At 47.7% G+C, this 285,401-nt stretch overlaps 7 protein-coding genes, 2 long non-coding RNA genes and 4 other non-coding genes across 23 annotated transcripts; 8 read left to right on the forward strand and 5 right to left on the reverse strand.

Moving 5' to 3' along the window:
• The first annotated feature begins 5,125 nt into the window (after positions 1 to 5,125).
• Positions 5,126 to 26,319, forward strand: PPP1R26 (protein phosphatase 1 regulatory subunit 26). The gene is made up of 4 exons (XM_029062642.1): positions 5,126 to 5,200; positions 13,040 to 16,845; positions 21,571 to 21,688; positions 24,801 to 26,319. Exons 2-4 carry the CDS (start codon positions 13,052 to 13,054, stop codon positions 24,882 to 24,884), a joined length of 3,996 nt encoding a protein of 1,331 aa, XP_028918475.1. The 5' UTR covers positions 5,126 to 5,200; positions 13,040 to 13,051; the 3' UTR covers positions 24,885 to 26,319.
• Positions 26,320 to 26,580: 261 nt separating this feature from the next.
• On the reverse strand, positions 26,581 to 29,823 carry C4H9orf116 (chromosome 4 C9orf116 homolog). The gene is made up of 3 exons (XM_007664610.3): positions 29,566 to 29,823; positions 29,135 to 29,213; positions 26,581 to 27,000 (listed from the first exon to the last, which is right to left on the reverse strand). The coding sequence occupies exons 1-3, from the start codon at positions 29,772 to 29,774 to the stop codon at positions 26,812 to 26,814; spliced, it is 477 nt and encodes a 158-aa protein (XP_007662800.2). The 5' UTR covers positions 29,775 to 29,823; the 3' UTR covers positions 26,581 to 26,811.
• Position 29,824: 1 nt separating this feature from the next.
• LOC114811142 lies at positions 29,825 to 30,367 on the forward strand. Its single transcript, XR_003758837.2, has 2 exons — positions 29,825 to 29,970; positions 30,057 to 30,367. It is a non-coding gene; the product is annotated as an uncharacterized LOC114811142 (long non-coding RNA).
• A 7,624-nt stretch (positions 30,368 to 37,991) lies between these two features.
• MRPS2 (mitochondrial ribosomal protein S2) lies at positions 37,992 to 44,155 on the forward strand. Of its 2 annotated transcripts, none has more exons than XM_029062644.2 (4): positions 37,992 to 38,094; positions 38,288 to 38,419; positions 40,642 to 40,771; positions 43,508 to 44,155. In XM_029062644.2, the coding sequence occupies exons 1-4, from the start codon at positions 38,064 to 38,066 to the stop codon at positions 44,025 to 44,027; spliced, it is 813 nt and encodes a 270-aa protein (XP_028918477.1). In that variant the 5' UTR covers positions 37,992 to 38,063; the 3' UTR covers positions 44,028 to 44,155. The 2 variants fall into 2 exon arrangements, with proteins under 2 accessions (XP_028918477.1, XP_028918476.1); XM_029062643.2 differs by having other exon boundaries at positions 37,995 to 38,094; positions 43,481 to 44,155.
• Positions 44,156 to 50,050: 5,895 nt separating this feature from the next.
• On the forward strand, positions 50,051 to 57,819 carry LOC103170081. Its single transcript, XR_485959.2, has 6 exons — positions 50,051 to 50,118; positions 53,065 to 53,110; positions 54,022 to 54,058; positions 54,467 to 54,516; positions 55,978 to 56,071; positions 57,527 to 57,819. It is a non-coding gene; the product is annotated as an uncharacterized LOC103170081 (long non-coding RNA).
• On the forward strand, positions 53,777 to 53,910 carry LOC114811468. The gene has a single exon (XR_003759171.1). It is a non-coding gene; the product is annotated as a small nucleolar RNA SNORA17 (small nucleolar RNA).
• On the forward strand, positions 54,215 to 54,351 carry LOC114811466. The gene has a single exon (XR_003759169.1). It is a non-coding gene; the product is annotated as a small nucleolar RNA SNORA43 (small nucleolar RNA).
• On the forward strand, positions 54,540 to 54,671 carry LOC114811469. Its single transcript, XR_003759172.1, has one exon. It is a non-coding gene; the product is annotated as a small nucleolar RNA SNORA17 (small nucleolar RNA).
• A 4,429-nt stretch (positions 57,820 to 62,248) lies between the features above and the next one.
• Positions 62,249 to 124,921, reverse strand: DIPK1B (divergent protein kinase domain 1B). Of its 4 annotated transcripts, none has more exons than XM_029064114.1 (5): positions 124,324 to 124,921; positions 105,407 to 105,541; positions 68,788 to 68,895; positions 66,226 to 66,402; positions 62,249 to 63,541 (listed from the first exon to the last, which is right to left on the reverse strand). In XM_029064114.1, the coding sequence occupies exons 1-5, from the start codon at positions 124,384 to 124,386 to the stop codon at positions 62,729 to 62,731; spliced, it is 1,296 nt and encodes a 431-aa protein (XP_028919947.1). In that variant the 5' UTR covers positions 124,387 to 124,921; the 3' UTR covers positions 62,249 to 62,728. The 4 variants fall into 4 exon arrangements, with proteins under 4 accessions (XP_028919947.1, XP_028919950.1, XP_028919949.1 ...); XM_029064117.2 differs by lacking the exon at positions 124,324 to 124,921 and adding an exon at positions 121,683 to 121,793; XM_029064116.1 differs by lacking the exon at positions 105,407 to 105,541.
• A 51,751-nt stretch (positions 124,922 to 176,672) lies between these two features.
• On the reverse strand, positions 176,673 to 176,891 carry LOC100085791 (cytochrome c oxidase subunit 7C, mitochondrial-like). The gene has a single exon (XM_039911990.1). The coding sequence runs from the start codon at positions 176,889 to 176,891 to the stop codon at positions 176,700 to 176,702; it is 192 nt and encodes a 63-aa protein (XP_039767924.1). The 3' UTR covers positions 176,673 to 176,699.
• A 15,738-nt stretch (positions 176,892 to 192,629) lies between these two features.
• AGPAT2 (1-acylglycerol-3-phosphate O-acyltransferase 2) lies at positions 192,630 to 223,232 on the forward strand. Its single transcript, XM_029063311.2, has 6 exons — positions 192,630 to 192,853; positions 210,033 to 210,166; positions 211,991 to 212,166; positions 213,412 to 213,507; positions 217,934 to 218,006; positions 220,899 to 223,232. The coding sequence occupies exons 1-6, from the start codon at positions 192,669 to 192,671 to the stop codon at positions 221,072 to 221,074; spliced, it is 840 nt and encodes a 279-aa protein (XP_028919144.1). The 5' UTR covers positions 192,630 to 192,668; the 3' UTR covers positions 221,075 to 223,232.
• Positions 223,233 to 228,064: 4,832 nt separating this feature from the next.
• Positions 228,065 to 269,429, reverse strand: EGFL7 (EGF like domain multiple 7). 7 transcript variants are annotated; one of them, XM_029063351.2, is made up of 10 exons: positions 269,259 to 269,429; positions 262,794 to 262,865; positions 245,514 to 245,705; positions 243,348 to 243,470; positions 241,980 to 242,092; positions 239,976 to 240,071; positions 239,414 to 239,599; positions 236,178 to 236,245; positions 233,016 to 233,178; positions 228,065 to 228,869 (listed from the first exon to the last, which is right to left on the reverse strand). In XM_029063351.2, exons 3-10 carry the CDS (start codon positions 245,591 to 245,593, stop codon positions 228,847 to 228,849), a joined length of 852 nt encoding a protein of 283 aa, XP_028919184.1. In that variant the 5' UTR covers positions 245,594 to 245,705; positions 262,794 to 262,865; positions 269,259 to 269,429; the 3' UTR covers positions 228,065 to 228,846. The 7 variants fall into 7 exon arrangements, with proteins under 7 accessions (XP_028919184.1, XP_028919183.1, XP_028919186.1 ...); XM_029063350.2 differs by lacking the exon at positions 269,259 to 269,429 and adding an exon at positions 265,893 to 266,122; XM_029063353.2 differs by lacking the exon at positions 269,259 to 269,429 and adding an exon at positions 266,050 to 266,112.
• Positions 239,131 to 239,240, reverse strand: MIR126 (microRNA mir-126). The gene has a single exon (NR_034818.1). It is a non-coding gene; the product is annotated as a microRNA mir-126 (primary transcript).
• Positions 269,430 to 285,401: the final 15,972 nt, after the last annotated feature.

Genomic DNA, 285,401 nt, shown 5'->3' on the forward strand with positions numbered 1-285,401 from the left:
TGGACATTTTGTTATCCTCCACATAGAAGTGGTAGTTGAAGCCATTCGAGTGAATGAGTTCTCCAAGGGAATGGGTAGAGTTGGAGAATAAAAGAGGACCCAGAAATGAACCTTAGGGACTCCCACAGTCAAGGGGTGGGAAGCAGAAGAGAAGCCCATGAAAGAGACTGAGAATGAGCAGCCAGAGAGACAAGAGGAGAACCAGGAGAGGACAGTGTCACTTTAGCTCTGCAAATAAATTGGTTGTGGGCAGGGAAACGTGTCTGTTCTATGGCACTCTCCCAAGCACTTAGTACAGTGCTCTGCACACAGTAAGCGCTCAATAAATATGACTGAATACCATCGACTCTAAGTACTCAGTAAATATGACTGATTGATTCCCATGTGCCTGAGTTAACAATAATAATAATAATGTTGGTATTTGTTAAGCGCTTTCTATGTGCAGAGCACTGTTCTAAGCACTGGGGTAGATACGGGGTAATAAGGTTGTCCCACACGAGGCCACAGTTAATCCCCATTTTACAGATGAGGTAACAGAGGCACAGAGAAGTAAAGTGACTTGCCCACAGTCACACAGCTGACAAGTGGCAGAGCTGGGATTCGACCCATGACCTCTGACTCCCAAGCCCGGGCTATTCCACTGAGCCACGCTGCTTCTCTAATAATAATAATATTGGTATTCTATTAAGGGGAATAGTACAACTTGCCGCTCTGCCGAGTTGACTTGGGATGGGAAAGAAAAATCTAGGACTTTAGATCAGGTACAAGAGGAAAAGCGATAGCAGCAACAACACAGACTCTCGTGAGCAAGATTGATTTTTATTTTCATTCAGCCTATTCGTGTGTTTGTTTCTGAGTGGTAACGATGATGAGACTGACAAGTTTTCTATAACTTGGGTAAATTTCTCCTGGAGGAACGGTCTGCTTCTGGTTCTTGATTCTTATGGCTGTCCATCTCATCTATGTCGCCCCGCGGGCAGAGGCTTCAGAAAGCCACACCACTGGAATTCCGTCGTTCCCTTAGTCAGGAGCCCAACAAGTCCCCACGTTTTCTAATGCCAGATAACCCTGGGCCAAAATGGCACTGGGGAATCCTGGGGCTCCACTGATTTGGGGGTATCCCCAACATTCATAATGGTTTGGATAAACCTGGAGGAATGTCTTTGGAATTTCGGTACTCCGCTGAATTTCCAGAGCTTGCATTTTGCAGTTCTCCTTACAGTTGTAAAGGTTTGGACCCCAGGTCTTCCCCACCTGCTGGAAAGAACACTGATAGAAGAGAGATGAAGCGAGTCACCTCAGCTGGGGCTGTCTCCCCCAGGGGATATATTCGGCCCAAAGTGGTCCTCCCTCCTGCCTTCCCCAATCAAAACAGAGAATGGGTCTCTGAACAGGAAACCTATCAACCTTTTCTTCTCCATCTCCACCCCGAAGCTCATCAGTAGAATGGTTCTGAGGAATGCTGCTTCTCTCCCACCGTGTATCAAGAGTCACTGAAGAAAAAAAAGCCATCCTTAGTTGTATTATTCCTTGAGAGACCAGGGGCAGCGTCCTGAGTTTGGTTACCCCGAGACTGGTACATCGTGCTTAATACAAATCACTATAATCATTATTACTATCATATTATAGGGGGAGTTTAAGGCTCGACAGAGCAGTCCTCTGGGTCTAGCTCTGGCTAAGGTAGCTCTGGGCAGGGAATATTTCTACCAGCTCTTTCATTCATTCATTCAATAGTATTTATTGAGCGCTTACTATGTGCAGAGCACTGTACTAAGCGCTTGGGATGAACAAGTCGGCAACAGATAGAGACAGTCCCTGCCGTTTGACGGGCTTACAGTCTAATCGGGGGAGACGGACAGACGAGAACAATGGCACTAAACAGCGTCGATATTGTACTCACCCAGGCACTTAGAACAGTGCTCATCAGAGAGTAAGCACTGAATAAATACCACTGGCTGACTGACGGATTGATGTAGGCCCACTTTGAGACTGAGTCACACATGGGACAGGGACTGTGTCCAACCTGAGATCCTTGTATCTACCCCAGCGGTAACCCTAAATTGGGGGAGAGGGCGGGTTCCCATGCCCCCCAACTCTGTTCTTCTGCCTCCTTCGCCTCCCCATGAGCCAAACCAGCCGCCCCTTCCACCACCCTCTTCCCCAACTCCGTGGGCGGGCAGAGAAGCGCCCTAGACCCAAACCCATCCGACTTTTTTCCCCTCTCTGGACTCTAAACTCATCGTGGGGAGGGATCCTGTCTACCAGCTCTGTTATATTTTACTTCTCAAGTGCTTAGTACAGCACTCTGCACTCAATAAGCACCCAGTAAATACCACCGATTGATTGATTGATGTAGGGCCGCTCCCCACCACCCTGGCGCCTGGGGGAATCGGGTTACTGGAGGCAGCCAGATTTGAATGTGCAAATAAACAGAAGTTGCTTTGATGGAGAAATGCAGAGCGGAGGGGGAGGGGGAGAGGGCCAGAGGGCCAAGGCGAGCAGAGAGCTGGGCAGATTTTGGGGGGTGGGGGTCGACGTTGAGTTACGTTAACTCTACTGGGAGCTTTTTACACCCCAGAACAGTGGAAAGAGCATGGGCTTTGGAGTCAGAGATCATGGGTTCGAATGCCGGCTCCACCACTTGTCAGCTGTGTGACTTTGGGCAAGTCACTTAACTTCTTGGTGCCTCAGTTACCTCATCTGTAAAATGGGGATTAAGACTGTGAGCCCCACCTGGGACAACCTGATTCCCTTGTGTCTACCCCAGCTCTTAGAACAGTGCTCTGCACATAGTAAGCGCTTAACCAATACCAACATTATTATTATTATTATTCCCAAACCTTTATGGGTGAATCCATTTCTCCCCCACCTTGTTTCCCCTTGAGCCATACCAGCTGCCCCTAATGCCACCCTCCTCCCACCCGATGACCGCCTGCCACCCCTGGCTCTGTGGGCCAGCAGAGAGGCTCCCTTGGCCCGAACCCCTCCGACTGTCTCCCCCTCTAGACCGTAAGCTCCCTGTAGGCCGGAACGTGTCTACCAACTCTGTCACAATGTAGCGTGACCTAATGGCAGGAGCATGGGCTTGGGAGTCCAAGATGCGGGTTCTAATCCTGCTCCACCACTCGTCTGCTGTGAGACCTAGGGCAAGTCACTTCACTTCTCTGTGCCTCAGTTACCTCATGTGTAAAATGGGGATTAAGAGTGTGAGCCCCATGTGGAACAGGGACTGTGTCCAACCTGATTACCCGGTACCTACCCCATCTCTGAGAACAGTGCTTGGCACATAGTAAGTGCTTAACAAATACCATAACTATTATTATCATTACTCTACCAAGCGCTTAGTAAAATGCTCTGCACACACTAAGCGCTCAATAATGAGAATAATAATGATGATGGCATTTACTAAGCGCTTACTATGTGCCAGGCACTGTATTTTGCGCTTGGGTGAATACAAGCAAATTCACTCATTCATTCAATCGTTTTTATTGAGCACTCACTGTGTGCGGAGCATTCATTCATTCATTCATTCAATAGTATTTATTGAGCGCTTACTATGTGCAGAGCACTGTACTAAGCGCTTGGGATGAACAAGTCGGCAACAGATAGAGACAGTCCCTGCCGTTTGACGGGCTTACAGTCTAATCGGGGGAGACGGACAGACAAGAACAATGGCAATAAAGCACTATACTAAGCGCTCGGAAAGTATCAATGCAGCAATAGAGGCAATCCCTGCCCACAAAGGGCTTACAGTCTAGAAGGGGGGAGACAGACCTCAAAACAAGCAAACAGGCATCAGTGTAAAGAAGTACAATTATAGATATATGCGCATCAAAAGAAGTAAAGAGGCATTCATATAAATCGAGCTATAGATATGTACATATATACGTAAGTGCTGTGGGGAGGCGGATAGAGCAAAGGGAACTAGTCAGGGTGATGTGGAGGGGAGGGCGAGCTGAAGAAAAGGGGGGCTTAATCTGTGAAGGCCTCTTGGAGGAGGTGAGCCTCCAGTAGGGCTTTGAAGGGGAGGTTGTTGGAGGGGGTGTGATTGTCAACGCAAATCCATTTGGACCCCCACCGTCCCTGCCCCACGTGGGGCCTCACAGTCTCCATCCTCATTTTCCAGAGGGGGTAGTTGAGGCTCAGAGAAGTGAAACGACTTGCCCGAGGTCACCCAGCAGAGAGGGGGTGGAACCGGGCTTGAAAAAATACGATGGAAGGAGGGATGGAGAGATGGAGGGAGGGTTGGAGGGAAGAAGGGAGGGAAAGATAGAGGAAGGGATGGAGGGGAGGGATGGATGGAGGAAGGGATGGAGGGGAGGGATGGAGGGAGGGAGGGAGGGAGGGAGGCAGGAAGGGAGGGAGAGTGGGAGGGAGGGATGGAGGGAAGGGTGGAGGGATGGAGGGAAGGGTGGAGGGATGGAGGGAAGGGTGGAGGGATGGAGGGAGGGAAGGAGGGAGGGAGGGATAGAGGAAGGGATGGAGGGATGGAAGGAGGGGTGGATGGAGGGAGGGAGAGTGGGAGGGAGAGTGGGAGGGAGAGTGGGAAGGAGGGAGGGAGGGATGGAGGGAGGGAGGAAGGGTTGGATGAAGGGAGGGAGGAATGGATGGAGGGAGGGAGGGAAGCAGGATGGATGAAGGGAGGGATGGAGGGAGGGAGGGAAGGATGGACGGAGGGAGGGAGCGAGGGAAAGATGGAGGGAGGGAGGGAGGGAGGGATGGACTGGATACTTAGAGGATTTGGGGGGGGGGGGGTGCGGAGTGCGAAGGGCCGCCCCGAACAATCCCCCTCCCCCTGGGGGCTGGAACCTCAAGCGGGCCGCTCCGGCCTCTTAAGTCTGAGCCCCGAAAGCCTCGCGCAGGCGCACACACGCGCGCACACCCACCCACACACACACACACACACTCACTCCCGCGCGCAGGCGCACGCCCACCAGACGCGCGCGCAGAGATTGACCCACAGGGCGGCCCTCGGGGTCGCGCGCACGCGCAGTCCCGCCCGGGCGGGAGGGGAGAGGGGGGAGAGGGAGGGGGCGCGCGCGCGCGGCGGGGGCGCGCCTCCCCGGGGGCGAGGGGAGCCCGGAAAGCCCGGAGCGCGGAGCGGCCGGAGCGGAGCGGAGCGGAGCGGAGCGGAGGGAGCGGCCCCGGCTCGGCCTCGTCGGGCCTCGTCCGTCCGTCCGTCCGGAGCTGCAACGCGCAGGTGAGCGGGGGCCGGACGGGCCACGGATCCAAGCAAGCGGCCAGACCATCAAGATCGATGGGTGGCTCTTGAGCCGTGCAGCCCGTCTTGATGGAGCGCAGGGTGCAGAGCACTGGGCTGAGCGCTGGCAACGGGCTCGCAGTCTCCAAGACGCCTGCTGGCTGCACAGCACTGGGCTGAGCGCTTGCACTGCACACTTGGGCAACAGAGAGAGACCCTCCCCGCCCCACCACGGGCTCCGGGTCTAAAAGGGGGAGACAGCAAAGCAAAACAAGTTGTCAGGGGTCAGATGCCATCGAGATCGATAGAATCGTAGATTGGTTCAGTCCAGAGTATTGATTGAGCGCTCACTAGGTGCACGGCACTGGGCTGAGCGCTTGCACTGCACAGTTGGGCAACAGAGAGAGACCCTCCCCGCCCCACCACGGGCTCACAGTCTAAAAGGGGGAGACAGACAACAAAGCAAAACAAGTTGTCAGGGGTCAGATGCTATCAAGATCGATAGAATCGTAGATTTGATCATTCTATCATATTGATTGAGCGCTTACTAGGTGCACAGCACTGGGCTGAGCGCTTGCACTGCACAGTTGGGCAACAGAGAGAGACCCTCCCCGCCCCACCATGGGCTCACGGTCTAAAAGGGGGAGACAGCAAAGCAAAACAAGTTGTCAGGGGTCAGATGCTATCGAGATCGATAGAATCATAGATTGGTTCATTCCATCGTATTGATTGAGTGCTCACTAGGTGCACAGCACTGGGCTGAGCACTTGGACTGCACAGTTGGGCAACAGAGAGAGACCCTCCCCGCCCCACCACGGGCTCACGGTCTAAAAGGGGGAGACAGACACCAAAGCAAAATAAGTAGACAGGCATCAATACCATCAAGATCGATAGAATCGTAGATTTGATCATTCCATCGTATTGATTGAGCGCTTACTAGGTTCACAGCACTGGGCTGAGCCCTTGGACTGCACAGTTGGGCAACAGAGAGAGACCATCCCCGCCCCACCACGGGCTCACGGTCTAAAAGGGGGAGACAGACACCAAAGCAAAATAAGTAGACAGGCATCAATACCATCAAGATCGATAGAATCGTAGATTTGATCATTCCATCGTATTGATTGAGCGCTTACTAGGTGCACGGCACTGGGCTGAGCGCTTGCACTGCACAGTTGGGCAGCGGAGAGAGACCCTCCCTGCCCCACGACGGGCTCATGGTCTAAAAGGGGGAGACAGACACCAAAGCAAAACAAGTAGACAGGCATCAATACCATCAAGATCAATAGAATCGTAGATTTGATCATTTCATCGTATTGATTGAGCGCTTACTAGGTGCACGGCACTGGGCTGAGCCCTTGGACTGCACAGTTGGGCAACAGAGAGAGACCATCCCCGCCCAAGGACGGGCTCGCAGTCTAAAAGACGCTTGCTGGGTGCAGAGCACTGGGCTGAACCCTTGGACCGGACAGTTCAGCAACAAATAGAGACAATCTCTGCCCAACAGCAGGCTCACAGTGTAAAAGACGCTTACTACGTGCAGAGCACTGGACTAAGCGCTTGCAATGTACAGTTGGGCCACAGAGAAAGAGCATCCCTGCCCAGTGATGGGCTCACAGTCTAGAAGCTGGGGAGAGGGCAGGCCACAAAGCAAAGCAGGTAGGCATCAATACAATCAAGATCAATAGAATCATAGATTCATTCATTCAATCGTATTGATTGAGTGCTATGTGCACAGCCCTGGACTGTACAGTTGGGCAACAGAGAGAGACCAACGCCGCCCAACAACGGGCTCACGGTCTAAAAGACGCTTGCTGGGTGCAGAGCACTGGACTGAGCGCTTGGACTGGAAAGTTGGGCAACAGAGAGAGACCATCCCCGCCCCGTGACGGGCTCACGCTCTAGAAGGAGGGGAGAGAGGCCACAAAGCAAGTAGTCAGGCATCAATAGCAACAATATAAATAGAATCATAGATTCATTCATTCCATCGTATTGATTGAGCGCTTACTGGGTGCAGAGCACTGGACTGAGCGCTTGCACTGGACAGTTGGGCAACAGAGAGAGACCATCCCTGCCCAACGACGGGCTCACGGTCTAGAAAAGGGGGACAGGCCACAAAACAAAACAAGTAGGCATCAATACCATCAAGATCAATAGAATCATAGATTCATCTCTACCCCCTCCCAGCCCCACAGCGTTTATGAGAAGCACTGTGAGAAGCAGCACGGCTCAGTGGCAAGAGCCTGGGCTTGGGGGTCGTGGGTTCTAATCCCGGCTCCGCCGCTCGGCAGCTGGGTGACTTGGGGCAAGTCGCTTCACTGCTCTGGGCTTCAGTGACCTCGTCTGTAAAATGGGGATGAAGCCTGGGAGCCCCATAGGGGACAACCTGATGACCTTGATCTACCCCAGCGCTTAGAACAGTGCCTGGCACTTGGTAAGCGATTAATAAATACCATCATTATTATTATTGTTATTATTATGTCGGGACTATCGGCGGGTGCCTCCCGGTGCTACCGCTAATTGTCCTGGGGGGCATCACCCTCCCCCCCTTCCCCTTCCCTGCTGCGGAATGGGGAGTTGCACGGGGGGCTCCTCTCCAATAAGAATAATAGTAGTGGCATTTGTTAAGTGCTTACTATGTGCCAAGCACTGTTCTAAGCGCTGGGCTGGGCGGAATATAACATAATCAGGTTGTCTCCCTTGGGGCTCACAGTCTTAATCCCCATTTTACAGATGAGGTCGCTGAGGCCCAGTGAAGTGACTTGCCCAGGGTCACACAGCTGACAAGTGGCGGGACAGGGATTAGAATCCACGACCTCTGACTCCCAAACCCGGGCTCTTTCCACTGAGCCACGCTGCACTCCAACGAGGACATTCCCCCTCCCCGGGGGTTGGGGGCTAATTAGCCCCCGGGGGTCCCTTGCCCCGGATCGAGAAGGGGAGCAGCCCGAGGTCTGCTCTCGGGGCCGGTGGGGACCAGCCGGAGGGTCTCCTCGGGGCTACGGCTGAGCTGGGCATCCCCTTCACCATCCCGCACCCATTCATTCATTCAGTCCTATTTACTGAGCGCTTACTGGGTGCGGAGCACCGTACTAAGCGCTCGGAAAGTACAATTCAGCAACAGAGACAGTCCCTGCCCAACAACGGGCTCACAGTCTGGAGACGCAGCGTGGTTTAATGGCAAGAGCCCGGGCTTGGGAGTCGGAGGTCGTGGGTTCTAATCCCGGCTCCGCCGCTGGTCAGCTGTGTGACTTTGGGTAAGTCACTTCACTTCTCTGGGCCTCAGTTCCCTCATCTGGGAAATGGGGATAAAGACTGGGAGCCCTAACGTGGGACATCCTGATCACCTTGTATCTGTCGCAGCACTTAGAACAGTGATGGGCCCATAGTAACCGCTTAACAAGTACCATCGTTAATTAGAAACCCACACCGGGTGGAATAATAATAGTAATCATAATGGTGCTTGCTAAGCGCTTACTATGTGCCAAGCACTGTTCTAAGCACAGGAGTAGATACAAGGTCATCAGGGTGTCCCACGTGGGGGCTCACGGTCTTCATCTGTTTTACAGATGAGGAAACTGAAGCACTGAGAAGTTAAGTAGCTTGCTCCAGATCACTTAGCAAACAAGTAGCGGAGTCGGAATTAGAACCCCCGGCCTCAGACTCCCAGGCCCGGGCTCTTTCCACTGAGCCACACTGCTCCTCCACAGGGAGACGGTGGGGGTCCGTGAGGGCAGCATCCCCCGGGACCCGGGAAGTGCCCCCGGCCTGGGCCAGCGGATCGCCCGCCGGTCACCCACTCACCCACGGGGACACACACAGGGCCAGGACAAGGACTCGCCTCAATTAGAGTTCACCTCCTCCAGGAGGAGTTCCCAGACTGAGCCCCCCTTTCCCTCTGCTCCCCCTCCTCCCCACCCTCTGCTCTTCCCCCTTCCCCTCCCCTCAGCACCGTGCTCATTTGTATATATTATTTATTACCCTATTTATTTTGTTAATGAGGTGTACATCTCTTTGATTCTATTTATCTTGATAATGTTGTCTTGTTCTGTTCTGTCTTGCTTTGCTGTCTGTCTCCCCCGTTTAGACTGCGAGCCCGCCAATGGGCAGGGATTGTCTCTATCTGTTGCCGAATTGTACATTCCAAGCGCTTAGTAGAGTGCTCTGCACATAGTAAGCGCTCAATAAATACTATTGAATGAATGAATGAATTAGTTCATCCCGGGCCTCAATCAGAGGGCAGGAGCAGGTGAAGAAGTGCCACATTTTAGGAACTTCCCCTCCTCCCATCTTCAGGATAAAACTTTTCCCCTAAGGAAAGCAGGAATTGCCTTCAAAACCCAGCTAGACGGGAGCCAGAGTAAAAAAGGTAGACCTGACTCCTAATGAATGAATCTATCCCCCAACCCTAAGGCTGTGGAAAGTGGGGGACTCTAAGGGGGTGAAAGTCCCGTTTGGCCAGTTTGCTAAATTGAACTGTAATGGACATTTTTTTTTTCATTATGCAGTTTATCCTACCCTGCCTTTTCTTGTTTGCTTTATCCAGGAAGAATTTTCTACTGCAGTACCTGAGCTGAAAGGAGATTAAGGAGCTTTATTTTCCCTTGTTAGAATTTCTCTTTCCTGGTTTGCAGCTGTTGCTTTCTTTTAACTGCTGCTTTGGCACGGGCGTTGTGTGCATTCACAGCGAGGCCTGCATTTTAAGCCCAAGTCAAGCACACTCAGGGTAGATGTTTTGGCTAAACCCATTCTTTTAGCTTCATCGCAGAAAAAGCCCCATGCGTACCAAGTAGTTGTGTGACAGTTTTTAGAAATGATTCATTTAATGTTTAAAGTCTGTTTAAACTACAAGGACAGTGTGCGTGGAAACTTCCTTTGGTGGGTTTTTAAAGCTTTGCGACGGTTTAGAAAACTGCACGCATTGGACTCAGGCATGATAAAAGTTTAAACTCACGTTACAAAATGATAGTGTTTCCCCTAAAGCGGGTCACGGAGGGCCGGGTTCTTTGGGTGGAGAAGACTCCCACTTTTCTGTAGCAACTGTTGTTTGCTATGTGACGGAAACTTAATTTTGTTCCCCCTCGCTCCCCAAGTGAATCTTCCTTGTCATATCTTTTCAAAGGGAAATTTTCCTGCGGCTTAATGTGAGGAAGTTCACTCCCAAAATAGGGCCTTGCAAAATGAGTGTATTCTTTAAGTCTTAATTGGTCACATTCTCTAAAGAGATTTGTGTTTGGCAATAACTGTCAACTTTTCTAGTCAAGTGGAGGTTCACTCCAAAACTGAATCGTGTTAGTTTCAAACCAAAGCACTTTTTTGGAGTCCAAGGCCACAGACAATTGCTTGTGAGACCTCATTAGGGGCTTCTGGTGTCTCGGCAGACCCCAGCCCGATTCTGATGGGGAATAAGATTAACATTAATTTCTTAGTGAATTTTTTTTGATTTGTTCCATTTCCAGAGCCTAAAAATTCATTAATAAAATGCTAAATGTGAGATGTAACCATTGTGTTGTGACACATTGTTCATAAAGGTTCAGCGACCGCTTTGGAAGAGGCTGTAGACCCTTTTGTGTAGGGAACAAGACTGATCTCCACAGGTGTCTCGTCTATGTAAATGAGTAAATTTTAAGCGTTTTTTGGGGGGAGGTTTTTGCCTTCCTAAGGGAAATAGCTAAAAGGACAGGAACATTTGTGACCAATATCAAAAGAGGGAAAGGGTAGACATGGTGAGTTTAAGAACAGGTGTAGCCAGCATTTTAAAATGAAAGCCTTCTTTCCGATTTTTAAAAATTAGATCCTGGACAAAGCCTTTTTGACATAATTGCATTTAAATAGTTCCATTATAGTTTCACACTTAGGGTATAGATCTACTTTAACTGTAATTTTCTTTTGGCATCTGCTACTTATTAAGAATTTGTTGGCTTTCGAAGGATTTCTCCATGATTCTACCACAAGACATTTAGAGAGATGATATACTGTGTCCTTTTAGAGGGAAAGGCTATTTTGTGCCTGGAAAACTCTAGGTTATATAATGGAAAGAGTTGAAATGTTTTATTTTTATTAGACTGTGAGATCCCTGTTTTTGTTTTTTTAAAGCTTTTTTGTTAAGCGTTTACTATGTGTCAAGCACTGTTTTGAGCGCTGGAGTAGATATAAGTTAATCACGTTGGACCCAGTCCCTGTCCCACATGGGGTTCACCATCCAAATTAGAGGGAAGGGGAGTCAATCCTCATTTTACCGATGAGGTAATTGAGGCACAGAAAAATTAAGGGTCTTGACCAAGGTCACAGAGCAGTTTTCCCTAGGCCATGCTGCTTCTCTTGTGGGCAGGGGCCATGTCTGCCAACTGTATGGTGCTCTCCCAGGTGATTATTCAGTGCTCTGCACACAAGTGCTCAATAAATACCACTGGTAAATTGATTAGTGTTTTACTGTGTGTCCTATTCTGTACACATTACATGCATTTAAAATTGACCATCCAGTATTAGGTAAAACACACATTGATGCCTTCTTTCCTTGATTATTCTATAGAACAGTTATTTCATTATTGATCTTTTTATATAGTCAGAGGGCCTTTCCCTTCAAATTATGTCCTGAACAGACCGGCCAAAACTATTGCCAAAGGCAACCCTAACTGTTCCGCAGAAGCATTCATTCACTCATTCAATTGTATTTATTGAGCATTTATTGTATGCAGAGGGCTTTACCAAATACTTGGGAGGGTACAATATAACAATAAGCGGACACATTCCCACCCCACAACGACTTGACAATCTAGAGGGGGAGACAGACATTAATGCAAAATAAATAAATAGATTACAGAAATGTACTAAAGTGCTGTGAGGCTGAGGGGGTGGGATGAATGAAGGGAGCAAGTTAGGGCCACACAGAAGGGAGAGGGAGAAGAGGAAAGGCGGTCTTGGAGATGTGCCTTCATTAAGGCTATGAAGGGGGAGAGAAGAATTATCTGTCGGATGTGAAGAGGGAGAACGTTCCAGGCCAGAGGTAGGACGTGGGCGAGAGGTCGGCGACGAGTTGGAGGTACAGCGAAAAAGTTAGCATTAGAGGAGCAGAGTATGCCATCTGGGTTGTAGTAGGAGAGTAATGAGATGAAGTAGGAAGGGGCAAGGTGACTGAGTGCTTTAAAGGCAATGGTGAGGAGTTTTTATTTGGTGCAGAGGTGGATGGGTATTCATTGCGGTTTCTTGAGGAGTGAGGTGACATGGCCTGAAGGTTTTTGAAGAAAAATGATCCTGGCAGCAGTAAAGCATGGACTGAAGTGGGTAGAGATAAAGAGGCAGAGAGGTCAGCAAGGAGGCTGATACAGTAATCGAGGAATGATGGGAAAAGTCCTTGGGTGAGCATGGTAGCAGTTTGGATGGAGGAGAAAGGGTGGATTTTAGCGGCGGAAACAACAGTTAATATGGTATCTTGCAGTGTTGGTACCCACCACCTTCTGAACAGAAGAGACAGGATAGTGGCTTGGCTCAAATCTGTTAAACAAATTTCTAGGACAAGAGACCACGGGGTCAGTTTTACACTTCTTACTGAGAACACCCCTGAATAGTTTTCAAGAAGCGATTTGTGAGTTGCTGGCCCGTTGTGGTATTTAAATTACATTCATCAATCGTATTTATTGAGTGCTTTACTCTGTGCAGAGCTCACGGTATTAAGCGCTTGGGAGAGTACAATAGAATTAGCAGACATTTTCCCTGCCCAAAACATGCTCACAGTCTAACGTAAGTGAAAATTAAAGGTGAAAAATATCCTATGCTGGTTTGCATCTAATTACTGGTTTCATCTTGTTCATTTTATGTATCTTTTCATTCGTTTCTTTTCAGGATGTGGAGCTAATGCAAACAATTATTCCTTCGCACACTCCATCACTGACTGCTAGAATGTTTCTAATGAATGCGTCTCCTGTGGTTGCTCTGCAATCGAAATGGGAGTCTTTTGGACAGCCAGGAAGTTTTAGATTTCCGGCGTGCTTCTCGGAATCTGAAGATGATATTGCCAGAGCATCTGTAAGCGCGAAAGTTCAGATGATCATAAACAACCTGCAAAGCGAGGAGACTTCCTTGGGCATGAACAATGAGTATATTATGCAGAAGAATCAAAAGGTAGATCAGCGCGGTGGTGCCAGACCTGCAGCCAATGCTCTGGCACGTAAAGAGTACCATCGTTGCTCCGCCGACTTTGACGGCCCAGAGGAGGAAGGGATTTCTGAATTTGGGCCCCTGGTTTTGGATTCGGATAGTGATGATTCTGTGGACCGGGATATAGAGGAAGCCATTCAGGAGTACTTGAAAGAGAAGAGCCACACCATCCAGTCTTCGGCAAGCGAGACAGAGCATTCAGGTACTACAGGTGGGGAGAGCAGGTGCAAACCAGACCTCTCCCAGAAAAACGTGACTTCCGGCTTACTCTCTGTGAAGTTTAAAGCAGGCGTGGTCTCAGAAAGCTTCATACGCAACCACTTGGAAGTCGATGACCAGCTGAGGTCTGTCTCTCCTCTTAGCGTGAGTAGCGACGACTCTTTCGAACAGAGCATCCAAGCCGAAATCGAACAGTTTTTAAATCAGAAGAGACAAAGGGAAATCCACAAGCACGATGACCCGGTGAATCGGAAACCAGAGAAGAAGGAGACCCCCGTGAAATCGGCTTTTAAATCAAGCAAAGAATCAACCGGCAAACCGCGTCGCCAGGCTTGGAAGCAAGACTACAGTCTCACAGTCGGACTACCCGCGGAATTGGAGAAAACTGTTCAGACCAAGGACTTGAAATCTAAAGTCAGTGCAGAACCTGAAAACTTGAGTCAAGCAGATGGGTTACCTTTAAAGCCAGGAGCCCCTTGCCGCCCCAAGGAAACAGCTCCGAATAAAAACGAAGGTAAGAGCGGTCTCTGGGCAACTCGAAGGGGACAAAGAACCAAAAGTCTAGCTTTAGGGAATGATCCCTCCGACTCCAGTAGCGATGATGGCATCGAGGAAGCCATCCAGCTCTACCAGTTGGAGAAAACAAGGAAGGCCGCCAATCTAACAGTGGACTGTGGCCTATTGCAGGATGCCCAGCCCCAGCCAGAGAGTAGGGTGACATTTCCCGACAGCTTCTCGGTGGGTTCCCCAAAAAGTGCCTTGCCAGAAAACCGTAACAGACCATTACGGAGCAAAAGGAAGAGGGTTACTACGAAAGTTACAGAATCGGGCCAGGGAAGCAACGGCCCAAACAAACTCTTGAAGCCACTGAAAGAAACCAAAGTTTCTACCCCTCTAGTGAACAGAATCGCCAAATGTGAGTTTACAACCCAGGTCTCCTGCCGAGCCGAATCATCCGCTGAATTAATGTGCGCAGAAGCTATTCTCGACATTTCCAAAACCATCATGCCATCCCCTGTGGAAAGCGGCGACAGGCCACCTTCCGCCAACCCTGTCCTCGGTTCCCAAAGCGTGCCTTCCTGCCCTGTCAGTGACGACAGCTCAGTGGACAGCGACGATAGCATAGAGCAAGAAATCAGAACCTTTCTGGCCCTCAAGGCCCAATCAGAAAGTCTGTTGGCAAAGCCTCAGAACCTCTCCCAGTCTGTTCAGGATCCACTGTTGCCTGGAAGCAATAACCAGACTGGGGTCGATGAGGCTTCTCTCACCAACACGCTGAAATTATCACTGAGTCACAAAAAAAAACTTAAAGGGGAAAAGAAAACAGCGAAACAGTTGACACAGAAAACCCCTAAGGAGTTGGAGAAAGAAAGGCCCCAGGAGGCTGACTGTAGTAAAGGAAAAATTCTCCTGTGCCAAGAAAACCCTCAGTGGAGCAGAGAGTGTAGACCCCGTGAAGCAGAAAGTTGTGCTGATGCCTCCAGGTGTCAGCTTCTCTCTTCAGAATTAGTTGGACTGATCGATAAGCACGTGACCTTAGATCTGAGGCACGGTTTATCGCAGGTCTGTGGTAGGGCAGGTCGGGGGAGAAATGTGGAACCAGAAAGGTCCGGAACTGAGGACAAAAGCAGTTCATTGGACAGTGATGAGGACCTGGATACTGCAATTAAGGATCTTTTGCGATCAAAGCGAAAACTAAAGAAAAAGCCCAAGGACCACAAAACCCCCTGCAAGAAGAAGGTCAGGTTTAGTGGCACCGAAACACTGTTTTTGGACAAACTTGATAGCTTCCAAAGAGACTGGAAAGACAACCATCCCAGTGTGCTGAAGAGCTGCCTCTCGAGATCAAAAAAAGACAACATGGAGAACACAGTGAAAAAGCCTACTCTGAACACTTGTAAGAGCCGGTCAGAAAATAATGTCCAGTTTTCATTCCAAGTCAAAAAACAACCTGAGGCCAAACCAGTTTGGGTTACAGATGGTTTGGAAGCTAGCGAAAATCAGCACTCCGCGCTAAGCACCGTCTCATTGTCAGATGACAGCAGCACAATTGATAGCGATGATAGCATCGAGCAAGAAATTCGAAAATTTTTGGCAGAAAAGGCCAAAGACTCCCTGCACTGCTCAGAGGGTCCAGTGGGTAACGTGCCAAGCTTTGGTTCAGTGGGTATCTCTCATTCGGAGATGGCTCGTTCGCTGGAGCATCCGGCTACTTTGTCATCACATCAAAGTCAGAGGAGTAAAACGGCCTCTCAGCCAGCTGGGGGACTGAAAAACTCAGCAAGAACTGTAATGCAAAGTGCAATAAACCCCTCACATGATGGTGGGAAAAGTACATCCTGTACCGAGACTGTCTACCTCCATTCTACTTTGTCTTTAAAAGCAAAATGTGAGACAGTGCCTACTAAAAATAGCACTGGCCAGATGTCTGTAAAAGAAGCACCAATAGGTAGGAAGCACATATACAATAGAGACCAAAGTCAGAAAAGTCCCAAATCCACCAGTGTTGAAAGGGACGTCAGTCAGTTGCAGAATTGTATCAGTGCTTTCACCAGTTCAGGAAAAGATAGCAGTTTTCAGCTAAAATTGCCTAGCGTGTGTGCAGCTGATCAAGTGTCTGGTCTTAAAAGGGAACCAAATTTGTTTCTGAGCCACAGGCAACTTGGACGGAATGATTTAATCCACCAGGCAGTGCTCCGTGGCTCCACTGCCCTTGACCGTGAAGGTAGAGAAACGGTGAGGACAGGGAGGCTGGGGCGTGAGGAAGAGAAAGGAATAAAGACACAGGTAAAGTGTCCTGTGACGCCTGCAATAAAAACAAAGCCAAATCTACCGTTAGCTGCAGCCTGTTTAAAAGCAGAGGCGAGGCCTGCTCAGATTCAGACTCAGCTTTTTAATTTTGGAGAAAGTGCTTCCTGGAGAGGCAAACGAGCCAGTTTTTTCGATTCCTATCGGGGCACTCCAGTGCTAGTACCGTCCAGCCCAGCAGTAAGAAGGAACAAAGTGAGCCCAGGCCCAATAAAGCATGAAAGATCAAATTTGACCCTCCAGAAGGAAGGCGGGCCTTGGCAGAACAGTAACGTCCAAGCAGGGCTGAATCGGCATGAAATAAGAAACTCGTGCTCTGAAGGAAAAACCTTAGATTTCAGAAGTAGATGGGCCGATTCCCAAAGTGATCCAGACCATGATGTAGAGACAGATTCCAGTGAATTTAGTGACACACCTGTAGAGGAATGCAGAAGTGCATTAGCGAAGGGAAAGAGCCCAAATTTGTAAGTACGCTTTTTCGTAGTTTTACACCAAACGTTTTAGAAAAATTAACTCGGCGTGAGTGAAACTGGAACTGAAAAGGGAAAACTATCCATTGGTAGATTCTGCTCTTCAGTTTCTGTGTAAATATGTATACTTATAGAATCAGTGCTATTTAACAGGCGCTCCCTGGATAAATGTAAGTTTTGTAGAATTTTGTAAATTATTTAAAGTGCTTTAACAAAACTATTTTTAAATAATAGTTCGTTTTATAGACAGCGCAACTGCGATGTTCGGTAGGCGCCGTATAATTAGCAACGGTGAGATGGTGTCCTGGTAATTACATCACTGCCAGGGCGAAAGAGGACTTTTTAACAGATTGAGCATTTGGTCATTTGCCAGTCAATAATCTCAGATGCTTGAAAATGCTTAAAACATAAAAGCGATAACACTAGGGATCTTTAAAATGATAGCCAATTCACGTGTTTCATAGAAGAGGTGCTGTGTTTAGGACAATCACTCTCCAAGCAATTTCCATCCAGAAGAGAACACGCTTTTAAGGCATCCCCTCTTACTAAGCCCGGGCTCGACTGACCCCAAAAGCGTGTTTTCTAAAAACATCTCATTAGGATTTTGAGATCAGTAAATGCTTCAAAGCACAACTGCAAATGGGCAATTTGAATGGGCTATTTGCTTCTGCATGTAGAAATCTCTAGAATGGTTATTTTAACGACAGCATCCAATGTACTATACATTACATAGTTCTGAGGTCTACAAGGCAAAAAACATCTATCGTTGTCTAGTTACTGTGCAATTATAAAAAAGATTTGTGTCCTACTAAATTAAGTTTTTTGAGCCACTTTGTTCATTTTTAACAACGGTTGCGTAAGATGAAGAAGATGTATATGTTCAGTTTTGGTTTTTTTTCCCTCATTGCTGGTGTGTGCAATAGAGTAAGCCCTGTTTAGAATTTGTGAAGAAGGTAGTCAGTGCCTTCTCAGTTTTCTCGGGGTACTTGTTTGAGTGAACACATTTCAGTCCCCAAATCATTCCACCATTTTTATGTAACGGTTACCTCTGTTTCCATCAGAGGTGAACAGATTAGCTCGTATTCCCTGTACTCAATATTTGATTTATTTTCCCGCTTTACATTGAAATGGTATCGGCCTTCTCCCCATTTTCCTGATAGAAGACCGCCTTGAGCCATTTCAGTAAGGCCGGCAGCTGTTGTCCGTAATGGGACAGATGTTGTCAAGGATATCTTCAGTGTTGCATCGCATGGTCTCTGATGTGACAGTACTCTGTAGTGGCATAGAGTGCCATTAATTCTATGGTTATTATAAAGGGAAAAAAATGGCAGCTTGTATACAGCCTTCTTTTGTCTGGGTGTAAGTGCTGCTGGGTAGTACAACTTTACAACATTCAACAGACTTTTTATGGTCTGATCGGATTTTTGAAGAGGAAAAACAAAATGTTTTGTTTTAAACTTTTTAGCTGCACCTAACTAACTTTGCAATGATGTATCTAGAAGAATGTTTTGCCCTTAGTTATGAATTGGTATTTTAAAATTTAGATCGGTTTTTTAACTAGGTTCTTTTTTCCATGAAAAGCTGTAATTCATTTTTATACCCAAATGTGGAAACACTATATTGTCTGTAAAAACTGTGTTTACCGTCTCTTCAGTTCAGAGTTGCAGTAAAAGCCACCTTTAAGGTTTCGGTCTCTGTCTAAGGTTTTGATTAGTGAATGTGTGTTTTGTAACATATTAGTTCACTTAAGTGCTTCCAGGTAAAATGCAATCCCATGTGATTTGTGCTTTCAACTTCATTTAATTTTTAAACAGCACTTTTTAAATTAAAACAAAAACTGTTTGGTTTGTATATAAGAAATGGTATAAATTCATAAGTTTATAAAACTAATAAACCGAGGACTGCTCATTGAACCATAAGGCAGAGTTTATGTAGTTTTGTATCACTGACTGGCTAAGTCCCAAGGCTGATTTGAAACTTAAACTTCTTTATGAACCCATTACTGAAGGTCTCTAATTATCAAAGGTAAGACATACGAAACATGGATTCTTTGCGGTAGCTCACTGATTTCACGTTGCTTTGCAGTGTCCAAGAAGCAAATCAGGTGCCCTCAGTATTATTTATCATCTCTTTATATAGCACAACTTGTAGAAACTGTTGCTGAACAATGAAAGAACTACGAGAGTATGTTCTTCCTGAATGCTTCAGATGAGACCAGTCGTTTTGCCCATCGTGAATAACTCGGGGGGTGTGGAGAGCTTGGTTGTTACAAGAATGGGAAGTTACCAGATTTGGCATTTTGATTAAGTGCCTGCTTCAGTGCTTTGCACACATAACTACTCGATAAATGCAACTGATTGACTGATTAAACCAATCCGGCCTGCAGGATCTTTCAGTCTACCAAACCAGTTTCAATGGAAATAGGGATATTACACATTTTTGGCCAAGTATAAGAAACCAAACAACTTGAATCTTCTTTAGATGAGTTAAGGAAACTGATTCTTGTGTGAAATTGCTCCCATTTTGATAGGCAGTGGCTATTTGATAATGGCTGAGATAATTTTGCTGAAGAGCAGAATGTTGGACCTTTTCAGAGTTCAGATTAATATAGTTAATTTTTTTTAAAGCAAAATTGGATTAGGATGTAATGATTATTACTTTGAAATAATGTGTTACTTGTTGAGCAGCTCCTACATTATACTGGTGCTTCATTTTGTGGGTATTTTAGGAAATATTCTACCCCTTTAGACTGTAGGCTCATTGTGGGCAGAGAATGTGTCCATCACCTCCATTATATTCTCCTAAGTGCTTAGTGAGTGTTCCGCATGCAGTAAGCACTCAGTAAATACCATGAACGTAGATTTTTCAATCTCTCTGTCCCTATGTTTTTATGGGATAATCTATTATCAGCTCTGTATAATGTAATTCCTTCCCTGACTAGGCCCTCATTTCCTCGTCTCCCACTTCCTTCTCTGTTGCCCTGTAACTTGGATTTTCTCTCTTTATTCAGTCTTCCCTCAGCCCTATGACAGGTACATATCCATAATTTATTCATATTAATGTCTGTCTTCCTAGGCTGTAAGCTCGTTATGGGCAAGGAACATGTCTACCAACTCTCTTATATTTTACTCTCCTGAGTGCTTAAGCCAGTGCTCTGCACACATTATGTGCTTAAAGATATGATTGATTCCTTTTGAAAATCATAAAATTATTGATTTTTTTCTTCCCCTTTAAGGAAGCTTGTTTGCTTGAATTGACTGGCAACTTAGCTAAAGGTTATAACATGCTCATTTTCCCCAGGCTTCTTTATCCTGGGCCAATTTTAGTCATCTTTTCCAAATACAGTTTTTAATCTTATGGGAAAAATAAATGTCTTAACACCTCCTGGATGAAAACACAAACTGAGTGATTTTATGATGGAGTAGGGAAGGGTTATAAACAAGTATCAAATATTACTTAGCATGTAATTTAGGAAATAGTCCCTTCTCTACCCATTCTGTAGTACAATCCACTGAGACATTGCTCTAGGGAAAAAAAGCAGCTATTCATTTTGAATTGTGGTAAGAAGTAACAGGAGCATCTTCATCGTGGTGCTGCTGCTATAATAGGTTTTAAATCCCCTAGTATTCAGACCACTTCTAGTCTTTAACATTATTTGTTAACTTCCTATTTTGATCTAGTGGACACAGTTACTTTGAAATGAAGCAATTGTGAGCTCAAGCTGTGCTACTTGTGGTTTGGCATGGGCTCTATATAATCTCAGTATCAGCCCTCCCACTTATGCCTCAATCAGAATTTAAACCAAGCCCCATAATAGTAATAATAAGTGTGGTATTTAAGTGCTTTCTATGTGCCAAGCAATGTACTAAGCACTGGGGATATTAATAAAGGAGATCAGACACGGTCCCTATTGCACGTGGGGCTCGTGGTCTAAGTGGAAGAGTGATCAGGTTAGTCAGTCCCTATTTTACAAATGAGATGGTGGAGGCACACAGAAAGTAAGTGACTCAGCCAAGGTCACACAACGGACAAGTGGCAGAGCTGGGATTAGAAGGCAGGTCTTTTGACTCTCCGGTCCGTGCTCTTTTCACTATGCTGTGTCCTATCCATGATGTAGAGCAAGCCAGTAGAAGTATCTTTTGAAGTTGCTCCCTTCCAAATGATGTTAAAACTCTCTGCCACTCTACTTGTATATTTCATTCTCTTTTCATTCTGGATTATCCTTGCTTCGGGAAAAGTTTGGTATAGAAAAGCGAGCTAGTTGGCTCATTTGGATGGCCCGGTATAAATTCTACTAGAATTAAGTTTGTCTGGGTTTACCCAATCAGATTTTGCCTGGCATTGCCCGCAGTTTTACAGATGTCCTCGGGCCTGGTCAGAGTATTAGATGCTTAACCACAATCAATCAGTAAATCATATTTATTGAGTGCTTACTTTGTCTAGAGCACTGTACTAAGCACTTGGGAGAGTACGATACAACAGAGTTAGTAGACACGCTCCCTGCCCACCAGAAGCTTAACAAAATATCTCTACTCTTTGTCTTGGAAAAGAAGGCCATCCGTGCAATCTACGGTTACTCAGAAGTGCCAGATTTCCTTTTTATCAATGCAGTAAAGTTTTCTTCTGTCAACTGAGAATTACTGTTTAGAATATGCTAGAGCTGACACTGTTTTTACCCTGTGCTTTTTGATTAATTATTTCTCCGTATATATTTTGCAGCTCCTCCTTAAGCACTTCTATTGATCCTGGAGTGGTAATTCAGCCTTATATCACATTGTCTCCAGAACGACTTAAGAAGATTACTTTATGGCCACAGAATAGGAGGAAAATGCTCCAGGTACAATCGCTGGCATTTGGGGTTCTCAGGATGGTTGATTGTAGCCTAACATTCACATTCATTTAGAAAAGCAGCATGGTTTAGTAGATAGAGCCAGGGCTTGGGAGTCAGAGGCCCTGGGTTCTAATCCTGGCTCTGCCACTTAGCTGTGTGACTTTGGGCAAGACACTTCAGCGTGGCTCAGTGGAAAGAGCCCGGGCTTTGGAGTCAGAGGTCATGGGTTCAAATCCCGGCTCGGCCACTTGTCAGCTGTGTGACTATGGGCAAGTCACTTAACTTCTCTGGGCCTCAGTTACCTCATCTGTAAAATGGGGATTAAGACTGTGAGCCCCACGTGGGACAACCTGATTCCCCTGTGTCTACCCCAGTGCTTAGAACAGTGCTCTGCACATAGTAAGCACTTAACAAATACCAACATTATTACTTCTCTGTGCCTTAGTTACCTCATCTGTAAAATGGAGATTAAGACTCTGAGCCCCACCTGGGACAACCTGATTACCTTTGTATCTACCCCAGTGCTTAAAACAGTGCCCATAGAAAGCACTTAACAAATACCATCATAATAATAATAATTCACACTCCTTAGAAGCTACAGTTCTAAGAGGAGAGAAGTTTGGACAGGAATGGGAGGTGGAAGATGAGGAGATACCTGGAGAGAACAGGGATATTCAGAGAAGACTTTTGTGAAACTATCAGAGACCTGAGCATGTGGGAAGGAGCCATCCCAGACTTAGAAGTTAAAGATGGCAGTAAGGGAGGAAAATGGGAGGAAATGTTGGTAATCAGTAGAAGGAGTGGGGCCCAGGGTACAGCTAGAGGGGTAGGATTTTTGGGAGCAGATGGGAGACCTCTTCTGGAGAAAGAGACCGAGAAAGTGAGACGGAGAATTGAGAGGATTAAAGATAAATGGTTGACAGATGGAGACGTTACCTTTAGGTATCGTTAAAAATAAGGAGGCAAATTCAGATCTCACTACCTCCGTCACCAATATACATGTGGCCAGAAGATTCCCCACGATTACATAATGAAGTGTCTTAGTTGCAAAATTTCCACATGTTTGCTTTATGCACTAGCATTATGAATTACCATATTTACTCACATAATTGCCCTGCTTACTTACACCATTTTTGTTACATTGAGCCAATTATATGAGCCAATTATGTCGGTCATATAAGAATTAAGTCTAGCAAAAGAAGGCGAAGCAAATCAAGAAAAAAAGGAGGGGAAGAGGAAGAGCACTTGAGAATTTCTCTTTTTTTAAATGGTATTTGCTTGGCACATAATAAGCACTAACACTGGGGTACCTACAAGCTAATCAGGTTGGACTCAGTCCATATCTCACATGGAGCTCACAGTTTTCAAATCTGTTTTACAGATGAAGTAACTGAGGCTCAGAGAAGTTGTGACCCACTCAAGGTCACAAAGCAGGCAAGTGACAGAGCTGGCATTGAAACCCAGATCCTCTGACTCCCAGGCTAGTGTTTTATCCACTTAATCCTGCATTCTCCCAAGTGCTGCTTATAAGCAGCAGTTACCCCGCATGGGGCTCCCAGTCTAAGGATGAGGGAGAACAGGTATTTAATCCCCATTTTACAGACAAGGAAGTTAAGTGGCTTGTCCAAAATCCTGCAGCATGCAAGTGGTGGAACATGGATTAGAACTCATGTCTCCTGACTCCCAGGCCCATACTGTCTCCTCTAGACCACGCAGCTTCTCCCTACCGTATGTTTGCATCCTCACCTTTCTCCTCCACTACCAGCATGAACGCATCTCAGTGAAAGTATGTTTTCTACCTGCTGGGCTGTCCCATTCTCACTTCCCTTCCTGCATTTGCCAGAGACCCCTTCTCTCTCTCCCTCTCTGCAGTCTCACATTTCCTCCTTACTTCAAGACGTCTCTAATTGGATGTCCCGCCAAAACCTCAAACTTAACATATCCAAAACAGAACTCCTCATTGTCCCTAAACCCTGTCCTCCCCATGATTTTTCTGTCACTGTAGGCAGCACCACCATCCTTCTTGGCATTCTCCATGACTCTTCTCTCTCACTCAACCCACATATTCAATCTATCACTAAATCCTTTTAGTTCAACCTTCACAACGTCACTAAAATCCACCCTTTCTTTTCCCTCCAAACTGCTACAATGCTGATCCAAGCACTTACCAAGTACCAGCCTCCTTGCTGATCTCCCTGCCTCTTTTCTCTCCCCACTCCAGTTCATACTTCACTCTGCTGCTTGGATCATTTTGCTACAAAAACATTCAGCCCATGTTTCCCCACTCCACAAAAACCTCCATTGGTTGCCCATCCACCTCTGTTTCAAACAGAGTCGGCTTGAAAGCACTCAATCACCTTGCCCTCTCCTACTTTACCTTGCTGCTCTCCTATTACAACCCAGCCCACACACTTCACTCTAATGCCAGTCTACTCACTGTACCTCGATCTCGGCTATCTTGCCACCGCCCACAACCTGTCTCTTCATATCTGACAGACAATTCCTCTCCCCACCTTCAAAGCCTTATTGAAGGCACTTCTCCAAAAGGCTTCCCTGACTAAGCCCTCATTTCCTCTTCTCCCACTCCGTTCTGCGTCACCCTAATTTGCTCCTTTTATTCACCCCTCTCTCAGTCCCACAGCACTGATGTGCGTATCCATAATGCATTTTTATTGATGTCGGTCTCCCCCTTGAGACTGTGAGCTCATTGTGGGCAGGCAAGGTGTCTGCCAACTCTGTAACAATGTACTCTCCCAAGTGCTTAGTTCAGTGCTCTGCACACAGTAAATGCTCAATAAATACTATTGATTGATCGATTACTATTTACAGTGGTGGCACAAAAACATTTCCTTTCCTCCTCAAAAATCTGAGTGTGGCAGTTAAGCAGTGGAGGCTATTTTACAAGTAAATTAGGTATTCATATAAACAGCATGTTTCCTGCCGTTTTAAATAAATGATAAAATGACTTTGACATGATTTGGGGAGGTGTCATATTGATGTGGAAATATAGGAAGATAAAATAAAAAGGTGGTTGAAAACTAAAAGCTAAGCAAACAGTAAATTTGCTTTACTTCTCTATGCGTAGTTATCCTGCGCTTTTTATCGTTTTATTTTTCAGATTGGAGCAAAAAAGCTAAATATAACTATTGACTGGAATGAAAAAGGAAAGTTCACAAAGAAGACTTTTGAAAAAAATTTGTAAATTACATTTTGAGATGACAAAAGCTCAAGTGACCATTTTTTGTAGCGTACTGGTTGGAGTTTGAGTCGGCCATGGAACTCTAACTTGCTTTGGTGGAGGAGCATCAATAATTTTGTTTTGTAATATAGTATTCTTGGTGACTATTTTCTCAGCATACCTCTTGTATTTTTTTTAAATTTCTAAAGTCACACATTTGAAAACTGAAAATTTAAAAAATATCTTGTGAACCAAACTATTGACTTGTTAAAAATTGCAAGTTTAAGTTTTGCCTAAATATGTTTGAAAAAAGTATGCTGTGTATAGCATAAATATCAGTATCGTATCTGCTTATTTTGTTTTTTACTGTTGCTAGACTATGAAAGCCTAAGTATTCTATTATGATAAGCTGATAAATTCCAGACCCATATACAAGATAAGACAGATTATTGTCAGGCTTCCGAACTGGAAGCGATTGCAATATTTAGGAAGGTGAAAATAGCACTGTGAAGATAGGTTTTTTATGCTCGTCAATCAGTGGTATTCATTGAGTATTCACTGGGTGCAAAGTGTTGTATTAAGCACTTGGGAAAATACAATAGAGTAAGTAGTTTCCTCAACTGTAAAATGAGATGAATATATTTTCTCCCTCTCCCGTATTTGGGGAACCCTATGTGTAGGAAGGCTGAGTTCAATCTACTTATATAGTACCTACCCCATTGATTAACACAGTGCTTGTCACATTCCTTTAAAAAAAAAAAACCTTCACAGTTATTATTTGATCAGAAATGTGATTTTTGCCATGTGTGCTGGAAATCAGTGAACAATATTAACATGCATTGGGAAATTGCATTCATTTTCAATGTGTGAATGGAGCCAACCAGTCACATGAATATTAAGATTGAAGTACATTTTTATGAGTGACAGAAATAGAGGTGGCATAAAAACCCCAAATATTTCTTAGGCCAGACCTTAAAAAGAAACCCAAAGTAAAGCCAAGAATTTAAACCATTTTCTGGCTAAATAAAAAGAAAATAAGGTTTTTGCTATTCTCTAGAACAATTCTACTTTTTTCTGTTTCTCTTGGGCTAGTTTAGGGGACACCCCCTCCACCCCCGACCCCCAGCTCTTAACTAAACATCTCAGCTTAAAAGAATATACATTTGCTTGGTGGCTAAATAAATGTAGCTTTCTTGAAGGAAGCTCAATTCTAATCCATTGTGGTGGATTTAGTAGTAGTGAAATTTCTATATTTTTAGTGCAGATTGGAAAGTTAGCGCTCAAATGCAATGGACTGCCTATTTAAACATTTGTGTAGATTTTTTATTCAGTGATATTGTTGAAAGTAGATGTTTTGGCAGTGCATTTGACTTATGAATAAATAAACTTTAAAATTATTGTCTGAGGAGCACCACTATATTTAAATGTGTTTAAGTGTTGGTTAGGGTTTGTTTTTATAGATCGTCTTCCCGTTGGAATACAATCTACATCCTATAATCCAAATTAATGTATTTTTCACCCTCTACTAGTCTGGAGTAAATTGCTTTTTTAAAATTTTGGAATAAGCAAGTGATCTCCTCGGTCTTCCCAGTGTCCGGGTTCCCAGCATCATTTCTGTTCCCTCAGAGTTAAGCTGAATCTGACCCCAATTTCAAATGGTTTCATGGACCCGACACTGCTTGTAGTTGAAGTGTAATCAGAACAATCTAAACTGGGTCTCTTGAACCATCTTGTGTTCTTTATTCCAGGGTTTTCTTCTTAACCAGACTAGGAACGTAGGTATGTTTTTACATCAGTTTTATTTTTTGCCTAGAATTATAGCACGTTTAACTCTGAGGATGCCAAAATCCTCAGGAACTTTAAGGGATGTTGGACTGGGCAGGCTACCATTAAGGGATTATGATCACAGACAGAAATTGAGGTGTACCAGTTGATGACTGGAGACTAGATTTCATTTACAGATAGATGGTTGGCTAACATTGTAACTGGGATGAAAGTTGAACCGATTGTAAAAACTGATTAAGTTATCAGGGCCGGTTACAGAGCTTTTTTCCAAGACGGTGTTAAAGCTGTTATTTCTGTACATTCCACACGTGGCAAGTTGGCTGGAAAAGTGATGTGGAATCGTGTTAAAAGTTGTCTGGAAGAAAAAGGGAAGATTGAAATGAATAATTGGGTAACACTCAGCTTGCTTTAGAAAACCAGTCATCGAAATATCAATTATCGGAACTGACCGGTCAGATCGACGCTAATCTGGATCATCCAAAAAAGGCTGGATAACAGACAAAAAATAAAGTACTTACCCTCCTACTTAGACTGTGAGTCCTGTGTGGTGCAGGGACTGAGTCTAATGTGATTGCATTGTTCCTCCCCAGTACTTAGTAGAGTGCTTGGCATATAGCAAGCACTTCACAAGTAATAATAATAATAATGTAATGCGCTTACATAACAATGTAAGCTTGTTATGCGCGTACTAAGTGCCGAGCTCTGTTCTAAGTGCTGGGGGAGATGCAAGGTGATCAGGTTGTCCCCCTTGGGGCTCACAGTCTTCATCCCCATTTTACAGATGAGGTAGCTGAGCCCCAGAGAAGTGAAGTGACTTGCCCAAACTCAAACAGCTGACAAGTGGCGGAGCCAGGATAATAATAATAATAATAATAATAATAATAATAATAATAATGTTGGTATTTGTTAAGCGCTTACTATGTGCAGGGCACTGTTCTAAGCGCTGGGGGAGACATGGGGGAATCAGGTTGTCCCACATGGGGCTCACAGTCTTAATCCCCATTTTACAGATGAGGTAACTGAGGCCCAGAGAAGTTAAGTGACTTGCCCACAGTCACACAGCTGACAAGTGGCAGAGCCGGGATTCGAACTCATGACCTCTGACTCCAAAGCCCATGCTCTTTCCACTGAGCCACGCTGCATTTATTATTACCACCTGAGAACCAAAGCCAGTTGCTGCTTCTTGGCTGATTTTTCCAAACTCTACAGCTAGTTCAGATAATTTGCTTTCTAGAGCAACTGTGGAATCAGAACATCAGCGATATGGTACTGGATCCGATTAATGGAGCTTTCAGTCCCATAGTAAGTCTCCACAGGCAGGATCAAAAGATTCTTGAAGGGACAGGTGGTTGCCTTCCAATCAGTCAGTGCTATTTATTGAGCGCTTATTGTGTGCAGAGCACTGTATTAAGGGTTTGTAAAAATACCACAGTTCCATTTAGCGCTTTTATTACCAAAGTACCGTATGTTACTTATCTCAGTTTAACCCTTACAACACCACTGCGAGGTAGGGTTTTAGGGAGTCAGGTATAATTATCCCTGTTTTACAGATGGAGAAACTAAGGCGAGGGGAGGTTTAGGGACTTCCCCTAGGTCCCATAATAGACATGAGACAGAGCCAGAATTAGAGTCCAGGTCTTCCAACTTCTAATGCCATGCTGTTCCCACTATGCCATACTGCCTTTCTTCCCTGAAGAGCAGCATAGCTGAGTGGATAGAGCCCGGCCCTGGGAATCAGAAGGACTTAGGTTCTAATCCTGGCTGTGGCACTTGCCCACTGTGGACCTTGGGCAATTCACTTCACTTCTCTGTGCTTCAGTATCTCATCTCTACAGTGGGGGTTAAGACTGTTAGCCCCATGTGGGACAGGGACTGTGTCCAACCCAATTCGATCGTATCCACCCCAGGGCTTGGTACGGTGCCTGGCATATAAGTGCTTCACAAATACCATGATTATGATCATTATTATTGACATTCATCGTACAAAAGCTGGAAGATGTAGCTTTCCCTAAATGTGCTAAACCCTGGAGTAAAAGAAGATAATTAAATCAGACTTCAGTCCCTGTCCTACATGTTTGCTCAGAAAGTCTGGCATTTGCTTCAGGATTTGAAATTTTAACCATGGCCTACTGAGTAGAGCACAGGTCTGGGAGTCAGAAAGACCCGGGTTCTAATCCCGGATCTGCCGCTTGTCTACTATGTGACCTTGGGCAAGTCACTTAACTTCTCTGGGCCTCAGTTCCTTCATCTGTAAAATTGAGATTATGACTGGGAGCCCCATGTGGGCTCACAGACAACCCAGTTACCTGGCATCTGCCCCAGCACTTAAAAGAATGCCTGGCACATGGAAGCTTAACAAATACTATTATTGTTATTACTATTATTGTTGTTATTGTTATTAAAATATTAACATGCATTTCGTCATTTTAGGGTTTTTTCTTCGAGTGACTAGAAAAGGGAAGGAAGATTAATCCTTTCTACATACTTACTGGCATTTCGTGAACAGTTGGGGCTCTGCTTCCATAGGACTGGTTTGCTGTCCTGTATAGTGGATGGGATTCCTTAGTCCTTTGTGATACAAAACACATTTTAGAGTGCATTTGCGTTTTCACCCAGAAGCACTTTGCTGACAGTTTAGTCCACAATAACATTCCAAGCGGAAGGAAAGGGGGACAGCAGAACAATGGGGGAAAGACTCCATGTCCTTAATAGCCCTCAGATTTAGCAGGCCCTCAACTGGCAACCCTAAGCCACAACTGCTCACGCAATCAATGTCAATCATATTTATTGAGCTCTCACTGTATGCACAGAACCATACTCAGCCCTTGGGCGAGTACAATAAAACAGAATTGGTAGACATGTTTCCTGCTACTTAGAACCCCTTCTCAACATCCCGAATGTCCAACGTTAACTCTCTCACCTGTAACCTCGAAAACATCCAGGGTGGTTGAATCTGGCTGGTAAGTTCTCACTCACCAGATAATAGTCACTGGTTTGTGGGGAAGTGACCCCAGCCTGATGGTCACTGGGGCCAGCGACCTGTTGAGGCCGATCCTCGGGCATTTTGCCTTCCTCTTTGGTCAGTAGCTTGTGAAACTGGGAGAAAATGGCAGGGAAAAAGACAGGCATGAAAGGGCCCTGAGGTTTTCCATCTAGCAAACACCCCGTTGCTAAGTGACGGCGGAACCTGGGCTGAGAATAATTTCATCCTTAAAGGCACAGTGCTGGCTTCATCCAGGTCAAGTCGCACAGTTTTGATCTGCGAAGAGGGCTCCATCTCAGTCATATTCATTTCATTCTTCTTGTTAACTGCTCAAGGCCTTTGGTAAGATTTATTTTAGCTTCGGCGAGAAGGAGTGATATAAATTGTGTGCCATTAAGATTCCGTAAACATAGAAAGTTGTCTTTCAGATTCAAAAAGACTCTACTGATGGAGAGAAGTTTCCGTCGCCGTGGGTACGCGACACAGACCGGGGAGTGACCAACATACCCTCATGAGTCGGGTGCCTGTAAATATTGCCCCATCCTGGACTGTTGCATTTGTTATCCTTGGTGCCTGGCACTTTTTGTTTTTAGCGTGTGGGTTCCTAGTCTTCCCCAAACCACTCATCCGCTAGTTGCCATATGCCAGACTGACATCTTCTCTTTTGCTCTCCCAACCATTCACTCTTCCCTCACATTAGTTTGTTTCACCGGGTCATTAAAGAGCTTCTTTCAGCTCACCAAAGAACAACTGTTTGAGTATTTTATAGTCATCCATTGTCCTCATAGGTCCAACCCAAAGAAGGAGTGATTAATCAATCAATTAATTGAGTGCTAACTGTGTACAAAGCGTTGAACTAAGTGCTCGGAGAGTACAGTACAACAGAGTTGGTAGACACGTTCCCAGCCTACAAAAACCGTACGGTCTAGAGGAGGACACAGGCATTAATATAAATACATAAATTAAAGCTATGAACATAAGTTCTGTGGGACTGAGGATGGGTTGAATATCAAGTGCTGAAAGGGTACAGATCCAAGTGCCCAGACAATGGAAAAGGGAAAGAGGGTAGGGAAAATGAAGGTTTAATTGGGGATGACCTCTTGGAGATGTGATTTTAATAAGGCTTTGATAGGCTTTGCAATGGAGGTGCACCTTCAGGAGGGCTTTAGAGATGGAGAGAGATGTGACCTGGCTGGTTTGAAAGTGAAAAGAAGGCACAGGGATAGGTATGAGCATGAGGTTGGATACATTCCCTTGCCTCTGGCCTGGAATACCCTCCCCCTTCTTGATCATCACTCTCCTTACCTTCACAGCCTTATGAAAATCACATCTCCCAGAGGCCTTCCTCCACTAAGAGTTATGTACATGTACTCAGTTTTATGTACATATTCATAATTTATTTCCAGTCTGTCTCCCCATCTAGGCTGTAAGCTCCTGGTGGGTGGGAATCACATCCAACAACTGTGTTGTATGGTACTTTCCCAAGTGCTTATTACAGTGCTCTGCACACAGTAAGTAGGTGGTGTATATGATATGGTGATATTCATATAGTTATTATTCTTTTGCATTCTCCAGCAGCATGATGAGTGAGACCATTTTTCTCTTGCTTTACATGTCTTTGTTGACTAATCATTTCAGAAGTCATTTTATTCATTTGCAATCACTGCAAAAAAAAATTATATTTTAAGGCAGGAGGAATTTTACAAATAAAATTGCTCTCCCAAGAAAAATTATTAAAAAAGCTAAACCATCTTTATATGTTACAATAGTAATAATAATACCATTTATTGGTATTATGTGGCAAGCACTATGTAAAGCCCTGGGGAAGATACAAGATAATCTCGCAGAACGAGGAAGAACATGAATATGTCCTCATTTTACAGATAAGGAAACCGAAGCACAGAGAAGTCATGGTTTGCCCAAGGACAAACATTTTAATCAAATTGTTGGCAGGGGAGGGCATAGATGCAGCTTACAGTTTCCCTTGCATTTCTGGCTTCAGACGAGGGAGCCAAAAACAGATTTAAAGCATTGGGTCAGCCGCAGTCGGTGGTCACAAAACCGTATCTCTGAGCTCTCGGCAGCGGTGACAGATCCCAGTTTGGTAATCATTGAGTACAATACTCAGATTTGCTTAGTAAGGGTTGGATCTTTCCCACTTTATTGTCAAAACCCAGAGGAAAGCAACCCTGTAACGGAACGCCCCTCCCCCATTTTCCAACAACAAAATGTGCAGTTGGCCTTTGGGAGAAAAACAGCAGGAGCATCAGAGGAGGGCCTGTGCAAGGCCCAGGGAGGGCATTTCAGGGGGTAGTGTGATATCTCCAATCATTCGATGGTGTTTTTTGAGTGCTTACTGTGTGAAGAGCACTGAACTAAGCATTCAGGAGAGGACCATACGATCGAGTTGGTAGGCACCACCCTTGCCCGCAAGGAGTTGACACTCTAAAGCTGGGGAGCCAGACAAAATAAATTACAGAAAGGGAAAAATGGACACAAGCCACTTAACTTCTCTGAGCCTCGATTAGCTCATTTGTAAAATGGGGATTAAGACCGTGAGCCCCAAGTGGGACAGAGACTATGTCCATCCTGATTAGCTTCTATCTACCCCAGCACATAGTCCAGTGCCTGGCACTTAGTAAGCACTTAAATATTATTATTAAGTGCTGTGGGGCTGAGGGTGGGGTGAATATCCAGTTCTTAAGGGGTACAGATCCAAGTATATAGGTGACAAGAAAGGGAGAGCGGACAGACAGGGAAATGAAGGTTTAGGGAAGCTCTCCTGGAAGGGATGTGATTTTAGGAGGGTTTTGAAGGTAGGGAGAGACGTGGACTGTCGGCTCTAAAGAAAGGAGGGAGTTCCAGGCCTGAGGGAGAACACGGGCAAGGGGTCAGCGGCGAGATAGATGAGATTGAGCTAAAGAGAGTAAGTTGGTGGTAGAGGAGTGGAGCATACAGGTTGGGTTGTAGTAAAAGATCTGGTAGAAGGGGGAGAGCTGCCTGACTGCCTTCAGACTGGTGGTCAGGAGTTTCTGCTTGATGTATAATCTCTAAAATGGGGCTTAAATTCTCCTCCCTCCTCCTGGAATGTGGGCCCCGGTGTGGGACAGGTGGTGGGACAGGTGTGGCCGGCCTGGTTGTCTCGTGTCTACCCCAGTGCTTGGAGTGGTGTGTGGTGGGAGCTTAACAAGTAAACTTCTCACTCTAGGCTTCAAGGCTCTCCCTCACCTTTCCCCCTCCTACCTCTCCTCCCTTCTCTCTTTCTACCGCCCACCCCGCACGCTCCACTCCTCTGCCGCCCACCTCCTCACCGTCCCTCGGTCTCGCCTATCCCGCCGTCGACCCCCGGGCCACGTCCTCCCACGGTCCCGGAACGCCCTCCCTCCTCACCTCCGCCAAACTCATTCTCTTCCCCTCTTCAAATCCCTACTTAAAGCTCACCTCCTCCAAGAGGCCTTCCCAGACTGACCTCCTCTTTTCCCTCTGCTCCCTCTACCCCCCCTCACCTCTCCGCAGCTAAACCCTCTTCTCCCCCTTTCCCTCTGCTCCTCCCCCTCTCTCGTCCCATCCCCTCAGCACTGTACTCGTCCGCTCAACTGTATATATCTTCATCACCCTGAGATGTACATCACCTTGATTCTATTTATTTGCTATTGTTTTAATGAGATGTTCTTCCCCTCGACTCTATTCATTGCCATTGTTCTTGTCTGTCCGTCTCCCCCGATTAGACTGTAAGCCCGTCGAAGGGCAGGGACCGTCTCTATCTGTTGCCGATTTGTACATTCCAAGCGCTTAGTACAGTGCTCTGCACATAGTAAGTGCTCAATAAATACTAATGAATGAATGAATGAACCATCTTCATTATCATTATTGGAGGTTTCTTAATAGTTGGGAGACCAGACTCCTATCACTGGGCAGATCTGAAACCTTGATAACTGCAGTTGTCTTTACTGCCAAACTACCCCCTTGACCGGTAATTCATTCTATCGGATTTATGGATCGCTTACTGCGTGCTAAGCAGTTGGGAGAGTACAATACAACAATAAACAGACACCTTTCCGGCCCACAACAAACCTGCGGGTGCCGTCCCTCTCTCCGCAGGAATATGCTTGGATTCATTTAAGATATGTGGAGTGGAGCCTCCCTCCTGCCCTCCCTTCCTGGGCTAAACCAGTGTAGGGACATGGAGAGCAAAAGATTACCTTGCATCTACCCCAGCGCTTAGTGCGGTGTCTGGCACATAGGAAGCACTCAGGTACCATTTAAAAAAAAAAAGAAGAGTTAGAATGGCAATTTACCCTGCTGCCCTTCTGCCTAATCCTGGGCACCTATTATTCCCCCCATTCTCCATCTCCCAGCAAGAGTGAGAACCTTTTAGAAGTCACTGTGAACAGACAACTTTTACACCCCTCTAGACTGTAAGCTCATTGTGGTCAGGGAATGCTGCCTGTTAAATTGTTATACGCTACTCTCCCGAGCGCTTAGTGCAGCACTCTGCACATAGTAAACACTCAATAAGTTTGACTCTCTGGTTTCCCCCTCAACAAGCGGGATCCCACAGAACCCAATAAAAATGTTTGTAATGTTTCAACCAATGGGATTTATTGAGGGTTACTAATAATAATAATAATGTTGGTATTTGTTAAGCGCTTACTATGTGCAGAGCACTGTTCTAAGCGCTGGAGTAAATACAGGGTAATCAGGTTGTCCCATGTGAGGCTCACAGTCTTCATCTCCATTTTACAGATGAGGTAACTGAAGCACAGAGAGGTTAAGTGACTTGCCCAGTCACACAGCTGACAAGTGGCAGATCCTGGATTCGAACCCATGATCTCTGACTCCCAAGCCCGGGCTCTTTCCACTGAGCCACGCTGCTTACTAGGTGCAAAGCACTAAACTAAGCACTTGGGGAGTACAATACAATAGAATTAGCTGGCATTTTCCCCGCTCATAACGAGCTTACAGCCTAGAGGGGGAGACAGACATGAACATGAATAAATTAGTAATGTATAATATATAATTTAAAGAGACCTACATAAGTTCTGTGGGGTTGGGGGGTGGAATGACTATCAGATGGCCAAAGCTCACACATCTAAAGTGCATAGATGATGCAGAAGGGGGAGGGAGCTGGGGAAAAGTGGGGGTTAATCATCAGAGAAGGCTTCTTGGAGGAAATGAGACTTGCTCATTTGTATATATTTTTATTACCCTATTTATTTTGTTAATGAGGTGTACATCCCCTTGATTCTATTTATCGTGATTAAGTTGTCTTGTTTTTGTCCATCTGTCTCCCCCGATTAGACTGTAAGCCCATCATTGCGCAGGGATTGTCTCTGTCTGTTGCTGAATTGTATATTCCAAGCGCTTAGTACAGTGCTCTGCACATAGTAAGCGCTCAATAAATACTATTGAATGAATTAATTAATAATAATGCTTTAAAGGTGGGGAAAGGGGCATATGGAGGGGGAAGGAGTTCCAAGCCCGGGAGAGGATGTGGGAAAGGGGTCGGCGGTGAGATAGTCGAAATCGGGGCAGAGTGAGTAAGATGGCACTAGTGGAGTGGAATGTGCAGGTTGGGCTGTAGTAGGAGAGTAGCGAGGTGAGATATGCCAAGGGTAAGGAGTTTCTGTTTGGTGTGGAGGTGGATGGGCAGCCATCGGAGGTTCTTGAGGAGTGGGGATGGGCAAACTGAACGTTTTTGTTGATAAATGACTTCTTCAGCAGAGTGAAGTATGGAGTGAAGTGGGGAGAGACAGGAGGCCGGGAGGTCAGTGAGGAGGCAGATGCAGTAATCCAGTTGGGATAAGATAAGTGTTTGGATCAGCTGATCATTCATTCATTCAATAGTATTTATTGAGCGCTTACTATGTGCAGAGCACTGTACTAAGCGCTTGGAATGTACAAATCAGTGAGAGATAGAGATAAATCAGCTTGGAGGCCCATACTAAGGGTTAAACCCTTACTATCAATCAGTGGTATTTATCGAGCACTTACTATTTGCAGAGTACTGTACTAAGTGCTTGGAAGAGAAGGAGCGTGGCTCAGTGGAAAGAGCACGGGCTTAGGAGTCAGAGGTCATGGATTCTAATCCTGGCTCTGCCACTTGTCAGCTGTGTGACTTTGGACAAGTCACTTAACTTCTCTCTGCCTCTGTTACCTCATCTATAAAATGGGGATTAAGACTGTGAGCCCCACATGGGACAATCTCATTACCTTGTATCCCCCCAGTGCTTAGAGCAGTGCTTGGCACATAGTTACGGTGTAACAAATATCATCATCATCATTATTATTGCAACAGAATTAGCAGTCATGTTCCCTGGCAATCAGTAAATTGTATTTATTGAGGGCTTACTGTGTGCAGAGCACTGTATAAAGTGCTTGGGAGAGTGCGCTATAACAGTACAACGGAAACATTCCACAATGAGCCTACAGTCTAGAGGAGGAGACAGACTTTAAAATAAATTTCAGATATGGACATAAAAGTGCTGTGGGGTGAGGCTAGGAGGGAGAATGAATAAAGGGAGCAAGTCAGGGCAGAAGGGAGTGAAAGTAGAGTAGAAGAGGGCTTAGTCAGGGAAGGCCTCTTGGAGGAGATGCGCCTTCAATAAGTCTTTGAAGAACGGGAACGTAATTGTCTGTTCCCTGCCCATAACAAGCTCACTAGGTGCCAAGACCTCAGGAGAAGCCCTGTGACACAGGCCAGAAATGTTTTCAAGTTGAAAATTCCTATTTCCATATCAGCGTGCTCGGATAGAGGGTGCCTTGTGATGGGATTGTACCTTTCCCTGCTGCAAAGCTCCTTTTTTTAACCGCAGGCAGGCCTACAGCGAGAGCAGCGTGACAGTAGAAAGAGCCCAGACTTGGAAGTCAGAGGTCATGGGTTCTAATCCCAGCTCCGCCACATCAACTCTGTGACCTTGGGCAAGTCACTTAACTTCTCTGTGCCTGTTACCTCATCTGTCAAATGGGGATGAAGACTGTGAGACCCACTTGGGACAACCTGATTACTATGTATCTACCCCAGCGCTTAGGGAGTGCTTGCCACATAGTAAGTGCTTTAAAAATACCATAATAGTACTAAAATGGGGATGAAGACTGTGAGCCCACGTGGAACAACCTCATGACCTTGTATCTCCCCCAGTGCCTAGAACAGTGCTTGCCACATAGTAAGGTGCTTAACAACTACCATAATAATAATAATAACAAATGCCATCATCATCACATGGCTCAGTGGCAAGAGCCCGGGCTGGGGATTCAGAGGTCATGGGTTCGAATTCCGGCTCTGCCACTTGTCAATTGTGACTGTGGGCAAGTCACTTCACTTCTCGGTGCCTCAGTTCCTTCATCTGGAAAATGGGGATGAAGACTGGGAGCCTCACGTGGGACAACCGGATTACCCCAGCGCTTAGAACTCTGCACAGAGTAAGCGCTTAAGAAATCCCAACATTATTATCAGTAGAGAAGCAGCGTGGCTCAGTGGCAAGAGCTTGGGAGTCAGATGTCATGGGTTCGAATCCCTGCTCTACCACTTGTCAGCTGTGTGACTGTGGGCAAGTCACTTCTCTGTGCCTCAGTTACCTCATCTGTAAAATGGGGGCTAAGACTGTGACTGTGGGACAACCTAATGCCCCTGTATCTCTCCCAGCGCTTAGAACAGTGCTCTGCACAGAGCAAGCGCTGAAGAAATCCCAACATTATTATCAGTAAAGAAGCAGCGTGGCTGAGTGGAAAGAGCCCGGGCTGGGGAGTCAGAGGTCATGGGTTCGAATCCCAGCTCTACCACTTGTCAGCTGTGTGACTGTGGGCAAGTCACTTCTCTGGGCCTCAGTTCCCTCATCTGTAAAATGGGGACTGTGACTGTGGGACCAGCTGATGACCCTGTATCTCCCCCAGCGCTTAGAATTCATCCCCTTGATTCTATTTATTGCTGTTTATTGCTATTGTTCTTGTCTGTCCTGATTAGACTGTAAGCCCATCAAAGGGCAGGGACTGTATCTGTTACTGAGTTGTCCATTCCAAGCGCTTAGTCCAGGGCTCTGCACATAGTAAGCGCTCAATAAGTACTATTGGATGGATGGATGGATGGATGGATGGATGGATGGATGGATGAATGAATGAATGAATGAATGAATGAATGAATGAATGAATGAATGAATGAATGAATGAATGAATGAACAGTGCTCTGCGCCTAGTAAGCGCTTAACAGTCAAATTAGACGCTGCGAGCCCCGAAGGGGCAGGGCGGCGCTCGGTGCAGTGGGTCCTCCCGGCCGGCAGGGGGCGAGCGGCGCGGGGAGGAGGCCTCTCTGGGCCGGTCGCCTCTCGCTGTTCCCGGCGGAGGGATCCGGGCTCGGGGTGCTGCGGCCCGGCGACGTGTGCCGTGCTGCGGTCCCCACGTAGTGACCTTCCGCCGGCCAGTCCTGCCCAGTCCCCGCCATGGCCCCGCTGCCCCTCGTGCTGCAGGCAGGTGAGGAAAGGCTCGTGTGTGTGTGTGTGTGTGTGGGGGGGCTGGGCGTCCTCCCTCCCTCCCTCCCTCCGCCCGGGCCGGGTCGCTCCCAAGCGCTTAGCGCAGTGCTCTGCGCACAGCAAGGGCTCGATCGGATTGATTGATTGATTGATTGATTGATTGATTGGCGGGGGGGTGTGTGTGTCTTTCTCAGCCGCCCCGGCGAGACTTGCGTGGCTGGAGTTGGTGTTGAAGGCCCGTGCGGGGCCGCCCCTCGCCCCACGCCTCTTTGCCACGGCTGCCGTCGCCGAACCCAACACCCACCGCCCCAAGGAACAACGCACCGGTAAAAAACCGAACCCTACCCTACCTTGGCCTCCCCTTCCTTCCCCTGCCCATCCCTCCCTTCCCCTCCTCTCCCTTGCCTTCCCTTCCCCTCCCTTGTCCATCCCTCCCTTCCCTCCCCCTCCCCTCCTATTCCTTCCTTTCCCCTCTCTTGCCCATCCCTTCTCCTCCCTTGCTCATCCCTCCCTTGCCCTTCCCTCCCTTCCCCTCCCCTCCTTTGCCCTTCCCTTCCCCTCCCTTGCCCATCCCTCTCTTCCCTTTCCCTCCCCTTCCCCTCTCTTCCCTTTCCCTCCCCTTCCCCTCCCTTGCCCTTCCCCTCCCTTGACCTTCCCCTCCCTTGCCCTTCCCTCCCTTGCCCTTCCCTTCCTTCCTTCCCCTCCTCTCCCTTGCCCATCCCTTTCCTTGCCCATCCCTCCCTTGCCCATCCCTCCCTTGTCCATCCCTCCATTGCCTATCCCTCCCTTGCCCTTTCCTCCCTTCCCCTCCCCTCCTCTCCCTTCCCCTCCCTTCCTCTCCCTTGCCTTTCCCTCCCCCCCCTTTCCCTTACTCCTCCGTTCCCCATGCTTGCCTTGCTCTCCTTTCTCTTGCCCTTCCCTCCCTTGCCTTCCTCTCCCTTGCCCTTCCCCCCCCCCCCCCCCCGCCCTCCTTTCCCTTGCTCTTCCATTCCCCATGCTTGCCCTTCCATCCCTTGCTCTCCTTTCTCTTGCCCTTCCCTCCCTTGCCTTCCTCTCCCTTGCCCTTCCCCCCCCCCCCCCCCGCCCTCCTTTCCCTTGCTCTTCCATTCCCCATGCTTGCCCTTCCATCCCTTGCTCTCCTTTCACTTGCCCTTCCCTCCCTTGCCTTCCTCTCCCTTGCCCTTTCCTTCCCTCCCTTGCCCATTCCTCCCATTCCCTCCTCTTCCTTGCCCTTCCCTTTCCCTCCCTTCCCCTTCTCTTCCCTTGCCCTCCTCTCCCTTCCCCTCCCCTCCCATGGCCCCTCCTTCCTTCCCCTCCCTTAAATTCCTTTTGTTTTGTTGTCTGCCTCCCCCTTCTAGACTGTGAGTAGGGATTGTCTCTGTTGCCAAATTGTACTTTCCAAGTGTTTAATACAGTGTTCTGCATACAGTGAGCACTCAATAAATACGGTCAAATAAAAGAATGAATAATAATGATGGTATTTGTTAAATGCTTACCATGTGCCAGGCGCTGGGGTGGATACAAGGCAATCAGGTTGTACCACACGGGGCTCACAGTCTTGGTGCCCATTTGACAGATGAGGTAACTGAGGTGCAGTGAAGCCCAGGGTCACGCAGCAGACAAGTGGCGAAGCTGGGATTAGAACCCACACCCTCTTGACTCCCAAGCCTGGAGCCTTGCCACTAGGCCGTGCTGCTTCTTTCTCCTTACCTCACCTCCTTTTTCCTCCACTTCCTTCCCCCCTTCTCCCCTGGACTCCCCTCCACCTTCCTCCCTTACCTTCCCCTCCCTATCCTCACCTTCTTTCCACCAATTCCTTCCTTCCCTTCCTTTCCCTTCCCTTCCTTCCTTCCCCTTCCCTCCTCATCCCTTCCCTTCCCCTTCAGGTAGGAAGCTGAGGGCCCTGCCGGAATCTCATTTCTCAAAGGAGAGTCGAGGCCGCAGGCTGCGGAAAAAGTTTTGGTCCCAACTCTGCCCGTGGCCTAGTACGTGACCCAGCGTTCCCTGCGCCTCGATTTCCTCACCTGTAAAATGGGGATAAGATGCCTTCTCTCCCTCTCTCTTAGACTGTAAACCCTGTGTGGTATAGGAAGGATCAGGCTCCTTGCCATGTATGTAGTCCAGATTAAGAGGGTCAGCAGAAAGCCCTGCCTACCTCCGAGTCTCGGAGACGGTGACCTCTCCAAGATTTCCAGGAGACAGAGGGACAACAGGTTAAGAAATGGCCAATTTTGGAAAGTTTTGTGAAACAAGGCCACTTTCTCTCTGATTTAAAGTTTTAGGGGACCAGGACAGATGTCCTCTTGAGGTGCCTTCCAGCTGATTCTGATTAGAACTTTTGGAAAATTAGTATTTGGATGAGTTTTTAAGTTTCCAGGGCCCCGCTTTTTCTTTCATCCATCCCGTCCCTCGAATGCATCTGTGCTGTGCGGTGTTCAGCTAGGACCCAGTAAAGTCATTTTGCTGTGATTATTGGATTGATTTTTGTCCTAGCTGCAAGAATCTAGTGATCCCGGGTTAACCTTGTGCCATCGTGCCTCCCTGTTAGATATCCATGACAAGATTTTGGCCGAACCCCTCAAGCACCCAGACTTCTTCAACGTAAAGGAACTCTTCTCCTTGAAAACGCTCTTTGACGCCCGGATGCACTTGGGACACAAAAAGGGCTGCCGGCACAGGTCTGTTCAATTTTTGTCCATGGGCAGACTTGCAAAGGGAACATCTCTTTGGCAAGAACCGGGGAGGGGGGTTCCTGCCTAAAATACCACAACCTAAGCATGAGAGTAACTCTAAATTCCACCAACCTCTACAGGAGAAATCCTGTGCCTCTTAATGCAATACGGAAAAGGAATTAGACTGGGAGCAAAGAGTCCGTCATTTGTATTCATTGAGCGCTTATTGTATGCAGAGCACTGTACTAAGCACTTAGAGAGTACAATATAACAATAAACAGACACATTCCCTGCCCACAGTGAGCTTAGAGTCCTCTAGAGGAGGCCCGGGTTCGAGCTACCATCGCTTCCAGCCGCGAACTAACTTAGACTGGCCCAGGGCAGGATACTGAACGCCATTTCACTTGGTTCCCACAGGGTGATGAGGAAGGGGCAGGTTATTACGAGAAGCAGCGTGGCTCAGTGGAAAGAGCACGGGCTTGGGAGTCAGAGGGCACGGGTTCTGATCTCCGCTCCACCACCTGTCTGCTGTGTGACCTTGGACAATCCACTTAACTTCTCTGGGCCTCAGTTACCTCATCTGTAAAATGGGGATTAAGACCGTGAACCCTATGTGGGACAACCTGATGACCTTGTATCCCCTCCCCCCCGTGCTTAGAACAGTGCTTGGCACATAGTAAGCGCTTAACAAATACCGTAATTATTATTATGATGGACAGATTGGTGGCATTTATTGTCAAGGCTGTTGAATCCCGCCTCTGCCATGTGTCTCTTGTGTCACCTTGGACAAATCACTTCTCTGTGCCTCAGTTACCTCATTGGTAAAATGGGGATTAAGAGTGTGAGCCCCATGTGGGACAGGGACTATGTCCAACCTGATTACCTTGTATCTACCGCAGCGCTTAGAACAGTGCTTGGCACATAGTAAGCACTTAACAAATACTATAATAATACTATTATTTTGGCTTGAAGGCAGTTAGGAAGCGAAGGTGTATTCTCCATGTGGCATGAACCTGTTTGAAATCATTGTGACTCGGCATCAGAAGAAATGGTTGTGAGCATTTGTGTGGCCATCAGCTATTTCTCTGTAGTTTATTTGATTATTTCCTTCAAGGCTCACTTCTGCTTTTATCATTTATACTAGTACTGGTATTTATTGAGCACTCACTTGGTACGGCACACTGATGATGCCAATAATAATTGTGGTATTTGTTAAGCGCTTCCTCTGTGTCAGGCACTGTACTGAATGCTGCCGTAGATAACAAGATAATCGGGTTGGACAAAGTCCCTGTCCCACACTGGGGTTCACAGTCTTAATCCCCATTTTTCAGATGAGGTACCTGAGGCCCAAAGAAGTGAAGTGACAGCTGACAAGTGGCAGGGCTGGGATCAGAACCCAGGTCCTTCTGACTCCCAGGCCCGCGCTCTGTCCACTAGGCACAACGTGTTCTAGATGCTTAGGAAGTGTAGGATGAAGAAGTGACACTTCCCTGCCCGGAAGAGCTCACACCAGTGAGGGAGACAAATGTTCAAGTATTTTCAGGCGTGGTCAGAGTAGAGTTGAAGGTTCCGGTGGATAAGCACACGAGACTCATGGGGTGGTTATAAAGAAGTTCATAAGGACTATCTCGGTGGGTTTATACATCCAACACACCAGTTGGCTATTGGGTTTATACTGCATGAGGTTACGGCGAGATCAACTGGGGAAGGCTCGTTGGGAGAGATGTGATTTTAGGAGGTCTTGGAATGGGGGAGCCCTGGCTTCGTTCAGTTCGGAGCACTCACTGCGTGCAGAGCACTGTACTGAGCGCTTGGGAGAGTACAGTTCAACAGAGTTCCCTGCCCACGGCACGTTTACGGTCTAGAGGGGAAGGTAGACATTAGTATAAATAAATAAATGATACGCCCAGAACGTGGGCCAGGATGGTAACAGTTTGGGTAGAGAGCAAGGGGCAAATCCAGAAAATGTGAAGAAGGAATGGGTGGGATTTGGCTGTGGATTGTATGTGGGAGTCGCGGATGACCCCAAGGTTGCAGGCTTCTGGGTCAGGTAGCATGGAGATGGTGTCAGCGGTCGGGCAGGGCAAAGTGGTCTCTCTTTATTGCTGAATCGTACTTTCCTAGCGCTTAGTGCAGTGCTCTGCACACAGTAAGCGCCCAATAAATACGATTGAAAGAAAGTTAGGACGGGTGGGTTTTGCGGGGAAAGGTGAGTTCCGTTCGAGACATATTGAGGTCTAGGTGCCAGTCCGACATCCGAACGGGTTTCGCCGCAGAGGACGAGGAGGTGTGGGATCGCAAGACGGGTGAGGGGTCGGGGATGATGAGGAGGAGGAGGAGGAGGAGGCAGGTTTGGGAACGGGCCACATAAAGGGGGCAACTGAGGCGGCGTGAGCGGAGGTGCTCCTCGAGACTACCCTTCGAACGGGAAATGTAAGGGAGGCAAAACGGAGCCAGTAAGAGGGTGAGAAGCGGAGGAAGAGGCCGCGAACGGAGGCTGAAGTTGGGCAGCTTCGGGCCACGTCCACTCGGGGACGGGAACCGCGTCTTTCACCTCTGATGAAAGACCTCACTCCCGTCACCGAGCTCCGCACACGGGAGGCGCTCAAACGGTGCCGACGGCGGGGACGGCTACTAGCTCTCGTGCCCGCCCGGTTGCCGACCGACAACTCTCTGTTGTTTTTTGGGGGGCTGTGGGGCGCCCTCGGCCCGCAGGTTTATGGAGCCGTATATCTTCGGCAGCCGCTTGGAGCAGGACATCATCGACTTGGACCAGACGGCCCAGCACCTGCAGCTGGCCCTGAACTTCACCGCCCACGTCGCCTACCGCCGAGGGATCATCCTGTTCGTCTCCCGCAACCGACAGTTCACGCACCTGGTGGAGGCGACGGCCCGGGACTGCGGGGAGTACGCCCACGCCCGCTACTTCAAGGGCGGCCTGCTGACCAACGCGGCCATCCAGTACAGCCCCGACGTCCGGCTCCCGGACCTGATCGTCTTCGTCAACACGCTCAACAACGTGTTCGAGCAGCACGTGGCGGTGCGGGACGCCGCCAAGATGAACATCCCCACCGTGGGCCTCGTGGACACCAACTGCAACCCCTGCCTCCTCACCTACCCCGTGCCGGGCAACGACGACTCGCCGGCCTCCGTGGAGCTCTTCTGCCGGCTCTTTAAAACCACCGTCAACCGGGCCAAGGACAAGCGGAAACAAATGGAGATGCTGCACAGGCCCCCGGGCCCCCCGGGGGCCGCCGCCTAGGGAGTCGGGGGTCGCGGGGAAATGGGAGGGCGTCGCCGTCTGGTTTCCTGACACTGAACCCACACGAGACCTGGTCGGAGGGGCTCCGTACCCTCCCCGCAATAAAAAAAAAAACTTCCTCTTTTCAAGTCTGTTAATACTTCCTGAACCGATCGGTGGTATTTATTTAATCCGTTAGTGGTACGTCTTCAGGGTTTACTATGTGCAGAGGAGTCAGTTGAATTTATTGAGCACTTACTGGGTGTGCCGAGCCCTGTACCAAGCACTTGGGAGAGTGTAACGGAAACATTCCCTGCCCACCACATGCTTGCGGTCACTGTATAATAATAATAATGTTGGTGTTTGTTAAGCGCTTGCTAACTGTTCTAAGCACTGGGGGAGATACAGGGTCATCAGGTTGTCCCACGTGAGGCTCACAGTCTTCATCCCCGTTTTACAGATGAGGTAACAACTTTATGAACTCTTGGGAGAGTACAGTACAACAGAAGTAATAATTTTGGTATTTGTTAAGCGCTTACTATGTGCCAAGCACTGTTCTAAGTGCTGGGTAGATATAAGGTAATCAGGTTGTCCCCCGTGGGGCTCACAGTCTTAATCCCCATTTTCCAGATGAAGTAATTGAGGCGCAGAGAAGTTAAGTGACTTGCCCAAAGTCACACAGCTGATAAGTGGCGGAGCTGGGATTAGAACCCACGACCTCTGACTCCCAAGCCCCTGCTCTTTCCGCTGAGCCACACTACCTCTCTATGAGAGGTGGGGTTATTGCCTGCCCACAGGGAGCTTACTGACCAGAGAAACAACGTGACCTGTGGAAAGAACAAAGGCCTGGGTGTCAGGACCTGGGTACAAATCCCGACCCCACCACTTGTATACTTTGGGACCTGAGGCAAATCATTTAATATCTCTGGGCCTCAGTTCCCTCATCCGTAAAATGGGGATTCAATACCTCTTCTCCCTCCTACTTAAGCTGTGAGCCCCGTGTGGGACCTGATGATCTCTCATTTGCCACGGTGCTTGGCACAGAGTAAGTACTTAAATACAATTGCAGCGTGGGTCAGTGGAAGGAGCACGGGCTGGGGAGTCAGATCATGGGTTCGAATTCTGCCCCTGCCACTCGTCAGCTGTGTGACTTTTTGAGCAAGTCACTTTTCTTTGCCTCAGTTTCCTCATCTGTAAAATGGGGATAAAGACTGCGAGCCCCACGGGGGGACAACCTGATCACCTTGTATCCCCTCATCGCTTAGAACAGTGCTTTGCACATAGTAAGCGCTTAACAAATACCAGCATTACTATTATTCTTACTACTAGATGGGGAGATGGGTATTAAAATAAATTACAGATGGCTATGTACATAAGTGATGGGGGGCTGGAGAAGAGAAGGATTTCAAAGTGGTCAGGGGGATGGACCCATGTGTAAAGGCAGGGGAAGTGGGGGCTTAGTCGGGGAAGGCCTCTTGGAGAAGTGATTTTGGGAGCGCTTTGAGGATGGGGAGGGAGGGACAAGGGATACTTTGAGGACTTACCCTATGCTACGGTACTAAGGGCTCAGTAAGATGCAATTCAACAGGATTAGCAGCCGTTCCCTGCCCGTAGCGAGCTTCAGAGAACATCCTAATTCCTTGAGTCATACTCAACGTGGCTTAAATGTTCAATCATTTCTCGGACTCAATTTTGTAAGAAATTGATAAGGAAAACGGGTTTAATACAGTAACCTAAAAATATGTACGTAAAACTCACTGATCACCTAGATCTTATCTTTAAGGGAAATGAATGTCTGAGGTATATTATATCTGAAGGGACAGATAAAAGTTTCTGTCTCCCTTCAGGAGACGTCTTTCAGTCTGCACTTGCCTGCTGAACCCAGTTTAAAATGGGTGGTTTTAATTTCAGTTGTACTTTATTGTGCACTAAAATATACTCATTTAAAATTGTAACTTCAAGAACCTATGATAGGAAATTTGATTTTTTGAAAAAGCAAGTCGAGCCTATAAAGATCCCTGTGAATGTCTAGTTTTAACAGTGATCTAATTCTAAGCCCACCATTAAGCCTGTGTTGGGTTGGAGGGGGTTCACTCAAAGCTGGGCTCTTCCTCTTTATGGAAGGCTAAATCCTTTATGATTTTGCCTCCATAACCTTTCTTGAATCTGCCCCTAGCTCCCTAAATGATTACTTACACTTGTCATATTCTGGTTTGACTAGTGCATCCCTTTCCAGTCCATATTTCGCTCTGCTACCTGTTTCATTTTCCTAAAAATCTCTGGACTCCTCCAACTTCCCACGATTACTCCTCTTCACAACAAGGAGAAAACAAAAACCATTGCTTTAAGGCGCTCACTCACTTTTCATTTTTCTCCCACTATAACCTCGGCTTGCACCCTTTACTCCTCCCAACCACAACCAATCGGTCAATCAATGGTATTGGGTGCTCACTATGTGCAGAGCACTGTACTACACTGACAAGTTAGGGAAGCAGCGTGGCTCAGTGGAAAGAGTGGCTTGGGAGTCAGAGGTCATGGGTTCTAACCCTGGCTCTGCCACTTGTCAGCTGTGTGACTTTGGGAAAGTCACTTAACTTCTCTGTGCCTCAGTTACCTCATCCGTAAAATGGGGATCAAGACCGTGAGCCCCACGTGGGACAACCTGATCACCTTGTATCCCCCCCAGCACTTCGAACAGTGTTTTGCACCTAGTAAGCTCTCAACAAATGCCATTATTATTATCATTAAGTGGTGGAGTGGAAATTCGAACCCATGACCTCTGACTCCCAAACCCGCCGTATTTCTGCTAAGCTACGCTAAGTGCTTGAAGAGCTCACCTCCTCCAGGAGGCCTTCCCAACCTGAGCCCTCCCTTTCCCTCTGCCCCTCCTCCCCTTCCCATTCCCCCTACTCCCTCCCTCTGCTCTTCCCCCTTCCCCTCCCCACAGCACTTGTGCATATTTCTATATATTATTCATTACTCTATTTTGTTGATGATGTTTATATATCTATGATTCTATTTATCTCGATGATATTGACACCAGACTACTTGTTTTGTTTCGTTTTGTTGCCTGCCTCCCCTGTTTAGACCGTGGGCCTGTTGTGGGCAGGGACTGTCGCTCACTTTATTGTTGGATTATACTTTCTAAGCACTTAGTACCGTGCTCTGCACATAGTGCTCAATAAATACGATTGAATAATAATAATAATAGCATTTGTTAAGTGCTTACTATGTGCCAAGCACTGTCCTAAGCACTGGGGGGGGATACAAAGTGATCAGGTTGTCCCACATGGGGCTCACAGCCTTAATCCCCATTTTATAGATGAGGGCACTGAGGCACAGAGAATAATAATAATAATGATGGCATTTGTTAAGCGCTTACTATGTGCAAAGCACTGTTCTAAGCGCTGGGGGGACACAAGGTGATCAGGTTGTCCCACGTGGGGCTCACTGTCTTAATCCCCCTTTTACAGATGAGGGAACTGAGGCCCCAAGAAGTGAAGTGACTTGCCCACAGTCACACAGCTGACAAGCGGCGGAGCCGGCATTCGAACCCACGACCTCTGACTCCCAGGCCCGGGCTCTTTCTGCTAAGCCACACTGCTCCTCAAGTGACTTGCCCGAAGTCACACAGCTGAATGAATGAGTGAATGAATAATAATAATAATTATGGTATTTGGTAAGCACTTACTATGTGCAGAGCACTGTTCTAAGCGCTGGGGGAGATACAGGGTCATCAGGTTGTCCCACGTGAGGCTCACAGTCAATCCCCATTTTACAGATGAGGTAACTGAGGCACAGAGAAGTGAAGTGACTGGCCCGAGGTCACACGGCTGACAAGTGGTGGAGCTGGGATTAGAACCCACGATCTCTGACTCCCAAGCCCAGACCCTTTCTGCTAAGCCACACTGCTTCTCCAATTTGTGAATGAATAAATGAATGAATGAATGAATGAACAAATACCATCACTGTTTATTATTATTATTATTCTAACCCAAACCGCAATTATCAGGCCACTAGTGAAGCAGCGTGGCTCAGTGGCTAGAGCCCGGACTTGGGAGTCAGAGATCATGGGTTTGAATCCCGGCTCTGCCACTTGGCAGCCGTGTGACTTCGGGCAAGTCACTTCACTTCTCTGGGCCTCAGTTCCCTCATCTGGAAAAAGGGGATGAAGACTGTGAGGCTCACAGGGGACAACCTGATGACCCTGTATCTCCCCCAGCGCTTAGAACAGTGCTCTGCACATAGTAAGTGCTTAGCAAATACCAACATTATTATCATTATTATTATCCCGGCTCTGCCACTTGTCAGCTGTGTGACTGTGGGCAAGTCACTTCACTTCTCTCTTCCCCTCTTCAAGGCCCTACTGAGAGCTCACCTCCTCCAAGAGGCCTTCCCAGACTGAGCTTCCCCTTTTCCCTCTGCTCCCTCTGCTCCCCCTCAACACCCCCCTTCACCTCCCCTCAGCTAAGTCCCCTTTTCCCCCCCTTTCCCTCTGCTCCTCCCCCTCTCCCTTCCCCTCAGCATTGTGCTCCTCTGCTCATTTGTCTATATTTTTATTACCCTATTTATTTTGTTAACGAGATGTACATCCCCTTGATTCTCTTTGTTGCTATTGTTTTTGTCAGTCTCCCCCGACTAGACTGTGAGCCCGTCAATGGGCAGGGATTGTCTATCTGTTGCCGAATTGCCCATTCCAAGCGCTTAGTACAGTGCTCTGCACATAGTAAGCGCCCAATAAATACTATTGAATGAATGAATGAATCCCGGCTCTGCCACTTGGCAGCTGTATGACTTGAGGCAAGTCACAACTTCTCTGTGCCTCAGTTCCCTCATCCGTCAAATGGGGATGAAGACTGGGAGCCTCACGTGGGACGACCTGATGACCCTGTGTCTCCCCCAGCGCTTAGAACAGTGCTCTGCACATAGTAAGCGTTTAGCAAATACCGACATTATTATTATTATTAAAATGGGGATGAAGACTGTGAGCCTCACAAGGGCCAACCTGATGACCCTGTGTCTCCCCCAGGCTTAGACAGTGCTCGGCACAGTGGAAAGAGCCCGGGCTTGGGAGTCAGAGGTCATGGGTTCGAATGCCGGCTCTGCCACTTGTCAGCTGTGTGACTGTGGCCAAGTCATTTCTCTGTGCCTCAGTTCCCTCATCTGTAAAATGGGGATGAAGACTGGGAGCCTCACGGGGGACAACCTCATTCCCCTGTATCTCCCCCAGCGCTTAGAACAGGGCTCTGCACATAGTAAGCGCTCAATAAATACTACTGAATGATTATTATTATTGTCTCTGTTGCTGAATTGTCCATTCCAAGCGCTTAGCACAGTGCTGTGCACGTAGTTAGCTCTCAATAAATACTACTGAATGATTATTATTATTGTCTCTATCTGTTGCCGAACTGTCCATTCCAAGCACTTAGCACAGTGCTCTGCACATAGTAAGTGCTCAATACATACAACTGAATGATTATTATTACTGTCTCTATCTGTTGCTGAACTGTCCATTCCAAGCGCTTAGCACAGTGCTCTGCACATAGTAAGTGCTCAATAAATACAACTGAATGATTATTATTACTGTCTCTATCTGTTGCTAAATTGTCCATTCCAAGCGCTTAGCACAGTGCTCTGCACATAGTAAGCTCTCAATAAATACTACTGAATGATTATTATTATTGTCTCTGTTGCGAACTGTCCATTCCAAGCGCTTAGCACAGTGCTCTGCACAGAGTAAGCTCTCAATAAATACTACTGAATGATTATAATTATTGTCTCTGTTGCCGAACTGTCCATTCCAAGCGCTCAGCACAGTGCTCTGCACAGAGTAAGCGCTCAAGCCATACTAATCGAATGCATGAATGAACAACTACCAGCATTAGAATTATTCTGAGTGAGGCCGGGGGCTAGTGCTGTTCCGGAGCGCGGCCACTAGAGGGGGCAGGCGGGCGGGGGCGGACGGAGCGCGGCCGCGGGTTTCTTGGCCCTGCCGGGCCGCCGTAGTCGTGCTCTATAAAAGGGGAGCGTTGGAGCTCGTCCTCCCCTTTTTGGAGCAATGGCAGAGCAGGCAGGTCTCCTTGCAACCGCCCTCCAGGCCCTCTTTACCAAGGTAAGGTCCTCCATGCAGCCAGACCGGCTCCCCCCACCTTATAATAATAATGATATAATCATGCTGCTACTTGTTAAGCGCTGACTAGGTGCAGAGCACTGTTCTAAGCGCTGGGAGAGACACAGGGTCATCAGGTGGTCCCACGTGGAGCTCCCAGGCTTCACCCCCGTTTTGCAGAGGAGGTCACTGAGGCCCAGAGAATCATCATAATAATGTTGGTATTTGGTAAGCGCTTACGAGGTGCAGAGCACTGTTCTAAGCGCTGGGGGAGACACAGGGTCATCAGGTGGTCCCACGTGGAGCTCCCAGGCTTCACCCCCGTTTTGCAGAGGAGGTCGCTGAGGCCCAGAGAATCATCATAATAATGTTGGTATTTGGTAAGCGCTTACTAGGTGCAGAGCACTGTTCTAAGCGCTGGGGGAGACACAGGGTCATCAGGTGGTCCCACCTGGGGCTCCCAGGCTTCACCCCCGTTTTGCAGAGGAGGTCACTGAGACCCAGAGTATCATAATAGTAATAATGTTGGTATTTGGTAAGCGCTTACTAGGTGCAGAGCACTGTTCTAAGCGCTGGGGGAGACACAGGGTCATCAGGTGGTCCCACGTGGGGCTCCCAGGCTTCCACCCCGTTTTGCTGAGGTAGGTCACTGAGGCCCAGAGAATCATAATAATGTTGGTATTTGGAGAATCATAATAATAATGTTGATATTTGTTAAGCGCTTACTACGTGCAGAGCACTGTTCTAAGCGCTGGGGGAGATACAGGTTCAGCAGGTGGTCCCACGTGGGGCTCCCAGGCTTCACCCCCGTTTTGCAGAGGTCACTGAGGCCCAGAGAATCATAATAACTATAATGTTGGTATTTGGTAAGCGCTTACTAGGTGCAGAGCACTGTTCTAAGCGCTGGGGGAGACACAGGGTCATCAGGTGGTCCCACGTGGGGCTCCCAGGCTTCACCCCCGTTTTGCAGAGGAGGTCACCGAGGCCCAGAGAATCATAATAATAATGTTGGTATTTGGTAATCGCTTACGAGGTGCAGAGCACTGTTCTAAGCGCTGGGAGAGACACAGGGTCATCAGGTGGTCCCACGTGGGGCTCCCAGGCTTCCACCCCGTTTTGCAGAGGTAGGTCACTGAGGCCCAGAGAATCATCATAATAATGTTGGTATTTGGTAAGCGCTTACTACGTGCCGAGCACTGTTCTAAGCGCTGGGGGAGATACAGGATCATCAGGTGGTCCCACGTGGGGCTCCCAGGCTTCCACCCCGTTTTGCAGAGGTAGGTCACTGAGGCCCAGAGAATCATCATAATAATGTTGGTATTTGGTAAGCGCTTACTACGTGCCGAGCACTGTTCTAAGCGCTGGGGGAGATACAGGATCATCAGGTGGTCCCACGTGGGGCTCCCAGGCTTCACCCCGTTTTGCAGAGGAGGTCACTGAGGCCCAGAGAATCATAATAACATTAATGTTGGTATTTGGTAAGCGCTTACTAGGTGCAGAGCACTGTTCTAAGCGCTGGGGGAAATACAGGGTCATCAGGTCCCCCGTGAGGCTCGCAGTCTTCATCCCCATTTTACAGATGAGGTCACTGAGGCACAGAGAAGTGAAGTGACTTGTCCAGGGTTACACAGCAGACAGTGAGCGGAACTGGGATTAGAACCCATGACCTCTGACTCCCAAGTCCGGGCTTCTTCCCCTAAGCCACGCTGCTCTTACTATTGTATTGTCCCAAGTGCCTAAGCTGTACACTAAGCATTGAACAAATACCACTGATTTATTGATTGGGCATTTGCTATGTGGAGAGGACTGTACTAAGCGCTTGGAGGAGTACAGTCGAACAGATTTGGTAGACATGTTCCCTTCCTACAAGGCGGTTAGTGTATGTGGGGAGAAGGATACATCAGGAATGATGAAACAGCACAGACAGAAGCACAAAGTAATGATGGCATTTGTTATACGCTATTTGCACAGCACTGTGGGGGGAATACAAGGTGATCAGGTTGTCCCACATGGGGCTCACAGTCTAAATCCCCATTTTCCAGATGAGGGAATTGAGGCTCAGAAGTTGTGACTTGCCCAAAGTCACACAGCTGACAGAGGCAGAGCTGGGATTCGAACCCATGACCTCGGACTCCCAACCCCAGGCTCTTTACACTGAGCCACGCTGCTTCTCAAAATGAGAAGCAAAATGAAACTAGCAGGGTGCCCAAGGTAGAGGAACAGGCCTTAAGGCTCAGCGACCAAGGCACACCCATAGCTCCAGCAGTCCCCATGCTGAGTGTGACACCTCTATAGACTGGGCCTGGGAACCAGAAGGATCTGGGTTCTAATTCCACCTCCACCATTTGCCTGCTGTGTGACCTTGAGCGAGTCACGTTACTTCTCTGTGCCTCAGTTCCCTCATCTGGAAAATGGGAATTAAGGCTGTGAGCCCTGTGGGGGACAGGACTGTGTACATCCCGTTATCCTGTTTCTACTCCAGCGTTTAGAACAGTAATGAGCATATAGTAAGAGCTTAACAAATACCATAATTATTATTCCCCGGCAGGGTGCCGGAAGGTAGTATGGGTTGGCCAAGAAGAAGAGGGAGGGTGATGGGAGGGAGCAGGGACCCTCGCCTGGGGAGGCGGTGATGGAGGAGCGCGAGACCGTGGGACTTTAAATGTTAGTCTTTTGCCAGGTACTGGGATAAATTCAGGATAAAGCAGACTGAGCTCACACAGGAGCTCATAGCTTTTAGAGGGAATGGGAAATGAAAGGTTGCGTCCCCATTATGCAGATGACGGAATTGAGGCCAAAAGACATTAGGTGATTTGCCCAGGGTAAACCTGGGGAAGAACGTGCTTCTCTGCTGTAGTCTGGGCGGCTTCAGAATCCCTGTCTACTGCTAGCTAGCCCTGCGCCTAATCGCTGTGTATATGCTGTTCAATTGTTTTTATTTTCCTCCAGCAAAAGAAAGCCACTGACCCAGGAAAGGTGCCATCCGGGGACTGAGGTGAGCTGGAGTTATCTGACTTAACACTGTTGTGGTATTTAAGAGTAGAGAATCTGAGATCCCTAGTGCACGTTGTCTTTTTTTTTAAAAAAAAATGGTATTTAAGTGCTTACTATGTGTCAGGCAGTGGTCTGGCCAGACTGCTGAAATTCTACATTGGCTGCCATCTACATACCCTCACACTGCCCTTAGTAACTGGAGTTACTAAGTACACATTACTTAAGTGCTGGGTAAGTAGGATATAATTAGGTTAGACACAGTCACTGTTCCACTTGGGGCTGACATTGTACACAGGAGGGAGAACGGGAATGTGTATAAGGGAACTGAGACAGAAGTTGCCTTTAAAAATGGGGACTAAGACTGAGCCCCATGGGGATAGGGACTGTCCAACCTAATTGACTTGTATAAACCCCAGTTCTTAGTAGTTCCTGGTATGTAGTAAGCTCTTAATACCATTAAAAAAGTGACTTACCTGTGGCCTTATGACAGGTAAGTGGCAGGTGGGATTGGCACCCAGGTCACTGGGCCATGATGCTTCCCTTCCCCGTTTTACCCGTGAGGGAACAGAGGCCCAGAGAGATGGAAAAGGTGCTGACTGGGTGAGAATAAGTTCAAGGACTCCCAAAACTTTCCAGAGAACATAGGAGCAAATCCACAAGTGGTCATGGTGCCCCTCGAGGCGTTGCAGATGTGGCTGCGGTGCCCCATTTGTGTCATGAGGTGGCAGAGAGGATAAGGCTATGTCTACGCTCCGTGTTCAAAAATTTGTGAGCACGCAGAATGATTAATAGCCTGACAGTTTCCCAGGGAACATCCGAGTGGATATTGCATAGTGCTTTTGACACCTGGAATCATCTGAGCTGTGCTTCAGCGCTGCCTAATTGTTCTTCGGTTTATATTTTTCTCTCTAGGCTTTGGCCAGAGGCTGAAATGAGACGACTAGAAATGGTGAGTGAGCTTTTTTTTGAGGATCGATGGATTCTCTGATTATTTTTCTAGGAATCTGAATGTCCCTGGGCTTAGATCTGAGCTTGTCTGGTGATGGGTGCAACCTGAAGGCCCCCTCTCCCCCCCCCAAAAAGCCTTCCAGGTTCCAATTTGTTGAATGCTACCTTACAGGTGTCACAGGTGTGGCTACTTTACTATGTCTGTGTCATTGGGTGGCAGAAAGAAAGTGGCTTTGTCTACGCTCAGTGTTCAAAACCCCGTGAGCACTCAGAATGGTTAATGGCCCGACACATTTAGTACAATGTGGCTATGGTATCTTGGGATGGAACTGTAGGAGGTGGATTATTGGGGGCTTTGTCCTGACCTAGAACATGTGGAGATACGTATTATATGTCTTCTATCCTCTAGAGTAGCAGGACCCGTGATCCTGCAGCCCCAGAAGAACTTTGTGGAATGAGGTGAGACGGGGCAGTTGGTGGTATATGCCCCTAGAGGCGTACAGATGGGGCTGCTGTGCCTCATTTGTGTCATATGGTGGCATAGAGCAAAAGGCTATGTCTACGCTCGGTGTTCTCAGTCCATGAACACTCAGAATGATTAGTAGCCTGACAATGTCTAGTTTTGTTTGATGAGAATCAAAAAAAAAATCCAGGAGGCTACTGGATGTCCTTTGTCAGCCTTGGTTCTTCATTGCCCATGAAGAAAGACATTCCATCCCATTCTCTGCTGCCCAGATCACTCTTCTAAAGTCTAGTTCTGCATACATCTCCCCATTCAGAGAAACACCATCATCACAGACCTTAAATCCCTTGTAGCTTTCCCTCCTGCCTTCTGCCATGACTCTCTTTCTCATACCCTCCCCCTTTTCTTTCATACATCTCATATTCAAATCCCTTCTGAAATCATCCAGGATGACTGTTTTATTCCCCCAACTTCCTATTCGCGTAAGTGATAAACACATATCCCTGTACCTACTTCACTTGCCCTATTCCTAATAACTGTATGTGTTAAAAGATACAAGATCATCGGGAAGGTTACCATCCCTGACCCACGTGGAAGGAGAACAGGTGTTTCAACACATGAAGAAACTGAGACACAGGAATCTGCCTGAGGTCACACAGAAGCCAAGAGACAAAGCCAGGATTAGTTGATAGGCCTGTGTTCTTTTCCACTACGGCATGTTGCTTCAACAGCCTTATCTAGATGTATGTAATTGATTACGCACCATGTCCGTCACCTGTCCAAAAGCATGAAAAGTCACCGTAGTCATGTCTTGTAAGTGACAGCCACTTCAAATCGACTCTCGGGGGAATTGGAACCAAATCGGAAGAGTATCCATTGAAGTGGTTGTGAACAGGGTGATTTTGACAGAATTGGAGTAAAGAACCAATAGTTGAAGTGAGGATAGATGCCTATCAGTGGCAATCATGTCCCACGTATAAGGCTGTAGGATTGAAAGGAGACAACAGCTTGTCTCTGGAAGGGCAACGTGCATAGCAGTCATTTCTGGCTGCTGCAGCCCAGAAGTAGTCTCTTGCCTACTTTCTCAGAACCCTGGGTAATTACCAAGTCAGGTAGAAGCAAGTATGACTAATTTCTTGGCATCCAGAGTGGTGCATTGTGCCACTCGTGCCAGTTTCTACAGTCAGTGTGCCATTGAATCATAACGGCTTGGCCGTTTTGCACTTAGGCTCGCTCTTACTGTGGAAAAACCAGAGGCTGTTTTCACGTAGGCCTTTGCTTTGCTCTCCAGGTGGAGAGGACAGTATGCAATTACTGGGAGAACTGCTGTGGTGACAAGTTTAGTTTTCGATACAAACCTTCCCTGTGGCTTGGATTGGAGGTTCTAAGAAGTGACTGCAATGGCCTGTGGCGATGCTCCCCATGATAAAGATCTTTATTGCTTTTCATGTCCACAGTTCTATGCCTACAGAAGACACTGGCTGACTAGATGCATTTGGCATTCGGCATTCTGCACATGGCTGACAGCATAAGCACCGGCTGGATTAGAAGGTATGATAGCAATGATTGTTCTTGAGCGCTGGGGGAAAAAATCAGAAGAGAGTGGGCACTGCGGGGGCTTACGGTCTAAAAATGAGGTGGAAAAGAGTTGGTAACAAGCCCAGTGGGGAAGGTGAAAGAATGTAGCTACAAAACAATATAAAATGGAATTCAGAGTCCAAGTCCAGTGGTGGTAAGGGAAACACGTAGGGGCCTGTGGGGCCAGCCTGCCACTCAGATCGAGTCCATTCATCTCCAAAGTCCTGGACTTGACTGGAGTAGCTTCTGCTTAAATCCTCAGTGGCCCTGCCTACACCAGGCTGTGTTGGGATTGGCCCTGACTTGATGGAGGACGTTGAGGGTGGTGAGTGGTTTATGTAATCCCGGCTAAATAGTTATGGATCCTGCTGAAAGGCACTCCAAAGCTCAGGTCCCTGCCTGTGTGTTTTCTCTGGGCTGCCTTGGAAAAATCAGTAATCAGGTGGGGCCTGTCTGCGCCAATAATGTGCCTGGTTTGAGCTTAACTTACCCACGCTGACCAGGAGGGACAGCGGTGTCTGGACTTAGCTCTCTGAACCCCCTGAAGGCTCACGATGACTAATAGCTTGCAAAATCTGGCAGGGCTAAATGCTGGAGAATTTCCTCATTAAATGGGCATTATTGGGGCCAAAGGTGTCATTAGCCAAGCGGGTGACTGCTGGCTGGAAAATGAGCCATTTAATTGGGAAAAGGGCATTGCCTAATAGCAGCTTCCTAAAAGAATGCTAATTAGGTTGAGCTGGCTCAAGATGCGAACAGTCTGCAAGAATTTGAGGTATTCGTTTGGTTTCAAAATCCAGAATAGGTTTTATCCACTGGAAGCTAGCACCTTCAGCCCAGATTTGAAGCTATAGCTTTCTGCTCGTTATAGGGCAGGGGCTGCTACTCTGTGCTTGTAATTTCTCCAGTACACTTAGAAGGCTTTGCAAAAACTAGATTTGTAATAACAACTGGTGACTTCACTCTTTTCATTTGCCCTTATTAAGTGATACCTTAGAGGTGCTTCTTTGATGGGGAGAGAACTTTGGTAGGCTTGTTCGCCAAACATGATAAGGAAACTATAGCTGTTGAGGTGTCTGAACACTAGGTAGATGTTTGGTTTTTCTAGTCTGATATTGTGTGTCAGGACAAGGAGTTATTCTGCTGACTCTTGTCAAATCAAGGAAAACTGTAAAGATCATTGTTAGGTGCCATCTTGGCGTCACTAAGATTAATCGTTGATAGGCAAGTGTCTCTCTGCCTTTGAGTCTTGGTCTTTGTCTTGCCAATCTCCGCATCACACATTCTGAAGATGTTTATCATTTAAGGTGCAGTGAGCATTGGATTTGGTTCCTTGCTTAGTGGAACTGTGTCCACTGGGTAGGTTTTCAGCTCTGTGGATTTTTTTAGTAAGTGGTTATGTCGTAACGTTCTCTTTGGTATTTGCAGGGGCAGCTGCTGGTTCTCTGGCAACTTCACGCCAAGGCCACCCCTGGAGTTGTGTCTACGCTACGTGGAGAAAAATGATACATTTTGAAACATTTTGGGCTTGGTGTGGTGACTTTTCAAGAGACTTTCAAAGCTCTTCAATGAAAGTTGAATTTAAAAATCTGTGACACTTGAACCCAGTTTCTTGTAAATGACTGTCACTGTGGTAAACTTTCTTGTGTTCCAGCCTCTCAAGCAGAACGTGACAAATTAATGCCTTTTTCTCAAGAATAAGAGCATACTTTGAAACTTTGCAATGAGTTGGTCTTCACATCTTTAATTAAGTTTGAGCATTCTGATCAGCTGAGTTGCAGTACAGCGTGCTTTGTTAGTATTTTCACGCCTCTTCCCAATTCTGTCTCCGTGTTCCCCTGCGGCGGAAGAGTGGCCTTATTTTTTAAGATCGGCAGCCGGTTGTGAAAAAACTTAGGAAATGAAGCATGCGTGCCTTCTCCCTGTTCTTCCCCATATAGAAGTCTTTGAAGAGTTCATTATCTCCAATTAGAGTTAATGGAGTTTAGGCCGAAAACTGTTTTGTTCCTAGACGTGAAAAACATTTGAATAGAAATTGCAACTTTATGCTTACTAAGGAAATTGGTTAGGGAATAGGAATTTAGTCTCTTAGCAGTCTTAAATTGCTAAAATTTTCCTTTGAATAGGACTTTCAGCTGACTCTAGAGGTTAAAACTCAAGACTGGGCTTCACAATAACTTCAGTCGGTCCTGCTGATTATAGGAAGTAAGAAATGGAGGTTTGGACAAGAGCAAAGGGATTTTAAAACGCTCAGAGGTTAAATCCCTGACAGTAGAACACAGAATCACGGTGGTCTGATGAAAAGAGCTTCAACTTGGGCACCAGGGGACCTGGGTTCTAATCCCAGCTCCATCACTTGTCCCTTATGTGACCTTGGGATTTCGGGAAAATCATTTCCCTTCCTGCTGAAGTTACTTCATCTGTAAAATGGGGATCATGACCGAGTCCTATGTGGGATACTGTAACAGTATTTGATGAGCGCTTACAGTGTGCCAAGCACTGTTCTAAATGTTGGGGAAGATATAAATTAATGAGATTGGACATAGCCCCTGTCCCACCACAGGACCTGCAGTCTTGATATCCATTTTACAGATGAGTCCCAGAGAAGCCAAGTGACTTGCCGAAGTTCACACAGCAGATGTGGCGGAGCAGGGATTAGAACCAAGGTCCTCCCAACTCCCAGACCCATGCTCTGTCCACTAAACCATGCTGCTTTAGCTTGACTCTACTCAGCACTTAGTACACTGCCTGCCATGAAGACTGAATGTGCTCTTAAGCACTTAAAAATGCCCCCCAAAAGATGGCACTTTGGAAATATTTTCATCTGTCAAGCAGTGACTGCTCAGGATTAGGTAACAGACTATCAGTGCTTTGTAGTCCAGTATGTGCAAGAATACATCTCTAGAGAATAGTTGGTGATTAATGTAATTGACCTAGTGGTTTATGTGGCTGACAGTCTAGAGAGACTGAGCAGGGAATATGTGTTATATTGTGCTTGGTAGTTTTGACACCGTAAACGCTCAATAAATATTAAATGAATGAGTCAGTGTGACACACGTGTGTGGGTACCCTTACATCTAATGCTACTGGGAAGATTCTTGTAAACACTGGTTTAAAACCAAACACCAGTAGTATAAATTCAGGAAAAATATTGATCATCTTCTTTGGGCAGTAATAATAATGATGGTATTAGCAGACACGTTCACTACCCATAACAAGCTTCCAAACTGGAGTCTGGGAAGGTGAGGTGGCTAGCACCTGGGAGAAGGCTTTTCCCAGGGATTCTTGGGGCCATTCTGGAAAGAGGTGGGCGGGAATAATGATGGTATTAAGCGCTTAATATGTGCCAAGCACTGTTTTAAACACTGGGGAGGGAAACAAGGTAATCAGTTTGCCCCACGTGGGGCTCACAGTCTTAATCCCCATTTTCCAGATGAGGTAGCTGAGGCACTGAAGTGAAGTGATTTGCCCAAAGACACAGCTGACGAGTGGCAAGCTGGGATTGGAACCCATGACCTCTTACTCCCAAGCCCAGGCTCTTTCCACTAAGCCATGCTGCTTCTCCAATGGAGAATGGAGCAAGCTACTATATGAGATTTCTCCCCAGTGGCTCATAACTTTACCTCTGTTTTCATTGTTTTTAAGATGGTAGTTAGGATTTCCGTACATTTACCTCCTGAGGTTCTGAACACTCTGAATGTTAATGAGTAATCCCGGAGATGGTAAGAGAAAAAAGTGCTTTTGATAATGAGGTGCAACTGAAGGGGAGGGCAATGAAAAGCTGCTAGGTATAGGTGACTTGAAGGCATTTTATCAGGTAAGAGGAGGCAGACCTTTTGCATTAGGGCCCTGTAAGATTTTTGATCATAGAGCCTTGAGTTCATAGCAGGAATTGTGCTTTTTGCTGATTATAACAGGTGACAGTATGAGGTACTTGAATGTACAGTATGCACAGCCCTGCCCCTCATGTTTCAGAGAAATGACTTACCCAAGGTCATGTCAGATTCCTGGCAGAGCACGGATTAGAACTCAGGCATGTGCTTGTGTTCCAGCCCAACTGCTTGATAGAATGGCCTTTATGGGCTTCCTGTATTTCTTATTTTCCTTAAATCATGTTACCTATCAATTGATAATAATGGTGGTATTTGTTAAGCGCTTACTATGTGCAGAGCACTGTTCTAAGCGCTGGGTTAAACAGGGTAATCAGGTTGCCCCACATGAGACAGTCTTCATCCCCATTTTACAGCTGAGGTCACTCAGGTCCAGAGAAGTGAAGTGACATACCCAGTCACACAGCTGACAAGTGGCAGAGCTGGGATTAGAACCCATGACCTCTGACTCCCAAACCCAGCCTCTTTCCACTGAGCCATGCTGCTTCTCTAGTCACATTACAGCATACTGTGAAGAGCACTGTGCTAAGCTCTTGGGAAGGTACAACGGGTGGGAGACATGGAACTTAGAAACTAGAGAGAAACCTGCAGCGGTGACTTCACTTCTCTGTTGTGTTCTCAGGAGTAGATCCACTTGTCAGCAATAATGATGGCATTTAAGTGCTTACTATGTGCTAAACCCTGGGGTGGATATAGGCAAAATGAGTTGGACACAGGAACCTGAGGTTTGTGCATGGGAGAAGCCTCCACTCCCACACTGCAGGTTTTGAATTTTTTGTGGTATTAAACACTGTGTGACATATTGTTCTGCTGGGCAAGTTATAAGTAAATTAGATTGGTCACAGTCTAAGTAGGAGGGAGAACAAGTTTCCCCATTTTAAAGCTGAGGAGATAGACGCAGAGGAATTAAGTGGCTTGCCCAAGATCACACAGCAGTCAATTAGCAGAGCTGGGACTAGAACTCATGTCCCGACTCCCAGTCCCATCCTCTGTCCACTAGGCCACATTCCTCATTAGGATTTGGGGAAAATTAGGAAATACAAGAGGGGCGCAGTCAGGAGCAGTGAAGATGAACGACTGTTAGCACACTGTTGCTGATTTTGTTTCATTAATTTAATTCCCTGTGGTTCTGTCCTGTGCACACACCACCCCCCTCACCACTCCCCTCAATCCTTGGAGCAAAGGCCTGAGTCAGCAGATCCAAGTTCTAATTCCAGTTTTGCCTGCAGTGTGGCCTTGGACAGTAATAGGCTTAATATGTGCCTGCTTCCTCATCTTTAAAATGTACAGCTCATTTTTAGATTGTGGAAATTATAAACCTATGGACTTGACACCCATGTTTGAAGCACCAGTTACTTTCTCAACGGTGTATTTGAGTCCTTACTGTGTACAGCTCTTGGGAGAGAGTTGGTGTAGCGCTGCAAGCACTTAAATGTCATCAATATTTGAAGGAGGCAAGGAAGTAAAGAGGGTTGTTAGAGGTATTGTAGTTGCATAATTAAAATAAGCATAATCCTTAGCCCGAATCACTCATTTTACCTTAGACCTTACCTTTCCCTTGCTTTGTAGTTCACAGCTGCTGCCTTCACATTGAAGCGGCCCACCCTTTTGCATGTTCCTAGAACTCATTCTTTTCCTGATGCCTAAGGATTCTTTTTCTCTGCTTTTCTTAACACTGTGAGCCCTTTTGTGGTAGTAAGAGTCGATCACCAGTGCTTGGCCTATAGTAAGTACTTAATAAATGCCGTTATCATTCAGATGGCTTGAGGCTGATAAACCTTATACTCATGTTAATTCGAGGTTAAATTCCTCCTTTTCCGGAATAATGCCCCCTTTATCTGCTCTAACCCAAGAGCCCAACCCTAGAAAATCAGCCCCTTTTAGTGAGTGACAGATTGAGGCCTAAGACTCTTTCCCCTAGGGTGGATGAAGGATGAAAGGCTGAAAAGGAGTTAGAAATGTCAGCCCCATGTAGACCTAGATGGGTTGTTTAGGGCATTTCTGGTTGGGGTGGCAAAGGAGAGAGACTCTGATTCCATCCGATTTGTACATTCCAAGCGCTTAGTACAGTGCTCTGCACATAGTAGGCGCTCAATAAATACTATTGATACTATTGAATGTATGAATACACAGATGGTGGGGGAAAGCAGCCATCCTTGAAGGGGGTTAACTTGGGATACCCTTACTCAATCTCCAGGAGGCCCCCAGGATTTTCAACCAGTTTTGGATCTCTGAGCAGATCATGGTGGTGGCCTAGAAGTAGCAGGAACACTCACAAAGAAGTCATTTATTTACAGCAGGTATTCCAAATTAAAAAAAACTTTCAAAACAATAACAGCTTGATTCATTCATTGCCGGCACTTCAGACTTCCTTGATGAACAGGAAAAATTGCTCCCAGCTAGATTCCAGTCCCTCAGCCCGTACCAACCCTCCGCTCCCCAGCCTCGTTCAACCTAGAGAAATTTACTGAGCCGAGGCGGACTTGACTTCTCCCAGGGGCGCTTTCCCATCATGGTTGATGTCTGCCACGGCGCTCGTGTCACCAGGGAGTGCATTAGGCCACAGGACCACTAGTGTTTCTGTGGACCAGTAGGGATGGCTTCTATTTGGACTCTGGTAGGTGAGGGGCTGGGGCCAGGAGAGGGGGGTGTCAAGAGGAGGGCTGTTCAGGAGCCAGAACTCAACTGAGAATAATGGGGTGCTGTCAGTGCGGGGGCAGTTGGGCTGAGGCTCCGCCCTCTAGGAATATTTGGTATTGGAAATCTTTTTCCAGAGCAAGGTCTTGAGGTTGTTGAGCACCAGCGAGTGATGCACCTCCATCTGGCTGGCCAGCCCGCTCAGGGTCGTGCAAGTTCGCAGCTGCTTCTGGAGTTCCTCCCGGAGGTCGGCCGGGGAGCCCGACAGCAAATAGTCCTGAAGCAACGCGCAGACCTTGGCGAGGTTGGGCTGGATCAGGTCGCCCTTACACTGTTTCAGGAGTCTGTCGCACGAGGCCGTGCAGTCCCGCCCGAAGGTGCAGTCCGCGTTGCGCTCGCAGCGGCGGCCCCGGAGGAAGGTCCGGACGGCCGTCTCGGTGGCCACCTCCCTCAGGTCGACCATCTTGAAGTCGTACTTGTCGTTGTAGCCCACGCTCTTGAAGCTGGTCTCGCAGATGTAGAAGGTCCCGTAGGTGCCGTGGAAGATCTCTTCCACGAACTCCAGGAGGCCGATGGCGATCTTGGCCCTCCGGGGCCAGGCCGGCGCCAACCACTGGTGGATGAGCCTGTGGAGGGGGGAAGGCAGCAGCGGCCGAAGGAAGCGGGGGATTTCAGTCCCGTAGAGGGAGCGGTGAGGGGTCTTCTCCGTGAGGTACAGGTCCCCGCAGTGACCCAGCAGTTTGGATGTGTGCTCCTTCTCGTGCAAAGAGAGCATCAGGAGAAATTCGTTCAGCTGAAGCAGAGCCCAGATGGACTTGGCTTCGGCCAGGGACACTTTCCCGTCCCGGTTGACGTCTGCCATGGTGATGATCTGACTCACCAGGGTCGCGAGAGAAGTCTGATCTCCCAGGTTGGACTGCCGGAAGGAAAACGACAAAGAGGTGGCTTTGATCATTCGGAGAAGTCTTCGAGTGAAACAAAGGGCCCGACCGTTTATACGTGGTTGGAATGAAGCAGTGTACGTACGCGTGACACAGGCCCCAACACTTCCCTGAAGAGGGTATCAGGAGACGTGCATCGACTTGTACTCTCCCAAGGGCTTAGTACAGTGCTCTGCACAGTGTGCTCAGTAAATACGATTGAATGAATGATTGAACTTTCAGTAGGTAACACTTTTAGGGGTGCATTGCAGTGTAGGTCTAAAGTAGGTCTATCTAGAGTTTCCAGATGGTCATTTTGCTCAGCCCGGTCTCTAATATGTGCACATCTCATTACACCCTCGAATGACGGTTTGCTACCATTCTACTTTGCATGCATCTTGTCACCCCCCCTTATTTAATGGGCACTTCATTCCTCCCCTCTTAGAAATGGGTTTGGTCACCCTTTGGATGTTGAATGCCTCTCCTTTCACTGTTTAATTTACATGCATCTTATTAGGACGCCGAACCTCTATGCACTCGTTTGGAAAGGCGGTTTGGGTTACGCTGGCGTCTTATCTGCATGTAGCTCATCGGACTCTAACGCGGCTGAGCTCATTATCAAATTGTTTTCTTTTTCATCCCCAACCAATTATGTTCCTTTCTGGATTTCCCCAACCTGCAAGTATTCCCTAACAACTCCATTAATTTACATGCATTTCATTAGACCCTGAGATTTATACCCACCTCATTACCCTTCTCGGTTAAGTCACATCTAGTGACCCCTGTTTTATTCTGGCTGTTTCAGCTATGGCACTTCCTCATTTCATTGCACGACTCACACGCAATTTCAAGGCATGGGCATTTTGTTTCCTGGCCAATCGTTCAAGACCATTTCAAACCTGGCCAACATGTACAAAACCACTTTGAAATGGCTTCTTTGAAATGGTCTAAATGTACCTACTTTGCTTTTCTTTTAAACCACAGAAATCGTGGCTCTAATTTCAGCAAGTGGTCCAAAAAGGGGGTAAAATCCCAATTTATAATTCCCCAAATACTGACTAGTAGCCATAAAATTAATATGGAATTAGGCTCTGAAGGAAGATCCAATCTTGGCATCGTAATATTAACAGAGCGCACACACATCGAAGGCTGTCCGCTGTTAGGGCTCGGAACCACCACTAATCTCCCCCAAATTACGCTATTGATAAGCAACCAGTAAATGACCTTTCATAATGCGCCTTGAGCATGTGACTCCAAATTCTCCTAATAACATGTATTACTCTCAAAGCACTTTTAGTGTACATATCTGTAATTTATATTGTCTGCCTCCCCTTCTAGGCTGTAAGCTTGTTTTGGGCAGGGAATGTGTCTGATACACTGTTGTACTGCACTCTCCCAAGCGCTTAGTACAGTGCTCAAATACAATTGATTGATTGATTGAAAAAAGCTGGCTGTGTCTTTGCAGATGGTCATAGAGAAGCAGCATGGCTTAATGGAAAGAGCACAGGCTAGGGACTCAGATGACATGGGTTCTGATCCCAGCTCTGCCACTTGTCTGCTGTGTGACCTTGGGCAAGTCACTTCACTTCTGTTCACTGTAACTTCAGTTACCTCATCTGTAAAATGGGTATTAAGACTGTGAACCCCAGGTGGGACAACCTGATAACCTCGACTCTACTCCAGCGCTGTTCCATGATCCAGGAATATTGGTTAAGTGGCTACTATGTGCTAAGCACTGGGGTATATGCAAAATGATCCGTTTGGACCCAGGCCCTGACCCACAAGGAGCTCCCAGTAAATAGGAGGGAGAACAGGTATTGAATCCCCATTTTACAGATGAGGAAACTGAGGCACAAGGAGATGAAGTGACTTGACCCAGGCGACTTAACAGGCAAGTGGCAGACCTGGAATTAGAACCCACATCCCCTGACTCCCAGGCCCGTGTCCTTTCCATTAGGCCTTGCTGATTCTCAGGTTGGGGAAGGGTGAGTCTGGAACCCAAGTGATCTGGCTCCCCAGCAAATTGCTCCTTTCTGGCTGGCCCTGGCCCAGGCCCAGGGAGAAGCTTCCTCTGGGGAAAGCACAGAGAGGGCTACTTCACTGGGCGCCAGCTCCTTTGGATATGAGGACCAGAGGAATTGACAGGTGAGGTCACCTAGCTTGCTTCCCCTTGAAGGGTGAGAGTGTCACTCCCCAGATTCAGTAATGTTGGTATTAAGCGCTTACTATGTGCAGAGCACTGTTCTAAGCGCTGGGGTAGACACAAGGGAATCAGGTTGTCCCACGTGGGGCTCACAGTCTTAATCCCCATTTTACAGATGAGGTAGCTGGGGCACAGAGAAGTGAAGTGACGTGCCCACAGTCACACAGCTGACAAGTGGAGCCGGAATTCGAACCCATGACCTCTGACTCCAAAGCCCGTGCTCTTTCCATTGAGCCACGCTGCTTCAGTGCCTGGGGAGGCAGGGTGGGGAATATCTGTCTCCACCGATTAGACCGTAAGCCCGTCAAAGGGCAGGGACTGTCTCTATCTGTTGCCGACTTGTTCATTCCAAGCGCTTAGTACAGTGCTCTGCACATAGTAAGCGCTCAATACTATTGAATGAATGAATATCAGGATGGGAGGGAGGTGATGGGCGGGGGGAGGGGGAAATAGGGTGCCCCCAGCGTGCACACTGACCTTGAGGAAATTCAGAAGCATCTCCCTGAATTCATCCATTGATGTGCCTCTCGTAGGTTTGTCAAAGAGCACGAGCTCTCTCCTCGGGGTCGAGTCCGGGTTGTTTTCTGCCTTGAAGGCTTCTTGGATCCCGCATTTAATGATGACTGCTCGGCCCTTCCACAGCCCGCCGTACACCTGGACAGAGCGGGAGAAAGCCGGGCGGATGGTGGAAGAGGGGTTGGGGGCGTTGGGGGGGCGGTGAGCCCAGGGGAATGGGCAGAACCAGCCGGCCGCCAAAGCAGAGGCTCGGAAGGAGGCAGGGCTGCCCTCAGGAGCTCGCATGCCACTTGGCATTGATAGGCCTGGGCGGAAGATCCTCTCTAGATTCTGAGTGGCAGAAAGGCAGCTGAGCTGATGGGGCACAGGGATCGTGTCTACCTACTCTGCTGTACACACCCAAGTGCTTGGTACAATGTTCTGCACATAGGCAGAGTTCAAAAAGAGAAACAGCATGGCCAGTGGATAGAGCAGGGGCCTGGGAGTCAAGAGCATGGGCCTGGGAGTCAGAAGGACCCTGTACTCTCCCAAATGCTTAGTACAGTGCTTGGCACACAGTAAACACTCAGTGAATATGAATGAAAGGACCTGGGTTCTAGACCAGGCTCCACCACTTGTCCACTGTGTGACCTCGGGCAAGTCACTTCACTGTGCCACAGTTACCTCATCCGTAAAATCAGATGAAGGTTGTGAGCCCCATGTGGGACAGGGTCTGAGTCCAATGTGATTAGCTTGTATCGGTGGAAAGAGCGTGGGCTTGGGAGTCAGAGGTCATGGGTTCGAATCCCCACTCTGCCACTTGTCAGCTGTGTGACTGTGGGCAAGTCACTTAACTTCTCTGTGCCTCAGTTCCCTCATCTGTCAAATGGGGATTAAGACTGTGAGCTTCACGTGGTACAACCTGATGACCCCGTATCTCCCCCAGCGCTTGGAACAGTGCTCTGCACATAGTAAGCGCTTAACAAATACCAACATTATTATTATTATCTACCCCAGCGCTTAGAATAGTGACTGGTACATAATAAGCGACTAATAACCATAAAAAAACCCGTGATTGATATAGGATGGCCAGGCAGCGGCTGCCATGGAGCAGTCCTCCAGGGGGCGCTATCTCCCTTCACGTCTACCCTTGGTGCTACAACCGCCCAGAAATAATAATAATAATAAATAATAATGATATTTATAAGTGCTTACTATATACCAAGGACTGTACTAAGAAGTCTAAGTAGGAGGAAGAACAGGTATTGCAGACAGGGAATGTCTCTGTTATAATGTGTAGTACAGAGAAGCAGCGTGGCTCTTTGGAAAGTGCACGGGCTTGGGAGCCAGAGGTCCTGGGTTCGAATCCAGACTCTGCCACTCGTCAGCTATGTGACTGGGCAAGTCACTTCACTTCTCTGGGCCTCAGTTCCCTCATCTGTAAAATAGGGATTAAGACTGTGAGCCTCACGTTGGACAACCTGATGACCCCGTATCTCCCCCAGCGCTTAGAACAGTGCTCTGCATATAGTAAGCGCTTAAGAAATACCAACATCATTATTATTATTTAGTACACAGCAAAACCTCGCTAAATACGACTGATTGAATCCCCATTTTGCAGATGAGGGAACTAAGACACAGAGAAATTAAGTGACTTGCCCAAGATCAGCGAGAAGTAAGTGGTGGAGCTGGGATTACAAACCAGGTTCTCTGACTCCCAGACCCCTGTTTTTTCCACTCGGCCACGCTCCCTCTGCATTTTCCACCTTTGCCACCAGCGGTGTCACCGCTGCAGGAGTGGAAGGAGGAAGGGGTGCCGGACTCCACTGAGCGGGCCGGTTAAGGGAGGGGAGCCAGCCCCTTGGGCACAGCGGTGCTTCTCAGGCCACACACAACTTGGAGGAGTGCCAGGAGAATCCCAGGGGTGCCGCACTGCTCATAGGAGGGCACGCTGCCCCCCATCTCAAACCTAGTCTGGAAGCAAACACCGGGGCAGGGCTGTCCGGACAGGCAAGTGGGGAAGACGCCAAATGTCCCCTACCCTTCTGCTCGGTTTGTCCCTATCCTCTGCCCGGCCCATGGTTCAGGGAGGAGGCAGGGATTCAGTCTGATTCAATCTTGATTCTATTTATTTATTGCTATTGTTCGTCTGTCCGTCTCCCCCGATTAGACCGTAAGCCCGTCAAAGGGCAGGGACTGTCTCTGTTACCGATTTGTCCATTCCAAGTGCTTAGTACAGTGCTCTGCACATAGTAAGCGCTCAATAAATACTATTGAATGAATGAATGAATTCAGTCCTCTAGACTGTAAGCTCGCTGTGGGCAGGGAATGGGTCTATCGTTACATTGTACTCTCCCAAGTGCTCAGGACAGTGCTCTGCACACAGTAAGCACTCAGTATGACTGAATGACTCTCCACATCCAGGGGAGCCAGGCCTAACCCCCTCATTCTTGACAGGTGCTAGAGGGGCAGGGGCGGGGAGGGGAGAAATCCCTTGGAGCGCCACAGCCAGGCCCCCTCTAAAGCCCTTGCTGGAAGGCCTACCTGCTGGGTGGGGGAGGATGAGAGGCACTGCTGGAATGCCAGAGTGTGGTCATCGCACAGGTCAGCACAGGTGGAGCCGGAGATGATCCCCTTCTTGTACTGGTCACACTGGAGAGACAGAAGAGTCGCTCATCAGAGACACAGCGTGACATAGTGGATAGAGCACGGGCCTGGGAGCCAGGAGGTCAGAGAGTGTAATCCCAACTATGCCATTAGTCTGCCGTATGACCTTGGGCAAGTCACTGTCACTTCCCTTCTCTGTGCCTCAGTTACCTCATCTGCATCATGGGGGTTGAGACTGTGAGCCCCCTTGGGACAGGGACTGTGTCCAACCCGATTTGCTTGTATCCACCCCAGCACTTAGTAATAATAATGATGGTACTTGTTAAGCGCTTACTATGTTCCAAGCACTGTTCTAAGCGCTGAACACTGTTCTAAGCGCCGCACAGTGCCTGGCACAAAGTACTTAAATACCAAAATTATTATTATTATTATTATTATTACCAGGAATGCCCAGTGCTCCATCCTTTTGGGATCTGCACAGGCCTACAGGAAGCTCCAACTTGCCACCCTCTGGGAAAGACTGGCCCACCGAGGCGGAAGGCGTGGGCTTTGTGACTTCCTGGCATGGACTGGGTTTGTCCTGGGACTCCTGGAAGCAAGGCAGCTTAATAATAAAATAATTACGGTACCTGTTAATCACTTACTATGTGTAAAGCATTGTTCTAAGCGCTGGTATAGATACCTGTTAGGCAAGTTGGACACTGTCCCTGTCCCATATGGGGCTCACAGTCTTAATCCCCATTTTGCAGATGAGATAGCTTAACCCCAGAGACGTTGAGCGACTTACCCAAGGTCACCCTGCAGACATGTAGTGGATCCAGGACTAGAACCAGATCCTTTTGATTCCCAGGCCTGTGCTCTATCCATTAAGCCTCACTGCCTTTCTCCCCCCAATAGCCCCACCAACTCTCCTGGGAAGCGGTCACAGTCTCCATAGAAAATTAGAACAGACTTTCTTCTGCCTCCACAAGCTTCTCAAAACTGCAAGGAGCATTCTTCAATCATTCATTCATTCATTCAATCACATTTATTGAGTGCTTACTGTGTGCAAAGCACTGTACTAAGCACTTGGGAAAGTACAATATAACAGACACGTTCCCTGCACGCAATGAGCTTACAGTCTAGAGAGAGAGACTAGCTTCTCTGCTAGTATATCACCAATGCTATTTACTGAGTGCTTTCTACCTGAAGAGCACTGTACTAAGTACTTGGAGAGCATTCATTCATTCAGTCGTACTTATTGAGCGCTTACTATGTGCAGAGCACTGTACTAAGCGCTTGAATGCAGTGAGCTTACAGTTTAGATGATAGCATATCAAATCAAACAATACTAGCTCCTTGAGATCAGGAATTAAGTTTACCTACTCTACTGAACTCTCCCAAGAGCTTAGTACAGTCCTTAGTACCACTGATTAATTAATCAGTGCTATTTATTGAGCACCTGCAGAGTGCAATGAATGGTACTAAGCCCTTAGGAGAAGGCAGCAGAAGCAAGACCCAAACTCTACCTTCAAGGAGGTCACAATCTAGTTCAAACCCTAACTTTTCTCATTTAGCAAGTCTTGAGCAGAGGGCTGCGAAATTTTCCCCTTTTGAGCAGTTCTCCCTCAAGGAGCAAAGGGGTGAAATGAGGAAGAAGAGAGGCACAGAAAGTGAGGGGGAGACAATGGAGGCCCCTGGAAAACCCTTAGGGTACAGGGCTTGGGAGTCAGAGTTCATGGGTTCGAATCCCAGCTCTGCCACTTGTCAGCTGTGTGACTGTGGGCAAGTCACTTAACTTCCCTGTGCCTCAGTCCCTCATCTGTAAAATGGGGATTAACTGTGAGTCTCACGTGGGACAACCTGATTACCCTGTGTCTACCCCAGCGCTTAGAACAGTGCTCTGCAATAGTAAGCGCTTAACAAATACCAACATGATTACCCTGCCACACATTCTCCCCACTCCTGCAGGAAATCAGCATCTCACACACAAACACACCCCACCCATCCACATCTCCAACCCCCAACTCCAACTTCCAAGTGGTACTGTGGTCTTCAAGTATTGCTTGGGCCCATCCCATAACACAACGATCTTGGGCATTTCCAAAGGGTCAGCAGTAGGACCTAGTGGGTACATATGATAATAATTCTGGCATTTGTTAAGCACTTACCGTGTTACAAGCACTGTACTAAATGCTGAGGCAGATACAAGATAATCAGATTGGATATAGTCCCTTGTCCCACATGGGGTTCACAGACTAAGGAGAAGGGAAGATAGGTGTCTAATCCCCATTTTATAGCTGAGGTACAGAGAAGTTAAGTCACTTACCCAAAGTCACCCAGCAGGCGAGAGGAAGAGTCAGGATCGAAACCCAGATCTCTTGACTCCCAGGTCGGGAGGGGGAGAGAGGGGAGAGCATCTACTCATATTTCCTAGGCTGTATATTACAAAGGAGTCAGTGTTTGCCTCTCTTTTTCCCCAGCAGTATTGGTTGAGCGCTTACAGTGGGCAGAGCACCGGGTGCTTGGGACCACAGACCAGCAATGCAAGATAGGCCACAAGCTCTGGAGAATCTTATAGCGTATTGGAGGCTCACAAGTTGGCAGTCTGTCCTTTCTGTCGCTCTGAACGCCCAGGCCCATGCTCCTTTCCCCAAGTTTTCTAAATAATTCAATGGTATTTATTGAGTGCTTACTGTATGCAGAGCACTGTACTAAGCTCTTGGGAGAGTACAATGTAACAGAGTCGGTAGACTCTTTCCCCGTCCACAAGAAGCAATCGGATCATTCAAATACTTTCTGAGGTAAAGAGGTAAAAAAACCAGAACAGTTTGGTTTACAGCATCTGGCATCTCCACAAAAGTGTCATTTGCCCCTCGAGGAGCTTTTCAAGAGCTGGGAAACAGCAAGCCTAGTGAAAAGAGCACAGGGCTGGCAGTCAAAAGGACCTGGGTTCTAATCCCAGTCTGCAACTTGTCTGCTCTGTGACCTTGGGCAAGTCACTTAACTTCTCTGTGCCGCAGTTACTTCATCTGTAAAATGGGGATTAAGACTGTGAGCTCCAAATGGTAATAATAGTAATAATTATGGTACTTAGGTGCTTCTAACTGCCAAGCACTGTTCTAAGTGCTGGGGTAATGATAATAATGATGGTATTTGTTAAGTGCTTACTATGTGCCAGGCACTATACTAAATGCTGGGGTGGATAAAAATAAATCAATTTGGACACAATCCCTGTCCCACGTGAGGCTTACAGCCTCAATACCCGTTTTACAGATGAGGAAACTGAGGCATGGAGAAGTGAAGTGACTTACCCAAGGTCATACATCAGAGAGGTGTCAGAGTTGGGATTAGAACCCATGATCTTCTGACTCTCATGCTCTATTCTCTACTCCATCTGCTTCTCTAGATACAAGCTAATCAGGTTGGACACAGTCCCTGACCGACATTGGACTCGCAATCTCAGTACAGGGTCTGTGTCCAACCTGATTAGGTTGTATCAACCCCAGAGTTTAGTACGGTGCCTGGCACATAATAAGCCCTTAACAAAGACCATTAAGGAAAAAAAAAAAAGTGCCGGCATCTTTTCTAAATCTTTCAAAGCGGAGCCTCACACCGTTTACCCATCTCTCTCCCATAGCAGCAGAGGAGGCCAGAGGGCCGTATAGCAGTGAACACCTCAGAGACTGAATCCCGGAGACCCCTGGGGTCACTTACTCTAGGCTGGGGGCTTTCCCCATGCCCAAGGAAAGAAAAGCACACCTCCCCATCCTGTCCCTCAGTCCCAGAGATGCCCTCACAGAGAAGAGCATCAGCCCGAGATGCCGTTTCCTAGACCCAGCGCTGACTCTCAGCAAGCTGCTGTCTCCTCCCGTGACTTCTCTTTGTTCAGCTGTAGGCTGGGCTTCACTAATCCCATTGAAAGATTGACAACAGAACAGGCACAGCCAAAGTGAGGTACTCACCCCGCATGCAGAGTTAGTTACCCGACGTGAATGAAGCGGTGAGGGGAGTTCGCTGCTGCACTTATTCCCACAGCACATATAGCAGGGAATGTGCCTGCTCTTTGTTGTACTCTCCCAAGAGCTTAGTACACTGCTCCACAAAAAGTAAGTGCTCAGTAAATACAATTGAATGAAAAGTAAGTGCTCAGTAAACACAATCGATCGACCGACAAATCTGCCCCCCTTCTGTACTGTAAACTCACCGTGAGCAGGGAACATGTCTCCCAACTCTGTTTCGTTGTACTTTCCCAAGTGCTTAGTACACTGCTCTGCACCCAGTAAACACAAAATAATTACAATTGATTTATTACAATTACAATTGAATCGGAAGCCAATCCACCGCAGAGAAGCTTCTGCACACCCAAGACATTACTTAGCCCTGAATAATACCCTGTTGGCCAACGGAACCTCTGAATTTTGGGTAGAGAACCACAAATGCCCAGTCATGCTGAGTTGCTGCTGCACTATCTGCTTTAATTTCAAGTGCTATTCATCATGGTAGGTTGGCACAAAGAGACCAGAGCCAGCCCCCCACAAACATCCCCCTGAGACTCTTCTGCTCTCTTCCTTGGTCTTTGAGTTAGTGGCTCTGGGCAGAAGCTCCTTAAACTGCCTATTCAAACTGGCCCTTTAAGCCCCCATCCTCCCCTGTGCTCCACCCCCACTTAATGCACCTAACAGGCTCCAATAAACAAATTAGTCCCTGCAGACTGCAGTCAATACCGTTCTCCCTCAGCCAGGAAGAGCTCCATCTGACAGCCTGGGATGGGGGGCTGGGGGGTCTTTATTAAAAGACAGCACAGGTGGCTCTCCCCTAAGTAGCCAGGTTGCTTAAGGGAGGGCATCTTGGCTGGATTGCCTATAGTCTGGGTTGCCAGGCCCCTCCTCCCCCTGCCTTTACCTGGCACTGGGAGAATCCATTTGGGGGTATTCTTCCCAAAAAAAGAATGACAAATGCCGCTCAGGCTCAGCAGGCTCAGGGTGTATTTTCTGCGCTGCTGCTGGGAACTTGGAGCACCACAGTGCGCTAGGCTCTGCCTTCTAAGAAACCCCCTGAGAAGGGGGCTTTGAAACCATTTAGACAAGATCAAGGCACTGTTCTAAGTGCTGATGGAGATTCAGGATAATCAGGGTGGACCCCAGTCCCCGTCCCGCATAGGCTGAGAAACCAGCATGGCCAAGTGGATAGAGCACGGGCCTGGGAGTTCAGAAAGGTCACGGGGTCTAATCCCAGTTACTACTCTGTGCTTTAGCTACCTTCATCTGTAAAATGGGTATTGAGACTGTGAGCCCCACGTGGGACAAGGGACTGAGTCCAAACCAATTAGCTTGTATCCACCCCCATGCTTAGTACAGTGGCCTGGCAATATAGTAAGCGCTTAAACAAATACCAAGCAGCGTGGCTCAGTGGAAAGAGCCTGAGCTTCGGAGTCAGAAGTTATGGTTCAACTCCCGGCTCTGCCACTTGTCAGCTGTGTGACTGTGGGCAAGTTACTTTCTCTGGGCCTCAGTTACCTCATCGTAAAATGGGGATTAACTGTGAGCCTCACGTGGACAACCTGATGACCCTGTATCTCCCCCAGCACTTAGAACAGTGCTCTGCACATAGTAAGCGCTTAACAAATGCCAGCATTATTATTAAATACCAAAATTATTATTATTATAAAGCTCACAGTCTTAATCCCCATTTTACAGATGAAGAAACTGAGGCAGAGAGAAGATTAAGTGATTTGCCCCAAGGTCACCCAGCAGACAAGTGACAGAGGTGGAATTAGAATCCAGGTCCTTCTGACTCCCAGGCACATGCTCTATCCACTAGGCACACTGCTTCTGTTCCTCCCTCCAGAAACCCCTTCTCCCAGCTGAACCACCTCTTCCCACCCTTCCTGACACACCTCACCCATCCTCAACCCCCAAACTGTAACACTTCAGTACACACATTTAAACTCTGTTGCTTCCCTCTTTGTGTGATTTATTTTAGAAGTCTGTCTCTCCGACTTAGATTGTAATATAGATATTGTGCCTACTAGCCCTATTTTTTCAAATTATTCATTAAGCATTTTCTGTGTCCAAGGCACTGTATTAAGCACTGGGGTAGATGCAAGCTAATCAGATTGAACACAGTGCATATCCCAACATGGGGTAGTGGACAGAGCATAGCCCTGAGAGACAGAAGGTCACGGGTTCTAATCCCAGCTCTGCCACTTGTCTGCTGTGTAATCTTGGGTAAGTCACTTCTCTGGACCTCAGTTATCTCATCTGTAAAATGGGGATTGCGACTGTAAGCCCCATGTGGGAGAGGGACTGTGTCCAAACTGATTTGCTTGTATCCACCCCACTGCTTTAGTATTCATTCATTCATATCATTTCAATAGTATTTATTGAGCGCTACTATGTGCAGAGCATGTAACTAAGCGCTTGGAATGAACAAGTCCGGCAACAGATAGAGACGGTCCCTGCCGTTTGACGGGCTTACGGTTCTATCGGGGGAGACAGACCACAGTGCCTGGTACCTAGTAAGTGCTTAACAAATGCCATTATATTATTAGGCTCACAGTCTTAATCCCCAATTTTACAGATCAGGTAACTGAGGCACAGAGAAGTTGTGACTTTCCAAGATCACACAGCAAACTAGTAGCGGAGTCAGGATTAGAACCAAGGTCCCTTTTGACTCACAATCATGTATGCTTTCCACTAGACCACTCTGCTTCTCTTACTGTGCTCTCCCAAGTGCTTACTAACAACGCTCTGCTCCCAGTAAGAGCTCAATATATACCACTGATCTGATTGAGCTGAGCAACTAGGCCCCAGCACCCTCTTAGCAATGGAGGAGAGAGGAAGTGCAGGGGGATGGGAGACAGAAGGGAGAGAGAGGGAAATGGGGAGAGTGGGTGGGCACCGGCTTCCCAGAAAGGAATCCTGACAAGCGAGGAGCAGGAGATTCGATTCCGCCAAGCTCCAGGTCATCAAACGACACCAGAAACAGTCGGGCCATGTGGTCCGAAAGTAACCATGGTGAACGCGCGGAGAAAGGAGTGACCCACTGATTCCCAGCCCCACACGCTTCCCTGGCCTCACCCTCCTTCCCCACTGTCACAGTTGGTGGGGATTTTCATTCTTTCAAGCTTTTTCCTATCGGTTAGTGCTTCCTATAAAATACAACTCATGAGTGCGCGCGCACACACACAAACACGCTTATTCACTGAGCTGTGTGGTCCTGCTTCCCCCCCCCCACACACAACACACTGGGCTTTCTACACTTCTCTGCCAGTCGGAGGAGTGACAACGCTTTTTTGTTTGGCTGCAAAGGTTTTTAAAATTCCAAAAGGAAAACCAGGTGTCAGGGGAAGATGCTGACTGCTCAAGAGCTTGAAGAGAACATTCCAAAAAGGGGGAAAGTCAGGGCCTGTGTGCTGGGAAGGAGGGACAAAGGAGGGGAGGGAAGAAAAAGAGAGTTGCAGAATTGACTTTTGTGGGGGAAGGAGCTGTGGAGAGTTGGGGGATGAGGATTCTATGTTTTCCAGAGAAGGAGAGAAAGAAAATTCTGATTAACCCTGGTGGATTTAGGTTAACTACTAGATGAGAAATGAAAGCTGTAAGGGGGTTGGGGGACAAAAACTTGGGACCTGGGAGTTTCTGGAAAGAGCCGTGGAGAGGTGGCAGGTTGGGGCTCACTGGCCCCTGTAAACATTGTATTCTCCCAGCATTTAGTACAATGCTCTGCATATAGCAAACATTCAATAAATACCATTAATTGATAAACTGATGCAGTGTGACTATGTGCCAAGCACTATACTAAGCACTGGGGTGGATACAAGCAAATCGGGTTGGACACGGTCCTTGTCTCAGTTGGGGTTCACGGTCTCATCCCCACTTTACAGATGAGGTAAATGTGGCACAGAGAAGTGAAGCGACTTGCCCAGGTCATACACAGACATGTAGCAGAGCCCGGATTAGAACCCATGACTTTCTGACCTCCAGGGCTGTGCTCTATCCACTACGCCATGCTGTTTCTCTGAGCCCCATGTGGAACAGGGACTGTGTCCAACCTTATTACCTTGTATGTACCCAAGAGCCTAGAACAGTGCTTGGCACATAGTAAGTGGCTTAACAAATACAAATTGTTGTTTGTTATTATTATCATTATTATTACCCCTGCTGAGACAATAGATCCAGTTCCCCAATGCAGCTCTTTTTCTCTCTCAACGATAATTGTGCCACCACAGACTTCTCCCGCTCCTCGGCCTAGTACCGCACTTGGAAGGAGCTCAGTGAATAGCTAGAATGCCCCAGTGCTTAGAACAGTGCTTGTCATAAGGTAAGCACTTAACAAACACCCTATATGTTTAATAAAAGAAGGTCCTATACCAGGAGACCCTGTAGATTTTAATTCCTTGAGGACAGGGATGCATCTATCAACACTATGAATACTGAGCTTTCCCAAATGTTTAGTACAGAGTAAGAATTCAATAAATACCATTGATCGATTGGTTGATTGATCCATTCACACAAGAGGCGAGTAACTTCAGTCCCTGAGCCCGGAGGCAGTTGAACCTGTGCCCCATTCATTCGATCGATATATTGAACTCTTACTGTGTGCAAAGCACTTGTACTAAGCAGTTGGGAGAGTACACTATAACAATAACAGACACATTTCCCGCCCACAAAGATCTGGGGGTGCACCCTGGCATGTAGCTGGGGAGAGAGGTCAGGGGGAAGGGGTTGGCTGGACTTTCTTTTTGGCTTCCAAGCTTCCCAGCCCCTGCGATTATCCTGAAAAGGGCACCACAGAGTAACAATCCAAAAAGATTTTGAAAAGTGCGGGCTCCCCCGTCCAACAGGGTTTGAGTCACTAATATCATCAAATTGGCTTTCTCTCTCAGGTGTGCCCAGCCCACCTGACATCCAAAAGCAACACTGGGGTGTAGTGGGGAGGGTCAGAGGATGAGGAGGGCTCTCCTGTTGTGCTCTTCTCCACCGATCCCCTACTGAAAGCTCACTGTGGGCAGGAAACCTATCAGTTCTGTTTTATCATACTCTCCAAGCGTTTAATTCGGGTGCTCTGCACACAGTAAGTGCTCAATACATAAATACGATTGATATCCGTAATTTAGCTATTTATATTAATGCCCGTCTCCCCCTCTAAACCGTAAGCTCGCTGCGGGCAGGGAAGGTGTCTACCAACTCTGCTGTACTCTACCAAGCGCGTAGTATGGTACTCTGACACGGTAAACACTCAATAAATAAATATAATTGATAGCCCGTAAATTTAGTTATTTATATCAATGCCTTTCTCTCCCTCTAAACTGTAAGCTCACTGTGGGAAGGAAAAGTGTCTGTCATAACATACTCCCCCAAGTGCTTAGTAAGGTGTACTAAGTACTCAATAAATACATATGATTGATAGTTATTAATTTATATTAATGCCTGTCTCCCCCTCTGAACTTTAAGCTCCCCTTTTGGCAGAGAATGTGTCTATCAACTCTGATATATTGTACTCTCCCAAACGCTAGTACAGCGCTCTGTCACCGTAAGCGCTCAATAAATAAGATTGACTGTTGGATTGATAGGTTGCCCCTGCAGTCTTGCAGGGTCCCCAATAACCGTATGGGGTGGGGCCTCCCTAAGCACTGGGAAAAAAATCAGAAGTGGGCACTGCAGGGGCTCACAGTCTAAAATGAGGGGAGAAAGAGTTTGGTGACAGGCCCAGTGGGAAGGTGAAATATGTAGCTACAAAACAACATAAAAAATGGAATTGAGTCCAACAAGTCCAGCGGGTAAGAATGACGTGTCCCTCGGGGACTGGTCTCACACTCAGGTCAGTGAGTTCAATTGTATCTGTATCTTTAGACTGTGACCTCGTTGTGGGAAGGGAATGTGTCTTCTGTTGTACTGTACTCTCTCAAGTGCTTAGTACAGTGCCTTGCACACAGTAAGTGCCTGATTCATATGACTGAATGAATGAATGTGCTCAGGGAAGCAGTGGCCTAGTGGTTTTCTGAGGGACAAAGAAGTGAAGTGACTTGTGCAAGGTCACACAGCAGGCAATCAACAGAGCAAATCAATCAATGGTATTTATTGAACACATACTGTGTGTCAGCACTCTACTAAGAGAACAGGTCTGGAGTCAGAGGACCTGGGTTCTAATCCCGGCTCCTCCACTTGTCTGCTGTGTGACCTTGAGCAAGTCACTTCGCTTCTCCGGGCTTCATTGTCCTCATTTGTAAAATGGGGATTAAAAGCCTGTTCTCCCCGTTAGACTGTGAGCCCCAAATGGGGCAAGGACTGTGTCTAGCCTGATAATCTTGTATCTACCGCAGTGCTTTGCACAGTGCCCTTAACAGATGCCACAATTATTATTAGGTAACTCCTCTGCTCACCACAGCCAGGAAGAGTTGTGTGCCTTGTGCCAACTCTCTACCTGAAAGCCTCTTTCGAATCAGAATCAGTCTAGCTGTCCAGCACCTGATTTACTCCTTTTGCCCTCAGGGCAAAGAACATTCTTGACGGGAACATTTCCTCAAAGATGTTTTCATGGCTGAGCAGAGACTTGCTGGCAGAGGACAAGACCTGTGTTCTCTATTTCCTAGCACAAACAGAGGGTGGGAGCCTTGCCCCATAACGGGAGCAAACCAAGCAAACCCACAGTGCAGGGGATGGGAGGAAATGTCCAAGAGCACAAAGGGGCAGTGGCCGCCTAGGGCCAAGAGCATGTTCGTGATGGCAGAGCAATGGTCAGGTTTCACAGAGATTGTAGGAAACCAGCGGGATTCCAACCTCCTGTCTCCAGGACAGATAAATGTCTGTTCTGCCCTTAAAGATCTCCAGGGATAAAAACTCCTCAGGCTCCTTTGATCACCTATTATCATTATTTCTACTAATAATAGTAATAATAATTGTGGAATTGTTAAGGCCTTCCTATGAGCCAAGCACTAAGATAGATACAAGATCATCAGTTTAGTCACAGTCCCTGTCCCACGTAGGGCTAACATTCTCAATCCCCATTTGATAGATGAGGAAACTGAGGCAGAGAGAAGTGAAGAGTGACTCACCCAAGATGACATGTGGTGGAGCCCAGATTAGAACCTAGGTCCTACTGACTCCCAGGCCCGAGCTCTATCCACTAGGCCACACTGCTTCTCGAGCACGACCCCATTGTTACAAGGAACGCACATTCAGCTGCCTGCTTTTTTAGTCGCCAGGCTCTGCTGGCATTTCTGGGGACTGATGGTACCTGGAACAAGTCCTGGGCTTCTGTAGGTGGGAACCACTGCCAAGAAATGCCGTCTCCACCACTGCCCAAGAAACCTCATCTCTTGGGACCCAAACCCTCAACTCTCCCGATAATTAGACAGAAATACGATATTGCAGTTGCTTCTTGGGCTCTCCTGGTTCATAAAGCATCCTGGACACACAGCAGACTGTAACTGCAAGCTTTTGGTATTATTGCAGACATTAATAATGCCTTTGGCCCCCTTTCAAAGCCCTTTTCCTCCGGCCATCAATAACAATGATGCTATTGCTATTGTTTTATTGCTTGGGGAGCCAGCCCCTCGGGTCTGGGGCTCTTCTCACCCTCGATTTATGAGACCCAGGGGCTGCCTTAGTGTTTCCCAGTCCTTAGCTACAATAGGCCCCTGTTCTTTGACGAGTGAGGCAGAGAGAAGCCTGCAAAGAGGCCAGAGAGAGAGCATACAAGGCTGACTGGGCTTGGAAATGCAGCTTCTTGGGGGCGCCGTCTGGGAGGTGAGTTTTCCAGTCACTCTGGCTTTGGAGTCTGAGGTTGTGTTCTATAGACTGACAACAACACCTCATGGGGTGCAGTGGGAAATGAGAGATGTAAAGAGCCTTTACTGGACATCAGGGAGCAGCGCAGAAGTGGCTGCTCTAAAAAGACCCCAGAGAACTGAGGTAGTTCTAGATCCAGACAAGCCTCCAATTGCCTTCATTTTTGTTTTTAATTGGTATTTGTTAAGCACTTACTAGGGTGTCAAACATCCTTTTCAGAACTGGGGTAGGTACAGGTTAATTAGATCGGACGCAGTCCCTGGCCTGCATGGGGCTCACAGTCGAAGTTCATTCAATTGTATTTCTTGAGCACTTACTGTGTGCAGAGCACTGTACTAAGCTCTTGGGAGAGTACAATATAACAATCAACAGACACATTCCCTGACCAAAATGAGCTTACGTTCTAGAGGGGAGGAGGGAGAACAGGTATCCTCATGTTACAGTTGAGAAAACTGAGGCGCAGAGGAATGACTTGCCCAAGGTCACACAGGAAGCAATTGGAAGAGCCAGAATTAGAACCCAAGTCCTTCTGACTCCCAAGCCCTTGTTCTCTCCACTAGGCCACCCTGCTTCGTCCCTTTGGAAGGAAACATTTAGATGAGTCTCTTCACCCTTCTGGACATCAGGCTCCCCATTGGTAAACTGAGGGAGAGTAATCCTTTCCTCTCAGACGAAGCTGAAAGAGAAAGGAACTGAGCATTTTGGCTGAGCCAGATAAAATTTAAGATGGTAGAAAACCTTGTGTGTTTGAAAGATCCCGTGTACATTTCAGGCCTAATTCTTCCCCCGGTCATCTTGCTAATGAGCTGATTCTACCTTCTTGGGTGGTAAATACCCCTGCAAACCCAGTGAGGATGTTTCTGCTTGAATGTCATAAGAAAGATGACCCAATTGTAATGAAGGTAATAATTTAGGAGATTCCTAAAGATGGTTCTGGCTAGCAGAGGAGTCTGAAATTCTGCTCCTCTTGCCTCCGTTCCCAACTGCTTTTTTGTTTTTATTTTGTATATCCGTCCTTGATTTAAAACACTCAATTGGCTCGCCCTCTCCTGTCTTACCTCGCTGATTTCCCGCTACAACTCACAGCTCACCAACTTCACTCCTCCAACATCAGCCTACCACTGTCTCGATCTCGTCTATCTCACCACCGACCCCCTGGCCCACATCCTCTCTCTGTCCTGGAACTCCCTCCCCCTTCATCTCCTACATATCACCAACTCTGCCCACCTTCAAAGTCTTGTTAAAATCACACCTCCTCCAAGAGGCCTTCCCTGACTAAACCCGCATTTCCCCTACTCCCTATCCCTTCTGCATCACCTTTGCAGTCGGAACTGTCCCCATTAAGCGCTTGATATTTACCATACCCATATCTATAATTTGTTTTAATGTCTGTCTCCCTCTCTAGACTATAAGCTCCTGGCGAGCAGGAAATGGGTCTACCAACTCTATTGTACTGTGCTGTCTCAAGTGCTTAGAAGAGTGCACTGCAAACAGTAAGCACTCAATAAATAGCATTGATTGATTGATTCACTGATTCTATGCCTAACATAGCCTTTCCGATTCTCCAGAGCACGATTAAATGTAACAAGCAGGCAGGATTTAAAACCCTAGATGGCAAGTCTCCAGTCACTCATATTTACTGAGATCTTACTATGTGCAGAGCACTATACTAAGTGTTTGGGAGAGCACAATATAACAGGCACGTTCCCCAACCCCAACTAGTTTGCAGTCTAGAGGTTGGGCAGTCTCCTGAGGTGAGGAGGGGCAGTAGGACTCCGCAGTTTTCCAAGCTCTAACAGTGATGGCGGGTGTGCTTTCTGAGGCCCCCACTGACTTTTGATCAAAGCATTCGGAACCTGTCATTTTACAGCTTGGACAAAGAAGGCCCAAGATTGGAAAATTGACTTGCCAGCACTTAACACTGGCAGAGCTAGGGACGGAGGCTAGCATACCATCTTTAATTCTGTTTTGAGCCTGCAGTGAACTCGAAGATGGGGGTGACTGGACCCATAGTGCTCTCGACCCAAAAGGGCTGACTTCAGGCTTTGCTTTGGAGGACTGGCTGCTCTCTTGTCTCCTCTCACCTAAGACATGCCACCATGCTACATTTTTTAAATGGTATTCATTAAATACTATGTGTCAGGCACCATAGTAAGCACTGGGGAAGATGCAAGCTAATGAGGTTGGAGACAGTCCATGCCCCACATGGGGCTCAAAGTCTTAATCCCCAATTTACAGATAAGGTAACCGAGGCACAGAGAAGTGATGTGATTTGCCCAAGGTCACGCAGAAGACAAATGGCAGAGCCAGGATTACAACAGTCAATCAATCAATCAGTGGAATTTATTGAGCGATTAGTATGTGCAGAATACTGTATTAAGCACTTGGGAGAGTACAATACAACAGAATTAGCAGACATATTCCCTGCCCATAAGTGCTCTGCACACAGTAAGCACTCAATAAATACTATTGAACTAATGAATAAGCTTACACTCTAGAGGCTACAGTCTTTGACCTTTGATGATTCTTTTCTTCCTCTATGCCATTTGTCTGAAGCCGAATGGCAGAACCGTTGGGGAACTAGAAGTCCTCGGCATATAGTAAGTGTTTAACAAATACCGTAATCATGATAATAATAATGACAGTATTGTTCCGATCTGCTGGTATCCTGGGACCCTAACAACCCATCAACTATCCTTGGGGCTGTACTGTTCCTTTCCCTCTGAAGATCTGACAGATTTGTTCCTTCTGAAGACCTCAAAGCTTGGCCCCATTCAGCGGCCTGCGCAAATGCATGGCGGCTGCTGCTGATTCCCTTCTCCCCTTCCCCCACTCATCCAGATGCACGCTCAATCTAAGGCAGTAACCGTTCTCAGCAGACCTCTGTGTCTCCCAAGGGAACCATCCCAGGGCCCGGCCTTAGCCCTTTGCTCATCCCCCCATTTGCCCTGTTCACTAGCAGTTTGGGTAATAATAATAACAATAATACATTTGTTAAGCACTTACTATGTCCCAGGCGCTGTAGTAAGCGCAGGGGTGGATACAAGCAAATCAGGTCGGACAAAGTCCCTGTCCCATGTGGGGCTCACAGTGTCAATCCCCACTGTACAGAGGAGGTAACTGAGGCACAGAGAAGTGAAGTGATACCCAAGGTTACACAGCAGACAAACAGCGGTGCCAGAATTAGAACCCATGACCTTCTGACTCCCAGGCCCATGCTCTATACCCTATACTACGACCACGATGACTTTACAGTCATCTGGCGAAAGGGTGACTGGGCTCCCTGGGGCCACAGCCTCTTAGCCAGCCCTCACCTCAGCTCTGCTGAAATTCATTTAATTAAATGTCTGTCTCCCTCTCTAGACTGTAAGCCCCTTGTGGGCAGGCAGGGAATAGAGAAGCAGCGTAGCGCAGTGGGAAGAGCACAGGCTTGGGAGTCACCAGTCATGGGTTCGAATCCCGGGATCTGCCACTTCTCAGCTGTGTGACTGTGGGCAAGCCACTTCACTTCTCTGTGCCTCAGTTACCTCATCTGTAAAATGGGGATTAACTGTGAGCCTCACGTGGGACAACCTGATTACCCTCTATCTACCCCAGCGCTTAGAACAGTTTTCTGCACATAGTAAGCGCTTAACAAATACCAACATTATTATTATTATTATTGTATTGTGCTCTCCCAAGCACATAGTACCATTGATTGATCCAGGAAAGAGACTCCACTCTTTATGTCCCTCTAAGGCTGGCTGGGTGGGGGAGAAGAGAGAGACAGAGAGAGACAGAGAGACAGAGAGACTATGAAGGGGAGGCAGCACTGTTTAATAATAACAATAATAATAATTATTATAGTATTTGTTAAGTGCTTACTACGTGCCAAGCCTTGTTCAAAGTGCTGGCGTAGATATAAGGAAATCAGGTAATCCCCCGTGGGCCTCACAGTCTTAATTCCCATTTTTACAGATCAGGTAACAGGCCCAGAGAAGTGAAGTGACTTGCCCAAGGTCACACAGCAGACAAGTGGTGGAGCTGGAATTAGAACCCACATCCTCTGACTCTCAAGCCCGTGCTCTTGCCACTAGGCCATGCTGCTAGTGCCAGTCTGGAAGCCAGAAAACCCGCATTCCAGTCCAAGCTCTGCCACCATCCTGCTTTGGACAAATCACTTAACCTCTCTGTACCTTAGTTTCCTCATCTACAAAATGGGGATAACAGGGCCTGCCTTTCATCCTTCCTCATAGAATTGTAGTGAGGGTAGAGATGAGCTAAGTAACATGAGAGTGTTTTGGGAAGAGAAGCACTCTACAGAACCAAGGTGCTATTATGAAGATCCACCCACCCGCCGGCTGTGCCCTCAGGAACGGAGTACATGATCTGTGCGTGGCGAGCTGGGACGGAGAGTCAGCCAGCAGTTTGGCTCCGGGCTTTGGGGTCCCCGCACTCCCCTCTTTGTGTTTGCCTCCTGCCATGGCTTTTCATTTGGAAACAGGGACCTCGTCCTTGCCTGCAGCCCTGCAGAGAATAACCTCTGGCAGTTCCAAGAAGCTTTTCATTTCAGGAGCTCCCGCCCAGCACAGGCAGTCATTAAAACGCCAGCTACCCGGCAAGGCAGGGATAGGGGAGGTGCAGAGAAGGGATGGGAGCCGGCCTCAGGGTGTGAAGCCCTGGGTTTCTGGCCAGGTGGGAACTGCCTGTCGCCATCTCCCCACACCTTAGAACCTGGCTCAGTGGAGAGGGGAGACACCCTCCTTCTCCCCCGATTAGACTGTAAACCCATCAATGGGCAGGGATTGTCTCTATCTGTTGCCGAATTGTATATTCCAAGCGCTTAGTACAGTGCTCTGCACATAGTAAGCACTCAATAAATACTACTGAATGAATGAATGAATGAATGCTTGGACGTGCGGCCCTCCGGTTGATGGAGAGACAGATCACAGGAACGATGTGGACAGGGGAGGGAGTAGGGTCTGAAAAATCAGAGAAGAGACAAATTAAGCAGCAGAAGCGGGGCATGACCTCACCCAGCTAATAAGAAAGAGTGGTGCCTGCTTAGCCTTGTCCTGGCAGGTGAGATAGAGAGACAATCATCTCTTCTCCTCAAGCTCTATCTCTCTCCCTTTGCCACTTGCCTGCTATGTGACCTTGGCCAAGTCACTTGGCTAGAGCACAGGCTTGGGAGTTAGAAGGACAAGGGTTCTAATCCTAGCTCCACCGTTTGTCTGCTTGGTGACCTTGGACAAGTCACTTGGATAGAGGCATGGGTCTGGGATTCAGAAGGTGATGGGTTCTAATCTCAGCTCTGCCACGTGTCTGCTGTGTGCCCTTGGGCAAATCACTTCACTTCGCTGTACCTCAGTTCCCTCATCTGTAAAATGGGGATTAAGACATGAGCACCATGTGGGAAAGGGACTGTGTCCAACCCAATTAGCTTGTAACCATCCCAGCGCTTAGCACAGTGCCTGGCACAAAGTGGACACTTAACAAATCCTAGAATCATCATCATCATCATCCCCTCCACTGCCTCCCAAAATCTCCCTGTTGGGGTGGTAGGATCTGGATGCAGTATATCTGCCAAAATGTCCGATTCCCAGAAATGGCCACCAGCCGGCTCTTCTGCCACCCCACCGATTAGGGCTCCTCTGTCTGTCCGCATCGCAATATCCACCTGCCGTCCTACCATCTCGAAGCTCACAGGTTTCAATTATCATCTCCTTGTCGCCTAAATGATTTCTGAGCATGTTTCCATTTCTCTCTTCTCTTCCATTTAGCATTTTAATCCGTCACAGCCTCTTCCAATCCAAATGAATTGGTTCCCCTGTTCCAGGGTTACTTGGTGCCTCCACCCTCTCTAGCAAGCGTCCCTTATTCTGGCCTTCCAGCCACAAGGAGAAAGCAGATCCAAGGCCCCAAAACACTCCAGACTGAGGAGACTATTTCTAAGCGTGCAGTGGGAGAGATGCAAGTTAGGTGTTAAAATGAATTTCTATGACTTCCTAAGGGCTGGAGTTCCCAAAACAGGTCACCTAAGAAAGTAATGGTACTGTCTTCTTTGGGCAGCCCTCATGGAGATCGGAGTCTGTCTCTGTGAGGGAGCCCCGGAGGCTGGGGGATGGATGGTTGGCCTCCAGAGGACCCCCTACCCTGCCCCGGGAACTCTAGGACTAGTTCATTCATTCATTCAATAGTATTTATTGGGCGTTTACTATGTGCAGAGCACTGTACTAAGCGCTTGGAATGTACAATTTGGCAGCAGATAGAGACAATCCCTGCCCGATGACAGGTTCACAGTCTAACCGGGGGGGCGGACAGACAGCAAAGCAAAACAGAACAGAACAAAAACAAGACATCATCAAGATAAATAGAATCAAGGGGATGTACACCTCATGAAGAAAATAAATTGGATAATAAATAATATATACAAATGAGCACAGTGCTGAGGGGAGAGGAAGGGAGAGGAGCAAGTGGGGGGGGGGAGGGGAAGGGGAGCAGAGGGAAGGGAGGGCTCAGTCTGGGAAGGTCTCTTGGAGGAGGTGAGCTCTAAGTAGGGCTTTGAAGAAGGGAGGAGAGTTACTTTGGTGGCTGTGAGGAGGGAGGGCATTCCAGGACAGCGGTAGGACATGGGCCAGGGGTCGACGGCAGGATAGACGTGAACGGGGGACAGTGAGGAGGTGAGCGGCAGAGAAGCAGAGTGTGCGGGGTGGGCAGTAGAAAGAAAGAAGAGAGGTGAGGTAGGAGGGGGCAAGGCAATGGAGAGCTTTGAAAGCCCAAGTGACGTTAGCAGACTCCCAGGATTCAGAGGCTAACCTAAAGGACAGAATATCGGTCTGGGAGTCAGAAGGACCTGGGTTCTAGTCTCATCTCCTCCACTCTTCTACTCTGTAACCTTGGGTAAGTGACTTCACTTCTCTGTGCCTAAGTTACTTCATCTGTAAAATGGAGATTAATAATGCAAGCCACATATGGGATGTGGGACTGTGTCCAACTGGATTTGCTTGTTTCTACCCCAGCGCTTAGTATACAGCCTGGCACATAGTAAGTGCTTAACAAATACCATTATTATTATCATTATTCAATCTGAACAGTGAGAACTCCACTCCTGCCAGACCTTTCTCTTGCTTAGAAGGGGATCATGAGACCCGGGACGGCAAGGATCACTTATACTAATTTCTCTCATCTGCTCCCAAGTGTGCTCACTAAAAGCTGTTAATTCATTAGGGGCCATCAGCCAGGCAGAGGAGCATGGCCTAGGGAATAGACCACAGGCTTGGGAGTCAGAGGACCTGGATTCTAATCCTGACTCCACTGCTTGGCTGTTGTATGACCTTGGGCAAGTCACTTCATGTCTCTGTGCCTCAGTTACCTCATCTATAAAATGGGGAATAAGAAAGCAAGCCCCAAGTGGGAACATGGACTGTGTCCAACCTAATTAGCTCACACCTGCCCCAGTGCTTAGTACAATGCCTGGCACATAGTAAGTGCTTAACAGATACCATAAAAAAATTAAAAATACATTCTGAAACAACAGTTGTAATGACACAGCTCCCCTGGGTGGGTCACATGAGGAGAATGGGCACTTGAGCAGCCTTTGTATCAGAAACTGAAAGGGGGCACATGCAACTCCACAGACAAGAAAGAGTATTTCCAATATACACAGGACTCAAACCCAAAATCCACGTAGAGATCTGAACGGGCACATATACTGTACATCGGAGAGCAGAACAGTCAAATGGTGGTGCAGGCCATCAAGGAAAATGAGGTCAGACAAGCAGACAAAATTAGGGGAATGCCAGTCTCTTAGCCCACCCAACTCCAGTACTCCCCATCTTCAAGGCTCCCCCTGAAATCCCACCTCCTCAGGAGGCACTCCGCATTTCATTTTCTTCTCCCCACAACACATCCTCTCAGTTTCCACCTCAGCACTTTTGTGGTCACTGTCACCTGAAGCACTTTGGTCCATGACTGACATATGTACTCCTCTAGGGAAGAACTTTTATAGTCATCTATCCATCTTTCCCTTCTTGTTTTCCCCTCACCCGCCTGTCTTCTGTCTGTCGTCTCTGTTAGGCTGCAAGATCTGTGAGGGCGGGGATGGCATCTTCTCCCTTCATTGTACTCTCCCGGGGGCTCAACATTCAATCAATACAATTGATAGATTAACTGTCTCCCTGAACTTTTGATTACCTGCACTTAGCTTTGTATAGTCTGTTCAGTTTTCCAAATCAAACTATCAATCTATCAAGTGCTCAACTGAGCACTTACTAGGTGCATAGCACTGGACTAAGGGTTAGGGAGAGCACCAAACAACAGAGTTGTTAGACATGTTCCCTGCCCACAAGGAGCCCAAACTCAAGAGAAGCCACAATCAGGGACCCAGACCCTAATATACTCCCGAGGCTCGGGACCCTAAGGCTGGAGGGGATGTGGAAGCAGCATGGCTCAGTGGAAAGAGCCTGGACTTCGGAGTCAAAGGTCATGGGTTCAACTCCCGGCTCTGCCACTTGTCAGCTGTGTGACTGTGGGCAAGTCACTTAACTTCTCTGTGCCTCAGTTACCTCATCTGTAAAATGGGGATTAACTGTGAGCCTCACGTAGGACAACCTGATTACCCTGTATCTACCCCAGCGCTTAGAACAGTGCTCTGCACAAGGTAAGCGCTTAACAAATACCAACATTATTATGTGGAGCATTGCAGGGTGATGTGCAGTGAAGGCTAGTATCTCCTTCAGGAATGCTCCTCTCCCAGAAGATAGACAGCTCCCCGTGCCCTTCCTACTTGCCCTTCCCTACTCCACCTCTGTATAGGAGCAATGTGACCTATTGGAAAAAGCCCAGGCCCGGGAATCAGAGAGCCTGAGTTCTCATCCCAGCTCTGCCGCTTGCCTGCTCAAGGTCACGTCATTTAGCTCCTCAGTGCTTCAGTTTTCTCATCTGTAAAATGGGGATTCATTCATTCAATCAAATTTATTGAGCACTTACTGTTTGCAGACTACTGGACTAAGCTCTTGGGAAAGTAGGACACAACAAAAGACAGTGACATTCCCTGCTCACAACGAGCTTACATCTCCTTCTACTTAGAATGTGAGCCCCATGTAAGACATGGACTGTGTCCAACTTAATCAACTCGGATCTACCCCAGAGCAGTGCTTGACACACGGTAGGAACCTAGTAAATACCATAGAGATTATTATTATTTAGACAGAAGCAAGGGAAAAATTATTTAATGGTAATGGAGAAGGAGCATGGCCTAGTGTAAAGAGCATAGACCTGGGAGTCAGAGGGCCTGGGTTCTAATGCCACCTCTGCCAATTGCCTGTTGTGACCTTGGACAAGGCACTTAACTTCTCTGTACCTCAGTTCTCCTCTTCCCCCTCCTATTTAGACCGTGAGCCCCATGCAGGTCAGGGACTGTGACCAATCTACTTAACTTGTATCTACCTCAGCCCTTATAACAGTGTTTGATGCGTAGAAAGTGCTTAACAATTGCCATTAAAAAAATTAATCCGGACCTGGAAAAAAATTAGTAGCAGCCTCTCCCTCTGCCCATCTTTGGGTTGCCATCTTGTCCCAGGCTCGCCCCAGTCTCTTCCAGGTTGGGATCCTCCCTGGAACTTTCAGCATGAGTCGCATTAATTGTGTCCTCATCTCCTGCTGGGGGAGGAGGGGCGGAGGAGAGGGGGAGTCGGTTACTGTTTGAAGCCTGGGCTGGGTGAATATCTGGATGTACATCGCTCGTTGCTATGGCAGTGAGTTTCCGCAGCCACTGCTCTAGAGCTGGGGAAAAGGGGAAGGTGTGAAAGGGGGCTGCTGAAGAGGGAGTCTTAACCGCTCACCAAGGGCCAGCACACGGGCTGCGCTCTCAGAATTAAGCCCGGTGCTTCCTTAGCCCTCCTGCCCTTATAAATGGAAGGTTAATCTGGGGGCGGGTAGCTAGGACTCTGGACTCCTCTCTGGTCAAGAGATCTTGACTTCCACACCACTTCAATCCTCACTTCTCCCATCGAGAAGATGGGGATGTTTTCTGACTAAACTGCCCAAAACGCACTCTGGAAGAAATCGAGAATCACAGGAAGCAAGCTGATCAGGTTATCCTATTTGTCGGTCAATCATATTTAGTGAGCACTAACTGTGTACACTAAGCACTTGGGAGAGTGCAACATAACAATGTAACAGACAGCAGAGCAAAGTGAGAAGCAGCATGGCCTAGTGGAAAGAGCATGGGCTTGGGAGTTAGAAAGATCTGGGTTCTAATTCCGGCTCCACCACATGCCTGCTGTGTGAACTTAGGCGATCCACTTAACTTTGCTGGGCTTCAGTTACCTCATCTGTAAAATGGGAATTAAGACTGTGAGCCCCATATGGGACGGGGACTGTATCCAACCTGATTAGCTTGTATCTGCCCCAGAGCATAGTACAGTGCCTGGCACATAGCAAGGGCTTAACAAATACCATAAAAAAAGCTCATCCCAACCAGGCAGATACTTTTTCTAAAAATCAAGCTTTCATTTGCTATCTTGGGCATCTCTATTTCAGGTGCTTCCACTAAGGCAGTTTCCTTTGAAGAGAAATATTTCTTTTTCTTCATCTACTTCATTAGTGACCTGGGCCTACGTGCACCTTCATTGTGAAAGCCCAGGCGAGAGAATGTTCCCTACAAAAAGAGGGAATTGGAGATATATTTGTCGACTATTGTCTGCTCTGACCACCTAAGGCTGTCACAGCTCCTACATCAAACTTTTTGGGAGAATTACAGATCAATCAATCAACCAGCTGTATGTAGTAATTATAATAATGATAATCGTGGTATTTGTTAAAAGCTAGAGAAGCAGCATGGCTCAGTGGAAAAAGCATGGGCTCTGGAGTCAGAAATCATGGGTTCAAATCCCGGCTCGGCCACTTGTCAGCTGTGTGACTTTGGGCAAGTCACTTAACTTCTCGGTGCCTCAGTTACCTCATCTGCAAAATGGGGATTAAGACTGTGAGCCCCACGTGGGACAACCTGATTCCCCTGTGTCTACCCCAGCGCTTAGAACAGTGCTCGGCACATAGTAAGCGCTAAACAAACAAATACCACCAGGCACTGTATTAAGCACTGCGGTGGATATAAGCAAATCGGGTTGGACACAGTCCCTGTCCCACACGGGGCTCGCAGTCTCAATCCCCAATTTACAGACGAGGTAACTAGGCTCAGAGAAGTGAAGCGATTTGCCCAAGGTCATACAGCAGACAAGTGGCAGAGGCAGGATTAGAACCCATGACCTTCTGATTCCTAGGCCGGTGTTCCATTTCACTATGCCATGAGGATTTATTGTGTGCAGAGCACCAGATTAAGCACTTGGGAGGGTACCATACAGCAGAGTTGGTAGACATTTAGAAAGAGCATCGAGTGCAGAGAGCTTTGAAGTGAAGAATGAACCTGTGCTCAAGGCAATAAATGTTAATCAAATTGAACAAATAATGAAAATGATAATAATAATAAGCAATAATGATAATAATCTATTAAGTGCTTATTATATTCCAAGCACTGAGGTAGATACAAGATCATCAGATCAGACACAGTCCCTGGCCCACACGGGGCTCTCTGCCTATGAGGGAGGTGGGGAGAACTGGTATTTTATCCCCATTTTACAGATGAGCACACTAAAGTTCATAGATTAAGTGGCTTCTCAGGGTCCCATAGCAGTTTGGACACTGCTTGGCTACACAGTAAGCGCTAAATATCAAAGATTGAATGAAGGGGTGAAACTGGCAATAGAACCTGAGTCACCCAGTCCCGTGATCTCTCCACTGGACCACACTGCCTCTCCCGATTCAGGGATGGCCATAATATTTCACTGTTCCTTTTTTAGGAGGGTGGGAGCAGGCTCTGGGGAGAGATACTCCAGAAATAATATTCTAATATGCCCTGGGAGCTGTAAATGACGTGCCTAGGACCTGCAACTTCCTCCGGGGAGAAGAGACTCACCTTCAGTTACCACAGGAGTGGATTGAGGTGGGAGGAGGGGAGGAAACAGAGGAAGAGGAGGGATTACAGGGAGTAAAAACAGAATATCCCAAGGGGAGGGGAGGGCAGGGTTTCACCAAGGCCATTTTGAGCCTTGAAAAAGGCACTTGGGGCCTCTGTAGACCTGACAAGGCAAAAACTCCGGCAACAAGTAGTCCGGCTGGGTGCACAACTGGCACTAGGAGCTGACTGGACAGTGTTCAAGATGCTCCTGATCAACCCTGATGATACCTTGGTGGCGATCCCGGCTGAGCCTTCAGCCATGGGAAAAAAGCCAAACTCTGTCTGATGGAGCTGGGTGCTGGGGTGGAGGGAAAAGAGAGAGAGGTTGGTGTAGAGAGAGGGAAGAGAAATTTCATTAAGGATGGGTTGCCACATATTGTGGAGGCTGAATAAAGAACAGTATTAATTACGGTTTTTGTTCAGTGCTTACTGTTTGCCAAGCACTGCCCTAAGCGCTGGGTTAGCTCTAAGATAGTCAGGTCCCACATGGAGCACACAATCTAAATAGGGGAGAGAACAGGTATTGAATTCCCATTTTACAGATTAGACAACTGTGACCCAGAGAAGTTAGGTGACTTGCCGAAGGTCACACGGCAGAGAAATGGGCAGAGTGGGATTAGAACTCAGGTCCTCTGACTCCCAGGCCTCTCCTCTTTCACCTAGACCTGATGGACCACCCAAATGGGCCTCTCTAGAGCTTGATCCCTGTAGGAATGAATAATAACGATGGCATTTATTAAGCACTTAGCACCAAAACACTGAGGTAGATACAGGATAATCAGATCAGACTCAGTTCCCGCCTCTCTTGGGGCTCCCACTCTAAGAGGTAGAGAGGGAGGGGATCTTATCCTCATTGTACCACCAGAGAAAACTGAGACATAAAGAGGTTAAGCCTATACTAAAGTACTTGTTATGTGCAAAGCTCTGTCCTAGGCACTGGGGGAAAAAGACGCAGATGAGAATTAGAAATGGTCCCTGGTCTTCAAGGGACTCATAATCTAAGAATAACAGAATGAAGGTTGGTGGCAGACAAGGAGGAGCCACAAAAAAGAGAAAAAACAGCAAAAAAAAAAGATAAGGACAAGAATAGATAAAATATGAGCTACAGCTTCATGCTCCTCATCACACAGATGAGGCAGATCAGGGTCCAACAATCACAAGAGCCACTGACGCAACCAACCCACTCCAACTTTATAAAATTTTAGAAGGCCTTGGGCTATGAGTGTAGAGAGGGCGGGTTGGGGCCTGAAGTCAAGGGGAAGAGCAGCTCCTACATAGGAGGGCTTGCATTCTGCTAATGGGGGAAAGGAGGGGCCTCATCCTGCAGTTTCAGCCTGCCAAGGACAACCAACAGGAGAGAAACCAGGTCTTCTTTCTCCCACTCTCATGCTCTTTCCACTAGGGCACACAGCTTCCAGATTCCAATCCCTCAGAGAACCAGGAATTGAAAAGGCAGAGCAGGAGGTCCTTAGTTGAGAAAGGAGTCAGGAGTCAGGGAGTGAGGAGAGAATTGCCCAGCAAGGCTCGGCTGGACTGAGGGACAAGTCAGGTGGTTCCCTACTGCGGCATCGTACCCTCCCCCTAATCTGGATGGGCTCATACTGGAGTTGGGCAGTTACTGTTCCAAAAACTATTCCCACTTCAGACTCTCAATCACACAGAGGTTGCTGGATCCCCTTGGGACTAGAGGGCCCTTTCCCCATTTTCACTAACAAAACTCTGGCCTCTTCCTGGAATCAATCATTCAGTCAATCAGTGGAACTTATTGAGTACTTACCGCGTGCAGAGCACTGAATTAAGCACTTAATAATAAAATTAATAATAATAATAATTGTGGTATTTGTTAAGTGCTTACTATGTGCCAGGCACTGTACCAAGCCCTGGGGTGGATACAAGCAAATTAGGTTGGACACAGTGCCTGTCCCACATGGGGCTCATAGTCTCAAACTCCATTTTACAGAGGAGGTAACATGTCCGGAGAAGTAAAGTGACTTGCCCAAGGTCACACAGCAGACAAATGGCAGAACTGGGATTAGAACCCAGGTCCTTACGACTCCCACGACAGTGATCTATCTACTAGGCCATGCTGCTAGGAAAGTACAATACAATAGAGATGGTAGATGTGATCCCTGACCACAACGAGCTTTCAATCTATAGGGGCAGACCATCGTTAAACTAGAAGAGGGATGGGGAAATAGTAAGGTATATGCCTAGGTACATAAGTACTGTGGGGGTTGGTGACTTAAGGGGTCCACAGCCAAGTGCATAGTTGATTCAGAGGGAAGGAAGGGGAGGAGAAATGAGGGTTTAGTCAAGGAAGGCCTCTTGGAGATGTGGTTTTAGGTGGGCTTTGAAAACGGGGAGAGTGGTGGACTGTCAAATGGGAAGGGGGAGGGATTTCCAAGCCAGGGGGAGGGTGCGGGCAAGGGGTGGATGATGGATTAGAGGAGATCGAAGTACAGACAGTAGATTGCTATTAGAGGAGCAGACTGTACAGACTGCGTTTTTTCTCGTATTCCCTGTGACACAAGAAAACACCTGGTTTCCAGCTTCCCCGGGGCTTCCTGCCCTGGGGCTCCATCGCAGATCTGACTGACAACCGGGGCCACACCACTCGTGGGAGAAAACCTGTCTCTTGCCACCTGCCTTATGCTTCCCCTCACCTTCCCCTGGGGCCCCTGGCTGGTGGGCAATGGGCAAGGGCAGCCTGAACCCGTTGCTCGCTAACCTGATTAGGCTTAGACATCTGAGATCTGGTCACCGAAGGGCTCCATCTCCTTCAGCACAGTTAGAACTGACTGAGAAGCAGCGTGGCCTAGTGGATAGAGCACAGGTCTGGGAGTCAGAAGGACCTGGGTTCTAATCCCAGATTTGCCAATTGTCTGCTACGTGACCTTGGGTAAGCCACTTCACTTCTCTGGCCTCAGTTACCTCATCTGTATTGGGAATTTAGACTGTGAGCTTCATATGGTACAGGAACTCGGTCCAACCTGATTTGTTTGTATCTACCCCAGTGCTTAGAACAGTGCTTGACACATAGTAAGTGCTTAGCAAGTACATCATTATTATTCTTATGCCATTCTCACTTAACTTTGCCATTCCCCCTTCTTCAGGTGGAGTGAATATTCGGGGGCATTCTTGGGCAACAGTGGTGGGAATCTACCCCTGCCTCAGTGGTCTGGCTCTTCCAAACAAAGCACAGAGCAGTACCATGCTTTTTAGGGACAAATAAAGAAGCAGTGTGGCCTCTGGGAGTTTAGAGATCTGATTCCGCTCTGCCGCGTGCCTGCTATGTGACCTTGAGCAAGTCACACAACTCCTCTGTGCTTCAGTTTCCTCATCTGTAAAATGGGGCTTCAATATCTGTTTTTCCTCCTCCTTAGATTGTGAGCCTCATGCATCTACTTCAGCGCTTGGTAGAGTACATGCTTAACAAACACAACTATTATTATTATTACTGACTCGCTTCCTCTCATCTTTCTCATCGTTCACCCTGATCTTTTATTGGGGTCCACAATATGGCTCAAGAGGTATAAAGCAAAATCTCGGGCTTCTTTGCAACTCTCCTCCCCGCCTTCTGACTTGGGGAGACCAGGACAAGGGTCAGCTTCCTGGGTCTTCATACAACACCCCTGAACTCCTGTTCTGGGGCCCTATCATGTTCAAAATTCTCATTCGGCCATGACACATTTAGCCGGGTACTCCAGGGACTCCACGCTGAGTTGGGATGTGCTACGATAGAAACCAGGGCTGTCTGCCAGAGCCATGAATTCACTGGATATTTACAGCAACAGTGATTCAGAATGCAATTATTTGGCATTAATTTGGATTTCACACAAACACAGCAGCCTCTCCAGAGGTTCTCTCATGTTTGGCAAGCTCTTGGTGCGGGGTGGATTCTCCCCGGGTGTTAATCGGCTGTTCACCCCTGCAAAGAGGACCAGCACTTGAGCCTGCTGAGGACAATACTCCCAAGCTGAGCCCAGAGCAACTTCCTGGCTTCAGGACTGTAAGCTCATTCTGGACAGGGAATGCATCTACCCATTCATTCATTCCATAGTATTTACTGAGTGCTTACTATGTGCAGAACACTTACCTAAGCACTCAGGAGGGTACAGTAAACAGAACAATAAACAGACACGTTCCCTGTCCACAACAGTCTAGGCCGTAAGCCATGGTGGGAAGGGAATGTGTCTGTTTATTGTTCTTTTGTACTCCCCTGAGTGCTTAGTACAGTGCTTTGCACACTGTAAGTGTTCAGTACATACCAATGATTGGTTTACAAACTGCTCCTCAGTGCTGCTGAGCAGAGCCCACACAGTGTATCAGGACAGTCACTGTGTTTCCCAAATAGATACTAGAGAGGGAGATGCCAATTTTCCCCTTAAAGCCCCTCAGCCAACAGTTTCCCCACCGCTCCTCACCGCAACCGCCATCTCTCAATTCAACTACTCCCCCAACCCTCCTGCTCTCTAACTGTCTCAGTTCCCTCATCTGTAAACTGGGGATTAAATCCCACTCCTTCCTGCTTAGACTGTGAGTCCCATATAGGACAGGGACTATGTTGAACCTGACTATACTGTATCTACCCAGAGCTTATGTGACTGGCACATATTAAGTGGTTAACAAGTACCATCCAAAAAAAAAAAAGGCTGCTGGCTTCTCCCCTCTTCTGGTTCCTAGTTCCCACAGGATAGGAAGGAAGAGGGAGCATGCGATTCCCACGCTGGGGTCTTTCCCCTGGGCCCTTCGGGTGGCCCTATTCTTTAGCCAGGGAAGGGTCTCCTTTTTTGGATCTTGCCAGCCCCAGCAGACGAGCCACTCAGATCTTCATACACAAACCTCTGTCTGTCTTTTACCCGGAAGACACTGGGACGGGCAGGCTGGCCGCCCTCCAGAGGCCAGTCTCCCTCTCAGAAACCTTGACCCTTCAAAGATGATGCTCCCACGATCACCCTGGGGCCTAAGGCTCCCTTGAGTGATGACCCAAAAAAGACTTTCCCTGTTTCCCACACACCCGTGGGGCTCCATCTCCAACCAGTGATGCTTAAAGGCACAATGTGCTGGGCAGCTAGAGGCCTTCTCTCAGCAGAACCACTGGTCCCCTCCCTCTGGGATAGGAAGAACCCCATAGGCCCCAGAAATGCTCACCAATGTGCCTGGCAGAGTGGAAAGACCCTGACAGGTTCCAGGAGGCACGCAAGGCCCTGGGACTTAGGCAACAGGGGAATCAGCATTCCTTTCCTCTCATCCTTTGAAAACAGGCCAAAGGCAGCCTTCAGTCACGACCAGGCCTGCCTTCCCAGACTTCTACCATCAGCCCCTGGACTGGCAGCTGGAATGGGACAGCGGCAGAGCGAGCCCCTGGCTAAGACTGCTGAACGCTTGGGCTCTGGAGGCAGCTCAGTCATTCCTCCCGCTTCCCCAAGGAAACCACCTAACAGAGCACAGATTTTGCCTGCAGTTGGCATGGGGCGGCAGGGGGAGGAAGGGGGCGGGCAAGAAACCTTCCTCCCTCCCTATAACAACACTAATAATTGTAGCTTCTGTTAAGTGCTTACTATGTGCCAAGTGCTCTACTAAGCACAGGGGTAGATAGAAGATAATCAGGTCCCCCAGGGGGCTCACTAAGTAGTGGGGAGAACAGGTATTAGATCCCCATTTTGCAGATGAGGGAACTGAGGCCCAAAGAAGCTAACTTGTCCAAGATTACACAGCAGGCTAGTGGCAAAGTCCCCTTTAGAACCCAGGTCCCCTGACTCCCAGACCCACGCTCTTTCCACTAGGCCATGCTGCTTCTCGTAGCAACCATAGTAATTGTGGTATTTGTTAAGCTCTTATTAGGTGCTAAGCCCTGGGGTAGATACAAAATCATCAGATCGGATACAGTACCCATCCTACATGGGGGCACATGGTCCAGGGGGAGGGTGAACAGGTGTCAATGTCCCTATTTTACAGATGAGGAAATTGAGGAACAGAAAAGTTAAGTGACTTTTCCCAGGTTCCCAGCAGTCCATCTGCACAAACCTATGAATTAATCTCTTTCTACTGTCCATCAGTGATCCTACTCCAAACAGCCTTCTCTCCCCATAAGCCTCCACAGGGCCCTTGCTATTGGGGGGTGGTGAAGCCACCCACTGGCCTTAATTCAGCCTTGTAAATAACTACCTGCTCAGACGAGTGGAATGAAGCTCTGACACATTTTCCTTTCCACCTGCCTCGCTGGGCACACAGTGGGGAAAAAGAAAACCCTTGTCTGGAAGGCTGATTTAATTCATTCCCAGGATAAAGATTCTCAAGTCCCTCATATCAGTCAAACAAAGATTCTTCCTATTTTCCTAATGATTTCCCCTCCCCACTATGTTCCCTTAGTAGGTAGAAACAAAATCCTCCCATCATCATCCTTTCCTTCTGAAAGAAAAAACAGGCAGATAAACTCTAGAGTCAGAATCACTAAACTCAGAAGGCCTTGCCTTCTGTTATTTAAATTTTCCAAAAGCTGCCAGTAGACCAAGGAGGTATTTTAGTTTACAAAGAGCTCCTATCAGCCCATTACCAATCCCTGACCGTTAAATGATAGCTCACTAGTGGCCGGTTCCAAAGGTGCCCTTTAAGGGAAAGGGTAGCTTCGGTCACAGTTCGTTTCCGCTTTTTTCTCCCCTTATCCCCACTCGGGTTTCCAGGGCTTTCAGGTTCTGCCCAGATGAAGTGAAGCCGCAGTGCCTACCCAAACTCCCCTTCCCCCACTGCCAAAGCCTGGGTTTCAGAAGCAGAATGAAGTGAGTGCATGTGGAAGCAGTGTGGCCTGGTGGAAAAAGCAGGTGCCTGGGAGTCAAAGGACCTGGATTCTAATCCCTCCCCTTTCTGCTGTGTGACCTTGGGCAAGTCATTTAACTTCTCTTTGCCCCACTTTCCTCATCTGTAAAATAGGAATTTGAAGCAGCGTGGCTCAGTGGAAAGAGCACGGGCTTGGGAATCAGAGGTCATGGGTTCGAATCCCGTCTCTGCTTCTTGTCAGCTGTGTGACTATGGGCAAGTCACTTAACCTCTCTGTGCCTCAGTTACCTCATCTGTAAAATAGGGATTAACTGTGACCCTCACGTGGGACAACCTGATTACCCTGTATCTACCCCAGCACTTAGAACAGTGCTCTGCACATAGTAAGCACTTAAATATCAACATTATTATTATACCTGTTCTCTCTCCTTACACTGCAATCCCCATGTGGGGCAGGAACTGTGTCTGACTTATCTTGCACCTACCCCAGCACTTAGTAGGGTGCTTGTCACATAATAAGCACTTCACAAATGCCATTAATACTGTGGGGTATTGAATATGACTCCTCTCAGGATCGCACCTAGAGAGTTTCAAGTACTCTACCAATCTCAGCTATGAGAGGGAGTGTTGAGCAGAGGCATAGCCAATTCCACTCCTAGCTTAGGCAGTGGCTAGTGAGTGGAAGGCAATCTGCTACAAGTCAAACCTCACCTAATTTGGGCAGCAGCGGAATGGGAGAGTCAAGGGCGGAGACTCAAGTTTGCTGCTTTGAAAAAGGCAGTGGTAAACGACTTCCATATTTTTACCAAGAAAACTCTAGGGAAACACTACCAGAACGTTTGCAGATGGAGGTAGGGCATTATGAGAGAGATGTCCCCATGGAGTTGCTATGGGTCAGAGGAGACTTGACAGCATAAGACAAGACAGGAGATGAGTGTTGGGTAAAGAGGGATGTTCCATGCTCACTCTCAATTCGCCTGCTGGCAAATCTTCCTCTCTCCTTTTTTGGGACCGCTTTGTCTCTCTCTTTCTCTCTGCCCAAAAGGATCTTACAGTCTAGAATTCTCCTGGTCTACTTGACTTTGGTTAAACAAGGCTTGAAAGCCAATGGGCTTGCAGTGGAGAAGAGAAGAGCTTCAGGTTCAGCCTACACCGTCTCACTCGGGGAAATTACAAAGAGCAGTCTGGCAGTCTGGTAGGTGTGAAGGTTGAAAGCAGGGCAGACTGTTGTCATCCCACCAGATACTGGGCTACGGATCGGTTGGGCTTCACCGGGGTCCGAGGCCTGGCTTCTTCCTCCTCGCTGCGTGAAAGCCCTGGCCCTGCAGAAGAGGAGGGCAGTTGCAGGAGGAGGGCAGATGCAGTTGGTGGGCAGTTACAGCCCCGGACCACTGGCATGGGATTGCACTGGAGGCTCTGATACCTAGGCACCTTCCACAACTCTGCTGCCCAAGACATGCCGCTGCAAGAGCAGGGGGCAGGTGAGACCTGCATCCCTGCCTGCTGTGTGACCTGTGTGAACTTCTCTGTGCCTAAGAGAAGCACTGTGCCTTAGTGGATAGATCATGGGGCTGGGAGTCAGAAGGACCTGCCACTTCTCTGCTATGTGACCTCAGGCAAGGCAGCATGGTTTAGTGGATAGAGCACGGGCTGGGAGTCAGAAGGTCATGGGTTTTAAGAATGGCTCTGCCACTTGTCTGCTTTGTGACCTTGGACACGTCACTTTACTTCCTCTGTGCTTCAGTTACCTCATTTGTAAAATGGGGATTGAGACTGTGAGCCTCATGTGGGACAGGGGCTGTTTCCAACACAATTTGCTGTATCCACTCCTGTATTTAGTACAGTGCCTGGCACATAGAAAGTGCTCAACAAATACCATAATTATTATTATTATTCTTACTTCACTTCTCTATGCTTTAGTTACAGATGGGATTAAGACTGTAAACACCATGTGGGACATGGACTGTCGGTCAGTCAGTCATATTTATTGAATGCTTACTATGTGCAGAGTACTATACTGAGGTCTTGGGAGAGTACAATGTAATAATAAACAGACACATTCCCTTACCATAGCCAGCTTCAGTCTAGATAATTTTATCTACCCTCAATTAGTTTGTAACCTCCCCAGTACTTACTACGGTGCCCGGTACATTGAAAGCACTGAACAAATACCATTAAAAAAAAACAAAAAATCACACAGCAGACAAGTGGTGGAGCTGAAATTAGAGCCCAGGCCCTTCTAAATTCCAGGTCCATGCTCTATCCACTAAGCAATACTGCTTTTCTCCTCTCACTGCAGCCCCAAAGTACCAAGGCCAGAAAATAGATTGTTTCTGGGTTTGGGGACAAAGGGGAGGTGCAGGTGGAAAAGTCCCCAGGGAGCCCAGTGTGTGTTAACTGAATTTCAGAAAGACAGTCAAAAGCGCAATGGGGAAGCAGAAAATTATCTTCCTTGTACAGCTCTCTGCAACCCTGCAAAGTCTCATCTGTTAACTGTGGCCTATGAAATCTTTGATTTCCCGCTAATTACAACTAGCAGGGAGAATGCTAAGTGGGCTTCTTTTTTGCAGGTAGGGTGTTTATGGTAATCGGAAGGACCCATTAGCATCTGTGCTGGAAGGATTAAAAAAAAAATACAAAAAAACAACAAAAATAAGAGTTCCTTGTAATTAGGTCTATTAATAAGCCCAGTGATGACTTCTAATCAGCACATACCTCAGGCTGGAACAGCTTCCTGTGAAGGGAGGTCGGGCTGCTTCGCGGCCCCCACTCCAGTTTGGCATGTGCCAAGCCCCCAGAGAGAGGGTGGGATTTCTCCAAGACCCTTTCTGGTAGCTGCCACCAGACCCAACACCAGCCCCAGGCTGGGGACCCCGAGTGTCCCAACTTTCAGCCAAGCAAGTACCGGAGTTCCTGGATCCTTCCCTGCCAGCCAGCAAAATCCTTCTTCCCGTTACCTTCTTCCCCAACCTGTAATTTATTTTAATATCAGTCTCCCCAACTAGAATGTCATCTCCCTGTGGAAAGGGACCTTGCCTACCACCTCTGTTGTAACATACTCTCCCAATTCATTCATTCATTCACTTGTTCATTCAATTGTATTCACTGAGTTCTTACTGTGTGCAAAGCACTGTACTAAGCACTTCACAGACTCCATCCTCTCCTGGTTCTCCTCTTCTCTCTCTGGCCTGTCATTCTCGGTCTCCTTCGCAGGCTCCTCCTCCCCCTCCCATCCTCTAACTGTTGGAGTTCCTCAAGGGTCAATTCTTGGCCCTCTTCTGTTCTCCATTTACACTCACTCCCTCGGTGAACTTATTCGCTCTCACGGCTTTGACTACCATCTCTACGCAGATGACACGCAGATCTACATCTCTGCCCCTGTCCTCTCCCCCTCCCTTCAGGCTCGCATCTCCTCCTGCCTCCGGGACGTCTCCACCTGGATGTCGGCCCGCCACCTAAAACTCAACATGAGCAAGACTGAGCTCCTCATCTTCTCTCCCAAACCCGGTCCTCTCCCAGACTTCTCTATCACCGTGGATGGCACGACCATCCTTCCCGTCTCTCAGGCCCGCAATCTCGGTGTCATCCTTGACTCGTCTCTCTCGTTCACCCCACACATCCTATCCGTTACCGAGACCTGCCGGTTTCACCTCTACAATATCGCCAAGATCCGCCCTTTCCTCTCCACCCAAACGGCTACTTTACTGCTACGGGCTCTCGTAATATCCCGGCTAGATTACTGTGTCAGCCTTCTCTCTGATCTCCCTTCCTCCTGTCTCGCCCCGCTCCAGTCTATTCTTCACTCCGCTGCCCAGCTCATCTTCCTGCAGAAATGCTCTGGGCATGTCACTCCCCTTCTTAAACACCTCCAGTGGTTGCCTATCAACCTCCACTCCAAACAAAAACTCCTCACTCTAGGCTTCGAGGCTCTCCATCACCTTGCCCCTTCCTACCTCTCCTCCCTCCTCTCTTTCTACCGCCCACCCGGCACGCTCCGCTCCTCCGCCGCCCACCTCCTCGCCGTCCCTCGGTCTCGTCTATCCCGCCGTCGACCCCTGGGCCACGTCCTCCCGCGGTTCCGGAATGCCCTCCCTCCTCACCTCCGCCAGGCTAATTCTCTTCCCCTCTTCAAAACCCTACTTAAAACTCACCTCCTCCAAGAGGCCTTCCCAGACTGAGCTCCCCTTCTCCCTCTACTCCCTCTACCGCCCCCCCTTCACCTCTCCGCAGCTTAACCCTCTTTTCCCCCCATCTCCCTCTGCTCCTCCCCCTCTACCTTCCCATCCCCTCAGCACTATACTCGTCTGCTCAACTGTATATATCTTCATTACCCTATTTATTTTGTTAATGAGATTTACATCACCTTGATTCTATTTATTTGCTATTGTTTTAATGAGATGTTCTTCCCCTTGATTCTATTTATTGCTATTGTTCTTGTCTGTCTGTCTCCCCCGATTAGACTGTAAGCCCGTCGAAGGGCAGGGACTGTCTCTATCTGTTACTGATTTGTACGTTCCAAGCGCTTAGTACAGTGTGCTGTACATATTAAGTGCTTAATAAATACTATTGAATGAATGAAGCACTTAGTAGAGTACAATTTAATAATAAACAGATACATTCCCTGCCCTCAGTAAGCTCACAGGCTAGAGGGGGAGACAGACATTAATATAAATAAATTAATATAGGGCTCTCCACCTCCTATTGCAGATTTTCCACACACCCACACCAGGCCTGGCTTTGCCAGGGAAGGGCAGAGGAAGGGACTCAACTCAGAACTAAACAACTCCAGGGACCCTTGGATCTGCTGGTATCTGCCTGCCAGTCATGAGTATCACTTATTGAGCAATTACACCACCAGGGCACAGCACTGTGCCCTGAGGGTGCCCTGGAGTCCCAAGAGTGAGGGGACTCCACAGGCCTAGGCTTCACCCACACCCACCCACCTTGAATCCTGATGGGGGTAAGGCTTTTCTCCCAGTGTTGGAGGCAGGGCAGGGGCATTCCAGGCCTGTTTTTCCCAGGGATGGCCCCCGTAAGAGCAGGTTTCATAAATAACCCAGAGCAGGAAACACTGCTTCTTCTGCAGTTTCCATTAACCCCAAACAACGAGGAAAGGGGCTGGAACCAGAGTGAATTCATGGCTGGCCCCACAAGGAATCGGAAGGAGTAAAGGGAAATCCCCTGTGCTGAAGCTCAAGCCTCCGCAAAAGGACAGGAGGATAGATGGTCAGAAGGGGAGAAGGTCAGGAAGACAATAAGGACAGAAAAGATCAGAGGACAGAAAGGGAGGAGATCGGAAAGACAGGAAGGCAGGTCAGGAGGTCAGGATGACTGGAGGGAGGGAGGTCAGGAGGATAGGAGCACAGAAGGACAAGAGGCCAGGAGGTCAGAAGGACTCCTGTCAGGAGGTCAGGAGGACAGGTTAGGAGTTCAAGATGACTGGAGGACAGGAGGTGAGGAGGAGAGGACAGAAGGACAGAAGGATAGGGCGGAAGGGTAGGAGGACAGAATGTCAGGCCAGGCGGCCAGGATGACCATGCCCTGGAGCCTATTCCTCCCACCAGAATATCCCTTGTGACAAAACCAGCCCAACCCAGATGGCAAAATTCTCCAGGACAGAAATGCAGCCACCCCAAGGCTGGAGAAAGGCTCCACTTATATGTCACTACAGGCCTGACCCAAAAAGGCCAAGTGATGAATCACATACTCTTAGGTACAGGAAGCTACCTCAAAAGGTCATCTGGTCTAGCTCCCTGCCTCCAGGCAAGTGAATACCTAAACAATCTAGGACAGAACCTCACAGCCAATTGGGAGCTTCCAAACATTTGGGCATCAGAAGGCCATCCTCATCTCAGAGGCAGTGCTGGTTCCGTGGAGAACAGAAGGGCAAAGAACCAAACATCCCTGACACTTTACTGCTCATCCCTGGACCCCGTCACAAGCTCTGCCCTCTTCCCCCTCCTTGACCCCGAGCTCGCTCCCCGAATCACAGTAATAAAGCAACACTCACAATGATCATCTGGCAGACGTGCCCACGGCAGAGTTCGGAGTAGGATGAGTAATGCACGTACACCACCCAGCTGCCCACGAAGATGCCCAGCCATGCTAGGAAGAGATACTTCACTTTAATGCCAGGGAGACGACTCTGCAAAGAGAAGATTGCCAGTGTTACTTGACCAAGAAGCTGCTGTGCAGAGAGTCCATGATCTCTTGCCTAACGTGCCTACCCCCCTAGCTGGGAACTGCCCCTCCTGCCTCAGTTGGCCACCAACTGCCACATGTGAGCTACTTTTTTTTTAATGGTATTTGTTAAGCACTTACTATGTGCCAGTCACTGAACTTAGGGCTGGTGTGGATATAAGATAATCAGGTAGGACACAATCCCTATCCCATATGGGGTTCACAGTCTTAATCCCCATTTTACAGATGAAGGAAATGAGGCCCGGAGAAGTTATGTGACTTACCCAAGATCATACAGCAGACAAATGGCAGAGTCAGGATTAAAACCCAGGTCCTGACTCCCAGGCCCAGGCTCTATCATTCATTCATTCATTCAATAGTATTTATTGAGTGCTTACTATGTGCAGAGCACTGTACTAAGCGCTTGGAATGTACAATTCGGCAAAAGATAGAGACAATCCCTGCCCAATGATGGGCTCACAGTCTATCGGGGGAGACAGATGGACAAAAACAAGACGACATAATCGCGATAAATAGAATCAAGGGGATATACCTCATTAACAAAATAAATAGGGTAATAAAAAATATATACAAATGAGCACAGTGCTGAGGGGAGAGGAAGGGGGAGGAGCAGAGGGAAAGGGGGCTTAGCTGAGGGGAGGTGAAGGGGGGAAGGGGGAGGAGCAGAGGGCGGAGGGGGAGCAGAGAGGGAGCAGAGGGAAAAGGGGTAGCTCAGTCTGGGAAGGCCTCTTGGAGGAGGTGAGCTCTCAGTAGGGCTTTGAAGAGGGGAAGAGAGTTAGTTTGGCGGAGGTGAGGAGGAAGGGCATTCCAGGACAGCAGTAGGACGAGGGCCAGAGGTCGACAGAGGGTTAGGCGTGAATGGGGGACAATGAGGAGGTGAGTGGCAGAGGAGCGGAGCGTGCGGGGTGAGCAGTGGAAAGAGAGAAGGGAGGTGAGGTAGGAGGGGACAAGGAGATGGAGAGCCTTGAAGCCAAGAGTGAGGAGTTTTTGATTCATGCAGAGGTTGATGGGCAACCACTGGAGGTTTTTTAGGAGGGGAGTGACATGCCCAGAGCATTTCTGCAGGAAGATGAGCCGGGCAGCAGAATGAAGAATAGACTGGAGTGGGGAGAGACAGGAGGAAGGGAGATCAGAGAGAAGGCTGACACAATAATCCAGCTGGGATATTATGAGAGCTTGTACCAGCACGACAGCCGTTTGGAAGGAGAGGAAAGGGCAGATCTTGGTGATATTGTAAAGGTGGTCTAGTCCACCTTTCTACTAGCCCATGCTGCTTCTCCTACCTCCAGTCCATCCCCGTATGGCAAAATTGCCCACCTGACCTCAGCAGGACTGGGAGAACCCTCTCCCTGATTGGGTCCTAATCCCGGTTCCACCACTTGCCTGCTGTGTGACCTTGGGCAAGTCACTTCACTTCTCTGTGCCTCAATTGCCTCATCTATAAAATGGAGATTTAGACTGTGAGCCCCATGTGGGACATGGACTGTGTCCAACCTGACTGGATTGTGTCTACTCCTGGCACTAGTAAGAGTTTGACAAATACCATAAAAAACAAAAACCCTCCCCTTCTTTCCAGATGCATTTCAAAGTCTTCTTCCTCCAGGGAGCCCACCCTAATTTAATCCTACTGCCTTCCTGCCCACTGGCACAATTTGTCAACCTCAACTCATTTCTGTCATTCCTGCACCTCACCTACATGTGATTGAGGGTTTGTGTATGTCTGCCTCCCCCTATGAGGACAAAGCTTCTCTGAGGGCAGAACTACTGTCTCTTTACACCCGAATCTCAGTGCCTTGCACCCCACTCTTTTTACTGTGGGTGTCAGCATGTGTTGGTGGCCTGACCATGTCTGAGGAACAGAGTCTGCCCTCCCTGAATGGATAAGCCGCTGCTCTCCCTACTCCCACCCACCACCCCCCAGGTCTTGTCCCTCCCCCTGGAGATTTAGAGATGTTTTTCCCCATTCGAATCCTTCACCCTACCAGCACAAGGATGACTGGCCCAACCAAATCTGCCCTCCGTGACCAGGGTTGAATACGCTGTAATTGAAACTACTGCGTGTCCTGGCTCTGTCACTCATCTGTCGTGTGACCTTGGGCAAGTCACTTTACTTTTATGTAAAATGTAGTTTATATTAATGCCTGTCTCCCCCTCTAGACTATAAGTATGTTGTGGGCAGAGAGTGTATCTACCAACTCTGTTGTATTGTACTCTCCCAAGGCTTAGAACAGTGCTCTGCACACCATAAACACTCTGTAAACACCACTGATTGATTGACTGGACCGCATTGGCTGATTAGCTCTGGATGGGACAGGGACTATGTCTGGTCAGGTTACATTGTATCTACCACAGTGTTCGCACAAAGAGCATGGACCTGGGAGTCAGAGGACCTGGGTTCAAATTCCAGTTCTGCCCACTGTTTGCTGTGTGAGCTTGGGCAAATCACTTCACTTCTCTGAGCTTCAGTTACCTCATCTGTAAAATGGGGATTAAAACTGCGAGCCTCATGTGGAACATGGACTGTGCCCAGCCTTGTATCTACCCTACCACTTACCATTTAAAAAAACCAAAACAAACCAAAAAAATCCCCACATACCACAATCAGGTGCTCCCGCATTATCCCAAGCATTTATAAAATACTAACGATGTATAAAGTTCCATATCCAGCAGTGGGGAAAGTATAGAGGAGTTTTCAAGGAGCTAACAGTCAAAGCGGGTGGTGGTGAAAGCAGACACATGCGAGACTAAGAAAAAAAATAAAAATCAACTCAACAATGAAAGATCATTGTGATCCTTATGCCCACTCAGAGACTTCAGGAGAAACGGAGAGCAAACACATCCCTTGGGATAATAATGTCCACCCCATCTGTTCCAGATGGGGGAATTGCTGAGTTCTGTCTTAAACAGCACAACATGCATTAGCAATTCCGAACAGGTAGATAAGAGACAAACAGCTCTCTGCCAGTCACGGAGGGCAGCGGCAGCCATAGACCGGGCAACATCGGGCAGACCAAAGACAACCGAGCCAATGATGGACGAGGGAAAAGTCCCTGGGGAAAGCTCTGGATTCTATGAAGCAGCCCCTATAGTAATGTAAAACTGCTAAGATGTACTTGTTCTCTAAGATCTTGGAAGAGAGAAGAGGGGAGATGCTGTAAGTGGCCCAGCTGTCTCTGGCCGGCCTTGCGACCCAAAACTGTCGCCACTCACATGACACACGATGGGTCACGCCGTTGACACACACAAGGTGCAGACTGGAGCCCACAGCCGCTCTTGGCCCCCCTCAAGCCACGAAGCAAGCGGTGCTCGTGGCTGATGCCGCCGGCTCCTTCCCGAAGCCAAGGCCTCTGGTCCCATCTCTCCTGGGTCTGCCTTTCCTCTCTTCTCTTGCCACTGAGTGTCACGCAGAGGTCCCAGGGCAGGACCTTGGGGCTCCAAAGGGCTTATCTGCCTGTGTGTGGAGGCCATCTTGATAAAGAAATCTTCTAAGGATGTCACCATGAATATACAAAGCGGCAGCCATCTTGGGGAGTTGGATGCATTGTGTCTCCCCAAGCAGGTGTCACCCTGAGGCGACTTCTTACCTGGCTTATTTCTGAAGCCAGCCCAGGTGTGGCCTATTAGTGCCCTGCTCCCACAGTTAATTCTTAAATGAGAGAAAGACTGACATACAGACAGATTCAGGAACATGTAGTGAGGTAAACTCTTTCTATGGCTAAGGTATTTTCCCCTGTGGTCTCTACTGCAGGTCACCCATTCCAATTATATTTGAAACATGACATTAGCATGTGTTTCCTTCACTAGGAAAAGTGTCTCAGAGTCAGAATCAAACTGCAAGGTGGCCGCTAGAGCCAAAATGTTCAATAGAATGTTGTCCGGTCAATTCCAAAACTATGTGACAGAGAGTTGAAACTTCAAAGCCAACTTTTTTTTTCCTATGGTACTTGTTAAGCACTTTTTTGGGGGGATATTTGTTAAGTGCTTACTATGGGTCAAGTTCTGCTCTAAGCACTGAGGTAGATACGAGGTAATCAGGTTGGACACAGTCCCTGACACACATAGGGCTTACAGTCGTAATCCCCATTTTACAGATGAGATAACTAAAGCACAGAGAAGTTAAGTGACTCCACATAGCAGACAAGCGGAGGATCGGGGACTAGAATCCAGGTTCTTCTGACTCCCAGACCCGTGCTCTATTCACTAAGCCATGCTCATTTTGCTCTCCCTTTTGACCCTCCCCCTTGCCCAAGCCTTATCCTAAGTGTTCAATGTCCTTTGACGGTTTGGTCTGGCTCCAACTTTGCCAGTGCTGAGTGCAGAAGGGACCTAGCCCTGTATAGACAGGCTGGAGGATGGGGCAGGCAAGACGACCTGAACGTAGGATCATTAGAAGCATGGCAGGTCTCACTATATGGTACGTTTGCTGTGGGCAGGGAACGTGTCTGTTAATAATAATAATAATAATGTTGGTATTTGTTAAGCGCTATGTGCAGAGCACTGTTCTAAGCGCTGGGGTAGACACAGGGGAAGCAGGTTGTCCCATGTGGGCTCACAGTCTTCATCCCCATTTTACAGATGAGGTAACTGAGGCACAGAGAAGTTAAGTGACTTGCCCACGGTCACACAGCTGACAAGTGGCAGAACTGGGATTCGAACCCATGACCTCTGACTCCAAAGTCCGTGCTCTTTCCACTGAGCCACGCTGCTTCTCAACTCTTGTATTGCAACTCTTGTAGTGTACTCTCCCAAGGGCTTAGTACAGTGCTCGGCACACAGCAAGCGCTCAATAAATACTATTTGTGATGACAATGTTCACCCCCAGTTCGTCATCAAGGCAAGGGCTCAATCTGCAACAGTTCTGGTAGGCTTTCTAGACTGTAACTCGTTGTGAGTAGGGAATATATCTGTTAGATTGTACTCTCTCAAGCACTTAATACAGTGCTCTGCACACAGTAAGCACTCAATAAATATGACAAAAGAAGCAGTGAGTCACCCGGATCATTCAAAGCCCAAAGCTGGAGAGAAACGCTCACCAGGGAGCTGGCCTCTGCACCTCTGCATCCCGTGGGAGAGGAGAGGAGGAGGAAAAAGAAAGGGAGGAGTGGTGGTGTTCATGGAATGCCTACTGAGGGCAAGGAGGTACTGGGGAAAGTGTAACAAGAAGGTGCAACAGAAGCAGCATGTCCTAGTGGAAAGATCACAGTGGTAGGAGTCAGGAGATATGGGTTTCAATCCCAGTTCCGCCACTTGCCTGCAGTGAGGCTTAACTTCTCTGTGCCTCAGTTTCCTCATCTGTAAAATGGGGATTTAAATACCTGTTCTACCTCACCCTTGGACTGTGAGTCCTGTGTAAGAAGCAATGTGGCCTACTGGATAGAGCACGGGCCTGGGAGATAGAAGGACCTGGGTTATAACCTCAGCTCTGCCACTTTTTTTAAAAAATGGTATTTGTTAAGCACTTCCTATGTGTAAGGCACTGTACTAAGCACTAGGGTAAATACAAGCTAATCAAGTTGGACACAATCCATGTCCCACATGGGGCTTACAGTCTTAACCCCCATTTTACGGATGAGGGAACTGAGGCACAGAGTGACTTGCCCAAGGTCACGCAACAGACAAATGAATTAGAACCCAGGTCCTTCTGACTCCCAGGCCTGTGCTCTATCCACTAGGCCATTATACCATTTGTCTGCTCTGCGACCTTGAGCAAGTCACTTCACTTTTCTGTGCCTTAGTTCCCTCAACTGTAAAATGAGGATTAAGACTGTGAGCCCCATGTGGGGCAGGGACTGTGTCCAACCTGATTTGCTCGTATCTATCCCAGTGCTTAGTGCAGTGCTTGGCACATAGTAAGTACTTAACAAACGTTATTATTATTATAAGTACTGGGTCCAACCTGGTTATTTAGAACCTTCCCCAGCACATAGTAAGTGCTTTTTTTAAAAAAATGGTATTTGTTACGTGCTTACTATGTGCCACATTCTGTACTAAGTGCTGGGGTAGATACAAGCTAACCAGGTTGGACACAATCCATGTCCCATATGGGGCTCACAGTATTAATTCCCACTTTACAGATGAGGTAACAGAGGCATGGAGAAGTGAAGTGACTTGCCCCAGGTCACACAGCAGACAAGTGGTAGCCGAGATAAGAGCCCAGGTCCGAGGACTTCCGGAGGTGATCTATCCTCTAGGCCATGCTGCTTCTCAGCTTTTTAAGAAATACTATTATTATTATCATCACCACTATTATCATCATTATAAGCACCATTAGTATCATCACCAACATCATCACTATAAGCACGAGAACCACTCCCTGCCCACAAGGGGTTTGCAATTGAACATGGCTGAGTTAAGCACACAAGGAGAGGGCTAAGGATCCCTGCATGCCTCTCTCCCTTGTTCTTTCCGGAAAAGTCACTGTTCCTCAGTGGGAGGGGGCTACCGAACATCCCACCACGTTTCCCACTACCGGCAGGACCGAGCCCTCTGGATTGACAGGGAGAACCACAGTGAAGGTCTGGGACTGAGGTTGTGCCCAGAGTGCACAGAGACAGGCTCCTCAGCAGCACAGCAGCCAGGGTTCCCAATAGGGAGGATTCTGGCTCTCGGCCACTGCTCCAGCCAGAGCTGGGCCGACGTCTAACTTTCTTACCTCATCCCGGGAGAGGACCGCTTAAGCTGATTAGGTCCCTAAGAAGATTAGGGGCAAAGTTTTTTATCTGATTGTTTTCAAAGGCTCCTCTCTCCTGTGGTGAAAGTCAGAGCTTAATATGCAAGCAGTTCCAGGAGTGAACTTTAAAAGAATGAGGGCAGCAGCCACCTGGTCACGTTGTGAAGAGGAAAGGAGGACAAAAGATGCTGATGCTCAGTTACTGCTGCAGGCCCGACCAGTCACCCCGACCCGCCACCGGCTCCCAATCCGCAGGGGAGCCCCATGAGGCCCAGTGGGGCAGCATTTTCACGGTCAAGGAGCTGGGAGACGATATGTCGGAGGGAGGATTGGAACCGGGGGTGACAGGGAGTGCCGACCCATCAGGGAGAGTCCAGATGGTTTCACATCTACCACTTCTAGGGGGTCCGTGGGGAGGAAAAACCAGCCTGGGGATCAGGCCAGCTGGGAAAAGCTAAGCGTTTTAATAAAGAGAGATTTCACCAAAACCTACAAAGAGCAAGATCATGTGCTAGCTTGGTAGTGGTCGAGTTGGTGATAATGGTGATGCCGGTAGGGAGTGGAGGAAGGGCGTGAGGTGATGGTTGTGGTTATGGTGGTGATAGTGGGAGAGGTCCCCCACCCATCCCGTATCGCACCCCCACCGCAGTCTCCCCAATAACCTCATTTTGGGAGAATTGGTCAATTGCTTAGTACCATGTTTATTAAGTGCTTACTATGTCCAGAGCACTGTTCTAAGTGCTGGGGTAGATACAAGGTAATCAGGTTGTCCACCGTGAGGCTCACAGTCTTCATCCCCATTTTACAGATGAGGTCACTGAGGCCCAAAAAAGTTAAGTGACTTGCCCAAAGTCACACAGCTGACAGGTGGCGGAGCCAGGGTTAAAACCCCTGACCTCTGACTTCTAAGCCCGTGCCCTTTCCACTGAGCCATGCTGCTTCCCTTAATGTTCTGCACACAGTAAATGCTCAGGAACTACGATTGAATGAATGAATGACCCTACAATTTTTATTGCCCAATCGAGTGACTCTTTTCCCAGATTCAATAAGACATAAAGGACGGATTGATCCTGTTTAGAGAGCTCTAGATGGTAAGCTCGTTGTGAGCAGGGAATGCATCTGATTATTGTTATATTGTACTCCCCCAAGCACTTAGTACAGTGTTTTGCACACAGTAAGCTCTCAATAAGTACAACTGAATGAATGAATGTTTGGAATGGTGGAGGTGGAATGCGGGGACTGGGGATGGTGGTGGAGGTTGGAACGGTGTGGGGGTGAAGGGATGGGAGAGTGATGATTGTGATGGGTGGTGGAGATGGTGTTTTGCAAAAGCTCTCCATATTACTGGTGCAACTCCAATTTCTAGAATCGGGATGTTAGAGACATGGAATTTAGTCTTAGTTCTGTCACTGGTTCGCTGTGTGACCTTGGGCATGTGACTTAATTTCTCCGAGTCCCTGAGAGAGACGACAGTGAAAGATGTGAAGACAGAAAGAGGCTGAAGAAAGATAGAAAGGATCTGTGCAAATACAAGGCAGAATTTTTCAAAGGATTTGAAATCTAGGTGGCTGCTTCAATAGCATCTGAGTTTTGTTCCTTTATAGAGCCAGTCAGATGAGTGTTCACTTGCTCAGTCCTCCTTGTCCTGCCCTTGGCTGGGATTATATTTCACAAATCCCTATGGAAAAAGGGCTAAAAACACTTTTAATGGATTGGTTTTGGGGGAGGGAGGGAGGGTTCAGTTCAAAACATTCTTCTATTTTGTTTACGTGGACTTAATTCTCTCCTGAAGTTGAAGTCTAATGCCAAAAATATTTTTTCGGGATGCTTCGATCCAGTGTAGGTGCCTCTCTTTCTTAGCCGCAGTAAACTGCATTATGGTAGCAGGTGTGCCCTCTTACCCCAAGTATTCAAGCCTGAATAAAGGGAGCGGGAGGGAGAGGCTGGAAGTATTTGGCTCTGAGCATCACGACCCAGCTGGGTGGGAAGAGCAACTCTCCACATGCAAATCAGCTCAGGAAACGGAACAGAAGATGCGTCACCCGGGAATAGCCAAATCTCCTGACACAGAGGCGTCACCCGATGTTAAATTCCTGAGACTTTCTTGGCCTGGTGACTTTAGGTTCCCTCGGGGAAAAAATGGGCCCAAACCACTCTCTCTCATCATGATCTCTCCTGCCAACCAGTGAGTGGGGGCTGTCATCTCAGCATGCGAATCTCCAAGGTCACTAAGACTGAAGCCTTTTCATTCATTCATTCATTCATTCAATAGTATTTATTGAGCACTTACTATGTGCAGAGCACTGTACTAAGTGCTTGGAATGTAAAATTCAGCAACAGATAGAGACAATCCCTGCCCACTGATGGGCTTACAGTCTAATCCAAGAAAGGAGGAGAGGAAGATTGTGGGGGCGGGTCAAATGCCAAATGCACTGACATATGACTGCATATGCCACAGCTGAGAATTGAGTTCCCAGGCCATCACCCCACCTTGTGATATGGGCCCCTCATAAGCCGGCACCTAATCTGTCCTGTGGATAATCAGTCAAGCAATCAATTGTATCTATTGAACATTTACTGGGTGCAGAGAGCATTGTAGTAAGCAGTTGAGAGCAATAATAATTAGTAATTGTGGCATTTGCTAAGCGCTTACTCTGGACCAAGCACTATATTAAGTACAGGGATAGATACAAGATCATCATGTGCCTGTCCCACACTATGCTCAAAGCCTAAGTGAGAGGGAGAACTGGTATTGAATCCCCTTTTGACAGATGAGGGAACTGAGGCACAGAGAAGTGAAATGACTTGCCAAGGTCACAGAGCAGACAAGTGGCAGAGCAGGGATTAGAACCCAGGTCCTCTGACTCCCAGGTTTGAGCTCTTTCCACCAAGCCACACGGCTTCCCCCTTGTAATTCAATAGTTTTGGTAGACAGGATCCCCGCCCTCAAGGAGCTTACAGTCTAGCTGGTAAAACATGGGTAGGCCTTAGATATCCTACAAGCCTCAAGACCTGAAGGAAATCTGGCCTAGAATTACCTAGACATTCATGGAGACTTCGAAATGACTTCAGCAGTTAGAAGAAATACAATAAGATGATGTCACCGAAACCACAGGAGAGCCTGCTGCAAGATTCCTGAAGTTATATTTTCTGCAGCTCAAGGGCAGGTGACTTGGTGGATGATAGGCAGGGTTGCAGAGATAAACTTAGGGTTCCAATCTCTGAACCAGGCACTACCAACAGGGATTTCTTTTCCCTCAGCTCCAAGTTACCCCCGGCCCCAGAAAGAAAGAGTGCAGCAAGTAAGGACCACTTAGTGAAAGATGATGTGACCTGGGAGTCAGAACACTTGGGTTCTAGTTCTTGGAATCTCTGATATGCTTATTTCACCCTGAGGCTGCTTAAATTAAAACATGCTGATGTGTCCTGTATGTCCTTGGCTAAGTTACTGACATATTCTGTGTGACCTTGGCTAAGTCACAGAAGCAGCGTGGCTCAGTGCACGGGCTTGGGAGTCAGCGGTCATGGGTTCGAATCTCAGCTCTGCCACTTCTCAGCTGTGTGACTGCGGGCAAGGCACTTGATTTCTCTGTGCCTCAGTTACCTCATCTGTAAAATGGGGATTAACTGTGAGCCTCACGTGGGACAACCTGATTACCCTGTATCTACCCCAGTGCTTAGTACAGTGCTCTGCACATAGTAAGTGCTTAACAAATACATTATTATTCTCTGTGCCTCAGTTCCCTCATCTGTAAAATGGGGATTAAAACTGTGAGCCCCACGTGGGACAACCTGATCACCTTGTATCCCCCAGCGCTTAGAACAGTGCTTTGCACATAGTAAGCGCTTAACAAATGCCATTATTATTATTAAGTCACTGACTAATTGATGTTTTGTGTGACCTTTACTAAGTCACTTAATGATCTCCTTCTTGCAGAATTCAGTAGCCTTACTCCATTCTAATCCTCTTCAACCGCTCAGCTTCCTTCGATACTGTTAACCACCCCCTTCTCCTAAAAACATTATCCAATCTTGGTTTCACTGAGGCTGTCCTCTCCTGATTCTCCTAACTCTCTGGTGGCTCATTCTCAGTCCTTTTTGAGGGCTCTTCCTCTGCCTTCCACCCCCTAACTGTGGGGGGGTGGTCCCTCAAGGTTCAGTTTTGGTCCACCTTTTCTCCACCTACACCCACTCCCTTGAATAATTCATTCGCTCCTATGGCTTCAACTTCCACCACTATGCAGATTATTCCTAAATCTACACCACCAGCCCTGATCTCTCTCCTTTCCTGCAGCCTCACATTTCCTCCTGTCTTCAAGACATATCTATTTGGATGTCCCATCTTTAGCTCAAACTTTACATGTCCAAAAGAGAACTCCTTATCTTCCCACCCAAACCCTGTCCTCTCCACAGACTTTCCCATTACTGTAGACTGCACCACCATCCTTCCTGTCTCTCAAGCCCCAAAGCTTGGCGTTATCCTTGTCTCCTCTCTATCATCACACATATTCAATCTATCACTAAGTCCTGTCTGTTCAACTTTTACAACATCACTAAAATCTATCCTTTCCTCTCTATCCAAACTGCTGCCATGTTGATCCAAGTACTTATCTTCTGCTACTCCTGATTACTGCATCCTCCTCACTGATCTCCCTGCCTCCTCTCTCCCCCGACTCCAGTCCATTCTTCACTCTGCTGCCTGAACCATTTTTCTCCAAAAATGTTCAGTTTATCTTTCCCTAGTCCTCAAGAACCTCCAGCGGTTGCCCTCTACCTATGCATCAAACACTCCTTACCATAGGCTTTAAAGCGCTAAATCACCTTTAACCCTTCCTACCTCACCTTGTTGCTCTCCTATAACGCAGCCCACATGCTTCACTCCTCTAATGCTAACCTAATCACTGTACCTCGATCTCATTTATCTCACTGCTGACCTCTCATCCACATCCTGCCTCTGGCCAAAAACGTCCTCCCTTTTCATATCCGCAGATAATTACTCTCCCCACCTTCAAAGCCTTATTGAAGGCACATCTCCTCCAAGAGGCCTTCCCTTTCACTTCCTCTTTTCCCATTCTCTTCTGCATCTCCCTGATTTGCTCCCTTTATGTTCCCAGGCCCACAGAATTTATGTACATATCCATAATTTATTTAATTATATTAATGTCTGTCTTCCCTCTAGACTGTAGGCTCATTGTAGGCAGAGAATGTGTCTGTTATATTGTTGGGTTGTTCTCTCTCAAGTGTTTAGTACAGTGCCCTTAGTTCAGTTAAAAGGGGGATTGGGTGTCATTTTTGAGGCAACAAATGTGCCAGTGGAAAAATTGTAAATCTAAACCCACGAGAAATGTATTCGTTTTAAAATGATGGCAGAATCGTTTGTAAATAGGAAAGCATAAGTAATAGGACTGTAAGCTCCTTGCAGGCAGGGTACATATCTGCTAACTCTGTTGCATTGTACGCTTGCAACAATTTCAGAGAAGCAGCATGGCCTAGTGGAAAGAGCATAGGTCTGGGTTCTAATCCAGACTCTGCTACTTGTCTTCTTTGTGTCCTTGGTCAAACCACTTAGTTTCTCTGTGCCTCATCTATAAAATGAGGATTTAGACTATGAGCCCCATTTGGGATGGGACTGTATCCAATCTGATTATCTCATATCTAGCCATGCTTAGTACAATGCCTGGCACATAATAAGGGCTTAGAAAATGCCATTAAAAAAGTGCTTAGTACAGTGCTCCACACACAATAAGTACCCCCAAAATACCATTAATTGATTGATAGGACTCAAGTCCTTCAAATTTGGCTGTTATAATAATGAGACCTGTCCCTCAGCTTATCTGGCACCTGCCCTTCAGCCTAGGGGGCTCTGAAGTAAGTGAATCCTCACTTTCCAGCTGTCAGCCTCCAGAGTGTTAGGAATGAGAGTTGGAGGTTCCTATTCCATGCAGGCCCATGGATTCCTTCCCTTCTCCGCCGACCCCGCCACAGGAAGTTTGGGCAGTGGATTCATGCATTCATTCAATAGTATTTATTGAGCGCTTACTATGTGCAGAGCACTGTACTAAGCGCTTGGAATGAACAGGTCGGCAACAGATAGAGACAATCCCTGCCCATTGACGGGCTTACAGTCTAATCGGGGGAGACAGACAGACAAGAACAATGGCAATAAATAGAGTCAAGGGGAAGAACATCTCGTAAAAACAATGGCAACTAAATAGAATCGAGGTGATGTACATTTCATTAACAAAATAAATAGGGTCATGAAAATATATACAGTTGAGCGGACGAGTACAGTGCTGAGGGGATGGGAAGGTAGAGGGGGAGGAGCAGAGGGAGATGGGGGGAAAAGAGGGTTAAGCTGCGGAGGGGTGAAGGGGGGGGCGGTAGAGGGAGTAGAGGGAGAAGGGGAGCTCAGTCTGGGAAGGCCTCTTGGAGGAGGTGAGTTTTAAGTAGGGTTTTGAAGAGGGGAAGAGAATTAGCCTGGTGGAGGTGAGGAGGGAGGGCACTCCGGGACCGCGGGAGGACGTGGCCCAGGGGTCGACGGCGGGATAGGCGAGACCGAGGGACGGCGAGGAGGTGGGCGGCGGAGGAGCGGAGCGTGCGGGGTGGGCGGTGGAAAGAGAGAAGGGAGGAGAGGTAGGAAGGGGCAAGGTGATGGAGAGCCTTGAAGCCTAGAGTGAGGAGTTTTTGTTTGGAGCGGAGGTCGATAGGCAACCACTGGAGGTGTTTAAGAAGGGGAGTGACATGCCCAGAGCATTTCTGCAGGAAGATGAGCCGGGCAGCGGAGTGAAGAATAGATTGGAGTGGGGCGAGAGAGGAGGAAGGGAGATCAGAGAGAAGGCTGACGCAGTAGTCTAGCCGGGATATAACAAGAGCCTGTAGCAGTAAGGTAGCCGTTTGGGTGGAGAGGAAAGGGCGGATCTTGGCGATATTGTAAAGGTGAAACCGGCAGGTCTTGATAATGGATAGGATGTGTGGGGTGAACGAGAGAGACAAGTCAAAGATGACACCGAGATTGCGGGCCTGAGAGACGGGAAGGATAGTCGTGCCATCCATGGTGATAAGGAAGTCTGAGAGAGGACCGGGCTTGGGAGGGAAGATGAGGTGCTCAGTCTTGCTCATGTTGAGGTTTAGGTGGCAGGCCGACATCCAGGTGGAGACATCTGGATTCCTCAAAGATGCTCAGAGCCAGAGAAAGAGAATGCCCTGTGTCCAGTCATGGCTAAGAGAAGGGGACCCCCCCCAATATCTCCTGTCTCTCCCTGCCCTGAACCTGACAGACATTAAAAGATGTGGGGGTCTAGCCCATCAAAACCCCAAATTTAAAAGCTATTAACTGACAAAAAACCAACACTGTCTTCTCTAGATTGTAAGAAACCATGGGCAGGGAACATGTCAGCTAGTTATTTTGTATTGTACTCGCCCAAGTCACTCAGAACATTGCTCTGCACATAGTAAGCACTCAATAAACACCATTGACTGGTTGACTGATTGCCCTCCACACAGTAAGTGCTCAATAAATACAATTGATTGATTGATCAATCTCTGTGCCATGGAAGAAGAGAGCCAGAGAAAGACAGGAAGGAAAACAAGGAACAGAAGAAAGAGACAGGAAGTGGTGTGACATGGAATTTCATGTCTACCTCCCACCTGGGACTGGGGTTGGAAGGAGTCCAGGTAGCTGCCCTTCAGGGAGCTCCACAGGGCCTCCCTGGGACCCTCCTCATGGTCCCTGATTTCCCTGTCAAGCCACATTCTGAGGAATCTGAGAGAAACCGCTCCTGACTGCGTCCCCTGGGACCTAGGTTCTGTCCACATGCAGCTTCTTGCTGATTTTGGCCTCTTAAGGATGCCCCAAGAGGGTTAGCCTTAGCATATGTGAAAGGCATCTTCAGGACCTCAACCTTATTATTCTAAGGATCTGAGAAGGATGTCAACATCTAAACCGCCCCTAGCTCCAGGCCATGTGAGTGTTTGGTGGGTGAGGGTGTGGGCTCAGCAGGAGGCCCAAACCAGTCCTTCCACATCAAAGGTCATCCCCTCCCGGAGTCCAGCTTTGGCAGGTTATCAAAGGGCCACTGGGTTTAAAGTCTGGTTTGGCTACCTTCCCAACTCCCTCTCCCTCCTATGCACACTCCTGTTTCTTTAAATGGCACTCTTGAACCCCAAAACAAGGAAAGGAGACAAGCAAGGCTTTGGGTTTGGGATAGTTTCACTCTGAATTCATGCTGATTTTAGAACAATGGACCAGCTGAATGAGAAGGGGTAGGGGGTCCAAGGACGGGAAACTGGTGTTCCTGCCTTGGATTTGAACACTGTCAGATCATACTGGGTGGGTGCTGCTTACTCCTTTACAAAGTCGGTTCTCCCAGTTCTGAACGATAACCTTCCTTGCCAGGAAGCAAGGACCTCAGATAAGCCTGTAATTGTGAAGAATGGCATTTCCCCCTCTTAGGAACAGGTATTTCCTCTCTTTGACATGTTTGAAAATGTGCCTGGTTTATATGTAGCTATTGGTTACCACCACCAGGGGCCAAGTGCTTTGCAGACCAAGTCTAAATTAACTGTAAATGGTTGGGGAAGTAGCTGGGACGATATGTGGACCTCAGCCCTGGGCTGTATGTATGGGCGAAGAGGCAAGTCTTTTCTCCGCTGGGTCATTGCATTCTGAATTAGCCTTTCAGAGCTGTACTTGCCTATTGCTTTCCGCAACTGGGTCAAAAAGAACCCGAGTTCTTATGCCCTGCTCATTCTAGAGAGAATGGCCAGAGAGGTGGCCAGAAAACACTTCTGTGCCTTATACACTTGCCATAAATTCAAGCAAGGAATGCAGAGCAGTAACCGATTTATGGATAGAGAGGAAAGCACCTGAACCCGAAATAGACACCACTTAAATAAGCCATCAAAGGTAGGGCATAGATACAAGTTTTGGAAAAGTACAGCTGATCACCCGTTAGGAAAAAGGGAGAAGGGAAGAAATGAGACTGAGGAGCAGGTGGGAGAAAGTGTGATCGGGACACTGACAACTGGGTCAGACGGCGTTCTGGTTGAAGGGAGGGGAAAGAGAAGGGAAGGTGGCTTCCCTGGACTCTCGCTCTGGGATGCCCAGGAATTAAGTGGGATAAGTACTTAATACAGTGCTTTGCACATATTCAGTACTCAGTAATTATGATTGAATGAATTTTCAACTATTAACCAACTGACTAGCCCTGCCCAGTGTCACCAGCTGTCAAACGGTCTCCCTGCACCGGAGGGCATGGTATCACTGAGTCCCGAGCCGACGGGGACCGATGAGCCGCTTCCTCCGGGGGAGCGGCTAGAGAGAGCCGGGCCCCGATGGGCGATGAGGCTCCGTGCTGTGGTTCTGCCTTCTATCTGCTGCCACAGCTTTTCTCAGACTGACAGGCGAGTCTCTTACCTGTCTGGCTCCTCACTGCACGATGCTTTGACAGGACCCGTGGGTGGGATGAGGCGGGGAGATGTGTGTGTGCTCCCCAGCCTCAGGTCTTGTTGTGCCCCCTTATCTGCTTGTTTCTGCTCACAGACGGGCTGCTCTTTGACTCCAGAGAAAGAACCATCAGTTTGTCTCCCTCCCTGCCGAGCTCAGTGGCTCATGCATTGCGGGCTGTTCCCAACCACATTCCCTCCCAGACTGACCCTGGAGGGGAGGGGACATGCAGCAGACAGGCTGGCTAATTAGCACAGTGTGAACTCCGAAAGGGAAAGGGAATCCAGCACAGCTGGGACCCAGAGGTCATAGGTCAGGCAAGGCCCTCCCCAACAGGCAGTGGGTTGACAGGTTTGCTCCCTCATGGTCCTCCCTGGCCCTAGCAGATTCATTCATCTTTGGAAAGAAGAGGAAAGTGTGAAAATAAAGAGTTTGGCAGCTCAAAACTACATACAGGCATGCAATGTCGCCCCTCTGCACCCCCGCACCAGCACCCACATGCATGCACACACACACACAGCACCATACACATGCAGGCACCCCACAGACACATGTAATCACACCCGTACAGGCACCACATGCATGCACACATACTCATATATGCACACCCACGTATACACCAACACCCATTTCTATTTGAAAAAGATGGAGTAAATACAAAGAGCTGTTGCTGAGTCCCAGGCCAGTGAAAATAGCTAAGCTCTTTCCTTGACTTCATCTGGTGGGGTTAGAAGAGAGGATGATTAAAAAAAAAAAATAAAGAAAACAAAGCACCAGCCCATCTGCCAAGAATACTCTGTCCTGCCAGGGCTGCACAGTTGGCAGAATAGAGGCAGAGAGCAATCAAAGGAATCGGAAATGGGTGTTTGAAAATGTACTGAGAGACAGGCTGCAGTTGTACAGTTCAGTGCCAGAGCCCAGCCCCAAGGTCCACTCCAGGACCCTGAGACCAAGATTAGAACATGAAAGCAGAAAACATGAAAAATTAATTTATCACAGTTCATCTCTACCTGAGTTATCCAAGCCCAGGATGCAGCTATCCCACCACAAGCTGTATTTCGGTCTATCCATGCCCCCCCACCTCTCTTTCTCCCTCCCCCACAACTTCTCTCTCCTCCCCCACCCAAGAAAGACTTAATATCACCTGCAGGGCAGATCATACTGCAGATCTGTATCAATATATTTGAGCATTTTCAAAAGCTTTTTTCCTCAACTCAGAAAATCACCTGAACAGTAGCCCTTTTCTCTTAATGGATGACAAGCTAAAGGGTTTTTTTTTCCTTCCCTTCGCTCAGCACCCCAGCAGCTTTAAAGTGACATTAGCCATAAAAGTGTCTGCAGTATGCAACATATCTTTGGTTTCTTAGTATTCTCCCAGCAAATTACTCCCTTGACACCCTTGGCAACTGTTTTCTGAAACCCATTCTTTTCTCCTCAAACCCACGATTCCACTAGATTGATTGGATTGCAATCCAGTTGATGCCAAGGATAGACGCTCTGAATTAGGCCCTGGGCTTTCGTCGTCCTCCTCCTTTCTCCCTTCTATCCACTGCACTCGAGGGAGGAAAAAAATCCCTAATGTGCCTAGCTCAATCCCTCCAGTCTCCAGTGAGTGAGACAGCCTGAGTATTGGTCCGGAAAAGTAGCAGTTAAACTTCTTATTATGCAACTTGTCTGCCACGCCGAAGGCCGATACTACCTGAATGGAATTCAGTACATGTTCATTTCTTTAAAATAAGAAAGAGGATAAGGTGTGGCATGTGTGTGCGTGTGTGTGTATGTATTGGCATGCCTGTGTTTGTATGTGTTTTCATGCACCAGTATGATGGATGAGTGAGGGTGTGGGTGTGTGAGACAGTGGGAGGCAGGAGAGAGAGGGGGAGGGAAAATCTCTGACTGCATCCCTCCACTCCTCCCTCCTTTCCACTCCCGCCACCCCCCAAAACTGATAGACAGAAGCCTAGGAAAGGTAGCAGCTGTGGAAGTCAACCATGGCACTGCACCCTGGGCTGTCTCAGAAATGGTCTAGACCCTCAGAAAGTGGTGGGGATGGAGAATAACGCCTCCTCTCCTTGATGACTCTGACACGGAGCGGCCCATGGAAGCCAAGACCCCTTGGGCGAGTGTTGTGATTGTGTACCATGGACTGAAAGAGGGGCGCCAGCAGCTGCAGTGACAATTCTACCGCTCTGGGGGCAGTTTGGGTGGGGAGGCGCAGGGTCTCTCCACCCTGGCCTGGCTGGGTAGTTGTGCCATCTCCTGAACCTCCCGGCCATCTCTGCGACTGCTGAAGATGGGGAGGGGGTCGTCGGTCAGGAGCTCCATGGAAGCCCAGCAGCCTGTCCTCTCTGCTGGGCCTCGGGGTCTGGTGGGGACGCGGGGAGGGGGGATTTCACCCTGAGGGTCCGGTCGCCAAGAAACCAATCTCCCAGTCTGTCCATCCTGTCCCTCCTGTCCCTCCTGTCCATCCTGTCCCAGGGCAGCAAGGCTCTTGTGTCATCTAGCAGCCCCCGACCCCCAGCCCGGGCAGGATGCCGGGAAGACCCCCCACCCCTCCACCCCCAGTTAAACTTTGCAGGGTCCTCGTCTCCCCCGTTGGACCCGGCCTTACCTGCAAGCCCTTGGACAGCGGGCAGAAGAGCACCAGGCGGGCCAGGCGCCGCAACCGCCTCATCCTGGCTGGGGCTGCAGGGTCCCCCGAAAGGCGTGGGAGAGGTGGAGGGTGAGGGTGGGGTCCCCACCGCCCCCCGACAACCCGGCAGCTCTCTTCTGGGGGCAGGGCAGGCGATGGGCAAGGGGGTGGCCAGCCCCTCTTCGGGGCTACTGCATCGGTCCAGGCGAGAGGAGGCAGCCCACCGCCCTCTCCATCCCTGCTCTGCCCCTTGTCCTTCCCGGGCAAAGCCGGCCGCCGGCCACCGGGTGGGAGGAGCAGTGGGCTAAGGCTGGAGGAGCCGGAGCCCGTGTTGCACAAACAAATCCTGCGTCCTCAGATCCCCCCAGCCCCCTTCCACTTCCCTCCTTTCTCGCTGCTGCTGCTGCTGCAAACCTGCCCCCTGGTCATGGGCTCAGCCCAGCCCCAGCCCCGCTCCGGGCTGCAGCCGCCGGACACCGCCTGCCCGAGGGTCACGGACTGAGCGCCCACTCCGGGACCCAGCCGACAGGACACTGGAGGGGACGGGAGGGGACGGGAGGGGACGGGAGGGGAGGACAGGGGCGGAGAGGAGAAGGGGGAGGAAAAGAGGATGGGGGGAAGGGGAGGGAGGGGAAAGGAGGAGAGGGGAGGGGAAAGGAACGGAGGGGAAAGGAACGGAGGGGAGAGGAGGGAAGGGAGGAGGGGGAGGGAAAAAGAGGAGAGGGAAGGGGAAAGGAGGAGAGAGGAGAAGAGGGGAAAGGAGGAGAGAGGAGGAGAAGGGAAAGGAGGAGAGAGGAGGAGAAGGGAAAGGAGGAGAGAGGAGGAGAAGGGAAAGGAGGAGAGAGGAGGAGAAGGGAAAGGAGGAGAGAGGAGAAGGGAAAGGAGGAGTGAGGAAGAGAAGGGAAAGGAAGAAAGAGGAGAAAAGGGAAAGGAGGAGAGAGGAAGAGAAGGGAAAGGAGGAAAGGGAAGGGGAAAGGAGGAGAGAGGAGGAGAAAGGAAAGGAGGAAAGGAGGAAAGGGGAGGGGAAAGGAGGAGGGGGGAAGGAAAGAAGGAGAGGGGAGGGGAAAGAAAAGGAGGAGAGGGGACCAGAGGGGAGGGGACAGGAGGAGAGAGGAGGGGAAAGGAAATGGGGAGAGGGGATGGGGAAGGAGGAGGGGAGGAGGGGAGGAGGGGGGAGGGAGGGCCGGGTTGGGGCGGGGGGCGGGGGGCGGCGGCTGCAGCAGAGATGCTCGGGCTCCCGGGCGCGTTCGGGCCCCAGCCAGGCGCTGCGGGCCCGTTAAAGGGGAGGGCGGGAGGGCGGGAGCGCGCGCGGGAGCCAGGATTTCTCACGGCCGATGGGAAAAGGACGGGGGGCTTGGACGGGGACAGGCGCCCGTTGGCGAAGGTTGGGCAGTCGGACTCGCTCAAGCAATCGATCGTAGCCATTGAGCCCTTGGAGAGTGCATGGCACTCTACTGAGCACTTGGAAGGATAATAAGAAGAATCATTATTATTATGGTATTTGTTAGCCTAAGCGCTTACTATGTGCGGGACACTGTATTAAGCGCTGGGGTGGGTCCGAGCAAACCCTTTTGGACACTGTCCCCGGCCCCTGTGGAGCTCACAGCCTCGATCCCCATTTTACAGATGAGATAGCTGAGGCACAGAGAAGTGAACTGACTGGCCCGAGGTCACACAGCGGACAAGTAGTGGGGGCTGAATTAGAACCCACTACCTTCTGACTCCCAGGCCCGTGCTCTATCCACTTTGCCATGTCGCTTCGCACTACGCCATGCTGTTCCTCGATATAACAGAGACGGTAGACATGATTCCCCATCCACAAGGAGCTTACAGTCTAGAGAGGGACACAGACGTTATTACAAATAAGAAAATCGAGGAGAGAGTTGCAGGTTGGCAGAGGTTGAGGATTTGCTCAATCAATCGAAGGGTATTTATTGAGCCCTCACTGTGTGCAAAGCGCAGTACAGTAAGAAGGTTAGCATTAGAGCAATGAAGTGTGCAGGCTGGGCTGCAGTAGGAGAGTAGCAAGGTAGGGCGGAGTAGGGTGGATTTTAACGATGTTGTGAAGGTCGAATTGACGGTATTTAGTGATGGATTGAATATGTGGGTTGAATGAGTGAGAGGAGTGAAGGATAATGCCAAGAGTATGGGCTTGTGAGACAGGAAGGATGGTGGTACCATTTACTGTGATGGGAAAATCAGATGAAGGAAAAGGTTTGGGTGGGAAGATGAGTTCGTTTTAGCCATGTTAAATTTGAGGTGTCTATGAGACTTCCAAGTAGTAATAATAATATTTTTAGTATTTCTTAAATGCTTACTATGTGCCAGGGACTGTACTAAGAGCAGAGGTGGTTACAAGCAAATTGAGTTGGACATAGTCCCTGTCCCACGTGGGGCTCACGGTCTCAATCCCCATTTTACATTTGAGGTAACTGAGGCACAGAGAAGTGAAATGACTTGCCTAAGGTCACACAGAAATCAAGTGGCAGAGCCGGGATTAGAATCTATGACCTTCTGACTCCCAGGCCTGTGCTTTATCCACTAAGCCATGTCAGTTGAAGGCAGGAGGAAATATGAGACTGCAGAGAGGGAGAGAGCTATGCTTTTCATAAGGCTTTAAAGATGGGGAAGAGTGACCGTCTGTCAAATATGAAGTGGGAGGGACTTCCAAGCTGGCAGTAGGATGTGGACGAGTGGTCAACGATGAGGTAGGTAAGCTCAAGGTATAGTGAGTAGGTTGACATTAGAGGAGCAAAGTGTGCAGGCTGGGTTGTAGTAAGAAATCAGGGAGATAAGGTAGGAGGGGGCAAGGTGATTGAGTGCTTTAAAGTCAATGAATAGGAGTTTCTGTTTGATGAGGAGGTGGATGGGCAACAATTAGAGGTTTTTGAGAAGTGGGGAAACATGGGCTGAATGGTTTAGTAGAAAATGATCTGGTCCGCAAAGTGAAATATACACTGAAGGGGGGAGAGGCAGGAGGCAGGGAGGTCTGCAAGGAGGCTGAGGCAGTAATCAAGGCAGATTAGGATAAATGCTTAGATTAACGTGGTAGCAGTTTGGATGGAGGGGAAAGAGCAGATTTTAGTGATGTTGTGAATGTCGAACCGACAGGATTTGCTGACAGATGGAATATGTGGGTTGAATGGGAGATGAATGGAAAAGAATGCCAAAGTTACAGGCTTGTGAGACAGGAAGGATGGTGGTGCTGTCCACAGTGATGGGAATGTTTGGGGGTAGAGCAAGGTTTGGGTGGGAAGATGAGGAGTTCTGTATAGGATGTTGGTGTTGATAGGGTACATTCAAGTAGAGCTATCCTGAATGCAGGAGGAAATACAAAACTGCAGAGAAGGAGAAAAGAGATGAAGATGCAGATCTGGAGATGTAGATTTGGCCCACAAAAGAGACTGAGAATGAGCAGCTAGAGAGATAGGAGGAGAACCAGGAGAGAACAATGTCAGCGAAGACAGGACGACTTTCCCAGCAGAAGGCGGGGAGGGGGGTCACCAGTGTTGAAGGCAGCTGAGAGGTTGAGGAGGATTAGGATGGAGTAAAGACCATTGGATTTGGCAAGAAGGAGATTGTTAGTGACCTTTGAGAGGGCTCCAGGTGGAGCACCACTCCAATTCTGGGACAGATTGTATGGACTCCATAAATTGCAGGACTTTTCCACATTTCCCAGTTCTCAGAGACACCTCTCCCCCTCTCCCCCACCGCCCAGACTTTTTCTCTGTGATTTGTGATTCGTGATTCCTTAAGATCAAATCTAAAGGCACGTGGTCAGTTTTAAGGAGGATTTCAGATCTACTGATGATGTATTGATATGGGACTTGCTCTTCTTAAGGAAACTTGTGATACAGAGAAAAAAATCCTCCCTTAGTTTTCCTCCTCTTTCCTTATTCTTTGGCCTCAAATCCAGAGAAGTGGGTTTAGATGGAGACTAGAAACCCCAAACCTAATTCATCCTCACCTACTTTAATATTTCCCTCTCCTCTGCCCAAGAACAATACCTCTCCATCCTTATTGACTCCCATGTCCATTTCCTGTGACAGTTATTTCAGACCTTTAACTCCCTCCTCAAGCCCCTTGCCTCCCCAACCCCCATCTCTTTCCCCTAATGATCTTGTCAGGTAGTTTATTGATAAAATTAAAACCATTAGGTGTGGTCTCTTTAAAATCTCCCCTGCTCCTCGCCAGTCCCTCTCTCCTCCTGCCCCCTCTTGGACTCTTGCATCCTTCCCAGCAGTACCTCAAAAGGAAATATCCCACCTTTTCTCAAATTCTATCCCCTCCACCTGTGCTTCTGACTTCATCTCTTCTCACCTCATCTAAGCAATTGTCCTATCCCCTTCTTCCCTCCCTCACTGCCATCTTCAACTGCACACTTTCCAATGGCTCCTTCCCCACCACCTTCAAATGCACCTTAAAAAAAAATTCTCCCTTGACCCCATGGCTCCCTCCAGTTATCTCCCCAGCTTCCTCCTACCTTTCCTCTCCAAATTTCCTGAGAGAGTTGTCTATCTACACCTGTTGCCTCCACTTCCTCTCCAAACTCCCCAAGCGAGTATTAAAACACGTGTGTGGAGCACTGTGATATGATAATAATGATATTTGTTAAGTCCTTACTTATGTGCCAAGGACTGTTCTAAGCACTTAGGAGAGTACAGTGGAGTAGAGTTGGCAGAAATGTTCCCTGCCAACAAGGAGTTTACAGACTATAGGAGAAGGCAGACATTAAAGTGGATTAGGGATAGGGAAAATTGTAAAGTAAAAAATATACATAACTATTGTGGGGATGGAGTGAATCTCTATCCCCTGAATATACTTAGATACTTAAGGTCATGGCTGGAAAGGTAGATTTGGGAGTCATCACTATAGAGATGGTAGTTCATTCATTCCTTCAATGATATTTATTGAGTGTTTACTGTGTGCAAAGCACTGTACTAAGTACTTGGGAGAGTACAATATAATATAGTTGAAGCCAAGGGAAAGAGAATGAGTTTTCCAAGGGTGTGACTGTTGATGGAGAGTAGAAGGGGACTCAGGAATGAGCCTTAAGGGGCTCCCACAGTTAGAAGGTGAGAGGTATTATTATTACTACTATTATTATATTTGTTAAGGGTATTATTATGTTACGATCATTTTTATGTTGTTTATTATATTTGTTATTATGGCATTTGTTAAGTGGTACTTTGTGCCAAATTCTGTACTTAAGCACTGGGGTAGATAGAGATTAATCAGATCAGACATAATCCCTGTCCCACATGGAACTCCCAGTTTAAGTAGATAGAGGAGAAGCCTGCAAAAGAGACAGAAGGAGCAGCCAGAGAGATGGGAGGAGAGTCAGGAGAGGACAATGTCAATGAAACCAAGATTAGAGAAGGTTTCCAGGAGAAAGGATGGTACTCAGTATTGAAGGCAGTGGAGCGGTTGTGAGAGGTTGAGGATTAGGATGGAGTAGAACCCATTTGATTTGGCAAGAAGGAGGTCACTGGTGATTTTGGACAGGGCAGTTTCCATGGAAACTGCACCAAGCCCTGTACTAAGTTGCCATTGTTTTTATGAGATGTTCTTCCCCTTGACTCGATTTATTGCCATTGTTCTTGTCTGTCTGTCTCCCCCGATTAGACTGTAAGCCCGTCAAAGGGCAGGGACTGTATCTGTTGCTGACTTGTTCATTCCAAGCGCTTAGTACAGTGCTCTGCACATAGTAAGCCCTCAATAAATACTATTGAATGAACTAAGCCCTGGAGTAGATATAAAATAATCATGTCAAACCCAGTCCCAGTACCGCATGGGACTCACAGTCTAGTAGGAAGGGAAAACAGTTATCAAATCCCTATTTTACAGATGAGAAAATGGAGGCACAAAGAAGTTAAGAGACTTACCCAAAGTCACACAGCAGATGGGTGGTAGAGCAGGATACAGGTTTGTAAACACAGGTGCCAAGCCATGGTTCTGGGAGTTGAGAGGGCTAGAAGTTCTACTGACTTGTTAGGTAACTCTGGGTAGGCCACAATCTCTTTTTGCCTAAGTTTCCTCAGCTGCAAAATAGGAATGATTATACCTTCTTAATGTTGTAATGATTAAATGGGGTAAGTAATGTAAAAGGGCTTTAGAAACATAAAAACGTCTTTTAAATCCAAATTATGGGTTGAAGGGGTTTCTCTGAGAATAGCCGACTCATCACAAAAGGGGAAACAAAGTGGCTAAGTGGAAAGGATCTAGACCTGGAAGTCAAAGGACCTGGGTTCTAATCCCAACTCTGCCACCTGGCTGCTCAATGATCTTGGGCAAGTCACTTAACTTCTCTGTTTCCTCATCTGTAAAATGAAGATTCAATACTCACTCTTCCTCCTATTTATACTGTGACCCCCATGTGGGACAAGGACTGTGTCTGACCTGATTATCTTGTAGCTACCCTAGCAGTTTAGTACAGTGCCCATTTTGTGCCAGCCTGAGGATCTAACCAGGTCTTGCTGGGAGACTCTTGGATCCCGGAGTGGATCCTGTTTGAAGGCCAAGAAATCCCAGCCCTCCCTTCCCCTTTCCTCACTTTCTCTCTGCCACATCCCTGTTCCCCTCACCCTCCCATACAGCCCCTCCCCACCCCTCCTCATCTGCCCACCACTTTTCTCCTTTGGTGCACCCAAAGGGTCACAGAGGCAAAAACCAATCCTATTATTAAGCAAAGATTCATTATTGCGCTTTGAATCCTCCGAATCACCAGGATCATTATTTTCACACTTGCCTGAGTTCTTGCTGGCTGGAGACCCGAAGAGGCTTCTGCACAGCAGTGAATGTTCCCTGAATGCATTTGTCTTGTAATTAGCAAGCACGATACTCCCCTCCTCCGTCTCCTCTGCCAGGCTTCCTGCAGCAGGCATTCTTGTAAAGGGACCTCATCATACTGTTTGTTATTGTGAGAAGCTACAAGGTCAAAATTGTGGTCCCTGAGCCCCAACCTCTCTGAGAAATAAATATCCCAGGCATCTTCCCATCTTCAAAGAACTCAAAGCCCTTTCCCATCTCCGGACCCATTTATCCTCACATCAAGGCCATTGTGTTAGCCCCATTGTGCAGATGGGTAAATTGAGGCCCAGAAAGGATGAGCAGCTCGCCCATGGGGACAGAGCAAGTGAGCAGCAGAATCCAGGGCTTCTGACTCCTAATCCTGTGCTCTTTCCCATCCAATCACTGCCCTCCGAACCCCATGGAGAGAGCAAGGAATGTGTCTGTTTATTGTTATATTTGTACTCTTCAAAGCACTTAGTACAGGCTCTGCACACGGAAAGCCCTCAATAAATACAACTGAGTGACTGAATGACTGATGGACTGTAATCTGGGGGCTGGAAGGTGAAATCGAGTCCCCTCGGAGCTGGAAACATCAGTTCTAAACCCCCTCCCCATCCATGTCACTCTCTCTCCCCTGCTTACTAACGTCACTTAGGACAGGATGCCCCAATTACTCCTGTTCATTATTCCTTGTCACAAACCCTGATCTTTCTCCCAGAAGTCCCCAGTTTGACTTCCACACAGTGACCCCCTTGAGACAGCCCATATGACTCCCTCTCACAGAGCAGAAGACAAAATCAAAGCAAACACTTGGTTAGATTTGCTCTAGGGCTCTGGGACTGGAGCCTCAGTAGCCTCAAACAGAGCCCGCAGCCCTGTCTGGGGTGGGTCTTCCTCAACTGAATCAGATTAGAAGTGAACAAGCCAGCTCTAGCAGAAATATGCCAAGTCATTAAGAGATTAGTATTGATTGTCAAAGCAAGTAAGAGAAGTTATCACTGAATAATTAATTAATCCAATCACCAATAGTTATCAACACATCTTATAGGTGGAATTTGGTCATAGTTGGAGATGAAACTCTCTCTCCTTCATTCACATTCTCTTTCTCTCTTTCCTATATCCTTCCCTAATTTTTAAAAGTGGTTCCCTCCTTATCTCAGGCTCTTCCTCTACTACTCTCTCTCCTGTCCCTCTTTGTCTATTATGACATCTGTCTTCCTGCCCAGCTGACTTCTATTTCCTCTTGGCTTTTTGCAGTTTAGGGGGTTCTTTTAGTTATTTATTAAGTGCTTATTATGTATGAGGCACTGTACTAAGTGCTGGGCTAAATATGAGCTAAGCAGGTTGGACACATTCCATACCCTAGATGGGGCTCCCAGTCTTAATCCCCATTCTTATAGATGAGGAAACTGAGGCTCAGAGAAGTGAAGTGACTTGCCCAAGGTCACAGCAGACAAGTGGCAGAGCTGGGATTAGAACCCAGGTTCTTCTTACTCCTAGACCTGTGCTTTATCCACTAGGCCATGCTGCTTCTCTGTTCTAGCATCTGTGGCTCCTTTGAGTCTCTGCGCACTACTGAGATGGACTAATATTCTCTTTAACCCCCTCCTTGAGGCTTTGCAGGAATTGGAAAGTTTCACAACCATCTGGTCCCAGCAGAGGTGCTTAAAATGCCCCACAGGTGGGGATAATGGGGCCTGGAAACCTAGTCTGTCCCTTTTCTTCTAGACCCTAACCTCCTTATGGGCAATGATAGTTTCTATCAATTCTGCTGAACTGTACTCTCCCAAGTGCTTATGCTGAGTACAGTGCAAATATAGTAAGCGCTCACTAAATACTTCATTGACTGAAAAGTGCAAGGCTATTGCACAGCTTCAAAGAAGAAATTCTGTCTCCAGGAGCAGTGCTTTCCTACCAGCATCAGCATTGACAATATTTATAGAGCAGCTATGAAGGGCTGGATATTTGGGGACTGAAGTGAAGAAATGTTAGACCCAATCCCTACCTTCGAAGAATTTTCAATCTAATAGGGCAGACAAATAGGCATAAATTGAAGAACTTAAAAGAATGAGAAACTAGATACAAATGACAAACATGAGTGCTTTAATTAGTTAATAACAAAGAGACAGATATGTGGGTGCTGAGGTGGCTATCCAGCGCTTAGAACAGTGCTTGGCAAATAGTAAATGCTTAACAAATACCATCATTATTAGGATGGTATGATCAGGAAGGTTGCCTGGGAGTGAAGGGAGTGGGGGAATTAATCAAGGACCACCCCCTGAAGAAGATGGTATTTTAGGATGGTTTTAAAGAGGGAGGGGAGTCAAGAGTTTTCATGAGGCTGAGGAGGTAGAATATTCTAGGCAGGGAGAGGTGGGTTGGAGTAGGGAGACCTGAGAGTGAAAGATAGTCAGGAGATTTGTTTGGGAGGAGTGAAGAGTGAGCTGAGGTTAAATGGTAGAAGAGAGCCAAAAGATAAAAGAGCACCAGCTGATGGAGAGCTGTGAGGCCAATGTTTAGGAGCTTTTTTGCAATGATCTAGCAGGGCAGCAGAAACCTTTAGACTGTGCCATGCTTCCAAAGTGAACAGACCTTTCCTGAGAGCTGTAAGTGCATAATACCATAGTGGGTTTTGGGAGTAGGAGTTGCTCTATCCAAAGAGTAAAGTGGGTAAGTGCTTGATGCCTCCTGCTGACATGTGCTTCCTGGGTTGGGTCTCAGAGGGTTTTATGGCCCCAAAGGACCTTCCATCACTGACTCCATCATGATCAGGGAAACCCTCCAGTGTCCTGTTTTAGCCTCCATCATGCTTCCTACTTACTCCATTCACTGCCTGACAGATGAGGGTACCTGCTGAACTAAGAGGCCTGGGAAATATGTCTTCCACTGAATGGGACCCAAGAAAGCCCCTAAAGCCAAGGGACCTTTGAACACTAGAGCTGTTGAGAAGCAATCATTTATTGAGCACTTACTCTGTGCAGAGCACTGTACTAAGCACTTGGGAAGGGTATGGGAGAAGAAGAAAGGAGGGCTTAGTTGAGGAATGGCTACTGGAGGAAATGAGCTTTTAATGAGGTTTTGTTTATTGGATTATGGTGAGGGAGGGCACTCCAGGACAGAAGTGGGATGTAGGTGAGAGGTTCAGTTAGTAGGTTGGCACTAGAGAAGCAAAGTGAGCGGGATGGATTATAGTAGGAATTCAGGGAGGGAAAAGAAGGAGCAAAGTTTTGAATGCTTTAAAACTGATGGAAAGGAATTTCTGTTTGATGCCAAGGTGAATGGGCAACCACTAGAGGTTCTTGAACATGGACTGAATAGTTTTGTAGAAAAGTGATGCGGGCAGCAGAGTAAAGTATGGTCTGTAGTGGGGAGAGACAGGAAGTAGGGAGATAAAGGAGAAGGCTGATGCAATAATCAAGATGGGATAGTATGAGTGTTACCGATTTGTTAACGATTTGTACATTCCAAGCACTTAGTACAGTGCTCTGCACATAATAAACGCTCAATAAATATTATTAAATGAATGAATGAGTGCTTAGATTATTGTGGTTGCAGTTTGGATGGAGAGAAAAGGATGAATTTTAGTGTTGTGAAGGTATTTATGGCTCAAATGAATTTACTGAGCACTTACTCTGTGCAGAGCACTGTACAATAGTGATTACAATACAACAGAGTTGGTTTGACACATTCCTGATCACAGGTAGCTTGATATGTCCTGGTATTCAAATATTTACCTAAGTCTGTCTTCACATTTGTCAGGCAGAGTGCAGGAATAGTAGAAGAGAGCTTCAACACCATACCTTGAAGTCCTCTGTCATAAGAGTATGAGACCAGCATCAAGACCAATAAATGGGTTAAACTCAGGTCATTCCAGCCCAGTCTTCTGTGACAATAAGGTATCTGGAAGGATAATGTGATGGCTTCCCTCTGAAAGCTTGAGAATGTGCTATCTAGCAGCCCAAATGCTTCCCCTTTACATTCCTAACTTTCATTTTAATAACCCTAAAGGGACCTCTCTCTTGTCCATGCATTTCTTTAAACCTTCCCTGAATCTACTGATATTTTTCACCCACACAGCTGTGATAGTTATGGATTCCATAATGCTTTACTATCTGTCTTTGAAGAATTGTTTCCTTTGAATCTTCCACTTTTAAATTTCAATGGATGTTCCCTCATCCTGGTGCTTGTGTGAGTGGGGCTGGGGTAGGGAAATGGTGAACAGCAGTTGATTGATTTCTGCCAACTCAGTGACTTCTAGCTTCCACTAGACTGTGGAAGCTCTCACTGTGTGAAGGAAACGTGTCTATCATCTCATATTGTACTCCCCCAAGCACTTAGTACGGTGCTCTGCACACAGTAAGCATAGTAAGCACTCAATAAATACCTGAACTGGTTGCCTCTGGGCTCTTCCACAGGCAGCACTGGGGTTGAGTTGAGACCTCTGAAGACACCACAGAAACATATCTTTTGTGGGGTCTTGGCTGGCTGGATCTGTCACTCTGAAGGGCCTCACAAAATCATCTCAACCCTCCCCCTGCCTCCAGAATCTAAACTGCCCTAGGCAAGTGCTCATTCTTAAAAAGCACCTGGGAAATAAATATCTTTTTTACCCACCTGAGTCCAATGTTCACCACTTCCCACTGCCAGAAAGTTCTTCTAAATCCCCACAACCTTCCTGATGCAATTTAAAGCCGTTCTCTCTTCGGTCCTCAGTGGAGACAAGGAACAGCTGGCTGCCACCCACCTCCGTATGGTGATCTGTCAGAGGTTGGAAGGCATTTCTCAGGTCTGGGGGAGGGTGGAGGGCAATGAGATGCTTTTGTTTTTTTCTCAATAAGAATGGGAAGCTTAGGAGTCCACTGACCTGTGACTCTCAGACCCGGTTTTGGAGTTTTGTCTGATTAAAGGGCTCTGTCCTAGGCCCCAGGTCTGAGCCAAAATCATCCCAGTAGAATTCTGCCTTGTATCACCTGCTCCCCTGCCCTAGCTTCCTCTGTCTGCCAAGGCACCCATGTTGGCCTCCCACCTCTACGACCTTACTTCCACTAGGATATCTTAACCTGAGGTGTCAGGGGGAGGGAGAGGAGGTATATAATAATGTTGGTATTTGTTAAGCGCTTACTATGTGCAGAGCACTGTTCTAAGTGCTGGGGTAGATACAGGGTAATCAGGTTGTCCCACGTGAGGCTCACAGTTAATCTCCATTTTACAGAGGAGGTAACTGAGGCACAGAGAAGTGAAGGGAGGATCCCTGAGCTGGAAACCATGATGCCTAAATCCAACTCCTGACTCCACCCCAAAGTAATAGCCTGGATGAGGGTCTAGGAGACCCCTTGTACCTCCATGCCCCAGGGAAGGCTCTTAGCCTTGGCCAAGGGAGGGGGCTGACACCATCTGGTCCAGAGAGAAGGGCCCTCTTTTTGAGGTTTGCTGAGGGCATGATGGTGGGTGTCTCTGCAGTGAAACTGAGCCAAGTGTCCTCATTCTGGACTCTCACAATATCTGTGGTTGATCATCTCGGCAGGAGCCTTCCTCTCAGCCTCCTGATTAACTTGTTTTAGTTCCTCTCTAGCAATTCAGACCACCAGAGCTCCTGATAATCTTCCCTAAATTAGCTTCCCACAGATGCATTGCCCTGCCCTCCTGCCTCCTGATAAATGACTACCTGAAGGTGAAGAGGGGACTTGGGGCAGGGTGCTTCCATCCCATGCTAACAAATCCATGCCTTAGGAGAGACCACAGCAGGTTTCATTTCTTTTTCTTCTCTCTAAATTCACATCTCGCCGAGGAATGGAGGGCTCGCTCTGGCAGCAGGAGGCTGAGAGCCTTTGGGGTGTGTGAAGAGATGAGCTGATGCTACAGCCATCTGCGTTTTGACTTCACAAGTTGTTTCAGAGGCTGGGAAAGGGGTGGGTGGGGGCATTTTGGGGCCCCAGGGGAAGCAGGAGGGAGGAGAGGCTGCCCTTCCAACTGGCAGCCTGAGAGAGGGTCTTTCCAACTGCATTCACCTTCTGCTTGCCTTACACCCTCAGCAGCTCTTAGAGAGAAAATACAGCTCCTGCTTTCAGGGGGCTGAGGAATTGGTATTCATTCAATAGTATTTATTGAGCGTTTATTATGTGCAGAGCACTGTACTAAGCACTTGGAATGTACAAATCGGTAACAGATAGAGACAGTCCCTGCCCTTTGACGGGCTTACAGTCTTGTGGTGTGACCTAGTAGAAAGAGCACAAGACTGGGAGTTAGGAGACCTGGGTTCTAATCCTGACCCTGCTTCTGTGTGCTTCTGACACTGGGCTTCTGTGTGACCTTGGGCAAGTCACCTGATGTCTTTGGACCTCAGTTTCTTCAACTGTAAACTGAGGAGTAAATCCATGGAGAGTAAATACATGTTCTCCCCCTCTCTTAGTCTCTGAGCTCCATGTGGGATAAGGACTGCTGTGTTCAGACTGAGGATCTCGTATCTACCGCAGTGCTAAGCATAGTGCCTGGAACATAAGGGCTTAACAAATGCCACAGTTACCAGTAGTAGTAATACTATATATTAAGCATTAGCTATGTATACGCCATTTACTAAGTACTGGAAAACCAATCCATACATACTGTATGTGTAAATAGATACAGTCCTTTTTAAACTTCAATAATTGTAGAGAAAAACTCACAGGTCAACAACAGGAGCAAGAAACAAAATCTCCAAATGGGGAGTCCCCTCTTGACTATAAACTATGACTATGTGGGCAGGGAATATGTCTATTAATTCGGTTATACTGTACTCTCCCAAGTGCTTAGAACTGTGCTTTGCATATGGTAAACACCCAATAAATATGATTGATTGGAAAGGGAGCTTCATAGCCTTTCACCACTGTTTCCTGGCTCCCTGGCAACCTTTTAGATTATACCTAGGATCAGCCTTCTCATTCCTGCCTGTGACCTAAGGATAGAGTTGCCCTTTGGGGAGCGAAAACTGAAATAGTTTCCCAGGGTGGTAGGCAGCACTTAATAATAATAATCACTGCGCTATTTGCAAGTGCTTGCTATGGGCCAAGTACTGTTTTAAGGGCTGGGGTAGATACAAGATCGTCAGGTCCCTTATGGGGCTCACATTTTAAGTAGGTGGGAGAACAAACCTTGAATCCCCATTGTATAGATGAGGGAAGTGGGGCCTAGAGAAGTTAAATCATTTGCCCAAGGTGACACAGTAAGCAATTGGTTGAGCTGGGATTAAAATCCACGTCCTCTGATAGCACCAGGCCTATGCTCTTTCACTTGGCCACACTTCACTTCTACTCGCTCTTTCAGGAAGCACCTGTTCTCTACCTGCTCTCCTCCTCTTCCTCAGCCCCCTAATGGTCTATCAGCCCACTGGCCCACAAAATGGAGCAACCATTCTGTTTTCTCAGGGTTTTGGAGGGGAGGAGTATCTACTTACCTTTTGGGAACACTCATGTAAATACAAACTGGCTTGTAGCTCCATCTCCCCCTCTTCCTCCCCACCTCACTCATGCCACCTGCTGCATTCTTCATTCAGTGGAATTTCCTAACAGAAGATGCCACAGACCAAACCCATACTACCACATACACCATTTTAAAGAGACTCATCTTTCCCTTTAACATACAAAATTCCATATCCCAGGTTACCCAGACAAAAATATTTCCCCACCCCAAGGGGTTTAAGGCTGAATCTGAGTAATGAAAAGCCATGAAGGGAAATGGCTTCACCGCTGCCTGTTGCTTTTAACCGTGAAATTAGCTTGGGTGCTGGCCATACTGTGAGTTCTGAACTCTGTGTGGCAGGTGAAAGTATTCCCTTAAACATATGACCAAGCTGATAAAAATTATTATTATGGTATTTAAGTGCTTACTATGAGCCAAGCAATGTTCTAAGCTCTGGGGTAGATACAAGGTAATGGGGTTGTCCAATATGGGGCTCACTGTCTTTGTCCCTATTTTACAAATGAGATAAGTGAGACACAGAGAAATTAAGTGGCTTGCCCAAGGTCACACAGCAGAGACGTGGCAGAGCTGGGATTAGAACCCATGCCCTCTGACCTGTGCTCTTGCCACTAAGCTACTGTTTTCTAGATGTCTGGCAGCTGACCTGACTGGGTTTTTTCATCTTCAGTGGGATTCATTGAGCGCTTTCTATGTGCAAAGCACTATACTAAGCATTTAATCACTTTTGGGTGGTGATTCAAGCCCATCCAGGCTCCTGATGTTCCAGTGTTCCTACTCTTTTGAAGATTAAAAACTACTGTCAAATTATGAAAGAACCCCAAGAACTCTCCTCAATAATGCATTCCATTTGAGAATTCATCCAATTCTCCAGGTTTGGAGAGGGCCCCAAAGCGGCCAAAAGGGCCTCCTTACCTGTAATTTATTTGGATATCTGTCCCTCACACTAGATTATAAGCTTCTTGGGGTCAGAGATCATCTCTACCTATTCTATTTTCCTCTCCCAAGCTCTTGTACAGTGCTCTGCACACAGTGAACACTTAATAGATACCACTGACTGCTGGAGTGAGTGATTTTAATAGAAGGCCCTTATGTCCCATTTGCTCTCCCCTCCTCCACCACCCTCTCATAGAAAGATGTAGGGAGAGTGTCTCACTTCCTGTTCCTCCTTCAGTGTTTCAAAGTTTAGAAACATCAAGATGAATTTTCCCTCTCTGTAACTGGGTGGTGAAGACTAATGCAAAACCTCTGGTGTACTGGGGCAAGATCTTTCAGCTGGTCCCTGTTGTGAATCTGAATCAACCTCCTGGCTGATATTTAACTGACATTATGCATATTAGAATCCGCTCTTGTCTTACTTGTTCCTTCTAGCTGTGCAGGATGCTTTTTCGGCGATTATGCATAATGCTTGAGCTCTGTGCTTCTGTCCCTGAGAGATTATCCTGTTTCAGTCCTCTGCTGTGGGATGCCTGCAAGGTGAGTGGTACGGGATTAGAGAAGGGGACTGAATTCAAATGCCACTAGTGTCTCTCCAAACAGCTCCGACTCCTGATTCAACATGACAGGTCTGAAGTTTCTGCTTTCCCTCTGGGAAAATCTGCTCCTGAGAGAATTGGTTCCGATCCAATTGGATTTCCTCTATTAAGGATAAGTTCCATGATCAATTCTGAAGTCTCCAGATGAAACCAGTAGGAAGACAAAGATACAGCAATCCTGTAGGGAGTCTCTTTTCTTCCTGGCTGGTCTGATTCTGCAATTACTCTGGGATTTGTTAAAAATAAAAAAAGGAAAAACAAAACCTTTCCTGTTTGCTCTTATGCTGCTGCATGTGTAACTGTTCCTCTGCTCTCTGTTTGCACACTGAAACCTTCTTCAGACATTTTGTGGTGGTTTTCAGTCAGTGTTTAGTCTCAAGCTTGTTGAAACCAGGCAGTTGAATTGCAGTGACGTTAAATAAATCACATTCTTGTTAATGTTCCTAGCAGGAAGAGAGAGAGAGGAAAGAAAAAGAGAAAATGAGAAAGAACGAGAGAGAGGAGAGGATGAGAGATGAAAGAGAGAGAGAAGGGAGAGAGGAGAGGATGAGAGAAAAAAGAGAGAGAAGGGAGAGCGAGCTCCTCACGTAAGTCAGTTGTCAGATCAATTGGACCAACTGAGGCAAGAAGCAGCAGTCCAGCTTCCCCTCAGGTTATTATGCCTGAGAACTGTGGACCAGTAAGAATGAGTGTTTTCTGAGAGCTGTTCCCATGGGGAATGGGTCCATCAGGCTGAGGAAGAGTGGGAAAGCGAGAGAAGATTCCCCTGGGAGAGGGCATGGGGATGGGACCATAAGGGTGCTGAGAATTCTGAGAAATCCTCTGAGGGGTTCCCCGCACTTGATTCACAGCTGGCCTTGCCCTAAAGTATCAGCTAATGGAAGCAGGACCTGGCAGAGTTAATGTTACTGGGTACAGCAGTTACAATTAGAAATTCAAATGAGGCCTGAGGCCTGAGGTTCTGACCCAGCTACCTGCCTGCTTCCCTCCCTTTGCAGTGATTGCTGCCTCTCTCATTACTTGTTATGAATGGCCCCAGCTTTAAGGCTAATAACAAATAATTATGGTATTTGTTAACTACTAACTCAGTGCTAAGCACTGTTTTAAGCACTGGAGTAGATGCATGGTAAGTAGGCTTTCCCATGGGCGGCTCGGTCTTAATCCCCCTTTTACAGATGAGGTAACTGAGGCACAGAGAAGTGAAAAGATTTGTCCAAGGTCGCACAGCAGTAAAGTGGCGGAGCCGGAATTAGAGCCCAAGTCCTCTGACTCCCAAGCCTGTGTTCTTCCTACTAGGCCATGACGGTGGGCAGTCCCCAAACCACTGGTAGCTTGCCTGGGCCCATCTCCCTGCTCCCACTTTCTCTCTGTCCCAGCAGGGAAAGTCTATGTTTGGGGACTTGGACGTCTGCCAAGTGGGGGTAATGTTCCAGGAGAGTTCCCCTCCCCACAGCCCCATATTCTAAACAGAAACCCTGGTCAAGCATCAATGTGGCCACCAACCGCCAAGCCAGGATTCTAACTCCTGTTCCTGCCCGAATCAGCCACCAAACCAGCTCCCGGAAGCAGAGTGGCCTCTAAATAACTGTGGTATTTGTTAAGTGCTTACTATGTCCTCAGCACTGTACTAAGTGCTAGGGTGGATACAAGCAAATTGGGTTGGACTCAGCTCCTGTCTCACGAGGGGCTCACCATCTCAATCCCCATTTTACAGATGAGTAACTGAGGCCCAGAGAAGTGAAGTGACTTGCTCAAAGTCATATAACAGGCAAGTGGTGGAGCTGGGATTAGAGCCCATAACCTTCTGACTCCCAGGCCCGTGTTCTATCCACTATGTCATGCAGCTCCTTCCACGGGGCACACTACTGCCGGCTGAAACAGTCTTGGCGAGCAGGTCAACTGACTCACAGTGAAATCTTCCACCCTCTTATTTAGCCTGTGAGCCCCATGGGGGACAGGGACTGTGACCCAACTGATTATCTAGTATCTACCCCAGGGCTTAGTAAAGTGCTTGGCCCATAGTAAGTGCTTAGCAAGTACCATTTTAAAAAATTAAAGAAACAAGCAAGTGGAGTTTTAGAATTGCAAGTCTTGGATGAGACTCGAAGCAAGGAGTTCACTGGTCACCCACACACCTGGTGCTGTCCATGGATCTAGGGACCCTCTGGGGCTGGGAGAGTGGAAATTGGAAACTCTGCAGACCCTGAGAAGCTGGCAGTGAATGCCCAGGAGCAAAATCAGCAGGGAAGCCCCCTTCCTGCCATCTCAGCACAAGAAAGGACTGAACTGTTGATTGCAAACATCATATGCTAATTTGCCTGCTGGCTTGAGTAGTAGCTATTTATTAATAATAATACTGGTATTTGTTAATCATTTACTACGTGCCAGGCACTGTACTAAATATGGGCGGAAGCGGGGAGGACACAAGCAAATTGGTTTGGACAGAGTCCCTGTCCCACATGGGCTCACAATCTTTCATATCAAACCCACCAAAACCCTCCCATCCCCTGCCTTCTCCGACTTCCCACTTGGGCCCTCCATCCAAACCACCACTAAAACCTTTCTGTAGTATCCTGCCTACTTTTGCCCAAATCCCCAACTTAGCCCTTTCCTATACCAGCCCAATCTACTTCTGCCTTGATTGATTGATTGATGCTATTTGTTATGTGCTTACTACAGGCCACACTGTAATAAGCATTTGGGTAGATACAAGTAAGCAGCGTGGCTCAGTGGAAAGAGCACGGGCTTTGGAGTCAGGGCTCATGAGTTCGAATCCCAGCTCTGCCACTTGTCGGCTGTGTGACTGTGGGCAAGTCACTTAACTTCTCTGTGCCTCAGTTCCCTCATCTGTAAAATGGGGATTAAGACTGTGAGCCCCACGTGGGACAACCTGATTCCCCTATGTCTACCCCAGCGCTTAGAACAGTGCTCGGCACATAGTAAGCGCTTAACAAATACCAACATTATTATTATTAATTTAATTACCATCGACTTTAAAGCACTCAATCACCCTGGCCCCTCCTACCGCACCTCACTACTCTCATAACGATAACAATAATAATAATAATACAAACCAGCCCACACACTCACTCTCTCTAATGCCAACCTACTCACTGTACCTCGATCTTGTCTATCTAGCCATCAACCTCTCACCCACATCCTGCCTCTGGCCTGGACTGCCCTCCCTTTTCGTATCTGACAATTCCTCTTTCTACCTTCAAAGCCTTATTGGAGGCACATCTCCTCCAAGAGGTCTTCCCTGACTAAGCCTTCATTTCCTCTTTTCCCACTCCCTTCTGAGTCACCCAGCCCCACAAATCAAGTATCAAAGTGAAGTGCTTAAGGGGTCTATAGTCAAGTGCAAAGGGGAGGGCAAATGGGATGGGGACAGGGATGGGGGTGGGGAGTGGGGAATAAAGGGCTTAACTGGGGAAGGCCTCTTTGAGAGGTGTGATTTTAGGAGGGTTTTGAAAGTGGTGAGAACTATGGACTGTTGGATAGGAAGGGGGGAGAAGTTCTGATCCCAAGGGAGGATGTGGGCAAGGGGTCTGTGGTGGGATGTATAAGATTGACATACAGAGAGTAGGTTGGTTTTAGAGAAGTACAGTGTGTGGGTTCAGTTGTGGTAGGAGATCAGGAAGGCAAGGCTTTCCTCAAGTGTCTCTTTCCAGACCCTTCTCCTGTCCCTCTTAGTTAATCATCCCCTTAGAGCCAAGGACTATGTTTAATAATAACAATAATAATGATAATAACTGTGGTATTTGTTAAGCACTTACTATGTGCCAAGCACTATACTAAGAGCAGGGGTGGATACAAGCCTCACCCATTTACTTTTTCCCTTTTGCTTTGAACACAGTTGGTGTTTTAAAAATACTAATTTCTCCTACACTCTAAGTGGTACAAAGAGCAGGTCCCTTTCCCTCATTTTACAGATGAGGAAATGGAGGCCCAGAGAGGCTGTGGGACTTGCCTAAGGTCACACAGCAGGCCAATGCCAGAGCTGGGTTTAGAAACCAGGGTCCTGACTCCCAGTTCCAAACTGTGTCCCCTAGACCAAGCTGTCCTCTTAAGCACCCTGAGATTAGAGCATCACTTGCTTACCATCTGAAAACAGCACTGATCCTTGATCCATCTGGAACTGAGACTCTTCCAAGGCTTGGAGCTCCCTGGGGAAATGTGTTTAACCCCTTTGGCCTGCTAAGGAATGTGCAAGTCTCTCAGAACAGACTCCTCTGTATAGGGATGTTGTTTAAAGTCGGGGTTGAGTGGAAACTTGCAGAGAAGAGAATAATTGGCTCTCTAGGAAGTTCATCAAAAGGGAAAAATTTCACTCCCAACAGAAACACTTACAAAATCAATATGCAATTAGTTCTGCCCATGTTGCAAGGAGATGGGAAGCCTGACAGAACTAGGCAGTCTGCTGTATTGCTTAACACTACTAAAGCACAGGTCTCAGGAGGGCCCAAGAGGATTGCAATCCAGGGATCCTTCTCATCTCCAAAGTAGCCCCAAGACTATGTCTCAGCACTGCTTTATTAAGAAGCGACTCTGGCATCTTTCCCAGGACAAGATCCTCCACTATGTGGAGGAGAAGGAATGAATTGGAGTTTTGCTCTCATTTCAGATGTCTGAACTCTGGATTTCTCCAGGTCTTTCTCCCTTTCCCTTCTTTTTCTCCACTTTTCCTGTTCCCCTTCCTTTCCTCCTTTCTTTCCTTACCCCATAGTTCCTGGACTACTTGGGAAGCAGAGAAGAAATCAGGGTGGCCTGGTGGAAACAACACAGGTCTTGGAGTCAGAAGACCTGGGTTCTAATTCTGGCTGTGGCATTTGCTTGCTTTGAGACTTTGGATAGTCTCTTAACTTCTCTGAGCCTCTGTTTTTTCAACTATAAAGTTCAATACTGTTCTCCCTTCTCCCTAGACTGTGAGCCCTATGTGGAATGGAGACTGTGTCCAACATGATATGTGAGACTGGGAGGATGGCAGCATTGTCTACAGTGATAATAATTTGGTATTTGTTAAGCGCTTACTATGTGCAGAGCACTGTTCTAAGCGCTGGAGGAGATACAGGGTAAACAGGTTGTCCCACATGAGGCTCACAGTTAATTCCCATTTTACAGATGAGGTAACTGAGGGACAGAGAAGTTAAGCGACTTGCCCACAGTCACACAGCTAAGTGGCAGAGCCGGGAGTCGAACCGGTGACCTCTGACTCCAAAGCCCAGGCTCTTTCCACTGAGTCATGCTGCTTCCCAGTGATGAGGAAGACATGAGGAGGACAGGGTTTGGGTAGGAAGATGAGGAGTTTTGCTTTGGATATGTTAAGTTTGAGGTGTTGGCAGTATGTCCTGAAGGCAGGAGGAAATGTGAGACAGCAGAGAGGAGAGGTCAGGGCTGTAAGCTTCCTGTGGGCAGGGAATTTGTCTACCAAGTCTTGTACAATGTACTCTCGCAAGCACTAGGTACAGTACTCTGCAGACAGTAAGTGCTCAATAAATATAATTGATTGATTGATTGAAGAGGTAGATTTGGGAATCATCTATGTAGAGGTGGTAGTTGAAGCTGTGAGAGTGAATGAATTCTCCAAGGGAGTGGGCATAGATGGGGAACAGAAGGGGACCCAGAACTAAGCCTTGAAGGACTCTCACCACTGGGGATGAGAGGAGAGGAGTTTGCAAAAAAGTCTTGGGCCGTGTTTGATAAATGGTTTTGCTGAATCTTTGAAAAGACCCCAGCTTGAATGAGAGGAAACCTGGCAGGGCAACACAATGATTTGGCAGCCGGAGGGCTGGCGGGGGGGAGGATCAGAGGGTGTTTAGGGGTTATTCTGGAAAAATGCTCTAGATTTGGGTTCAGACACATGTCAGTATAATGTTGGATGAACTGGATGGACCCCACCCCAGGATAATCATGTCTCAATCAATCAATCAATTCATGGTATTTTGGGGGTACTTACTTTGTACTGAGCACTGTACTAAACTACTGGGGAGAATACCATAGAGTGAGTAGATCTGATTCCTGCCCACAAGGAGTGTAAAGTCTAAAAGGAACCTAATGCTACCAAGGTTGGAGTGATGAGGTTCACAAGGCTAAATTTGCTAGGCTTAGAGGATGAATTAGGAGAGAGGGTGAGGGTCCTCAGAAGGGAAGAATGAGTTTGTTGAGAAAGGCACAGGTTAAGAACACCAAGATGATGAACAAAATAACAATACTATTGGTACTTGTTAAGTGCTTTCTATGTACCAGGCACTGAACTAAGCTCTGGGGGTGGATAGAGAAGCAGTGTGGCTCAGTGGAAAGAGCACGGGCTTGGGAGTCAGAGGTCATGGGTTCTAATCCCGGCTCCACCACTTGACAGCTGTGTCACTTTGGGCAAGTTAGTTAACTTCTCTGTGCCTCAGTTACCTCATCTGTAAAATGGGAATTAAGACTGTGAGCCCCACATGTATCCCCCCCAGCTCTTAGATCAGTGCTTGGCACAGAGTAAGTGCTTAAAAAATGCCATTATCATTATAATTATTATTACTACAGGCAAATCACGTTGGATGTAGTCCCTGTCCCACATAGGGCTCACAGTCTCAATCCCCATTTTATAGAGAACTGAAGTGGCTTGCCCAAGGCCACACAACAGACAAGCAGCAGAGCTGGGGTTAGAACCCATAACCTTCTGACTTCCAGGCCCATGTTCTATCCAATACTTCATGCTGCTTCTCCTAAAAATCCCAGAATGCCCGTATCTGGAAGGCATTTCTAAAGGCTATACTTCCCAAGATTGGTGATGTCCTGAGTGTGGTCCCCAGGGGGCAGGGAGAGGGGCAGAATCAAGGGGCAGCTGAAAAAGTTTCTTAACTGGAGCTTAACCCACAAGCTAGCAGACAAATAACCACCTGACTCCTGAGGTAGTCCGGCCTTGCCCATAGCCAAGGTCTCTTTTTCTCACGTGATAACCCAATAAGCCCTTGCTCATTGTCCATTTTGCCCTTGTTAATAGCTAACAAGCTGTATACTTCTTCCAGATCCCCTTCAAATTCCCAATTTCCTCATTATCTATGGCAGGCATTCAGGAAGAGTGGTCACATCATTTGGAACTTTTACAAAACTCTGCTGACCATAGAGTGTTCCCTGGTGGGACCCCTCTTCTTGCTCCAGAGATGCTGTGATCCTTTCCCAAGGGTCTGTGAACATGGACATCTCTCCAGAGCTGCAGGACTCTGAGGCAGGGCCAATGCATGTGAGGGGGTGTGGTGCATTTACAATAAAAACATCAGACATAAAGGTATCTGGGGTAAAAGTCGCACTGGACAGGGGACTGATCAGTCCTTAAACTGTAAGCTCCTTGCCTACCAACTCTGCTATATTGTACTCTACCAAGTGCTTAATCCACTGCTCTGCATATAGTAAGTGCTCCATAAATTCCTCCAATTGATTGACTGAACAGCTGAAAACAGAGTTATCTGGTTTGCAGCCAACAAAGTGGCCACTGAACTTTCAGGAGTTCCAAAATTTGCAGTAACTCAAAGGAATAGGTCAGAAAGATAGCAATGAGGACATAGGACTGGATTGAAAGGTCAAGGAGGCCATAGTGAGTATGGAAACCTGATGTTGGGTTTGGGTCAAGGGTTTAACGATATACTGTATGTGTGTCAGGAAGGTGGTGGCAGTGGAGAGGGAAAGAGAGGAAATGCTCACCCACTCCCCAGGGCAGGTGGTGGGGAAGTCAATCTGGCTCATAAGAAGTCATTCTGGTCTTGAATGATCTAGGTGGAATGATAGCCAGGGCCGGAGGGCAGCTGGCCATGAAGATTGGGCCGAGTTTGGCTTGACAGGGCGGGAAGATGATCAGAGGAGACTGGAGAAAGAGAGGAGTCCCTGAGAGCTGGGCCCCAGTTCTTCCCTGTCCCTTCCCTGTACCTGTCCCTTCTCTGTCTCTGTTTCTGTCCCTGGCCTGGACCTGCTCAATATCACTGCCCTGTCCCTGTCCTTACCACCAACTCTACCCCCTGTCCTAGCCCCTATAATCTGACCCTCCCCCTGCCACCCAGCTTTGAAGGGGAAGAGGAAATAGAAAAGGAAAAATTAAGGAGGTAGACCAAGAAGCCACACCTGGTGGGAGAGCAGTATAAGGGACCAGACAGCAGTGTCCCTGTGGAGAGGGGAAGAGGATAAGGAAAAGGAGGAGGAAGAGGAGGAGGAGGAAAAGAGGAAGAGGAATAGAAAGAAGAAGAGGAAGAAGAAGTGGAGGATGAGAAGGAAGAGAACAAGGAGGAAGAGAAGGAGGAGGAGGAGCAGCAACAGACCAAGACTAATGTGATTGGTGGTCAGGTAGCTCCTCAGCAATTTAGATGGCATAGGTGAATTTTTCTTCTCCCCTTTGCTCCTTCCTTCACCCTCTCTTTTCCCATGAGCGAATTCAGTACTCCATTAATTGGGTTCTGCCTTCTCTGCTTGGCGGCCCAATTTATCAGGTTGGCAGCACAGAGTAACAGGCAAAGCAGCAGTTCAAGGTAATGGATCTGTCACAGGTTGGTGCAGAGGTGGAAGGGAAGGGGAGGGGAGAGGGAAGAGAGGGGAAAGAAAGGGAGGGGAAGAGAGGTGAGAAGAGGGAAGAGGAAGGAAGGGGAAAGAAGGGGTTGGGAAAGATGGAAGTGAGAGGTAGAGGAGGGAAGAAAAAGAGAGGAGGGGATTGGAAGGGATTGGAAGAGGGAAGCACTGACTGGCAGAGAACAGACAATATATCTCAGAAGCGGGGGATGACTCTCATTAAGAGTTCTGTCATGTGGAATGGGGGAGGGGGAAGCCCTGAGCTGGTGGACAGGCAGATGTTTTAAAGTGTTCAAAAAAATGCATCACCCCTTCCTGAGATGGGGCAGCCTCAGCAGCTGACCTGGTGACTCAGAGGCAATATCCAGCCAGAGAACACTGAATTAATCATTAATGGTTAATGATATGGCAAAGTAGAATAAATAAAAAATAGTGAATAATTGTGGGGTATGTGCCAAGCACGATAAGAAGCACTGGGGTTGATACAAGATTGTCAGGTCCCTGTCCCACATAGAGATCACAGTCTATGTAGTGGGGGGAGTGGGATTAGAACCCAGAACCTCTGACTCCCAGGCTGGTGCCCTTTCCACTAGACTTGAATGTTTCAATACTTGCACACATCCTGACATGTTGATGCATTTCCTCCCACCTCAGGGCCAGAGGACCTCGGTCTCTCTGCCTACAAACTGGGGCCATTTACTCATTCTTATTGGTGAGGAGGGGTGCTTCCCCTGACACCTCCTTGATGGAAAGGAAGAGAACACTCATCAATTAATCAGTGAGGCTTGTTGAGCACTTACTCCGTGCAGATCACTGTACTAAGTGCTTGGGAAAGTACAGCACAACAGAGTTTGCGGAAACGTTCCCTGCCCACAGTGAGCTTACAATGGTCCTTAGGTCCAGAGTCTCTCCAAGAGAACAGAGGGGAGATGGAACAAGCAGTGTGTGGATGGAAGAAGGGATAAACAGAAGGATCCAAAGAGAACAATCATGGGAAGAAGCATGGCCTAGTGCACAGAGCACGGCCTGGGAGTCAGAAGGTCACGGGTTCTAATCCCAGCTCCGCCACTTGCCTGTTGTGTAACCTTGGGGAAGTCACTTCTCTTCTTGTGCCTCAGTTACTACCTCATCTGTAAAATGGGGATTGAGATTGTGAGCCCCATGTGGGACAGGGACTGTTTGCTTGTATCCACTCCAGCTCTTAGTATAGTGCCTGGCACATAGTAAGAACTTTAAAAATACCATTATTATTATTAACAATTTGAAAGAAGAGGAGCAGATAATGGGATATGGGTGGATGGGATGAGTAGCACCATGGTCTATTAGAAGGAACACAGTCTTAGAATTCAGAAGACCTGGGTTCTAAATCCAGTTTTACCACGTGGCTGCTGTGTGACCTTGGGTAAGGCACTTAATTCTCTGTGCCTCAATTAAATCATCTGTAATATGGGGATTAAGCACTTTGCAGTACAGAGACTGTGTCCAACCTGATTAATTTGTATCTATCCCAGTGCTTAGTACAATGTCTGGCACATAATAGGCACTCAACAAATACCTTAAAAAAAAAAAGAGCTTGGTTCTGGAGGTCAGGAAAAGATGCAGCTCAGGAAAACCAGAGATTTAGGTTAGGTTTGAGACCCACTAAGGGTTAACATTTTTTTTTAACAGTATTTGTTAAGCGTTTACTTTGTGTAGAGCACTGTTTTAAGTGCAGGGGTAGATACAAGGTAATAAGGTCAGAGGCAACCCCTGTTCCACATGGGGCTCACAAAAGAAGGACTGGTACTGAATCCTCATTTTGCAGTTGATGGAACTGAGGCACAGAGAAGTTAAGTGACTTGCCCCAGGTCACAAGGCAGACAAGTAGTGGAGCCAGGATTAGAATCCAAGTCCTGTGACTCCTAGGCCCATGCTCTATCCACTAGAAAACTTGGACTTAAGGGCAAATGGAGCTTGGTTATCCAGAATGGGGATCAGAGCTCAGCTCTGCCCACTGATGTCTGAAGGCGGTGGGCAGAACCTTGGGCACGGCTGAGCCCCAACCAGCTTGGCAGAGCCGGGAGGAGAAGGGACGACAACTGGAGAAGAGGGATTGGTAGTTCAGCAGGGAGTCGGCCCCGACAGCTCCGATGACAGGCAGCTCACTTGCAGTGCTCCTCCATGGACTGCTCAGTCAGAGACTTACATGATAAAGCATTTTCCCCACCACATAAATTTTGCAAAGCAGTGTCCCCGTTCACCCCTCCGACTCCTTCCAGCCCCAGCTGTCTCCGGCGTATGCCCTGTCTGAGCAGGTCAGCCCTATCAGCTGCCAGGAATTCAGAACCGATGCTGATTTATCCTTCTCTGCTCCCAAGTCTACAATCCCCCAACTCCTAATACTTCTTGGGGCGGAGAGTTTTCATCAAACTAAAAGTCACAGAGAGCTCGGGTTGGAGCCCGGCAGGGGATAGGGAAGCTGACTTTTCTGAGCTGCCTGAGCTTTACCTGTGTGCTCTTAGACCATGGTGTGACCGGTTTGGAAAATAGCCTTTTCCCCATTTGCTCAGGAGAATCAATTAGTTATATTTTTCATTCAACCAAATTTATTGAGCACTTATTATACTAAGCACTTGAGAGAGTACACCACAATAATATAACAGACACTTTTGGAGCACTTATTGTGGGCAGAGAACTGCTTGAGGGTGGAAGGAGGAGGGCAGCGGGCCAGAGGAGAAGCTGGAATGAGCCCCGTATGTGGGGCCTGAGAAGGCAGAAGGGAGGCCTGGCCAGTTTTCAGTGCCTACCCCACACCAGGTCGCAGGCTCCTCACCCCTCGGTGGGAAAAGAATCATGGGCAACTTAAGGTTCCACGGATGAGGAGACAAATCTCAATCACCTGGTGGTCTCTCAGACTCCACCTCCCACCCTCTGTCGTACCTGACCTGGATCAGCCCATGGGAGAAACCCGCTCAGGAGCCCCTGAGGTCAGAGCAATGAGGAGAGGACGGCTGAAACCCCTTCAAACAGAAACAAGTTGCTTGTAGACCTTGAGTTTTACAGGGGTTCAGGTGAACCTTCTGACCAGACACAACATCCTCATTTTGCTCCCTTTTTTCTGTTATTTCTCCCTTCTCTAACTTATGCCTGTCTCTCCTGTCAGGCAAATAATTCAAAAGCAATCCTTAATTTCAGCAAGGGACCTTAAGATGAAAGAAGAAAGGATCGATAAAGACGACCAGATCAACAGTTGAGAAGATGAAGCCACTTAGAAGATTCATTTCTTTCAACCAAGTCTCCTTAAATCCTGAACCTTAAATTCCCAGAAAATTTCTGTAGCTCTCCAATCCCTTTCTTCCACAGAAAGACAGAGATAAAAAAGCAACAGTGAACCCTAAGAAAGTGGGAATGGTCTCAGCTCTTGTAGTGAGAGAGGAAGAGGTGGGGGTGGGGACATGCGATATTTATCTCCTGCAAGAATTTTCCAGATAGATGCTATGAATTAGGAGCAAGGTTAGGTCTCAGGTATAGATTCTGGACCCATGAACTAGACTCAGTTATTATTAGTAGTAATAATAATGATAATCATATTTATTAAGCACTTACTATGTGTCAAGCACTGTTCTAAGTGCTAGAGTAGATGTAAGTCAATCAGGTTGTACATACTCCCTTGTCCCACATAGGCCTACCTAAATAGAGGTTTGTCTGATTGCAAGCTCCTTGAGACCAGGGTCCATGTGTTTTATTCTGTTGCTCTGATCCCAGTGTTCATCCTGGCCTAGCCTAGGCTAGGGATCCATTTAAGTTCCTTCTTGATTTTGGTCAAATCTGAGGTGTGTGGGGAAACATTTGCCTACCATAGATCGTAGAGATGGACCACAGAATGCCAACATCCATCAGTCCTGTCACTGCATGTGGCTCATTTTATATGGCTCCTTTGTGTATCAGCAGGCAAGCTCTTGTTTCTCTCTGATTTAGTGACAATAGCTTGTCCTGGTGTAACTCCCCAGTACATCATAAATTAAGGAGTCCTATTGAAGAGTGAGTCATATTCATATTAAATCTCACGCCAGCACCAGGGGTGCACTGAGGGCACAGCACTGACTGTTTTAAAAACCCATTTTTCATCCCTCTTCTTTCTCTGTGGGGAAGGTGGGCAAGAGGCAGAGTGGAAAACAGCAGCCGGAAAAATAGCCAACTCAAGAGGGAGAGGAGGAACAAGATTAGGTCTGGAAAGGGTATGTCAAAGGCGATATGGCTAGGGTTTCTGAAAATTTATAAAATATGGATCCTGAGGTTGAACAAGTCCAGTCTTACATGGCTGTCCTTGCTCCATATCATCTGTGTCTCTCCATGAACCTTCTCTCCATCCTCCCCTTCTCTCTGCCCTTTGACCTTCTAGCTCTTGGCTCCCCATGTCTCCTTTAGGGTGAAGTGGGAGAAAAGGAGAGTAGCTCAGGAAAGTAATAATAATAATAAAAATTATAATGGCATTTGTTATAATTTTTGTAGTATTTGTTAAATGCTTACTATGTGTCAAGCACTGTCCTAAGCATTGGGGTAAACACAAGATTATCAGGTCCTACATGGGGCTCACAGTTTAAGTAGGAGGTAGAACAGGTATTGAATCCCCATTTTCCAGATGAAGAAACTGAGACACAGAGGAGTTAAATGACTTACCCAAGGTCACACAGTAGACAAGTGGCAGAGCCAGGATAAAAACCCAGGTCCTCTGACTCTTGGGCCCACGCTCTTTCCACTAGGCCAGAGTGCTTCTCTCATTGTTATGGACCTACTGGGTTCCAAACCCTGAGCTAAACACTGGGGTAGATACAAAATGATCAGATTGAACCCAGTCCTGTCCCACATGGAGGTCCCAGTGTAAAGGGTAAACCAAGGATAACCCAGACTGTCATACCCCTTATTGAGGGATGACAAAAGGAGCCCAGAATCCAGAAAGACCCAAGCAGGTCCTCCTGATTATGTGCCCACTCCCTTCTTCAACACATCAATTAATCTATCATATTTATTGAGCACTTAATGTGTGCTCTGTACTAAATGCTTGGGAGAGTACAATATAGTAATAAACAGATATATTCCCTGCCCATAATGAGCTTATAGTCTAGAGGGGGAGACAGACATTAATATAAATAAATTATGGATATGTACATAAGTTATGTGGGGCAGAGGTGGGGGATGAATAAAGGGAACAAATCAGAATGATGCAGAATAGCAGGAGAGAATGGAAGAAAAGGAAAAGAGGGCTTAGTCAAAGAAGCCTTTCTGGAAGAGATGTGTCTTCAATAAGGTTTTGAAGCAGGGAAGTGTAATTGTCTGTCAGAGGGAAGGCGTTATAGGCCAGAGGCAGGACATGGGCGAGAGATTGGCAGCGAGATAGATGACGAGGGGTTTCTTTTAGACTGGAGTTGGGAATGGCAGAGTGCCCACTCACAAGGTTAAGAGGGGTGAAATGACTGGTGTGTCCATCAGCCCGCCCACCCAGCCCCACTGACAATGGTGGAAACCCCTGATTTGGACATGTCCCGGGTTACAGCACAGTTGAAAACTGAATCTGGGTCATTTCCCACAGTGATGGGCCCCGGAACACAGGCCTGGCAGAGAGAGAGGGAACAGTCTTTGTCCTTCAGTGTGGCCATTTCCCCAGAGCCCCACACAGTTTACCAGCTCCAGTGAAATCTCATGCCGGGGGGCTGGTCCCTGAGGAAGCCTCCCAACAGCCTACTTCTCTGAGACAGAAGGAAAAAGCAGGTGAGACAGATCAGGTAGTCTCCAAGGCGGCCATGGCGCGCCAGACAGGCCTAGTCTGCAGGGTTTGAGGGAAGACTGGTCCCCACAGACCAGAACTTCCCCAAATAAATAATAAGAATTGTGGTATTTGTTAAGCATTATGATGTTCCAGGCACTGTGCTAAGTGCTGGGTGGATACAAGCCACGGGTTGTACACAATCCCATCCTTGTGAGCTCACAGTCTTAAACCCAGTTTACAGATGAGGTAACTGAGACTCAGAGAGTGAAGTGACTTGCCAAGGTCACACAGCAGATAAGTGGCAGAGCTGGAATTAGAAACCATGACCTTCTGGCTCCCAGGCCCGTGTTCTATCCTCTAGGCCATGCTGTGTCTCTCCAGATGCCATCTCTGAATTAATTCTGTGCCCCACTTTCCTTAGTCACAGGAGTCACCTCTGCCCTTGGATATTGGAAGGAACTTCAAAGGGTCAACTGGAAGGGAGGAGGAATGGGAGACATTCCTTTACAGTACCCAATCGGTCTACTCCTTCATTCTCATTATTCATCAATCTGGGTGTTACCAATGAATGGATATATCTTTTTTTTTTTGCATTTTTTTAAGCTCTTCCTATGTTTCAAGCACTGTTCTAAGGCTGGAGTAGATACGAGTTCATCAGGCAGACACGGTCCCTGACCCACATGGGCTCACAGTCTAAGTCAATCAAATCAATCAGTGGAATTTATTGAGTGTTTACTATGGGCAGAGCATTGTTCTCAGAGCTGGGAAAGTACAATACAAGAAAATTACAGAACCTTCCTGACCATAATGATTCTCATATGATGTGTGTTTGTATGCATGTATGTGAATATGTGTGTGGTGTGTTTATATATACACACAGGCTTCTCTACATATTTAAGTGTTGGTATTGACGAATACTTTTGCTATCTATGTGGGTCCAGGCCTGTTTCAGCAATCAAGTGAAGAAATGGTCATTCTGATGACTCAAGTTCTTAAAAAAAAGCTTTTCATGAAGTAATAATAGGAACAGTAGTAGCAGTAGTAATAATGGCATTTATCAGCTCCTACCCAGTGCATACACCGTACAAAAGCAGGCGGGAAAGCACGTAGAGCTTAAGACATGATCCCCAACCCACTCAGACCTCACAAACTAAAGGGGGAGAAAATATAAAAAAAAATAGAAGGAAGAGCAAGGATAATTAGGAGTCATATATGCAAAAAAAAATATTGAGTAAGATCATTGAATGTCAGTTGAATGTACATCTATACACAGGTACTGAGGTGGTATAAATTAAGTACCGGATAAGTCTTTTTAAAATAACTTCTGTATTGCTGTACTTTGGCCAGCATGCTCCAGTTCAATGCATTCTTTTTTTTATGGCATTTGTTAAGCACCTACGTGTCCCAGCCACCGTACTAAGGGCTGAAGTAGATGCAAGTTTATCAGTTTGGATAAAGTCCCTGCCCCACAATGGGGCTCACAGTCTTAGTCCCCATTTTACAAATGAGGGAACTGAAGCACAGAGAAGTGAAGTGACTTGCCCAAAGTCATATGGCAGACAAGTGGCAGAGCCAGGATTAGAACCAGGTCCTTCTGACTCCCAGGCCCGTGCACTACCAGGTCAGACTGCTTTCTCTCCAAGTCCTTAGTATGGTGATCTTCATAATAATAATAATAATTAATAATAATAATGTTGGTACTTGTTAAGCGCTTACTATGTGCAGAGCACTGTTCTAAGCGCTGGGTTAGATACAGGGTAATCAGGTTTTCCCACATGAGGCTCACAGTCTTAATCCCCACTTTACAGTTGAGGTAACGGAGGCACAGAGAAGTGAAGTGACTTGCCCACAGTCACACAGCTGCCAAGTGGCAGAGCTGGGATTCAAACCCATGACCTCTGACTCCCAAGCCTGGACTCTTTCCACTGAGCCACATATAGTAAGCACTCAATAAACATGATTGATTGATCGATAAATAACCTTGCCAGAGAATGCTTTTATAAGTATTGGGAAAAGATGACAATGATGAGGATGATGATAATGAAGAAGATAACAAAACCACTTTGAGTACCTATTTAATTTCCACATTTTCTAGATTAAGGAAGGAAGTTGAAGGCAGAGCTGGCATGATCCTTTAGGCACAAGGTAGTCTACCCTTGAGTAAGCTTCTCTTCAACCTCTCCCCCCACCCCTCACCTGCCTGGTGAGCAGTTTCAGTCACCAAGGATGGCTGCACTGTACAAAATCCTGGACCTAACTTTGACTCTCTCATCCAGCCCCTGCTCCACCCCAACCATGGCTGCAAGGCAGCCTTCCTTTCACCAGTAGTGAGGGAGGGTCCCTGTGACCAATGACCCCACTGTTCTATGGTGAGTAGACCCATAGGTCAACCCTGCCTGAGAGATGAGGTGAAGGGAGGAAACTGAGGCAGTTTAGGGTCAGCCCATCCTGGCTCACCGTACTGCTTTGTTTTGTTAAACGCTTACTATGTAAAACACTGCCCTAAGCACAGGAAGTAGCACAGAGAAGCAGGCGTGGCTCAGTGGAAAGAGCACGGGCTTTGGAGTCAGAGTTCATGGGTTCGAATCCCGGGCTCGGCCCACTTGTCAGCTGTGTGACTTTGGGCAAGTCACTTAACTTCTCTGTGCCTCAGTTACCTCATCTGTAAAATGGGGATTGACTGTGAGCCCCACGTGGGACAACCTGATTCCCCTGTGACTACCCCAGCGCTTAGAACAGTGCTCGGCACATAGTAAGCGCTTAACAAATACCAACATTATTATTATTATTAGGAGTAGATACAAGCTAATCAGACCTGAAACAGTTCCCGTCCCACACAGGATTCACAGTCAAGAAGGAGGAAAACAGGTATTGCATCTCCATTTTTTCAGTTGAGAAAACTGAGGCACAGAGAAGTTAAGTGGACTTGCCCAAATTCACACAGCAGGTAAGCCGCAGAGCTGGGATTAGGAACCTAGGTCCTCTGACTCTCAGGCCTGGTGTGTTATTCACTAGGCTATATTTCCCAGGACCTCAGAAACCCAGTTGCTGGGGGAAGGGGTGCTCTGTGCTGTTTACATATCCAATCAATTGGAATTGTTATAATCTATCTTTGCCTAAGGGATTTTAGAGGATCCTTTGTTAGCTGGCAAAGCTAAAAGGACAAGGAAAAAAGATGATGAAATATCGATTAAGTGAGTTGCAGGTTTTGCTCCCAGAGTGGAAGAGCCCTGAGTGCAGAGATCTCTTTCTGTATCTCTTGCTAATGCCACAACATTGATCTTCACTGGCAGGCTGCGTCTAAGAGGCTTTTTAGCCAGAATCATTGAAGGGACTCAATCGATGGAAGCCAAAAGAAAGAAAGGCAGGGGAGGGAGAGGGACCAGTGCTTTTCCTCCCCTAGAGTTTTAACACTTCGAACATTCTGCTTTTTAGATCCGATAATGCCGGTGGGATTACCCTCCGCGGAGGCTGTGATTGGCTACTGAAACCCGAGGAAGATGTCATAGGCTAGAGAGGCTTGATGGACACAGGCAGAAAGATCAAGAAAAAAAACAGACTCCCTTCCTCCTTTTCCCTCTCCCTAAATGCAGTTTTAATCTCCCTCCAGATCTCTGCCTGGCTTTTGCCTTATGCTGGAGGACAAACACTGGACATGTGTTTTATTTTTTAATTATCGTCTGTCTCCCCCCTCTAGCCTGTAAGCTCATTGTGGAAGAGGAACTGTATTGTATTGCACTCTCCCAAGTGATTAGTACTTGGGATTAGTATTGAGCTTACAGTAAGTGCTCAATAAATATCATTGATTAATTGGATCAGAGAGTCTTGAGGCTTCCACTCAGCTTTAGGATTCTTAGAGTCTAATCAGTAAATCAGTGGTATTTACTGAGTGCTTTCTGTGGGCAGAGCCTGAACTAGTTGCTTAGGAGAGTTCAGTAGAGTAAGAAGACATGATACCTGCTCTAGGAGTGCTTACAACCTAACAGAGAAGACAGATATTAAAATCAGTTACAGGTAGGAGAAGCAGTAGATAAACAGCATGGCCTAGTGAATAGAGCATGGGCCTGGGAGTCAGAGGGTCTTGGGTTTTAATTCTGCTCTGCCACTTGTCTGCTGTGTGACCTTGAACAAGTCATTTAACTTCTCTGGACCTCAGTTCCCTCATCTATAAAATGGGGATTAAGACCATGAGCCGTATGTAGGCAGGGACTGTTTCCAACCTGATTATCTTGTATCTGCTCCAAGGCTTAGAACAGTGCCTGGTCATAGTAAGTGCTGAACAAATACCATTATTATTACATAAATGCTGTAGTTAGGTGTGGAATGAGTATCTACGTGTCTAGTAAGTATGGACTCAATGCATGGTGATGCAGTAGGGAGGGAGAATGGGGTGACAAATTAGTCAGGGAGGCTTCCTGGAGGAAATGTGATTTTTTTTTTTTTAGTAGGGCTGTGGAGAGTGATATTCTGTCAGATGTGAAGGGGGATGGAATTTCAGGCAGCTGGGGAAAGCATAAGCAATGGGTCCACAGCAGCATGGCCTAGTAGATAGACCACAGTTCAAGAGGTCAGAAGGACCTGGGTTCTAATCTTGTGTCCACCTACTGTCTATGTGATCTGGACAAGTCATTTAACTTCTCTGTGTCTCATTTACTTCATCTGTAAAATGGGGATTAAGATGGTGAGCCCCATGTGGGACATGGACTGTGATCAAGCCAAGTGATTAGCTCATATCTACCCCAGCGCTTTGTATGGTGTCTGGCACATAGTAAGTGCTTAACAAATACCATTAAAAAACAGAGGGAGAAAGAAAGAGACAAGATTGAGGTGCCATAAGTAGATTGATGTCAGAGGAGTGAAATGTGCAGGCTGATAGTTGCGGGAAATGAGCAAGGAGAGGGACGAGGGAGAGAGCTAATCACTCGCCTTCAAGCCACTGGTCAGGAGTCTGTATTTGATGTGAAGATGGAGAGCAGCTGAGAGTCCACAGTTAGAACCGCAGACACAGTGACCACTACAACAGCAGCTGGCATAATCTTCCTGAGATTTTGTGGCAGCAGTACCAGGTTGTGCCTGCTTCTCCATCTGCTGGAATGGCACAGGGCAGGTAGGGATGGAAGCTCCTTGGTGAGAGGGAGGAGAGCTGGTGTGGGAGCCTGGAGAGGCAGCCTGGCGGTCCAGTAGAAGAGGATGTCACAGTGGATTCGTTTTGCTGTCCGTGGGAGAGAGGGGCCCAGGGAGGGCTTTGAGGTTGCTTAGATCCTTACATTCTGTGGCACCCAGGGTACACTGGGGGCCCTGGTGGAGAAAGGGTGGCAAGTTTCTAGAGGAGTCACCAGGCCACGCAACTGAATTAAATTGAATCTGGTGGAAAGAAGGGCAAATTGATATCATAATATTTGGCAATTGGGTGTGAATTCCCCAGTTTCCCCTTCATCTCCCCAACTCCCACCCCTTCTTCCACTCTCATCCTTCCCAGGAGTCTCTTTAGAGGGGAACTACAGCCTGCTTTCAAAATCTACCTCCTCCACCTGAGTCTGATTCATCCCTTCTCAGCTTTGAAAAACGCCTGTGTCCATTCTTCTTCTCTCACTGACCTCCATCTTCAACTGCTCATTCTCAGATGACTCTTTCCCTTCTGCCTTCATATATCCCTGTCTCTTCTAGTATAAATAGATATTCTGTGGATCTCCCTCTTCCTATCCACATTCCTCAAACAGGTTGTACACATTGTGATCCTTTTACAATCCTGTTTCCACTCTTCACTCCACTGAGATGTTCTCTCCCAGTCACTGTTGATCTCCTGCTTGCTGAATCTAATGCACTCTCCTGAATACTAATTCTCCTTGACTCTAGGTGTTTTGGAACTGTTCCCTTCTAGAAACACTATCTAACCTCGGTTCTCCTGGCACAGTTCTCTCCTGGTTCTCCCCCTATCTCTTTGGTCAATCTTTCCCAGTCTCTTTCACCAGCTTTTTCTCTGGGTCCCACTCCATATCTGTGGGTGACTTTTATGGCTCTGTTCTAGGTCTCCTTTCCTTTTCATTCCCCAGTCATTCCCCTATGGACCTGTGGAGTGACTTCCATGGCTTCAGCTCTTAGCTTTATATCAGCAGCTCCAACCTCTCTTTCTGCAATCTTGCAACTTCTCTTGCCTCTGGGATAGTTACCTCGATATTTTTGGGGGCGGGGGGTGTCAGGGAAGAAGCACAGTGGAGTGGGAAGAGCACAGACCTGAGAGTCAGAGGACCTGGGTTCTAATCCTGACTCTACTGCTTCAATCAGTTGTATTTACTAAGTGCTTATTATGCACAGAGCACTGTGTTAAGTGATGGAGAGAGTACAACATAACAGATTTGGTAGACATATTCTCTGCCCACTGCTTGTCTGGGTGACTTTGGGCAAGTCACTGAGTTAACTGATCTAAAAACAGGGATTAACTCTTCCCTTCAATTTAGATTGTGAGCCCCATGAGGGGCAGGGACTGTGTCCTATGTGATTATTTTGTATTTACTGCAGCACTTAGTACATTGTCTGGCACCTAATAAGCACTTCACAAGTACCATTTTTTAAAAAACCATATTTAGAATGTCCAATCTGCCCTTTATAACTTAATAGATTCAAAACCAGACTGATCTTCCCTCCCAAATCTTCTCCTCTGCCTAACTTCCTCAGTACAGTTAAACACCGTAGTGTCTCTAAAGCCCACACTCTTGGCATTATCCTTGATACGTCCCTCTCTTTCCACCCCCATATTCAGTCTGTCTCCAAATCCTGTGGGTTCTTCCAGGATCAGCCCTTTCCTCTCCATTTAAACTGCCATCATGCTGGTCTAAGAACTTGTCACATCTTGGCTTAATTATTCCATTAACCTCCTCACTGGTCTCCCTGCCTCTAATCTCTTCCTTTTCCAGCATAGTTCATTCTGCTGCCCAGATCGTTTTTTAAAATGCTGTTCTGCACATATCCTTCCTGCCTTTCAGAAGCCTCCCAGTCAAACAGAAACTCTTAAACACGGGCTTTAAGGCATCCATTCAGCTGCCTCCCACTACAGACCACCTCATGTTCTTCTTTACTGTCAAGCTCACCTATACATTGTGCCTTGTTCTCATCTCTTCTAATGCGGACTTTTTACTCATGTGCCTCGCCCTGCCTGAAACAACCTCCTCCTTTAAATTCAACAGAGCCCAGCTCCCTCCATCCGTCTACGAAGCCCTCTTGAAATCAGATCTTCTCCTATTCTGCTAGAGGGCAGTGTAGGTTAAGCAGGGCCACCAGCTCAGTCGGCATCAAGCTGCACTGACCCATTCCCTCAAGTCCCAGGCTTCCCCTCTCTTCACTTCTTTCTCTTTCCCCCTTCTCTCTCTTTCCCCCTTCTCTCTCTTTCCCCCCTTCTCTCTCTTTTCCCCCTTGCCCTTCTCCCTCTCTCTCCCCTTCTCTCTCTCTCTCCCCCTTCTCTCTCTCCCCCTTCTCTCTCTCCTCCCTTCTCTTTCTCTCTCCCCTTCTCTCTCCCCTCTTCTCCCCTCTTCTCTCTCACCTCTTTCTCTCTCACCCCCCTTCTCTCCCCATGTGGGCATTGGGCTCTGCCCATGTGTCAATCAATGAAGGCACAATGCAAGACAAGACAAACTGGTCCATGGAAGGAATCCTTTAGGCAGAATGAGAGGGTACTGCAGGGAACTGAAGTGGAAATAATTTGAATTTGAACACTGGGTCCCAGAAGGACATACTGCCTCTGGATTTCTCTGAAGCCCTGTTGATTAGGTCTACAGGAGGGAAGAGAGCTTCCTATGGAGGAGAAGCTTAGCACTTACTCTTTACCCTGGCTCCTTCAGGCTTCCCAATGCAGACTGGGCCTGGACCAGTTTGGGGAGGAGAGAAGGGCAGGGGTAGGGCCAGAAGGGAAGGGTCTCTCATTGGTTTTCCAGAGGATGGAGCACAAAGTAAGCAGAGCTATTTCCAGACAATTGGCCACCCTGAGACCAGGAACATTTCACCACTACCCCCACCCATGTTCCATATGACCCCATTGTGTTGTGACATCAGGTGCAGCATTTCAGGGAAGTCCATTTGAATAATGTTACCCCTTAGCCAACACACCCCAACCCTGCTACTGCTTTGCCACTACCCCTCAATTGAGCATCCCAGGCAAGTTGGTCCTGAGAACCTGACTTCCAATCCACATAATTCATCCTTCTGTATGTCAGCTACCAATTTAGGGAGGGGCAGAAGGGCATGTACCCCTTGTCTTCTGTGTGAGGGGCCAGTCTGCCACCTTCTCTGTAAGGAGCCAGGTTAATACCATCTTTGTGAGGGGTCAGGTTTCCGCCAATCCTTGCGAGGCTTCATGTTACTGCTTCATGTCATCTTTGTAAAGGGCCACAAATCTGCTCTATTCCCTATGATGGGCCTGTGCAGCCACCCCATCATGTCGCATCACTGCTCACTTTGCATTGCTGTCCTTTCTGACCTTGTGCCCAGTGTAGTTGCTTCTCTTGTTCACTGTCTGAAGCTGGCCTGGGCCTGAGGGGGTAAGTGCTCTGGAACAATAACAGCATGGCCTAGTGGAAAGAACACAGGCCTGGGAGAGGGACCGTGTCCAGCATAATTAACTTGGACACACCCTGGCACTTAAAACAGTGTTTGACATATAGTCAGCACTTAACAATTACTATAAAAAAACCCTATATTTGAACACTTCTGTTCTAAGGAAAAATCAGAAAGTGGGAGGAATGGTATTTTGTGAGTGCCTATTAAGTGCTAAGTGCTGTGTTAAACTCTAGGAAAGAAGTCTCTGAATGATCCAGACCCTGGCCCCAAAGGAGCACACAATTAAAAATAAAGGATGGGAGTTGAGGGAAGGATTAATGACAGACAAATTGGGAGGGAAAGGGGGTCGGATGGCAAGCCGAGATTGTCACAAGCTGTCTCAGCTTTGAATAAATTAGGGAATCTCAAATTGGAAGCTCTCTTCCTTCTGTCTGAGGGTCTACTCCCCAACTGACTCAGAGGCCCGGTTTTAAAAAGAATATAGGGTTCAACAGAGAAATGAGTCACCTTGTAGCCTTGGGCACCGACCCACCCCTGCTGCTGCTGTCTCAGTGTGTTGCCCAGTAGAAGCCTTGCCTGCTGTAGCCACACCTCCATCTGACAAAGAATCCACTGTAGTCAGCTGAATCCTAACAACTTATTCATTCATTCAGTTATATTTATTGAGCACTTCCTCTGTGCAGAGCACTCTACTAAGCGATTGGGTGAGTATGAAAGAACAATAAGCAGATACATTCCCTCCCACACTAAGTTTACAGTTAAGAGGGGGAGAACGCAGAAATACCCAAATTATTTTTCACTCTGAAGGGGAACCAGAGATTCTGAATCCCGGATATACTGAGTGGGTTTGCATGAGGACCTAAAAACGTAAGGAAAACAATTCCAGATTTAGCAGGTGGTAGTGACCAACTGATTTGGCACCCGGGTCTGTCTTGCCCTGTAGGGAAACTCCTGTTTTCTGGCTCCTTCTGGGAATCTGTTTGAGCCGCCAGTGTAGGCAGGTTGAGGGCGGGAAAGAGTATGTACTGCTGAGAATATGGACTTGTGCTTTAGTTACGACTTCAGACACAGCTACTTTTTTTTTAATGGTATTTAAGCCCTTTACTATATACCAGGCTCTGTACTAAGCACTGGGGTAGATACAAACTGATCAGGTTTTAATCCCCATTTTACAGATGAGGTAACTGAGGCACAGAGAAATTAAGTGACTTGCCCAAGATCACACAGAAGGTAAGTGGTAGAACCAGGAATAGAACCCTGGTCCTTCTGACTCCCAAACCTGTGCTTTATCCACCAGACCACACTGCTACTCACTGGGCCTTGCTGTTTCTCAAGTTCAGATGACTTGACTTTGGACAAGATACTTAACTTCTCTGTGCCTCAGTTCCCTCATCTATAAAATGGGGACTAATCCTGTGAGCCTCATGTGAGACATGGACTTTAGCCAATCTGATTATCTTGTATCTACTCCAGCACTTAGTACAATGCCTAGCACAGTAAGCACCTAATAAATACCATTTTTAAAAGGGTCACACAGCAGACAGATGGTAGAGCTGGGATTAGACCCCATGTCCTTCTGACTCCTAGGACAGTGCTCTATCCACTATCACTGTGCTTCTCTACTTGGAAGTAGGAGGGAGCAGGTTGGGAGTGGAGTGGGAACAGGTGAGGCAGGAGGGAGTGGGCTAGGATCAGAGAAGAACAGGAAAAACTAGAGAGGAACCAGCAGAGAGCAGGAGATAACAGGCTGGGAAGAGTGTGGGAACAGGGGAAAGGAGAGGGACCAAGGAAGGGCATGCTGAGAGCTGGAAAATTCAAGATTAAGGTAGGGTAAATCATCGGGTGCTGTTTCAGAAGATAGTTTAATTCCACACTTTGCTGGGACAGACCCAAGGCTGGGGTTGTCTCTCCCATCTTATCTCCCTGTGAACTTCCCTGCTCTTGCAACTTTCCCAGAACACTGGATCCATGTGATGTTTACCTCACTGGCAGGCAAGGCACTGAGAACTGGGGCTGGGTTAGAAGCCCAGGGGTTGGGAGCTGAGTGAGGGTCTGGGCCCTGGCCCCTGTGGTTCCTCCCTAGACTGAGGAGGTTTTGTAGCCTGAGTTCCACAGTGCAGTGCCCTCTCCTTGTCCCACCAGGGCCACCCTGATAAAACCCATTTGACACATAGACATGTGATATGACCCAGGAAAAGGTCATGGTGACCTGAGAAGGTAACCTGAGTCCGGGGTGAGGAGCCAGGAATACTGGGTTCTAGTCAATCAGTCAATCAGCCAATAGTATTAATTAAGCCTTACTATATGCAGATTACTGTGATAAGCCCTTGGGCAAGTACATTATAAGAGAGATGCTAGTCATGATCCTTCTTCATAAGGAGTTTACAGTCTATAGGGGAAGATAGACATTAAAATAAATTATAGGTAGTAGCTGCCCTGCCCCTGTCTCAGGATATGAGGGAATTCATTCTCACCTCTTGTAGCACAGTTGATCTAGGTGAGGGTTTTACTTATTCCCACTCACTTCTTTTCTTATTGGACTCATTTCCCCGGTGTGGAACTTTCTTCCCTATCAAATGAATCAATCAATCACTGATATTCACTGAGCAGCTACTACATGCAGAACACTGTACTAAGCAATTGGGAGAGTACAATACAACAGAATTAGCAGAAACAAACCCTACCCATAATGAGTTTACAGTCTAGAGATGAGCTTATAGTCTAAATGTGCCCAACGACATCTCTCCTCACGTGCAAAGTCTCCTATAGAGCCATCTACTCCAAGAGATATTCTCTGCTCGATGCCCTCTTTGCTGGTCAACACTGTCCCATCAGCCCCTTTAAGCTCTCACTTGAATATCTGGATACTGGAGCAGTGAGGCCTAGTGGAAAGAAATGGGCCTGGGAGCCACAGGACCTGGGGTTTAATCCCGGTTCTGCCAGCTGCCTTCTGTGTGACCTTGGGCAAATCATTTAACTTCTCTGTTCCTCAATTTCCTCAACTGTAAAATGGGGATTTGATCCCTGTTCTCTCTCCTACTTAGACTGTGAGCCCCATGTGGGATGGGGACTCTGTTTGACCTGTTCTACCCCAGTGCTTAGAACATATAGTAAATTCTTTACAAATACTATTATTATTATAGATTTTTCCATATGTAGATGGTTTTGTATCCAGACTCTTAATAATAAAAATAATAATAATAATGGTATTTGTTAAGTGCTTACTGTGTACCAGGCACTGAACTGAGCCCTGGGGTAAATACAAGCTAATCAGGTTGGACACAGTCCCTGTCCCATATAGGGCTCACAGTTTTAATTCTCATTTTACAGATCAGGTAATTAAGGCACAAAGAAGTGAAGTGACTTTCCCAAGATCATACAGCAGGTATGTGGCAGAGCTGGGATTTGAATCCAGTTTCTTCTGACTCCCAGGTCCGTGCTCTATCCACTAGACCATGCTATAGTGAATACTCCCAAGAGCTGAGTACAGAGCTCTGCACATAGTAGATAAATATGATTGATTGATCAACTGATAAAAATTGGTAAGTCAAGTGACTTCCCCAAGGTCACAGAGCAGCCAAGTGGTGGAGACCTCTTGAAACCCAAATGAGAAAGTACTCCTATACCTAGCATATATTTATAATTTGCTGTTCTTCTGAGTTAGAGTGTAAGCTCCTCAAGGACTGGAACAGTTCCTTTACTTGCATTGTACTCTCCCCTGCACCTAGCACAGTGCTTTGCCCACAGAAGGCACTCAGTTAATACTGTTGATTGATTAGAAAAGTAGCATGGCCTAGTAGAAAGAGTATGGGCCTAGAAGTCAGAGGACTCCTCCACTTTTCTGCTGACCTTGGGCAAATCACTTAACTTCCCTGAGCCTCAGCTTCTTCAACTGTAAAATGTAAAATACCCTAGAGCTTTGCCCATAAGTGATTAACAAATATGATAATTATTAATATTGATAGACTACCATCTCCCCTCCCTGTTCTGAAGCTTTCCCTGATTTACCCACTCAGGTAGACTATAAACCTCTTAAGAGTAAGGAGGATGTCTTTTCTTTAAATTGGATCAGTAGCCTTTAGTCCAGTGCTAGGATTCTATAAAAATAATTAATAATATTCCTGGTGGTGTTAGTGGTGGTGATAATGATAATGAAGATGGTGGTAATGATGAGGAGGAGAAGGATAGGGTAAGGATGAGGATGAGGGTAATGATGATGAAGAAGGGGAAAAGGAGGAAGAAAATGTCAAGATGAAAACCAAGGAGGTGGTGATTTTCATTCCTCCTCTTTTGAACTCAAAATCAACTATCGTTCCCTTCCTAATCTGTAACTAAACTCACCCAGTGCAACCCAGTGCTTTGAGATCAGCCCCTCCATGGCCCCATCCACCAGCAGAATTAGGGACGCCTCAGCTCAGGCCCTGGAGGCCCCATGGGAAGGGCTCCGTCTGGGATGCCAGCTTCCTTGCCCCTCTTTAGCTTTGGCCCAGACATACTCCTGTTCCCAAGGACCAGGGCCAACGCCAGGCTCTCTGCCTGCTTCCTACCAGTTGCACAACCCAGGGTCGCCAACTGTCTCTGCTCACCAGACTCTGGCTTGGGCAACGTTTCAGATGCTACTGCAGAGGGGGGAGGAGCAGGGCAGGGAGAACAGGGGGAGGGAGAAGGGGAGGGGGGAGGGGCAGAGTTGGCAGGTTTCCTGGTCAAAGGGCATGGTGGGGGGAAAGTGCTAGTTTAGATTAGGGTGAGGAACGTTTCTGGAGATGGCAAAGCAAAGCCTAGTTGTCCAGTAATTCACCATTCTATGTCTGAGAACCACAGTAGGGAGGGGAAAGACATTGTAAAGCCAAAAGCCCTTCAGTCCTTCCTCTCTTCCTTTCCAACAGACACAGAGAAGAACAGAGGCTCTCCGCCCTGGAGGAAAATGAGGTGGTAGAAACCTTCTCTCCCTGATCTCCCTCCCTCCTGCTCCCCAGATCATAAGGTCACTGCAGGGAAGAGAGGAAAAATTTCATTCCAAGAGGTGGGAGCCCAGGGAGACAAGCTGGGCAGGGGGTTACCCAATATCATATTGGCTCTGTCTCCTCCGGCAGAGCAGACGATGGAGAAACCGGATGACCTCGGCCATGGGGAAAGGGGCCAGAGGTCAGTCTGACTGGCTCATATAGGACTACTGCTCGGGATGGGAAGAGGTTTCTCCATCAGATGTGGGCATCCCCAGACCTCCCCAGCCTCATCTGCTTCTCCTGATACTGGGAATGGCGGGGTTGGATGATGAAACCCTCTTCTTCCAGGGTGAAATTATATCATCGTTGGCTGCTAAATTCTGCTTCAGTGTTCAGGGAGGGGGAAATAGGGGAAACAGACTTCTGAGATTCAAACGTGGGTGAACCACATTTTATCATTTCATTTAGCACCCTCAGAATCAAATCTAGTCCTTTCCATGTTCTGTTTTCACTAAGCAGAGTCATTACTGACTTTCACATGCCCTCCAATCCCTGCTTTCTACCCTTTTTCTCCCTGTCCATCTTTTTTTCCCACATGTGCCTCATCTCACTATGGGTCTGTCTGTCCATTCCTTCTCCCATTTAAACATTATCCTTCTGACTCACCCTTCCCTTCTTCCTCTCTGTGTCCCTCTCATCCTCTCATCTTACCAAACTGCAACTCTACCGTATTATTTCCCTCATCCTCTCTCTACCTGCTGTTCTCTCTCAGTGTCCTCTGTCTGTCCCCCTTTCCCTGGTGTGAGCTCTCTCCTTTCTCTCTCTCTCTCTCTCTCTGTCCCTCCCTTCTTGCCATCTCTTTCTCCCTCTATCTCCCTCTCTCCCCCATCTCCCTCCCTCTCTCTCATCTGTCTATCTCCCTCACTCTGTATCTTTGTCTCTTCCTCTTTCTTCATCTGGCTCTCCCTCTCTCTCAATCAATAAATGGTATTTATTGAGGTCTTACTATGTGCAGAGCACTGTATTAAATTCTTGGAGAGAGTACAATACAACAGAGTTAGCAGACATGTTCCCTGCCCTTAACAGGTTTACAGCCTAGAGGGGGAGATGGACATTTTTATAAAAATAAATAATTTATAATCTATAATTTAAGGCTATTTCTGTTTATTTCTCTGTCACTGTCTCCATCCATCTCTCTGCCTCTCTCTCTCCCTCTCCCCCATGTTCCTTTTCTCTGCTTCCTCTCTGTTTTCGGCTCTCTGTCTGCTGGTCTCACTGTACCTAGCAGAAGAAAAGGAAATGTGAGCTCCTTGCACTCCTACAGGGACAGCAGTAATGGTTGCCCTCCAAGAGGCAGCAGGCAGGATGGAGAGGCAGTGGTTGAGAGGCCACCAGCTTGTCTTGCCAGTCCTCCCCTGAACAGCAGCACCACCTCTCTGCCATCCTTCATCACCATGAGCAGCAGGGGACCACTCCACCCCTCCCCAACCCCTCCTCACCCAGAAGACCTCCCTCTCCTCTCTTCTCTCCCTTGATTTACCCCAGCCCCAGCCTCATCACAACACCACAACCAAAGCTTGCACGGATTCTCAGCCTCATCTCCACCCTCCTTGACTCTCCAGAACAGTGTGGCTGGAGCCCCGCCCAGGAAGGCCTTCCAAAGTGCAGAGCCCAGTCAATAAATGCTATTGATTGATTGATTGATAGATAGCTATCCCAGAGTTGGTGGTCTTCCACCTCCAGAACTGCCCTTCCAAGGTTCGGCAAGGGAAATTGACTCTCTCCCTCAGGGGGTGCAAAGGAATGGAAACTTGGCATTCCTGGAAGTAAAGATGGGCACTGGATATGCAAGTGCAAGTGAGGACTTCCTCCAGACTGAACCAGGATAGGCTAGGGTTTGGGAGAAAGTCCCAGATTAGGTAAGGGCAGTGGTGTAATCTGTGGGCTTTGGGCCAGTCAAAATATACCAAGAAGCATGTGCCCTACCTATCAGAATTTACAATCCTGTAAAACAACATGGACAATTTAGAGCTTTCTCTTATTGGGTGGGTGCACATGTGTTTGTGTGCGTATGCATGGAGATGCACCAACATGTATGTTTGGCCACAACTAGAGATGGATTCATTCATTCATTCATTCAATAGTATTTATTGAGCACTTACTATGTGCAGAGCACTGTACTAAGCGCTTGAAATGTACAAATCGGTAACAGAGACAGTCCCTGCCCTTTGACGGGCTTACAGTCTAATCGGGGGAGACGGGCAGACAAGAACAATGGCAATAAATAGAGTCAAGGGGAAGAACATCTCGTAAAAACAATGGCAACTAAATAGAATCAGGGTGATGTACATCTCATTAAACAAAATAAATAGGGTGATGAAGATATATACAGTTGAGCGGATGAGTACAGTGCTGAGGGGGTGGGATGGGAGAGGGGGAGGAGGAGAAGGAAAGAGGGGAGAAGAGGGTTTAGCTGCGGAGAGGTGAAGGGGGGGTAGAGGGAGAAGAGGGGAAAAGGGGGGAGCTCAGTTTGGGAAGGCCTCTTGGAGGAGGTGAGCTTTAAGTAGGGATTTGAAGAGGGGAAGAGAATTAGATTGTTGGAGGTGAGGGAGGAGGACATTCGAGAACCGCGGGAGGATGTGGCCCAGGGGTCGACGGCGGGATAGGCGAGACTGAGGGACGGTGAGGAGGTGGGCGGCAGAGGAGCGGAGCGTGCGGGGTGGGCAGTGGAAAGAGAGAAGGAAGGGGCAAGGTGATGGAGAGCCTTGAAGCCTAGAGTGAGGAGTTTTTGTTTGGAGCGGAGTTTGATAGGCAACCACTGGAGGTTTTTAAGAAGGGGAGTGACATGTCCAGAGCATTTCTGCAGGAAGATGAGCCGGGCAGCAAAGTAAAGAATAGACTGGAGTGGGGCGAGAGAAGAGGAAGGGAGATCAGAGAGCAGGCTGACACAGTAGTCTAGCCGGGATATAACGAGAGCCCGTAGCAGTAAGGTAGCCGTTTGGGTGGAGAGGAAAGGGCGGATCTTGGCGATATTATAAAGGTGAGACCGGCAGGTCTCGGTAATGGATAGGATGTGTGGGGTGAACGAGAGAGACAAGTCAAAGATGACACCGAGGTTGCGGGCCTGAGAGACGGGAAGGATGGTCGTACCATCCACGGTGATAGGGAAGTCTGGTAGAGGACTGGGCTTGGGAGGGAAGATGAGGAGCTCAGTCTTGCTCATGTTGAGTTTTAGGTGGCGGGTAGACATCCAGGTGGAGACGTCCTGGAGGCAGGAGGAGATGCGAGCCTGAAGGGATGGGGAGAGGACAGAGGCGGAGATGTAGATCTGCGTGTCATCTGTGTAGAGATGGTAGTTAAAGCCGTGAGAGCGAATGAGTTCACTGAGGGAGTGAGTGTAAATGGAGAACAGAAGAGGGCCAAGAATTGACCCTTGAGGAACTCCAAAAGTTAAAGGATGGGAGGGGGAGGAGGCGCCTGCGAAGGAGACCTAGAATGACCGGACAGAGAGATAAGAGGAGAACCAGGAGAGCACGGAGTCCGTGAATCCAAGGTGAGATAAGGTGTGGAGGAGAAGGGGATGGTCGACAGATGTAGATATACAGATATCAATCAATCATATTTATTGAGCACTTACTAGGTGCAGAGCACTGTACTAAGTCCCTGGAAGAGTACAATACAGCAGAATTAGCAGATATGTTTCCTGCCCATGAGCATGTATATATATCCCTCATTTCCTCTACTCCCTCTCCCTTCTCCATTGCCCTTGCACTTGGGTTTACACCCTTTATTTACCCTACTCTTGGCCGCCCATAGAGATTTACCTATCTCTAATGTATTTTAATGTCTGTCTCCCCCTCTAGACCCTAAGCTCCATGTGGGCAGGGAAAATGTCTACCAACTCTTTTATATTGTGCTCTAGGGAAGCAGCGTGGCTCAGTGGAAAGAGCCTGGGCTTCGGAGTCAGAGGTCATGGGTTCGACTCCCGGCTCTGCCACTTGTCAGCTGTGTGACTGTGGGCAAGTCACTTAACTTCTCTGTGCCTCAGTTATCTCATCTGTAAAATGGGGATTAACTGCGAGCCTCACGTGGGATGACCTGATTACCATCTATCTCCCCCAGCACTTAGAACAGTGCTCTGCACATAGTAAGCGCTTAACAAATACCAATATTATTATTAAGCAGCGTGGCTCACTGGAAAGAGCACGGGCTTTGGAGTCAGAGGTCATGGGTTCGAACCCCGGCTCTACCACTTGTCAGCTGTGTGACTTTGGGCAAGTCACTTAACTTCTCGGTGCCTCAGTTACCTCATCTGTAAAATGGGGATTAAGACTGTGAGCCCCACGTGGGACAACCTGATTCCCCTGTGTCTACCCCAGCGCTTAGAACAGTGCTCGGCACATAGTAAGCGCTTAACAAATACCAACATTAAACTCTCAATAAATATGATTGAGAGAGAGAGGAAAGAGAGAGAGGCGGACTTGGTGAGGGGGTAGCAGGAGTGAGCTGTCATTAGCTATCCTTAGTTGTCCCAAGAGACTCATTCATTCTCTGTGCAGAACACTGCACTAAGCACTTGGGAGAGTACAATACAACAATAGACACATTCCGTGCTCAAAATGAGCTTACAGTCTAGCAGGATCAAGGACAACATGGCGGCCACAAAGAGGAAACCATTCCCCTCCTTGGAAGCAGTGGCTTGGACCAGATGACCTCTCCTAGAGCCTTCCTCACTCTGTGATTCTACAGAGGCACTTCCAGAGAGTCTGAAGGAAAAGCACTGGGGGGCGCGGGGAGAGGGGGTGTGTGTGTTTATGTGTATATGTTGTGGGTGTATACATATATATGTGTTTTAGGGGGCAGGTGGTGATACCTGAAGGAAGCCATCTCCCTGCTGGGAGAGGGGAGGAGACAGGAAGGGGGAAGAGATCTCAGCAGTCCTTCCAAAGAAAAAATCCCAGGCCAATAGGGATCTCTGGAGCAGAGACAGCCAACCTTCTGCCCAAGGCCCCAGCCTCCTGGGTCTCCTCAGTTACCAGCCCCAGCCACACCCGAGCCAGGAATGCCACAGTCAGAGAGGAGCCAGGGAAACTCCCAAATGACAGTTGGCAGCAGGTCCAAGAAAACTGGTTTGGCGGCTGTGGAGGGGGCGGGGAGATCAGATTCGGATCCTCTCTCTGGAAGAGGATTGTCCTGCCACAACCTGATGATCTTGTATCTACTCCAGCGCTTAGTACAATGCTTGACACATAGTAACCACTTAACAAATACCAATTTGTCTGGCGTCTCAACAAGAGTGAACCAGAAACATTACAGCATTTAGAGGAGTTCCTCTAGTCTCCATTTCGAAGCAACTGGGGCAGCCACTGGTCAGGACCCTAAGAATATTGGGAAACAAGCTTAGCCCTGGTCCTGTCTCTGACAAGAGCTGGTTTCAGAGGGAAGACTCCAGAGATCACCTTTTGCTCCTCCTCCTCAACTTCAGATCTAGAGAGGAAAAGCCACCCGACTGTGGCTTTTACATAATAATAATGTTGGTATTTGTTAAGCGCTTACTACGTGCCGAGCACTGTTCTAAGCGCTGGGGTAGCTACAGGGTAATCAGGTTGTCCCACGTGAGGCTCACAGTTAATCCCCATTTTACAGATGAGGTAAATGAGGCACAAAGAAGTTAAGTGAGTTCCCAGAGATGGAGAATGAGTCAGTCAGTCAGTCAATCATATTGATTGAGCACTTACTGTGTGCAAAGTACTGCATTAAGTGCTTATTAAGTGCTTACTATGTGCCAGGCATTGTACTGAGCACTGGGGGGTGGGGGCGGAAATACAAACAAATTGGGTTGAACACAGTCCCTATCCCACATGGGATCCACAGTCTTAATCCCCATTTTACAAATAAGGGAACTGAGGCACAGAGAAGTGAAGTGACTTCCCCAAATCACACAGTGGACAAGTGACAGGGCCAGGATTAGAACTCATTCTTTCTGACTCCCAGGCCCATGATCTATCCATAGAGAAGCAGCATGGCTCAGTGGAAAGAGCCCAGGCTTGGGAGTCAGAGGTCATGGGTTCGAATCTCGGCTCTGCCACTTGTCAGTTGTGTGACTGTAGGCAAGTCACTTAACTTCTCTGTGCCTCAGTTACCTCATCTGTAAAATGGGGATTAACTGTTAGCATCACATGGGATAATCTGATTACCCTGTATCTACCCCAGCGCTTAAAACAGTGCTTTGCACATAGCGCTTAACAAATACCAGCATTAGGCCATGCTGCTTTCCCATACAATATAACAATATAACATTCCTGCCCACAACGAGCTTACAGTCTAGAGGGGAAGACTGACAAATCAAAAAGATCCAATGAGCCCTACCCACTCAGAGGCCACATTCACTGAAACAGAGGCGTGAAGGGAACAGTGGAAAGGGATGGTGGAAAGGAAGCCACCAAATATAAGCAGCAACAGGTATGGTACTCTCCCAAGGGCTCAGTACAGTGCTCGGCACACAGTAAGTGCTCAATGCATTCCATTGATTAAAGGATTGGGACTTCATCTAGTCAAGAACCTGGGATTCATCTTAAACCCACGAAGAATTTAATACACTGCTCTTTACACAGTATGTTCTCAATAAATACCGTTGCTTGATTAATTGATTAATTGAGGCTTTATCCAACCAGGATCCTGGGGTTCCTGGGGTTCATTTTAGAGTCACATAAATGCTTAATACAGTGCTCTGCACAAGTAAGAGCTCAATAATTACCAGTAATTGATTCAAGTCTGCTGCGTGACCTTGGGCAAGTCATTTAACTTCTATGGATCTCAGTTCCCTCATTTGTAAAATAGGGATTAAGTGTGTGAGCCCCATGTGGAACAGGGACCGTGTCCAACCTGATTAACTTGGATCTATCCCAGTACTTAGAACAGTGCTTGGCATATAGTAAGCACTTAACAAGTACCTAATTATTATTATTATTATTGTTATTATTGTTGATCAATTGATTAGGCACCTGCCACCTCAGACTGTCACTCCTCACAAGCGAGTAAGTTTATTTAAAAAGTGGGTTTACAGGGAGAAGTTGGTTGTGTGGTGTTGGGGGGGGGCAGTGGGAGTAGTAAACAAAATTATTTCCTAAAAGGTAAAGCATAAAAAGAAATGCAAGTTCATTTGTTTACAAAACAGTCTTTTCCTCTCCTCCTCCTGGATCACAGCTTCCATCTACTGGACTCCTCCTCCCCAACCACCATTGTTCTGCATTCATGATGATTCTTTCTCCTCCCTTCTCTCCCCAGGCAAACCAGCACTCTTCCTTGGAATCAATCTTTTTTTAAATTTTTATTGTATCTGTTAAGCACTTTACTATGTACCATACACTGTACTAAACTCTGGGGTAGGTACAAGATAATCAGGTTGGGCACGGTCCCTGCTTCACATAGGATTCACAGTCTTAATCTCCATTTTGCAGATGAGGTAACTGAGACCCAGAGAAGTTAAATGACTTGCCCAAATCACACAGAAGACAAGTGACAAAGCCAGGAATAAGAACCAGTTTCTTCTGACGCTCGGGCCGGTACTCTATCCACTAGGCCATGCTGCTTCTCAATCAATCGCATTTATCGAGTGCTTACTGCGCACTAAATGCTTGCATCAGACCAAGTCATTTCACCTGTGCTGGGCAGTAGTGGTATGGGAAAGAGTCAAAGGCAGATGATCAAGTGATCAAAACTCTGAACAAAGTTTTTTTTAATGAGGTATACATCTCCTTGATTCTATTTATCTTGATGTTGTCTTGTTTTTGTTTTGTTCTGTTTTGCTCTGCTGTCTGTCTCCCAATTTTTTTACTGTGCAGAAGAAAGCAGTGGTACACCCCTTCCACATCTTTACCAAGAAAACTCTATGAATACAAATACCAAAACAACTTTATGGCAGAAGATGGGACATTCTGGAGAATGGAGTCACTATGGGTCGGAAAAGACTTGATGGCATTTGAAGAAGATGAAGATCTGCCAAGCACAATACTAAGTCCAGGGGTAAGTACAAAATATTCAGGTGAGACACAGTCCCTGTCCCACATAGGGCTCACAGACTAAATAGGCTAAATAAGCTAAGTAGGATTTAATCTCCATTTTACAGATGAAGGAACTGAGGATCAGAGAAGTAGAGTGGTGTGCCGAAGGTCACACAGTGGGCAAGTGGCAGATTTGGGACAAGAACCTAAACCTTACAAAGGCTATCAAAATGGAGAATAGAGGGCATTCTGCTTCCTAAGAGCCTGTTCATCCTCAATTAATACCATTCATTCATTCAATAGTATTTAATGAGCGCTTACTATGTGCAGAGCACTGTACTAAGCGCTTGGAATGTACAATTCAACAACAGATAGAGACAATCCCTGCCCAATGATGGGCTCACAGTCTAAACAGGGGAGACAGACAGCAGAGCAAAACAGAACAAAACAAACACAAGACAACATCAAGATAAATAGAATCAAGGAGATGTACACCTTATTAAGAAAATGAATAGGGTAATAAATAATATATATATATGAGCACAGTGCTGAGGGGAAGGGGGAAGAGCAGAGAGGGAGGGGAGGGGAGGAGGGGCTCAGTCTGGGAAGGCCTCCTGATATTGATATTCACATCAGTGTAGCACACTTGTATATCCGAAAGGAATTTAAAAAGGTAAAACTTTTAATAAGCTCTCTCCTTTAATATGTTCTTTCTTCTGAGAGATGTACATTGCTGCAGTCCTGCACTTTTAGAACCTATAATCTGGTTCCTGAAGGGAAACCACTCTCTTCATTTCTTAAGCAGGTGGTGTCTGACTATGAAGAACGGTGCAACAAATCCAGAGCCAAAGAAGAGAGTCATTTTTGCTAACAATTGCCATTTGTTTTCTACAGAGAATGGCAGGTTCTTCCCCGGCCCCTCCTCGTAGAGGCTCCTGAGGACCACGGACGTGATGAAGCAGAGGACGCTCTGCCCCAACATGGCGCCGGCGGAGGATTCCACGCTAAAGCCTCCGACGAGTGATGGTCACCACCAGGCTGTCGGGGAACAAAGCCACACTGCGATAGAAAATCCCCAAGGGCCAGAGGGAAGAGATGGGGAGAGCAGAAAATTCAGAGCTGAATGGGAGCCTGTAGAGTTTGCAACTAGATAGATCCTATCGGTCTTGTCTATCTCACATCCAACCCCCTGCCCACATCCTGCCTCTGGCCTGGAACGCCCTCCCTCTTCGTATCCAACAGGCAATCACTCTCCTCACCTTCAAAGTCTTATTAGAAACATATTTTGTCCAAAAGGCCTTCCCTGACTAAACCCTCATTTCCTCTTCTCCCACTTCATTATTTCATTAATTTATTCATATTTATTGAGCGCTTACTGTGTGTAGAGAGTAATTATCGGATTTGAGGAGGGAGGGCATTTCAGGCCAGAGGTAGGCTGGGGGGGGAAGAAGGGGGGGAGGGGGTTGGTGATATAGATGAGATTGAGAGGCACAGTGAGAAAGTTAGCATTAGAAGATCAAAGTGTGCAGGCTGGGTTGTAGTAGGGAAGTAGAGAAGTGAGGTAGGAGGGAGGAAATGATTGAGAGCTTTAAAGCCAATGGTGAGGAGTTGTTGTATGATGTGGAGGTGAATGGGCAATCACCGGAGTATTTTGAGGAGCGGGGAAACATGTCTTGAAACTTTTTATAGAAAAATGATCTGGGCAGCACTTCCTTCTTCACTTGGATTTGCAGCCACATAGCACTTCTGTTCATATCTGTAATTCAATTATTTATATTAGTATCTATCTCCCCCTCTAGACTGTAAACTCACTGTGAGCAGGGAATGTGCCTACCAACTCTACTAGTACAAAAAATATGTTTGATCCATTAACTTGACTGACTGACCTAATTCATGCACGAGTCCTTGTCCAGAGGCTAAATTTAAGGGGATCTCCAAGTACCTAAAATAGAGAACACAAATGGCCTAGTTTGGCTTCCCTCTTAATTGTTCTAACTGAACCTAAAGGCTTGTGAAAATTCAGAAAAGCAATTGTTTGCCTTTCCCAAATCTCATACCTTCCCAGGATATGTATAGTATTAGAATAATAGGACACTCTAAAGAGTGAGATGCTTGAAGGGGAGATAAAGGTGAAGGGATTATACTGCAACACATTTTCTCTCCTCTGATTTATATCTGTTGCTTTTCATTTAAGTAATGGACACATTTTCCCTTTTGCCAACTGTTTATTTCTTCAGCAGTGTCAAGGCACGTCTAGGAAGAAGTGGGGAAGCAGTGTGGCCTATTGAAAAGAAGCACAGGCCTGGGAGTCAGAGGACCTGGGTTCTAATCCTGACTCTGCCACTTTTCTGCTGTGAGACTTGGGCAAGTCACTTCACTTCTCTGTGCCTCAGTTTCCTCATCTGCAAAATGGAGGTTCAATATCTTTGCTCCCTCCTAGTTAGAATATGAGCCCCATGTAGTACCTGATGATCTTACACCTTCCCGAGCACATTAAGTGCTTAACAAATACAATTGTTACTATTATATTGTTATTATTACTATTATTATTAAGTAGGTTCAGGGCTGATTCTGTTAGAATACAGCTTAGTTTATGAAATAAAAAGAAGCTGGGCTGGCAGCTGTGAACACTGGAGAAGAGCAGTGCCTTTACATCCAGAGCGAAGCGCTGTTGCCAGAAATACCAAATAATTGCCCCAAAGTTTTTGTTTGGCTAAAGAGATATAGCCTAGGATCCCTAGACCTACTTTCCCTGGTTAGAAGGGACATTTTGGGGTCAACTGAATGGCTTTGAGTTCTCTTCACCTTTGAAATAGGTCACTGACCTGACTTGTGAGCCTATGGGTTGGGCTGGGCGGAGGACTGGAAAGGGGCGGCAGAGTGGCTGGGCTATGATGCATGGTCTCTAAGGCTTCCACACCCTCTGCCCTCTGTACCTTCTTTGATGTACAAGCTAACGTGTTTGGTTAGAAGCTTCCTTTGGGTAAGCACCTTTGTCTTCCCCTGGCTTGAGAGAAATTATCACATTAGCAACCATGGTTCTAGATAGAACATGGTGACATTGCCCTCCCTAGGCTTCAAGCCATGAAGAATTCCAGGCCGAACCTTTCTCTCGATTATCTATTTGTGGAGCAACAACAAGCTGTTGGAGCTGGGCAGGGCAATAGGTAAGCCTCCTTAGCCAGAAAACTTCATAGTGGAACTAGAGATTGTGAGAGATCTAAACCCTATTGGGGATGCAGAAGCACTGAACCTTAAAGAATTTGAAATAGATACATTCTTTCTCATATTCTTATTATCCTTGCTCCTTTGGGCAAGGTTGTCTCTTTTTTTTCAGGGTCTTTTGGGTTTGTTCCCAGACAATTGTCTTCTGACCTGATTATTGTGTATAATAATGTTGGTATTTGTTAAGCGCTTACTATGTGCAGAGCACTGTTCTAAGTGCTGGGGTAGATACAGGGTAATCAGGTCGTCCCACATGAGGCTCATAGTTAATCCCCATTTTACAGATGAGGTAACTGAGGCACAGAGAAGTTAATGACTTGCCCACAGTCACACAGCTAACAAGTGGCAGAGCCTGGAGTCGAACCCATGACATCTGACTCCGAAGCCCAGGCTCTTTCCACTGAGCCACGCTGCTTCCCCAGTATCTACCCCAGTGCTTGGCATTTAGTAAATGCAAAGCAAGTACCACTCTTATTATCATTATTATTTTGGTGTGGAGGTTCAGGGATATGCTTTGTGCCTCAGAACCAGGAATCTGGCAGTCAAATCCAGTTTGGCTAGGGTAGATACAAGGTAATCAGGTTAGACAAAGTCCATGTCCTACATGGGGCTCACAATCTTAATCTCCATTTTACAAATGAGATAACTGAGGCACAGAAAAGTGAAATGACTTCCCCAAGGTCACACAGCAGAGAAGTGATAGAGCTGGGGTTAGAGCCCAGGTCCTTCCGACTCACAGGTCCATGCTCATCCACTAGGCCGAGCTGCTTTTCAGGTCCACGGAGCTTTGACCTGACCAACATGGTTTATTGCATCAATTTAAAAGCGTAAAACAGGTTTGGTAATGAATGAATGTTACGGCTGGAAGGAAGGCCCTTCAGAAGGGCGGAAACTGTCCTCAATCTGCTGAGTCACTGAGTTCATATGTTCAGGCTCTTGCCTTCCTCACCAGTAATAACAATTTTGGTACTTGTTAAGCACTTACTATGAGCTAAGCACTGGAGTAGATACAAATTAGTCAGGTTTGACACCGTCCCTGTCCCACAAAGGGTTCACATTCTTAATTCCCCTTTTACAGATGAGGAACCTGAGCTCCAGAGAAGTTAAATGGCTTGCCCAAGGTCACATAGCAGACTTGTGGCAGAGTCGGTACTAGAGTCAGGACCATCTGACACCCAGTCCTGTGTTCTATCCATTTGCTGAATTATACTTTGCAAGTGCTTAGTACGGTGCTCTGCACAAATAAGCGCTCAATAAATACGATTGAATGAATGAATAAACCATGGTGCTTCAGTAGGGTAAAGGCAGGGCCGGATGCCACTTTCATATGAGACCCTGGTCATGGAGCCCAGTGCTAGAGGTGTCTCTCTTGCAGAGGCAATTAGTCTTTGGCACTGGGATAACTCTTGTGTAGCTTTTGCCCCACAGCACGACCGCTCCAGGGACACTCCCCCTCCGACGATCTTAGATCTCAGGAAAGTGAGTCAGTGCCAGTGTGGCATGAGGGGCCTCACTGGAGGGGAAAGGCCAAGACACACAGGTTTATGACTGGACTTTGCCACAAAACATCCGCTTCCAGATGGTGTTCCCATGGTGATGCAGCTGTAATTCACTTAGGTGTTCCTGGTTTGGAAGAAGTGCACAGGGCAGAAGTGCTCTATAGGCCAGGTTCAGGGCACAAAGGACCAAAGGACCAGACATGGCACAAATACCAGGGAGTTGCGTCTCTCACAGGAAGACTGCTTCCACCTTAGAGAAAAATATAAATGGAATGTGTTAAAAATCTGAACTGTGTTCCCAAGGTGCAGAACACTGTGGTGTGAGTCTGGGGCCTCTGTTCAAAACAGACCCATTCAATCTTTGCTCACAGGAAACTCACATTCTCCAAGAAGAATCAGCCTTCCTGAGAGACGTTCAAAAGAATGAATCAGCTTGCAAACAGTCAATCAATCCATCACACTTATTGAGCACTTACCCTGTGTAGAGCACTGAACTAACTGCTTGGGAGAGTATAACAATATAACAGGTATATTCCCTGCCCACAACGAGCTTACAGTAATAATAATTATTATTATTATGGTATTAGTTAAGTGCTTACTATGTTCCAGGCATTGTTTTAAGGCCTGGGGTAGATACAAGATAATCAGGTTGGACACAGTCCATGTCCCACATAGGGCTCACAGTCTTAATCTCCAATTTACAGATGAGGGAATTGAGGCCCAGAGAAGCCAAGTGACTTGCCCAAGGTCACATAGCTGACAAGTGGCAGAGCCAGGATTAGACCTTCTGACTTCCAGGCCCGTGTCCTATCCTCTAGGCCATGCTGCCATGCTGCTTCTCATACAGTCTAGTAGGGGCAAGTTTCATCATACAGGTTCACTAGGTTATCAGCTGGGAATGCTCCTAACAACCGTTCCGCTGCCCGCTTTCTCTCACGCCTCAACTCCACTGATCTCCTGCTCTACCTCAGTTCACCCATTTACCAACTTGGACACATACTTGATCTCATCATCTCTAGCCACTGCACAGTTTCTACCCTCGCCAACTCTGAAATCCCTCTGTCTGACCACAACCTCCTCACCTGCTCTCTTTCCCACATACCTCCACCCCACAAATCTTTGCTGTTCCCCCACAGAGACCTCCAATTTTTAGACCTCATTCAATTTTCTCAACTCATCAGGACCCATTTAGCCTCCAAACTCAAACTACCTTCCTTTGATGACCAAAATGATGCTCTCAACACCACCCTTTCTACTGAACTCAACTCACTCACTCCCCTATCCCTTCGTCAATCTCATACCACTAACCCACAACCCTGGTTTACCTTCACAGTCTGCTTCCTTCACTCTTGTGCACAAGCTGCAGAGTACTGCTGGCGGAAACCTAGATATCAGGGCGACCTCATCCACTTCAAGTTTATCCTTATGTGCTTTTTACTCTGCTCTCTCCTCTGCTTGACAAAATTATTTCTTCATCTTTGCTGACACCCATGCCAGTTATTCCAGACATTTAACTCCCTCCTGAAACCCTCCATTCCCCTGACTTTCCCAACTCTTGCCCCTAATGACCTGGCTACCTCCTTTATTGAGAAAATTGAAACTAACAGGTGTGAGCTCCCTAAAATCTCCCCTGCTCCTCCCTCCTCCTGCCCTTTCTTCAACCCTCCCATCTTTCCTCAAAGTGTCTCTAGAAGAAATCTACCTTCTCTTAAAATCCATCTCCTCTACCTGCCCATCCCACCCCATCCCTTCTCACCTTATCAAAACACTCGTCCCCTTCCTTCTTCCCTCCCTAACTGCCATCCTCAACTATTCACTCTCCAATGGCTTCTTCTCCACTGCCTTCATACATGCCCATTTCTTCTCATCCTGAAAAAAAAACAGCCCTCCCTTGACCCCACAGCTCCCTCCAGTTATCTGCCCATCTCCCTCCTATCATTCCTCTCCAAACTCCTCAGGTGAGTTGTCCCTGCGCAAGGATGACACACAAATTCATGAAGCATTCCTTATTTTTGTTATTGATGCCTGTTTACTTGTTTTGATGTCTCTCTCCCCCCCTTCTAGACTGCAAGCCTATTGTTGGCAGGGATTGTCTCTCTTGATTGATGAATTGTACTTTCCAAGCACTTAGAAGAGTGCTCTGAACACAGTAAGCACTCAATAAATACAATTGAATGAATGAATACACCCACTGTTTCAAATTCCTCTCCTCCATTTCTCTCCTTGACCCCCTCCAAACTGGTTTCCATCCCCTTCACTCCACAAAAACTGTCCTTTCAAAACCCACCAATTATCTCTTTCTTGCCAAATCTAACAGCCTCTACTCCATCCTAATCCTCCTCAACCTCTCAGCTGCCTTCGACACTGTCAACCACCCCTTTCTCCTGGAAATATTATCCATCCTTGGCTTCACTGACGCTGTCCTTTCCTGATTCTCCTCCTGTCTCTTTGGCCGCTCATACTCAGTCTCTTTCATGGCATCCTCCTCTGCCTCCCACCCCCTATCTGTGGCTATCCCTCAAGGTTCAGCTCTTGGTCCCTTTCTATTCTTCATCTACACCCACTCCCTTGGAGAACTCATTCACTCACATGGCTTCAATTATCACCTCTATGCAGTTGATTCTCAAATCTACATCACCAGCCCTGATGTCTCTCCCTCTCTGCAGTCTCACATTTCCTCCTGCCTTCACAACATCTCTACTTGGATATCCTGCCTTCACCTCAAACTAAACATGTCCAAAACAGAACTCCTTATCTTCCCACCCAAACCCTGACCTTCCCCTGACTTTCTCATCATTGCAGAGAGCACGGCCATCCTTACTGACTCACACACCCAGAACCTTGGTGTTATCCTTGACTCCTCTCTCTCATTCAACCCCCATATTCCTCAAGGGTCAGTTCTTGGCCCTCTTCTGTTCTCCATTTACACTCACTCCCTCGGTGAACTCATCCGCTCTCACGGCTTTGACTACCATCTCTACGCAGATGACACGCAGATCTACATCTCCGCCCCTGTCCTCTCCCCCTCCCTTCAGGCTCGCATCTCCTCCTGCCTCCGGGACGTCTCCACCTGGATGTCGGCCCGCCACCTAAAACTCAACATGAGCAAGACTGAGCTCCTCATCTTCCCTCCCAAGCCCGGTCCGCTCCCAGACTTCTCCATCACCGTGGATGGCACGACCATCCTTCCCGTCCCGCAGGCCCGCAATCTCGGTGTCATCCTTGACTCGTCCCTCTCGTTCACCCCACACATCCTATCCGTTACCAAGACCTGCCGGTTTCACCTCTACAATATCGCCAAGATCCGCGCTTTCCTCTCCACCCAAACGGCTACCTTACTATTACGGGCTCTCGTTATATCCCGGCTAGACTACTGTGTCAGCCTTCTCTCTGACCTCCCTTCCTCCTCTCTCGCCCCGCTCTGGTCTATTCTTCACTCCGCTGCCCGGCTCATCTTCCTGCAGAAACGATCTGGGCATGTCACTCCCCTTCTTAAAAACCTCCAGTGGTTGCCTATCAAACTCCGCTCCAAACAAAAACTCCTCACTCTAGGCTTCAAGGCTCTCCATCACCTTGCCCCTTCCTACCTCTCCTCCCTTCTCTCTTTCTACCGCCCACCCCGCACGCTCCGCTCCTCTGCCGCCCACCTCCTCGCCGTCCCTCGGTCTCGCCTATCCCGCCATCGACCCCTGGGTCACGTCCTCCCGCGGTCCTGGAACGCCCTCCCTCCTCACCTCCGCCAAACTGATTCTCTTTCCCTCTTCAAAACCTTACTTAAAAATCACCTCCTCCAAGAGGCCTTCCCAGACTGAGCTCCTCTTCCCCCTCTACTCCCTCTGCCATCCCCCCTTTACCTCTCCGCAGCTAAAGCCTCATTTTCCCCTTTTCCCTCTGCTCCTCCACCTCTCCCTTCCCATCCCCACAGCACTGTACCCGTCCGCTCAACTGTATATATTTTCGTTACCCTATTTATTTTGTTAATGAATTGTACATCGCCTTGATTCTATTTAGTTGCCATTGTTTTTACGAGATGTTCTTCCCCTTGACGCTGTTTAGTGCCATTGTTCTTGTCTGTCCGTCTCCCCCGATTAGACTGTAAGCCCGTCAAACGGCAGGGACTGTCTCTATCTGTTGCCGACTTGTTCATCCCAAGCGCTTAGTACAGTGCTCTGCACATAGTAAGCGCTCAATAAATACTATTGAATGAATGAATATTCAATCTATCAGTAAATCCTTTTGGTTCCACCTCAATGACATCGCTAAAATCCATCCTTTCCTCTTCATCCAACCTGCTACCCTTCCCACCCAAGCATTTATCCTGTCTTAATTACTGTAACATCCTCCTTGCTGACCTCCCCACCACCTGTCTCTCCCTACTCCAATCCATACTGCTGCCAGGATCATTTTTCTACAGAAATGTTCAGCCCATGTTTCCCCAGTCCTCAAGAAACTCCAATAGTTGCCTATCCACTCAGTGTCAGTGAAGCCAGTGAAGCACAAACTCCTCACCACCGGCTTTAAAGCATTCAATCACCTTGCCCTCTCCTACCTCACTTTGTTACTCTCCTACTATAACCCAGCCCTTAATGGCCCTTAATTGGCTCCTCTAATGCTAACTTTCTCACTGTGCCTCAATCTAGTCTTATCTCGCTGCCGACCCTTCACCCAAGTCTTGCCTCTGGCCTGGAACACCCTCTCTCCTCAAATCTAACACACAATTACTCTCCCCCTTTTCGAAGCCTTATTGAAGGCTGATCTCCTCCTTCTTGACTTTTCCTCTCCTCCCACTCTATTCTGCTTGGCCCTGACTTGCTCCCTTTATAATAATAATAATAATAATGTTGGTATTTGTTAAGCGCTTACTATGTGCAGAGCACTGTTCTAAGCGCTGGGGTAGATACAGGGTAATCAGGTTGTCCCACGTGAGGCTCACAGTTAATCCCCATTTTACAGATGAGGTAACTGAGGCCCAGAGAAGTGAAGTGACTTGCCCACAGTCACACAGCGGACAAGTGGCAGAGCCGGGAGTCGAACCTATGACCTCTGACTCCGAAGCCCAGGCTCTTTCCACTGAGCCACGATGCTTCCCCTTCCCCTTTATTTATTCCCTGTCCCCTAGTCCCACAGAATTTATGTATATATCTGTAATTTATTTATTTATACTAATGTCTGTCTACCCCTCTTTACTGTAAGCTCGTTGTGGGCAGGGAATGTGTCTGTTTATTGTTATGCTTCACTCTCCCAAGTGCTCGTAAATTCTCTGCACACAGTAGGTGCTCTATAAATACAACTGAATTAATGAATTCGGGGGTGAACCTGAGTGGAGTTTTAAGGTAGTGGATCTTCAAAGGAGTATGGCTTGTGGAATGTGGCTTCGGGGCAAAAGCAACCAATAGGATTTATTGAGTTCCTATTGTGGGCAGAACTCTGTCCTAAATGCTGGGGAGACTGTAGATTACTAAGCTCCTTATAAGCAGAGATTATGTCTAATATTAATAGTAAAATAATGGTGGTATTTGTTAGCGTTTACTTTGTGCCAAGCACTGTTCTAAGTGCTGGGGTAGATACAAGGTAATCAGGTTGTACCACGTGGGTTTCACAGTCTTAATTCCCATTTTACAGTTGAGGTAACTGAGGCCCAGAGAATTTAAGTATCTTGCCCAAAGTCACACAGCAGACAAGTGGCAGATCTGGGATCAGAACCCACGACCTCTAACTCCCAAGCCCATGCTCTTTCCACTAAGCCACGATACTTCTACCAACTCTATTGTATTGTAATTTTCCAAGTGCTTAGAATAGCGATCTATATAGACTAAACTCTCAATAAATACCATTGGTAGATTAATTACAGTAGAATTAGTGGACATGATCCTTGTCCTAAACAAGGTAACAAACTAGTGAAAGCTTTTCCTAGCCTTTAAGGGAGGCTCACAAAGCCCCTGGCTGGCCATGAGGCCTGTGGGAGGAGAGATTAGCCGCCCCAGCCACCCCCCCCCCCATTTTTTTTTTTTGATGGCATTCACTGAGAAGCAGCATGGCTTGGTGGATAAAGCATAGATTTGGGAGTTACAAGGATCTGGATTTTAATCCCGACTCAGCCACTTGTCTGCTCTGGCTTGGGCAAGTCACTTCATTTCTCTGTGTTTCAGTTCCTTCATCTGTAAAGTAAGTATTAAGACTGTGAGCCCTATGTGGGACAGGGATGATATGCAACTCAATTTTCTTGTATCTACCCAAGGTGCTTAGTACAGTGCTTGACACATAGTAAATGCTTAACAAATACCATAATTATTGTTGTTATTATTATTAAGCACTTACTACATGCAAGGCACTGTACTAAACACTGGAGTAGATGCAAGATAATCAGGTTGGACACAGCCCGCATCCCACAGTTTAATCCCCATTTTATATATGAGGTAACTGAGGCACAGAAAACAGATTGACAGTAGACAATTGGAGGAGCCAGGATTACAACCCAGGGCCTTCTGACTCCAAGGCCCATACTCTTTCCACTAGGCCATGCTGCTACTAGGCCACCTCATGGCCCAGAAAGTTTCCACCTGAGCCCCAAATCTGCCAGAAGCCAGAGGATTCCTCAATTCACCCCCTAAACCAAGGGTTCCTCAGTTCAACTCCTGAGCCCTCCTTAGCCCAGGGTTTTGGAGTTGGACAGGGAGGAAAGGAGCCTTCAGCCTGGCCCTGAAGTGGGATTCCAGGGTGAAGCCAGGAGGGGCCATGGCCTACAGCAAGGGTAGATTCCAGAGTGTACATCTCCCTTTCGCTTCTGGCCCCCTGCTCATTATCCGCTCCTCCTCCTTCCCCGAGCCAATCCCAAGTGCTTGATGTCCCCTCTTCCCACTGGTGCCACTCTGTAATATTTGTGGTATTTGTTAAGCACTTACTATGTGTTAAGCACTGGAGTACAGGCAAGACAATCAGGTCCCACATGGGGCTTATAGTCTAAGTAGAAGGGAGGTACTGAACCCCATTTTGCAGATGAGGAAACAGAGATTCAGTGAAGTGAAGTGACTTGCCCAAGATCACAGAGTGGGTATGTGGCAGATCCAGGATTAGAACCCAGTTCCACTGACACCCAAGCCTGGGCTCTTTCTACTAGGCCATACTACTTCTCTGAAAACAGAAAGCCACACCCAAGTGGATACCAGCCCACTTTCCAAATGGCTCTTTCATTCCAAGCTGGTCAGAAGAATCTCTCCTGACCCGTCCATTTGCCCCAGTCTGAGATGTCTGCTGTCAACGAGTGGAAATGATCAGCATGTGGCATGGCCTAGTGGAAAGAGCATGGGCCTGGCAGTCAGAAGGACGTGGATTCTAATCCTGGCTCCACTACTTGGACAAGTTCCTTCACTTCTCTCTGCCTCAGTTACCTCATCTGTATAATGGGGATGAAGACTATGTCCAACCTGATTTGCTTGTAACCACCCCAGTGCTTAGTACAGTGCCTGGCACATAGTAAGCACTTCAAAACTGCCACAGTTATTATTATCTGACTGCCATCCAGGAGTCCTGAAACCAGAAGGAACCAGTGCTGGATCTTTACATCTTAGTGAGTTTCCATAAAGAGCAGTACTGACATATAGAACTTTACAGCTTTCTTGCTTTTCCCTCAAAGTTGCTTCGGATTTTGACAGCAGTGTGGGGATTGGTCTTTGCAAAGGAAGATTTCAGGGATTACTGCGTTATGTAGTTTCTGAAAATATGGGCACAAGCAACTGTTCTCTACCCCCAGGCATTCAGGCCCACATAAAAGTTAGAGGGGCATGTGGGAAACTGACACTACACTGTTTAATTTAAACAAGTCTTTTCCTCCCCCGCAAACCTGGCAACAACTCACATTCCCCCCTCTTCTACTCCTGGCTTCTCATATTTGACTGAAAGAAGTCCAAGGGTTAATTCCTCTCTTCCTTTCCTTCCAACACCTGGCCTGGGTAAGGCTGGAGAAATAAAGAATCAGTCAGTCAGTAGCACTCATTGAGTGCTTACTGACAGGCAGGAAATTACATGTGGTCAGTAGACCAACACTCTCCCCATCTTCAAAGATCTACTAAAAGCAAATCTCCTCCAAGAAGCCTTCCCTAAAGTCTCTTTTCCTCCCTTCTGAATCACCTATATTCTCTTGGATCCGTTCCTCCGAAGCACTCTGTTACTCACGTCACCCCCACAGCACCCTTACAAGCTGATGCTCCCCCATCTGTAATTAATTTAATGTGTCTCCCCCACTAGAGTGTAAGCTTCTCAAAGGCAGGAGCAAGTCTAGCAACTCTGCTAGATCATACTCCAAGTGCTATCTCCTACTTCGACTGGGAGCCCCACATGGGACAGGGACTGTATCTAACCCGATTATCTTTTATCTAACTTAGTGCTTAAAACAGTGTTTGACAAAAACCACAGTCAAGTGCTTTAAACAGTGCTCTGTACATAATAAACACCAATGATTGATTGATGTGGGGGAAGTCCCACTTTGGACTGGGCACTGAGTTAGACCAAGATTCTCCAAGGCCTTTAGGACAGAACTACAGCCCTAATCCGGTTGTTGGGTAGGGATTGTCTCTATTTGTTGCCGAATTGTACTTTCCAAGTGCTTAGTACAGTGCTCTGCACACAGTAAGTGCTCAATAGATATGTTTGGATGATTGCTGGGGAAGCTTCATAATTGAAGTTTCACTGATTGATAATTACTCTTAATCCTTACAGAAATGATTTGTTCTATTAATATTGCTCTTTGAAAAATGGTTATTTGTAATAAAGGAAAATAAATTTCAGGTTTAACAAGAATTTTATTCTGCTACCTCCGAATACATGATCTGACTCTGACCATTTGGGAATTTATATTCCTGCTTCCTGGGGAATGAGGAGGGAGAAAGACTAATTTTCCATTCTATTCATTAAATTGTATTTGGGGAACTTTCGGACTACACTTCCTCAACAGAGAGTTTTCAAAGACTTTAACTTTCCCCTTTAGCTATAAAGGACTGGAGGAGGAGTTGTAAAAGACTTGCAAAGGAATAGTTTTAATCCTTATGCCATAGCAAGTGTTCTGATACAACTATGGTATTTGTTAAGTGCTTACTATGTGACAAGCACTGTTCTAAGCACTGGGGTAGATACAAGCTAATCACGTTGGACACAGTCCCTGTCCCATAAGGGCTTACAGTCTTAAGCCCCATTTTACAGATGAGATAACCGAGGCCCAGAGAAGTTAAGTGACTTGCCCAGGATCACACAGCAGACAAGTGGCAGATCTGGGACTAAAAACCACATCTTTATGATTCCCAGGTTCATGCTCTATCCACTAAGCCAGGCTGCCAGGACAAGAAGAATGCCCCAGAAATCAGGGCCACTGGAACTGACAGTAGCTTCAAAGGCACAAACTGTTTCCTACTGTAAAAAAACAAAAAGAAAATCAAGCAAAATAAAGTACCTTAAAGCAACTCAGGAGAGCTAACTCCTCATCACTTGAACCCCATGCTAGACTTAGAATCAATCGTGTTGAGTGCTTATTCTGTTCAGACTCCAAAATAGTAATTAATAATTGTGGTATTTGTTAAGCGCTTACTATGTACTGGGCACCGTATTAAGCGGTGGGATGGATACAAGCAAATCGTGTTGGACACAGTCCATGCCCAGTGGAGTTCATAGTCTCAATCCCCATTTTACAGATGAGGTAACTGAAGCAGAAATGAAGTGACTTACTCAAGGACACACAGCAGACAAGTGGCAGAGGTAGGATTAGAATCCATGTCCTTGTGACTCCCAGGCCTGTGCGCTATCCACTATGCTATGCTGCTTGGGAGAGTACAACAGTAGACATGAACACTACTGACAAGGAGTTTCCAGCCTAACTGAGGAGCTTACATTCAAGCCCAGAACCCATTGCAGTAGTCCTGAGTGCTTTTTGGTTGCTTTCTCTCTTTGTCTCTCTTTGGCATTTACTGAGAACACTTCTAAGCAGTTGGAAGAGTTCAAGGGACTCTGTCTATTGTATCGTACTCTCCCAAGCACTTAATCTAGTGTGCTCTGTACACAGTAAGTGCTCAATAAAGAGCACTGATTGATTGATAGATTGTAGACACATCCCTGTTCTCCATCTTGTGTGATCTGACTTGACCCTTGTCCTCTCCCTCGGCTCTCTGGGGCATCTCCTCATTCCTCTGCTGTTCACCGCCAGAGTAGAGTTAAGGGTCATTGCTAGTTGGGAGGAGGGGTGAAATGGGATTGAGAAACCTCAAGAAGTGGCAACCTAGGGGGAGTAATATTTTAATATGAAATTGCCCAAGAATACTGTAAACCACCCAGGCTGTGCAAACATAAGGAAACAGCCTCCCAATGCGTAGGCAGCCCGACTACCCCATTCACCGGAGTAGTGGCCGGAGAGAAAAATTTAGGACAGCGGAAAACTGTTTGAATTTTTCATTTTTTAAAAAATATAGTTTAACTTTCTGTAAATTGATGGCTCACTTCTTTATCTCTGGCAGCCAGAGACCTATCACCTTGTCCTTGGATTTTTAGTCCCTGTGGTGCTGATATTTGGGGTTCAAGGCAGGAGGCTGTAGGGGGATGAGGGAAAGGGGAAAGAGGTGAGAGTGAAAGCAGTGTGGGCGGTGCAAAGTGTCCGAGCCTGGGAGGCAGGAGACCTGGGTTCTAATGCGGACTCTACCACTTCCCCGCTGTAGGACCTTGGACAAGTCGCTTAACTTTTCTGGGCCTCAGTTTCTATATCTCTAAACATGGGAATAAGTTACCCTTTCGTCCTCCTCTGACTGTGGACCCCGTGTGGACGGGGACCGTCTCTAATCTGACCGTTTTATACCCAGCTCAGCGCTTGTCAGTTAGTACTTGCTTAACGAATATGACAGTTATTAATATCGAGGGAACCGGGAGAATGTGTCAGATGAGAAACGTGTTGGGTGGGTGGGGTACGGAGAGGTAAATTCCACCCAGAGACAGACAGGGGCTCGGAAGGTCAGGGACATGGGACGGGGACTGTGTCCAACCTGATCGGCTTGCATCCACCCCAGCGCTTAGGACAGTACCTGGAACATAGTAAGCGTTTAACTAATCCCACGAGGTTATTATTATTATCATTAAGTAGTCCGAGGGAGGCGGGACGGGGAGACAAGGAGCCCGGGCCCGAAGGGAGGGGAAAGTCAGAAGGGGAGCGCCGGGGCCCGAAGTCTGATTAGTCCCGCAGGGTCGGGCCGGGGAAGGGGGGAGGGAAAGGGGGCAGGGGAGGAGGAGGAGGAGCCCCAGCTGCACCTTGTCCCCTTCTCTCCCCATCCCGCCCAGCCAGCACCCGCCTCTCTCCACCCCTCCTGCCCCCTCCCTCTCTTCCCTCCTCTTCCAATCCGCCTTCCTGTCCCTCCTGCCCCCTCCACCCTGCAACTCTCCCTCCCCTCCTATCCTCCTCCCTCCCCTCCTGCTCCCCCACCCCCTGCCTCCCCGCCCCTCCTGCCCCCTCCTCCCGGCAGCCCTCCAGCCCCTCCTCCTTGCAACCCTCCCTCTCCTCCTGCCCCCTCCTCCCTGCCCCCCTGGCCCCCCACCCCCTGCCTCCCCCCGAGCCCTCCCAGCCCCTCCCCCCCCCGCCCCTCCTCCTGCAGCCCTCCCAGCCCCTCCTCCTTGCTGCCCTCCTGCCTCCCCGCCCCTCCTGAGCCCTCCCCGGCCCTCCTCTCTGCCTCCCCGCCCTTCCTGCCCCTTCCCAGCCCCTCCTGCCTCCTCCTCCCTGCAGCCCTCCCTGGCCACCTCCTCCCCGCCCCCTGCCCCTGCCCCTGCCATAAGGGGAGGTCGGCGGGGAAGGCCGGGCCGGCCGCCCCTTCGTTGCCGCCCGAGCACCGGGCTAGTGAAGAGCGCTGCGGACCCCTCTGGCGGACCCCTCCGGCTGACCTCGCCCCCACCGCCCTAGCGACCCAAGGAGTAGGGGGCCGCCCTCCTCCTCCTCCTCCTCCTCCTCCTCCTCCTCCTCCGTCCCCCCGAGCTCCTCCGGGCCCCCGGGCCCCCGGGCCCCCGGCCCCCCGACCATGGAGGGCCTGTGGGGGTGGGCGCTGCTGCTGCTGGGGCTGCTGCTCGTGCTCATGGAGCTCAGCCCCACCGTCAAGTTCCAGGTGAAGATCGTCTTCTACTGCCTGCTCTGCCTGCTGGCCTCCGGAGCCGCCTCCCTCCTCTGCCTCCTCAAGCACCGCGGAAGGACCGTCAACAACATGAGGCAAGGACGGACGCCCGGACCGGCCGGGCAAGCCCCCATTCCCATCCCCCCATCCCTATCCCCCCATCCCCCCCATTCCCATCCCCCCATCCCCCCCATTCCCATCCCCCCATCCCCCCCATTCCCATCCCCCCCATTCCCATTCCCCCATCGACGCTTAGAACAGTGCTCAGCACATAGTAAACGCTTAAATATTATTACTAGTATTATTATTATGCCCCTTCCCTTTTCTTTCCTGGTTGCCCGAGCACCTTTCCACCCCGCTCTCGTCTTCCACTTCCCTAACTTTCTTCGCCTTTTTCCTCCTGTGGCCGGCCCCCTCCTCCCTCCGGCCTTCCCGCTGCGGGATCGGCCGCTCGCCCACCTGGACCCCCGGGGGTAGGGGGGAGAGGAGGAGGGCGCCCCGCCCACCCCCAGCCTGGAACCGGGACCCTCCCCCATCTCCGGACAGGACAGGGGACCCGGGACGGGACGGGACAGGGTATCGGGACCGCTCCGAGGCAACCTGCTGCCCTGCCAGGACCGGCAAGGCCCAGAAACCAGGGGACTTTTCCTTGGGGCTCATGTGCGTGTGACGGAGAAAACAACTGGCAACAGGAGCTGGAAATCATCATCATCATAGTATTCATTAAACGCTGTTCTAAGCGCCGGGGGTAGATACAAGATCATCAGGTTGCCCCTCGTGGGGCTCACGGTCTTCATCCCCATTTGACAGAGGAGGGAACTGAGGCCCAGAGAAGTGAAGTGACTTGCCCAAGGTCACTCAGCAGACAGGTGGCGGAGGCGGGAGTAGAACGCAGGTCCCCCGACTCCCAAGCCCGTGCTCTTGCCAATAGGCCACACTAAGAAGACAGCAGGGCCGCCTGTCACATGTTTTCTAAATCTGGACTAACAGCTAAGTGTGTGTGTGTGTGTGACTGTGTGTATATATGTGAGTGTGTGTGAGTGTCACCCGGGTGTTGCTAGCGTTAGGTAGAGCCGGTCCGTTTGGGGAAAGCCTCCTGATTAGACTGTAAGCCCGTCAAAGGGCAGGGACTGTCTCTATCGGTTACCGATTTGTACATTCCAAGCGCTTAGTACAGTGCTCTGCACATAGTAAGCGCTCAATAAATGCTATTGAATGAATGAATGAACTGACACTTTCAGTGAAGTTGAAACAGCTGCAGGGGACAGAAGAGAAGTAGCGATAAAGCTGATTCTTGTCGGTGCCCCTCCCTCCCCAGCAGCTCCAATCATTTTCCCATGGATCCTCTCCCACCTCGGGAAGAGAGCCTCATCCCCATGACTACCCTTTTAAGCTCCGATTGCTCCACAAACTCCCGTTCCGACTCCGGCATAGTGGGAAGCCGGGGAGGGATCAATCAGTGGTATTTATTGAGCGCTTACTGTGCACAGAGCACAGTGATAAACACTTGGGAGAGCCCAAAACAGTTGGTAGGTGTGTTCCCTAACCATAGTGAGTTGAACCAAGCTGAGCCATCATCTTGGAATTCCGATCTCGGCTCATTTTTAGGTTCAGGGGGTGATGGATGCGCCCGCCAAGGGACACTGGAGTAGTGAAAGTTTCTTTCAGTTTCTCCAAGAGACCTAAATTCAGCACTTGGGGGCCGTGCCACACTACTCTTCTTCTGAATGGTAATAATGCCCTCCAAGTGGGCTAAGTGTGAGAGCACCTGGATGTGTCAGGGCACTGGGGGGAGAGGGATGGATCCTCATTTGGGTGCTGGTGGACTAGAAGTTAGAATTAGAGGAACATAGCCCCAGAACTGCTGCCAGCTGAGGTCCTGTGGTCACAAGGGGAAATTCTGAGGCCAAGGGGAGTGTGCTTTACCGGAGCCTTTCTCTGCTGTCTTTTTGCTGGCTAGGAAAAGTTAAATCTGAAACAAACCAGAGAGGTCTTAGTGTTTCCTAAAGGGCACATTCTCCCCTGGGGCCTAACCCAATAAAATAAAATAAAAAAAAGTCAGTACAAAACCCACAAGCAAGGTGGCCCTAAGCCAAATGGTTAGGTGGGGCAGAGGAACCAGGAATTAGCTGGCGACTGTATAGGGGGGGAAGAAAACCCAACAAAAACACATTCTTTTTTGATGTTTCACAGGCTGATAAATTTCCAGTGTTTTGTGTTTTGAGTTGCCTAACAATCCTCTCTGCTGCTTAAGAAGTGCTGCTGAGGTTTTTACTGTCTCTGTCTTCAGGTTGGACCAGATGCTTCCATGTGGGAAGAGTTGAAAACCAAAAAGGCCACTGTTTGGGTGCCCACTCTCTTCCCTAGGATGAGTTTCTATTTTGGGCGTGGGCAGTGGGGTTTTTTTATGGTATTTGATACATGCTTACTATGTGCTAGGCTGTACTAAGTTCTGGGGTAGATACAAACAAATCAGTTTGGACCCAGCCCATATCCCATATTGGGCTCACAGTCTTAGTCCCCACTTTTACAGAGAAGGTTACTGAGGCAAGGAGAAGTGAAGTGACTTGCTCAGGGTCCCAGAGTGGACTAGTGGCAGAGCAGGAATTAGAATCCGTGACCTACTGACTCCCAGGCCCATGCTCTATCCACTGTGCCACAGGAGGGTAGTAAATGCAGCTGACTTTTTCTTTTTTTGGTGGGGTTGGGTGCAAAGGTCTAATTTCTACACTCCTCAGAATGAGCATCTGTTATAGCCAATAGATCTAGGCTGAGTTGGCATGAGAAGCAGTGTGGCTCACTGGAAAAGATTGAGGGCTTGGGAGTCAGAGGTCATGGTTTCTAATCCTGGCTCTGCCACTTGTCACCTGTGTGACCTTGGCCAAGTTACTTAACTTCTCTGGGCCTGAGTTACCTCATCTGTAAAATGGGGATGAAGACTGTGAGCCCCACGTGGGACAACCTGATCACCTTGTATCCCCCCAGCACTTAGAACAGTGCTTTGCACATAGTAAGCGCTTAACAAATGCCATCATTATTATTATTATTAGGTGAATAATATCCTGAGCTAGTGACTTTCACTTGTAATAGGTGTTGGGATATTTCTTGGGATATTGTATTTCTTCTGCTACAAAAGGACTTGCTCAATCATCTCTGATAAAAGACCCGTGGTCTTTCAGTGGAGGAGCAGGAAAGCACTTGTGAAAGTATCGTTATTTAGTTTGCTCTCAGTATGTCATAGAAGCACTTCCAGCTACCTTTCCTGCTAGGTAAATCTATCCCGAGGTCTGACCCCTGGAAAGGGATCAAGTGTGTTATTTGTATTGCCCATTTGTGCTTTATTAATTGGCCAGTAAAATCTGAAGATCGACCCCTGGGTTGGATCTGGCCTCATTTAGAGTTTCTTGTCCTCCTGAAGTGTTTAGAGGCAATTGTTTATCCTAAGAAATAGAAGGGACCATTGATTTGGCTTTTGCCCGAAAAGCTGCTTGTGGAGTGCTCTCTGTTAAGTGGCTTTCAAGAGGGGAGAGGAGAAGGGATAAGGAGAAATAGGAAGAAATTGTTGAAGGGGAGAACACCTGGTCTGAAACAATATAGGATAGAGCCCTCCTTGAAGCCAGACCGCCTCTTGGTTCTTGAGCTCACTTGCAGAAAGGTGGACCGGGCTTGAGTCAAGGTGGACTCATTTTTTTCTCTCTTTCTCCCTCAAGTGGTTTCCGTGTGCCTACAAACCTGGTCCTACCCACTGCGGAAGAAAGTTTGGTCCTAGATGTCTCCCCCTCTAGACTGTAAGCTTGTTGTGGGCAGGGAATGTGTCTGCTAACTGTTGTATTGTACTCTCCCAAGGGTTTAGTACAGTGCACTGCACAGAGTAAGTGCTCAGTAAATTCTACTGATAATAAACTCTGTATTTCTGGAAAGGACTTGTCTGACACCATTATCACAATCAAAACTCTGGACCAGAGAGCAGAAAGTAAAGAGATTTAGGGGTCCAACTGGTATATGGACACGGATGCCTTTGGAGTAATGTTCTCAGATTTTTTTTTTTCTTTTTTCTATTTGCCAAAACCTGCATTGTTGTCTGTCACTCCTGGACTTGAGGCCTCTACTTTAAAATATATATTATAAATCACTTATTTTTATTAATGTCTGTCACCCCCTCTAGACTGTAAGCACACTGGAGGCAGGGAACGTGCCTAACTCTTTTGTATTATACTCTGTACCATTGATCACTCAGCTGTATTTCCTAAAACAATGAGTTCTGCCTCCAGTTTAAGGCTTTCTAGCAAATGGGGAAGAGTCAGATATATTGGTGCTTGGTTTATGAGTGGAGCCTGAGCGATTCCTTGTGAAGCAGAGAACTTTCAGAGTCATTACTGATGTACTATATGTACAGAATAAAGAAGTGATAATAATAATAATTGTGGTGTTTAAGCACTTACTATGTGCAAGGCACTGTACTAAGCACCGGGGTGGGTACACAGTCCCTGCCTCACATTGGGCACACAGTCCTAATCCCCATTTTACAGATGAGGTAACTGAGACACAGAGAAATGAAATAACTTGCCCAAGGTCAGATAGCGGACAAGTGGCAGAGGCGGCATTAGAACCCAGGTCCTTCTGATTCCCAGGCCGGTGCTATATCCACTAGGCCACATTGCTTTCCAAGTGATGCATTTCCTGACCATAGGAGCTTACCCTCTTAGCTCCTGAAGGAAAGACAAACACCTTCAGCTAGAGTGGTCAAAATAAAAACACAAATATACAAGAGTACTAAGGTGGAGTGTAAATGAATTTGAGTATAAGTGTTTGAGTAGGAGGGTGGGGTGCTGCACATTGTGAAGTGTGTGTGTGTGTATATATATACATATCTATCTCTCTATATCTTTTTCCTCATGGAGGACTCATTCATGGCCAAAGTAGACATGAGGCTATGTGAAAAATAGCAGCAGCACCCTGATCCACCATGATTTATCTTTGCCACCTGCATTAACCAGCTACTTTCAGGATGCTAGCCAGGCCTGTCCACTTCATGAACAACCAAAGTGGTTCTTCGGTCCAAAAGTTTCACCCCGGGTGGCAGAGTGTCATCAGACAGAACTGGGACAGGAATCCAGTTCTCCTGATTCCCAGAACAGAGCTCCTCTCACTGGATCAAAAGCAGCACTAAAACTTTGGACTACATGCAGATGAAAGATTCAGGAACAAAAATTTAGACCTCTTCCCTGGTCCTCGAGATGCTCATAGTGTAAGTGAAAGAGGGTGAGAACTGGCAACAAACACACCACCATCTTGTTGAGTGCTTACCTTATGTAGAGCACTGTACTAAATGATGGGAAGAGGACAATAAAAAAGAATTGGTAGACACAAGGAAAGAAGACTTAGGATAATATAACCACCTTCTGTTTCCCACCTTTTGTTTCCCTGACTTCAACGGTGAGTTGATCTCTGTAAAGAAGATGCTTCCGGAATGGAAACTAATGTATTTACTCAGTCACTGCTCTTGTCTGTGAGTTGTGTACTTTGACTTAAGGGAAGTGTCGTCTTATATGAAAAGCAAACGGCTGATACCTTCAGGCTGCCCCAACCACCTTCTGGAAGGCAAGATGATTCAAGGTGGTGCTTTTTAAGTACTTTAGGCCACAGTGGAGGGTGGCATTTGATTCCCTCGCTCCCCACTTCTCAGATACTCACCTGTCAATGAGCTGGACTGACAGCCTACAAGAAGCTCTGGGACTTTCAGTAAGGGGTTAATGACTAATCCAGCTCTGCACTTCAAAAGTGTTGTTCCATTTAAACTGTGGCAGGTGACCTACATGAGCACTGGAGAAGCTTATAAATATTTAAGTGTCCGGACAGCAATTCCTGTTTGCTCACCTGCCCCCTTGGGCTTAGTTTAGCTGTTCTGCCTAGGGGATTGCTATCGGTTACTTACTGCTGGAGTGCTTCTGGCAGAGCATGCCTTTTTGTGAATTTTTTCAGAAATGTTTTAGTGGATTGGGTGGGGACACTGATCCCTCTCACATGACTAGGTCGAGAGTTTTCTCCAGCTTTCCATGTAGGAACTTCTGAGAAAGGATAATGAACACTGTTGAGAAACAGCGTGGCTTAGTGGACAGAACATGGGCCTGGGAGTCAGAAGTCAATCACCTCTATCGAGTTCATACTGTGTGTGGGCAGAGAGGACCTGGGTTCTATTCTCGGCTTTGCCACTTATCTGTTGTGTGACCTTGGGCGAGTCACTTAACTTCTCTGTGCCTTAGTAACCTCATCTATTGATTCTATGACCCCATGTGAGACATGGACTGTGTCCAACTTAATTAGCTCATATCTACCCCAACTCTTAGTATAGTGCCTGGCATGTAATAAGCACTTAACAAATACCACAAAAAACCCCACTTATGCTAAAATTTTCAAAACAAACAATACTGTGCATATTTCCGTGTCTTGGGTTCAGCATGTGAAAGGCCACCTGGATTATTCCCGGGAAATGTTCCTTGTTGGGCAAAGATCATAGATTGTGGGTACACTTGTTACTCTTTCAGAAATACAATCAGTGCTCCCACCTTGGCTGGAAAGTGTAGGTAAAGATGTAGTCACTGTATTTGAGTACTCACAGTGTGATGCACTGTACTAAGCACTTGGGAAAAGTACAGCAGGAGAGTGGGTCATGTTCCTGTCACAAGGAGGACCGGGGTTTGATTCCCCACTGGGGAGGCAGAGTTTTTCAGAGAAGCACTGTGGCCTAGTGGGAAGGGCCTGGGCTTGGAAGTCAGATGACTCTGAGTTCTAATCCTGACTCTACCACTTGTAAGCTGTGTGACCTTGGCTCATAGCAGAACAAAGAGAGGGCTGAGAGTGGGCTAAGGATGGGCCAAGGCATTTAAAGTCTCTCTGCCATCTTCCCAGTTGCCCCTCTTCCCACCCTCCTCCTGTCAGCCCCTGCATACCTCACACTGTCAGATTGTTGTGGGCAGGGAATGTCTGTTGTTGTGTTGTACTCTCCCAAGCACTTAATACAGTCATCTGCACACAGTAAGCACTTAAATATAACTGAATGAATATGGTTTAGGATGCTCCACATCAGAGAGGCAGAAATTTCTTCTTTTTCCAATTTTCTGATTTAGCACCTGCTTTATCAATGTTCTTCCTAGCCCAGCTGTCCTCGGTCCTGCAGATTTCCTGGACCTTCTCAGAAGGAGGGGTTTGAGGAGCTGTCGATGGCACAGCTCGTGGATGCCTGGACGGCAGCAGTTCAGACCCGGGAGGTGGCCTCGGGCGGGGGTTGACAGTGTGGGCCAAGGCCACTTCTTGGTGCAACCCAACCCCCCCAACCCCCTGGAAAGCCCCAGTCCTGGCAACTCAGTCCCCAAAGAAAATAATTCAAAGCAGACCTCTACTACCAGTGCTCCTTCCCAGACCGTCCCAGCTTCCTTCCGCTCCTGCGTTGGTCTCATGGGCTATGTTGGCCTTGGGCCCTAGGAGATAGCTGAGATGTTCTTGCTGAAAGTGAATTCTGAGAGGCAGATCTATTACCAGGCATGTGATGACACCCAGCCACCCCTGTGCCTTTCTTGCAGGGCCCCTCCCCATCTCCAGATCTTGGGTAGTTTGGTGCATGAGCTTGGCTGGATAGGATGAGGAGGGGAAAAGACAAACTTGCTAGGAACAATTTAATGCTGAATTTTGGCACACTCCTTCAGAGTAGCTGTTGTTTCTCGGTATTCTTTTATTTTTGGCAGAAAAATCATGAAATTGGTTGGGGAATGGGGAGGAACAAGACCTCTTCCCTGGTGACCCAGAAAGCACGCTTTGCTTGTAGGCTAATCAACCTCTGGACTCACCCACCTCTGGCCGACAGTGTTTATTGTACAGTGCTAGAGATAAAACCTGGCCTCTCTAGACTTGGCCTCCATTTAAAAAATTACTTGGTTAATTCAAACCTATAATACTTGTGGCCCCATATACTCAAATAATACTGGGACCAAGAAAAAATGCTTTGGCTGAAAATACCCAGGTAGTTTTGAACTCTAAAAAAAATTCACTTAGGCTTGTGGCCTTGTGGAAAGAGCACAGGGCTGGAAGTCAGAAGACCTGGGTTGTAATTCCAGCTCCAATTGCTTCTGTGATTTGTGACCTTGGGCAAGTCACAATTTTTCAGTGCCTCAGTTTCTCACCCGTAATATGGGAATTTGAATATCTTTCATTTAAAAGGTGAGCCCTGTGTGAGATAAGACTGTGAGCCCCACGTGGGACAACCTGATTACCTTGTATCTCACCAGTGCTTAGAACAGTGCTTGGCACATAGTAAGCGATTAACATATACCATTTTGATTACTGTATGGATTGTGTCCGACCTAATTATCTTGTATCTACTGCAGCACTTAGCTCAGTGTTTGATCCAAATAGGCACTTACAGTGATTGTTATTACCTTAGACTAATTTTTTGATGATGACCAAGCCTAAACTAAGCCCCTGGAGGCTTTCTGATTTAAATCATTTATCTCAATTGCTTAGAAAGATAGTTGCTCATCATGCCATTTCAGTGTCCATGGCCACATAAACACCACGCTGTTCTCAAACCTGGATTTGATTCCTTGGTATCAGGTTTCGGGTTGCCCTGAAATGTTGGGGTTAGTGACGTCAAGCCCCCTGCCTGGGTAGATAAAGCCTGAAGTTGCAATCAGGACAAGGTTCATGTCCTGTATGATTAGCCTGGCGGTCAGGGTGGCCTTTGGCGAGGGAACAAACTCAACCTTGGATCACGGGCCTGAATGTTGGCTTTGCTAGCCGTTCAGTCAATGACAAAATGAAAACCAGGACGGGGGAGACTAAGTCAGGGACCTGGCTTTATTTTTGAATGCTTGGTGTGGGATTAATAGCGAACACCTAGTCTCAACTCTGCCACCTCTTTAATTTTTATTTTTTCCATTTCCTCACATGAGATTTAAAAGAACAGGCCATGTTTTGAAGGCAAAGTATTCAGCCAGTCATGGCCTGCTGCAGTGCTGAGAGGCTCAGTGTGTTCCAGCGTGGTTGAGAAAGGTATTGCCCATAATTAAGACAGAGAGAGACGTGGCTCTAACCTCACGTTCAAAACAGACGAAGGGGATTTTTTTTTTTTAACTCCCCAAATGCAAAGAACTTGTTCGCACACATCCAGTTGGTTCTAAAAAAAGAACTGTGGTACTAAAAAGTTCTTACTTGCGCAAAGCATTAGATGAACCACTAGGGTAGATGCAAGATGATCAGGTCAGACATGGTTCCTGTTCCAAATAGTGAACAGAGTCTAGTGAGGAAGAATAGGTATTGAAGTGCCATTTTACAGATGAGGAAATTTAAGCACAGAAGTTGTGACTTGACCAAGATCACACAGCAGGCAGGTATGGGAGCCAGGTACTCTCCTTCTACAACCCAGGCGGTACATTTTGCTCTTCTAATGCTAACCTTCTCAATGTGCCTCAATCTCCCCTATCTCACTTTCCACCCCAGCCCACATCCTGGAACGCCCTGCATCCTCAAATCCAACAGACACTCTCCCCCTCTTTGAAGCCTAATTGAGGGTTCATCTCCTCTAAGAGGCCTTCCCAGATTAAGTCCCTCCATTCCTCTTCTCCCACACCCTGATTTGCTCCCTTTGTTCTTCCCCCCTCCCAACCCCCAGTACTTATGTACATATCTATATTTATTTGTACTGATGTCTGTTTCCCCACCCCTAGGTCTCTGTTAATTTTGTATTGAATCTCGCAAACGCTTAGTACAGTGCTCTACGCAGAGTAAACACTCAATAAATACCGTTGAATGAATGTATGAATCCAGCCCTCTTGATCCCCAGGCCTGTACTCTTTCCACTAGGCCATGCACCTTCTCTGTCTTTTATGCCTCTGGGTTTTGATCTGCCCATCTCTGGCAGTCAGATATCAACAGAGGGAATTAGGGGCCACCTGGCCCAGTACAGTGACCCAAGATCAGTAAGTATGTTCTGTGGTGGATGTGGGGAGAGAGGTTCATGAACCTGTCAAGAACCCTGTCATTCATTCAATCGTATTTATTGAGCGCTTACTGTGTGCAGAACACTGTACTAAGCGTTTGGAATGTACAATTTGGCAACAGACAGAGATAATCCCTGCCCAACGGTGGGTTCACAGTTTAAAAGGGGGAGACAGACAGCAAACTGCTGCTCTCCCGAGCTGCTGTCATTCCAATCATGGAGGAAGCTCTGGAGTGTCACTACTCCCTCCTCCCGCATTCCCTGTGTGTGTGAGCACACACCACGTGTGCACACACATACGTAGTGTGATGGAGGTGACCACTGGGGCCAACAGGGCACTCTCTGCTCAGATGAGCAACAGAAGCTGACTCTTCCCCATCCCCACAGGGGAAGAGATGATTGGCCCCCAGGGCCAGGCCATCCCAGCCCAAACCTCTGACTCATGACCGCCCTGGGCCTCCCACTCTTTACTGCCTTGTGGGGAGAGGACAGCCTGCCTTCCTGAGGCTTTGAATCTCCAGGGTCCTGTCAGTCTCCTGTCCCAGCCCTGATGCCTAGCTCTTGGCACCTAGACTGACTTGAAAAGACCCTGCCAAAATCATGTCCCTCCCCTTCTTGTTCTTTCTGTGCAGAGAGGGATGGGAGTTAGGGCCCAGAGAAGGGCATGTCCAACTCCTGGCACTGTTTTAAATTGGCCTGGGGTTTGGGGTCTGTCAGAGGCCGGGGGGGGGGGGAGGTCACAGGCCACCCTGGACGATCTTAAAAGCCACATGTGGCCTGAGGGTCTGGGATGGGACTACGCTGGCTGTGACATTAATTCGATCAACTCTGAACTGCAGCCCAAATACCCTTCCTCTACTGCTTTGGGAGCCTGGGGAATATTTTTGCCTCAGAGTGATCCAGGCCCTGTCTATTGCAGAAACACCAAGCTTCACCCCACTCTCTGGGGTTTTGTGTCTCCCAAATGGAAGCCTCTACTCCCTGACTTGGGCAGGGATGGTATCAGGTCCTGAATAATATGATTGGGTAATCTCAAAGTAATGTAATAATAATAAGTGATACTTATTGAGCAATTACTTTGTCCCAAGCTCATAGGTCCTACATGGGGGTCACATTCTGAGTAGGAAGGAGAAATCTCATTCGATCTTCCCCTCAGCTTCCCAGGTTCAGGGTGGCCTCATGTGCAATCTTGTGAAAACTTCTGAGGTTTTGGTGCTGGTCTGTGTGCCTCTTTTAAAAAAAAAAAACAAAAAAACAAAAAAAGTTTGGTGAAAGGATTCAACTTGGTGTTAGAGCTTCACATAGCTCATGCTGGCAGTATGAGACCTTTCCTTAAAATAAGGTTTTCAAGGCCCACACATTCACTGTTTAGCAATTGAAAATCCAATGACCTGTCTGCTGAGCAGACAGCAGCAGCTGTCAGCAGCAGCTTCTTCTGACGACTGGGTTTTTGGATGCAGAGGTTCAAATTGGGGAATAAGATGATTGCTCTGGGGCAAGAAATAATGCAGGGAGTGTGTTCTCTCTTTCTTTTTCTTGCTTTTTTTTTTTTTTAAAGTGCCTGTTAGGAGACAGATGGAACCCACTCAATTTTAGGGCTCTTTCAAAGTCTCTCTGTGCCTAGAGTGAAGGTTATTAAACTTCTGCAGGCTCAAGGGAGGTAGAATTAGAACAACAATAAACTTAGTCTTGCATTCTGCTGTTTGGACTCTCTGAAGTTCATTTATCTTTAGGTATATTGATTTTTTTTCCTTAAAGGTCTAGAAATGTTTCTGCAGTCATCATGCCCATCTGTTCTCTACCTAAACTACCTTCTCTTGTTACTCTCAACACTGCTCTCGCCACTGAACTCTACTTCCTCTCTCCCCTGCCCTATACCGATCTCATACTCCTAATCTGCAGCCCTGAATCACCTCCACAGTCTGTCTCCTCTGCTCTTGTGCAAGAGCTGCCTAGTACTGCTGGCAGAAATCCAGACAGACATCAGGCTGACCTCATCCATCTCATTCATCTTCACCTGCCTTAATTCCACCCTCTCCTCTGCCTGGCAACATTATTATTGATGCCCATCTTTATTGATTCCCATGCAAGCTGCTTCAGATGTTTAACATCCCCTCAAGGCCTCCATTCCCTCTGCCCTCCCGCCCCATCTCTTGCCTCTAATTACCTGGCTACACATTTTATTGGTAAAATTGAAAACATCAGGTCTGAGTTCCCTAAAATCTACCCTGCTCTTCTTCGGTCCCTCTCTCTTCCTGCCCCTTCTTTGACTCTCCCAGCAGTATCTCAAGAGGAGATTGTCCACCTCCCCTCAAAATCTACTCTCTCCACCTGTGCTTCTGGCCTCAGCCCTTCAAACATTGTCAAAATACTTGCCCTCTCCCGAGTGCCATCTTCAACCATTCACTTTCCAATGGTTTGTTCTCCACTGCTTTCAACTAGGCTACTTTATCTCTTATTGTAAAAACCCCTCCCTTGACCCCACGGCTCCCTCCAATTATCACCCCATCTCCCTCCCTCCTACTATTCCTCTCACATATGACAGATTACCTCCTACTATTCCTCTCCAGGTTGTCTATGCCTGCTGCCTTCACTTTCTCACCTTTACCCTTTCCAGTCTAGCTTCCACCCCCTGCACTCCATGAAAACTGCCCTCTCTAAAGTCACCAGTGACAACCTCCTTGTCATATCCAACAGCCTCTACTCCCTCTTAAACCTCCTTGACCTCTCAGCTGCCTTCAACACTGGTCCCACCCCCTTCTCCTTAAAACTTTATTTAACCTTGGCTTCACTGGCACTGTCCTCCTGGTTCTCCTTCTGTCTCTTTGACTTCTCCTTCTCAGTCTCCTCCACTGCCACCTACCCTCTAACCATGAGGCTTCCTCAAGACTCAGTTTGGGTCCCCTTTTACCCTCCATCTACATCCAGTCCCTTAGAGAGCTTATTCACTTCTATTGCTTCACCGACTAATGCTACATGATGATTCCCTATTCTCCTCTCCAAACCTGACGTCTTTTTCTGGAGTCTCACATTTCCTCCTACCTTCAGGGTATCCTACTTTGATGTCCTGCTGACACCACAAATTTAACATGTCCGAAACAGAACTACTCATCTTCTTGCACAAGCCCATAATGTTGGCATTATCCTCCATTCATCTCTCTCATCCAACCCAACTGTTCAGTCTGTCACAAAATCCTGTTGGTTCCACCTTCACAACATCATTAAAACCTGCCCTTTCCTCTCCATCCAAACTGCTATGTTGATACAAGCGCTTATTGTATCCTACCTTGACTACTGCATCTGCCTTCTTGCTGACCTCCCTGCCTCCTGTCTCTCCCCACTCCAGTCTTTAGTCTGCAGCCAGGTCATTTTTCTAAAACAAACAGCATTCAGCTCACATCTCCCCACTCCTCAAAACCCTTCAATGGTTGCCCATATACCTCGGCATCAAACAGAGACTCCTCACCATTGACTTTAAAGCACCCTCCTATCTTAGATGGTTTTTCTACTACAATTCAGTTCTCATGCTTCACTCCCGCTGTGCCAACCTACTCACTTTACCTTGAGCTCATCTTTCACCACCCATATCCTCCCTCTCTTCTTGAATTCCCTGCCACTTCACATATGACAGATTACCACTCTCCCCTCCTTCAAAGCATTATTAAAATCACATCTCCAAGAGGCCTTCTGCAAATAAGCCCTCGTTTAACAATTGTGGTATTTGTTAAGCACTTACTATGTGCCAGGTGCTGTACTAAGCGCTGGGGTGGATACAAGCAAATTGGACTGAACATAGTCCCTGTCCCACGTGGGTCTCCCATTCTCATTTCTCCTAAGTCACTGTCTCTTCTGCATCACCTATGCATTTGGACCAACATCATTGACCAATCAGCCTGTCAATCCAACTCAAGGAAGCAGCATGGCCTACAGTCACTTTCCCCCCCCCCCCCCCTTCAAAGCCCTACTGAAGCCTCACCTCCTCCAAGAAATCTTCCCCCTTTTCCTTAGCTCCCTCTCCCCTCTGTGTTGCCTCAACTTGCTCCCTTTGCTCTACCTCCCTCCCCCTCACAGCATTTGCACATATATGTACATATCTATAATTCTATTTATAGTCATGTCTTTTTGCTTGTTTTGATGTGTGTATATATATACATCAAATTCTATTTATATTGATGCCTGTTTACTTGTTTTGATGACTGTCTCCCCGCTTCTAGAATGTAAGCCTGGTGAGGGCAAGGATTGTCTCTCTTCACTGCTGAATTGTAGTTTCCAAACGCTTAGTACAGTGCTCAGCACATAGTAAGTGCTCAATAAATACGATTGAATGAATGAATAGGGGAAAGAGCATGGACCTGAGAGTCAGAGAAGCTGGTTTAAACCTAGCTCTACCACTTTGCTGAGTGATCTTGAACAAGTCACTTTACTTCTCTATGCCTAAATTACCTCATCTGAAAATGGGGATTGAGACAATGAGCCCATGTGGGACATAGACTGTGTCCAGTCAGATAAGTTTGTATCTACCCCAGAACTTAGTACAGTGCCTGGCACATAGTAAATGCTTTACAAATGCTGTTGGAAAAGCAACAAGAGAAAAAACTTATCAAGCTTTTTCTTCATCCTGGAATGAGATTGGAACTGAAAGAATCAATCAGTGGTATTTGTTGAGTGCTTACTGTTTGCAGAACACTGTACTAAGTGTACAGAGTTGGTAGACATGTTGCCTGCTCAACAGACACTTAGTCTAGAAAGGAAGACAAACATTAAGATAAATTATGGATATGTTCATAAGTGTTGAGGGTGGGGTGAATATCAAGTAGTAATAATAATTATTATGGTATTTAAGTGCTTATTATGTGCCAGTCACTATTCTAAGAGCAGGGGGAGATAAAAGATAATTGGGTTGGACATAGTCCCTGTCCCACATAGGGCTCACATTCTTAATCCCCATTTTACAAAGGAGGTGACTGAGGCTCAGAGAAGTCAAGTGTTTTGTCCAAGGTCACATAGAAGACAAGTGGTGGAGTCGGCATTAGAATCCAGGTCCTCTGACTCTCAGGCCCATGTTTTTTGCACTAGGCCACACTGCTGTTTTGAGTTGGATTAACAGCCTGGTTGGTCAATGATGTTTGGTGCTATTCTTCTTCCTGACATGAACATTATTCTTGTATCTGTTCCAGAATGGAGCAGGAGATGGTGGGAGGGAATTCAACTGTGATAGGGAGCAATTGTTCAGTTTTCCCTTAAGGATAGAATAATAAACCCATTCTAAGCCCAAATTGCTTATCTGAATCTTTAATCAGCTTCTTTAAGAACTCATTAGGGAAGGGAGGAGGCCTCAACCTCACAGGGATTTCAGTCTAGAATCTAGACTTCTTTCCCTTTGTTTTGAAAATTATCATAATAGTGGTATTTGTTTATTGCTTACTGTGTGTTAAGCACTGGAGTAAGCCAAGTCCCTGTGCTAAACCAAGTGATCTAGAATTGAATTGGAATTCTCTTAGGGCTGGTTGAACCCCTAGGGCTTGGCAGAATGTCTTGAATTCAATCAGTCCATCAGGGTTATTTACTGAATACTTATTGAGGGCAGAACACTGGACTTGGGAGAAAAAAAATCTGGAGGGCAGGGATTGGGTCTTCCAACTATAATCTTAGAATCTAGAGGAATTGACCAAATACGTATTGCCAAGTGGTGTTCTCTCTCCCACGCCATCACCTTCTCCTACCTGAGTGGCTCAGATTAGAAGCTTCCAAATAAAGATTATACTGACCTCCTTACCACATTAGGTGTCTCGATTTGAGATTTATTTTTTTTCTTCAGCCCTTAAATTTCCACCACACTGCTATTTTCAGAGCAGACCACTAGCTTTCTAATAACCTTTAAGGTAAGAGGACTATCCAGATCAACAACAGAAATGAACAGGAATGAATCTCTTTCTGCCTGGTTTCATCCCAGATATGTGAAATCCTCCTGATTGCTCCAAGCTGTTATGTTCCTTCCAATTCCCTGCTATTCATTCATTCAATCAATCATATTTATTGAGTACTTATGTGCGCAGAGCACAGTACTAAGCATTTGGGAGAGTATAATATAATAATAATGGTATTTAAGAGCTTATTATGTGCCAAGCACAATAAACAGATACATTCTCTGCCCACAGTGACCTCTCAGTCTAAAGGGAGGGAAACAGATATGAATACAAATAAATAAAATTACAGATATGTACATATGTGCTGTGGGGCTGAGAGAGGGGAAGAGCAAAGGGAACAAGTCAGGATGACACAGAAAGGAGTGGGAGATGAGGAAAGGTGCTACAGTTGCTATCTCCAGCAACAGTCAAATCAAATACAAATTTCAGTTTCTTTCCTCTGATACAATAGAGATGTGTCTTCTGGGAGGGGAAGTGGAATCAGAGGTCCCAGCTCACTGTAGGAGCAGGGAGAAAATCTGCCTTGGACAACACTATCTGGACCTTGGAGCAGTTAACACACTGCACCCACTCTGACCAACATTCCGATCTGATAATGGGAAAACACTCAACCGTCTCATTGCGTTTAGAGTCCGGAACCAGAGAGGAAACCAGAGAGGTTGGCTTTCTTTTCTTTCCTTCCCTGGCCCTGGAGTTACTGCAGACTCTTGGAGGTGAAGCTAGTCCACCATCGCCATCAGAGGAGTCGTCACTCTGTGGTGGCCTGACTTCATCTGAAGGGTCAAATGCTATTCAGTCACTTCCTTGTTACCACAGCTACCAAAAACTAAGGGCTCTCCACTCTATTGGAAGGACTGGGGGGTGACTGTGTGGAATTATTTCCACTTTCTGATGCTTGTCCCTTTTTTTTTTAATGGTATTTGTTTAGTGCTTACTATGTGTCAAGTTCCATTCTAAGCCCTGGGATAGATTCAAGTTAATCAGGTCAGACACAAGTCCCTGCATGAGGCTCTCAATCTTAAGTAGGAGAGGGGACAGGTATCAAATCACCATTTTATATTTGAGGAGACTGAAGTACAGAGAAGTGAATTGACTTGCCCAAGATCACACTACAAGCCTAGTGGAAGAACTGGGATTAGAACCCAGATCTTCTGACTTCCAAGACCGAATTTTTTCCACTAGGCCACGCTGCTTCCCCTTTTTCCTTTCCTGCTTTGTCCTGGAATCTGTCCTCTACTTGTCCTGCTTGGCTGCCCAAACCTAAGAAGAGAATCCTATTTGTGTTTGGCCACCTGTGAAAGGGCTGTCCGAGCTGAACAGGAGAACTAAATCCATGCATTCTCTTATCTCACATAGTATCATCAAGAGGTTTGTCCAGACCTTCAAGTATATCTATGGCCTGAAGTTTGAGCTGAAAGGCTTGGAGAAATTTGAGACAGAAGGACCCTGTGTCATCATCTCCAACCACCAGAGCATTCTGGACATGATGGGTAAGTGGGTGAGCACCCTGTGTAGCCAAGCGAGGGCAGGAGGAAGGGGGGAACTGAGGCTGTCAGCAAGATGCTCCTAAACTGACTTGCAGTGTAGGTGGTCCACTCCTGATCTCTACAGCTGCTGACTCTCCTTCAAGGACTGAGCAGTCCCTTCTAGTGAACCTTGCTGAAACCATCTAGTACTGCACATGATTTCAAGAGCATGAACTGACTCATAGTTGGGGGATGGGGAAAAAAACTGGTTTGCCGAGGGGAAACTGAAAAGAGCAGATGTGCATGCTTAAGAAAGAAGATTAACACTGTGCCATCATTGGGTCACAGAACTAGTCTGTCCGCGATAAGGGCAATCTCTCCTTGACACACAAATAATCTTATGGTTAGCGATGTACCTGCTAACATCCTAACTCTGCCCTTTAAATCCCTAATTTTCCCTCTGGAAGCCCATGAATTATTTTGAATGTTTGAATCTACCGGTACATTTTGTTCACGCGGCTTCCTGTGGTGTCTTCCTTCCCCTCTGAGAACATTTGCTCCCCTGAAATAAACACAGTTGGAACTCTGGATTACCTATGATCTATTCAGAATCCATTTCTTCCTTCTCAGGCTTTTTTGATTCCCTGTCAGAGTGCAGCAATGATGGAAATATTGGATAATGACCACATACTTGCTTCTAAATTGCCAAAGCAGAAACTTCCATTTTTTAGAGTGGAGTGGGGCTGGTAGGACTTTGTTCATTTGTCCCAAATGTTCCTGTCGGACATATTTACTTGTGCTAGGAACAGGCAAGTGTTGAAATAAGCTGTCCACCCCTTCTCTGGTCCATGGTCTAACAGGTGTTGACTCTCCAATATTTGATAGGCAAGTAGAGGAGGAGAGAGGGCAGTTTCTTAAACTAGAGTGGCCCTGAGTTGTGCTGGAACTGAGTTTCACCTTAGTGATAAGAAAACCAGTTCTGCACATGAGCCAAGTGCCAGACCTAAAGCAGTCAGGCAGGACTAAAGGGAATTGCTCAGCGAGGCTGTTTTCTGTGACTCTTTTGCCAGGATCTCATAGGGGAGGGGTTTTGATGGGGGAGAGTGGATGTGTTTAGAGATAAGTGCTCTTGGCCTAATGACCCAAGGAGCCGTAGCCATTCCAGCACATTTAAGATCCATCAGTGTTATTTACTGAGCACTTGTTGTGTAGAGCACAGTTCTAAGATCCTGGGAGAGAACAGTATGCCACAGTTGGTAGATACATTCCCTGCCCACAACACATTTACAGTCTAGAGGATAAGGAAAAAGGTGGAATGGGCAGCAGAAGGGAAAGGCCAATGCCAGCTTACAGAATGGAGAAGACATTTCCAGGCCTCTATATTCCAAAACATCTTGGAGGCTGTTGTCCCTTCCAGGTGAGATGAACAGGCTTAATAATAATTGTGGTATTTGTTAAGTGCTTCCTATGTGCCAAGCACTGTAATAAGCGCTGGGATAGATACAAGGTAATCAGATCCCCTGTGGGACTCACAGTAGGAGAGAGGACAGGTTTTGAATCCCCATTTTTCAGATGAAGGAAGTGAGGCACAGAGAAGTGAAATAACTTGCCAAGGTCACAACAGGTATGTGGCAGAGTGGGATTAACCCAGTTCTCTGACTTGCAGGCCCGTGCTCTTTCTATTAGGCCAGGCTGCTTCCCTTAATCCCGGTGCCTAAAAATACCCCATTGGCCTGGAACCTCTTCCTGGCATGTAGACTATGGGAAGAATTGGAAAGCTAGTGGAGGCTGCCAGCGGTCCTGAACTCACTCACTCCACCTGTCTCTCCCCTATCCTTTGACATTCAGGCCTGATGGAGATTCTCCCAGATCGATGCATCCAGATAGCTAAGAAGGAGCTGATGTACATGGGCACCGTGGGCCTGGTGATGTATCTTGGGGGCGTTATCTTCATCAACAGGAAGCGGACCAGCACCGCCATGTCCGCTCTGACGGAGGTGGGCGACACCATGGTGAAGGAGAATGTGAGTACCACCTCATCGTTCGGATGGAGGCTGGGACCCATTGGATACAGGTGGGAGGGAGACCTACAACTGCTGAGGGGGGAACTGAGCTATTGACTAGATGGTAAACTTTTTAAGGGCAGGCATCATGACAACAAACTCTATTGTCCTTTCCTGAGAACTGAGTATGGAGATCAGCAATCAACCTATTTAATGAGCACTTACTATGTGCAGAGCACTGTAGTCAGCACTTGGGAGAGTACAGTATAACAGAGCTTGTAGAGTTGTTCTCTGCCCACAACAAGCTTACAGTCTAGAGGGGAGAAGACATTCAGTAACACTGTTGACTGACTCAGGAGGTCCAGGCAAGAGCCTATGGATGGTTTGATACATCCTTTCTCTTCTTCTTCAAGGACTTCCTGGACCCTGGTCCTGCAGACAGTGAAATACAAAGCTTTGTAAGGGAGACATTAATGTTGGTATTTGTTAAGCGCTTACTATGTGCCGAGCACTGTTCTAAGCGCTGGGATAGATACAGGGTCATCAGGTTGTCCCACGTGAGGCTCACAGTTAATTCCCATTTTCCAGATGAGGTAACTGAGGCACAGAGAAGTGAAGTGACTTGCCCACAGTCACACAGCTGACGAGTGGCAGAGCCAGGAGTCGAACTTATGACCTCTGACTCCGAAGCCCAGGCTCTTTTCCACCGAGCCATGCTGGGGTGGTTACTCAACTGAAGAGCAACTTTGTTGATGATTATCCCTAATGAATCTAGAAAAGTAAACTCAGAACTGTTAGCCACTCACTGGGAATGCTGGCCCCAGAGGGTCAGCAAAGAAGAATTGTTCAAAAACCATGCTGGGCACAGCTGTGACAGCAAAAAAGAAGAGTTCTCCCATGAGCCCTGAGAGGATGGAACTGTGGATCACACATGTGTCTTACTGGTCACTGAGGGTGGGCACTAGAAGAGTAATGTGCTGTCTAATATCAGGGGCAGTTGAATATCTGTGGTCACAATATCCCATGGGGAGAGACCGTGTCTTCTCTCTACTAGTTCACAGGTTCAGCCTACCTAGAAATGTATCAATTTTATCTTGGGCCTGGCCCCAACTGAATGTGTCTATGGTCTCTCCTCTGTTGGAAAGCTTGGCTTGACTCTAGGGAAAAGACTTGCTCTGGAGATCGGCGAGGTTGTCCAGTAGCAGAAACAAACTTAGTTTCTTGATCTCTTTCCTTCTCTCTTTCTCTCCTTGGATTACCTAATAGCTGAAGGTGTGGATTTACCCCGAGGGAACCCGGAATGGAAATGGAGACTTGTTGCCCTTCAAGAAAGGAGCCTTCCACCTGGCCATTCACTCAAAGGTGAGAGGCTAGCATCTATGGAGAAGGGGGAATTTGTCAGGCTCATATTGTCAGGGGGAAGAAGGGAGGACATGAGGGGGACTTAGAGGTAGCCCAACTGACTCTTCAGTCAAGGAAGAAATGCCTGCTCCTGGTTGGGCACCTCCTGACAGGATGGAGTGACCCTCTTTGGTTTGAAAGCAGGAAAGGGTGGAGGGGATTTCCCTGTGGGACCCATGGATTCTCATAGAGTACCCCCTCTCCCCCACACACTCTTATGCTGAGGAATTGGGCCTCAGACTATGGCCATATTCTCCGTGTCTGAAGTGAAAATTGTATTTTATAGAATTTTACTTCCCTCAAGAGTCTCAATAATAACCTGCAAGTAAAACCTTGAAGTGTTGGATTGCTTCATTGAAATGTCTTGTGTTGGAGTTCGGCCCAGAAGAAAGTGAAGTGTTAGATTGAAGCCATAAAGTTAGGTCATCCTCCCTCTGTCAGCTGTGAGATTGTCTTCTACTGCAGCTTCCTGACTGGAATGGAAGTTTGCCCAAATAATGGGCTACTACCTCCTCCCACTCCCAGACAATCAATCGATCAATAGTATTTATTGAGCACCTACTGTGTTCTACTTCTCTCTCTGCCAAGCTACCTGAAGTCAGAAAAGCAGGTCCTGGGGTTCAGAAAGGGTCACCACAGTGATTCCATGATTGAGGCTTCCCAATTCAGACACCTTCCTATGGGAAGGGTAGCTCTGCTGCTGGCACTGACTTACTCCCTTCCCTCTCCCCGCACCCTACCTCCTTCTCATCCCATGCTCCATGTAGTGGATCAAAGACAGGCTCTTGGCTGGATATTTCCTGTACTCACATTCACACCCTTCCCTCAGCTTTGTGGGTTTGTTTTCCTTTGAAATCACTGGTTCCTTCAGTGGAGCCATATGGCTGGATTTATTGCCCGAAAATCTGGGCAGTGCTTTGGCAGGGGAACGGGGATGATTACAGTCCTGGCTCTGACTCTGTTTTCCACTGGTTGTGTTCTTACCTGTGTAAAGTAGGGATTCTGCATCTGGCCTCCTGGTTCCTCTGCTCAGGCCAGCCAAGAGAGCTAACATTCAATGGTATTTATTGTTTACTGGATACAGAGCACTGTACTAAGCACTTGGGAGAGTCTTATATTAGAGACTTGCTAGACACATTCCCTGCCCATAATGAGCTTACACCTCCAGAAAATCAATCAATCATATTTATTGAGTGCTTACTATGTATAGAGCTTGGGAGAGTATAGTATAACAGAGTTGGTAGACACATTCCCTACCCTGATGACCTTGGGCATGTAAAAGTGTCCCGAGCCCTGTATGGTTTTCTTTGTCATGGCTACATGGGACGTATTGCGCCCGATCATTTAGCACAGTGATCCACAGTGTAAGAATTTAGTAAATACTATTGATTGCCTGATTGGTTATTCCCTGCCTTTTTCCAGTCCCTAGAAAACAAAACCTAAAAAACATCTGTGGCTTACTACAAGGTAAATTCTTCTAGGCAAGGTGTTGGGTTTGGATTTGAGAGGCTGAACATGGTCTTTTTGATTTGTGCAGGTGCCATTTCCTCCCTCTTCACCCCCGCCCCCAATCTGTTGGTGAAGCTCAGCCCCTTTAAGCGGGTGCGTGTAGGTGACCACTTAGCCAGAAGATAGAGGGGAATTCAGTCAATCGTATTTATTGAGCACTCACTGTGTGCAGAACACCATATTAAGTGCTTAGGAGAGTATACTATAACAAACATATTCCCTGCCCACAGTCTAGAGGGAGGGAGAGACTGGTCAAGGAGCTGACAAGGAATCCCACTGAAGAGCGTCTCAAAGGGGACACAGTCTGGTGGGTGTTGGGGGCCGTTTTGGCCCTTCTAAGAAGGAAAATTTCCTGAGAAACTGATCCCAGAGAGGACTGAATCAGACTCCTCCCCCCTGAGAGCAACAAGGAGGGACTTCCCAAAGCAGAGAGCCAGGCTGTAAGGGGACTGAGTCCTTTCCAAGATAGAAGGAAGTGCAGAAGCTGACATTCTGGCTCAGGAGGGAGGTAGACTAGGGAGAGCCCACGGTGGGAAGCTGAGGTCTGATTTGAAGGACTTCCTTTCAGAATCCCTGAAAAGAACTTATCTAGGCAGGTTGAGTCAGGACCGTTCAATTTATAGCTTATCTCTGATGTCATGGGGGAGATTGATTATACTGCTCCTAACCCCCTTCAAGCCATTCTACTCTACCTCTTAAGGTGCCAGGCTCAGAGAACAGGAAATATGATTTAAATTCAGATTTGCCCCCTCCCCCCCTTTTTTTTTTTAAAGGACTTCAGAACTTTGTCACTCATTAAGGGTCCAGTCTCCTCACAATGGCCAGTAGAAAACCTGAACTTTTGGGTCCTGAGGTTGGGTCTTACCTCCTTCCATTAGATTACAAGCTCCCCAAAGGCAGGAATCATGTCTCTTTTGCTTCTGAAGTACTCGCCTAAGTGCTTAGGACCTCTGCACACAGCAGGCCTGCATTAAATGTGAGTGAGTGAGGAGCTTTGAAGAATGTTTCATCCTGTCTCCGATTGCTCAGGGACTGATTCCTGGAGAGCCATCTGAGCTGCTGAGCTGATGTGAAAATATATCCTGAACATCCAGCAAGGGAGCTGGGACTGTGAATATGGAGAGACCTGAGGGCAGTTTAGCTAACTACCTGTTAAGGCTGCTCTTGGGTAAACATAGCTTCCTATTGCCCAATAAAACTGCCTTTCTGGAACACTCAGCAAACTTTGTCTCTCAGCCATTTCTCACAGCTTTTGGCTCACTATGAGAGTTGGGGTTCACATTTTCCTGATACTTTGCTCTGGGATTTTCTTTTAATTTAAAGGAACTGTTTCCTTCCCCCTCCCTACTTGCTCCCTTGGGAACACTGGGGGCCTTGGGAAGGAGATACAATTTGGTGACTGAAAGTGATCCAGCAAGTTAGGCTGCTTTCCCTGATCTGCTGAGTAATTCCCCCTCCATGAGACCTTGGTTTCCCCATCTTTAAAATGGGGAGGATAACCAGAGTTGCTTCCCCTGTCACACACTTTTTTTAATATGGTATTTAATAATGTTGGTATTTGTTAAGCGCTTACTATGTGCCGAGCACTGTTCTAAGCGCCGGGTTAGACATAGGGGAATCAGGTTGTCCCACGTGGGGCTCACAGTCTTAATCCCCATTTTACAGATGAGGGAACTGAGGTACAGAGAAGTTAAGTGACTTGCCCACAGTCACACAGCCGACAAGTGGCAGAGCTGGGATTCGAACTCATGAGCCCTGGCTCCAAAGCCCGTGCTCTTTCCACTGAGCCACGCTGCTTCTCTGTTTTAAGTGCTTACTATGTGCCAGACCCTGTACTAAGTGCTGGGGTAGATACAAGCTAGTCAGGTTAGGCATAATTCATATGCCACATGGGGCTCACAATTCCCCTTCTACAGATAAAATAACTGAGCCCAGAGAAGTTAAATGATTTTCTCAAGTTCACACAGCAGACAAGTGGCAGAGCAGGGATTAGAACCCAGGTCCTTCTGATTCCCGTGCTCTATCCACATAGGCCATGCTGCTTCTCAGCTAATGGACTTGGTTGGGGATGAGGGAGGGGCCTGAAAGGGCTCTGAACTTGACGGAGGAAGGGACAGTGGGCGGTTTCGTGGAGGTTTCCGGTGACTCACTTGTACTAGTCACCCTTCATCCACTGTCTCGCCAGCTCAGATCTTGGCTCTTGCCACCTCCTCCTCTTTTTTTCTACTAGGCTCAGTGGAGCTGAGTCTGTTCCAGGTTGGCCTCTTAATTCTCTCTTGCCTGTTATCTGGGGGCTGGACACAGCGGCACCATTCCCAGTAGGTGAGGCAGGGGACAGGACAGGAGTAAGAGTGGGAAAGCTGAAAGAGAGCAGAAGAGAGAATAGGAAAATGGGACCAACCCTTCCTCTCCCACAGAGATTTCAATTCTGAATCAAAATATCTGCCCAGGCACCTCCCAATAACCCATCCCCAATGCTGAGTAGACTTTGGTACCCCGATCTTCTCAAAATATGAAACCACACCCCAAGGAATCAGGACTTAATCATTGTGGTACCTGTTAAACATCTACTGTGTACTAAGCACTGGCATAGATACAAGATAAATAGGTCAGGCACAGTCCCTGTCCCATATGGGGTTCTCAATCTAAGAGGGAGTACAACTGAGGAAAATGAGGTCCAGAGGAGTTAAATGACTTGCTCAAAGTCACAAAGCAGGCAAGAATTTAGAACCCAACTGACTCCCAGGGTCGCACTGTTTCCACAGGGCAACGTGGCTTCTCACTTATTCTGTAAGGGGAGATGAAGAGGGCTGAGACTCTGAGACTTTATTGATCTTTTCATTTTCTTAATGATATTTGTATTCTCTCCACCCAAAAGGTGCCAATCATCCCTGTGGTGTATTCATCTTACACTTCCTTTTACCGGCCAGAAACAAAGCTTTTCACATCAGGTACTTTGTGGCTTGTGGGGGTGGTGGGGTGGTGTGTGTGTGTGTGTGTGTGTTTCACCTCCCCCTCCTGCCCCCTTGCCAACTTTTGCTTTTGAAAGCCTGCATGAGGACCCAAGCAGCCACATCCCTTGGGATTCCTTGCTCCAGCCCCTGCCCTCAGTAGGTAGTTTATAGTAATAACTATGGTGTTTGTTAAATGCTTACTGAGTGGCACTGTTCAAGTGCTGGGTAGGTACAGGATTATCAGATCTCACAGGGGCCTTAGAGTCTAATTAGGAGGGAGAACAGGTATTGAATCCCCATTTTGTAGATGAGGGAACTGAACGAAGCAAAGAGAGGTTAAGTGACTTGCCCAAGGTCACACAGCAGGTATGTGGCAGAGCCAGGATTAGAACCCAGGCCCTCTGATTATCAGACCCATGGTCTTCCCACTAGGCCATGCTGCTTCTCAAATCTAGGCTCCAAAGTCCTCTCCAGCCCCAGGACCCCTACTTTCTCCATGCCCTTTAGGGGTCTACTAAGCTGGAGCTCTTATACTGTGCTAATTGGGTTGTTGGCAACCCAAAGTCAGAGAGGGAGAGAGAGACACCTTGGTTCTAGTTAGGGCCACATTTGGGCTCTGGATTGCCTTTGGCAGAAGACAGGAGCCCCTGACCTCACCAACTGGGGCCTCTTGTGGGTAGCTGGCCTGGAGATATTTGGAGATTTTCTCCTCTTTCTGGGGACAAGACATTCTGAAAGCTTACAAGACTGAGACCCCAGGGGGCTGGGTGGGAGCTGCCAGCTTCAGTGATGCTGACGGCTGGCCTTCAAAGGTTATGAATGGAGAGGTTGGGCCTCTCTGCTGGATTGTTCCACCGACGGCTCTTGGACTGCAAGGGCTGAATCTTGTCTTGTCTTGTCTTTTCAGTGATAAGAACAGTGCTTGGCACATGTAAGCACTTAACAAATTCCATAATTATTATTTTGCTGTTGAGTTTTCTCCGACCCAAGCTAGGAATGGAATGGGTAGTCCTATGCTCGACTCTCCCTCCTATAGTCGAGACTGTTAGAGTACTGGAAATTCTCCAGGTGCATCCCTGAGAGGGGTAAAGGGCTGAGTAGAAGGGGCAAACCTTATAATTTTTAGTATTCTCCCCCTGTAGACTGTAAACTGGTTATGGGCAGGGAACATCTGCTAATTCTGTTGCACTGTACTCTCCCAATTGCTTAGTACAGTGTACCAAGCATTTAGTACAGTGCTCTGCACATAGGGAGAGAGGGAGATTGCTTCCAATAATGATGGTGTTTATATGCTTACTATGTGTTAAGCATTGTTCTAAGCATTGGGTTAGTTACAAGCTAATCAGATTGGACAAAGTCCCTGTCCCACATGGGACTTCATCTTCATTTTATATAAAAGGTAACTGAGGTCCAGAGAAATTAAATGACTTGGCCAAGGTCACACAGCAGACAGGTGGCAGATCTGGGTTTTGAACTCAGGTCCTTCTGACTCCAAGGCCTCTGCTCTATCCACTAGGCCACGTTGCTTCCCTCTAATGGACCCTTCTGCTTATGGAGCCGCCTCCCCAGTCTTTCGTAGCAACAGTCCAGTCCCCGTGATGAAACCAGAGGGGGTGGGGTGAGTGGGGTGTGCATGCGTGCGTGCCTGGAGCCGCTTTGGAGGAAGTGACATGGCTACCGTTCCTGCTCTCTCATTTCTGTCGGGTTTATTGGCTGCTCCCCTTTCCAGCTGGCACGGTTCGCACCCCAGCCTTTCCCTGCAAACCTTCAATGGGAGAATCGGGTATCGTTCTTGGCTCTGCAGACTGGACTTTACCAGAATCAGATCTGGCTAGAGTCAGGGCTGGCCGGGTGGGCCGACCTGTGGGCTGGGCAGGATTTGAAACTTGAATTTTCCTGCCCGGCCCTAGCGTGGCTAGCCCCAAGAGGGCACTCTGTGCGAGAGAAAGCTCGTACATCTTCTAGACGAGCCCCCAGGGAGAAATGAGACCTGGCACTGAGAACTGAGAATGCTGGGCAGGGAGGTGGGCAGGAAGACTGAGGGGAGAAAAACTCCCTTTTGGCTTCCCTGTCCTTGTTTGGTATGACCATGGTGGGTGAGGAGGAGGTGTGTGGGATGGTCTGGAGCTATGTCCAGCTTCCTGTCGTCCTTTGGTTTAGCTGAGCAGAGGCAAAAGCCAGCATATGCAGTAGAGGGCCCTATTCATATCCCTTACTCACAGGACAATTTCCCTTGTCCCTTTCCTGATGGGTGTGTGTGTGTGTGTGTATACATCCATCCCAGGAATCTACTTTACCTCTGCAATTATTAATAATAACTATGGTACTTGTTAAGCACTTTACTCTGTGTCAAGCACTGTTCTAAGCGCTGGGGTAGATTCCGGGGAATCAAGGTGGACATAGCCTCTGTCCCATATGGTGCTCAGTCTTATCGTCATTTTACAGATGAGGAAACTGAGGCCCAGAGAAGGGAAATGATTTGCCCTAGGTCACACAGCAGATGTGGTGGAACTGGGATTAGAACCCAGATCCTTCTGATTCTCAGACCTGTGCTGTAACCACTAAGCACACAGTAAATAGGAATGAATGAATGATTAAGCAACGGGGGTTCTCTAACTTGGTAAACTGGTAGAGGGTCCCTAGTTAATGACCACACTGTTGGTCAGTAGTGCCCAATATAGAATGGCCATGGATGTGCTGACAGTTGGGGAGTGGGAATCTGACACTTCTGCCTCCTCGCTTACCTAAAGTGGATGGCAGGGCAGTTAGAAGAGCCAAGCAGGTACCCCAGCTTGTGCAGTACTGCCTATTCCTTGTATTTTTAATTCCCCCGCCCTCATCAGTACACTGACCTGCGTCCTCTCTCCTCTCCCCTCCTTTCCTCTGCAGGGACGATCAAGGTTGAAGTCCTCGACCCCATCGAGACCAAAGGGATGACGGCAGAGAACGTGCCTGAGCTCATGGAGCGGTGCCACTCAATCATGCGGGAGAGCTTTTTCAGCCTATCCAATTTCCCGAACAAGGCCAATGGGGCCCATGGGACCACCCCTGCCCCAGCCCAGTAGCCTGGGCCCATGTATAAGGGAAGCAGGGCAGGATGGGTGTGGGGAGGTGGGGGCTGAGACCAGGGGCTTCTCTGGATAGCCAAAAGTTGAAGGCTAGCTTCTTAGCCCCTCCCGCTCCCACCAGTACTCCACCTCCATCAAGGCAAGTGTCTTCCTCTGGCCTCCCACGGTTCCGTTAACAGAAGCCGCCCCTCCCCAGATGGAAGGATTTGACGCTGCCGTTGGCCAGCTCTGTCCTGTGTCTCACAAAGGTCCTGTTCTCCTCGCACCCTCAGTTTCCTTCCTCTGGTGTCTTTGGATGCTGAGACGATCCCTCCGGGGCTCATTCTTTGCCTCTGTGAGGAAGCCCAGGTGGTGGACCCCCACCTCTCCCAGTCCTCCGCCAACACTGAGGCAGCATTTCTCTCTTGGGGCGAGGCCCATTCCAGGTGAATGGAAAGAAGTTGTCTGTGTGTTTGTGTGTCTGTCATTCACCCCCCACTCCACCTCCAGCACAAATGATGGCATAAACAGAGCTTCCCGACCTCATGCTCACTTCCTGGGGTTCTAGGTGTCATAACCCCAGCCCTGGAACTGTTGATCAGTCAGAAAACTGCACCTTGCCCTGAAGACTGGGGAGTGTTAGTGGACGCTCTTTGTGCCTCCCTCTTCCTCCCTCCTAGCCATGGCCTTGAGCTGCCTCCTCTCCCTGCAGTCACCTCCCTGCAGGCTAGCACGCCACGTGGAGACAGACCACCCAGCTAACAGCAGTGGGGGATGGGCTGGGGGTGGTGCTTCAGAGGCCTAAATTTAGGCCCCTGCACACACTGTTCTTTCAGACACGCAGGCAGCGGGGCGTTGTGGTGGATAAACAGATCCTGTCCTGTGAGCGCCCAAGAGAGGAGGTATGCACCAGCCCTTGGGCAACCTTGTCACTTGTCCCCCTTTCTGGCAGCTGGCACAGGCCAGATGCCAGGCTAAACAGCCTCCCACATCTTGTGGGAAGGGAGTGAACAACTTTGTTGTCAAGAGAGCTCATCCACAGCCTGGTGGGAGTTTCCAGGAGAGATCGAGGCAGAACTCATACAAAGGGTAAAGGAGCAGGGTTAAGGGACAGTGGTGAGAGGAAATGGAGAGCAAATCTCGCCCCTCCCCAGATCATGGAAGGTGTGCCGGGGGGGGGGCGGGGCGGGGAGTTGTGTGTGTGTTTGTGTGTGTGAGTCTGAAATGAGGTAGATGTAGGAGTGGAGAAAGAGAGGAATTACCTTAAATAAACTGTGTTAGGGTTGGCAATCAGCTTCCATGCCAAATCCAGTGACCATGGGAGGTAGAGGGCACGGTCCATACTCTGTGCTGTGGAATAGGCCACTTGGCAGTTTCTGGATGTGTTAATGGCTGCTGGGGTGAAAGGAAGTGGCCCTAAACCTTATTGATTTAGCCGCAGCCTGTTGGTCCTCAGACTGAGTCCCCAGAGCCTGAGGTTGTCAGGCAACCAAGGGCTCATGTTAGTAATTGAAGAGATGGCCCCAAAGCAGGGTTGCAGCCATTATGGGGTCAGGAGAGGTGAGGCAGGGTCATTGATGGGGCTGGGATTAGAGCTTCCTTCCTCTTTCTCCTCCCCGCCCCGGCTCCAGAGCTCTGGGTAGCCTTCTCTTTTTGACTCCCAGCCCCTTCTGGAGAAAAAGCCATGTGTTCAAAGTCCCCCCTCCTTATCAGTATTTACAGATAAGATAGAAAATGTATGTCAATGTGGGCATGCTCAAAGTTGATTTGAATTTGGGAAATGGGGGGGGGGGTGGTGTGTGTGTGTGTGTGTGTACGTGTGTGAACTCCAATCCATATTGTGCTGAAAAGGGACTTGGAAGAGGGTTGGTAGATATCTGGAATCCCTTTTCCTTAGCAAGCAAGGAGGTAAATCACATCGCTAAGCTCCTGGTGGGAAATCTGCTCCTAGCCTGGAAAAAGGGACAGGGGGTGGGTGGGGGTGGGAGCCTGCGGAGGGTCTGTTTGGCCAAAGACAAGCTGAAAGTGTTTGCTGTAAAAACTGAATCTGAGTGCTTCTTCTGGAAAAGTGCCTCTGGACATACTAAGGCAGCTGCCTTCTATCGAGTTTTACTTCTGTTAAAAATGTATATTTGATCAAACTTGCACAATTTTTTTATAAAGGAATTAAATAATGCCCTGTGTGGTAGTCTGCTTGGAGGTAAAGTCATCTCAGTCATGGAAAACTTGAGGGAAATGTTCTTTATCATTCTTTGCCCAGGAAAAGAGGGTGGAGGCAACAGAACCTGCTATGATCTTTTCAGCCTGCTGCATGGGCCTTGGAATCATAGGAAATGGATTCTAATCCCAGCTCTGCCAACTGCTTGCTGTGTATCCTTGGGCAAGTCACTTAACTTCCCATGCCTCATTTTCCTCAACTGTAAAATGGGGATTCAATACCTGTTCTCCCTCCTACTTAGACTGTGAGCCCCATTCAGGACAAGGACTGTGTCCAACCTAATTAACTTGTACCTACCCCACTGCTTAGAACAGTGATTGTCACATAGTAAGTGCTCATCAAGTACCATAAAACAAACAGTTCAGTGAAATAGAATTCTTTTGCAAGCCAACGAGTGATTAACTGGAAGCCTAAACTCTCCCCTTCCTAGTCTACCTGGTCTTTAGATTCATCGCTGGGCTCCCCCTGGCATGAAGATGAATTTCTGTCACAGAAAGTTGGGAATCTTTCTGCATCTGGCTGGAACAAGCAAACCTTTACAATAATTCATCTGGGGCAAGTTGGCTGGCTACCAAAGCTCAGGAGCAAATTGGATTAGTTTTGCCACCTGCCCTTGGTGTCCACAAGCCTTCTGGGCAGGATCTGTTTAAATCTTTGTGATTCAGCCTGGAGCTGTTTGCTGAGGGGTACAAGAGTGTTGATAGCCTTAGTGGGTCCAGGGGGCCTAAGGCCAGCCTGCTGAAGTCAGGTTGTTGGAGGGATAATTCTGGCTGTAGCTGGGGAAAGGAGAAATGTGAGAAGCAGCTCAAGATTCCCTGTCTACAGTGTCTAAATATCATTTTACAGCAGGGCCCAGAGGAAAGAAGTCAGGCCTGGGAGTCCTGGGTTTTAATCCTGGCTCCACCACTTGCTTGCTGTGTGACCTTGGGTTAAGTCATTTCACCTCTAGACCAATACCTTGCAAAATAGAGATTTTTTTAAGATAAAATCCAGGTAAAATGGAATACCAGTTTTCCAGCCCTCCTATACTGTGAGCCCCATTTTGGACAGGGACTGCTGGGCCTCATTATCTTATATCTATTCTAGTGCTTAGTATACTGCTTGGCACAGAGTAAGTGCTTAAATATCACAGTTATTAGTATGGAGAACCAAAGTGGGCTATATGAGCCTGCTCCCTTCACAGATTACGACCTGAGCTCATGGCTGGGTACAAAAGTTCTCACCTTTTGTCTACATAAATGGTTAAAGCAGTTCATTTCTTCTGGGCTAAGTTACCTAATCACAGCAGTTCTGATTGGAGGCCTCTTCCTCCTATGCCTTCTACTTTGATTCCCTTATTACTTGGACCCCGTCACCTAGGTTTGACTAAGGATGAGAGGACAAGAGCCAGATCCAATTTTCTCCATCTCTCTCCTTCTCTCTCCATCTCTGCCTCTCTTCTAATCAGCAGCAGGCTTCACCATTAAGTCACTGTTTATAGCAATAACTTATGTAGCTGGTCTGTGCCGAGTGCTGGAAGGGAGATCAATGAGATCATGCATTGAGCTTGCAATGGCGTATCCAAACCAAAGTATGGTCATTCTCTCCATTCGTGCTGTAGCCTTCTTTCAATTAACAGATGCTGTCAGTTTTGGTATAATTGCAAACTTATTTCACTACATATTCCTTCTTGTGATGTCTCCAACCTCCCACATTTTCTAGCCTTTGCTCAGCTTTGGTCCTGAAAGGTCTATTTGCCTTTCAGTTCTTCTTACCTGGTATCAATACAGAAACCCCTTGCTTGTTAGCTGTGGCAATGGGTCGAGTTTTTCTGATACTACAATAGGCTTATGGCTACTGGGTATCGAAGCAGAAAAGCAAGTCCCACAGATTGGTACATTTAAAAATTAGTGGGTATTGATAATAACAAAATGACCCCCTAAGAGTTAATTCAGGGAAAAGGGCTTGTGAGTTGGGATTAGAAACCCCAGTTTATGTGGATTTTATTACCCTGCAAGTTAGAGAAACTGCCCAAGAGGATTGCTCTATTGACTGGTGCATCCAGTTTAGAGTTTTAAATGACCTTCTCTGGTATTTGGTCCCCCACCAACTCAAGAGCTAGAAGGACTCTATTACACTGAACCTTCTCAAGCACTTAGCACAATCCTCTGCACAGAGTAAGCACTCAGTAAATACTACTGATTGATTAAAGGGTTGAAGTTCAGCTAATCCGGCCTCCTGCCCCTAGGCAGGCATAAAACAAAACCATTCAGGACCACTGTTGCTTTCTTTATGGTATTTGTTAAGCTCTTACTATGTGCCAAGCATTGTACTAAGCAGAAATGTAGATACAAGGTAATCAGGTTGGACAGAATCCATGTAATAATAAAAATAGTGGTACATGTTCTAAGAGCTGGGGTAGATACAAGTTAATCAGGTTGGACCCCAGTCCCTATCCAGTGTGGCTCAGTGGAAAGAGCCTGGGCTTGGGAGTCAGAAGTCATGGGCTCGAATCCCAGCTCTGCCACTTGTCAGCTGTGTGACTGTGGACAAGTCACTTAACTTCTCTGGGCCTCAGTTACCTCATCTGTAAAATGGGGACTAACTGTGAGCCTCACGTGGGACAACCTGATTACCCTGTATCTACCCCAGTGCTTAGAACAGTGTTTTGCACATAGTAAGCGCTTAACATTATTATTATTATTATCCCACATGGGACTTAATCCCCATTTTACAGATGATTGAACTGAGGACCAGATTAATTAAGTGACTTGCTGAAGATCACACAGCAGACCTAGCAGAGCAGGATTAGAACCCAGGTCTTTCTAACTCCTAAGCCCTTGCTCTATCCTCTAAGCCATGCTGCTTCCCGCATGGGGTTCACAGTCTTAATTCCCATTTTACAGAAAAGGTAACTGAGGTACAGAAAAGTGATGTGACTTGCCCAAGACCACACAACTCTTTCTTAAAGAGTTGTCTCTGGGAGGGATTCCATCACCTGTTGCATCATTCTACTTTCCTGGTCATCCACTCAGAATCTGTCCAGCTGCATTTTTGATTCAGTCCTTTGAGGGCAGGGGGAGCATCTGGTCAGCATCCTCCCCCATAAAACCCCTTTCATTAGAAAAGGAGCATAGTGATGTAGTGGAAAGGGCTCAGGACAAGGAGATCTGGGTTCTAATGTTGGCTCCACTGCTTACCTGCTGTGTGTCCTGGGTAAATCACAACTTCTGTTGGCTGTGGCTTCCTCAGCTATAAATTGGGGAGTCAATATTTGTTCTCCCTCCACCATATCAGGGTCTGTAACTATTCTGATTGCATGGTAGCTTCCCTGATTCTTGGAAACATAGGCTCCTTATGGGCAGGGAACATGTCTATCACCTCAGTTATACTGTATTCTCCCAACTGCTTAATACAGTGCACTGCACACAGTAAGCACTCAGTAAACGATTGATTAACCAAAGCCACAATCATAATGGTGATAAACCAATCACTAGTTCGGACCCTGACTTTCTCTAAATGAAATCCAATTCCTTTAACCTTGCTCTTTGGCCCCATTTTTGACCCTTCCTGAAGAGAAGCTGCCTGCGATTCCAACAGCATCTGATAATGATGATGATAATAATAGTTTTGAGAGCTTACTATGTGCCAAGCACTGGAGTTGATGCAAGATAAGGTTGGCACAGTGAGTGAGCAGCGCCCCATCTACTGGCACTGAGGTAGAGAGACACGGCACTGAGCCTGATTTGAAATATTTATGACCTTTTCCAAGGTGGGGCAGGCACAGTGAAAATAGATTCATGGTTCAAATTACAAGTCCCTTAAAACCCTTGGCTGTTATTCCTCCCGCCTCACCAGCCCCCTCACAGGTTAAAGAGAAACATCTTTTTAAATTTAAAACAACTTGTGCCTGTAGGAACTAGTAAACTCCCCTGACACAGTAATCATGAGAGTAATTGTATTTAAGCACTTAAATGACAAGGACTCTACTAAGTGGTGGGGTAGATACAAGATAAGCTGATCAGACAGTCCTTGTCCCACCAGTGGCTCAAAGCCTAAAGAGGTGGGAGACTGGGTACTGAATCCCCATTTTGCAGATGAGAAAACTGAGGCACAGTTGAATTTGGGGAAGCAGCGTGGCTCAGTGGAAAGAGCCTGGGCTTCGGAGTCAGACATCATGGGTTCGACTCCCAGCTCTGCCACTTGTCAGCTGTGTGACTGTGGGCAAGTCACTTAACTTCTCTGTGCCTCAGTTACCTCATCTGTAAAATGGGGATTAACTGTGAGCCTCACGTGGGACAACCTGATTACCCTGTATCTACCCAGAGTTTAGAACAGTGCTCTACACATAGTAAGCGCTTAACAAATACCAACATTATTATTAAGTAATGTGGCTTAGTGGAAAGAATATGGGCTTGAGAGTCAGAGGACCTGGGTTCTGATCTCAGCTCTGTCACTTGTCTGCTGTTGGACCTTACTTCTCTGTGCCTCAGTTCCCTCATCTACAAAGTGAGGATTCAAACCTTTTTCTCCCTCCTACTTAGACTTTAAGCTCTATTTAGGATCTACTCCAGTGCTTAGTACAGGGTTTGACATGGAGTAAGCACACCAACAGAAACCACCATTGTTATTATTTGCCTGAGGTCATACAACAGGTGAAAGGTAGAGAAGGGATTAGGAACCAGGTCTCTGTTTTTTCCCTTAGGCCACACTACTTCTCCAGTACTGGAACCCAGGTCTTGCTAGGGCTCAGCAGAATGATACCCAGATCCACATTGCCATCAGACAGACTCCACACCTCGGTCCTCATAGTAGTTTCTGTGTCTGGAGTTTAATTCTTTGGTTTTTTACAAGGGCTGGATGAGTCACAGCAGTAATAAGCAGCACACACTTCCAAATCCGTTGGGAGTCGAAGCGACCCTGTCGTACCTTCAGTCTCGCTGGTTTTGTCTAGACGGGTCACTTACCCTCGTGGAAGGTTAGAGGCCTGCTCCCATCTTCCCCGACATCCTCACCCCAGGGCCCAGCAGCCACCTGGGGCCCCTGGTCAAAGCAGAAGGAAGTCAGGATGGGAGAGAGGTGGAGTACCTCAGTCGTTGCCCCTCAGGGCTGCTGCCTGGTTTACTAAGTGCAGGGTTGGGGCACGGCTCCAAAGTGACGCGACAGGAGGTCAGGGAGAAGGCTGGGTTGCTGTCTGAGGAAGCGCCAACCCCTGGAGCAGTATCAGGTGACTTCCGGCCACCCTCCGGGGCTGGCAGAGGCCTACTGAACAACTCCCTGGTGCTACTGCAGGCTCCCTGGGAGAGGAAGGGGGAAGGGAGGAAGGCCCTGGAAGTGGGAGTATAGGCAGCAAGCGGAGGACGCGAAGGACTGGAAGTGATGGACACTGGCCCGCAGGTTGGATCCGTGGACTGGCTTCACAGGGTGTGAACTGGGGAAGCCTGCCTGAGAGTGGTGATTTCTACACAGAGCAAGAGAGTGGCATCTTCCCTGAACTGGAGCTTCGGTCCAAACTAGCTCTGGAAAAAAATCACGCCAGGAAGTCCTGGCCTCTTCAAGTGGGGAATGGTGATCCCATATGGTAGTGATGTCTTCACAGCTCATTCTTGCATGAACCTAAATGGCACAGGGAAGAAGCAGAAGAGGTGAGTGGGCTCTGGGCAAAGTGTCTGAGTTTCCAGGTCCCCTAGTCTTCCCCTGCTCCAGGTCCTGGTTATCGTAGAGGGGAGGTGGGCACCCCCACCTCTGAATTCCCCAACTGTCATCCCAGGTTAGGCAAGTCTATTCCAAGACCATGGAATCCAAAGCTCACAGTCAGATTCAGGAGACAGAGTTAGAAGGACTTGGGTTCTAATCCAGGCTCCACCACTTGTCTGCAGTGTGACCTTGGGCCAGTCACAACTTTTCAGGGCCACAGTTCCCTCATCTGTAAAATAGGGATTAAGACTGTGAGCCCCGTATGGAACAGGGATTGAATCCAACCCGATTTGCTTGTATCTACCCCAGTGCTTAGTACAGGTTCTGGTACATGGTGCTTAACAAATACCATAGTTATCATCATCACTGTTGGGTCCACTCTAATGATTATCCACAGACATCACATGCTCCACCTCTGCCCGATGCACACACGCCATTCCCTGTGATGGGATATATCTGAGTAACTCTGAACTTTTGCATGAAGTATATTAAGACCCAAGTAAATGGTGATTTCAGTAAAGCTTTCCATAGCTGCTTAAATAGCTGCATCTTGAGCCTTGAAAACCCTTTTTCCCACAGCACTTTGGCCCTATTCCTGCCTTTCAAAGGCAGAGACCACTCCTTGTTCCTTGGGAAGGGGTCTTTGACACCAAAATTTTTAAATAGCTGGCTGAGACTTTTCAAACCTCTTCCATCTTTTTAGTTAGGAGGGACAGAAGTTTTCCCAGGCTGTACAGCTTGACCCCAGAAGGGACTAAGATCAGCAGTGAAACTCCATTTTCCAAGGAAAGAAGGGGTAGTCAGACAACAAATATTTGCCAAATTCTTCATCCTGCACATTGGGTGGCCAATCATCTGGCTATTTGTAGGGCAGTCCAACCTTCAGCAGATCTGTCCCTTGTTCTATGTGCATGTGTGTAGGGGGGGAGGCAGGAAGAGGGGTCAGTGATTACCCTAGTTGTACCCAAAACCTTTAGTCTGCAGAAGATGACTTCCCCCTCAAGATGTTTTCAGATTGAAAGGGAAATTGGGGCTCATACGCAAACAATCAACCTGTTTAGGCCCGCATAGGGACAGTAGTTACAAGGGCCATACGTGGTACAGGCTGGCTGGAGAATGGGTGAAATCAATCACTTCCTGAAGGAGTGTTGCCTGGAGGAGGTGACTCCTGAGCTGCAATGAATTGAAACTCAGAACCTCTCCTAATTTATTTCCACTTCAGCACCTTCCCCACTGACCTTTTATTACAGCCACCTAGGAACTGACAAGTGTTTCCTGCCCTCTTCCAGCCCAGGCATCACCTGGACCAGTGGGCAGTTGGACTGCAGAGCTTGTCTGCCATAGTATGCAGTGGGAAAAAGTCGGAGTCAGAGAGGTGGGGAGGGAGTGGATGGGGGCCTTCTCTAACCTCAATCTGCAGCAGCAGCTCCCATTGAAGTTACTGGATCTGCTGGCTGCTCTCCAATTCTGTGGGAAGGAGGGAGGTCTGTTTCCATCACCACAGAGTTTTTCCCTCCTCCCATGCCCTTCCCCCGCAACTTATTTTTTTACGGTACTTGTTAAGTGCTTATGCACCAGGCACTTTATGAAGTGCTAGGGTAGATACAAGCTAATCAGGCAAATACAATCCCTGTCCTACATGGGACTCACAGTCTAAATCAGAGAGGGGAGGATTTAATCCCCATTTTACAGATAAGGTAACAGACACAGCGAATTTAAATGACTTTCTGAAGGTCACACAGCAGACAAGAGATGGAGCTGGGATGAGAACCCATATCAGAATTGGGATGAGAACGCAAGTCCTCTGACTCCAAGTCCTGTCCTCTATCCACTAGGCCAGGATGCTACCCTTTGGAAGCTTCTCTTAGTGGGGCACCAGGACTCTGGAGCCTGGGCCCGTTTTCTTGGATTTGGGGAAGAAGAGAACATAGAAGCCAGCGTCACCTACTCTCTCTTGGTTTGACTCCAGTCATCCCTGCACACAGAGACAGTAGAATGATGGTTTTAGCTGCCTGGGGCTCCAACCTCTTCTCAGTCTTTCAGGGTGGCTAATAGAGCTTTCTCAGTGCCTGACTCTTCAAATATTCCAGAACACCGTCCACCTCCTGCCATGTCTCCACGGCCAAAGCAAGTGGAGGCCTTTACATGGGTAATTCTGTAAAAAAACCTCCCATCCTCTGTGAGTTTTGGTATGGAGAACTGGCCCAAGTGAGCCTGAGAATGCCATTAAGTGTTAAATTTTGATTCCATTCTAGGAGCCTCCCAGCTCACCCAAGAGTCCTGAGGATCTGGGTGGTCATGGCCAGTTCCATCTGTCTTCTTGCACCCCGTGGGCAGCTGTGCAGCTTTGCTAAAGAAGCCAGCTGCAGAGTGAGAGAGTGTGCGGGTCCTCCAGGTGGCTGGGACCAACCCAATCCAGCAGTGGAAAAAGCAGAATTAGTGTGGCTTAGTGGATAGAGCACAGGCCTGGGAGTCAGAGGACCTGGGTTTTAATCCCAGTTCCACCACTTGTCTGGTCTGTGACCTTAGGCAAGTCACTCTAACTTCTTGGGCCTCAGTTACCTCATATGTAAAATGGGGATTAAGAGTGTGAGCCCCACTTGGGACAGAGACTATATCCAACCTGATTAACTTGTATCTACCCCAGTGCTTAGAACAGTGCTTGGCACATAGTAAGAGCTTAACAAGTACCATTATTATCATTAGTGGTTTACAAGTGAGATCATGTAGTGGTCAACCTCCTAGGCACCCTCTGGAACAACCCACCCCTTCTCTATCTCCCCTCCATTAGCTGATTACCCAGGAACATAGTCTGCAGGGGGGACCAGAGATTGCCATGTTCTTTTCAAAGACCCTATCCTGGGCCAGAAGCATCTGATAAGTCTCTGCCATCATTTAGCTCTTAACTGTAGGGCACTCAAAGTGGCTGCATTAAGTCTGCATTTGCTGAGCATATGAAGAGAAATTGATCTCTCCTGAGGACGGAGGACCTAAGTCAGGGCAAACACGCCACACACTAGGGCTGGGTTCCCCATTTCATTCCCCTCAAAGGGCCAGATGAAATGCTCTGCAGAACCTCATCCAGCAGGGGAGTCCCAAGCATCACGAGGCCCAGTAGTGTTTAGTCCTGCCCTGGAGACACTGTAAAAATGGAAAACCCCAGGGCCATATCTACCTCACCAATTAGGACAGCTGAACTCACGTAATAATAATTGTGGTATTTGTTGATGTGCCTGCAGGTATTTTAAACCCATTTTACAGGAGGAAGTTAAGGCCCAGAGAAGGTGACTAGCCCAGTGTCATACAATGGGCAAGTGGTAGACCTGGGATTAGAACCCAGGTCTCCTGACTTCCATTCCTGTGATTTTGCCTCTGGACCCTGCTGCTTTCCACCAGATCTAGCTTACTGGCTTGACTATAACCCCTCCCCCAGACTGCTCATAGGCTTGCAAGCAGCTCCAGTCCACCTCAGAGGGCAGGCAGAGGAAAGGACAGAACTGAAAGCCAAATCAGCCCACATGACCCTGTTAACAGCACTAGTCAAAGATCAGGTGAGGGAAGAGGATGAACCTAGTTGTAAAGATGGATTTCACTGATCTTCCATCCAGTCCCCTAGAGAAGCAGCATGGCTCAGTGGAAAGAGTCCGGGCTTGGGAGTCAGAGGTCATGGGTTCTAATCCCAGCTCCGCTGCTTGTCAGCTGTGTAACTTTGGGTAAGTCACTTAACTTCTCTGTGCCTCAGTTACCTCATCTGTAAAATGGGAATTAAGACTGTGAGCCCCACGTGGGACAACCTGATCACCTTGTATCTACCTCAGTGCTTAGAACAGTGCTTCGCACATAGTAAGTGCTTAACAAATGTCATCATTATTATTATTATTATTACCACCTCGGGCTACTGAGAGCCAGATGTAGTATGAACCAGGCTCCCAGGAAAGGTGGTGGGGGACAGTGGCTGAAGGGTGATTGAGAGGAGCTTAACTGGAAGGCAGAGCTAGCTGTCACCCTAGATGCCCCTGCCCGACCAAGGCTGAGGCCACTCTGACCGTGGCACAGGGCACTTACAGGTCTCAAGGCGCTCCTCCAGGAAAGAGATCTGCTCGCTCAGTGAGTCAATCCGGTCCAGCTGCTGGAAGGAGTGAGCGAGTAGGCTGGTGTGGTCGGGAGCCCCGGCATCCAGGGTGGGAGGGAGGAGGCTGTGTATCGGTGCCAAGGCCAACTGCAGTTTCTGAAAGAGAAGGGAAGTCAGATCCGTTAGGTCTCCTTTGGTGCTGGACTGTCCCTGGACGCACAGGGCCGGGAGTGGCCCTCGGGGCAGACGCCCACAACACACCCCTCATGCCTCCAGGAGTCTCGGAGTAAAGGAGGAGCTGAGCAAACCTGCTTTGGGCATAATTTGCTCCCACATGATATTACCCAGGGTAGCTGGGGCACAGCATGGCCTAGTGGATAGAGCACTAGCCTGAGAGTCAGAAGGTCCTGGGTTCTAATCCTCACTCTGTTGTGTGCTGTGTGAACTTAGGCAAGTCACTTCTCAGTTACCACATCTGTAAAATGGGGATTGAGACTGTGAGCTCCACGTGGGATAGATACTGTGTCCTACCCGATTTGCTGGTATTACCCCCCCAGAGCTTAGTATGGTGCCTGGCATATAATAAGAACTTAACAAATGCCACAGTTATTATTATTATTTGTATGTGTCCAGAGGAAGTCAGCTGACCCTGTCAGTCCCACTTCTGGGCTCTTTGGGGACATAGAAGGGAAAGAAAGATTAAGGAAAGTATTTACTAACGGTTTACTGATGGCATTGACTTGGATTTTCTGCAATTCTCCTCCTAATTAAAACGCCATTGTGCAGCCGCACTCCATATGGGGCTTGGAAACTCCCTCACTTTTCCAATTAAATTGATCTGCAGTTGGAGGAAGCTGAGACCACTTAGTCCAAATATTAGCATAAGCTTTTGGCAAATAAACTGACACCTGTTTAACTGACTGTACTGGATTCCCCCAGGCAGGGGCAGAGAGGAGAGGGAGGAGAAAGAGAAAGGGGAGGGGGGAAAAATTAGCCCATCATTTATATGCATCCTCGGCTCCCAAAAGGCCCAAGTTACTGGTGAGCATTAAAGCACTTTATAAGCATCTCCCCAGAAGGATGGCTTGGACTCACTTGAACACTTCAGACAATTTACAAGGAGCAGAGTCAACTCCTGGGAGCCAAAGGCTTCAGGTCTTCGATCAGTCCAGCCACAGAGGTGCTGGGTGACCTTAAGAAAGGAGATTGAGTTCTCTGAGCCCAGAGGCTCCTAGAGTTGGAGGCCTGAGTCTGCTCAGCTCAAGCCTGTTCGGGAAAGATCATTTTCTTACGGAAAATGCTTTTGGAATCGGAGTCTGCTCTTGGCTTTAGAGACCAGCGTGCCCTAGTGGAAAGAACATGGGCCTGAGCGTCAGAAGAACTGGGTTCTAATCCTGACTCTCCTGCTTGCCTATTGTTAGATCTTTGGCAAGTCACTTAACTTTTTGTGGCTCAATTTCCTCATCCGTAAAATGGGGATTCAATACCTGTTTTCCCTCCTACTTAGAAAGATCTCCATGTCTCCTATCTTTTTAAATTGTTTCTACCCCAATGCTATTGGCACTTAATAAGTGCTTAACAAATAGCACTGTGGCATTCCTAACATTCAATCAGTGGCATTTTTTGAGTGCTTACTGTATGCAAAGCACTGTACTAAGTACTAGGGAAAGTACAATACAACAGAGTTGGTGAACAAATTCCCTGCCCACAAAGAGCTCACATTCAGTGCCCATTTAGCCTTAGGATCATTCTGGCAATAGGAAAGACATTTGGGTAAGGAATTGCTTAGCTCCCTGCCAAGTGTGCCCCAGGGAGTCTGAAGCCAGCAACATATCTGCTGATTGAGCATTTTCATCATTTTATATGGTACTCGTTTAGTACTTACTATGTGCCAAGCACTTACTAAGTAATAATAATGTTGGTAATTGTTAAGCGCTTACTATGTGCAGAGCACTGTTCTAAGCACTGAGGTAGATACAGGGCAATCAGGTTGTCCTACGTGAGGCTCAAGGTCTTAATCCCCATTTTACAGATGAGGTAACTGAGGCACAGAGAAGTTGAGTGACTTGTCCAAGGTCACACAGCTGACAAGTGGCAGAGCTGGGATTCGAACCCATGACCTCTGACTCCCAAGACCGTGCTCTTTCCACTGAGCCACGCTGCTGCTCTAAGTACTAGGGTAGATATAAGATAATCAGGTTGACCACAGTCCCTGTCCCTCATGGGGCTGAAAATAAGAGGGAGTACAGATGAAGAAACTGAGGCACAGAGAAGTGAAGTGATTTGCCCGAGGTCACACAGCAGGCAAGTGCCAAGACCAGGATTAAAACCCAGGTCCTCTGACTCCCAGGCCCATGTTCTTTCCGCTGGGCCACAACAGCTTCCCTCTGCTTCCCTTTCTGGCTGTTCCCCCGTGAGGCTCCTGAGCTCAATTGCCCCAGTCTATGCAGGCTGGTGATGGAATAAAAAGAGAAGGACAGACACACTGGAATCCTTGGGCAAGGTGCTATTGATCAGGTGGATTCCCACCCTGTTTGGAGTCCTGCAGGAGGTGCACCTCATACAAGGCTCTCTCTGTTCCACCCCCACAGCCCTGCTGTGCTAAACTGCAGGAAAACATTCTCCTCATAAAACATTCTTGAATAATAATGTTGGTATTTGTTAAGCGCTTTCTATGTGCAGAGCACTGTTCTAAGCTCTGGGGGAGATACAGGGTCATCAGGTTGTCCCACATGAGGCTCACAGTCTTCATCCCCATTTTACAGATGAGGTAACTGAGGCACAGAGAAATGAAGTGACTTGCCCACAGTCACACAGCCGACAAGTAGCAGAGCCAGAATTCGAACCCATGATCTCTGACTCCCAAGTCCGGGCTCTTTCCACTGAGCCAAGCTGCTTCTCTTGAAACTTTGGGAGCACCAATCCAGCACCCAGAGATTTCCTGGAAGTTTTGCAATTAGTAGGACAGAATAGCCTCAGTGTACCCATCTGTGAAGTGGGGATGCAGCCTCCTCTGAGGTAGGGCAGGGGAAGGGATCGTTCAGGGAGAGTTTGAAAATTGGTCGTACCTGGCCCCAACCCGCCAAATGGCCCTTCCAAATGCTTTCCTTTCCCACCCATTCCAAGCCTGCCATGGAGGACAGAGGGCCACTCACCTGCTCCAACACTGCCACCCGGCTTCTCAGTTCCTGTACCTCATCCTTCATCACATCAGAGGCCCCTACTGGAGAGACCATGACATAGGGTGAGACAGAGACAGAGAAGAGGGAGACAAAGAGGTAAGGAGACACAGAGAGATATCAGGAGAGAAGGAGAGACAGAGAGAGAGCTTCTAAGTGAGTGAGACTAGGAGTGAGAAACCAGAGAACTCAGGCCCTAAAATGCAAAGGAAATGAAGAGCCAGCACTATTCTGGGCACTTCTCTGAGGACTTTGATCCCTGTTGCAAGCTTACCTGGATCGTTTAGACCAACTCTCCCCTCCCCAAATTTTCTATCTTGTTATCTGGGTTTCCCTCTTTCCCCCAAGCCCTGATTCCCCCTTCTACTGCCCCGGAGTTAACGGGACAGCTACGGCTGAGTCAATCCTGGCCATCGGGGGACCTCAAGGGGAGAGACTGACAGTGGCTCAGGGCAGCTGCAGGTGGCCGCCAGCCCAGAAGGGCTAATGTCGGGAGGGGGCACTTCCCCTGTCCCCTCTAGTACCCCCCCCCCCAAAACTGGAGGGGTATAACTCCCACAGGTGTATTTTTTCCCAGCACTTGTTACAGTGCTCTGCCCAAAATCAGTGCTTAGCGTGGCCTACTAGATAGAGGGCACGGGCCTGGGAGTCAGAAGGACCTGGGTTCTAATTCCAACTTTGCCGTTTGGCTGCTATGTGACCTTGGGCAAATCACTTCGCTTCTCTGGAACTCGGTTACTTCATCTATAAAATGGGGATTAAGACTGAGCCCCATGTGGAACAGGGACTGTGTCCAATCCAATTTACTTGTTTCTGTCCCAGTGCTTAGTATAGTGCCAGGCACATAGTAAGCACTTAATAAATGCCATAGTTATTATTATTATTAATAGTCTTCCTGGTACTATTGCTGCTACTTTTACTACTGCTGCCACTATTACTACTGCTTTCATTCATTCAATAGTATTGATTGAGCGCCTACTATGTGCAGAGCACTGTACTAAGCACTTGGAATGTACAATTCGGCAAATACTGCTTCTACTCTTACTGCTATTAATACTATTAGTCATTCATTCATTCCCATTTATTGAGTGCTTACTATGTGCAGAGCACTGTACTAAGTGCTTGGAGGGTACAATTCGGCAACAGATAGAGGCAATCCCTGCCCAACAACGGGCTCACAGTCTAGAAAGGGGAGACAGACCACAAAACAAGTAGTCAGCAATCAATACCATCAAGATAAATAGAATCATAGCTATATACGCATCATTAATAAAATAGAGTAATAAATAATTTATGCACATATACACAAGTGCTGTGCGGAGAGGAAGGGGGTAGAGCAGGGGGAGGGGAAGGGGGTAGAGCAGAGGGAGGGAGTAGGAGGAACGGGGAGGGCAGAGGGAAAGGGAGGGCTCAGTCTGCGAAGGCTTCTTGGAGGAGGGGAGCTCTCAGTAGGGTCCTGAAGAGGGGAAGACAGTTAGTTTGGCGGCCGTGAGGAGGGAGGACATTTCAGGTCAGCGGTAGGACATGGGCCAGGGGTCGACGGCGGGAGAGGCGAGATTGAGGGACGGTGAAGAGGTGAGCGGCAGCAGAGGAGCGGAGTGTAGGGGGTGGGCTGGAGAAGGAGAGAAGGGAGGTGAGGTAGGAGGGGGCAAGGGGATGGAGAGCTTTGAAGCCAAGAGGGAGGAGTTTATGCTTCTGCTCCTACTACTCCTGCTTCTGCTATTGCTGCTGCTACTACTACTACTACTACTCTACAATATCGCCAAGATCCGCCCTTTCCTCTCCTCTCCACCCAAACGGCTACCTTACTATTATGGGCTCTCGTTATATCCCGGCTAGACTACTGTGTCAGCCTTCTCTCTGACCTCCCTTCCTCCTCTCTCGCCCCGCTCCGGTCTATTCTTCACTCCGCTGCCCGGCTCATCTTCCTGCAGAAACGATCTGGGCATGTCACTCCCCTTCTTAAACAACTCCAGTGGTTGCCTATCGACCTCCGCTCCAATCAAAAACTCCTCACTCTAGGCTTCAAGGCTCTCCATCACCTTGCCCCTTCCTACCTCTCCTCCCTTCTCTCTTTCTACCGCCCACCCCGCACGCTCCGCTCCTCTGCCGCCCACCTCCTCACTGTCCCTCGGTCTCGCCTATCCCGCCGTCGACCCCTGGGTCACGTCCTCCCACGGTCCCGGAACGCCCTCCCTCCTCACCTCCGCCAAACTGATTCTCTTTCCCTCTTCAAAACCTTACTTAAAAATCACCTCCTCCAAGAGGCGTTCCCAGACTGAGCTCCTCTTCCCCCTCTACTCCCTCTGCCATCCCCCCTTTACCTCTCCGCAGCTAAAGCCTCATTTTCCCCTTTTCCCTCTGCTCCTCCACCTCTCCCTTCCCATCCCCACAGCACTGTACTCGTCCGCTCAACTGTAAATATTTTCGTTACCCTATTTATTTTGTTAATGAATTGTACATCGCCTTGATTCTATTTAGTTGCCATTGTTTTTACGAGATGTTCTTCCTCTTGACGCTGTTTATTGCCATTGTTCTCGTCTGTCCGTCTCCCCCGATTAGACTGTAAGCCTGTCAAACGGCAGGGACTGTCTCTATCTGTTGCCGACTTGTTCATCCCAAGCGCTTAGTACAGTGCTCTGCACATAGTAAGCGCTCAATAAATACTATTGAATGAATGAATGAATACTACTACTGCTGCTGCTTCTACTATAGTCAGCCAGCCCGAGGCCCAGAGTTCTAAGTCCCACCTCTGCCCCAACTCTGCACCTCCCTTGGCCCCTGGGGGAACTGAGCTTACTGGGTCTCCCCTCCACCCTCTCCTCTTTGGGCCTCCACAGTCCCAGGGACCTAGGCCCCAGCCTCCCCACACCCAGCATCCTCCGAACCCTGGCGATGAGAGGGTGGGTCCGGGCCCCGGTGCGTCTCCGGCGCTGCCAGTGCTGCCAGCCACGCATTATTACTCACGGTACGAGTTTGAAGCGTCACAGCGCGTACCAAAAGTAATAATGGGCAGTTGCCAGCTGTCACTGATGCTTCGTTCGGCTTCTGCGAGGGGAAGCTGGAGGAATCCCAAAGGCTGCCATTGACCGGAACTCCCCCCGGCCATTCTCTTCCTCTGTAAGACTGACCCTGACCCACAGGCTGCCCTGGGGAAGGGTCTAGCTCACTCTTCCTGGCTGAGGAACTGCTGCAAGGGGTCCTCTGGTTACCTGATGGGTGTCCCCCAGAGGTGGTGGGGGCAGGGCCACTGGGGCAAGGAGGAGGTTCCACGAACTGGCAGAGTTTCCCATCCATGGAAAGTCGGTAGCCTTCCCAGCAATCACAGCGGTAGCTCCCTACCACATTGACACAGCGCTGAGGGCAGCCGTGATGGTCTCCGGCGCACTCGTCCACATCTGGAACCGGTGGTGAGAGAGGGGTGAGGTGAGGTAATGGGAGGAGGAGTGGCTGGCCTTGGGGGCAAGGTGGAGGAGTCACTGGCAGAGAGTCACAGCAGACCAGGAAGGAGTAGAGACTCCTTGAGTTGGGGTGCTAGAAGTGCCCATCAGGTTTGATGCCCTTGTGCTATCCAGAAAGTCCAGAGCTCTGAACGGCAACTCCCAGAGCCTGAGCAGGTGTTGGCCAAGGGATAGTGAGGCTGGACGAGGTAGGAACGATTTCTACCTCATGGTCCCTGCCGTCAGGCAGGACCAGGACTCCCACGGATTCTGCAGGCCCTCGGTCCACCCATCCCGAGCCCGGCAGGGCAGCCTGGAGTTCCAAGGCTCTTACCGGTCTGGCAGGTGTCCCCTTGCCACCCCATGGGGCAGTTACATCTTCCGGGTCTTGCACAGTGCCCTCCATTTTGACAAGGCAGGTGACAAATTGCTGCAATCAAGAGGAGATTCATTATTCATTCAGTCGTATTTATTGAGCACTTAGTGTGTGTGCAAAGCTCTGTACTAAGTGCTTGGGAGAGCACAATCTAATAATAACTGGAGCTTGCCACAGCGAGCTTGCTGGAGATACCAATTACTATCCTGGGGGGCTCTTGCTGTTGGCCGAGGGGCACGGAAGGGAGGGAGCAGGAGGATCCTCCTGGGACTGGAGGAAAGAAGCACTGTTGTCTCCACTGGCCTGGAAATCAGACAACTACCAAGGGTCGGGAAGCAAATCCAGGCCCAGCTACTCATTGGACCCTCTGCTTTTCTGGTCTCAAGGGTGGAACCTGCTGCCTCTGCAAACCTGGGGTTTTTCAATTAACCAATCAATCAAAAGTATCTATTGAACGGCTACTCTATGCAGAGTACTGTAATAAACCCTTGGGAGAGTTCAGTAGATGAAGAAGACCCTATGCCTGCCTGCAAGGAGCTTATAATTTAATAGAGGAGGCAAACATAGTAATTTGCAGGCTGTAGGAAGAAGTGAACAAATAGTAGAGTATATAAAGGGAAATGTACAAAAGTACAACTGAGTATAAAAATGCAGAGGCATTACAACATGGGAGAAGGAGACTTAATTGGGGAAAATTCTCTGAAGAAGGTAGGGATTTCAAATGGTCTTCAAAGGTTAGCAGAACTGTGATCTGGTGGACCTAAAGACGCAAGGAGATCCAGGCAGGAAGGAATATGTGAGCATGAGGACAGAGGCGGGAGAGATGTGAACAAGACCCAATGTGAAGGTGGGCCTGGGACAAACACCGTGAGAGAACTGAGATATTGTAGGAGAAGACAGTGGATAGATAAGTAGGATCGAGGTGGTGAAATGTTTTAAAGCCAGTGGTCAGGATTTAGAGTTTGATGAGAAGAGGAATGGGCAATCACTGAAGGTTTTTGAATAAAAGGGAGATGAAGGTAAGATCATGTTTTTAAAAAATGTGGTAAAATAGGGGTTAATCAATCAAAGGCATTAATTGAGTGCTCACTATGCACAAAGCACTGTATTAAGCATTTGGTAGAGTACAATACAACAGAGTTAGCAGACACATTCCCTGCCCACCAACATGCTTACAGTCTAGAGGGGGGATAGACATTAAAACAGCAAGCCACTGTGTCCAACTTGATTAACATTTAGTTCACTGCCTGGCATATAATAAGTGCTTAACAAATAACATAAAAAAAGATGCTCTGAACAGCAGAGTGAAATACAGTCTGAAAAAGGGAAAGACTTGGAGGTAGGGAGGACAGTGGGGAGGCTGATACAGAAGTCAAGTTGGGATATGACAAGTTCCCAGCGTAGTGCTTAGACCAGCATGCTGGCAGATTGGACCAAGGAATGTGAAGGAAAAACCTGTAAAATTTAGTGACAGACAATATGTGAGTTGAAAAAGAAGTCTTGGATGATGCCAAGGCTGTGGGGCTTTGGAGTCAGGTAGGTTAGTATTATAAACTGGATTGGGGAAGTTCAGGGGAGAAAAAATTTGGTTGGAAAGATGAGGAGTTCAGTTTTGGACATGTTGAGCTAGAGGACTGGAGGGGCAGCCAGGTGGTGATGGTAGAAGGCAGGGGCAGATATGAGATTACAGATGGAGAGAGAGGCTGAGGGAGGGGTGAATAAAGGGTGCACCAAATCCAAGTGCAAGAGTGACACAGAAGAGGGTGAGAGAAGAGGAAATGAGGGTCTAGTCAGGGACGGCCTCTTGGAGATGTGTCTTTAATAAGACTTTGAAGGTGGGGAGAGTGATCGTCCGATGAATAAGAAGAGGGAGGATGTAGGAGAGAAGTCGATGGCAAGACATCCCCCCTCGCTCACTCGCCTCCCCCCAGCAGCAAAATCAGCAGCCCACCCTCATCTTACCTCTAGTACAGCTGAAGGGGGTACTGCTGCTCCTTCTCCAGCCAGGGCAGCAAGAGAACAGTGGCTGGGAGAGTTTCTTGGAGGCTTGGCGGTAAGCCGTTCTGTAGGTCGTTCTGCGGCAAGGTTTCCGAAGATGGTTAAAGGGGAGGAGGAAAGATAAATCCCAATGAACTGGTGCTCTGTAATCGCCCCTCATCTTTCCCTCCCACTCCCCCAGCTCCTGATGACAGGCTGGCAATCTCTCAGAAGTGGTTTGAAGCTCTTAAACCATGAAGCTTCAGATCTGTAAAATGGGGATTGAGCCCGTGAGCCCCACATGCGACAGGGACTATGTCCAACCTAAATAGCTTGTAACTACCCTAGGGTTTAGTACAGTGCCTGGCACATAGTAAGTGCTTAACCAATGCCATAATAATAATAATAATGCCTGAATCAGCAGCACTGCAGCCTTCTGGAGGGTTCCCAGGGCTTAAGAGCCTTCTGAACCATGGAGCCTGCTGGGACTAGGAAGGTTCCCTGGGAACAAGGGTGGGAATGGGCAGGTGAGACCCCCTTCCTGGTTCCCTGGGCCCTGCTCACCCGAGCAGGAAGCCAAGCTGGCCAAGCCGTGCTGTGGGCTCCGGTCGCCACCCTGTGCCTTCATGGCATCCCTCGGCCAACGACTTGCTGGCTGGGAGTCGAGTGAGGATAAAGGTACCACATCTTCACAGGGGAGCAGGTTTTCTCTGCAGCTGGGAGGCTACCTCTCTGGGGAGCCCCAGGGCAGTCCTCAATCTCCACCCTGGCTCAGCCCTCCCCTCCATTTGCTGGAAGAGTTTGGGCTGGCTCTAAGCTGGGAGCAGGCGGGAAGCTCAGCAACTACCGCTGACTGACTGCTAAGTTCCAAACTGGATAACTATCTGATTGACTGTCTGTATGGCTGGCTGCCTGTCAGTGTATCTGTCTGTCAGGCTAAATGACTGGCTGTCTGCCTGGCTGTCTGGCTAGCAGACTAGATGACTGGCTGTCTGGTTGGCTGTCTAGTTGGCTGGCTGGCTGACTGGCTGGCCAACTGTCCTTCATTCATTCATTCATTCAATTGTATTTATTGAGTGCTTACTGTGTGCAAAGCATTGTACTAAGCACTTGGCAGAGTACAATACAATAAATGGACACATTTTCTGTCCACAGTGAGCTTACAGTTTAGAGGGGAGACAGTCACTATGACTAAGTAAATAAATACTAAATAAATTACATCTGTGTACACAAGTGCTGTGGGGCTGGGAGCTGGGGATGAATAATGGGATCAAAGGACAGAGAGACCAGTTATCTGTCTGAGGGATTGTCTGACAACTTTCTGGGGCAGGCAGGAAAGGGAGTGATCCTCACCTGTAGGTGCTGCAGGCCCTGTGGCCCTCGCAGGTGGTGAGGTAGGGCTGGTAGACAGGCTGTTTGTAGGACTCGGTGAAGGGGACCGTGGCCCATCGCGTGGCTACAGAGCACATCCTGCGGCTGAGCAGAGGGAACCAGCTCAGACAGAAGCCCGGGAGCAACACAGATCCCTCACAACCACCAACGGGGGTGGGGGGTGGGGTGGGGAGCACCCAACCCAGCCCCGAAGTTCCCAAAACCATTTAACCTTTGAAGGAAATGGGGAGGGAAGGAGGAAGCAGGTATGAAGTTCCCCATATTTCACTTCGATCTTACAGCAAGATCACTTAGATCATATTTCATTTAGAAGCGGTATGGCACTGTGGATAGAGCATGGGCCTGGGAGTCAGAAGGTCATGGGTTCTAATCTCAGCTCTGCCACTTCTCTGCTTTGTGATATTGGGCAAGTCACTTCCCTTCTTTATATTTCAGTTCCCTCTTCTGTAAAATGGGGATTAAGACTGTGAGCTCCCGTGTGGGAACTATGCCCAAGCTGATTAGCTACCCTAGAGTTTAGTACAGTATAGCACATACTAAGCACTAAATAAATACCATCATTATCATTATCATCATCATCATCTGGGGACTCAAGGAACACTAATAATAATAATAATAACAATAATAGTTTAAACTCATCCTGGGTCAAGCATTGGGTAGATACAAGATAATCAGATTGGACACCATCCCTGTCTCACATGGACCTCACAGTCTGCAGAGTAATGAGAGTGTAGTGTGGCCTAGTGGGTAGACCATGAGCCTTGGAGTCAGAATGAGTTGGATTCTAGTGCAGCTCTGCCACCTGTCTGCTGTGTTACTTTGGGCAAGTCACTCCATTTCTCGGTATCTCAATTACCTCATCTGTAAAACGGGGATTAAGATTGTGAGTCCCATGTGGGAAATGGACTGTGTCCATCCTGATTAGCTCCTATCTACCCCAGTGCTTAGTCTAGAGCCTGGCACATAAGTACTTAACAAATACCAAAAAAAAAAAGTATTGAACCCCCATTTTACAGAATAGGAAGCTTAGGCAAAAAGAAGCTAAGTGACTTGACCAAGTTCTACTAACAGGCAAGTGGGAGAGCCTGAATTAGAAGCCAGGTCCTTTGACTCCTAAACCCATGTTCTTTCCACTAGACCACATTGCTTCTTCCTAATTCTGATGCTGGCTCTGCCCTAATTTCTCTACTTGTGAAATGGGGAGAAAGACATGAACATGCCTTGCTGGGGATGTTGGGAGTAAATAATTCAAATGACACACTTGCAGTGTCTTTTCCCAATTCTGATATCGAGTAAAGGGGACTATTGCAGAGCTTTCTGTTTGGGATTTTCTCTTCAAACATTTGCAGTTTTCATCCCTTAGACACCTGCCACCTGGCCAGCAGTGAGATCCGTTCTCCTTCTAACAGGGAAGTCTCCACTAAGCTCTGCTAAGGCTGAACTGAGGCTTGCAAATCCTTTCCTCCACCAATGCCTCCTATTCCTCCAGAACCGAGAAAGTTACCCAGTAGGCCTGATTTCATGGGGGTGAAGTGGAAGGCAGGTGGGAAGGGGGGAATCTGGATTTTTGAGGGGAGGAGCCAACCTGGACTATTTTAGACAGGTGTTTGTGTGTGTGTGTGAGAGAGAGTGTATTAGGATGTGTATGGAGAGAGAAACAGAGCAAGAGAGAGAGATACATGGGACATTTTCTTCTTATTTGAAAAATGAGAATAAAATATCTATTCTCTCCCCACCACACCTTAGACAATGAGTCCTGGTTAAGGCAGAGACCATATTTTATCTGATTATTCTGTATCTACCCAGGTTTAGTAGAGTGCTTGGCACATAGTAAAGAAGTTAATAAAGGCCATTATCATCATTATTACAAGGGTGTGTATGTGAGAGAAAGCAGGGGGAGCGAGAGAGAAGAATACACCCACACATCCTCCATCTCAGACAGTGGGTGAAGAACCACAGTTCACATCTGATAGGGTGGTGACTCTCCTTCCATGTCTAACCAGGATCAGTCAGTGGGAAGCTGATGGACTAACCTGCCCTTCCTGCCCCCTGTGCCCTCCAGAGACAGACCCCTCCCAGGTGGGTGGAGGCCCAGCCCCTGGCCTAGAGCCCTTGGGGCAGACTTACCCCGGACGGGAGAAGTGCTCTGTGCCTGTGACAGTCAGGATGAAGGCCCATCCGGTGAGAAGGCAGCCGATCCCCCACATGGCCTGACTGCCGCTGCTGCCACCAGGATCCCCTCTCCGGCTGAGCAGTGCTGCTTGGGAGGAGAGCAGCTTGCTGCAGGTCCTACCACATGGCCCCGCTCACCAAAGTGACCTGAAAGCAGAGAGACCTCACCATCAGGGGCCGTTTCTCAGTGCAAATCCCTTGTATTTGAACTCTACAAGGCCATCATTTTGTCTTTCGGGGTGACCCCAGAGCTGCCCGCTACCCTTGCCTTCCCAGCAGCACTGGCCCGAGCCCCAGCTGTCTGGCTCTTGATGCACTGCTCCAGCTCCGGCCCCCAACCCAGAGCAGCCCCTAGGTTGCTCAGAGCTCAAACCCAGCATGTGGGTAGCTTTACAAATATGCCCCTAGAGACTGAGGAACTATGGATAGTTCAGAAAATCCAGACACCCCAGTCCTGGGGCATCCCTGTCTCCCAGGGCTGTCAGAGGAAAGGAGCCTGAGGACCAGCCCATAGGGCCGCCCGGGCCACCTGGGGACAGGAAGGAGCCAGTTCCATCCTCCACTAGCCACACATCTCCAGCCTCCTGACCACTCACTGTTAGCCCTGAAGCAGTGAGCTTACCCCCTCCACCAACACCCGTGGCTTAGTGGAAAGAGCACGGGCTTAGGAGTCAAAGGTCGTGGGTTCTAATCCAGACTCTGCCATTTATCAGCTGTGTGACTTTGGGCAAGTCACTTAACTTCTCTGTGCCCCAGTTACCTCATCTGGAAAATGGGGATTAAGACTGTGAGTCCCACGTGGGGCAACCTGATTACCTTGTATCTACCCAAGCGCTTAGAACAGCACATAGTAAGCGTTTAACAAATACCATCATCATTATTATTATTATTACACCTCTGGACCACCACCCAAGGCACACAGCTCCCAACCATAAACCAGGAGGCAGGATGGAAGCTAAGAAGAGTGAATCAGCTCAAAAGCCAGAGTGAACATCCAGAATCCTCCCTGCTCCCCTTCCCAGTTCCTTCCTCCTCCCAGAAAATAAAATCTCCATTTCACCACTGGCCTATCAGCTCTGAGGAGCCCCAGACTCCCCCAACCACCCTCTGCCCCGCCACATACACATAATAATGTTGGTATTTGTTAAGTGCTTACTATGTGCAGAGCACTGTTCTAAGCGCTGGGGGAGACACGGGGGAATCAGGTTGTCCCACATGGGGCTCACAGTCTTAATCCCCATTTTACAGATGAGGTAACTGAGGCCCAGAGAAGTTAAGTGACTTGCCCACAGTCACACAGCTGACAAGTGGCAGAGCTGGGATTCGAACTCATGACCTCTGACTCCAAAGCCCATGCTCTTTCCACTGAGCCACGCTGCTTCTCTTGATACAAAGCCACAGCACAGACCAAGGGGCAAGCACAAGTCCTCAAGCAAAAGTCATCTAAAAAGTTCAAGAAGATGTAATCGAGAGTCCTTTTTTTGGCTGAGGGAATCGATGGGATAGTTGAGATGACTCTGGCTTGGCTGACCATTGTCTGACTGGGGCAAACTGGCAGAATCTGCAGTCTGCAGACTGCAAAGCTGCCTGCCTCTTCTGCAGTGAAATATTGAAATTGGCTCTCTCTTTCCCCTGGTTCTAGGAAAACCGCCCCATACAAAGCAGCTGGGAATGTGACACATTACCACAAAGCTAAAAGCACTAGACGGGGAATAAAGCGGAATTAATTTCAGCAAGATGGGGCAAAGTAAACGTGTTCCAGCTCCAGTGAATCAATTAATAATTCTAAATTAAAGGAAAAGTTGACCTCCAGGAGGTGAAAGCTTCAGGGAAGTGAAGGTGCAGGGATGTGTGTGAGGACTGACCACAGAAAAGCAGTGTAGCCTATTGGATGGAGCATGAGCCTGGGGGTCAAAAGGACCTGGACTCTAATCCCGGCTCTGACACGTGTCTGCTGTGTGACCTTAGACAAGTCACTTAATTTCTCTGTGTCTCAATTACCTCATCTCTAAAGGGGGGATTAAAACTGTGAGCCCAGTGTGGGACAGGGACTATGTCCAACCCGATTAGCTTGGATCTGCTCTAGCGCTTAGTACTATGCTTGGCACATAGTAAGCGCTTAACAAATACCATGAAAAAAAGTGGCAGAGGCAGCAAATTTGGCCGCTGAAAAGGGTCCTTCCCTCAGAGAGACCCAAAGCCGGATAGGCTGCTATCCTGGAAACTGGAAAGTCATTCCCAGGGAGACTTTTCAAAGGGTTAGAGTAGAGAAGCTTTGTTTCCAACAAGCAGACCTAGGTAGTTAACTTGGAATTTCCTAACTGCCATAGCCATCAGGCTGGAGGGCAGGTAACAGCTCCCTCCAGATGGTAAGCTCCTTGTGGGCAGGGATCACATCTACCAACTCTCTTGCCTTACACTCTCCCAAGTTCTTAGTGGAATGCTCTGCACACAGTAAGTGCTCAGTCAGTGCCACTGGGGGATTGATTGTACTGGGGAGCAATCAAAAGGACAACTTTGAACTGAGTCAGGGTGGGAAGTCTGGGAATTAGAGCAGGTGGAAAGTCAGAAAACTGGTCCTGATTGAACACTGGCTCCAGTAGTCCCCAAGACTGACAGTGGGTTCAGAGGCATTCTCCCAGAGCAGCAGGTTGCCTGGAGCTGGTCTCCCATCTGAACACAGTTGGACATGTCACTTCCTTCCTGAGGAAGGAATAAGCCCTTCTCCTGGGTTAAACATCTCCCCAGCTCCCCTTCTCAAGATTATGAACTGAATGACAAGAGAAGCAGTGTGGCCTAATAGAAGGAGCACAGGCCTGGGAGTCAGAGGACCTGGGTTCTAACCCTGGCTCCACCACTTGTCTGCTGTGTGACCTTGGGCAAGTCATTTGACTTCTCCATGCCTCAGTTCCCTCATCTGCAAAATGAGGATTCAATATCTATTCCCCTTCCTGCTTAGACTGTGAGCCCCTTGTGGCCCGTTGATTTTGTATCTACCCCATCGCTTAGTACAGAGCTTGGCACTTAACACTTAAGCCAATGGAGTTTATGGGGGAGAATAGAGAATGGTGAGCAAGTGATGAGGGAAGTCAGCCTTCAACATTAATACGATCTCATCAACCACCTTAACACATATATTTTTGTTTATCTGTTTCTTATCTTTTCACATGGGTCCATAATTGATATCTACTCTCTCATTCCTTTACTGTAAATTCATCAGTTTATATCTACTGCCCTGCCATTGGATTGCAAGCTCCTCAGGGGCAGGGATGGCAATTCTTTTTTTCTTGTTGTTGTCTTATGCTGTCAAGTCATGTCTGATCCATAGCAACGGCATAGACACATCTCTCCCAGAAGATCCCACCTCCATCTGCAATCATTCTGGTAGTGTATCCATAGAGTTTTCTTGGTAAAAATATGGAAGTGGTTTACCATTGCCTCCTTCTGCACAGTAAAACGGATACTCTGCCCTTGAATCTCTCCCATTCCTCTGCTGCCCAGCACAGGGTAAGTTTTGACTTGTAGCAGATTGCCTGCCACTAACTAGCCACTGCCAAGTTAGGAATGGAATAGATATGTCTCTGCTTGACTCTCCCTCCCATAGACGAGACTGGTAGAGTATGGGAAACTCTCCAGATGTGACCCGAGAGGTGAATTCTTTTCTTACTTTTATGTAATAAAAAGGCATTCTTTTATTACTTTTTTATTATGAAAAGTATTATTTTTCTTACTCTTTTATGTTACCCAAGTACCTAATCTAGGGTTCTGTACACAGAGGGTACTCCAAAAATTCTGTATATACTGATCCCGATACTAATAAGCAAAAAAGTAACTTCGAAGGTTTGCACAGGGGAGGAAGGTTTTAAAATCTATCAGTGGCATTTACTGAGCATTTACTGTGTGCAGAGAGCACTGTACTAAGGATTTGAGAGAGCAAAATAGAATAGAATCAATATGATTCCTGCCCACAAGGAGTTTACAGACTAGAAGAAGAGATTAAAATGCCTAGACATGTTGAATTTAACATATTAATAGTATTAATTACAGTTTTTACCAAGAAAGCTCTATGGATACACTACCAGAACAACTGCAGATGGAGGTGGAGCGTTCTGGGAGAAATGCGACCATGGTGTCGCTATGGGTCGGACACGACTCGACTGCATAAGACAACAACAATAACCAGTTTTACTTACCACTCTGTTGTACTGTTCTCTCCCAAGTGCTTAGTACAATACTCTGCACAGAGTAAGCGATCAATAAATACCATTGATTTGCAAAATGAATGGAACAGTGCAGTAAACAGTTCTGCAGAGGTAATCATTAATGATATTTATTGAGTGCTTACTGGGCGCAGAGCACTGCACTAAGTAGTTAGGAGAGTACAATACAACAGAATTGATAGACACTTTCTCTTTCCACCCCTAGTACAGAGTTATGTTCCTCTCAAAGTGTCTAATGCTCGAGCAGGGAGTAAATTAGGCTCTGGAATGATTCATTCTATCGTATTTATTAGTGCATACTGTATGCAGAGCACTGTACTAAGCGTTTGGGAGAGTACAGTACAATAAACAAACATATTCCCTGCCCTCATCGAGCTTACAATTGTATCCCTAATAGTCATATGTTGCTAAGATCTTAAAAAAAAATCTTGCTCCTGTGACATGTATTCAGATCATCATCCCTATCAAGGAATTATTATTATCACATTATAACTGGGGGGGGGGATCTACATAATAATAATGATGGTATTTATTAAGAGTTTGCTATGTTCTTTAGTCTGGAAGATATATACCAACTCTAGTCAGCCAGTCTACTGTATTTTCAATTGTATTTATTGAGCACTTTCCATGTGCAAAGTATTGTACTAATTGCTTGGGAGAGTACAATATAAGAATAAGCAGACACACTCCCTGCCCACAACAAGTTTACAGTCTAGAGTGGGAGACACATTTTAATAGAAATAAATGCATTACAAGTATGCACATAAGTGCTGTGGGTCTGAGACAGGGGATGAATAAAAGGGAGCAAGTCAGGGCAAAGAGAAAAGGAGGACTTAGGGAAGGCCTCTTGGAGGGATGTGCCTTCCTTCCCTGGTGCTTAGTACAGTGGTCTGCACACAGTAAGTGCTCAATTAATAACATTGATTGATGGATTAAATACTATTTTAATGCCTGTCCCCCCCTCTAGACTGTAAGCTCCATCCAACAACCAGCAATTGAAGTTCCAACAAAGCCTAGACTCAGATATTCATTTTCTTCTCCTCCCACCCCCACTCCTCCCCACACATTTCAGGACTATTGAATTCACTTTCAGACACTTTTTTTTCTTCTCTGTTTGTGGTTGACTGCAGGGACGGGAAAGGGGTTGAGATTTTTTCTATAACTGAATTGAGAGACTTGGCCTCAAAATTCCTTCTGGAATCATTTCGTGTCTCGACTCACAGTCCTCCACTCAAGACGGCTTTGTCCAATTCAAAGAGCAGGACCACCAGGGTGAGCAGACTCCTTGCTGAACTGGGGTGAGCCCAGTAGGGTACCATTGGTGGCTGGAGAATTTCCCAGAAACTGAACTCCAGCCAGTTTATTTTGATGGGCTCTGTACTTAAAACAAGTTCCTTTCCCCTCTTTCTCCGGCTGACATGAGATTGGCAAGGAGGAGGGGATGGGAGGCAGTATCAATTTGGCAGGCATCTTGTCCACAATCATAATTTCCAACCTACAGGCATCTGGGCATCCGAGATACCAAGGGTGGTGCAAGGAGGAGGGGATGGGAGGAGAAAAGGCTGAGAAGCAGCATCAATTTGGCAGGCATCTTGTCCAGAATCAGAATTTCCAACCTACAGGCATCTGGGCATTCGAGATACCAAGGGTGGTGCAAGGAGGAGGGGATGGGAGGAGAAAAGGCTGAGAAGCAGGATCAGTTTGGCAGGCATCTTGTTCAGAATCAGAATTTTCACCCTAAAAGCATCTAGGCATCCGAGATACCAAGGGTGGTGCCATGCTGGCCGCTGGAAGAGAGCTATCCCACAGCCTTTGGGTTCCTGGTTGGTCACTTGATCTTACCCAAGAAAGGAAAGCTCATCTCAGAATTAATTGGTCCTCAAAGTAGAATTAGCCAATCAGGGCCAGGCTTGAAAGATTTTAGGGGAGATCATTCGGGAAGATTATTAAATTCAGAAAATCTCTCCTTCTCAGGCAAAGCACACAACCCAAACTTGACGGCCCTTGCTCTTTCTGTGTGTATATTTACGGGGGATTGATCTTCTCTGTGAATTTCCATAATGATACTTTCTTTTTTTAAAAAAAACAGGAGAAATATGGCAATTAAATCGAAAGACTACAGATTTTTTTCCTGTTTCAAAAAAAAGCAAATCTGAAGTTCTACCCTGAGAAGGCTATAGACTTCCCCTCCCCAGGATAAGTAGAATTCAGTCTACTTACATTATTGCATTGTTCTCTCAAAAAAAAGGAAAGGCAGGGCCTGAGCAGAAGAGGGCCTAAGAGACATCCTCTAGGCAAACATTTTCTACCCCTGAGGAGGCCTACGCCAGTGTCTCTAAGGACTTGGTCAGGTGAGGATGGGTGATTCCGAAGGAGGGTGGGCAGCTTGGGGTGCACTATTTCCTGGAGGCCGGGGTCCACCATGGATACGGAGCAGCAGTGGGAATGGATTGGGTTAGTATGGTGCCAAGCATTCAATACAGAGCTCTGCACACATTAAGTGCTCAAAAAATACCACTGAATGATGGATTAGGTGACTGATGGACCACTCATGTGAGTTCTATCAGGCTGGCAGAGCCCTGAGCAATCGACTTGGGTAACCAGCTCCGACTCTTTGCTGACCAGGCACTGGGAAGGTCAGCCCTCATGATCGAAGTGAAATCAATCAAACAATAGCAATTACTGAAAACTTACTCTATGCAGAGCAGTGTGACACCAGATTATAGTCAAGCCCCTTGAGGGCAGCGATCTACTCAATCTGTTGTGCTCTCCTGGGCATTTAGTACGGTACTCTGAACAGAGAAAGTAAAAAAATACTACTGATTTACCATCCTACTCTCCCAAATATCACTGATGGATTCAACTCAAAGCCAATTATGTAGTGCTCAAGAAAATACTTCATCCTCCTCTGTCCTCACTCTCCTATACAAATGAGTCAGGTTGATATTTTCTAATAAAAGCAGATCATAAGATTTGGCCCTGGTTCAGAGGGAACTAGTCCTAAAATCACTCTGAAGCCTAGATATTAAACACGAGACTCTCAAGTCTGACTTATTGTCCACCACCTTAACAGAAGCAGCTCTCAGTTATTTTAATCCGGACCTGAAATCTTAAGAAACGGTGTTGACCTTTGGAAAGGCAAAGAGCCAGAACAAGTGGTGGAACAAAAATCTATCTTCCAAAATGCCTAAGGGAATGGCATTGCTTTTCCCACTGAAGGCAGGAACTATCCGAGGTGGGAAGAAAACTCTGAATAGATAGAAGGGGCTGGATTCGGTTCCAGGCATTGCATTTCACTCTGCTTCCACAGGCCAAGGAGAAATGATTCACTGATTTAGTTCCAGAGTTACCATGCAACATTCTCCAATCCTTCATGGTTAGATAGCACTGGAGGTCAGGGAAACATGCATGGGATGTAAAGATTTTGCATCATTCTTATCCACTGCCTTTCTTTATTTGTTATTATCATGGCATTTGTTAAGAACTTAATATGTGCCAAGCACCTTACTAAACACTGGGGTAGATACAAGATAATTAGGTTGGATACAGTCTCTGTCTATATCCATGGGGCTTACAGTCTAAAGAGATGGAGGATAGGCATTTTATTGTTGTATTGTATTCTCCCAAGTTTTGCCCACAGTAAGCGCTCAATAAATATGATTGAATGACTGAATCCCCATTGCACACATGAGGAAACGGAGGCATAGAGAAGAAAAGTTAAGCTCACTGTGGGCAGGGAATGTGTCTGTTTATTGTTGTTCTCTCCCAAGTGCTTAGTACAGTGCTCTGCTCAATAAGTGTTCAATAAATATGATTGAATGAAAGTGACTTGCCCAAAGTCTCACAAGCAGGCAAGTGGGGTAGCCAGGAATGGAACTCAAGTCCTCTGATTCCCAGGCCTGCTCTCTTCCACTGGGGATGGGCTAAAAACCTGGACTCTGAGTGTCTCAGGTCATCTTGTGAGATTTCCGAAGCTGATATCCAGCTGGGGAATCAGGTGACCTTCCAAGCACCCAACCACAAGTTTCAGTGGACTCCAGCCACCAAGCCCTACCCTATTCAAGTAAGGACTCCAGGACAATGTCAGAGTCACTGATTGGGAGCCAGGCCTGGCCCGGTCCGGCACTTGACAATTGCCTGGTACTTCTCACTTCAGAGATTTCAGAGACTGGGTGAAAACCACCAGGCCCCTCTGATGTCCTTAGAAGCAAACATTCTTCCCCGTGTCAGAGAGGGAGAAACTGAAGCCAAGCTCTCTGTTTCCCACTGCTGTTTCACCTAATCCCACCCTGCATCCTCTTGCATGCACTGTGGGAATTCCAGGCTTGGGACCTCCCCTTTATTTGTGACCAAATCTCCAGGCTTCAGAAGAGCCCAGACCTCAGGACCCCAATGTTTCCGAGCCCCAGGCAGAGAGGAAATTCAGGATCACTAAACAGCCCTCTGAACTTGAAATCACTCAACCTTAGAAAGGGGTTTGGGAGGCCAGAAGAGGGGAAATTCCAGCAGATTGGAAATTTCCCCTACAAAAGCATCAGCAAATTGCATTCCCTTCTGTTTCTGGGTGACCAGACTCTGACCTCGTCAGCGATAAAGGTGCTCACTATTGGATTGTCATTCCATACCACAACTCTGGTGTTAAAGCTGCCAGGGTCTCCGGGACCTCGTTCAAAATCTAGTCCAAGGGCAGACACCACAACAAAAATGGTCTCAATACCATTCCTATTTCCACACCTTGTCCCTGATCCCACCTGAAAACTGGAAATTCTTGGGCTCATTCCCCTCGCCTTCTCCTCCCTGACCTGCAGAACAGCCCTTGGCACCATCTGCCATGCAGGAAACGCCAAACAATGGAATGGACCTCTCTTCCGCCAGCCTCAGCCTTGGGTTACCACTTCTGACTGTTGCCTCAGTAGGCACCCACGTCTGGCCAGGAATGGCTCCATGGGTCCATTTTCCAATGGGTCAGAACCTTGGCCACAAAATTGCCTCATCTGACTGGCCTGGGGCTCCCACCGGGTGCTCAGCCAACCCTAGTCCTGAACTCAATGGTTCACACCTCCACCCTTGTTTTCTCCACTAAGGGCCAAACTTTCACAGCAGTTCTCAAATCCTGGGGATGGAGCCATATTGGAAGGCCATGGGGATTTGCCAAGGAACTGTTTGGTTTAAAGGTTAAAAGGAAGAATTTCAGCTCTCTGAAAGTGTCATGGTATCATTATTATTATTAATAATAATGTTTGGAATCTGAGCATCCCATCAGACCCATATGAGGTCAGGAACTACCTGTGTTATTTGTTAAGGGCTTACTGTGTGTCAAGCACTGAACTAAGCCTAAATGAGGCTCACAGTCTAACTAGGAGGGAGAACAAGTATTGAATCCCCATTTTGCAGATGCAAAGAAAAATGGAGTAACTTGCCCAAGGTCCACACAGCAGGGAGGTGGCAGAGCAGAAATTGGAATCCCAGTTTTCTGACTCCCACAAGTCGGGGCAATGAGTGATTAGGAAAGGAGGACAGGCAGAAGGCTGAAGTGGGGGGGTCATGGCTACCGGCTTTCCCACCTACCCCTTTATCAAATTCCTGGAGCATTGACCATAGCTTGACACAGTGCTCTTCGGGACAGGCCAGGAAGACCTCTCTAGGGGAAGCGGAGAACCTCAGGGGTAGGAGATAAACCCATCAGCAGGCGAACAACCAGGAGCATGGCTGTCACCCAGCCCGGGATACAACTAACCAGAGCAAGTTTCTCCCTCTATCTTTCCAGTCATCTAGAAGTCTAATGCACTCCAGATGTGTTTTGTCCTCCTTGAGTTCTCAGCTCTGGGTTACCCCCATCCCTCCCCAAATCCATAATACTTCAAAGCTGCTTAGAAATTGAAAATCACTTATACGTCCGTAAGTAAAAGAAAGACCCCATTTTTTTAAAATGTCACGGCATTTCCATCTTCCAGGCAACCGAAACGGAGCCTTTGGCAATTCCAAGCCCTGGAGGGCCTGCGGAAAGTCAACTGTTTCATTGCCCGGGCCCTCTAAGGGAGTCTCGTTTCAATTTGATAAGCAATAAGCATTTTGTTTAAAAGCTTTTCCATCTGGCCCCGGCTTTTGCAGGCCCCTTCCCCCACCCAACCCCCAAGCCTTAACCTCTTCCAGTTCCATGAGTCGGGAAGGGAATGGCGCGGGAATCCGAACTCGGGGCAGAGCTGCCAGGGGAGCCGACCTTGCTGCTGCGGCCACCAGAGAGAGCCCTTCCCCGGGCCTCCACCAGTAGCCACCTGGACCCAGGCGTCCCTCCCCAAGGGCTCGTGGGGGACAAGCTCGGCGGCCAGACCCTTGACCCCTGACCCCAGCCCCCCTAAGAGAGGAATGGTGAAGCAGGATAGTCCCGGGGAGCATCTCATTCATTCATTCATATTTCTTGAGCGCTTACTACTACTACTACTAACGTTGGCATTTGTTAAGCACTTACTATGTGCCAAGCACTGTTCTAAGATGGGGGGGATACAAGGTGATCAGGTTGTACCAGGTGGGGGATATAAGGTGATCAGGTTGTCCCAGGTGGGGCTCATAGTCTTAATCCCCATTTTACAGATGAGGGAAATGAGGCACAGAGAGGATAATAATAATAATGTTGGTATTTGTTAAGCACTTATGTGCCAAACACTGTTTTAAGCGCTGGGGGGATACCAGATAATCAGGTTGTCCCAGGTCAGGCTCAGAGTCTTAATCCCCATTTTACAGAAGAGGGAACTGAGGCATAGAGAGGTTAAGTGACTTCCCCAAAGTCACACAGCTGGCCAGCGGCAGAGTCGGAATTAGAACCCACGAACTCTGACTCCCAAGCCGGGGGTCTTTTCACTGAGTCACGCTGAGAGCGTGGAAAGTCCAGTGCAGCAATAAAGAGAGACAATCCCTGTCCACAGAGCGACTTATGTATTATGTATATACCTATAATTCTATTGATTCATATTGATGCCTCTTGTATCGATGTCTGTCTCCACCCATCCCCACCTCCCCCGTCGTGGGCAGGGATTGTCTGTCTTCATTGCCGAATTGGACTTTCCAAGCGCTCAGTACAGTGCTCCGCACACAGCGCTCAGTGCAAAGAGCCCGGGTTTGGGAGTCAGAAGTCATGGGTTCTAATCCCTACTCTGTCGCTTGTCTGCTGTGTGACTTTGGGCAAGTGACTTGACTTCTCTGTGCCTCAGTTACCTCATCTGTAAAATGGGGATTAAGACTGAGAGCCCGATGTGGGACAACCTGATCACCTTGTATCCCCCCAGCGCTTAGAACAGTGCTTTGCACATAGTAAGCGCTTAAGAAATACCAACATTCTAATTATTAAGCGCTCCACACATAGGCTCGAATGAATAAATGAACGAATCCCCAGGCCGCCCCGCCGCTGGGAGAAAACTCCTCCGGTCTCCGGTTTCTCCCATCCCACTGGCCCGGCTCGCGGGGGAAACTGAGGCCCGCGGTTCCCGCCCCCGGGGGGAGAAGGGGAAGACCGTAAGCCCGTCAAAGGGCAGGGACTGTCTCTGTTACCGATCTGTCCATTCCAAGCGCTTAATACAGTGCTCTGCACACAGTAAGCGCTCAATAAATACTATTGAATGAATCTCAAAGCACCGGCCCCCCTCCGTCCCAAGTGTACTCACTTTAGTGGGGGTCGGTCCCGGGGGGCGGGGGAGGGCAGCCCTCGCCCCCAGCCCGCTCTGGGAGCGTCCCGGTGGCCGCCTCCCCCGCGCCGCCCTCCCTGCCTGCCGGGCCGGCCTGGCCGTCCGTCCCGCTCCACGGCCCGGACAGCCCCGCACCTGGCCGGGCTCCTGGGCCGGTCCTGGCGGGACGGGCGCGGGATGGGCCCGGGGGCCCCGCAGCCGCAGGGGTTAAACAGCCGCCCCCTCCTCCTCGTCTTCCTCCTCCTCCTCCTCCTCCATTCCCCGCTGGCTTCCTGACCGCCCCCTGCCCCTTTCCCGGAGTTCCTGCATCCCCCTCTGCCCCGCGCCCCTCCTCCTCCTACCCCTCCTCCTCCTCCTCGGGCCCCCGCTCCCCCGCCCAGGACCGGACAGCCCCCACTGGACCGGACAGGACCTCCCCGGACCGCCCAGCCCCGGACAGGACCGGCCCGGTCCGGGCCGCCCAGGACTGGACCGGACAGCCCAGGATCGGACAGGACCGGACCGGACAACCCCGGACAGGACAAAGCCGGACAGGACCGGACCGTCCCGGACCGCCCAGGACCGGACCGGACCGGACAGCCCCGGGCAGGACCAGACAGCCCAGGACCGGACAGGACAACCCCGGACAGTACCGGACCGTCCAGGACCGGACAACCCCGGACAGTACCGGACCAACCCCGGACAGTACCGGACCGTCCAGGACCGGACAACCACGGACAGGACCGGACAACCCCGGACAGGTCCGGACCGTCCAGGACCGGACAACCCCGGACAGGACCGGACCGTCCCGGACCGCCCAGGACCGGATCGGACAACCCCGGACAGTACCGGACCGTCCAGGACCGGACAGCCCCGGACAGGACCAGGCCTCCCAGGACCGCCCAGGACCGGACCGGACAGTCCCGGACAGGACCGCCCAGGACAAGACCAGCCCTCCCCGGACCGCCCAGGACCGGACGGAAGAGGACCACCCCGGTCCGGACCGGCCCCGCTCCGCTCACCGCCGCCCGCTGCTCCGGGATCCCCGCGGGACCGCCCGGACCCGAGGACGGACAGACAGGGGAAGCCGGAGACGGACACACGGACGGACAGACAGGGCAAGTCGGAGACGGACACACGGACGGACAGACAGGGCAAGTCGGAGACGGACACCAGGACACAAGGACAGACGAAGCCAGAGACGGACGCACGGACACAAGGACAGACAGACGAAGCCGGAGATGGACACACGGACAGACGGACGGACAGGCGGACAGGGGAAACCGGAGACGGACACAGGGACAGACGAACAGCCAAAGCCGGAGATGGACACTCGGACAGACAGGCGAACAGACGGACGAAGCCGGGAGGCGCAGGGCTCCCCTCTTTCTAGACCCGATTTTGCGCTCGCCCCCCGGGGATCGGGGGAGGGGCGCGGGGATGGGGCCCCGAGCGGGTGGGCGGGAAGGTAGGAGGGTAGGGGGGTCTGGGTGCCCGCCCCGCCACCCGGCCCGGCCCAGCCCAGCCTCCCCTGCTCCGGCCGGGGGGCTCCCCGGGGATCGGGGACCCCAGGATGATCTCCGGTTGGGAGGTGAGCTGGGGGGAGGAGAGCTGGTCTCATTAGGACGGGGCCTAGGTCGCTTTCTGGATTTTGATGCGAAAACAGCCCCACCGTGACTTTCGACTCCCAGGAGATGCCTCCCTCCGCCTCCTTCGAGACCTTGTTTAACCTCCCTCTGGATCCACGCAGCCCCCGGGGGAGAAGGGCGCGGGACTGGGAGTCGGGAGGCTGGGGTCTGCCTCCTGCTTGCCACGTGACCTTAAGCGACTCATTTGACTTCTCTGTGCCTCAGTTTCTTCCTCTATAAAATGGGGATACTATACCCGTTCTCTCTCCTCCTGAGACTGAGTCCCAGTTAGGACAGGCACTGTGTCCGACCCACTGGTGCTGAATCTACCTCCGGGCTTGGAACACAGTAAAAGCTTAACAGATATTATTTTACTACTAATAAATAAATAATAAATTATCCTTAATAATAAAATAGTAATCATTCAACCCCAGCCAGGAGCCAGTGCATGGGTAACGAGGCATTCTCCCTAGCCCATGGCATGGACCTTCCGTATTCTCAGTTGTCCCAAGCATATCCCTCCCAACCCATAGCCCGGGGAGCCAGCCCTGGCCCCCAGCTGTGGTTTACAAACTGGGCTCCCAGAATGGGTTAGTTGTCTTGAAGCACCCTTAATGGGAAATAGGATACCTTATAACTCACTGGAGTCCCCTAGATTCCCGGGGCCTAACATCCCAGGGCTTGGATGTAGCCTTTCTCCAAGCCTAAGGGTTTCCTCCTTCCAGGCCTGAAGGAAATCTTAGATTGAGGGGCGTGGGCAGGGTCCGGGGCTGGGAGTGGGGAATTTGATGCCTTTGAGGCAGGTCTCTCTAATCCTGTCTGTCCTCTTCCTTCCCTCCCACTGTGACCCAGGGGCCCAGCAGAGGCCCGTCTCCTAGGTGGACATGGTTAGGGACTTCCTTGCTGCTGCTGGGACTTACCCTTGGTGTTGGGGAGAGGTCAATACTAATCTCTCAAGGAAGGTCTTCAGAACAAGGGGTTAAAGAACAAGGGGTTAAAGTTGGCCACAAAATGGGTTTCTAACTGTCCCTCAATCAATCGTGGTTTATCAGTCACGAGAAGTAGCGAGGCTTAGTGGATTAAGAACCGATCCGGGAGTCAGAACAACCCGAGTTCTAATCCCAGTTCCGCCACATATCTGGTGTGTGACCTTGGGCAAGTCACTTCACTTCTCTGGGTGTCAGTTACTTCATCTGTAAAATGGGATTAAGAGTATGAGCCCCATGTGGGAGAGGGACCGTGTCCAACCTACTTGTTTTGTTGTCGGTCTCCCCACTTCTAGACTGTGAGCCCTACGTTGGGTAGGGATTGTCTCTATTTGTTGCCAAATTATACTTTCCAAGCACTTTGTACAGTGCTCTGCACACAAGTGCTCAATAAACATTGGGAGATACATTCTTTACTTTGAAGGAGTTTATAATCTAATGGGGAAATAGACATTCATCAGCTATCGACCCCTCAGACCCTTCCCTCTGAAGCAGCTCTCCTAGATCAATAACATCACCATTTGGCCGGTCCTGCACTGGACGATCAAACAGTCTCTTCCCTTGTCCTGCCCTGTGAAACCGGCCGGCCGCTCAGAGGGCTCGGGTGCCTCCTAATTACTGATGGAAGTGAAAAAAAGGAAGCTAGAGAGAAGAAATGAAGATTCCAGCCAACCTCCAGGATTTGCCACACTCCCAGAGAGGGAGCCCACTGTGCCATTGCCATCAAGGTCTTCCCCGGCCGGATCCTTTGAGATCCCCTCTTTGGAAGATGTGTTGTGAGTGCAGCTGTGGGCTGCTAAGCAGTTATGTTGAGAAGCAAATTTGCTTTCTCCAGTGCTTAATTTGTAAGGGGAGAAAAGTTGGGGCTCAAGCGACTGTACAATTTTGCATGTTAAATTGTAATGACTTTGAAGGGATATGAACAGCCAAGTCCAGGGTTGCCAGGACTAAACTCTGCCAAGCCACAGTGCAAATTAGACACGTGCCCCTAGTCATGTTGGGTAGCCCAGGAAAGACAGGCAGAGTGGAGAAAGTTGTGGCTGGGAAGGAGGTGAATGGAATCAGAGTGTGCGCTCTATTTCCAGACTACCCCCCTTCAAATTAGGGTGTCTGTGTTTCATTCATTCAATCATATTTATTGAGCACTTACTGTGTGCAGAGCACTGTACTAAGCGCTTGGGAGAGTACAATGCAACAATAGACATGTTCCCTGCCCAGAATGAGCTTACAGTCTAGAGGTGGGGAGACGGACATCAATACTAATAAATAAAATTACAGATATGTACATAGGTGCTGTGGGGCTGCAAAGGAGAAAGAGAAAAGGGAACAAGTCAGGGCAACACCGAAGGGAGTAGGAGATGAGGAAAGGTAGGGCTTAATCTGGGAAGGCCCCTTGGAGGAGATGTGCCTTCAATAAGGCTTTTGAAGCGGGGAGAGTAATTGTCTATCGGATTTGAGGAGGTAGAGCTTTCCAGGGCAGTGGCAGGATGTGGACTTGAGTGGGCATCTTCTTTCCTACCTGCTTTCTCTCACCCAGGGAGTTCTGTCTCCTAGGACTAAACTCAGGATAGCACACTCAAAGGGGCTCCAATCTAAATTCCTGGAAGAGTGGGGGCAGCATTGGAATCCATTACTTTGTTTTAGTTTGAGGAATAATCTGAGATTTGGAGAATTGGAAGGAAGTGCTGTCTGGAAAAATGGTCTACAAAAGGCTTTTCAGGTGACAGTGGGAAAAGGGGTTGGGGAGAGTAGAGAAAGACAAGGCTAAAGGCCCTAGTAACTATTTTTATTTTAACCTTTAAGGTCTTGTCTACAAATTGTGAAATTGTGACATATTCACTTGGGCTCCAAACCTCCAGGAATCATTATTCCAGGTCTCTAAATGCCTCCACTTTGGTTGCAAATATAGACTTCCTGTAAAAGCAGCTTGCCAGAAAAAGACCCCAAACAGGCATCTTCTCATTACCTTGTTCAGAGTAGCTAATCTAGGGTGGAAGTTTCATCCCATTAAAAATAAACACACAAATCCTATCCTATACTGAAATCCCCACGGCTCTTCACAGTACCCCAGAGGTAGAGTACCCCAGAATAGCTGGTCTTCCATTGTGAGCTTGTTATTATTTCCATTCTATACACAGAAACCATGAACACCCACATCTAGGAGTGACTCTCTCCCTCACTAGACTTGGAAGCTGTTTAGGGGTAGGGATTGGGTCTACTAACTCTACTGTACTCTCCCACGTGCTTAGTGTGGTGCTCTAAGGATGTAAAGTTTGGGTGGTGTTTTTTTTTTTATCAGAACACCCTGATACTTTTGAGTAAAAACTATCTCCTCACTCTTGCAGATAGCAAAATTATAGCTGGAAAAAGCTGCACCATAGTCACTAGGAGAATCCAAGACATCAGATTCCCAGACCATTAATTATGGTATTTGTTAACTGTGTGTCAAGCACTGTTTGGAGTGCTGGAGTAGATACAAGGTAATCAGGTTGGACAAAGTCCATGTCCTACATGGGACTCAGAGTCTTAGTCCCCCTTTTACAGATGAGGTAACAGGCACAGAGAAATGAAGTGACACAGCAAACAAGTGATGGAACCTCTGATTGCCAGGCCCATGCTCTTTCCACTGGGCCACACTGGTCCCCATCACACTAAGCTCTTTGCTTTTTTTTTTGCCCTGTGAATCTGCTCAACCATCGTTCAGCCAGAAGGTGTTTTGTAGATGCATCAGAGAGCCACTCACCTGGTCCATAGCGTGCCGTCATTTGTCTGGAATCGGGATGCCTCTTCTAATCTCCACCTTCTGGGAACTTTGCTATTGGAACAAGGGAAATCAGAGAAACGTGATAGATTACTTTCACAGCAAGTGGCACGGTTTTGCTTATTTGCAAATGAAGATTTCCAAGAAAGATGTAGTGGAGATATGCATAGATTTTTAAAACACAAAGTTAAAAGTTAAAAAGCAAAGCACAGATCATGATGATTCTCTCTTGGGGTTGCGGTGACGCCCTTGCCGTTTGCCATAGACAGGGCCCGGCAACAATTCGGGACAGGCCAGTAGTAAAATAATAAAAGCCTTTTTGTGGGGAGGAGAGGAGAAAGATGAAGAACTGGTAAATTTGTTGGAAACAAATGTTGGGCTACTGGGATTCAGATTTCAACTCTTTTTAAGGTAGACAATGCAAATTTTCAAAGATGTACCCCCACTAGGAGGAGACAGCAGCCTGGAGCCAGGGAAGGCTGAAATTCCATTTATGGGAAAGGGCCACCAACTGCTGCAATCTCCTGCCTCCACCCAGAGGTGGTTTCTGCCAAGACCAGATTCTTATTTCAGTGAGGCGTTGACTTGAGGCAGTCACAGGAGGGAAGACAAGTTGGCCTTTTAAAAATCAGCATATACAGGCTTTTTTGTTTGTTTCCTTTTTTAAATCATCTGAAGTACCCTAAGTGCTACCTTTCACAGCCACAAAGATGAGTATCTGTCCAAGATTCTCCATGGAAACATTCAGACAGGTTCCAAATGAAATGAAAGGAAATAACTTGCTACTCAAACTAAATTCTTCCTACTCTACAGGAGCATTGTTCAATCGTAGGGAGAATTTACTCTCTCGCCTCCCAATTTCAGCTGCAGCCCTTAGTGGTCTAAATTAACTAGAAACACTTGTTTTTGTTTTTAAAGCCCAGGTTAGTGAACCACTTGATTTTCAATTACAAAATTCTCTTCCTTAATTTAGCATCTTTGCAGGCTTTCTGAACCCTGGAGATCCATATTTATCTATGTATTCTATTGCAAAATTTCTTTAGCAGTTTCTCACCAAACATAACAGAAGACATAAAGGAGACAGTGGTCCTGATAATGAATTGATTGAGAGTTGCCAAGGTGGATCCTCCATTAAGAGGGGATTTTTGAATATATCTCCTCTAACAGTGCTGTCCAAACAGTGGGACCAGAAAGCTCTGATGCATAGGGCCTCCACAACTAAATTGCAATTGCTCAGGTGGCAGGACCTGGAATCAGGGCCAGGAGGAAAGAATCTCTCAAATACCCTTCCCAGCTGAAACTCATTCTCCTCTCATGGCCCGCATCATGATTTTACAAGGTCAAGAAAAAGCCCTGCCAAATCAAAGGACAAAAGATGTACTTTAGAATTGAAATTCTCTTGTCACATTCTCGACCCCACAGTCTCATTTGTTTGGGATCTCAACCACAGAAGCCTTCCAACGACCAGGAAACACATTGTGGGTTTTGAGCTGCTGTGCCCAGAGGAATGAGCGCATGTCCTCAGGGCTCTAAGCAAAGAGTGCTTCTCAGAGGGGATTGAGGGTTGGAAAGTGGGTGGATCCCTACCCTACATAGATTCCCGGAGCCTCACAGCTGAAGCAGTGTCCAGAAGATCATCATGAACAATGGTATTTGAGTGCTTACTATATGCAGAAGCACTGTACTAAGCTCTTGGGAGGGTATAATTCAACAAAATTGGTAGATACATTCCCTGACCACAAGGAGTTTACAACCTAGAGGATGTTCAGCTCTGGAATGGCTACCATTCATAGGAGAATGGGCCAGTAAAATTGGGCTGGTTAGCAAGCTTAGGGCCAGGTCTGAGTGTGCGTGTACCTAGTCAGATAGCCAGCACACATTTCTACTCCTGCATGCAGTCAGGTATGTCCACGCCCAGAAATCAAGTTATGCGGCCCAAGTGGTAAACCCAACCCATGGCACATTCAATAATGCTGGACACCTATTTGTTGCTCCCCAGTAGGGGCATCTCTTGAGTGCATGTTTTCATGTATCTGGGGAGTTCTCCTCCTTGAATTAACTTTGGGCCTGTCTTAGGACCTCTTCCCCAAGCTCCCCTCCTAGAATATCTCTGGGCCCAGCTGTGGTCTAGGTCCTCCTCAAAACAAGCTCACTCAAAGCACAGCCTACTGCAGGTGGAGCAAAATGACTAAGGTGAAGGAGTGGCTGGAAAGGGGCAGCTGTCTTTTTATGGCGCTAAGCTGAAAACAGATTTTTTTGAGGGCAAAGAACTGTGAGGCCTAGTGGAAAGAGCAAGGGCCTGGGAGTCAGGGGACCTGAGTTCTAATTCCAGCTCTACCACTTGTTTGCTGTGGGACTTTGGGCAAGTTGCTTAACTTCTCCATGTTTCAGTTACCTCACCTCTAATATGGAAGTTTAGCCTGTGAGCTTCTGTGGGACAGGGACTGTGTACCACATTATTATCCCCCAGGGCTAAGTTCAGTGCCTGGCACCAAGTGCTTAAAAAATAACATAAACCTCCCCCGCCCAAAAAAACATCATCAAAAACAACAACAAAAAACCATTTCCTTGGTTCAAGCTTGAACGAGAACCCAGTAATGTAACACCTATCCAAGGGTCTTACTTTAGGTACTGCTTTCCTAAGTAGTAGGCAAAACAAGAATTCCTGCCAACCTGGCACCAGGTTTCTAGAAAAGGATCTAAACCTAGAGAAACACCATGGACTAAAAGATAGAGCATGGGCCCAAGAGTCAGAAGGACCTGGATTCTAATCCCTGCTCTATCTATTGTCTGCTGTGTAACCTTGGGCAAATCACTTAACTTCTCTGTGCCTCAGTTACCTCATCTGTAAAATGGGGATTAATGCCATGAGCCTCACTGTGTCCAACCTGATAAGCTTGTATCTATCGCAGAACATAGTATATTATCTGACACACTGTAAGCACTGAACAGATAGCATTAAGGATAATCTTTAACCCTCTCTCTGCACCCCCACTTGGGGTTCCCTTTGTCTCTGGAAGTGGAACTCTGACAAAGGGTTTGTCAATCTGAGAGGCTCCCCCCTTCCTGCCGATACGATACCTGTGGCCGCTGCAGAGCCATCCCAGGCTGCCCCGCCTCCGCCTGCTTTTTCTGGGGCTTCGACACGCCTCTCTGAGCCTCCCAACAATTCTCCATAGCCCCAGTCGTGCCCTTCTCTGTTGGGGCCGCCGATCCGCCGATGTCCAGGCCACCCCACCTGGTCTCCTTTAGACCTCCTCTCTGATCCTGGTGCCCTGCAGATCTGGTCATTCGGCTGCCTGGAGGTGGGAGGCCCCTCTGGAGGCTGGAAGGGTGGCTTTTTATGCTTTCCTTCCTGTGTAAATCAGGATTGGGATGGACAATCCCAGCCCGGACTTCCTGTGTGTGTTGCTTGCTGATAAAGAGAGTTCTGTCAGCAGAACAAACACACCATCGCCTGGCCTGAGTGGTCTGGTGGGGGCAGGGGGAAGAGGGGTGGAGGAGGGTCTAAAGCAGGAGGAAGGCAGTACTGTACCTGGGGAAATGTTCCTGGGGACCCACAGGCACGTAAGACTTAAAGGGACAGCAGGGGCCCAACTTCTCCACTGAGGCCTTGCCCACCACACCCATCGCTCTACAGGCAGCTGCTACCTGAGAAGGGGAGAATGTTCCATTAAGACCCATCTCCCTGTGGCAGATGGCTTGGGCCTCAGTTTTTTCCACCAGTAGTGACTGACTCTTAGACAAGTACTGAGTCTAATGAAGCTATCCATGCAGATTTTTGTTAATCACTTCCCAGGTTTCTGCTACAAGGTAGAAGGCAAACTTTCAGTTTGACCTTCTTTCCCACAGACTGGCCCATCACCACCACTTTGCTAAAAAGTCATTAACAGACCTAGGGGTTCCTTGGAAGGAAGAGATGGTATTGGATTCTGAACACTGGTTACTTATTCATGTACTTTCACTCTCTTTATCCCTCTCTTTCCCGCCTTCTCCCTTTTCTCTCAGTGCCTAAGACCATGCTCCATAAATACTGTTTGCTCAGGCAATACTGCTGGCTAGCTAGCTGACTGACTGACCAGAAGACCGAGTGACATATGTGATGGGGCTGGCTGGTCCTTTGCCCATCCCATTCTCCACTTGACTCCAAAGGTCTGATCACCTTAACTAGAGGTAAGTCCCAGAGAAATTTGGGGAAAACCAGAATCAAAACCAGAGTCTCCTCTTTCAGGTACCTGGAGCATACGTACAGGGGTGAAGTTGTTTTGGAGAAATGTGTTTTCAAGGTTTTGCTTTCTTTTCATCTGTTTTTTGCTGTTTTCTGCCCCTGCTGCCCTCCCCCGTCGACCCCCTGGTCCCAGGGGAGCCAGCAGGATGGGATCATTTTGCCCTTCCACCTTTGATAGTTTTTTGTCCAGTGTCAGCTGGCGATGGCTCTGGAGTCTTGGAGGTACCAATCTCGGACACCTGGCAGGAAGGAACTGCTAGATATGTTTCCAGCCTCTTCCTCCACTCCTACCATCAATGGGTACCCAGACCCACAGCCCCCCAAGGCACCAAGACCATGCTGCCCAGGCAGACTTCCCTGTCTCCCACTAATGCCTCCTCTGGTCCTCATGCTTTCACCATGTTCCCCCTGGGGAGGTCCCCTCTCCTGCCACAGTGGACACCTGGACTGGTCAGGGGAGCACCGGGCTGGGATTCAGGAGGCTTGAGTTCTGCCACCATTTCTCTTGAACATCTTGAGCCAGTCTCTGCCTTCTGGCTGGAAAATGACTTTTGGAATTCTGGGGCTCATGTGAAGGAATCAGTATGAGAGGCCCCTCCCACCATGTCTCTACCCACCCTGTTTGCCCAGGTTGGGTGCAACTGCAAGGCAGAATTCAGGGCATTCAAGACATTCAGGGAACAGGGGCAAAACAGAAAGGAAAAAGTCCCCCAGGTGACTGTGCACCTTTTGGTAGAATTCCCGGTGCAAGAAGGAGGTGGTCTGAGAGCAGAGGTGGGGAAAGTTTTTTAATCTTTTAAATAGTATTTGTTAAGCACTTCTATGCAAGTTAATCCGGTTGGACACAGTCCCTGACCTGCAAGGAGCTCACAGTCTTAATCCCCATTTTACAGATGAGGTAACCAAGGCACAAAGGAGTTAAGTGACTTGCTCAAGGTTACACATCAGTCAAGTATCAAAATAGGCATTAGAACTCAGGTCTTCCTGATTCCCAGGTGGGTGCTCTTTCTATTAGGTCCTGCTTCTTCACAGTGGTCAGTGGCAGTTCTCAGTGGTCCAACAGTTTAAAGCCTCCCCAGCTCCTCACCCTTGGACTCAGAGCCTCCAAGGGGTAAAACAAATTTGAAGAATTCCCTTTGGTCAATTCTTGAGGAACCTGAGAATTGGGGAAGAGAAAAGGGCCACATTTTCTTTTGCAGTTGCTTCTTGAGAGGAAAAGGGCAAGGGAAAGAAGAACAAAGCAGAGACGGTTGGTGGAAGGAGCATGCTCCTTACCGCTATGATTTATTTCTGCCTCTGCAAGTGGGAATTATTTGTTAGTGTCCCTGTCCAGGTTTGGCCAGCATGTGTTAGCTACTTCCTTGGAGAGTAGTTGGACTGTGTCCAATTTGATTAGCTTGTATCTACCCCAGCGCTCAGTACAGCCCCGGTATATAGTAAGTGCTTAATAAATACCATTAAAAAAACCAGTGGATGGTGCTGACACTATTCATGAATGTGAGAAGTGACAGGGAGGAAGCATTCTTTTCTTCACTTTCAGTGAACCTCCTTTTTCTCCCCTTTCCTCTTCTTCCTCCTCTTCCTCATCATCCTTCTACTCCTTCCTCTTCCTCCTTTGCGCCTCCTCTTCCTTCCAGCCTCTGATTCTGCCATCCCTTCACAGACTTGCCCATCCACTCTCATCTCCAGACAAGGTTCAGCCAATCAGCTTGCTCCGGTCCCAGATGTTCTGAAGCCAACAGCCTCCTAACATCAGAACTCGGGGCCCCTTGAGGAAGAATAGCAATGAGTGTGGATCCCTTGGAGTACACACCATACTGCTTTTCAATTGGAAATGTTCCAACGCCTGTCTGTATCCCTCATTCCTGCCAATATCTACAGGGCAGGGAAGGAGAGGCCTCTCTCAAAGGGGTCACTTGGGACCAAGGATCATATCCAGGGTGATGACTTCTTGGGAGCTTTCTTGAATCAAATCAAACTGCCAGTTCAGGAAAGCTCCTCCTGCAGGCAGGAGGATGGATCAGTTGACCTCTTTAGGTTCCTGCTAGCTCTATGTTTAAAGGGGGCTCACTGCCACGTTTTGATTCAAGAAAATGTGCCTGGTGGTGCATCTTGGGATTCAGCTCATAGGTACCACAGAATTTCCAAGATTCCAGTCCATTTCCCAGTAAGGATTCTCCTCCCCACCCCTCCCAATTCTAATACTGAAAGCAGGTTACCTTTTCCAGTCCTGCTAGCGCTCCGGAGGGGTTAGAAGACCAAGCTGGAAGTTGTCTTCTCCCAGGTCCTGGGTTTTCCACTGCTACCTCAGTGGCTCAGGAACCCAGACCCACATCATCATGACTGATAGCATAGCATCCGTCTGTCCTTACCCATGGCCCCAGGCAGCTGTGTGACAGGTGGGCTATTCGGACCTCTCCAATTGAGCCTTCAGGGGAGAAAATGTTGAGAAGGGGAAAGAAAACATTTCCTGTTTGTCTAAATATATGAGCTGGTGAGAGAAAGAGAAAGAGAGAGAGAGAGAGAGAGAGAGAGAGAGAGAGAGAGTGAGTGGTCAGCAAAGGGCCAGAGTGGCAATTTTCACAATTGGAGGGAGAGACTTTTACTTCAAAGGGCTTTTCCAAATCTTTTGGTGCTGTCAGCAGGGACATTTAGGGAGGATTCACTCCATTCTGGCAGAGGTCCTAGGAGCAGTGCAGTGGGCCGGGGGTGGGGATGGGAAGAGGGATCCTGGCAGGAAGAATCTTTTTGCTTGGGTTTGCTACCCTCTTTCACAGGGGCACCACCTGCACCTGGATTGGGGTCCACTTTCCTATCAATGGAGGGTTCTGTGAGCAGGTTGGGGGTGCTGACAGGAGTCCCATTCCCCAGGATCAGTGAGAATTGCTGAGAGCAGCCGATCCACCCCCCAAGCCCTGGAAGCCACAGGAGCCATGAGGGATTGGGGAGGTGATTTTTCAGGATCCACAGGATGGGGTACAGTGATCATCGGGGAGTGACTTGAGAAGCTGCGTGCTTAGTGGAAAGAGCATGGACTTGGAAGTCAGAGGACATGGGATCTAATCCCAGCTCCACTACTCGTCTGTTTTGTGACCTTAGGCAAACCACTTAACTTCTCTGTGTCTCAGTTACCTCATCTGTAAAATGGAGATGAAGACTGTGAGCCCCACGTGGGACAAGCTGATTACCTTCTATCTATCCCAGTGCTTAGAACAGTGCTTGGCACAAAGTGCTTAACAAATACCATAATAATAATAATTATTATTATTAGAAGCAGCCTCATGGAGTGGGTAGAACACAGGCCTGGGAGTCAGAAGGTCAAGAGTTCTAAACCTGGCTCCACCACTTGTCTGCTGTGTGACCTTAGGCAAATTACTTCACTTCTCTGGGCCTCAGTTACCTCATCTGGAAAATGAGGATTGAGACTGTAAGGTTCATGTGGGACAGGGACTGTGTCCAACCTGATTTGCTTGAATCCACCCTAGTGCTTAGTACACGGCCTGGCACATCGTAAGAGCTTAACAAATACGATCATTGTAATTAAATTAATAATAATAATAATGTTGGTATTTGTTAAGCGCTTACTATGTGCAAAGCACTGTTCTAAATGTTGGGGTAGGTACAGGGTCATCAGGTTGTCCCACGTGAGACTCAAAGTTAATCCCCATTTTACAGGTGAGGTAACTGAGGCACAGAGAAGTGAAGTGACTTGACCACAGTCACACAGCTGACAAGTGGCAGAGTGGGAATTCAAACCCATGACCTCTGACTCCCAAACCTGGGCTCTTTCACTGAGCCACGCTAAATTAATAATAATAATAGTATGGTATTTGTTAAGCACTTACTATGTGCCAAGTGATATTCTAAGTACTGGGGTAGGCACAAGTTTATTAGGTCTGGGTGAATGTAGGTTTTGACATCACACCACTCCTGAAGCCATGGCCCATTGACCTGGGTTCTGCACCTATTCAGGAGCCATGAGGACACCACAGAAGGAAAGCAGTAATGATGAGTTTCAAAGATTTAAGAGACTTCTGAAGGGAATACAAAATCTAAATCTGCCAAGAGCTGGCATGACCCAACTGGAGTAACAGAATCTCTTTTGTGCAGACAGAGGATGTAAGGGTTTTGAATTTCCACCTACGTGCCCTGTTCCTCTTAGCACCACCTTGATAAATCTGCACAAATTCTGATTCCTGTTAGGGAACTGGACCGAAGCCTAGATTTGTTTAATTTTCCTTCCAAGTGGTTACGTGCTCCTTAATGGCCTTATCACTATCTTTCAAGTTGGGCAGACAGGAATCTTGCCATGGGATTGTGGCCAAGGAATCCACTTGACTGGCTGCTGTTACCCAAGATACCGAGGGTAAGAACCCAGATCTCCTGACTCTGAGTCCTGCTCTCTTTCAACTAGGCCACTTTGCCTCTCCTAGGACACCTCTGATCTAGAACTGGAAGGCACTCATGGTTGATAAGGTTTGGCCAAAAAAGAAGAGTAGGCTCTCTTTCAAATCTCACTTTTTTCCATGCCTTCTAGGTTTGGAGTATCTCTCTTGGGAAAGGCTAAGCTGTGGAAAAGAAGTAGCATGACTTAGCGGGAAGAGTACAGGCCTGAGAGTCAGAGGACCTGCATTCTAATCCCAGCTTCCCCACTTGTTTGCTGTTTGACCTTGGGCAAATCACTTGCCTTCTCAGTGTCTCTGTTACTAAATCTGTAGAATAGGGATTAAGACTGTGACCTCCATGTGGGACAGAGACCATGTCCAACCTGATTATCTCCTATAGCACTTAATACAGTGTCTGATAGGTAGTAAATGCCTAACAAGTATCATTTTTTAAAAAAGGATTTACCCATGAATTTTATATTTTGGTTTAAAGACAGCAGAAACTACTGGCAAGTTAGACATCTTGAACTCTCATCCCAGTTGACATTGACTTTTTTGTGTTTCTAAACCTCTGTACCCTCCTCACACCTACTGGACAGAGCAGTTAACACTTAAATTTCCCCATGAAGGCTGAGGTGTTCAGAGGGTTGAGGGTTGGCAAGACTCCTGACGGCTTTCAATCAGTCAGTCAGTCATCAGTGCAGCATTTATTTTTCCAAAATTGATCTCTGCCTTCTGTGTGGCTTGGGCAAAGCACTTAACTCCTCTGTGCCTCAGTTTCTTCACCTGTAAAATGGGGGTCCAATACCTGTTCTCCCTCTTAGACTGTGAGATCCATGTGGGATAGGGACTGTGTCCCATCTGATTAACTTGTGTCTACCCCAGTGCTTAGACTAGTGCTTGATACAGAGTAAATGCTTTATAAATACCATTTAAAAAAGGACTCCCCAAAACATCAGTGGTGCTCGCTGCAGCCATGAAAATTCAGAACCAGTCTACAGACCCTAGTCAGCTTGCTCAAAATGGGCCTTACTCAGGGTATGAGACAAACATCTTCTACATTTCAACAATTTGACCAAAGCTGTTATTTAAAAGGTTGGAATTTACCCATAATCCAGAATTACACTGGGCACCTTTTAATGTGAAGAGAGGAATCCGAAACAATTTTGGAAAATAAAATTCAGAGCCAGAAAGAGGAAGGGAGAGGGGGAAAGAGAAAGAGGTTAGTGGGGAAGAGCGAATAAGTACTCAAATTCCCCATTGGCAGAAACAGTAAAAATGACTGGCTCTTGAAATTCAAGAACAGAAGAAACAGCTATTTCACGGCAGGAGGCCCAGTCAGTATTCAGGGCTGAAAAACACCACCAGGAGGCAAAGTCCTGCTGGATCTTGAGTCTGTTTGGGTCCTCTCAGATATTCAAAGAAAGTTCATTAGCTGAACATTCATGTTCCCATCATCCTGGCCTAGAGATGGAGAGAATGGTCTGCAATGAAATCTCCCCTAGCTTTCATTCCCAGGAGTTCATCATTTTTATTGAGGGGAAAAAAAAGGAAAAAAAAAATTGAATTCATGAACCAGTCCATCACTCTCCTCTAGATCAGTCAAAATTCATTGATCAGTGGCATTGGTTGAACACTCGCTGAATGGGAATTTAATACCTCTGCTCACTCCTATTAGAATGTTAGCCCCATGTGGGACCTGATTATCTTGTAGCTATCCCATTGTTTGGCAGAGTAAGTGCTTAACAAATACTACAGTAGTTATTATTATTATTACATGCTCTGCAAGCAGTAAGTGCTTAATAGATACCATTGATTGCTTGATTTAGTAATCCATGGTCTACAAGCACACGTCAAACCCTCAAGGTTTTGATTGAAACTGGGTACCATATTAGCCAAAGAGAAGTAGCCAAGGACTTTTACCACCATATTACAGTTAGAAAGTAAGCTTGGGCTCCCACTGGGCGTTGCCAGTGGTATGAATTCCAAGTCTGGTCAGGGAGGGTTTCTTTGGAAGTCTCTCTTAGATCATCCGCCAACAGACGGAAAGATCCTCCACTGGACTGTAAATTCCTGGAGGGCAGGGGTCATGTCTACCAACTCTATTGAACTCTCCCAAGTGTTTTATCCTAAGAGCACTCAGTGTTAAGTGTTAAGTATTGGGCACACAGTAAGTGCTCAGAAGTATGATTTAGAAAAGTAGTTTGGCCTCTTGGAAAGAGCACAGGCCTGGGAGTCAGAGGACTTGGGTTCTAATCCTTGCTCTGCTACTAGACTGCTGGGTGTCCTTGGGCAAATCACTTAACTTCTCTGTGCTTCAGTTTCCTTATCTGTATAATGGGGATTAGATACTTGTTCTCCCTTCACCTTAAACTGTGAGCTTCCTGTGGAATAGGGACTGTATTTGACCCGATTCTCTTGTATCTACCCCAGAGATTAGTACAGGGCTTGGTGAATAGTAAGCACATAACAATTACCACAATTTCATTGTTGATTGGAATGGAGAGCTTGTTTAAGGACTATAAAGAGAAAAAAGAAAGAAAACACTGTAGCTATAGAATTCCACTTCCCCTCCCAACGCCTGGCTTTTGCCCCAGGGATCCTCACAAGCGAGCCCTCTCAGGTTCTGCTTCCCTTTCCACTTTTTCCATCATCAGATGAGGAGGATCTCTCCTCATCAAATAGAAACATCCAAAATAACAAGAGTCAAATCAGGAAAAAAAAATCACAGACGTTTCCTCTCACTTAGGGATGTGGCTATGGAGCCTTTCCTGTTTCGAAACCTGGTGATCAGCCTTGATGGTCCACAAAGACCTTCCAAATGAATCAGGTCTGAAGGAATCCCATGTGAAACCTGGGCGCAAAGACTGCAGCCTCTCATCAGAATGAAGACAGCTAGACCCATGGGCCTCTGTCTTGGGATAGTCTTCTTTTGCGGTCTGTGGCAAAGGGAAGGAGTGGTATCTAGAATGGAGAGTTTACAGGATAGTTTGGGTATTAAACTACAGTGTACAGTCTCTCATCTCTCAGGGTCGCACTTGGAGAGTTTCCAGTCTCGACTATGGGAGGGAGAGTCAAGCAGAGGTGTATCCACTCCATTCCTAGCTTGGGCAGTGGCTAGCGAGTGGCAGGCAATCTGTTACAAGTCAAAACTCACCTGTGATGGGCAGCAGCGGCACCAGAGAGAGTCAAGTATGGAGACTCAGATGGAAGGAGACAATGGTAACCCCCTTCCATAGTTTTACCAAGAAAACTGTATGGTTTCACTACCAGAATGATTGCAGATGGAGGAGGGACATTCTGGGAGAGATGTGTCCACGACATCTCTATGGGTTGGTCATGACTCGACAGCGTAAAACAACAACTACGGTCTCTAGACTTTATGCTCCTTGTGGGCAGGGAATGTAGTTATTCGCTCTGCTGTATTGTACTTTCCCAAGTGCTTAGTACAGTGCTCTGCACACAGTAAGTGCACAATGCATGCTGTTGATTAATTAAAACATCTGCCACAAGATGATGGAACAAACTACCTCTCAAGGCCCTTCCAGGACTAGATTTCTAGGAATCCTATCTCTCCATCTCCCTCAGAGGTTATGAACCCTTTGAGGGACAGAGCATATGTCTGATTCCCACTTGTGCACTCTTTCCTAGCATGGTCTGCACAAAGTAAACGCTTAATACATACCATTATTTCTTTAGAAAAGTCTAGGTTCTCCACAGAGCAAAAGCATTAACTCAGTTACCAACTCTCTTGTGTTGTATTCTCCCACATGTTTAGTACAAGGCTCTGCACACAGTAAGCACTCCATAAATACCACTGACTGTTGGACTGGGAATGCATTGATGGTAATCATTCTCATTTACAGCTTTGACACCAAACAGAAAAAAATATCACAAGTGAGTTAGACTTTAAGCTAACTCTTCAGTGCCTGAATTAATGTCTGACGAGGGCTGGTGTTCCGCGGGGCATATGGAAAACGTTATTTCTCAAAGAGACAAACACATTTTATTTTTCACTTCCTCTGCTTTGCTCTTTCTCCCTTCCCTGTTGCTGTTGGTAGTTCTGGAAGATTTAAACCATTCATAGGGAGGAGAGAGAAGATGACAGTTTTGCCCTGGCCAAAGAGTCTTTGATGAACAGAACGAAAACCAGAGGAAAGAGTGATCATCAGGGCCAATGGTTGTAGAGAAGAGGAAGTCAAATGTACAAGTAAAACTTTTTGCAAAACACTCTATAAATAGACCCCCACCAACCAAGTTGAAGTCTGGGAAAGAAAAACAGCCTTGGACTTATTTCTGTTACAATTTGAAATTTTCCAAAATGGCCACCCTTGTTTCATGTGTGGAAAAAACAATAAAGAAGAAAGACAAAAAACTCAGCTACCTCACCCAGAGGAAAAGGAAATTCCTAAGAATGAATGGTCATTAAGCCAGTTAAATAGACTCTAATGATAATTTTTGGTGGTGTGAGCTTTCATGCCTTTGGCTTCTGGTAGCTCATTTAAATTTACTAAATATTCATTACATTTCTCCCATCTCTGCCCTTCCTTGACTGTGCTTTACATTCAAGTTGCCAAGAGGCTAAGGATATTGTGTCTTCTCGCTCTGCTTCACCACAGGACCCCTTGGCCCTGAAGCAGCCCAGGACCACACTGCTTTGGCACCCGGTTATTTTTTCATATCCTTAAAAAAGGCATCTGCTCAGCCCACTGAGAAATCTGTATTTCCTGTCCTGTCAGGAAACAGGAAGTGAATGCAAGGGGGAGATTTGGAGTTTGCTTGAAAGAACAATTGAAACCTCGGCCGGAGGGGAAAGGGAAGTGCGTCAAAAGGAATTCACATTTTTAGGGGGCGGGGGAGGGCAGGAACTCGACCTTTAGTTTACAAACCTGGAAGAATAAAGGTCTCAGCAGTTAGCATCGATGGCGTAAATATAGCCATAAAGACTTTCCTGAGAAGAGGTCCCCGGGCTCACTAGCGGTATAGTCAATTAGTCCAGGGCGACTGAGGGTGTGTGTGTGTGTCTGGCCATTGTAGGGACCGCCTCGTCATTTCGGGGCAGAGGATTAGTACTTTCGCGTCAGAAGCAGCTCTCTCTATGGGCTTCTGTGTGTTTTCTAAAACCTCCAGCCCCTGGTGAATAATAGTAACTATGGTATTTGTTAAGCGCTTACTGTGTGCCAGGCACTGTTCTATAGATCTGAGGTAGATACAAGATAATCAGGTTGGACACAATTCCTGTCCCACGTAGGGCTCACAGTCATAATCCCCATTTTACAGTTGAGGGAACTGAAGCATAGAGAAGTTCAGTGACTTTCCCAAGGTCACACAGAAGTTCAATGGCGGAGCTGCCCCCTGACCAACAGCAGGCCTCCCCCAACCAGTCGGTCAAGCGATTGGTGGAGTTTACTGAGCATCTGCTGTGTGCAGAGCACTCTACTAAGTGCTGGAGAAAGAGATCGGGTCAAATGAGCAGAGCCCATTGTTAAGCGCTCAATCAATCGATGACATTTATTAAGCCCTTACTCAGTGCAGAGCACTGTACTAAGCACTTGGGAGAGTACAATATAACAGAGTTGTATAAGGAGCTTACCATCTAGAAGGGGAGACAGACACTAAAATGAATTACAATTAGGGGGAGAAACACGGTTAAAGGAGTGTTGCGGGAGTAGGGGGGCATGGAGAGAGGAAACTATCCAGGTGCTTAGGTGATGCAGAAGTGCTGAAATGATAGTAGAGGGTCAGGAGATGAAAGATTAATCAGGGAAGGTCCCCTGAAGGAGATGCGATTTCAGAAGATCTTTGAAAGAAGGGAGAACAGTCGTCTCCTGGATGTGAAGTGAGAGGGAGTTCCAGGCAGAACAGAGTGTGAGTAAGAGGTCAGCGGCCACGGTAACAAGAATGAGGCCGAGTGAGTACCCTGGCTTGGAGGAGCAAAGCTGGTTGTGTGGGAGAGGAGAGAGGATTAGTTGGGACCGGGTTGGGGGAGAGCTTATTGAGTGCCTTAAAAGTGATGGTCAGGAGTTTCTGCTGGATGCCCAGAGGAATGGGCAACCACTGGAGGTTTTGAGGAGTGGGGATCCAAGCAAAATTGATGTTTTAGAAAAATGGTCCAGTCAGTCAGCAGAGTGTCGTACGGACTGCAGAGGCTAGAGGCTGGAAATGTAAAGGTCAGCTAGGAGGCTAATGCAATAGTCAATCAATCAACCAGTCAATCTCATTTATTGAGTGCTTACTGTGTGCAGAGCATAGTACTAAGCACTTGGATAGTACACCACAACACTATAACAGGCACATTCCATGTGAACTTACAGTCTAGAGCTGGAGGCAGAATTAATATAAGTAAATTTCAGCTAGGTACATAAGTGCTGTGGGGCTGGGATATGGAGTTGGGATATGAAAAGTTCTGGGACCAGCATGGTGGCAGTTAGGATGGAGAGGAAAGGATGGATCCGGGAGAGTTGTGAAGCTAGAACTGATAGGATTTGGTGACACCAGCCCCTCCCTCGTCTCTCAATCATCAATTAATCATTCTGATTGAGTGCTCATTTTCTGTGTGCAGAACACAGTACTAAACATTTGGGAGAGCGTGTTAGGACCAAGTTGGTAGACATATGCTTTGCCCACAAGGAGCTTACAAGTCCCTCTATGCCTCAACTGACAGATGGTTGGGCCACTTGCTCACAACCCCAAAGAGTCTTGGAAGGAACAGTGCCAGGATCTTATGCTCTGTTCGGAAGACTGACTTTGGAGGGGCTGAGAGGCGGGTGGTCTGAATTTGGCTGGAGCTGCAGCTGTTTGACTTTAGTTCTCCCCTAGGGTTTATTGGAGAGCAAAAGCACAAGGAAAACTTTCAGGCAGGCCATGCCTTGATAATCCTGAGTTTACAACCAGACTTTTCAGTCTTCTCTTGGTCCTCTCTCTTTTCCCACATTGAAATTTAAAGACTCCGTACCCAGATCCTGGCCTTCCCCATCCACCAAGGAGAAGAGGCCATTGCCATCTCTGTCCCAACCTTATCCTAGTGACTGTGATATGTGCTGGACAGAAAGTCCACTCATTTCCCCCTCCTGTCCAATTCCCCCAAATAATCTTGAAATGGACTCTCAGCCTGGGCAATCCATCCAACTAAAATATTTGTTTGGTTCTTGAACTAACCACGGGGGCCAGATCAACAGTGAGAGCCGCTAAATTGTCAGGGTGGGGCAGGCATTCTGGAGTGCACAAACACACACACACACACAAACACACACAGAACAGACACACACACATGCACGCACACACAAAGGCAGGTCCAAAACAATGTCCAGCTACAGTGGAAAGTTCCTTCCAAGCACCAGATTGGATTTTTTTTCAGCAAAACTGGAAATCTATTTTGGTTAAATACCTAATACCATCAGGCACTACTGAACTATGTTATTGGAAGGGTTCCCTCATTGTTCTGGGAGTTTGTGAAACTGCCACAGAACAATCAGACAGGGATGACAGGGCTGCTGAATTTATCATTGTTTCTCCTTAAGCCTCTCTGAACCTCAGTGGGGGCTGATTATGTGGGTTTTAGGGGGGCCAAGAGAGTCAGTCTCCACACGGATCTCTCGGCAAGACCTCCTTTCCCCTGACTAGAGCCCAGCTCAGTTGGAGTCGATGTTGCATTCCACCAAACATTTGGCAATAGAAGGATGGGGATCCCCAGACCACAGAATCAACCTAATGAAAACCATCGCTGAGGAGGAATCCTCAGTCTATGAAGGGACTGTTTGGACAGAGAGATTTGAGGAAGGCACAGGATGAAATGAGATGTGAATTCTGTAGCTTAAGCTCGCTTCAGAACTTCAGGTCAAAGAACACTCCTTTGTAGTTTCTGTTTGTAAAACAGCTAAATTAAGGAGAGTCAGAGTTTATCATTCAGAGGAGGGTGCCCAGCTGCTCTCCATCCCTACAGGGGGCCGGGAAGGAGGAAATGTGTTTAAACCACAACAAGAAGGACTTTGGTTTGATTTAAGGAAGAATTTCCAGGCAGGAAAGGCTGGAGGAGGTCACGATGGGAAGCAAAGTGGTCTTGTGGAAAGGACACAAGACTGGGAGGCAGCGGACCTGGTTTCCAGACCACAAGCTCGTTGTGGGCAGGAAACGTGTCTGCCAACTCTGTTGTATTGTACTTTCCCAAGCGCTTAGTACAGTGATCTGCACTCAGTAAGTGCTCAGTAAGCACCATTGTTTGATTGATTCTAATCGTGACTGCTACATGCCTGCTGTGTGATTTGGGGCAAGTCACTTCACTTCTCTGGGCCTCTGTTTCCTCAACTGTAAAATGGGAATTCAATATCTGTTTTCCCCTTAGTCTTCCCCTAAGACTGTGAGCCTCATGTGGGACAGGGACTGTGGCTGATCTAATTACCTTATATCTACCACAGGGCTTGGCTAGCAGTAAGCACTTAAATTCACCTACTCACTGTCTCCCGATTTCGCCTGTCTCCATGCCAACCCCATGCCCATGTCCTACCTCTGCTCTGGAATGCCCTCTCTTCTCAGATCCAACAGACAGTCACTCCTCCCCCCTTCAAAGCCCTACTGAAGGCACACCAAGAGACCTTCCCAGACTAAGCCCCCTTTTCCTCAGCTCCCCCTCCCTTCCACATCACCTCGACTTGCTCCCTTTGCTCTCAGCCCCTCCTTGCCCCACGACACTAAGCAGCGTGGCTTAGTGGAAACAGCACGGGCTTGGGAGTCAGAGGTCATGGGTTCTAATCCCGGCTCCACCACTGATCAACTGTGTGACTTTGGGCAAGTCACTTGACTTCTCTGTGCCTCAGTTCCTCATCTGTCAAATGGGGATTAAGACTGTGAATCCCACTTGGGACAACCTGATTACCTTGTATCTACCCCAGCGCTTAGAATAGTGCTCGGCACATAGTAAGTGCTTAACAATTGCCATTATTATTATTATATGTATATATCTATAATTCTTATTTATATTAATGCCTGTTTACTTGTTTTGATGTCTGTCTCCCCTTCTCTAGAGTGAAGACCCACTGTGGGCAGGGATTGTCTCTCTTTGTTGCTGTTTTGCACTTTCCAAGCAGTTAGTACAGTGCTCTGCACACAATAAGTACTCAATAAATATGACTGAATGAATGAATGAATGAATTATAATCAGAGTAGAGCTCTCCCAGGGCCTGAACCTAGTTCCAGGAGTGGGACTCATTCCGATCTCAATTCCAACACCAGGTGGCTGCAGGCCGAACACCCTAGGCTATGAACTTCCTTCTTTTGGACACGCTTAAGAGTGTCCCCTTGGTCCAGGGGAAAGAACATGGAGCTGGGAATCAGAAGTCTTAGGTTCTATTCCCAGGTCTGCCACTGTCCTGCTATGGGCACTGTGTGGTCTCAGGAAATTCACTAAGCCTTTCTGTGTCCCAATTACCTCATCTGTAAAATGAGAATAAGAGTCCGGTTTTGTCCCTTGTGGGACAAAGACTGCGTTTAATCTGTTGGCCTTGCATCTACTCCAATGCTCAGAACAGTGTTTGGTACCTAGAAAGAACTTTAATCATTATGCTATAACCATAAACAGACACATATCCTGACCACAATAAGTTTACAGTCTAGAGGGGGAGGCAGGCATTAATATAAATAAATGCTACCTACCCCCAGCTACCCTGCTCTGGCCCAGGAGAGTCTTTAGATACTAATCCCTGCCCTCAAGGAGTTTACAGTCTGTTGTGTGCTTAGCACTGGACTGAAAGCTTGAGAAGCAGCATGGCTTAGTGGAAAGAGCTTAGTGGAGAGTCAGAACTTCTGGACTCTAATCCCAGCTCTTCCATTTGGCTGCTCTGTGACCGTCAAATCGCTTACCTTCTCTGTCTGACTCAGTTTCTCAACTGTCAAATGGAGATTACATATCTGTAATCCCTCAGTCTTGGACTGTGAGCCCCACATAGGGCATGGACTGTGACCAACCTGATTAACTGTATCTACCCCAGCACTTAGAACAGCACTGGACACATAGTAAACACTCATCAAATGACCTAAAAATAATAGAAGAGAGCTGAACATATACTGCCTACCCCCCACCTTCTGCTTGGCCACAATCTTCTGGTCTGTAAGCTCTTTATGGGCAGGGAATATGTCTATTTATTGTTATATTGTACTCTCCCATGCGCTTAGTACAGTGCTCTGTACACAGAAAGCACTCAGTAAATATTATTGGCTGACTGACTGACTGAACATCTCACTAACATCTTCTAGGTTGGATTTTTTGATTAATTAGATTTGGGGTCTTCTGAATATCTCTTACCTCTACTGCTCACCTCAACCCCACTAGAGCCCTCAGGCAGAAAAGTAGGTCCCTGTGAATCTTTTTGCCCAAGGCCCAGGAAGAGGATGGCAAAATATCGGTGGACTGTCAAGCTTCTTTTGAGGTCCCTGTTGAAGACAGGATTCTGATCTGAATGGGCCACAGATCTGAACCAGTCATGGAATTTCTGGTCTTTTCTGTGTAAGTGTCTGACCCTGATTGTAGCCATTTACTGGACTCTGGATTTGGATCTCTATCTTCAGAGTTGAGAGGGCGGCCTCTCACTTGCACTGGACACTGATGGGCCCTAAGCCAGCCCGACCATGCCTCAGGGCTGTGGCCCCACTGGGGGATTCTGGATAGCCTCGCGTTTACCTTTGGGACAGTTCCCATTATAGTGGAGCAGCAGCCATCATAGACAGTGCTGATGAAGCCTATCAAGTACATACTTGAAACAAGCAGGAGTATAAGACATGGTACCTGACCACAAAAAGCTCACATTTTAGAGGTGAAGACATGAATTCAGGAATATAAACTAGTAGTTAACAATAATAATAATAATAGTGGTATTTGTTAAACACTTACTATGTGCCAACACTATGGTAGATATAAGATGATCAGGTCGAGCTCAGTGCTGATCCCACATGGAGGATCACAGTCTTTTGGGGAGAAGAACAGGTATTGAATCCCCATTTTACAGATGAGAACACTGAGGCATGGAGAAGTGAAGTGATTTGCCCCAAGTCACACAGCCGGCAACTGGAAAGGCTGGGATTAGAACACAGGGTCTCTAAGTCCAAGGTCTGTGCTCTTTCCACTAGACCACACTGCTTCCCATAAAAGAATTTGAGAACAGACATATGTAATAAGCAGAGGTGGGTAAATGAATCGGTAACAAACAAATCAGCAGAGAAGTGCATGAGGGCTGATGTGAGGGCAGGACTACGAAGGTAGGGAATTGATTGGGGAATAGCTCCTGGAGGAGATCGATTTGGGGAAAACATTTAAAGGGAAGTTTGCTGAAGTTGATTTCGGAAAGCGCTCCAGGCTAGGAGGGCAAGCGTGAACAGCAGGGGAAAAGCCAGTGACAGTTAGGAAGTTTGCTAAGGGGGAAGAATGTAAGCCAGGGATTGAGCAGGGGTTAGAAGCACATGAGTGAGGAGCAATTGGAACCAGCCACACAAACAAGTTCCCAAGCCGCTGGGCCAGAAAGAAAATAAACCACAGGTAAGAAGGAATTTTAATCTGTCATTGACATTTATTGAGTGCTTACTTTGTGCAGAGCACTATACTAAGATCTTGGGAGAGTGCAGTGCAACAGAGTTGGTAGACACGTTTCCTGCCTACAAGGAACTTAAAGTCTAGAGGGGAAGACAGACATTTAAATAAATTACAAATCTGTACATAAGTGCTGTGAGGCCAAGGGTGAAGTGAATATCAAATGCTTAAAGAGGACAGCTCCAAGAGCTTAGGTGACACAGAAGGGAGAGGAAGTAGGGGAAAAGAGAGCTTAATCAGGGAAGTGCTCTTAAAAGTCTACGGTGTGCCCTTAGGACTGGTCCTACCTTTTTTGTAGTGACCAGTGATAAGGACATAGGGCAGGAAGACTCGTTGTGGACAGGGAATGTGTCTATTTGTTACATAGTACTCTCCCAAGCATTTGATACAGTGTTTTGCAGACAGTGAGCACTCAATAAATATGATTGAATGAATGAATAAATGAATGAACCTTTGGAAGGAAGGAAACACTAGTTAAATCCATGTGGCAAAAGGTCTCATCAAAAGAGCTGCTGCTGATCTTGGCAACTGAAAGGCATAGAGATATGACATCACTGTGGCCTCCATTGGCCTTACAGTTGGTTTCCACCAATTTTTTTCCCATTAAGGCTTAGGAAGCATTTTTTTTTCAATTGTCCAATCCTGGGGATTTTAAGTCTTCCCAGCCATTTAGCCTGGCCAAGAAGGAAATTGGGAGTCAGGATGTTGGGATACTGGTCTTATATTGCCCTGTGGACGCTTTATCTCTTGGTACCTGACCCTTATCTAATATGGGGGTGATACCCTGGATTTCCATCAGAAGAAGATAAGTCAGACTTGGGAAATTTTTTGGGATTCTCCAAGGGGAATGACCCACATTTAGCAGATGTCCTCGTTTTCATTGACCTATATCAGTCTGTCTAAGCCCATTAGATTATAAACTCTTTGAGGGCAGGAATCACATCTTTTATTTCTACTGAATGTCCCCGAATATTATTAGCACAGTGCTCTATACACAGAGTGTGCTCAGTCAGCATTGTTGTTGATGATGACAGTAATGATGATGTTCTGGGAGAAATAAAATCTAATAGGTCACTGGGGCTTTTGGGGGAAGACTTTCTTCACACTGAAGTTCTAGGTTCTTCCACCCTGTAGAATTCCCACCCTTCTTTCTGGTAGAGAATAATTGGTGCCAATGTGACCAGTGAGAGACATTCAGATTTTGTGTATTTGCCCCAAGAGAAATCAGTGAGGTGTTGCTTCCACAAATCACTGTTCACAAATGTGCAAGATAAAATCTGGGCCATGCACCCAGCTGAAGAGTTGACCATTGCTTTCAGTCAAAGTTCAAACAGGGTAAACAATAAAGAGAAAGAAAACTTAAAGGAGTTTATTCTTAAAAAAAGGTTGAGAAAGCTTTGAACTGTCTCACTCTCCCAGAAGAGCCATCCCATTGACTTTTAGGACAGACCTATTGTTTATCCCAGCCAATCAGGACCAGGTGAGGTCAAAGAGAACACAGAGAGTAACGGTCACTTCAAAGGGTACTAACATCTGTTGGACCGGTGATAAAATCTCCAATGGACACTGGAGCCCAGAAGCCAAGTCTACTGGAGCATAACTCCATCCCTAGATAGAGTTTTCTGCCTTTGAAAGTGAAAAACTGAGGTTAAACTGGAACATTCTTTGACCCACCTTGGTTTTGTTGGGAGATTTAGTTAGCCTTAGGAGGCTATTAGCCCGAAACAATGCCCTTTTACATCAGCTCCCTGAGTCCCTTCACTTGCCCCTCTGCAGACATTTTATGGCTCCTCTGAGGGCTCAAAAACCTTTTGGCATAAATGTAAAAAAGACCCCCTTCTTGGAGTCCCATCTTACAAGGTTCGTTTAGGACAACATGCCACCACCCCCTCCCCTCGGGCTTTGCAACGGATGATGTAAAATACAGGGTGTGTTTTTCAGGAAATGTTGCCTTGCCTTGGGTTGAAAGCCATCCACAAAATGGCCACCTGGCTGGCTTCCAACTTCTGCTTGGAAGAGTCCACATGGAGGATTTCAATAGTAAACAAAGAACTACTTGACCTCTCCCTCTCGTCCACCCCTCTCCCCCAGAATGCCAAGAGGCCGCTCTACAAATGCTGTAATTTCTCTCCAAAGCCAACAGAAACATAGTGAGATTCTCCTATCTGACAAGGGAAATGCCCACACCCAGCTCAGATCCTCCTAAACCAAAGAAGATAGAAAATAAAGGACACATTACGGGGAGCTTCTCCCCCTGGACCCTGTATGGAGACCTGCTGTCTTGTTTACCGATTGGCACAGTTTCACATCTGGCCAGGAGTACCACCCATATCCCCAAACAAGCCTGGGAAAGGCTATTTTAAAAGAAACAATGTCCAGCATGCAAGTTATTTTTTCCTCCC

Source organism: Ornithorhynchus anatinus, chromosome 4, assembly GCF_004115215.2.
Source record: "Ornithorhynchus anatinus isolate Pmale09 chromosome 4, mOrnAna1.pri.v4, whole genome shotgun sequence".
NCBI classification, from domain to species: Eukaryota; Metazoa; Chordata; class Mammalia; order Monotremata; family Ornithorhynchidae; genus Ornithorhynchus; species Ornithorhynchus anatinus.

Coding starts and splice junctions, on each gene's coding strand:
- AGPAT2 (XM_029063311.2), top strand. CDS start 192,669: ATGGAGGGCCTGTGGGGGTGGGCGCTGCTGCTGCTGGGGCTGCTGCTC. Junction 210,167..211,990: donor GAGCATTCTGGACATGATGG/GTAAGTGGGTGA, acceptor TTTGACATTCAG/GCCTGATGGAGATTCTCCCA. Junction 212,167..213,411: donor ACACCATGGTGAAGGAGAAT/GTGAGTACCACC, acceptor ATTACCTAATAG/CTGAAGGTGTGGATTTACCC.
- C4H9orf116 (XM_007664610.3), bottom strand. CDS start 29,774: ATGCCTGTCTTTTTCCCTGCCATTTTCTCCCAGTTTCACAAGCTACTG. Junction 29,214..29,565: donor GGATGTTTTCGAGGTTACAG/GTGAGAGAGTTA, acceptor TGTATCACAAAG/GACTAAGGAATCCCATCCAC. Junction 27,001..29,134: donor CAACTGTTCACGAAATGCCA/GTAAGTATGTAG, acceptor TTTTTCTTCCAG/ACAACTTTTAACACGATTCC.
- PPP1R26 (XM_029062642.1), top strand. CDS start 13,052: ATGCAAACAATTATTCCTTCGCACACTCCATCACTGACTGCTAGAATG. Junction 16,846..21,570: donor AAGGGAAAGAGCCCAAATTT/GTAAGTACGCTT, acceptor TATATTTTGCAG/CTCCTCCTTAAGCACTTCTA. Junction 21,689..24,800: donor ATAGGAGGAAAATGCTCCAG/GTACAATCGCTG, acceptor TTTATTTTTCAG/ATTGGAGCAAAAAAGCTAAA.
- LOC100085791 (XM_039911990.1), bottom strand. CDS start 176,891: ATGTTGGGGCAGAGCGTCCTCTGCTTCATCACGTCCGTGGTCCTCAGG.
- MRPS2 (XM_029062643.2), top strand. CDS start 38,064: ATGGCCCCGCTGCCCCTCGTGCTGCAGGCAG. Junction 38,095..38,287: donor GCCCCTCGTGCTGCAGGCAG/GTGAGGAAAGGC, acceptor TGTCTTTCTCAG/CCGCCCCGGCGAGACTTGCG. Junction 38,420..40,641: donor CCCCAAGGAACAACGCACCG/GTAAAAAACCGA, acceptor CCTCCCTGTTAG/ATATCCATGACAAGATTTTG.
- DIPK1B (XM_029064114.1), bottom strand. CDS start 124,386: ATGAGGCGGTTGCGGCGCCTGGCCCGCCTGGTGCTCTTCTGCCCGCTG. Junction 105,542..124,323: donor CGCTGTCCAAGGGCTTGCAG/GTAAGGCCGGGT, acceptor TTCTCTTTGCAG/AGTCGTCTCCCTGGCATTAA. Junction 66,403..68,787: donor CATCCTCCCCCACCCAGCAG/GTAGGCCTTCCA, acceptor CGCTCTGTCCAG/GTGTACGGCGGGCTGTGGAA.
- EGFL7 (XM_029063351.2), bottom strand. CDS start 245,593: ATGTGGGGGATCGGCTGCCTTCTCACCGGATGGGCCTTCATCCTGACT. Junction 233,179..236,177: donor GGGTGGCAGTGTTGGAGCAG/GTGAGTGGCCCT, acceptor CTTCTCTTTCAG/AAACTGCAGTTGGCCTTGGC. Junction 228,870..233,015: donor GGAGGAGCGCCTTGAGACCT/GTAAGTGCCCTG, acceptor TGTGCCATTTAG/GTTCATGCAAGAATGAGCTG.